The 263,061-nt window shown below is 45.8% G+C and overlaps 12 protein-coding genes and 1 pseudogene across 34 annotated transcripts; 7 read left to right on the top strand and 6 right to left on the bottom strand.

Annotated features, from left to right (window-relative positions):
• Positions 1 to 1,442: 1,442 nt before the first annotated feature.
• Positions 1,443 to 11,591, bottom strand: LOC149331471 (uncharacterized). Of its 12 annotated transcripts, XR_016285068.1 has the most exons (5): positions 7,351 to 11,548; positions 5,917 to 6,030; positions 4,423 to 5,008; positions 2,556 to 2,612; positions 1,443 to 1,817 (listed from the first exon to the last, which is right to left on the bottom strand). XR_016285068.1 is itself a non-coding variant. In XM_089556641.1 (4 exons), exons 3-4 carry the CDS (start codon positions 5,960 to 5,962, stop codon positions 4,596 to 4,598), a joined length of 459 nt encoding a protein of 152 aa, XP_089412767.1. In that variant the 5' UTR covers positions 5,963 to 6,030; positions 7,351 to 7,368; positions 11,296 to 11,539; the 3' UTR covers positions 1,443 to 4,595. The 12 variants fall into 12 exon arrangements, 8 of the variants coding, with proteins under 8 accessions (XP_089412767.1, XP_089412766.1, XP_089412763.1 ...); XR_016285065.1 differs by having other exon boundaries at positions 2,556 to 5,008; XR_016285064.1 differs by having other exon boundaries at positions 1,443 to 4,227.
• An 11,272-nt stretch (positions 11,592 to 22,863) lies between these two features.
• LOC149331470 (uncharacterized) lies at positions 22,864 to 29,953 on the bottom strand. 2 transcript variants are annotated; one of them, XM_089556645.1, is made up of 3 exons: positions 27,691 to 29,953; positions 24,111 to 26,807; positions 22,864 to 23,751 (listed from the first exon to the last, which is right to left on the bottom strand). In XM_089556645.1, exons 2-3 carry the CDS (start codon positions 24,142 to 24,144, stop codon positions 23,288 to 23,290), a joined length of 498 nt encoding a protein of 165 aa, XP_089412771.1. In that variant the 5' UTR covers positions 24,145 to 26,807; positions 27,691 to 29,953; the 3' UTR covers positions 22,864 to 23,287. The 2 variants fall into 2 exon arrangements, with proteins under 2 accessions (XP_089412771.1, XP_089412770.1); XM_089556644.1 differs by having other exon boundaries at positions 24,111 to 29,953.
• An 837-nt stretch (positions 29,954 to 30,790) lies between these two features.
• LOC149331469 (uncharacterized) lies at positions 30,791 to 35,836 on the top strand. Its single transcript, XM_089556643.1, has 3 exons — positions 30,791 to 30,833; positions 32,993 to 33,061; positions 34,904 to 35,836. The coding sequence occupies exons 2-3, from the start codon at positions 33,058 to 33,060 to the stop codon at positions 35,479 to 35,481; spliced, it is 582 nt and encodes a 193-aa protein (XP_089412769.1). The 5' UTR covers positions 30,791 to 30,833; positions 32,993 to 33,057; the 3' UTR covers positions 35,482 to 35,836.
• Positions 35,837 to 39,287: 3,451 nt separating this feature from the next.
• On the bottom strand, positions 39,288 to 42,364 carry LOC149331468 (uncharacterized; the record flags this gene model as incomplete). The annotated part of the gene is made up of 1 exon (XM_089557348.1): positions 39,288 to 42,364. A coding segment is annotated over one exon (585 nt), but the record flags the coding sequence as incomplete, so codon positions are not given.
• A 3,201-nt stretch (positions 42,365 to 45,565) lies between these two features.
• On the top strand, positions 45,566 to 102,213 carry LOC149331467 (HEAT repeat-containing protein 5B). 5 transcript variants are annotated; one of them, XM_089556620.1, is made up of 42 exons: positions 45,566 to 45,675; positions 48,035 to 48,171; positions 49,755 to 49,969; positions 53,248 to 53,356; positions 54,402 to 54,551; positions 56,584 to 56,755; positions 57,032 to 57,186; positions 58,062 to 58,308; positions 59,485 to 59,634; positions 62,470 to 62,720; positions 63,518 to 63,629; positions 64,490 to 64,642; positions 64,761 to 64,860; positions 65,264 to 65,373; positions 66,660 to 66,823; positions 69,653 to 69,685; positions 70,507 to 70,581; positions 71,940 to 72,146; positions 72,785 to 72,853; positions 73,514 to 73,635; positions 74,470 to 74,629; positions 74,936 to 75,125; positions 77,474 to 77,643; positions 79,135 to 79,276; positions 80,481 to 80,714; positions 81,903 to 82,154; positions 82,985 to 83,088; positions 84,022 to 84,099; positions 84,207 to 84,275; positions 84,651 to 84,824; positions 85,733 to 85,943; positions 86,973 to 87,257; positions 88,092 to 88,254; positions 91,254 to 91,369; positions 92,079 to 92,381; positions 93,115 to 93,366; positions 94,547 to 94,570; positions 95,766 to 95,914; positions 96,517 to 96,739; positions 98,394 to 98,539; positions 99,109 to 99,306; positions 99,915 to 102,213. In XM_089556620.1, the coding sequence occupies exons 2-41, from the start codon at positions 48,043 to 48,045 to the stop codon at positions 99,283 to 99,285; spliced, it is 6,345 nt and encodes a 2,114-aa protein (XP_089412746.1). In that variant the 5' UTR covers positions 45,566 to 45,675; positions 48,035 to 48,042; the 3' UTR covers positions 99,286 to 99,306; positions 99,915 to 102,213. The 5 variants fall into 5 exon arrangements, with proteins under 5 accessions (XP_089412746.1, XP_089412748.1, XP_089412747.1 ...); XM_089556622.1 differs by having other exon boundaries at positions 99,109 to 99,310; XM_089556621.1 differs by having other exon boundaries at positions 99,109 to 99,322.
• On the bottom strand, positions 102,024 to 105,263 carry LOC149331466 (MAP3K12-binding inhibitory protein 1-like). Of its 3 annotated transcripts, XM_089556625.1 has the most exons (9): positions 105,105 to 105,263; positions 104,884 to 105,015; positions 104,205 to 104,285; positions 104,027 to 104,135; positions 103,872 to 103,937; positions 103,312 to 103,470; positions 103,132 to 103,229; positions 102,662 to 102,721; positions 102,024 to 102,349 (listed from the first exon to the last, which is right to left on the bottom strand). In XM_089556625.1, exons 1-9 carry the CDS (start codon positions 105,195 to 105,197, stop codon positions 102,242 to 102,244), a joined length of 906 nt encoding a protein of 301 aa, XP_089412751.1. In that variant the 5' UTR covers positions 105,198 to 105,263; the 3' UTR covers positions 102,024 to 102,241. The 3 variants fall into 3 exon arrangements, with proteins under 3 accessions (XP_089412751.1, XP_089412753.1, XP_089412754.1); XM_089556627.1 differs by lacking the exon at positions 102,662 to 102,721; XM_089556628.1 differs by lacking the exon at positions 103,312 to 103,470.
• Positions 105,264 to 106,930: 1,667 nt separating this feature from the next.
• On the bottom strand, positions 106,931 to 128,012 carry LOC149331465 (2-oxoadipate dehydrogenase complex component E1). Its single transcript, XM_089556619.1, has 22 exons — positions 127,397 to 128,012; positions 125,751 to 125,865; positions 125,536 to 125,671; positions 125,342 to 125,452; positions 125,154 to 125,265; positions 124,969 to 125,066; positions 123,829 to 123,892; positions 123,692 to 123,765; positions 122,321 to 122,577; positions 121,110 to 121,185; positions 119,096 to 119,287; positions 118,596 to 118,697; positions 117,475 to 117,606; positions 117,265 to 117,385; positions 116,382 to 116,533; positions 115,549 to 115,705; positions 114,703 to 114,803; positions 114,035 to 114,136; positions 110,564 to 110,809; positions 108,428 to 108,491; positions 108,147 to 108,232; positions 106,931 to 107,404 (listed from the first exon to the last, which is right to left on the bottom strand). The coding sequence occupies exons 1-22, from the start codon at positions 127,506 to 127,508 to the stop codon at positions 107,300 to 107,302; spliced, it is 2,715 nt and encodes a 904-aa protein (XP_089412745.1). The 5' UTR covers positions 127,509 to 128,012; the 3' UTR covers positions 106,931 to 107,299.
• Positions 128,013 to 128,332: 320 nt separating this feature from the next.
• On the top strand, positions 128,333 to 174,067 carry LOC149331464 (uncharacterized). Its single transcript, XM_089556618.1, has 31 exons — positions 128,333 to 128,488; positions 132,519 to 132,607; positions 132,870 to 132,975; positions 133,507 to 133,576; positions 134,247 to 134,530; positions 135,764 to 135,930; positions 137,857 to 137,938; positions 138,820 to 138,891; positions 138,984 to 139,070; positions 142,978 to 143,124; positions 144,355 to 144,505; positions 145,070 to 145,182; positions 147,467 to 147,505; positions 148,034 to 148,174; positions 148,963 to 149,088; positions 149,744 to 149,920; positions 150,812 to 151,000; positions 151,284 to 151,393; positions 151,521 to 151,601; positions 153,473 to 153,586; positions 154,728 to 154,800; positions 155,929 to 156,069; positions 156,471 to 156,569; positions 156,721 to 156,894; positions 157,644 to 157,742; positions 158,994 to 159,194; positions 160,163 to 160,371; positions 161,926 to 161,995; positions 163,158 to 163,263; positions 164,278 to 164,441; positions 166,631 to 174,067. The coding sequence occupies exons 1-31, from the start codon at positions 128,441 to 128,443 to the stop codon at positions 167,033 to 167,035; spliced, it is 4,134 nt and encodes a 1,377-aa protein (XP_089412744.1). The 5' UTR covers positions 128,333 to 128,440; the 3' UTR covers positions 167,036 to 174,067.
• A 1,628-nt stretch (positions 174,068 to 175,695) lies between these two features.
• LOC149331463 (amino acid transporter heavy chain SLC3A1-like) lies at positions 175,696 to 202,400 on the top strand. The gene is made up of 13 exons (XM_089556617.1): positions 175,696 to 175,857; positions 176,975 to 177,188; positions 178,866 to 179,121; positions 180,687 to 180,857; positions 181,516 to 181,658; positions 185,103 to 185,225; positions 185,776 to 185,853; positions 186,994 to 187,097; positions 189,453 to 189,651; positions 191,535 to 191,666; positions 198,413 to 198,478; positions 199,599 to 199,784; positions 201,409 to 202,400. Exons 2-13 carry the CDS (start codon positions 177,003 to 177,005, stop codon positions 201,574 to 201,576), a joined length of 1,812 nt encoding a protein of 603 aa, XP_089412743.1. The 5' UTR covers positions 175,696 to 175,857; positions 176,975 to 177,002; the 3' UTR covers positions 201,577 to 202,400.
• A 2,868-nt stretch (positions 202,401 to 205,268) lies between these two features.
• Lipt1 (Lipoyltransferase 1) lies at positions 205,269 to 209,073 on the top strand. The gene is made up of 3 exons (XM_089556615.1): positions 205,269 to 205,865; positions 206,261 to 206,368; positions 207,312 to 209,073. Exons 1-3 carry the CDS (start codon positions 205,377 to 205,379, stop codon positions 207,891 to 207,893), a joined length of 1,179 nt encoding a protein of 392 aa, XP_089412741.1. The 5' UTR covers positions 205,269 to 205,376; the 3' UTR covers positions 207,894 to 209,073.
• On the bottom strand, positions 208,778 to 212,003 carry LOC149331461 (tRNA N(3)-cytidine methyltransferase METTL6). The gene has a single exon (XM_089556616.1). The coding sequence runs from the start codon at positions 211,847 to 211,849 to the stop codon at positions 210,977 to 210,979; it is 873 nt and encodes a 290-aa protein (XP_089412742.1). The 5' UTR covers positions 211,850 to 212,003; the 3' UTR covers positions 208,778 to 210,976.
• Positions 212,004 to 212,162: 159 nt separating this feature from the next.
• On the top strand, positions 212,163 to 244,125 carry LOC149331460 (dyslexia-associated protein KIAA0319-like protein). 5 transcript variants are annotated; one of them, XM_089556612.1, is made up of 22 exons: positions 212,163 to 212,281; positions 212,916 to 213,107; positions 214,536 to 214,898; positions 216,602 to 216,668; positions 216,822 to 216,903; positions 217,775 to 217,960; positions 218,389 to 218,563; positions 219,314 to 219,505; positions 220,233 to 220,325; positions 221,595 to 221,727; positions 225,225 to 225,289; positions 226,174 to 226,334; positions 227,174 to 227,433; positions 228,118 to 228,266; positions 230,826 to 230,977; positions 232,474 to 232,683; positions 234,190 to 234,284; positions 235,593 to 235,741; positions 236,395 to 236,517; positions 236,959 to 237,049; positions 238,400 to 238,494; positions 238,989 to 244,125. In XM_089556612.1, exons 2-22 carry the CDS (start codon positions 213,035 to 213,037, stop codon positions 239,141 to 239,143), a joined length of 3,069 nt encoding a protein of 1,022 aa, XP_089412738.1. In that variant the 5' UTR covers positions 212,163 to 212,281; positions 212,916 to 213,034; the 3' UTR covers positions 239,144 to 244,125. The 5 variants fall into 5 exon arrangements, with proteins under 5 accessions (XP_089412738.1, XP_089412737.1, XP_089412736.1 ...); XM_089556611.1 differs by having other exon boundaries at positions 217,760 to 217,960; positions 219,317 to 219,505; XM_089556610.1 differs by having other exon boundaries at positions 217,760 to 217,960.
• An 861-nt stretch (positions 244,126 to 244,986) lies between these two features.
• Positions 244,987 to 245,904, top strand: LOC149331459 (exostosin-1 pseudogene; annotated as a pseudogene).
• Positions 245,905 to 263,061: the final 17,157 nt, after the last annotated feature.

Here is a 263,061-nt window from a genome sequence, read left to right as displayed (position 1 = left end):
GAATAAAAAAATTTTTCCAAACTGGTAAGAGTCCATTTCCTTCTGTTCGTTATTAAAGAATGAGTGCTTAATTCTCAAAATGTGATTTGTATACATAACTATAGCTATGACCGGAGTTAGTCAAAAGTGTAATTGGGACCCCGGCACTAGGCTCCCTTCCAGTGTTCTAGCACCTCCGTGAGTGCACAAGGTGCTTGTTAAATGAGGTTCAAAAATTCTTGTTTCATGTTTCTTATAACTGCCAGTTGACGATATCGTGATTATCAACTAAATTAATGATTTTGCGAAGGCAGATACGCATGGTATCACAAAGGTGATAGTTTTGCTTTGTCACAATGTGGAGGTACGAGGTCTTGACAGAAATTGCATAAAGCATCTTGGAGGATCTGCACAATCATGGCATGCTCACAAAAGTAGATGTTTAAGCGAGTTGGTTGTTCACGTTACGGGTGGTGAGAGCGTGAACAGCACAAACATGAAAACCGGACACCGCCTTAACATGACGCACCCCTCAATAGAATCTGAAAATTTTTGCAAATTTTAGCTTCTGGATCATAATATGCACCTGATGGGGCTACACATCATATAGCAGAATGTGGCCTGCTATATAAGGCTTCAGGGTGCAAACTACCTACATAAAGCAAGAAACACTATTTGGCCAGCGCCAGTAAAGCTATGCACACAATTAAACATGAACATCACTAAATTATGCCGATCCAAAACAAGCCATATATAAGAATAGGTCAGCTATAGTTAAAAAGGTCAAGATTCGATACAATTCCAGACTATAACTACATTGGAAAAAAAGCTATTTACACTGGTTTTCACAGCTGCTTTTGCTGGTAAGTTCTATGCACAGCCTTTGTCAAAAATATACAGTCTGTAGTGTATCGTTATAAGCCATCCAGAGCAGCTTTCTGAAAACCATCTCAAGATGCAAGAATGGACATTCCTGTCCTGTTCGACCGACAATGAATGCTGGAGATGCTTAATTAGCCACACTGCACCACCTAGAAGCAAACAAACGGGCTGTATTTTTTTGGCAAAGTCTATACAGAGCGATCCAAAAGCACACAAAATAAAAACTGAATGATTCAAAAAGTTTAGACAATGGCATAATCCAGTTATTACAGAAATGCACAAAAAAATGAATTTTTTGTCAATTACAAAATTTTATTGGCCAAATACATACATCTGTCATGAACAGGTGCTGATGTAATGCCACTGCACCTACTACCACTAGTCGAAACTATTCTGGCAGTCAAATTTTTCTGCAAGTCTCTGGAAAACGCATCATAATTGCGTCTGTACTTTTATAAACATAAAATTTTATTTCTTTCTGTTACTTTTGACCACCCTGAACATGTGAAAAAAAAATGTGAATAACACAAAATCAAGGTCAAAGACGATGCACAAATGGCACAGGCAGTCACTTACTCAAAAGCACTATCTTTTTTTTATTTATTAGGATCATCCTGAAATGATCAATGTCTCTTTAGAATGGGGTTTTCTGTACACTCAGACGCAATGTTATACCAGTTGAGATCATTCATGACAGCCGTCATAATTCAAATGTCTGGCAATAAATATTACAAACTGAATTATGTACACAGAGAGCAGAGGTGTAGTTAACGATAACCATCATTCATGTTCCAGCAAATTTATTATGAGCCCCACTTTGCACACAGCATCAGATATTCAGATCACAAGATCCATTTTACAATCCATTGTGTCTGTGAAGGTCATTAGGAGTTGCTCAGCAAGATTGTTGCTCTGGCAGATTGTACTCCTTGGACTGATGCCACTTGTTCCGATGGCTGCAAATTTTTGATTAAAAGGGCTTTTGAATCAAACACATAGTTTGTGTTGCACAATAGCAAAAAGTGGAGACCAGCTACCATACGTTAGAAGCAGAAGGGTAGACGCGGTACATAGTTTCTCGGCCAGTTCTTATTCAAAAGCAGTCCTGCCTAAATAGATTTCCCTTCCGCCGCCGCGGTGGCTCAGCGGTTATGGTGCTCGGCTGCTGACCCAAAAGACGCGGGTTCGATCCCGGCCGCGGCGGCTAGAATTTCTTTGGAGGAGAAATTCTAGAGGCCCGTGTACTGTGCGATGTCAGTGCACGTTAAAGAACCCCAGGTGGTCGAAATTTCCGGAGCCCTCCACTACGGCGTCTCTCATAGCCTTAGTCGCTTTGGGACGTTAAACCCCATAAAACCAAACCAGATTTCCCTTCCTGCACAAACTGCCAGCATACCAAAGCAGCTTCATATTTTGCATGTGTAAAGATAAACAGAACACAGGAGAATTAGCACACAGGGCAAAACTTAGTTTGTGCACATGCTTGTTTTAATATGTTAAACTGGAGTTGTTATAGGCTCTTTGACTGCATATATCACAGAAAAGTACCATTATAAAGCGTTTCTTTCTTCTCATCGCTAAACTACTGAGCAAAAATTCTTTAAGCTGAAGTACACCAAGAAGCCAAAGGAGATGTCCTTTACTGTTTCACTCCACTCAAGAATTTAGCCTTCATGAGAGCTTGCAACACCAACCTTGTATGGATCGCACGATCACAGGTGGCGAAATCTTGGGTGCATCCACTCTTTTACCTAAATCATAGTAAATATTCAATTGTACAAGTAGATGGAAGCTGTCTTTCTTCAGTTACCACAAGAAAAGTCATTACCCTATGCACAGTGAAAACCTGTTTATAACTGCAAGGCATTCACACCACATCCTGCTCCACATGAACATAAGAGTACCATAATTTCATCCAAGCCAGACTGGAAAGAGACTGAAGGTAAAGTCAACAGTAGTACGCTTTACATCACATGAACAGTAACGAGATGTCATGACACCCAGAAGACAAAGCACACAATATTATGCCACTTGTGGTAGAACAATAGAAACAAAGGTGCTTGTTTCTTGCAAGGCAAGACACTGCCCTGTGGTACCGGGCATTGCAGCTATGACATTCATCAAAAGACAAGTTGCTGGAAGCAGTGATGGCAGGAAATGAACGCCACAAACAGCTAGACTGTAGCAAACATTTTGTGAACACAAATGCAGTCGAATACTCATGACCCATTGGGCACTAAACCTACTTTGGATGTCCTGCAAACATCCTGAACATCCGCAGGACGTCCAGGGGAGTTTCAATGTCCACTGGGAATAAGCGGCCGACAACATGCAAGAAGACATATATGGAAGTTTACATTACTGAATTTTACACTGTGTAAGAGCAAAAGATCCAACGAGTCATTCTGTTTGTTTTTCACAGCATCAACTGCACAAGCTGTGATGAACTAGAGAAATCTTCATCACTGGCTGCGTACTTAACAGCCTCAGTCACTATGATAATTTTTGTAATTGCAGGCAAATGTTCAGTAGAAATGTAAGAAAGGTGTTCAGGCGACACTGAAATGCATTCCAAGTTCCACAGGAAGCACACATAAATTGGCATGCTGGGATAGTAACTATTCTTATGCCTACAATATGAAACAGAGCAATCTAACTAGGTACATCATCTCAGGAAAAGAGATCAAGAACACTTAGGTCACACATTGAATCACAGAAATATGCCATTTACAGCCAAGGAGGAGACAGTGATTTGATAAAGTTATGCATTGACTGTCATGCTGTCGTTTTTATCTTTGTTTACAAATCCACAGACTATCCTTGATGCCTGCAAACAAGCACGCAAAAAAGAACCATATCATCTTGAATCAGGACTCAATTTTGTCCATTCTCTTACCTTCCAGCAACACTACTAGGGTACTAACGTTGAAAGACCATTACAGCGGAGGTGTTCCCTCTAAGTCAACGCAATAAAATGAGACAGGCCTAATGACATTAACGTGAGAGACTTTTTAATCAGTTTCAAATAGATGCGTACTCAGAATGCACCAATTCAAAGAACAGTCGGGGCCTTATTTGTTCCCCCAAAACTTTTGTTGGCAGAAAGAGCTTAATACAAGCTATACATATCGAATGTGCAATTCTTAATTCCTGTTGGTGAAAGCCTTGCTCAAATGACAAGTGATACCATTTGCACAAGCCAATACTTTGTTTTTAAGGAACAAAACAGTGCAACTACAACAAAGGACCAAGAAAAAGAGAGACACGAACACGCGCTGACTTACAACTGACTGTTTTGTTCAACTGACTAAATATTTTGTTCTTGGTCTTGCATGTGTCGGAACTTCCGAGCGCTTGTGCTTTATTCTGAAAGAAGGCATCAGTGTGTCTCAGTGCCACTGCAATATGGGGGGGGGGGGCAAAAGTGGCGCATGTATTACGCGCAGTTGTGTGGCTTGATGCCCTTGCGATGCCTTTCAGAATTTTCGCCAAGCAATTAGTGCAATGAATTGAAATGAGTTAAACTTGCATGGCTCTAGATAAAAACGGTCACTCACTCACCTGTCTCAACAGCAAGCACTGCCGAAAAGTGGAGTGCCAATGCAGTCTAACCAAGGATAAGCAGCCTCTCAACACAGAGGGAACTTGAATACTTTGTAGCAAAGGTTAGCTAGAAACTTGACCAACACACATCACAAGGTGTCATAACTTCATCAAACTTCTTCAAAGTGACTCTAGTGCAGTTCGCCGCCCTCATGGAATCGGACATGCCTTTGGAGGCCCCCAAGTCTTGCAAACTGCATGGGGCACTGCTGGCAATGGTACCGCTTCTCCGTTATGTTCAGGGTGTGGGTGCGAAGGTGCTTCACCAGAACGTCCCTTCGTGCAAAGCTACTTTCACAGTAGTGACACTGGTGTGGGCGGTTGCTGCTGTGGTTGTGACGGTGCCTCAGAAGGTTGCACTTGTGTTTGAAGCTCCTGCTACAATAGATGCACTGGTGCAGCTGACTGTCTGTGCGTTCTCCTTGGCAGTTTTCCACCTCAGTTTGATCAGCTGCCATAGTCCGTGATATGGGCCATTCTCCAGGAGACGAGCCGTGGCCAAAATCTGTGGCAACCAATCCTGTGGCAATCCGTGGCAACCAATCTGTGGCATTGTGAAAGATTTTATTTTCAGACGCTGCAGCCCTAGTCACAGCGCACTTGCTGGTGTGGCTACAAGCAAGTGAATATCTAACGCAATTTTTAACAATGGCTGCACCAGTGTGTTTAAGTTAGATTCAATAGATCCACCCCAAATGCGCTGTTTTAAGTGGGAAAGCTGGTCTTAGAAAAAAAAAATCTTTTATTAATGAAGTCGCATTTATGAAAACATCAGGGAATATGTATTTTTGTGCGCTGATTATAGATGTGTCATTTAATTTTATGTACAGCAAGCCCTTGTGCACTTATGTAATATGTTCTGTAACTTTTTGCAGCGACCTTTCACAAACCTTTGCTGCAGAGAATAGAATGCATGCCATTAGCTTCTTTTCACATCAAGCTATGCAATAAGGGTAAAATTATTAGCCTGCCTATCATAGAAGTTGATTTATAGGGTTTTGAACTTGCCATAGTACAAATGGAAAGAAAAATTTGTATACCCGTTTCTTAAGTGGTAACTTCATAATCATATAACTCAATCTGGGACAGGCAGGATGATAATTTCATCCATATTGCATAGCTTAACGTCAAGAGAAATCAGTGGCATGCAATCTAGCAAGTTTCCTGTAGTAGAATTTCTGCACAAGGGCTGGTTGTACATAAGATTAAATGACATATTTGGAATGAGCCCACAAAAATGCATGTTCCCAAAAGACTTCTTAATTTCAACTTTATTAGTGAACTTTTTTTTCTCAGTCCCCCTTCCCCCCCTTAAACAAGACTTACTTTGAAGTCTTTGTACAACTGAGGCCAACATTTCAGCTTGCAAATAACTGACAGTCCCCGATACAAATGGACAAACATCGCAACTAAAGCACATACAGCGGCTTTCACTCGTGCCTGCATATTTACCTGGGCTGTTTTCCTTGGTTTGATCAACTGTCAGACTGTGCGGCATATGGAATTTGTCAGAAGGTGAACTTTGCCCAGGAGGTGAGCCATGACCCCAAAAGGTGGCGTCTAAGCCTGCATTGGGAGAATTTCATTTTAAATCAAACACGGCATTCCTAGGTCATACGGATCACTTCGTGGTACAGCCATGAGCTAGTGGATGCAAAATGCAGTCCTGAGCAACGGTCGTGCCAACACACGTATGTGAAATTTAATACGTACACCATAAACGGAAGTATGCTTTAGATACGATTTTCTATGCTGAAGTCTGCACATAGTTGAGGCACAGAGTCACTGATCATAATGAACATAGCTACCAACCTAAAAACCTATAGCTGCTTTCACTCTAGTACTTGCACCATGATTGGCTTATTCGAGTCTACTAAGGTGATTTTTCAAGAACTAAGTGACAGAGTTATGACTTGTTACAAAGCATACTCCGAACAACTGCACCTATGTTGTCTAGAAAGCTCCCATGTTCCCTGTCCTAGATCTGCACGGGAAGAAAATCACCAGGCAATTGTCACTAGAAAAGAACTGTAGAAAGACTAAGTTCTCGCAGAAGAATCAACACCTTGAATGAGTACAAAAGGTACAGGCACACAACGCTGGCTTATTTCAGGCTTTTTTTTTCACCAATTGTCAGTTACCTAAAGGAGTATAGAGACCTAGATTAGACTGCAAGTTTTTCTCTTTGCAATGATGCAAAACGCCACGGATCACCACATGGTATTCGCCTAAGACTGCTAAATAATTTACAACTGAATTTTTCTCTCATGCTCTTTCGGTTTCAACAGCGTTATGACATCAAAGGCCAGCGTAGTTCGCATGAGGCATGAAAAACTGCAACATAATCACTGCTTTTTCATTCTTTGTCATTCCAGCTCTTAAGGGAGGCTAGCTTTAGTGTTGTAGCGAATTAAAAATGACAAAGCAGTGATTATATCCCAGTATTTTCATGCCTTGTGTGCCCTATGCTAACCGATGGTGACCTTTGAAGTCACAGCCATTGTTCACCTGATGAAACTGAAGCCAAAACAGCACGAGAGAAATTCAAATGTAAATTATATAATGGTCCTAGGCAACTGCCATGTGTTGATTGCATCATTACATGCACCATACACATAATTATGAAAAAAAACATGGAACAAAAAATCAGGTTTCTATATGCCTTTTCATATATACACTCCACAGAATCTCACACAGTAAATCGCTCATGATATCATTGAAGTATGGCAATGAATCTTGCGGATCCCACTTCGTGCACAGGCACTAGACATTCAGATCACAAAATACGCCATGCTGCAGGTAGTGAACACCAAGCCATTCAGTTTGTGATGGCTCGCAACATTTTTCTGACAGTCTTCCTCTGGGAGCATGTACACCTTGGCTTGCCATTATTGGTTCCAAAGCCTGAAAAATGAAACACAAGAGTCAATGTGAGCACAAGAAAAATCCCAATGGTGCTCATGTGCTTTGTGCATTCAGTGCTCACAATGTGGTGGCCCCTGTAGATTCTGAGGGCAAATTAGCTAAGCGCTGCAATGAAGCAAAACTACATGTTTTGCAAAAGCAGCCGAGCACCATAACCACTGAGACACCGCGGCGGCTACAACGCCATGCATGCAATCTTTCAACATGCCAGACATCGCAGCCCCAGCTCTTGACACAACAGTTAACGTCTGATTCACTTAACTTTGTGCACAAACACCAAACATTGATATCCGTCCATATTCTGCCTTCCAGCACATGAGCATCAACAACATAAAACGATGGGCGAGCATGGTTTGACATATATCAAGACGAAGCGGTGCACCAGCACAAGGATGAGAGCAGAACCAATAAGACTTCTTCTCTCATCTTTATGCCTACTTTATGTGCTGTTTCACCCTGATATATGGGCATCAAGCTCTGGGCTTGTTCTGCCAATAGTGGTTCCTTTGCCTGTGAGGTGGAACAGAGCAAATCAGCCTGAATACAGGAAGAAACTCAAGACTACAAGCAACATTGTTAATATTAATTTGTTTATCACTGCCTAAAAGGCCCTATGGTTGGTTATCACATAAGGGGCGAATTAGCACATCATCTGTTCAAATGATTGATGACCTGGAGTCTGAAAGAACAGAGAGAAGCAAAATGACTGTCATTCCTGTTCCTCATAGTCCAAACAAAAAAAAAAGGATGGCAATGCACAGGTTTCAGGAGAGGATATGTACGTGGCAAAGTCATCAAACAAATGATTGATAGAATTACTATCAATCAAAATACAAAGCATACCTATGGGCTCCGCGTGCTGCAGTTTGGCGAGCGCGAGTGGCGCCATCTGGTTAACAGCGGTGGCGAAAGGTGGACACATCTCTCTGGTTCAGTTTGCAGTGAGTAAGGTGAGCGGTAAGGTGTTTCCTCCGAAGGTGAAAACAAACTTGGCTAATTACAGGTGCTCGACCTACTGCTGTGTTTACCAATGTCACAACAGCTATAAAAACCCTGAAGTCAAGGTATTGAATATATTTTATCGCTTTCCTTGGAGATCATGTATGCTTGCTCATGCACAGAGAGTCTACTTAAAAAGAGTGCACTGTAGAACTAAATTCATTAGTGTGAACTGGGAAGGGGTTTACATTGACTGGGTTGTTTTGAACATGCCATCACTGGTAGGAGTCGGGAATTTCTTTGTCTTCATGTCTTTATGTCGAGAGATGGAATGCACTCAGTGAGTCACAGGAATGGTCTGTGGTGGAGTTTTTGGAGCTAGCATCTGAATTTCAGTCTTCGTTTGCTATGCTTATCTGTGGTTCAGCGCATCTATTTCGTTTCTATTTTTTTCGTGCATGTGTGTATGCTGTGGGTGCGACATCGTACTTCTGAGAGTGCTTATGTGTCATTTTTCACATTGTTCCACCCAAGCATTTATGTATGTATTTGTGTCATTTTATTGCCTACAGCGGTTTAAATTTTTTTTGTATTTAATTGCTGCATTCCCAAGATCTAAAATCTTTTTTCTGGATGAATAAAAAGAAAAACAGAGTGGTTCAAATTTCTTTATATCTATTTCTTGGATTTCACAACACTGCTAAACCCTTCCTGGAGCTAATCTTTTGATTTTTATGGGGTTTAACATCCCAAAGCAACCACCTGGGGTTCTTTAACGTGCACTGACATCGCACAGTATGCAGGCCTCTAGCATTTTACTTCCATTGAAATGCGACCGCCGCAATCGGAATCGGTGGTGGTGGAAACATTTATTGCCAAGCAATGCAAAGGGGGCAAACCCTGCCCCCCTCCCCTTACATGGCACGAGGCAACCCTTAGGGGGCTGCCCTTAAAGGGCTAAGGACAGCTCTTGGAGGGTTATCCGCTTCAAGGCATCGGTAATTATTTGGCACTGGTCAGCAGCAGCAGAGCTGGCCAGGAGAGTCGCCCAGTATGACTTTGCCGTGGTTGGGGATGGAGGGTGTGGGAAGGTAGGGCATGTGAGGAAGATGTGAATAAAGTCTCCCGGTTTCCCACAGAGCTTACAGGAGGAGAGGAACTGATCGGTGTAGCGGGTATGAAGGAGAACAGGGTAGGGAGCAGTACGGGTCTGGAGTCGGCACCAGTGGGAGGCCTGAGTTAGGGTTAGGGAGGGAGCCAGAAGTGCTTAAACATGCCGGGTATCTCGGTAGTGGAAGGATATCTCTGAAGGTAAGGAGATGCTCCTAGGATGGTGGAGGGGGTCCAACTCTGGCCCAGAAAGTGAGACCTCAAGAGAGGGAGTGGACCTCCTCGTTACCCTGGAGGCCTGCGTGTGCAGGGGTCCAGATAAGGGTTATGGTGCGGGTGGGGTGCCAGAAGCGTAGAAGCCGAGCCGCGGTGCGGGATATCAGGCCTTTGGCAAAATTGGATAGGGCGAATTTTGAGTCGGAGAGAATTTGGATGGCAAAAGTGGAGATGAGTGCAATGGCTGCTTCCTCTGCAATTTCTGATGAGTCTGTGGTGATGGAGCCTGGTGCAAGTAATTGGGCCTGATTGTTAGCGACGGCGAGGATCATGCGGGACCCCGACGAGTACGTTGCCACGTCAATGTAGGCTACCTCGGAACTGTCGCCGTACAGCTTGCTGCGCAGGGCTTTGGCACGGGCTGCCCTGCATTCTCCGGCGTGCAAGGGTGCATGTCCTTAGGGATGGGAAGGATGATGAGGGGGAAGTGAATCCGAGTCATTTGTGTCAGCAGCAGAGCGCCATAACCACTTAGCTACCGCGGTGACCTTTCTAGAGTTGAGTATTTATCAAAAGAAAAATACAACCAAAATAATTCATTTAATTGGTGCCTTCATGAAATATGTCAAATAAAAGTCCTCTAACTTTGGAAGGTACTCAAGAAACACATCGTCTTTTTGTATGCTAGTTGCTTCTCTGAGGGGAATAAAACAGTGTCAATCCTCGGAATGTAGAGCATTATCATCTGTGTGTTATAAGTTTGCGTTTTTCGCAATTCTAACTGACCATTCACATAGTGGGTGTGAGGTACATGGCTGATTTCATTATCTGGGTCAAAACTGTAATGGCACTTAATCTCAATAAGTTGAACGAACTGCGCTGCCCGATGTTGCAGTGCTGTCGGGACTGCAACACAATCATGGTTGCACAAAATCAACGATCAGCCCAGCCTGAAAGCAACTGAAACTAAATGCAGCAGCGGTGATGAGCGGTGGCGTCAAGGCTTTCAATGCGTTGAATAACCCGCAATGCCATCGTGGCAACGCGGTCAGCGCGCGTCTGCTGTGTGGCCTGGCTGACGCGAACGCACTGGGCTACGGCCGGTCTCGATGAGGGGGGCACGCACTTTTCCATTGAATATAGTGCCTAGAATGAGTCCTTGAGTCCTCGAGACTGGCCGTGACTGGGCGTCCAGTAACGCAGCGAGTGCCACGAGGCGGCGCTAGTGGTGTGGTCGCTGCTGGCGCCACCATACCAGCGCAAAATGAATTGTTAAGGTTGCTAGTTAAACAATCCATTTTAGTTCAATAATATTTCGGTCTTTTTTTCGAAATGAGCCAGAGCACGCAATAACATCATGCTTTTACAGGAAAAGCAAGTGGAAATGAACCCTCCTAAAGCTCACTGCAGTACACTACACGCTCGATGGCACAAAGCACCGTGCATTCTCCGCTGACTGTTCTAGCGGGCGCTACAGCAGAAATTACGCTCAGTAAGCTCATCGTGTCAGCATGCCTATCATGAGTAAACACTAATTTAACATGCATGATTGTAGCCTCACAGACTGCAGCGTTTACTTGCCCGCGGGTGTACACAAGCCGATTTGGACGGCGGGACTCGAGATTTCTGTAAACAGCTCACATGTTACGTGTCTTCAGCTTGCTGTTGTAGCCGACGTTTGCATAAACCGCAGCTATAACAACGTAAATGAGATACAACAAGTTGACTGACCGAGCGCAGCACCACCGGCACCAACCACCAAGCGCGCACAAAAGCAGAGCACGCTAGAGAACGCTACCACTGATCACTCGCTGCGAGCTGGCATGTGTCAAACCGCCCTCACTCAGACCTGCAGTAAGCGCACGTATTGCTCCAAATTCTCCAAAGCCTCGCCTTACAAGAAAAACAAAAACGCCAACCATAGGTTTGCCAGCGTGATCGTGGAGGCAGGTCCCGCAGGGCCACCGCGAGTATGAACACGCAATTCACGTAAAACAATCTACGGAGGGCGGAGCTGAAACCAGCGCGCGTAATTTGAACGGCTTATGCGACTCAGCAGCCGTTGCAGCAAGGCGGTGGAGGCGGGAGCCTTGAGTTGTCGATACTATTTAAATTTGTGTGGAAAACATTACAACGGAGCCCTCTCTACTCCGTCAATTTATAGAGTGGAGCGGTCGCCACATACCGTATGCACTTGATGAAAACAAGATGGCTAACCAGGCCACGGAGTTTCTTGTTTGATCCTTCAATAATGTGTTTCAACTTAATTCCCAAATTCGTCCTGAGCCCTTCACGACTCTTCTAGCATGAGCTCAGCCATTTCGTTCTGGTCAACTACAGTACAGGCAAAGGTTAAGCGATCGTTTATAAATCCACCTATCGGCCAATGAACTTCTGACGTGCGCGGGCCCTTTCGCTAGAGGCTGGAAGGTTTTCTAGCCTCTGTACTTTCGCTAAGCCAAAAAATGGCCTGGCAGCGTATTTCCGGTTTCAGAGCTTCGCCATCCTTACTTTATGGTTCTGCGCCGCCAGCTGCGGTGACGGCGGCAGTCGGCCGCGCATTCGCGAGCCCACCGAACTCACCTACGCGCAGCTGGTCATTATTTTGGTTTAAAAGTCTTGCCATTCCGACGCCAATGTTTTGACAACACCACTTCCTTCACGACTGTGAAAGTCTGCTGAGACGAAAACACTTTTCAGAAAAAGTGGCATGGAGTTATGAGAATGCACATTGTCATCAAGAGCATATCCGTCTTGACTAGTGCTTTGATCTGTAATCATGACCCTGTACCCAAGAAATAATCTTGTAGATAATTACTTAGGTACCTTCTGTACACAAATTCAACAAAAGTTAATTTGCTTCCGAGTTTGCACTGCAGTGCCTCCAAGTGGGCTGGGGCACCCTTTTGAAGCGAAAAGCTTCACTACGCTAGTCATCAACACCGCGCTTTGCGTGAGCCGGCGTATGTCGGAGCACGATGTGACGTCACGTACGGCGTAGGCTACTGCGCATGTGCGCCGCCGCTTCTCCTCCTCGCCATCGTTTGACCTTTCGCCGCAGCCGTGCGCAGTGCGCATTTGAAAGGAGGGGTATTAAGGCGCGCTTGCCCAAAGAACAGTCTTTATCCCCGCCCGTGTAAAGGTCTGTCAAAGGCGGAGGAGCGGCTTCTGCTCCGCCTGTATACTAATACTTTGCTGTGCCCGGCAGCTCTGAAACACTTCGACCCTTCTTTCTCGGGCAGCTGTCCGCACTGTGCGGAGAAGTCTTCGGACATCTACCACATGGTGTGGGCCTGCCCCTCCAACCCTGCTATCCCCCCTCACCCCAACCCAACCCGGGAGGACTGGGAGGCGACCCTGCTCGGCTGCTCTGACCTGCAGGCCCAACAGGCCTTGGTCGCGCGAGCCTGGGCGGCGGCCGATGCCACTGGGGTCCCGAACTAGGGACCTCCACCTAGTATTTGTAAGGGCTGGCCCCCTCTGGGTCAGCTCATGCATAACCTCCTGTATTATACCTGTACATAAATGTTTTCCACCACCACCACCCAAAGAACAGGCACACGCTGCCGCGCGCTATGCGTCATCGTTTGACGTTCACCGCAAGCGCGTGTTTATCGCGGATCACCGCAGCTTTTCGCTTCGAGATATTCAGGCTTAACCTTAGCTAAGCCCCAGCCATTTTTTTTTTCTTAATTCCTCCCGCTCCCTTCCACTCCTTGTCCCCCCCCCCCCCCCCCCCGCAAGCTCCTTGTACACAGGCAGAGATGCTATATATGTAAACATCAGAGTTTTATTTGTCTCTAGGCAAGCCAATATGATGAAAAGAATGACCCCATGGTTCTTCACTGGGTCCACAAACATTTTCACAACAAGCTAACAATTCAGACCTTACAAACTCTGTAAAAACCTCTAGACAATACAAATATCACGGTAAGCTAACAATTAAAAATTTCAAGACGGATAGCAAACTTTTCGTTCTTAAAAAATGAAAACGAACAACCAGACTTTATGCAAAATAAAATGACGAACAGGAGTCAAAGAGAAAATGTTGTAATGACAAAGTGGCAACACCTTATGGAAGGGAATAACTTCAGCTTAGAGCCTGTGATAGCTTGAAAAAAGCTGGCACATTTTAATGTGATGAAGTGCACTGCGCTTCATTTTGTACAAGGCTACCGCACATTCAAGAATGTTGATGTGTTCTCCAGTCGGAGTCTGAGGCAAAACTGTAGAGAAAGCGTACAAGCGAGGCAGACAGTCGGGATAGAGAGAGAGAGTGCAGAGTTCAGTGTCCGCGTGTAGCTTCGTACATGCATATGGTACGTGCCAGGACCGAAGAGCCGCGGAGACGCGGGGATGAGGTGTTGAGCGAAATACGATGCTCAGGCCAGACAGAAAGTACTATACGGGAAGCGGCGCTTGGAGCGGCAGTAGTGTGATACACAATTGGAGCGGCAGCACCACGATACACAACACTCCTCCCCCCTTAGACGTAGTAGTCTCGGAGGTGAGAAGGAAACTTCCTCTCTCGGGCGGAGCGTCGAGGAACGGTGCCGGTCGCCGGAGGAATTCTGTCGGAGGTATCCGCGTTCTCTGAGTTGGAGCGGCTGTGCCCGGGTTCAGGTGAGTCGGCGTCTGGCTCGGTCGAAGTGCTAGCGGGTTGTTCGTCCTGGTCTTCTGACTCTGAATGCGGCTCAGGCAGTTCGAGTTCAGGTGCACGTTGAGGAAGATCGGGTAGGTTATAGTCCCTCTTTCTAAGATGGTCGACGTGCCTACGCCAGGACGTACCGTCCAGGAGTTCGACTTCATAGGACACAGGTCCTTTGCAGGAGCGGATGATCGCGGGAAGCCACCGAGACCCATGTGGCGAAAAATTCCTGGCAAAGACTGAGTCACCAGGCTCAAACTTGCGGGTTGGTGTAGCGCGGAGCTTCCGCGACAACTGGTCGCGTCGCAAGTTGCCTTCCTGAGAATCAGGGTGCAAGTAGTCTAGGGCGGACTTTAGCTGACGTGAGAAAAGTAGCTCCGCCGGGCTTCTTCCTGTAGTCGTGCAGGGCAGCAAGTGCTGCTGGAACAGGAAACGACTGAGCTGAAGTTCGATGTCGCCCCCTTTCAGTCGTTTAAGAGCTTTCTTTGTTTCCTGAACGAAGCGTTCGGCCTGTCCGTTAGAAGACGGATGGTAGGGTGCGACTAAAGCTTGACGAACGTTGTTCCTGGCGAGGAACTGCCGGAATTCAGCTGATGCGAATGCAGAACCGTTGTCAGATACGACGACGTCGGGAAGTCCGTGTGTGGCGAACAGCCGTCTGAGTTCTCGGACAACAAGTGCAGCTGAAGTTGTCCTCACCACAACGACCTCTAGCCATTTTGAGAACGAGTCCACGACGATAAGAAATGTCTTGCCTTGGACTGGTCCAGCGAAGTCCACGTGCAGCCTAGACCACGGTCTCGTAGTCTGCTCCCAGGGATGGACTGCAGCGCGGGGTGGAGCATTCCTGGATTCTTGGCAGGTCTCACACGCACGGACGGTGTTCTCCACATCGCTGTCGAGTTTCGGCCACCAGACGTAACCTCGCGCGAGTCCCTTCATGCGAACGATTCCTGGGTGTGATGAGTGAAGTAGCTCAAGCACTTCCATGCGGAGTTGCGGTGGAATCACGACTCGGGAGCCCCACAGAATGCAATCACGATAAGCGGAGAGTTCGTCGCGGCGCACGAAGTAAGGTTGGAACTGGTCCTCTACCTTTGCTGGCCATCCGGTACGAATCCACTTGAGTACTCGCGACAACACACGGTCCTTCCTTGTCAGCTGAGAAATCTTGGATGCATCTGCAAAGGCTTCTGGGGGGTTTTCTAGCAGCAGGACATCTGTCATAACAGGACTTTCGGCATTTGTGGAGGGCAGCGGCAGGCGGCTGAGTGAATCAGCATTGCCCATTTGACGTCCTGGTCGGTAGATCAGCTCATAGTCGTACTGTGCGAGGAGTAAATTCCATCGAAGCATCCTCGGTGAAAGTACGCTAGGTATTGGACGACTGTGATGCAGCAGACCCAGCAACGGCTTGTGGTCAGTGTAGACCTTGAAGTGTCTGCCATACAGATATTGGTGGAACTTCTTGACACCGGAAACGACAGCCAGAGCTTCTCGGTCTGTCTGAGAGTAGTTCCTTTCGGTCGAGCTCAAAGTACGGGAACCGAATGCAATTGGAGATTCTTGTCCGGTAGAGTCTTCGTGACTAAGGACAAATCCTATCCCGTAGGCAGACGCGTCGCAGGCAAGCGTGAGCGGCTTGTGCACATCGTAGTGGACTAAGACATCGGATGTCTGTATAAGTTCCTTGGCGTGCTTGAAAGCGTCGGCTTCTTCTTTGTGCCATCTCCACGTCTGATCCTTTGCTAGCAGACGGTATAGAGGCTCGAGGGCGTGAGCTGCACCGTGCAAGAATCTGTTGTAGAAGTTTAGCAGTCCGAGAAAAGACTGAAGTTGCTGCTTGTTCCTTGGACTGGGAGCTTCTTTAAGGGCTTCGACCTTTTCTTCGGTCGGATGAATACCGGCAGCGTCAATGCGGTATCCAAGGAAGGTTACTTCCGGCATGCCGAAGGTGCATTTCTCTCGGCTCAGACGAATGTTGTCGTCACTTATGCGTTTCAGCACATCTCGCAGGTGTTTGCTGTGCTCGTAGGCATCTTGACCTCCCACTATAATATCGTCCAGGTACACGTGGACCCCAGGTAGTCCCGAGAGGAGCTCTTCCATGTAGCGCTGAAATATGGCTACGGCGGACGACACTCCGAACGGCAGGCGAGTAACTTTGAACAGTCCCCGGTGCGTATTGACTGTTAGCAGATCGGCTGTGTCACTGTCCACGGCAAGCTGCTGATAGGCTTGATTGAGGTCTAGTTGTGAGAATACAGTGCACCCCGCAAGGTTTGAAAAAAGAGTATCGATGGTTGGAAGAGGATATGTTTCCATCTTGATTGCTTGGTTAATGGTGCTTTTGTAATCACCACACAGCCTGATCTTGCCGTTCTTCTTAACGACGCAGACTACCGGTGTCGCCCATCTGGAGGATCGCACGGGCTGGTAGACGCCTTCCTGTACAAGAACGTCGATGGCTTCGTCTACCTTGGGCAGTAGAGCCACCGGAACTTGACGTGCTTTCCTGAAGATGGGAGCGATTTCAGCCTTGAGCTCGATACGAACGGATGGTCCCTTGCTCTTCCCTAGTCCTTCAGCGAAGACTTCTGGGTATTCAGAGACGGCGTTCAGCAAGGTTAGCGGAACTTCGATTTGAGATGCGTGGTTTATTCCGCAGAGCGATATTCCCAACGCAGAAAACCAGTCTCTCCCCAACAGGCTGGTGCCATTTCCTCGGACAACGAGAAGTTGAAGTCGAGTGCTCTTAGTTCTGTATGAGACGGCAACTTCCAATGATCCCAGAATCTCCAAGCTTTCCCTTGTATAGGAGCGCAGCTGTAGAGAGGATGGCCTTAAGTCTTGCCTTGACAGCCGAAGTTTCTCCATGGTCCTCTCGCTGATGATGGTGCAGGCGGCCCCGGAGTCAACCTCCATGGTTAGAGGCCTACTGTTTATCAGGACGTCCACGCAGACTGCCGGAGAAGTGATGGTGTTGGCACCACTCGTAGACTTGCGGTCTTGAATTTCCCGATGAAAGCTGACCGATGCCGTAGAGTTTACGTCTTGAGCTGGATCAGCTGATTGCAAAATTTGATGGTTGCGTCCACGAGAGTACTTGTTTTTGCGAGAAAACTCCTTTCGGTGTTGACCAGGCTTGGAAGTTTTTTCTTTTGCTGCTTTCTTCCTGCAGGCCTTCTCCAGGTGACCTTTGTTGCCGCAGTAGCGACAGATGGCGGAATGATAGGAGCAAGTACGAGCGTCATGCTCGCCGGTGCAACGCCAACATTGATGACTCGGAGGATGGTTGGCGGGCTTGACGTCCGGGCGCTTGGGGTTCTGTTGCAATTGATGCGTTTCTGAGGGGACCCTTGAGCGGCGAACCTCTTCTGTCTTGGCTGCTGCTTCTTCCGCAGCACGTGCCAGTAGAATGGCCTTCGACAGCTTGAGGTCCGGTTCAGCCAGGAGACGTCTTTGGATAGGCTCTTCACGCAGGCCACAGACTAGGCGGTCGCAAAGAAGTCGATCCAGCCAATCCCCGAACTCGCAGTGGCGAGCTAACAGTCGAAGAGCGGCGAGATATTCCGGCACCGATTCACCAGGTTGCTGGTCTCGCTTGTTGAAGCGGAATCGTTCCATGGTGACGGAGGGTTTCCCGATGAAGTGGGTGTCGAGCAAGGAAACGATTTCTGAGAATGGAACCTCCGAAGGTGCCTTGGGTGCGCAGAGCGAGCGCAGCAGAGTATACGCGTCGACGCCGCATACGCTGCAGAGGAAAGCCCGTTTCTTCTCATCGGACTGGATGTCGTGGGCTTGAAAGTAGAACTCGAGGCGTTCTAAGTAGACTGGCCAGGAGGAAGGCTCGGCGGGCGAGAATTCTCCGATCGTGGCCGAAGGCAGAAGCGCTGCCATGTCGACGGATGTGCAGGGCTGGAGCGGATCCAGGAGCTTTGCCTGAGGCGGTCAGTATTGACTGCAATTGCGCGCTGGGGATCACGGCGATCCCATCCTCGTCGCCAGTGATGTGTTCTCCAGTCGGAGTCTGAGGCAAAACTGTTTATTCAGAGAAAGCGTACAAGCGAGGCAGACAGTCGGGATAGAGAGAGAGAGTGCAGAGTTCAGTGTCCGCGTGTAGCTTCGTACATGCATATGGTACGTGCCAGGACCGAAGAGCCGCGGAGACGCGGGGATGAGGTGTTGAGCGAAATACGATGCTCAGGCCAGACAGAAAGTACTATACGGGAAGCGGCGCTTGGAGCGGCAGTAGTGTGATACACAATTGGAGCGGCAGCACCACGATACACAACAAATGTTTAATTCTTCACACAGAATTGATCTCCGTTAAATCATTGATCTCCGAATAAAAATTCTGTGGGTTCGAAGTCAAAAGACTGCACAAAAAGAAAACTTGAACTTATCAAATGGCCGTTCATTTGATTCTGCATAGAGACTTCAAACAAGGGACATTAGGAAAACTCTCGTAACCATTCAGACCCTTGATGGGGAACTGGACCTATAACCCTTAGTGTTGTCGTCCATCCCCTTCGGTGGGAGACAAATCTATGAGCCTGTGGCAGTTTAGAACTGTGCTTAAGGCTGTGCTCTTCCAACATTTAGGCAACTGGTTTGGTTAATGGGATTTAACGTCCCAAAGCGACTCAGGCTATGGGGAACACCATATTGTAGGGCTCCGGAAATTTCGACCACCAAGGGTTCTTTAACGTGCACTGACGTCACACTGTACACGGGCCTCTAGAATTTTACCTCCATTGAAATTCGACCACCGCGGCCGGGATCGAACCCGCATCATTGGGGTCAGAAGCCGAGTGCCATAACCACTGAGTCACCGCGGCGGCACACTTAGGCAAATGTATAGTTCTTCAGTTGATTCGTCCAAACAAAATCATTCAAAAGAAGACATACTGCCCACAGACCCCAGCACTATAAATGGCGCATTGCACAGAACCAAATACTGTGTTCATAGGTGCCGACTATGGGGCGCCTGAAAATTTTCCGGGGATCCATTTCTAGTATTAATTTAGGCTTAGGTTTGAGGCTGTATAGAAGTGAAGTTCATTCTGCCTAAAAAGCAAGATGCTAATGGAAGCTATTTTCTTCACACACGTTCACAAGAAAAATAACTTACCAACTTGAATGAGGGAGGCCAACAGTCGCCAAAACCAAGGAGCATAGGGGATGTTTTTTTGTTTTAGTTAGTGTTGCTCATCAATGGGAGCTTAATAGGGTAATATTTTAAAGATAATTGATTAGCATGCAGAAGAAAAAAAAATGATGGTTGATTTGTGTAGCTAGGCCAAATGCGAACTAGGTGCGCTAGCAGTAATAGGTTTCCCCTTCGGCTCGGGTGTTTAGATCCAGTGTTGACGGTGGCAGTTGTTCGGATAGCGATAATGGGTAGATGCCCATATATGCAGAATTGGTCATTCTCTCCATTCACAGATCCCTAAAGTCTTCGTACCACTCCTAGTGCAGTGCACCACTGCCCTTCTATCGCAGGTGCTGCCATGGGCGGGATATATACCGGGTGTTTCAGCGAACACTTTCAAAAATTTTCATAAATAGGCTTTTTGGGGCAAAAATATGGCTTTTGCGGCATAGTAATACCAGTGCTGGCGGACACCAGAAAACCAGTGAATCGTATGAAGTAGTAAGTTAGTTAACTATTTTTGATAGTTAACATTTTAACTGTTACAGTTAGGCGCCTATAGTAGGATACAACTTAAAAAAACAGCAGTTGCTAACACTGGGCCGTTGTCCGCGGCATTTTGTATTACTCCGCTGGCCAAACGGAACAGTAAACTAAATCAGCTTTTTAATGTTTGACCATATCAAGCTATCCACGTATCAAAATTCTAGAGCTTGTAATTTTTTCTGTGAGATAAGCTTTTTGTTTAGGTAACAAGAAATGTTTAAGCAGCGGACTACTTTTTCATCGTGGAGGAATTCTGTGCACGGAGGCTGAATGTAGGGGGAGCTTCACTGCAGACTTAAGTTGTATCCGACTATAGTTACAATTAAAAATTTGTAGCCGGTCGTTAGTAATAGCCATATCAATTTTTAGAATTTCGAAAACGTTTCTTGGCGTTATGGCTCGACAAAATTTGGCTTTTTCGATTAGTTACATGCACTGGAGGGGTTGCTTCGCCTGCATGCTTTTCGAAAGCGCATGTATTTTGTGCACGATGCAGCCAGATTTTGTCGACCCACAGCAGCGAGGGTAATCGCGTTTTAAAAATTCTAAAAACTGATAGGGCTATTACTAACGATCGGCTACAAATCTCTAATTGCAACTAGGTGCCTAACTCTACTAGTTAAAAAGAGAATTATTAAAACTTAGTTAACCAGCTTACTACTTAACACGATTCACCGGTTTTCTGGTGTCCGCCAACACTCGTATTATTATGCTGCAAAAGCCATATTTTTACCCCAAATGCCTATTTATAAAAATTTTTGAAAGTGTTCGCTGAAACACCCGGTATATATACCCAGCAGTCTGCTCACCGTGTCAGGCGGCAACTCATTTAATCAAGAAAAGCTGCTCGAGAAGGCCAACCTGTGTCGCAGCCCAACTCAAGCAAACCTAATCCCAGAAAAAAAAGCCCAGAAATTATATATATATATATATAGACATGCAAGTACGCACCTGGGCAGGTGAGCAGCCTGCCGCAAAACCGGCCTCGGACAGACAAACAATGGCTAAATGTGGGGAATGGCCATTATAATAAGTGCTAACGCACTAAAACAACCACATGCCACCGATGGGATCCAAACCCACTACCTCCGAATTTCATGCCCGGTGCTCTACCAACTGAGCCATGGCAACGGCTGTCCAATTTTCTGCTTTCAAACATCCTCCTATGCTCCTTGGTTTCGGTGACTGTTGGCTTCCGTCATGTATATGCCACGAGCCCCTCTTTCCCCTTTCCTTGTCTGCTCACGGCTTGAAGTTAGCTCAAAGATGATCCTACCATAGGGGGCTGCAATAAACGCATGACTAGTACATACACAAGAGCTTTCACGTTTCGAAAGAAACAGGTAAGAAAAGCCAAAGGCAAAAATAACACTCTCATCTCCCTCAGGCACTATGTGTACATGCGCGTCCAAAATATTATGGAGCATGCTTCTACGTTTGAAATTTTCTTACATTACGTACAGATATGCCGGTTTACTGAGCTCATACGCGAGAGCACCAGCTGCAGTGGCATGTGCTATTGTGCTATTTTATGTATTAAGGACTCCCTAATTTGCGCTAGATAAGGGATAAATAAAGTTTGATCGCAAAGCGTGCTCCGTAATATTATGGCCAGTACTGTGCATTCATACACACATTTTAAATGCTGTAAAATCCCCATATAGAAGATGCAATCCACACAAATGTGTGCATTATAATAAAGGTCAAATGTAAAAAAATCGCCTACCAAACCATTTAAATCCACAGATAAGATTAATTAATGGAAATATTTTTGAATGGACACATCCACATTTCATGGTATGGTACAGCTCTGGTAGTTACTGTGCATTTTTTTTTTGTTTTTCAAGGATGAGTGTTTAAAGCTTAGAATGTGATTCGTATACATACCCAGTTATGACCACAATTAGTTGGGTGTTCATGTTACGGGTGCTCACAGTGCAAAAAGGATAGTACGAACATGAAAAGTGGCCACCGCCCTTAACATGACACACCCCTCAATAAAATCTGAAAATTGTTGCGTTTTCTGCCCGTTGGATCATAATGTGCACCTGATGGGGATACCCTTCATATAGCAGATGTGGCCTGTTAAATAATGCCTCAGGGTGCAAACTACATACACAAAGCAAGAAGCAGTGCCAGTATAGATATATGCATACAATTAAACACAAACATTGCTAAATTATGCCAACCAAAAACAAGCAATATACAAGATTAGGTCGGCTATAGTTGAGAAGGTTAAAATAAATTCCAGAATAAAACTACATAAGAAAAAAGCCACTTATGCTGGTTTTCACACCTGCTTTTGCTGATAAGTTCCATGCACAGCCTTTGTCGAAAATATATAGCCTGTAGTGTATCGTTATAAGCCACCCAGAGCAGCTTTCTGAAAACCACCTTTTACAGACAATGAACTTCAACCCATTCAACCCTCTCTCTCATCCCTCCTACACTGTTAACGTGCGGCGGCGTATCCCACTGGCGTATCCCACTGCCCTGGCTTCTCCACCGGGCGTTCCGAGGTCCAACCCTACTGTCTGAATCACCGCTCCCTTCTAGGAACTGAATCTGATGTCCAAATGGTGTTTGCAAGATATGGCTTCCTTAGTGGCCTGATGAGACCAATGTGAAGTGATTGACTAGTGCGAAAACTGCAGACTCTGTCTACTCGTCGTTACCCCTACCATAAGCACGCAGCTTCCTTACTTAATAAAGAACTTTCAACTCAACTCTCCTTGATTTCCCCGACGCCTTCATCAGCGGATCTAACAGACGCCAGGCAAGCTGCAGCAAAGCTGCTAAGGAATGAATTTGCTTGTATCGTAGTTATCACTTCAACAAACATCTCGATATTGGCCAACGATCCTCAGAAATGATACATTTCTATTATTCATCTATCCCAGAGCTCGTCATGAACGTAAACAAACAATACTAGCAAAATCGGGTTCGTGTACGGTGAACGTTTCAGTTCAGCGGTTGATCTCACGAAGACCCGGTCACCGATGGTCAGCAGCAGGTGGTCAGCAGCGAAGACATCTGGTCTTTGGTCGTGATGGTGTAGTCGTCGGCCTTGTGTGAAAGCTTCGTCTGCCACAGACAAGGCCTGCTAACTGGTCGGCCAGCCATCGGTGTCGTCGTCAGGTCTGTATCGTGTCGGGCTAGCAACTTGACTAGCACACATCATAAGGCACCACCACTTCATAAAACTGTGGCTTTCCGAGAGTACTTTCTCACTTCATGGAGTTTACACTATTCTTCTCTGCAAGCACCTTTGGGCAGAAGTGACACTAGTGCAGTCTTCCGACCATGTGGGATCGGACATGCCTTAGAAGGCTTCCATATCCTGAAAATTGCATGGGGCACAGCTGGCAATGGTACGGCTTCTGCGCCATGTGGGTACGGAGGTGAGTCAACAGGTTGGCCCTTTGTGAAAACGTGCTACCACAGTAGTCGCAACGGTGTGGACGGTCGCCCGTGTGGGTGCGCAGGTGATTCACCAGAACGTCCCTTCGTGCAAAGCTACTTTCACAGTAGTAACAATGGTGTGGCCGATTGTTGCTGTGGTTGTGAAGGTGCCTCACCAGGTTACACTTATGTTTGAAGCCCCTGCTGCAATGGGTGCACTGGTGCAGCTGACTGCCTGTGCGTTCTCCTTGGCAGTTTTCCATCTCAGTTTGATCAGCTGCCACAGTCCATGATGTACGGCATTCGCCAGGAGACGAGCCGTGGCCGAAATCTGTGGCAACCAATCCTGCATTGTGAAAGATTTCATTTTCAGACACAGAACCCCTAGCCTCAGCTTACTTGGTGGTATGGCCACAAGCAAGTGAATACCCAACGCAATCTTGAACAACGGTCATACCAGTACGTGCACGTCAGATTCAATAAATCCACCACAAACACACTTCTTTAAACAAGATTTGTTTCAAGTCTTTACATAGTTGAGGCCAACATTTCAGCTTGCAAATGACTGACAGTCAACGGCAGAAATGGACAAACATTACAACTAAAGACGCAGGAATTTCGAATGACTGGTACATTCCATTCATTTCCTAAGGCCGTCCGAAGCAGTCAGTATACAGCAGCTTTCACTCATGCCTGCATGTTTACCTGGGCTGTTTTCCTTGGTTTGATCAAATGTCATACTGTGCGGCGTATGGAATTTGTCAGGAGGTGAACTTTGTCCAGGAGGTGAGCTATGACCCCAGAGTGCGGCATCTAAGCCTGCAATAGGAGAATTTCATTTCCAATCAAACACAGCATTCCTACATCAAACGGATCACTTCGTGGTACAGCCATGAGCTAGTGGATGCAAAATGCAGTCCTGAGCAATGGTTGTGCCAACACACGTATGTGAAATTTAATAGGTACACCTTAAACAGAAGTATGTTTTAGATATGATTTTCTATTTCGAAGTCTGTGCACAGATGAGGAAAACGGAGCCACTGGTCAAAATGAACACAGCTACCAAACTAAAAACCTACAGCTGCCTTCACTCTAGTACTTGCACCGTGATTGCACAAAGGGGTTACCCAAGTCTACTAAGGTGATTTTTCAAGAACTGAGTGGCATAGTTATGATTTGTGATATAGCACACTCCAAACAACTGCTCCTTTTTGTCTTGAAAGCCCCTATGTTCACTATTCTCTGCACAGGAAGAAAACCGCCACAAAATCTAACTGCAGAAGAACTGAGGATTGGGTGAGTTGGTGGTGATCTAAACTGGAAAATAACTGCAGAAAAACTAAGTTCCTATACTCCATTTCATACTTAGCTGGCAACACTGCCAAAGCTAGCGTGCCTGTTCACATAGGCTAAGTCCGTGCCCAAAAAAGTAATTCCTAAGTGTACATAAACATATTTCATTGTGACTGGATGGGCAGGTGGGCTGCCTGCCTCAAAGCAGGCTTCTGACATGTACAGGGTCAATAACACTTAGAGGAAACACGGCTCTATGCGGCCACGTGCCTGCGGAGTGCCTCTAACCCGTTCATGAATCAATGCTAAGTGGCAAACAAGAAGAGGGACCTCGATGTGGTTCTTAGTGCCATCTGCCCCTGTGCACGGGTTTGCCACCGGCTTGGTCGCAATAGTGCTCCGCGTGTGCACAGCCACGCGGAGCCGTGTTCCCTCTAAGTGTGACTGACCCTGTACGTATGCCCAAAATCTGAAAATGCGCCTAGTGGTGTTACTCCACTAAAAAACAAAAGCTCTCGTTAAGTTCGCGAACCGTACCATAAGACTTATTTTCTGAAAGAATATGCAATAAAATGCACATTAACTAGAAGGATAGGACAACAGTAGCTATAAGAGACACAAGAAAAAATTCATTCCTGAATATGACAACACTGGAGTTGCTACTGTTACTGATCTTTCAAACCTACAATCACCATGAACTTCCATGTGATGGTAAGAAAGCAACAAATAAAAAGCAAGAAAAATCGATAAAAGAATGGGTCAAAGCAATTCAGATTACAAAGCAGCAGAACCACAATGGCTGAGTAAGGCACAGCACTTGTGAAAATATGAGCCACTGCAGAAGAGTCAAGACCATGGATGTTGCATGAAAGGCACAGGCACACGACAGCTTATTTCCGACTTTTTTTTTTTTTCCATCAATGGTCAGTTACTTAAAGGAGTTCAGAGACCTAGGTTTTGCTGCATCATGAAAAACTGCTATATATAATTACTGCTTTTTCATTCATTGCCATTCCAGCTCTTAAAGCAAGCTAGCCTTAGTGTTGTAGTGAATTAAAATGACAAAGCAGTGATTATATCACAGTTTTTTCAAGCCCTGCGTGACCTATACTGATCGATGTTGACCTTTGACATCACAGCCATTGTTTACCTGAGCAAACTAAAAGTCAAACAACACGACAGCAATTCAAATATAAATTTTATAGCGGTCGTAGGTAACTACAATGTGGTGATTGCATTATTATGCATCGTACACATCACTATAAAGAAGAAAAACACAGAACCAAAAATTAAGTTTCTATACTCCTTTGAGCTCACTGTTTCCTACACACTCCACACAATGTCGCACATTAAATCTCTCGTGATATCATCGAAGTCTAGCAATGAATCTTGCGGATCCCATTTCGTGCACAGGCACTAGACATTCAGATCACAAAATACGCCATGCTTCAGGTAGTGAACACCAAGCCATTCAGTTGGTGAGGGCTTGCAGCATTTTTCTGACAGTCTTCCTCTGGAAGCATGTACACATTGGCTTGACATTACTGGTTTCAAAGCCTGCAAAATGAAACACAGGAACCAACGTGAGTACAAGAAAAACACCAAAGGTGCTCATGTGTTTTGTGCATTGAACGATCATAATGTGGTGGCCCCCAATAGATTCTGAGGGCAAATTAGCTAAGCACAATGAAGCAAAACAACACGTTTGGCAAACATTTTAAACCATGCCATTAGTTTCATTGACTGTTTGTTGCAATAAAATTTTTATTATATGCTGCTCTGTTCTTGTTGTAAGCATCTGTAAGCAATCCGTTGAGCCGATACTAATTATTTTTCCGTACATTAACTTAATTTCTTTATTTACTACTTTTTATGCAATGCTGCCAGCTTTGGAAAAGGCTGTAAGTAGGCGTTGGTCATACATAGTCACTATGTACAATAAAAAAACCATTGCAACAGGCAACATTGTTTCACATGTAAAAGAAAAGACTGAACATTACTTGAGAAAAAAAGGGCAAACAAACAATGCATGCATTACTGTTGCTCAAAATACTCCAGCATATTCCAATGAAATGCAAGCATCATAAAGACACAACATCATCTTCACATCTGAAAATAAAAAAAGAATGGCAATGCTTGGACATAGAAAAACCCAACTTTAAAAGTCAAGTACACACTAGACACTTTCAGTTTCAGAAACTGTCAGGTTTCCAAGGCTGATGCTGCTTAGAAGATGGCAATGCTTCTTAATCCAAAGCATGTCGTCTATATGCAACCTCCAACACCTGGGCAGCATTGTAATTGTTCCATTGTGCACCTAAAAACTGTTGTCATCAACCACTTGGGTCACAATAAACAAGAGGAGACATTTTGAACACAATTCGAGGCCTGTGTTTTGCTGATAGCATTTTTTGCCTAGCTGCTGTCGATGCAGGGCAACTAGCCGAAGCACGTGATGAGTGGCTTCAACATAGAGCGAAAGCTCACATGTATAAGTGCAGGCAGGTGGCGAAAGCATTACAGGTCTGCAAAAAATGCTTGCTTCTCTTGCTGGGCTGTGTGTTACAGCCTCTTCTGTTGTCAGCGAAATGAGAACAACGGAAAATACACAGCCACAAGCAGCATTGCTCATATTTATTAATGCGTATTTATTAACAAAAAAGAATATTTATTAACACTGGAGGAACGAGGGATTACGGTGTTGAGTTTTATGGCACATAAGCAACTAACGCTATCATGAGCGAGGGGTGGATTACTTAGAAATAGTTTTTTCAAGAGGTGATTTGAATTTCTACAGGTGTCAGTTACGGGGGTCATTGCGCGAAGCCGAGAGGCAGGCTTACTTCCGTACCAGTCACACACTAGCAATACAAGTTCGCAGCACAAGTCCCTAACCGTGAAGTGGCAGTTATGGCAAATATGACTCAGCACATTTGAAAGGCGTTCATTAATCTAATGCAAGGAAACATGCACTCAGCAGAAGAATGTTCACTTGATGGACGGAAGGTTTCCATGTTGTCGGTGGGTCTGCAACCGGTGGTTGGTGGTCCCAAGCAGGGGTTCTCCATGTTGAATGGAAGAACACCCATGGTAGGAGGATAGAGGGTGTCTGTCCTCTCGTGCAATTGCCCTATTTATCCCCTAAGAAATGGATTTGTCGATGTCTGCATTTTACTTCTGTTAGGTCGCCGTCAACTCAAGGCACAGTGGGCCCCCTTCCCGTTGAATGAATTACCAACGGGCCTCCGCAACGTCACGACATAGACCACAAATGGGACCAGAAGCGGCAGATCCCTTCCCCGCTCTCGAGTGGCTGGCTGCCGCTGGCTGGCTGACTGACTGAAAAACATTTATTGGAAATCCCAAAAAGCATTCATGGGAGAGCAGGGTTAGGTCATTAGTCCAGGACTCCACTGTCACTTGCAGCTTTCTTAACCGCTTCGATCAGCTTAAGCTGTTCATTTAGGTCAGAACTGCCTAGCAGGGCCTCCCGCTGCTCTCGAGAGGTGCGTACATGTTTTCTTAGACCTGGCTTACCCTCATACTACCACGTAATTTGGTCTAGCGAGGGTCAAGTCGTCACACCAGGGACAATCCTCGTTATACCTAGTCGGATACATGCAGTTATATAAGAGCAGGTTTGGATAAACGCCCATTTGGTTTTTTCGCCACTCCTGGGACTGCTTTTTGTTTAGGTCTCTGAATGAATTACTGTGTGGAGGAGAATAACAGCACCTAAGGGTACGATAACGTTCCAGGCGATCAGCGAAGCATGTCACTCCCAGTGTTGAGGGTAGCATAGGTGTCGCACGGTTAGCGCAAGCTCGAGCTAGCCTATTTGCTCCCTCGCTTTCTGGGTTATCTTTCATGCCCTGGCATCCAGTAAATATATACCGGTGTAGAATTTGGATTTGCTACTTTCGTCAGAATTCTGAGGGCGTTCAATATCAATCCTCTCATTCATGTTGCCGCTGCAGGCTTCCTCCGAGTCCGTAACAATTAACAGGCTTTTATTGGTCTTCCAGCTGTGTACGGTCGCTGGAGCCATTGCAGCTGACTCAGCTGCTGAAGTTTTTTTCTGAGGCGATGGAGGCACCTACTAGCTGACGCTGTAAGTGGTCCACCACCACTACTGCTGACCCCTTCCTGTGATATGGGGACGAGTCAGTGTACAGTCATTTCTGTCTCTCTTCATTCGAGCAAAGCATCTAGCTCTGTCTTTTCTGCATCTCGTTCGGGATGGAATTTCTTGGGCAAGGGGTTGACATGGATCGTCATGCGCATTGTACATGGGATGCTGCCCTTGGACCATATATCGTCAAGGTCATCTGGCATGCCAAATCTATACAAGACCTGCCTGCCCGTGGTGCTTGTTTTGAGTCTTGTGTTCTGCGCACACACGAGGGTTTCCCTATATTCGGAATAGGTATTATGTACCCCTGCCTTTAGTAGTTTCACCGTGGATGTGTAGTTGGGCAGTCCTAGCGGTACTTTTAACGATTTCCGTATGAGTGAGTTCACACAGTTGACCTCCACTTTTCTTAGCTCGTGGTAGGTGAGTTTGTAGGTAACTCTTTATATGCTGAGAGAGACAAGAACCGTTTAAGCAGCGGACTACTTTTTCGTCGTGGAGGAATTCTGTGCGCTGAGGCTGAATGTGGGCGGAACTCTATAATGCGCAAGTGTTGTGGGAGCAGAAAATGAGACTAGGTATTACGCTACGATCTGTTAGATCATTGCCTCCTCTAGAAATGGTTAGATTTACAAGGTCCCAGTTATGTGTCAGCTTACAACTTCAACACCAGTGTGGTGGAAATAAAAATATCGAATGTTACTGCGTGGTTCTGAACTGCTTCTCAAATTGCGCACTCAGATGGCGGAGTCATAAAATGCACTCCCTAAATTGCATAAACCCTAACTGTCCTTGCCTTGCAATTATATTCTCAAACGTTTCCACCGACTATTTATTCCAGGAAGCACGGACGAGTGGAAAACGTACTGACAGCAGAACGCAGGGCACACAAAATGCGCACAAGGACGCAGGCACAGTTGACGTGCGCCGTGCTGTCTGCAGTCATATCTGTATAGTGAGCACACAATAGTTTCCCTGTACAAAACTGCGCCTCAGATACACGAAAACTAAAACGAATGTGTCAAATATGAGGTTACAAAAGTGTGAACTTCCCTTAAAAGTTTCCAACTCGAAGTAGTTCGCCATCGTTGATGCACATATCGATGCAGTTTGGATCAAATCAGCGCTCGCAGAGAGATAGTGCAAATTATTTAGTACGATTCAGAGATGGTGTAAATTACAATGCAGCAACGTTTTAGCCGCACATAAGCTAAATCGCATGTTCAAGCTGTAGGCTTCACTCAAAAACCGCGGAAACGAAACTGCTTGCCGAAAGAGATTTGGTTTCGTTACGGCACCCGACTGTGAGGCGCGCTACTTTTGATTTGCTTCCGGAGACCGCCAGAATATTACTGCAGTAAAGGGAATCAGTCTCAAGCAGTCACATATTGGAAGCGAGCGTGCTGTCAGCCGGGTGGCTGTTCTATGCAATTTTGAAACAAAGCCCACTTTTCCAATATAGCAGCTGAAATGGATTTTATTACGAAGTAATTTGTAGTTTAACAAAAAAAAAAAAAACTCTCTAATAGAGCTTGTCCCCAGCCATAACTACACCGCCGGATATTCGAAACAACGACAGTTTCAGTATGCTATGAATTTTTTTTTTTTTTGCGTAAACTTGATGGAGCATAAGAACACCTTGAGCACAATAAACTGTACCAAGGCGAATTTAGTCGTGGTGTTTATCAACCCAACTTTACTGTAAGGCGCAATTTGAGGTGTTAAGGTAGTTAACGGTCGCTGTTATAAAAAAGCTGAACTGTAGCGTAGCCTCCACTAAAATAGAAAGGCTGCGTTGCAGCGCGCAGCGTGGAAGCAGACGACACCCGTACGCCGCTGGCAGCGCCGCCTCGGCAGACAAGGGGTGGTGGCGCGTGACGTAGAGTCACGTGGGTGCAGCGATTCCGCCTTCCCTTCTTCCTCGCGCCGTTACCCCGTTACCCATGGAGAAAGGGGATGCCGTTACCTTGTAAACACCGCAGACCGCTGCACACTTGACAACTGTACGAGCGCGTCAGCAACTGCTGTTTTGAACCTATAAACTTGTTCCGTCGTGCACACGATGACAGACGTTGCATGCTGTGTCAACGATACCTAAAGAGCGGATTCCGATTAGGCGAACGCGTCCTGAGTTTGCTGTGCACTGGTAATCGTTAGTGCGACTGAATGCTGGGTCAATTGTGCATTGTGCAAGTGTTCTTCCATGTTCCTGTGTATAAGTTTACGTAGATCAGTACTGTATTGTTTTGTTCATAATGTTTGACATACTATCATGGAGTAAATAGTGGCTGTGATGCACTCCGTGCCTGAGTGTTTTGTCTTGTTGGGATCGTTGCTGTTTGCATTTTCATAAATAATTCTGGTTGACGTGCCCTTGATCAAATTCTTTTCTCATCAAGCTGCCCTGTTTCTTTTTCTTTTTTCTAATCTTACTTATGCTCTGAACTCTCATGGAGACGTGGATTTTGGCGTATTTAATCAGTCTGGTTGGTGCTGGGGCCCAGATTTGTAAAGGTATAATAATTTTATTTAGAAAATTATTTGTGGGAGGCCCAGGCATACATGGGCTGCCCGTGCCATGAAGATTTTCTGACAGTGACCTGGGGCCCGGGATGTATACAGGGTGATGGAATATTGGATATGCGGAGCAAGAGGGAGAATGATCTATGATGGCCATTGTTCAGCCTTCACAATATCTGGGACATCAGATGCATGAGGGGGTGAAGGACCTGGTAATGGTTGCAGGCAAACATTGCCACAGAGAGACGGCATGGAGAGAGCCAGCAGGACTCGTGATGTACAGGGGCCGGCTGAAGTAAATGGAAAGCGGCACTGTCGAAAAAATTCATTTTCTTTGAATCCACAAAGAAAGGGTCGATATTTATTGGTGCACTGTGTATTTCAGAGAATCACAATTAGCCCACAAATATCTATTGAGGGATTCGTGAAATGGGGGCAATGATATATTGCCTTCCATTTACTTTTGACAACACCTGTGCAGTGCGTGCCTGTACATTGCCAATCTGACGGTTGGGTTGTGGGCGGTCAATCAGCATTCGCTGACCTGGTGCGGTCAGGCGGTAAAAAAAGACTCAATGTGGCCCCCTTGCATGGGCGTCCGGAAGGGGGGGCAAGGGGGGGCGGTTGCCCCCCCTTGGAATTACGGATATTATTTATGCCCTACTAGAAAACAACTACAAACCTACCGCCTCCCCCATCCCCAGACATCGGGTGCACCCCCCTGGAAAAAGTTCTGCGGACGCCCTTGCCCCCTTGTACATAGAGACGAGAAGGCCTGCGAGGGGAAATGTCGGAGATAATCCAACATTAAACTTTTAATTTTGTTTAGACGGGACCTTCAATTGGAAGAATGCAATGTGAAAGCTGATTGTTTGCTTAATCCCAATACGAGCCTGATGCGATAAGCCTCTTCTGGCTCTTTTCCAACACACTTCCATTGTGAATTTATTATGGTCATGTTTATTAGCAGTGACCGAAGTTTAAATACGTTCCAGTAACAAAGCAAACAGTTTGCATATACTGTATGCTCTGCGTTTGGGAGTGACAAATTAGACCTTTTTCTTTTTTGTATGTGTTAGTTTGTATGTGATAAGAGTGTGGAGTTTGTCCTTGTGTGCATGTGGGTGTAGTTATGAAGAAAGTATTTTTTTTTTTTCAGTCCCTGGAAGCTTGTCTGCACTGGTCAAGCATCTGAATTCTTTTAGCAAGCACGAGAATGAGCCACTTTTCTCCTTTTTTTTTTAGCTGCCAAATCCATCGGATCTATCTGAATTGCTGGGAAAACGCCAGATTTAGTTTCTCCTTTCTTGCATTACTATTCCAGCTGAGAGTGGTAGTCTGGACTAGTTAGTTAATTTGCAGGTATCGAAAGAACAGCACAATTGCCATGGACGAAAGAACGGAAAACACGAGTTCCCTAGGGCAGTAGTTTGCGCTCGTTTTGTCCATTCCTTCATCCATGTCTGTTGCGCTGCGCTTTATTGTTGTTTCTTGTTTCCATTCAGCTGTTGCACCGAACAACTTCACTCTATCACATTGCGATCAGTGCACAGCAAAAGTGAAAAAAAGAATGCATGAGAAGGGATGAAGGAAATTCAGGTCAGAGATGATGCAATCCCTTTTTTCATTTGTTATTTTTCAGGTTGGAAACTGTCATCTCACACTTTGGTTGACTGTGCCTCCATTGCTCCAGTCTGCAGATTAGTCATGGGCAAGTCATCCTTACCATCTTCTTGAAAATTGTCTGAGCATTTTCAGTCATGTGCACTGCTATTTCACGTACTGCTCCAACAAAACTGTGCCTGCTTGGCTTCCCAATGCCTTCGTAAAAGGGGGGTAGGGGGATTCTGCCTCACGCCATTGCTGGGGACATGTGGATGAATGAAGTTCAGAAAAAGTGCACAGCTGTTGTCCCAATCACACACCCAGCCTCTCCACAGCCTTTGCACTGTACTACATGCCCTGTAGTTCTCTATCTACTACCCCGTGCATGTTCACTAACTCCTCCCATGGTCTGCATTCTCCACAGACACTCGTCATATGTCTTCTATATATTTCTGGCAATGCATAAATCGGAACTGGTGCTGTGTGTCCCATTCGTGCCATGTCGCCAGTTTTGTAAGACTGGCTGGAGTCAGCTGTTGACATTTCCTTGTGCACATCTTTGATGGCTGCATGGATAGCAACGATGGCGTATGGAGTGCTCCATAGGTCAGCTGGCTCATCCACCACCTCTCTCACTACCCTTCTTCATTCTGAACTGTACGAATCTCTTCCATTACACTACATACATAAAGGATTAAGCAATTCAGTTGGAGAGCACTGTCATTTCCATACACAAAACAGTACTGTTTTCTTGTTGGTCACATTGGGAAGATTCTTAGTCGCTAGTCCTGGCTTTCTAAAGAGAGGTTCAGTAGTGTTGACTGTGATTGTTGCGGTTGCCGTGGCCTCAGTCATTGTTACTTGCATTTTTTTTTACTGCTTGATACCCCTCTGCACTTGAACACATAAGACGTTCTTCAGACTACTCTCCAGTCATTGTCCCTTTCTAGTCTGTGCAGTCTCAATTCTCAAGAAGGGTCTGCGTGGGCTTGTCTTTTGTCTGTTTCTCTGTAATGTCCAAGGAGTTTGCTATGTCCATGTATGCTGTCTGCCTTTCCGTTACCTCTTTCTTTAGTGCACCTAGCGACCTTTGCTCCTGCCTGATTTTTTCTCCAGTGCTTCTATTTTAGCTGCACCTGCTGGATCAATCCATTCTTCCTTCTGTTGCTTTTCCAGCCCATGTTCCCCTCATATGAGAGCAATGCTGGTATCACTGCCAGTGTTGCGCATTCCTTCATACCCTCTTTATGATTACATCAACTATTCCCAGCACCTGCAGCAAAAAGAATATGTACTACTAGTGAGGCTCTCTTGACACAAAACTTAATATGGATTTTTTGTTTGTTTATTAGGCAGTGTGTTTTCATGTAACATCCTGGAATATTGCTTAGATATAACAGATGCCTTTGGAACGCATGGGAGTCTTTGAAACCTTTTAAGCTTGTCGCACCTGTAAAATGTTTTGTTTATTTTTGTTTCTTTGTCTGTCTATCTATATTTATCTATTTATTTATTCAGATACTACAGTACCATTACGGGTGTCATTACTTGAGGGAAGAGAAAAAGAAAGCATTAGAGCAGAGATGAGATCTGGTGTTTTTCTTTGTTTTTGATTGCTACCTGAAATTCAGATGTTGACAAAACGAAGATATGATGCACGCACTAGGTTGCATGCACTTTTTATCAATGTTATGATGATAAGCTGTTTGTGGCTTGCTATGACTGCCACCTGTATGCCTACTTTAATGCAAAGCTTTAATCTGAGGCCAAGTGGTTTTGAACGTTGGCTTATTTGGCTCCATTCATGCTTGTAAAGACAATGGCTAAGCAAGAGCTGCTTCACCATTCATTAGCTGTTCGTTTGATGTGATGCAGCTCTCGTGTATGTATTATTTTTAGAAAACATGCATAGAGAGCAATTTTTAATATGCTTTCTTGCACTGTGCAGGATCGGACACCACTCGTAGCAGCCATGACTCATCGCCTTGCCAGGAACCGCAAGCAAGAGGGCTGCAGTTTGTGTGTTCCGAGTGCAGCTACGACACAGATAATCGCACCGAAATCATGCGTCACCTTTGCATCCACACCGGAGAGAAGCCCTATGTGTGCAAGCAGTGTGGCAAGGGGTTCTCATGGAAGGGCAACTTGTCTGCCCACCGCCGCGTCCACACTGGCAAAAAGCCATACTGCTGCAGTCACTGCCACAAGTGTTTCTCAACGAGCGATGGCCTGAATAACCATATCCGCACACACACAGGCGAGAAGCCCTACCAGTGCATTCATTGCTCCCAGAACTTTTCACAGAGGGGCCATCTGACAGACCACCTCCGAACTCACACAGGGGAGAAGCCATACCAGTGCATTCATTGTGGCAAGAACTTTGTAACCAGTGGCACCTGGAGACGGCATCTTCACAGCCACACAGGGGAGAAGCCACACAAGTGCCAACTGTGCCCCATGGTCTTCTCAGCCAAGTCGAGCTTACATAGACATGTGAAAAACCACAAGCGTGCAAAATCACTATAGTGCCACTTTGGCTTTGGGGCATTGCGTGCAACCAGCGGTTAGAATTCTGCCTAAGGGCACATACTGTTCTCTGAAGCTTGTAGCTTGTTCTGCCAGCATTCAGTAAAGCACCTGCAGGCAGCCGCTTCATTGCACAGATCTGCGAGTTTGCTGCACTGTTTTATAGTGAAAACTCTGTTACTCTCATATGACCTTGAAGCCTGACCAAGGTCAAACCAAGTACACACCCCCAAGTCTAACAATGTATGACTATGTGTCTTGCCATGCATAGCCAAGATATGCCTGTATGGTATGCTCATAACTAATGACCAGCAACCATCTGAGCAACGACCAGTGGTCACTTTACCTTTGTCCTTTACCTTGACCTTCAGAGCTGAGATTCACATTGTCTTATGTGACGTCATGCAATGACATAGCATTGACGTCAAACCGTTCTTCGCTATAAATACTGCCGGCTTTGCTTTCACTCGTCTACTAGGTTCAACCGGGTTGAATCTTAGCCAATTTTTTTGTTTGTTCTTTGGTTCCATTTTTAAGAGGGTTTCAGGGCGAGGGGGGGGGGGGGAGGGAGGGGGAGGAGGAGAGAAGCATTTTTTTAAGGTCTAAATTTTAGTTATGTGTCTTGTGGGGCCATTTGCCACTGAAGGGAAATGACATCTGATGAAATTTTATGGTGAAAATTTTTTAAATTTCTTCAAAGTTACTGATACTAATGTTGTCAGCGGCTGTTCCTTCATATTTGATTCCTTTAGTGTTTTGTTCTGAGACTCAGTACAATGCAAAACCTTTACACAGCCAGTTGCATGTCTTCTTTTAATCAAGGAGCGGTGCCAATATGTCATCCAACGAGTGAACAAAGACTGGTGAACTTTTTGGGGCACGAGGGCATCTTTGGCAAAAGATGTTCTTGTCTACTCAAGGTGGGGTCAAGCACCCATTTCCCAAGAATTTCACCCTAAAGAACCTGAGCACGAAACCAGGAGAAAGCTTGTACCCATTGTATCATCAGCGGACTTGGTGGCACTGTGGATTGAACCCCGCATCTCCCACACGTGAGGCAGGTGCTAAAACCACTAGTCCGCCGCTGCGGTCAGACCAGAAACTGCACTAGGAGCAGCACCGTAAGGATGACATGTTCAGTGCACTGTCCTAATTTGTATAGTTTTCTCACTTACCATACGATTCCCATCGCCTCTCACAAACTAGCACACACGCACATAAAAAAATTTAGGGGCGATCAACTGCATTGACAAAGAGGAAATGTGATGCCATTTTTCTTTCACTCACCAATCTATTGTAAATTTTGATTCTATTGTTCATCAATTTCTATTCATAATCTCTTCTTTCAGTCATATTTATTGAGTCATCCTTAGTCATTTTAATTTTTGCTGAGTCATTCTTAGCTTGTCCGCACCCCTACAAGTGGGGAGAGGAATTCCAGCTGTGGATGGTCAAGAGAGAAAAATCTCTCTCATTGTCTAATAACTTCTTTTATTAGACTCCTTGTCTGATATTAGTAATATTATTATTTATTAGACTCCTTGTGTGATAAATTTTGATGCTTGTATTAGGTTGTCTTGTGCATTTTATGAAAGGACTCATCATTTTGAGTCTACTTCATTAACGCAAGTAATATTTTTGACATTGCTGGGCATCATGCCAAGCATCACCCCTGTCCAGAAGTTTCAATTTTCTGTTTTCGCTGTTTTACAATGGTTTCATTTGCTATTTTGAAAAATCGTGTTGCGGCAGAGTGTAGGGGCTGTTAAGAAACGTGATGTGACTATCGACTAAAGATCTTAAAAACACCTTCGGAGTTTACCTACAGTGTGGTCCGAAGTAAAATATCATTTTCTTTATGGGTATCTGTGCATAAAACTAGTACTATTTTGCGAAACTTTTCTGGAGGCAAACATAGCTATAAGCATTAGCATAATATAAAATGTGGGTAAAAGCCCTGATTTTTTCTTTCAGCCAGCAGTTGCCAACTGGTTGTATGTGTGATTGAAAAAGTCATCGTAAAGCACTGGTTTCCCAGTTCAGTAGAACCATGTGCTACTTAATTTAGATTTCAAAAGACTAAAAAAGAAAACGTCCAAATTATCCTAAAGTAAAATTATCGAATAGCCAATTAAAACTGCTGAAAATTGTGTTGCATCGGAGTAAATTTAATTAGTACAAGGCAGCAGTCGTATGCTTTCGAGTGAGTACTGTACAGCTGGAACGAATCCGTCTTTTTCACACGGCCACCCTGCGCATCCGCACCTCTCCTCCTCCTGCTCCACTGGCTGAAAACAAACCGCCATCTCCTGCTGTGCATGCACAGTTCAGGTTAGTGACAGGCGCATGCAACAGATGGGAGCAGCTGTCAAACACACACCTGCCACTTCGCAAGCGCAAGAAAAAAACTAAAAGTTGGCGCTTTGTAGAACAGAATTGCGCCTGTCTCTTACACATGCGTTTGCTCCCAATCAATGGCTGAATTTTCACCACTCCCTAGAGGGCGCCACATCTGGCGGATTCTTGCACACTGTCGGGAGTGTCGAAGCAGGTAAACTGCCGCCTTTTCCTGGTGCGATCCTACATGGTAGCGCTCTAGTATCTCACAGGTTGTGGCGTATATGTGAAGAAGCTTCACTGCACAAGTAGTGAACAGGATCAAGATCAAGGTGCGCGCAATTTCGGCGCACAGGAAGAACCACTCAGCCCTCAGAGGGGTTGAGCCCTCAGGGGGGCTGAGTGGGTGGGGGCCGGAGGATGATGATGAATCAACATTTATTGGGCCCGAAATAAATTGGTGGTGTACGCAGGCACCAGACGGGGTGGTTCCCTAGTTACGGGACCCATATGTTCCCAGCAGCTCCTCGCCTCTGTCCGTCAGTGCAGGCTGAATCGGTAGGGCGGGGCTGGATAACAAGATCTCCCAGAGCTCGAAGGGTTGGAGATTGCGGGTATTGGCGGGAAGGGGAGGAGGGGGGGTCTTGAGTAGGAGCGCTGACATTTCAGTGTGCAAACAGTGATGAGAGGAGACGGAAAGGCGCGAAGATGCGGAAATTCAAATTTTGACTACAGATAACTCAGCTTCCACAAAAAAAAATTTTAGAGATATTTGTGAAGCGGCATCTTTCCTAGGCATATCTCAACTTTATTGAGAACCCCTTTCAGAGCCCCTTTAAGTGTGTGTTGTTTGATAAGTTTAATTTCCCGAATAAGCAACACATGTACTATCAAGAGATACCATAGTGGAGATTGCTGGACTAATGTTCTTTAACGTGCGCCGAAATACTGCACAGGGCCTAACGCAGCGATAGCATTAGACGTGGATGTTCGGCGAAGTTGTCACTGTTTAGGGTTGGTCAAGCGGTTTGTGACGGTGCCCAAACTAATGTGCAGGTCCTAAATCATGGACAAGTAATGTGTGATGAAAGGCGAGCAGTCAGAATATGTGAAACTGTTTTATTAGTATATGTCATAATGCATACAAGGACATATCTGCCAGCACTGCAAAACCGCAGATGAAAAAGTGTGGCTTATTAAGCATTGCTGAATTTGATTCTGATGCACCAGAATTTTCTGAAAGCCCGAATGTTCATGTTTAACACGCTGCAATACTACAAGCAATGATCAAATGTAGCAATCTTAATTGCATGCTTGCAATGTGCACAGCCATTGTACAAAGCGGTAAACAAATGCATTAGTGGACAGCTAAGCTTCAGCAATAAGAATATACACTTCAGGTACCACGAAAATGATAAAAACAAAAACCTAGATTCATAAAAACTAGCTTAAGTGTAAAAATGGGCCAGTTGAACAACAGCATATTTGAAAAATAAAAGTTACAGCTGCTAATCAAAAGGGTATGACGACCTGTGCCAGCTGATTTGCAAAGTGACTAGAGCAATGATGACAGCACACATGACAGTATGGCAACTGGTGTTTATATGTTATAAGAAGGTTGCAATGAGTGGTTTCTGGTGAGAGAAATGTGCCGGCACGGACTTAAGGGTCTTGTCCCGCCGTCCGTACGTGGGCAGCATCCTGAGAGTATTCATCTTCTGTTTGACCCGCTGCATGTTTGTGGCTCCAGCCTCCCATATAAGTGCAGTGTCCCAAGAGCGATGCTCAGCCTCGCCTGCATCCATGGACCTCCCGCTATGTAACTGACATCCCAATGGGCACCAAAACTCCATGGGACTTCCTGGGGACATTTGGGACGTCCTGAGGATGTCCAGTGAAGTTTCAGTGCCCATTGGGATGCACATAGTCACAGTAGTAAGTGGTTGTGTGAAGGAAATAAAAATGCACAGGCTTATCGACGACACCAATCTGGACCCCTGTCACTGCTGCATGTAGATAGAAGAGGGTGAGTAGACAGAAGTGAAAGAACAGACATGTTTCAGCCACCGCGTGAGCCAAAGTGACGATCACGGCAAACAATATTTTCCAAAGGAAAATGGAAAGAACAGACACACGTCGCAGCCACCGTGTGAGATGACGACGATGCCGCAGGAGTTGACTGATGTGCCACGTCACCGCTGGCAGTTTTATTACTGCAGTCGTCACAATGACACAGGTATGCGTGCGCACAGTTACTAATACTCACATGCTGCGTAACCAAATCATGACACCATGGTAGGTGAGCGAAAGCCACTCCTCAGGAACATTTGTATGCTTCTTCTAGTGACTATGTCCTAAGACAGCCAGCGCTGCAGTATCAATAAGAGAACACAATCGATAACCACAGCTCCACTTTACATTCATATTTTGCTACGATAACAAAAAAAGGAGAGCTACAGTTATCTTAATATGTGAATCCATACTCGCCTTGACGACAATTCAAAGAACAGTGAGGCTTCCAGTTTTCTGGAGAAAAGCTCTGAGTTTGTATTAGTAATAACGCGAAATGTGTACAACAGCTTTGATGTTTAAACCTTTTTTTCAATTCAGAAACGCATCCCAGATGTCTTATCTTCAAGGAAGCCATTCAACAAAAGTGAAATATCAATGCTCGCATATACCACGGCTCTAACTTTCACACGTGCACATAGATGTGAGTGGCCTTATCACGCTGGTGCTTCTTGTTGAAGAATACTAAAGGTAGAGGAGGGCACATTCCTGAAAAGAGTTTCATGCCACAGAACTACAGAAAGCAAAACATACACGTTCATTCCTTACTCTTTGTAAAAAAAGCCTCTCAACATTGGAGCAACGTGGAAAGTGCGACGGAGGTAATAGATCAAACGTGTGCCATGACTACAACTTCCAGTTTTGCATATGCATATACAGAGGTGTCACCAGGGGGTTGCAGCGCTGACAGGGGTGCAAGTGCAGTGTGGGGAAGAAGGGGTGTTGAGAGGACCACAGTATCGGGACAGACGAGGCAGTGTGCGTGTGGGGAAGGTGAGATGTGCCGAGCCATTGCACTGGGTACTGCTGATTCTAGTAGCTTATCAGCTTATCGGTCAGTGTATACGCATGTATGTGAATGAGCAGAAGAGGCACGAAAGAGCATACTCTTAAAGATGGCCTCAGTGGCAAAATACCCACAGCCATAAGAAAAATTGGAGGGGACACTTAAGCGCCACTTTAAGATTATGATGCAACAGCGTAATGGGTTAATTGCCATACATGCAGAATTAGTGATTACTTTACATTCACAGATCCCTAGCGGCCCTCATACCACTCCTGGCGCAGTGGTGCAGCGGTGGGTTAAGCGATGCGCCACTGCCCTGCAATGGCAGGTGCTTCCTGCGGTAGACCTTGTGCAGCACAGGTTGCTCTTCTCGAGCGATCAATCATTAATTTCACTACTACGTGCCACGGAGGGCAGTTTGCTCACTACTCGGTGACCAGGTTGTGATGACACCTCAAGGTCATGTGACCTAGGTGGCTCACCTGCTTCCTGGGTTGTTCTCTGGGCATCACCTGCCAGAGTCGTGCTTGTGATTTTTCGCTCATAACACCGACACCGGATTGTCTGGACAACAGGGCCTGCGTTAATATATGGCTCCGAGAGTAGCATAAAGAATAGACATGTTCATTGCACTGTGTCTGAAAATATTTCCCAGCTCAACTGGTTTATGGAACAATTTCCAGTTGGTTCCAGTTGGAACCAAGTGGAACCCAGTTGGTTCCAACTGGAACCAACTGGAAATTGTTCCATAAACCATTTGGGCTGGGAAAGATTTTCGCCAGGGAACAAGCTAGCCAATGTGTGGCCAAATACAAATTTAGCTACTAGCACAGTGCTGCTGGTAATGCTTGCCAGTGCTGAATGTCGGCAGGGAGTGGCAAAGCCTCAAAAAGTTACAATTTCCATTTCATGCATCTGCTTTTCATGGCATTCCAAGCGGCACTTCTCGTGAAACCCTGCCTGGCAGTAGCGACAGTGATACGGTTTTTCACCCCTGTGGGCTTGAACATGCCTGACGAGGTGGTGGTTTTGAGCAAAGGCCATGGGGCACAGCTGGCACTGGTAAGGCCTCTCGCCCGTGTGGGTTTGGATGTGTTTATCCAGGATTTCCCTTCGTGCAAAGCTGCTGTCACAGTAGTTGCATTGGTACGGCCGATCACCAGTGTGGGTGAGAACGTGCCTCACAAGGTGGCTCCTTCGCATAAATCTGCTGCTGCAGTAGTCACAACAGTGTGGACGTTCGCCAGTGTGGGTGCTAAAGTGCCTCAGCAGACTGCTCCTCTGTGTGAAGTCCTTGTTGCACAGGGAACACTGGTGCCTGCCTGTATGCTCGTCCTGGTGATATCTCGCATTTGCTTGATTTGTTGTCTCACAGTCGGGTGTGGGCCTCCAGACAGCAGGCACACTTTGTCCAAGAGGTGCGCCGTCGCTGCGATATGTGATGATCGAGTCTGCGACATGAAAACAGTTTCAGTCAACCAGTGCCCCACGAACCCACAATCTACTCCTTGGTGTACTATGGTCATGAGCTAAACAATGCTGAAGGCAATCTCAAATAACAGTCATGTGAAACTCTGTGATTACCAAGACAAATAGGTGAATATTGTAATTCTGCTTAGGCAAAGGGCGGTTCATGAGAAGCAGTGGCAGGAAGTAGCGGCCTGCGTTAAACTGTCCTGAGCAGCGCTCCTCATCTCTACAAAAGCCCCCCACCCCCCCCTTAATAAACATGAACATCGACCCTTCATGCGAAACAGCAATGAACCAGATTACATGGTACTATACATTCTGAAATGCCATTAACTGTACACAATTATACCATAAGCCAAAGTCAACAGCAGGAAAATTATTTGTTACGTCATTTCCAAACAGCTGACTACACTGTGAGAAAAACTTTTGCTACTGTTTTGCTACATTCACCAGATCTTCATGTACATGTAAATAAAAAGTAAAAAATCAACAAAATAACAAGCTACGTGCATTTATTTACAAGGTGGCAGAACCATAATGAACAAGCAAGGCCAAGTGATTGAGGAAAGTTGAAGCTCAACAGCAGAAGCATGAACACTAAGGACTGCACAAACGGCACGCGCATTCCACGGCTACTCATTTTGCACCACTTTCATTTTTTACCACGGCGTCTCCTAAATAATGACAAAGTTTCTTTGCCATGCTCATTTTTGTATACATGTCAATATCACCATCATTCACATATGAGTGATCTGGCTGTGAGCTTGGCACAGTAAGAGGGGGACTGATATAGCCCCATTTTTGCGAAAACACCAAAAATTTAGATTGCTGGATCCATACGTTATGTTCCAGGTTACGAATATAGATTATAAATAGATCACTTAAAGACTTGAGTCATTTAAAGGCATAGGGAGAGGTCATTTAAAGGCTTCTTCATTTGGCAGCTTGGAACCCATGGCTTGACAATTCTTGTAACAATTCCTGCAAAATAAGCAGGACAAAGCAGCATTAGTACGAAGAAAACCCTAATGCCATAAGTAGTGGAGCTCATGTACCGAGTATTTAACTTAATAACACTACACCGTATCAACTTTGAGGGTAGAGTAGTTAACATGTAATTAAAGGGGTCATTAAGAACTTTTGCTAGGACAATAAAAATGACATTAAAATGTAGAAATGCATTTGGTAGCAGTAGGAATTGTTGCTTTGTACAAAAACCCACTGGTACAATCGAATTACTGCTTGTTCTTGTGACTTTTCAGCAAAGAGATTTGGTTTGAGCTGGATATTTGATAGAAGTAGAGACCACAAGACAGATTTTGGAAAGTGTGTGTGCAGCATGCTTGATCAGGCAATATTTTCTTCAAAAGCAGACCTCTCCATGTATATTCTCTTTTCTGTTTAAAGTGTAAGCATATCCAGATAACCTCCATCTCACATATGAATTAATTATGAACCAAATTGAATAGCATCAGGCACCGGAACAAAGTTTAAACGTATTAATATTGGTCTGCAGGGGTTTAATGTCCTGAAGCGATAAGGGATGCAGTAGGGAGAGCTCTGGATTAATTTCGTTTTTGTATTTCGCCTCCATCGAAATGCAGCCACTGTGGCTGGGATTCGAACTCGTGACCTTAGGATCAACATCTGGATGTCAAAGCCACTGAGCCAATGCGGAGGCTGTTTAAACACGTATGCATGCATGGATTTTAGCATGCACAAATAGTTGAGGGTGGTAACACGCAACATAAATACCCTTAGAGTGCAAGATTGGATTGTTGCCACCATAGCTCAGCTGGTAGAGTACCACAAGTGATATACAGAGGTCGTGGGCTCGGATACCACTGGCAGCATGTGGTTGCTTTGATATATTTTATTAACAAACGTTCAGCCATAAAGAGATTACTGTTAATCAACACGACAAATTAAAAAAAAATTCCTCCACGCTTTCCATGGTTTTGATAACTGTTGCAATCTTGCAAGTTTCATTTTTAGATAATGCTTGCTTTCCATTAACATCTGCGAGCAATAAAGTGCTCAGAAAGTCAGAACACAATTCCCACAGTTTTCCGCATCCACAGAGAATTGTACACTGACCGATGTATGCACCCCTATGAAAGAGCTCCCATTCCTAAGCCTGCCTCTGTTTCACAGTCACGGCATATTCTTGGGCACATCCACTCCCTGGACCACACGGCGCTAACAGTTCAGGGTCACATGAACGATATTCTCTTTTTGCAGCAAGTGAAACGCTGGCATTTTTTTACTCTGACATTTGACGGTCACACCACTAAATTGGAGAGAGAGAGTCCCCAAGTAGCTATCACTCTAAAGCGCAGTCAAAGCTTGCAAATAACTGTTCAACGCTTGTAGCAGATCCTGCTACACATGAACACACAAGCTGACAAGACTCCTTATTAAACAGACAAATACAGTGAATGAAGAGTTGCTTTCACACGTGTTGGAGCAAGCAGACATTATGGATACTAAAAAAAAAAAAGAAAGCGTAAAGTCGGGCCACAACAGGTAGGTCAAAACAAATTACAAGTTCAATCACATAAAGCTCCACCGGGCAAGCACCCACACTTGAGCACCAGTAATCTTGTGATGCACACAAGTTAAGTCTAATGTTTGAAACGAATGATAATTATGACAAAGCTGCGACTTCACTGAATGAATTAACTCTTCTCACACTTTTGAAACAGTCCCAGTATCATACTTTCCCCTGTACAGAAACGCAACAGGCACAACGCGAAACCATGCGTCAAACAGTCCAGCGAAACTTCCCCCTCGCCCCCTTTTATGTCCATCGCTGCGCCTGTAGCGCCTGTAGGGGTCCGGCGTCACTTAAACAAAAAAGTGAATAGTAAACTTTTTCCATTCTTCGTGGGCACCAGTGGGGACAGCGCTTGAAAACGGTCGCGGCACAGCTCGTAACGCACAAACATGACACAAAACATCCACCTTGCATCCACACCAATGCCGACACGGCCACTCCACTGTGGTTCGTCTACGCTCAAATTTTCCGCCATTATAACAATTTAAGGTTTCCGCCTTGCATGTTAAATATAGCAATGTGTAAAATGTTTAAGCATCAATTTTAAAGTTAAATAATGTATAACTAAAGTTGTGCAAGTTAATAGACTTGATATATTTTAACAAAACACTAGCGCCAATAATGAAGCTCTGAAGTTTTGCAGTGCAGGATGCCGTGCACCGTCCTAAACAAAAATGGGCATCTTTAGTTGCTAGCTTGCGACGTCTCATTGGATTTATTACTGGAACTTTAATTTTACTGCTACGCTTAAAAGGTATGTCTTATTAAATCTTACAAGTATCCCGTGATCTGTAAATTGCTTTATGTGCTTAGAAAGACACTAGGGCTTTTAATGGGTCTGGACAGAACTCGCAGTCGTTGACAGCTAGTTCCACATCACAGATGATAGTCGTCTGCTGAATGTGGCATTTTAATAGTCTAACGAGTGTTTAAAACGATCAGCTGACTTGAATTAACTGGAACTCTGCTGCCGTCGTTAGACTGGCTGCTTTGTGTTTGTGCGGATTTTCTTTCGTAGTCCGCTGTTTTGTGGAATTCCTTAGAAAAGAAAGAAAATGGTTGCAAGCGTGAGAGGATGAGATCCCCCACCTGGGATGCGAAGACGCCCACTGAATTCCAGGGCGGGTGTGGAGAAGGCGTCATTTGTACCGCGAAGTAGAGTGCGCTTAACGCCGTAGTCGTAATAAAGCGCAACAATTTAAGTTGACTAGTATCAGTACCGCAAACGGTTTAGGTTGCACGCCATTTCGTTAACCGGCCTAACCATGGACGAACGACATATTTGCCTGATTCTGCTGTACGATCGGCTGCTGTCGAAAGTGAAGGCAATGCTCAACTGAATATTATGCATCTGGTACTGGTGATCAGGGTTTCGGCTTCTGAACTACTCTCCGATTTGATCCCGGCTCCATGGTGAGTATGTCCGCACGAGTTATAAAAACGCGCCTGACAGCTGGTTCAATGGAAAAGCGAGAAAGGAAATGTGCACGGTACATACATTGGAACTGTTTAAAAGACGGTCGTTGAAAATCACTTCCCGGGGAGCTCTCGTGTTTTGCTTCAGCGTTTTATCAGCCTCCTTTCGTGGAAGCTATAGGAGGGTTTCTTTTTTTATGATTTGCCCGACGGGCGCTGGTCGGTATGCATTTCTCGAGCTAGTGAGTTTATTTTCTTGTCGGCGGCGTTGTTTTGATATTTTTGGACTACTTGGGGATCGTGATGTTTCGTTTTGTCCCTATTTTTTCAATTTGTTCCTCCTTTTTCCGTCGGACTCGACGACTTAATGTTTCCTGAGATGGTCTATTTTGTTATGGTTCCCGTTTGTCTTACCAAACGTCGCGTGATATGCTTGAAGATGTTTATTTTTTTTTTCATGAAAGAAACCACAAAGATGTCAGCAGCACCTTTGAGAACTGGTTACCTGATTATTCGTCTTCTCACTGGTGTCAGGAAGATTGAGCATCCAGTTCATATGCGTGTGATAACATTTTCGCATTACGTGCGAAGTCATATAAGCCGCCGCGGTGGCTCAGTGGCTATGGTGCTCGGCTGCTGACCCAAAGGACGCGGGTTCGATCCCGGCCGCGGCGGCTGGAATTTCTTTGGAGGAGAAATTCTAGAGGCCCGTGTACTGTGCGATGTCAGTGCACGTTAAAGAACCCCAGGTGGTCGAAATTTCTGGAGCCCTCCACCACGGCGTCTCTCATGGCCTTAGTCGCTTTGGGACGTTAAACCCCATAAACCATAAACCAAACCAAGTCATATAACAAGTATGGCTTGCTTTGGACCTTAACATGGTGGAACCCTTGATCAGTCATTGATTGGCTTCATTTACTCATCGGCAGCCCTTTTTCGCTGTCATTCTTACCACCATGATGTACGTGGTGATGGACTTGATGCACCCCTATTCCACTCTATCCTCAGGATGCTTTGCAGCAGTGTCTATTCAACAAACTCACAACTGTGTGTATTATGGTATGCCTCTTATTTATGCTTGGACAAGCCAAAAAAGTAAACCCAACTAAAGATTCCAGGAGAACAAGATGTGCAACTAGGCATCTTCGAACTGATATGGCTGCCGATGCATGTGCAATCCTGGTTATTGCCGTTTAAAAAAATCAATCAGCTCTTGCGATGTATTGATATTGATATATGATAATGATATACGGAATCTGCAGTGGTAACCGTAAGCCTTTAATTAATTATTGGATTAGAATAATTTAATAAATTAAAACAATTTAGTGTACATTAAATGGTCACTACCTGCCAAATGTCGCAGGTGGCAAAGCAGAGAGAAGAAAATTCCCCATCAAATTTTGGTTGGTAGGAGGGTGAGGTAAAGTGCTAGAAGGAAGCAAAACGAGGGGGTGGGCACAGTGGGATTAACCTAAGTGGCTTAACCAGAGCTGTAATAGATTTCGCTGATTAATTTGCTAAGCTGATAAGCTTATCTGTGCAAATCGTTTTGGTCAGAGATTGGGCGGGGGCAGGTAGCATTTTATTTTTACATTGCGTTTCTCGAGCTTCCTTAAAAAAATGTGCTTTTCCATGCTGCTGTTTTATCTATTTTTTTTTTTGCTTGTGACAACTTCTGTCATCATTCTTCTTCGCAGAGCTCAAGATGATGGAACTGTCACATAGCCTCACCCTCAACGAAGAGGTCCTGGCACAACTCCCCGAGGTCAAGCGGCCAGTGTTCGTCTTCGAGTGGCTGCGCTTTCTGGACAAAGTCCTTGTGGCTGCACAAAAGGTGTGCATTGGAGCTCCCTGCCTGCTTGTGTCAAACATGAAAAAATCTTCTAATGCAGAGTCATTTTAAGTGTCTAGACAGACGGAGTCACTATGTTGGAGTGATTTGAACTCACTTCAGCGTACTTTTTTTTTACCACTGTGTTTCAAGCTCGTTATGTTAGAGGTGGTGTGGAGTGCCATGAGTTTGTGTTGTTTCATATTCTGTATTTAGCTTTTCTTTTAATCGTTGTTGTGCGATAAATTACTTTTGTGGAACTTAGGTTACCTTAATATCTGCACGTGATATTTGAGATCAAAGAAAAAAATCAAAGGAAACTTTGATCTCAACGCAGTTTAATTTTTAAAACATTCTGTGGTGACAGTACCTGCGTTTTATTCGTTTTTCTTTCCTAGCTTACGCGAGGTTTGCTTTCGGTGGAAGTAGCCCAATTTGTGATTGAGAAGTAGTAGTCCATTCGTTTAGGGTAACTTCAATTTTTCTTCTGCGTTCCTTTAACACAAACTGAGAACACGTTGCTGCACATTTTGTTCTGTGGAGTTTTGTGGTCGTGTGACTTGCCATTCTTTTGACATACTAATTACTCAGTACCATCTACCCTCAGCAGTGGCTCAGCGGCTTTAGTATTTGTCTGCTGAGCACATGGTCAAGGATGGATGGATGATAATGGCTTTACCCTTTGTACTGGGCGGTAGCTTTCGCCACCTAGCCTATACTTCCCCCATTGTTAATTTATTTTTCTTTTCCCTTTCCTTCCCTTTCGCTCTTACAATGTCTAGTCTGGCTATCCTTTTCCCCTCCAAATTCACCCCTCCCTTGATTTCCGCCACCAATCCTCCAACCTCCCCTTCGTCAGTGTCACGCTTTTCCCATCCACTCGCCCGTCCTCCCCAGTAAATCCCAGTGCTATCTCTATGGCCGTTGCTGCCCCCTCTGGGAGGGCTGGGCGGAGTTCTGCGCACCTCAGAACCAAGTGTTCTATGGTCTCTGTTTCCGTTTTACAAGCAGAGCACAAAATATCCACTTCTTCAAATTTGGACCTATACGTTTTTGTTCTCTGAGTCCCTGTCCTAGCCTCAAAAAGCAGTGAACTGCCCCGCGAATTATCGAATAATTGCTATTTTTTGATGTCCTATTTTCGTGTCCTATATATGCCTAGCGCCAATTTTTCCTGCATTATTTCTTTCCACATCTTTCTTTCCGTCTCCTTTACCTCCACTTTCAAGTTAATATTTTGTTAGGAATAAATTCCTGGCCATGGTGGCCAGATTTGGATGGAGGTTAAATGTGAAAAAAAAAAAACCGCCCATTTGACGCTAAAGAACCCCAGGTGGTGATACCTAATCTGGAGCCCTATACTATGGCGTCCCTTGTAGGTCATTTGCAGCTTCAGGATGTGAAACCTCACACGCCTGCTCATTACCATCTATCTAGACATGGCCGTATGGGTGCAAACGAAACCCATACAGCTTTCACAGAATCTTCGCCTTCAGTCCTGTAAACGCATCCTGTGAATACTGCACCTCATAAATACCCGTAACACATTCGAATGACATTTGCTCACATTCCTTTTGGGGGGCCAGTCGGACATCAAGCAGTGCCAGAAGCAGCTGGTGGATCAGCTGGTGCGACAGATGCGCGAGGGCTCACCAGGGCCCCCGACACGCCGCATGCTGGGACGGTGCCTGGCCACCCTGTTCAGCGTCGGGGACACCTTCCTGCTGTTTGACGCTGTCAACCAGTGCAATGACATCCTGCGCAATCGGGACGATTCGCCTAGCTACCTGCCCGCTCGGCTGTGAGTGCTCATTTCTGGCTCTCATTTTTCCCAAACTCTGCCCAGTGCCTTGGAGCTGAATTTGCCTGGCCCCGCGATTAGATGGATCCAGCCAAACCCATCGAAAGTGCGCCCTGTTTGTGAGCCATGATACCTGTAGTTCTCATCGGCTCACCAATATCATTTTAGTCTTGGGGCAACATTGAGGCCGCCGCGGTGGCTTAGTGGTTATGGTGCTCGGCTGGTGACCTGAAAGACGTGGGTTCGATCCCGGCCGCGGCGGTTGAATTTCTTTGGAGGAGAAATTCTAGAGGCCCGTGTGCTGTACGATGTCAGTGCACGTTAAAGAACCCCAGGTGGTCGAAATTTCCGGAGCCCTCCACTACGGTGTCCCTCATAGCCTTAGTCGCTTTGGGACGTTAAACCCCATAAACCAAACCAAACCAGCAACATTGAGATACTATGTAGATACTTAGTCTAGACAGGCTGTGGTTTATAGCTGTGGGTTTCGCCTAATGGTGTTTGGCCAGGCCTGTTTTGTTTGGAAAGTTTCAAGAATGTTATGTGTGGAATAAATTGTGTTAATTTTAAATTTTTTCCAAGGGTGACACAAGAGGGCAAGCCCTCGCACACAGTTTTTGTTGTTGAAATCTAATATTTTTTCAAGGGGGACTTCATAATTGCAAATTTGCAAATGCAGGGCAATGGCAGTTGACACAAAACTCCTCCCTAGTGTGACACAGTAGTTGTGTCAGGTGCTTCTTCCATTTTGACAGCCAGAAGTGAAATGGAAATGGTTATCAGCTTTGCTGGTTGCTCTGTGTCGTTAGCAGACAGAACATCACGTCACACTGGAAAGAGTTGCTCTCCAATCACCACCGCCTTGCATGTGCAGTTATGTGGATCGAGCTGAAAATTTGGACGCAAATAGCTCAGAACACAAGCGTGCTAGGAAAGGTCTACGAAATTAATCGTACACCCTGCACCCGCCAGGCACCGCCACCGTCGAGACTGCGTTCAGCTCCCCCGTGCGGCCAGTTTCTCGTCCCTGTCAGGAAGGCTCACCCCGCCACTTCGAAGGGATGGCGTCTGCTAGCGGCTGCCGCTGTTTGTCGAGGCGGGATTTCGACCTATTCATTCATGAGGCTGCAAAACTCTTTCGAGGAGTGAACGTCAGGAAAGGAACAAAGCTTTTTGAAGCAGGCCATGTACACAATGCGAAAGAGGCGGTGTCGTGCGACGGAGCGAAGTAGCAGCCCGGTGCATTGCGCAGACAAGCATCACTGCGCCACCGAAAACGATCAAATTAACGCTAAGAAATATTTCTATCTAATGCCTTTCAGCGCTGCACTCTCACTCATTTTTTTTTATGTAGCTATCTTCCAGTAGACAGCTTGTAGCCGCGAGCTGCAGTTGCAAGGCAGGCAAATGTAAACACGCTGCTGCCGTTACCGTGTTTTTGGAGCGGTGTGAAACGCTCTCCAAAACGAGCCACCCGCAAGCCTAGGGTGTTCCTGCCTTTAGAAAGGCTTACCCTGAACTTTCAAAGACGGCCAGGCGGTATAACATTGAAGGTAATTAGAAAACTCCAGTTTCTGAGCGAACGGCGAAAACTTGACTTCATAACATTCTCGTTTGCCGCACCTTCGGTGTTCGATGTGGAATACCCTGTTAAAACTACGCCTTGAAATGATGTGCCCATTGCGTAATCTGCTACTCATATTTTCTCTTTTTTCGGCAACTGCCAGGCCATTATCGCTACAACACGTGCGTCAGTATTTTGGTGATATGAGATGTCCAATGAATGAGCTTTTGCAAGCAGAAGAGAATGCAAGCTGCGGCGAAGCGCCTGTGCGTACTGAAACTCCTGCCAAAAACATAAAACTTCTTGACCGGGATTCTGGAAAAAAAGGAGTATCCCGGCTATTTCATGCAGGATTCTTGCAGAAAGCTTGTGCTCAAAAAGTGGAATTTCATTGCAAGGTTTGTTTAATTTCTACGCATTTAGTACAAGTGCCCTGACTCTTCGACATTAGGATGTATGATTATTGTACTTAATTATCACCCGGTCGTTCAGACGTGGAGGCAAAGATTTATCAGGAGCGTGTTGCCGTTGCCCCTGAAAATTTGCCTTTACTGTCAATAAAGACGCTGGACGTCAAGGCGCAGTGGAAGCGAGCAAGGATTCTGCACATAGCTGGAACTAAGGTAAACGATTATTTGCAGCGCAAAATTTGGGCTCCTTCCTAAGGTGTGACTACGGGCGAGTTTCGGCGTGGCTTTTTAAGCCCACATATCGTTGACAGCCAAGTCAATGACCGGAAAACGTGGGTGCAAGAAGAGGGAAGGGTTCCCAGAGAGCCATTGGCATTCCTCCGAGTCTGCTGAATTTGCCATGAGTCAAAAACCTGTCTAGGAGGTAATGCATGAGTCAAGTAAGCGTCTTCCGCACGGGTTTGACCATTGTTTGGCCAGAAACCGCGCGCGCGTGTTGCCCGTCGCGAAGGGTGGGCCGTCTCCCAATGTCACGTTGTAAATCCATAAAACCTTGTATGAGGCGAATTTATATATGTATTATTGCATCCTACAACACAGCAATGTGTCCTGCTGTTGTCATGTGCCATTTTGTGCTTGGGGAGGAGGCGCACAACTGCTTCGCGACAGCGCGCGGAACACAGCGGGAGCTGTCAGACTGTCCCCGCCTTCCTGACAGGCGGCGCGCGCGTCGTGCTGGAGTTAGATGCGCAGGGTGCCTATAGGAATACGACTGCTTCTTAGTTTCCAAAATAAACTTTCTTGCTTGCTGTAGCGAAAAAAGGTCATTGATTGATTTTAGTTAATTAGGCATCTCACGATGACAATTATCTCACTTTGTGTCCCCCTGGCCATATAACTTATGTGCAGTGGTGAATTTCGTGCATCTTTCAGCACCTAATTTTTTAGAAATCTGTAAACCTTAATTTTGATCGTCTTGTATATAGGTGCAATACATGCAGTGCCATTTGTAGCCAGCCAGAAGTGATTCACCAGCTAGTATTTCAGTGGCTTTTCTTTTTCACCCTTTGATTTATACTTGCTGCATTGAACTGATGGTGCTTGGTGGGGAAGTGCATGAGAGCTGCAAAAGATGATATGCTCGGGGAAAACCAGCCTTTGTCAGAGCTGCTTTACTTGTATAAACACGCCTTTTTGGACGTGCTTATAGAGCTGGTGGGGACTCGCTGTACTCTGTGGATTCTCTCCGAACTCACAAGCTCGGCTTGCTATAATACTGATCATCATCTCTTCTCTCTATTCAGGGCAGCCATCACAAGTACCGGTGCTATGTATGAAAAATTGGGCCGCATGATGGGTCGCAGCTACGAGGACACGGTCCACATCCTCCTCAAGTCACTGAGGAATGCTGAGGTAAGTTGGCACACACATATATATATATATATATATATATATATATATATATATACCGTATTTTCCGGTGTATAAGACGCGGCTTTTTTTTCGAAAATCTTGCTGGTGCGTCCTATACAAGGGTGCGTCCTATATGCGAATTTTTCATCTTTTTTTTGCGAGTTCATCGCTTACTCCGGTTCATGGTCAAGCTTTCTTCACCTAAAAAATATCACTACCAATAACGCGGTTGTAACACGGTTAATACTTCAATACCGGGACCGCCGTGCGCGACATTCTAGGTGATTTTTATCATGAAACGGCGGGGATGACGACTTCCGGGATCACAAACGCGCAGCTGTTTCGGAGGCCCCAAGCAAAACTAATGAGAAGCGCCAAAAGATGGTGACAATCGCGCTTCTCGCCATTGTCAAGACAAGCCGGCGTTCTTTTTTAGTCACCCTTTGCAACTTTTCTTGCTCCGTGTACGTAGTGCATGTTTCTGCCGAGTTGCTTCCAGAAATGGGTGAACCTTTTGATAGCGCATCTGAAGATGAAGGCTTCGAAGGTTTCAAGTAGAAATAAAATGTTGTTATGGACATATGGGGAGCTGTATCGTTTTTTCTTTCTTTTTTGCTAAAACGTGGACGGGTATGGCGTGAGTGTTGCCTTTTTCGATCACTCAGCGTTGCTTAAGAATTGCTCACAGGTACGGTGCATTTCGCGATAGTCGCGCAAGCGTGTTTAATTAAGCCTCACTGGCCTAACTGGTAAACTGGGGTGCGTCTTATACACGGGTGCGTCTTATATACGAACTTTTTCAGTGACAGCTTGCATATATGGCAGGTGCGTCTTATACAAGGGTGCGTCTTATACACCGGAAAATACGGTATATTAATTTGTTAACCAGTCCCCATGGTTTTAGAAGGATGCTGGTGTTCGAATACTATCAGTGGTCCTCTCGCTAGGTTTGAATAATTGTGCCATGTTAAGCTACATGTAAAAGAAAAATAACTCGAAAGGCTGGCTGCTTAGCAGTGCATGCCAAATGCCTTTCGTAATGCAGTCGCAGTCCCGGTGTGAGACCATGTCCACCATGGAAAAGGTGGTGGCCGGAATGGGGGCAGCAGCTAGCCCCGTTCACAAGGACATCTTCAAGGCGGTGCGCCACTGTATGACGGACCGGGTGCTGGCCGTGCGATGCGCTGCTGCCAAGGTACGAGGCCCTCAGCGCTGCTTTCCATATGCCTGCATCTCTCTGCTGTGACCATTTTTCTGCATTACTTCGTGTCTTTACTTCTAATGCTTCAATGCATTCTGCAACGACACAAGTCACCAGTGCTCAAAATAAAGCTCTGTTCTTCTGCCCTCCTTTTTTTTTTTCACTAGGGGGGTGTGATTATTCGGAATTTCAAATATGAATCGTGTATATTTGATATCCTCTTCATATCCATATTCGACTAATCTGTAATCGAAAATTTCCGAATGTTCGCCAGTGATTGTATACAGCGCCGACTTTCATATTCATAAATTCTACCATAGCAGGACCATAATATCTAGTCAAATTATTTGAAAGTTGAATTTTAAGTGCCAGGAAGACAGCATATAGGCGACCTCTTCGCTTTCTTCTCCGTCATTTATTGTGTGGACCAGTCACATTCAGACGCTGCTAGTCTTGGCCTCATGTGAAATTCCGCAAATGGTCTTTCCCACATATGACACTTCATAAGAACAAAATGGCTGACCACCTGGTTCGAACAGTCACAATGAAAAAGCGACTGTTTCTTCTCTGATCCTTCCGTCATGTTTTATATACTTAATACCCTCATCCATGTCATTCGTCCTGTTGCCTTCACAATATTCCTGGAGTGAGCTCCGCCATCTCGTTTTGGTCAGCTATGATATGATGTGGGAAAGCTCACTTGCAAAATTTTGCAGGTTCCCGCAGGAACAACATTCAGCAAAGCGGAAAGTTGGGCAAGTTGGATAAAGTTCATGATGTAAAAAATAGCGCACAGGGAACACAAGGGAACACAACACAGCCCCCGTTCTGCCAAGGCCCTTCATAATTTTGCTTCGGGACACTCAAAAATCGTGAAGAATGGTATCGCGACGTCCTGCATTAAGGCAGCCATCACCAAATCGTGCATTCACTCCTTCCAAAAGAGCGTCGCTGCACAGGGGAACAGGCTCAAGGAATCAGGGTATCCCATGCATGTCATCTCGATGACATGCGGCAAACTAGTGCGTTGGATTAAAAGGGCACATAAATCCCAAGACGTTGGAAGGGAGCGGCATAAAGTCGGCGTGGTGCCCTACGGGCATAGAATGGCACATGGGTTAAAGAAGGTAGGGAGCCACTACGGCGTCCAGGTGGTTTTTTCCGGGCCAAGCAAGCTGAGCAGTTTATGCTCTCAGATACGGAACAGGCAGGAAGGTGTTGGATATAAGCGAAAAAAGCGCGGATGCACCGTTAGGCACCGCGCCCCGTTTGTTCCCTGCAGCTTGGGTGTAGTGTACAAACTACCGTTGTCCTGCGGAGCTGTCTATGTAGGACAAACGGGGCGATGCCTCAACGTTAGGCTTGGTGAACATCGTAACTCCCTAAAAGATCATTATGGCAATCTTCCTGAGCATTGCCGGGAATGTAGCGAAAAAGAAGAGCAGAAGGGGAAAATTTGCAAACCGATTTTTTCTAGTACCGTCATACTTTTCAGACATCGAGATCAGCGTGTACGCGAGATAATGGAGGCATACCATATTAGGAAATGTCGGAATCTGTATATCAGTGAGCCCTCTGTTAACTTGGCAGACTGTGAAATCGATTTTTTAGCCTCAGTGTTGCATTGAATTCCTTTTTTGATAACGGTTTTTTAACTGATCTTCCACAGCGATGAGTGGCGCCTGATGCTTCAATTTCAATTTTTTTTTTTTTCCCCCTCTGACTTGGTCTTTCGAGGAGGGACTGTTTGTGGTTGTTTTTGTTTTATGTTTTTAAAGTGACTACCTTATATTGCGCGCGTCAGCAATAAACCTCAATAGCGCTTATCTGCGTCGTTTACTTTCCGTCCCTTGTATTCCCTGTGCGCTATTTTTTACATCATCCTGCAGGAACGAGTTGAGGTGTCACTGCAGGGCAAGCGATAGTTTAAAAATCCCGCCTCTTGCATGGTGCATAGTAACCCGCGCACCTCTCAGGTGCGCATAACGACAGGTGTCCTGATTCTTGAAAAACAACGAAACTGCAGTGCCTACTGGAGATGGTGTGGCATGCCCCCTTCCTGTACACGAGTGACCTGGAGACGGTGGCCTCCATCTGTTTCCGGGCCTTCGAAGGCTCCAACTACGAGGTTCGCTGCACTGTGGCCCGGCTCCTGGGGACCGTGGTGGCCATCACCCAGCAGGCTTCACAGGCGCAGGGTGGGTTGAGGCAATCGTTATAGCTCTCTGAAGCACTGTTGGTCTCAATAGCAGTACCACTTCATCAGACCATTGTATTCGAGGGCCCTTGTGACATGGGCAGTTTCCACAGATCCGGAATTTTAAGCACGAAGCATTTACAAGGCCAACCTTAGTGTTTTCCTGATGTTTGACAGAATGCGATGTTATGTGAAAACTGGCTCAATATTGTGGATTGCCCATTGTAGCACTGGGAACATTGATTCCATTTCTGCTTGTGGGGGAAATGTTTTCCAGTGGGCAAGAACAGACTGGCCAGCCTGGATGAAGTGTTGGGCCTGCTCGCTTCCGGTTTTCTCCGTGGGGGCATCGGTTTCCTCAAGGGCAGTGCCGGGGAGATGATAAAGGGTGGCTCATCCGTCAGCCGTGAGATACGAGTCGGCGTCACTCACGTGAGTGCTTCGTATCCTGCTGGTTTTTCATTTATTTTTGCACCTTGTTTTATTTTTTCATTCGTAGTGGTGCAGGGGGGAGCATGCCTACTTCTCGCTTCCTTATGCATTCCTAGGGTATACCCCATTTTGCCTCTAAGTTCCCCCACAAACAGAGGATTACTGCCATTCTCAAGCAGTACAGGGGAAAGAAAGCTGACGGGGTGTTCACGTAATGTGACACATGAGTTTCAGCATCAGCTGTTAAGTAGGTCCTACTGTGCAAGGGGTTTAACAGATCTTGTAACAGTTGGCCACAGCTGGCACACAACGAGGTTAATTAATTGGGGTCATATGGGAGAGGTCTTTATTCTGCAGTGGACATAGTTGGGCTGTTAACGCCAGTGCTGCTAATGATTATACAGTCCTAGAATGGCCTTCAGCGTTTGTGATGAAATTGGACTTTTTGTTCATATTACACTTTGCTCATTTTGACTGCAGTATTCTTGTAGTAGTAGTAGTAGTAGTAGTAGTAGTAGTAGTAGTAGTAGTAGTAGTAGTAGTAGTACATGCATCCTGACTGAGATGAGATGGAGCAAGTGTAATGCCCTGTGTCTTCTGTAAGGTCAAATGTTTAGGGGAATCCCCCAGGGTGGAGTAGAATTGTAAGGGAGTAAATAGGGGTGAATGGAGTAAAGGGGAGTCAAGGAGTAAATAGAGAGGAAATGGTGAGTCAAGGAGTAAATAGGGAGTGGAGGGGGAGTCGAGGAGTAAATAGGGAGTCAGGGTGTAAACTGGGAGTAAATGGTGAGTCAATGAATAAATAGGGAGTAAATAGAGACTATAGGGAGTAATATGCCTCTTCTGTTTCTGCTCTCTGCCTCTGCCCGTTCCAGGCGTACGTGGTGCTGTTCCAGCGGCTGGGTGGCCTCTGGCTGGAGCGCCACCTCCCGGCAGTGCTGAGCCACTTGCTGGAGCTGGTGGGCCACCCGCGGGCCGTCCAGACCCACGTGGACGCCGTGTACAGCCGCAAGTGTGTCTCCTTTGCCCTGCGCTCGGTGCTGGGGCACATGCTGGGGGACCGGGCCCAGGCAGCCGCCTGCAAGGACCTCGTCCAGCTCATCGTCAAGCACCTCAACTCAGGTGAGGTGGACTAAGAAGGGCAGTGGGGAGAGTACTCGGCATGAAGCATTTTAAGGGAACACTGGGGACAGATTCAAGTTACTTCTATAGATAGATTAGCGATTCTAATGATAGAGAGATCACTCGCACCAAAAGCATAGCTTTTATAGGCTGGAAAAGACGACAAAACTAAATGTAGGTGTCACCACTGTACCAGCTGTTCTCGCTTGCAAGTGAATTGTGCTGACGTTGAAGCAGTTTTTTGCATACAGATCCCTGAGGCGAGGCTGTGTCGTCATTCACTTCCAAATGGTCGTCACTGAGTCCTTTGCGGTCTTGGCATCTAGATTTCAATTCAGATGATGTGCAGCTAATGTTAAATTTCTAAATCCAATTTTCTGAGCAATCAATGTGTCTTTTGCTGCGGAACAAACAACATCAGCAAAGCCAGAGAGAGCCACGGATTTTTACCCGGAATGAAAACCGGATGGAGTTCTTGTCTATGTCTCTTTAAATATGAAGTAAGAAAGACAGGAGTGCAAGTTGTACTGCACTCTTCAGTGTCTGAGTCAGGCCGAGCACCCATTATGTTTGCAGCATTTCACCCACACTTTGCTGCTCCTGTCTACCAGCACAGACAAGTGGTGCCATCTATCAATGTTCTTGCCAGCTTACTGGGTAAAGGTCCAAATGTTTGGAGGAATCCCCCCAAAGTGGAGTATAGTTGCAATAAGGGAGTCATTGCTCCCTTATTTATTACTCCCTTAAATAAAGGAGTAATAAGGGAGTAGCTGTATGGCTGCACTCTAGTGCATGCTGCTGAGTATTTACTCCCTTTTCACTTACTGGGTGAAGTGAAATGTCAGTGCACTGGCATTTGTAGCATGAATTGAAGCAGACATTGCATGGATATGACAATTCGGATACGGTAATGAAACACATATCATTCCAAGCAGCTGCCACACGGAGCACTGCGCAGTGTTGCCATCCGTGTGTGTGTGGGAAGCTGCCGTTCAGCAATGAACACAGTGAACCATTTTTCAGCCAAATTCGGCGTTCCTCTTTATGTTGCTCCATATTCTTGAATATGAAATTGTATGAAATCGCTATGCAATTTTTTCCTTCTGCTGACTGGTAGTTGTCCTGTTTAGATGCAGCTGTGAAATGTTTGGTGCACCTTTCCTGCTGCACTTTTAGATGCTGTGCTGGACAGCAACAGCAGCAAGGATGGTCAGCAGGAGGTGGCGCTGAGCCAGCACATTCTCGTCTGCGCCCTGCAAGAACTCGGCTGCCTCATTGAGACCCTGGGCACCACCGCCGTGTCAACGCTCTCAGACTCTTCCATAGGTAGGCTGGGCGTTCGTTGCGTGCAGTGTCTCGTTGCTTACGTTAGCCCTTCCCGAGATAACTCCCGAGATAACTCGGGCTACCACATATGCACACCCCCTGCCTCTCCCGAGTTAACTCGTTTTGGCTTTTTAACTCACCCCCTGCCGCTCCCGATGATACTCGTGTAAAAAAAAACTATGCAAACATGTGGCGCCATCTATGGAGAGACTCCGTAAATTCATAATCTTGTAGGAAAAATTTTAATCAACAGATGGCGCGCATGTTGCCACATCCGAGTCACTTCGTTCTGGTCTGCGCACCTGAGCCATGAGGCTATGTGCCACACTCGTCCGCGCTTTGACGCACGAAGAAATTCAAAACTGCTTGTGAATTCGGAGTCCAATGATAATGTGAACGAGGAAGGAGCCCGCCTAAGTGCCTTGTCGAGTGATGACAGCAATGAAGTCCCCCTGCCACCGAAAAATCCGCGTAAGAAGAGGAAATCCGACAGGCCAGATTGGTGCTGGAAGATTTCATTCATTACAACTAATATCTATAAGATTATCCTGAATAAACATGTCTACATGTCCTGCAGAGCATTTTATTGCATTACTAGCAAAAAATTTCCAGGAAACTAACGTGCAAAAAAAACCCGGCAGGGTGTGTGCAGATGTGAGAAAAAAACCTGGCAGCGAAAGGGTTAATATGCTAATATGAAGTCACTGTCTACGGCTCTGTCATCTGAATGTATGCTAGGCGTATTGTTCAGCACTGGCCGCATTTGTTTTTCCAGTCCCGGACTACTTGCTGGCAGGTCTCGGCTTCCGCTCGGACAGGAAAAGCGTCATGGTCACATGACCTACTTGCCATAGGCTGCTTTCGAACACGGCGCCAGAGCCGGGCTCCCCCTCGGTTACCGTACAAGGACGCTGTCATCTGCTAGCGGACGATGCAAGCCACGGCCACTACGACGCCGAAGCAACGCCGAAGCAACGCCGTGCGCTCGATCATGATACTGAGTCGATTTAAAGACTGTACTGTCAGCTTAGCGTAGGTGCATTACAGAACTCAGCTTCGGAGGTATGCTCGCCGCTACTGCTTGCGGCGAAGTTCGCACAAAGTAGCCCAACTCGTTGCGGAAAGGCGGATAGACGAAACCCTCCGCAAAAATGTTGACAACAAGCTCTATAGCTGCTCCAGTATACGAGTGGTTCACCTGCGATGCTTTCAGGTAAGCGTACAGACAGCATGTGGCAAAACAAGCGAACAAGAACCTCTTGACGACACGAGCAAACAATACGCGCTCGCAGCTCCGAACGCGCGTCCGTGTGCGGTGGATTTCAAGAAAATAAACGAAGATGCAAGAACAAAAAGTCTTGCGATGGCTCAGAGAGGAGCTACGGAGCTCATGTGAAGGTTTAATGCATGATATCGACCTCCAGGAACACGAAAAGCACTCAAAATGCACAATGAGTCTAACTTAATATGGCTGCCAGCGCGGCGCGCAGCTATCGTCTGCTGCCTTCTCAGCAGCCCCAAGCAGCCCGCGGACTGCCATAGGCTAAAAACGAACGCGTTGCTATGGCGATGCAAGCAGGTGGGCGGAGCTTTCGGGCTGCCCGAGAAAAACAAATACCGGACTCGAGTCCGCAAGTAGTCCCGGACAGTCCGGGACTGAAAAACAAATGCGCCCACTGGTGACTTATTAATGGCTTAATTTTTAATTTTTGCCCCGCCCCGCCCCTCCCCCGCCCCCCCCTCCAAAAAAAAAGGAACTGTGGCTCTGAGGAAAAATGGTGAATTGAGCTAGTGTGTCTACATCTGCCTTGAAAGTGCTAATGGAATGCACCACTGGGACAGTGCAGAAATAAAGGCGTAGTTATCAATCTAACTATTGTGAAAACTTGTGCTTTGCTGGTTCCATGCACACAATGTTTTATTTGTGGAAATTAAAAAAACAAAAACGAGTGAAGAGTTCTTGTATGAACTGTTGTCAGTGTATTTCACGTCAGTCACTATCAACTAATTGAGGCTTGCTAGTATATGCTTGATTTCCCCTTTTTTGCGCATCTCTCTCTCTCTTGCCATTTTAGAATTGCTTCTGATTTAGAGCTTCTCAAAAGGCTCATTAGTGTGATTTTCCACGAAATAAGGAAACAGAAAAGAAGCAAAAAAAAAATACTGTGGCACTCACTTCTCATCTCTATCATCCTTTTTTTTTGTTTTGTTTTTTTCATGGGGCATTTATTCTTTTGTGGTTGTGAAATCAGTACAACTTGTGGACAAATTGTTTGGGAGTGTTGGGGTTTGTTTTGGTGCAGTTTCCAATTGTGTCACTTATGTCTTTGGCACCATGTATCATTTTTACGCTTACAGAATGAGGGCTCATTTGCATTTGCTGACTTATTATTAGCAGTTTTTGATCTGTCAACAGAAGTTGAACAGTGGAGCATGAAATTTAAGCATGAAATATCGCTAAGAATGGTTTCTTAATCACACAAGTTCTCTACATCGTGTTGTGATAATGTGCATAAACCTTTTTTTTTTGTTACGTTTGCATTATTTTTGTAATGCATCAACACCTTGTTAAATTTGTAGCCCCATATCTCCCATAATCGTCTAAACAATATCTCATCTTTTTTTGGGCAGGAGGAATGAGTATGGTTCCTCTTGGAAGTTGGAAGAACTTTTAATTCATACATAAGTCTTGAGCTATACAAATGATGTCGCTTGATTAAGGCTGCAAGCTATCCAGGCTGTCTTCCCAGGTTCTCTTAAATATTCTAGAGGATTGGCACATTCTCAAGGTGGCTCTGTCGACATTGGTACCTACTTAGCTGTCTCTCTTTCCAGGGTTGGTGGAAACGGTGGTCTCCGTTCTGGTCCACACCAGCCCGGCGGCTCGACTGGCGGCAGCGTGGTGCCTCCGCTGCATAGCCACGGCCGTGCCTGCGCAGCTGACGCCGCTGCTCGACCGCTGCCTCGATCAGCTGGAGTCCCTGAAATCCTCGCCGGATGCCATCGCTGGCTACTCGGCCGCACTTGCCGCCCTTTTGGGAGCTGCACGCCACACACCACTGGGACTGCCCCACAACAAAGGAAAGGTTGGTCTCTTCCTCAGTGTGCTTACATTCTTGAAAAGGAAATTTGTCTTCCACTGAACTGTAGCCAGTTGGCTGCCAGGGAAGCCAGCTCAGTTCCTCAAAAGGAAACTCTCTCATACAGCAGAGGTTTATCCCAGTCATATGCGGGATCATCATCAGATTTGAAAGTGCCTCGTGACTGCTCCTCTTCTTCTTCTGTAATTATTCTATTTAGGAAATCGAATACTACTAAGGTAAATGAAGAAGCACACCTCTCAATTTTTCTATAATTCTTACCATTAGCAAGTTAACTAGTATTATGTATCATTGGCTCATAAAGTTCTGTTCAAAACTCCTTTGCACGGTTCATAAACAAACGCTCACGCAGCCAAAACAGCTGTTCATGCCTGAATGAGTCATACTCTTTTGGTGGCATATGGCTTCAATAGCAGCAGACAACTGCTCGCACTTTAGGCTGCATCTGCGATAACCCTCTGTTGATCGCGAAAGTTAGGCACTCAGAGCACAAGCACACCTGTTTAAAAGTCATTCAGCTCTGCCTTGGATAAAAATATGCTGGCTCACTAACTGCAGATTAATTTTCTTATGGATACCATCCAGTTAGAAGTGCGGCTGTATGAAACTCTTTCAAGAATCTTCAGAATGGTCTTCACACTGACTGTGTTGCCCACTTTCAGTCAGCGGCCCTGTGGGAGTGTAGCAGATTCTTTTACTTTTTTAAAAATCTTGTACCACTACTGTCTTGCTAAGCTTCCTCGCATTGGCAGTGGTTAGTGAGTGCTGGGCGTACCTTTCAGATGATCTTCAACTTGGCTGAAGACCTGCTGCGAAGTGCTTCGCAGAACAGTCGGCTATCTCTCCAACGAACGCAGGCCGGTTGGCTGATGATGGGAGCTGTCATGACATTGGGTAAACAGGCTCTTCTTCCTTCCTGGCTCATCATGCTTGCTTCTGCCATTAGACAAGCATCTTCTTTTTGGAATACTTTTATTTAATAGTGCATGACAGCTGGGCCCTCCAGTGAGGTGTTGTCCTTTGGATTTGCCTAGCGTGGTCCTGTTTGCCTGGTAAAGATATGGCTGGACTGCAGAGTGTGTTGACGTCGCTTACGGGCACAGTCTCCAGATTACATTAAAGAATGCCTCTTGTGCCTTTGCAAGCTATCCCTGAAGAGGCATGGCATAGTCTAATGTATCAATAGTTCACCCAACAATAATTTTTTAACATTTGTGTACTAAAACAGATAACTGCTCTTGTCCAAGCATTCTTTGTATGGCCATTCAGCACATAATTGATTGATTGTTATTTGTATGCAGTGGAATCGCACTAATTCAAACTTCCAGTTTATTCGAACTTATGCTTTGACACTGTCAGCATCCAAAGCATTAAGAGTCCATTGCTAAGAGTTCATTTATTATTAAGGGTCCTTTGTACTAACAGTTGTGTGAGAGAATACAGTCATTTGAGAGTACAGCGTTAATATTGCATAGTATAGAGGAGTGTACATAATACGTTTAGCTCGAAATATTTGTCTTGTGGTTTGTCGGGTCTCCTTTCCTTCACATTGGCTTTGTAGGATGCTTAATCTAACTACAAAGTCAAAGTATCAAATATAGTCGGTGGATGAACTGCAGTGACTTGTTTATGTATATGCTTGAAACTGAACACGAATGCAGTTGTTGGAAGCAACAGCAGCGGAATCCCCACCTGAAATGCCAACCTAGAATTCGACATTCGATGAGCGGTCTGTCTCCCTTCCCCTTGTCTAGGTCCACCAGTGGTGCGCAGTCTGCTGCCACGGATGCTACTGCTGTGGAAGAACTGTTTCCCACGTTCCACTAAGGAGCTGGAGTCGGAGAAAGTGCGCGGGGATGCGTTCACGTGGCAGGTGACTCTGGAAGGGCGATCGGGTGCTCTAAGTGGTGAGTACAAGTCAACTTCTCTCGCTTTATAAACGCACTGCTTTCTTGCTGTCTTGATTTCATACCAAGTAAATGGCCTGCCTGTTTTCCTTTTAATCCCCCCCCTCTTTCTCAACAGCCATGGCGAGCTTCCTGAAACACTGCAAAGAACTGGCATCTGACGATATTGTCAGGAGAATACTGTCTCCAGTGGAGTCAGCACTGCTCATGTTGTCTGGGTAAGCCATGTATAGTGGTCCGCATTCTTTGCTTCGTAAATCATTGCATCTTTACATGTTGTGCAGTTACTGTAACGTTTTTTCTACCTTTACTGATCAGAAAGAAGCATGTTCGTCCTGCACGACTTTTTTTTTTTTTTTTCTGCGAAGGAGTGGTATGACCTCAGAGCTGCAGGTCTGTAGCTGCAGTGGGCCTACTGTTCTACTACAGCTACAGATCCTAGTTTTATCTGCACTTTGTGTGTTGAAGGGTTGTATGTGTATTAGCCTAAGGCGTAAGTGTCTTTGCACCAGCAAATCAATTGCTGCTTGCGAAGCGATGAAAAGAAATCTATAACGCCTGTGGCTGTGGCAGGTTCAGTGTATGACCTTTGGCTGGCTTGTTCTTTCGTTTTTCATGCAGTATCGGCCCCACCATTAAGTCGTATGGCCAGCACCTGAAGGCCAGCGCTGCCATGGTGCGACTGCGCCTCTACGAAACCATGTCCCTGCTGCCAGCACAGTCATATGAAAGTAGGCCTCTTTTAACCTTTAAGCGCTCATACTTGCGGCCATGACTCTGTCCGTCCGGCTGTTACATCTGAAGTGAAAGTCGTAATTAGTCATTACTAGTCTCAAGTCATGACTAACCAGTCATGACTTGTTAGTCATTATTAGTTAGTTATTAACCAGTCATGACTAGTTAGTCATTAATTGTTAGTTATGACTAGTTAGTCATTAACCAGTCATGTCTGGTTAGTCATGACTTGTTAGTCATTAATCAGCCACAAGTCATGACTAACTAGTCATTAACCAGTCATGACTAGTTAGTCTTGGGTAATGACTAATTAGTCATCACTAGCCGATCCAAGTCGCCCCATAGCCGGCTCATGTGTGCCTACGGTCATGCAGCCAAGGTTGCATGGAAAGGGTTTCGCCTTGCGCACTTTAGATCGTCAAAGTGCCCCCTGAATTTTTTTTTCCTTTTCTGGTACCACTTCAGGGAAGCATTGGTGTTATCTATACAGCTATATATGTTTTTTGTTTTTCAAGAGTTGGCGCGATGCCTAGCTCGCGCAGTTTTTGTCTTCTTTGTTTGCTGCCATTGTGCTATTTGCTAAAGTGTGTCAGTTGTCAAACAATTGTAACAGGAGTGTTATGTCATGAACGATTGTTAACTATCCACAGGGGAACGCTGAATGTACTTTGTGGTGGTCGTACTGTTCGTGGTCCCACTGTTCTTTCTTTGCCATTTATGGGCCTCACCGAGGCGAAACAGTCATTGTTATTTCATGCCTGCAAGCAGCTCTCAAAATATTTGTTCTGCATGCAAAAGATTTTACGAGTGCTAGTTCTTCCCTAAAACATAGCCCTGTTTTGACAGCCCTTCTAAAGCTTTACTGGCTACCATTGATGGTTTGGAAAGAGAAGGGCTGACATTGCATGTCTCAAGTATTGAATTCACTAAACTACGGCGCTTCTAAATTGACATTGCCGATCATCTATGGGAATTATTAACTTCAGAGGAAGCTTTGCTTTACGTTGATCTAATTCTTTTAAGTGCTTGGGGAAACATACAGGTGCTCAGCTATCCATTGGATAAAGTTTTTTGCGTTTCAAAGAACATAAGCATTGCAAGGAGGTGGAAGCAAAGTTCTTACTTCTACCTAGAATCTGTATTGCTGAAAATTGCTACAAGACTCTGAGAGTGTCATTTCTTTTAAACAGAGTGCAGCAGCACGTGTTTTAGTTTTGCCTGTGTGCCATAGGAAGGGGCGCTTGTGAGTGATCGTGCTTGCGCTCCGCTCGTGCCCTTGCAGGCAGCTACAACAACCTCCTGCGGCTGTTGGTTGCCGAATTCACGCTGACAGAGAACCAGGCCAACACGACCACTTCGCTGCTGCGCAGCCTCTGCCACTCGGATGACAGCGTCATCCTGGGCTCCTGGCTACAGGAGACTGACCACAAGGCCATCGAGGACCAGGTGGGTCACAGTGTCAAGAGGGGGGGGGGGGGGGGGGGGGCAGTGGAGCTTGTTAAGGGGGGACACTGGTCTTGAAAAGAAAATTTTATTAATTTAGTCATAGTTATGAAATTTTCAGGGCACATACCAAGGAATGCAATAAGGGTAAAATTATCATCCTGGCTCTCATAGAACTTGAGTTATCGGGTACTGAAGCTGCCACTTCAGAAATAGGAATACACACTTTCCTTCTCATTTCTGAAGCGACAACTTCAAAACTCTATAACTTAAGTTCTATGATAGGCAGGAAGACAATTTTACCCTTATTGTATTCCTTGGTGTCAAGAGAACCCAATGGCACACATTTCAGCGAGTTTCCCGCAGCAAATTTTCTTCAAAACTCCCCGCAAAATACATGCATAAAAATTGCATAAGTGCTCAAGGAATTGTTTTACATGAAATTAAATGACATATTTAGAATCAGCACACAAAAATACATATTCCCTGAAGATTTCGTAACTGTGACTTCATTAATAAAAATTTTTTTTTCAAGACCAGTGTCCCCCCTTAATCGTGCTGGCTCTTCAGTTGAACTCGTTAGTCAACTGTAGCCTCCGTTCCCTTGCTTCGAAGGCGGGCAAGATGCATGGCAGCAATCTGTTCATTTTGACTTTGTGCTTGTTTCCTTTTTCATTGTGAGACAGTCTTTGTCGTTCTCTTCGTACTGCGAAAAGGAGCGGTGCAACTAGCTTTTCTATTAAGGTTACCAGAGCTAATAACTAGTGTGAAGTAGTTGAGCATATGAGAAGTAGCACTCTCTGCGAATTAATGTTTAGAGCCAGAATTCTGGGAGAGAAGGAAAGTGAGCTAAAAACGTCGCTTCTGTGAAACTTTCAGAATGTTTACACTGCAACATCACCCACGACACCCGTAAGTAAACGAACTGTCGATAAAATGGAGAAATGTCACTGCCGTCTTGACTTGCAGCTCAAGAATGTGAATGAGTGCAACTGTTTCTCGATTTGCTTTTTTCATTTTTCAAGCTTTTATTACTACTATCCCGTTGGCACATGATGCTATGCAAACATTGATTTGGTTGTTTGTTTAGTCTGTTGAGATTGCTGATTTTGTTTTATTTATTGCTGAAGGTATTTATCCTCTGGACAAGCACCTCTGTGTTAACCCTTTGAGGGTCGAATTATTTTGAAGAAAACTTTCCCAGGTGGTCAAATTACTTTATTGCGGATCTTAATCTACAAAATGTATATAATCGAGAATAAATAGTAAAAAAAAATTAGGAACAGTACTTTGGTGACAGCATCACTCACAAATGGAAAATGTTCAATAGAATAGAGTAGCAACGGTGATAAGCAAGCTAAGAGCAGCACAAATAAAGATAGAAATCAACTTTCGCCGCCTCTGCAAAACAGTGCCCACAAAGAGAAAACACGTTTCGCGCGACTCCGTTGCGATCCCGCGGCAGAATCGAAACCGCGTAGGTGCATTGCCACAGAGGGCGAGAATACCTCGCGAGCAACGGTGATAAGCAAGCTAAGAGCAGCACCAATAAAGATAGAAATCAACTTCGGCAGCCCCTGCAAGATAGTGCTGACAAAAAGAAAACTCAAATTTCGCGCGACTCCGTTGCGATCATGCGGCGAAACCAAAACTACAAAAGGGGTGTTGCCGCAGTCTGTGCCGCCGCGCTAAAGCTAGACATAAGTTCTGCTTATCTCCGTAAGAAGGCAGCACAAAATTCAAACACTTCTTGTAAGTCATAAGAGGTGGCAGCACCCCCCAGTGAGCACGCATTGCTCTTTTGGCGCAAAATTTAAAACGGAAGATCGAAACCGTACCCGTACGGCAAAGACCTTGCGGGACAGAAAACCGCCGCCGTACATATACGGCAAAAACCTTCAAAGGGTTAAGTACATTAACTGTTGCGCTCCCTTTGATCTGTAACCTGCCAGCAGATGTCAGAGCATTCCTTAGGTTAGATGACGATGATGCCAGGTGTCACCGCACTTCTGAGTGTTTTGGCAAGGGCTTTGCTATTTGCACTTCACCCAGTGCACACTGCTAATTTTTTTTCACTGTTGTGCCCCTAGTGTTGCCTGCAGTCTCACAAAAGCAGAGCCACAGCTGTGTATTGAGGCATGCTTCTGTGAACTGCTCAGTTAGTTTGCCAGGTAAACGTGAACACCTGCAAAGGTGAAGAGGGTGACTCTTCGATGAAACAACTGTAAAGCCCTATCCCCGTCAGTTGAAGCTGATCAGTGCGGCCGTCCAACCTAGGAATGTATGCAGTCGAACATGCGTTCATGTGCTGTATGCCATACTTACATACTTGAATGTGATGCAAGTTTTCTTTTATTGATAATCAAAGTTAAAAGTCACCCCTTGCATGGTAATGGAACTAATATTATTGGATAATTGAATAATTATGTCCTCTTCTGCGTGAGCTAAAGCCACCCTCACGTTATATTCATGGTCACGCTAGCTGTTAGTTAGTGGTAGTGTAACTAAGTATGGTAGTATACTGTCGAGGACAAAGGCAGTGCATCATGTAAGCTTCGACTAAACTGTGTCACAGTGTCATGTTTTTGCTGTTTTTAATAAGCAAGATCGTAACGGATCAAAACAAAGGAACTCTCCTGCCTACAGATGGAAAGCGGTCAGATGGAAAGATGGTCACGGCAGTACATTAGGTACTGCCGTGACGTGGTGGGACAATGCGATTTAGTCAGATCTTGTTAGATGCACACCACTTTTGCTTCCGCCAGTGCATGACTCGCGAGTGAAGCTAGTTTACTAGAGAAGAAGTTGACGGATTGAACAAACTCTGTGTAGATGGAACCCCACAGGAAGTCGGACAAGTCCTTTGTGAGTACCGGCTGACGCTCACCCAAAGTGCGCCCTCCTTGCTAGCTTGCTGTCCGGACCGCTGGGACCGGCATGTGTCATCCCCGCATATGCGCGCACAAGCCGCGCGGATGCTGTGTTGCACGTGCCACGCATGCGGAGCAGTAACCTTGCGCATAACACTGCCAACCTTGCGTAGAAGAGCTGCCTTTGGTAGCAGTAGTGAATGGTGGACTCTCCTCAGTAACCGGAACAAAGGCCTTGGTTGTTTTTCATGGCCCAGTGCTGTGATGTGCTTCGATTTTTAACGCTGCTTCCAGTTTTCTTTTTTTTTTTAAATGTATTGTGCATCCCAAAAACTTGAGCTTGGAAACTGAATGCATTTTGTTGTCCTGTCTTCGTTGTCAGTGGTGTGCTGATTAGTTACTTTTGTTTTTTCTCTCTGCATTCCCTTTGCAGAATGGAGTGTTATGACGTACATGAATGTGTAATGTATGTATGTCATTGCTGCTTATGAGTACGAAGTACATGAATGTGTGATGTGTGTGTACGTCATTGTTGCTTATGTGTTTGCTGCGTAACCAGTTTCTTTATCTGATATTTGTATCCCTTTTATAATAATTTCACTTTCTTTTCTCATGTGATATTATAAAACTTGTCCATACCATTTAGTTATTTTGGTTCTAATTAGTTTGTGCAAGTTCTCGTTTTCATGTGTATGTGAATGACTTCGTCAACGGGCATTGAGTGCTGTTATGCAGAGCGGGAGAGTATGCGCTAGTAACTCTTGTTGCCAGACTTTTTTTTTTCCCGCCTCACATCCTTCTCTGTTTTACTTGCAGTTGCAGCCAAATAGTGCTTCAGGATCAGGGGCTTTGGAGCATGACACCACTGCACTGTATAGGTCGCTTAACAAGGTACTCTCTTTCACCGCTGTATGTGTTACAACTAGTTTGCACAAGGTGAGCTTAAATGAGCACAAAGGGGGGCATTACGTCTCAACCACAAGGGTGTGGTTGAAATTGTCTTGGGATCAGCTTTTATGAGTTGTAGATATTGTTGAAATTGTTTTGTGATTAGTTGTAGACACTCTAGAAGGCAGTCAGCTAACCTTATCTGCCAATTAAGCCTTTGGGGCTGGAATTCGTCTGTTCAGAATTCAAAGAATGATTTACCTAATTGTAGAATAGACGTACATTTGTTGGAGAAAAATAAAAAACTGCGAGCTTGAGTCTTACTTGATTGGCTGCCTGCAGTGGCTTGTGTTAGCATGGTTCTAAATATTTAAGACCCGACTGCACTTATGAAATAATTTTTTACTGGGTCATTTTGTCACCATTGTGGTTATAAAAACGCAATACCCTCTCTTGAACTGTAATAAGTTATATATATAGCAGACCCTTGATTTCATGTGCCTAATCGCAAATGTTTGCCTGGTTTCTAGTTGTGAAAGCTGATTCTGAATTTGTTGCACAGCTGTTTTATATCGCAGCTTGCTCCGAAATTGAAAAATTGATTCGGGCTTGTTGGGCAATCGTAGCAGAGAGAGAAAGCAGTCCTGTTGGAGATTCTATGCTTGTCCTCAATTGTTAGTGCTGCCTTGCTTCATTTCCCTTAAATGTTCACGCATCATATTGCGAAAATGGTAAAAACGCTGTGAAAAAATTGGGATCTGATCGTGAGTCAGAAAAAGGAAATAGTGGCAGCTAGTCACATCAGGTTTGACTCATTGGTGGTGGTAAAAAATGTCTACAGCTACTGCTGCCGTAGGTCAGACAAGGCATGCAAGAGATGCACTGTCTGCTGGCTTGTATAGTCGGGGACAAAAGTCTCCGGACCACGTGTTCCTCAAACGAAGCTTATAACTCTACTATCAGACGGCGGCTGGCGACCGCACTTGTGGAGATGAAAGAACAAAAATTTAACTTTTACCTCCACAAGTGTGGTCTCCAGCCGCCCACTAACAGCAGAGCTATCGGCTTTGTAAGAGGAACACGTGGTCCGGAGACATTTGTCCCTGACTGTCTTCAGAAGAGCTGGTTCAGTAACTTTGTGCATAGTCGCAGACCTCGGTCACTGCTCATCTTGCCTACGGCCCAGGTGGTGCTTGTGTGCCTGTCAGTAACCTATTGGTAATTCTATTAATCAATCGGTTAATTGATTGCCTTGTAAATAAGCTGATTTGTGGACTGATAATTCAGTGGATATGTCTACCAATTAGAGTGCATCAGTCATTCAGTCAATCGACCAATCGACCGATCACCCATGCACCCAGGGTGATGCTCTTCCGGGCCCACTTCCTCTGGGCGTGGCGGTGATCGACATGTCAGTGGTCCTCTATGGGCTGGTGTTCCCCCACGTGGCCTTCAAGCACCGGCTGCAGATGCTGGACCACTTCTCCGAGTGCGTGCGCCACTCCAAGGCCACCCGCCAGGAGGCCGTCCAGATCAACATCTTCACCGCGCTGCTCAGCGCCCTCAAGGCAGGTGGTGGTTGGCCACACCACTTTGTGGGTTCTTCTTTTTTTAAAGAGAAAGCCTTGCTGGCCTAGCGGTGGCGATTTTGCTGTGTCTACATAAATGACCTTGAACAGGAGGTGCGGAGCTGCGTAAGCAACCACGTGACGTGCTATGTGACACTGTATAGGCTGCTGCCCACTGCCTATTTAGCGTCTCGCTATGGACGTAGCAGATCAGCCAGATCAGACATCCTCGATAGTGGTTACTCGCAGACACGCTCTTTGTAAGCCAGTTTTTTGTGCTGTGAGTACTGGAGTTGGGCCGCTTCACCTATCAAGCATCAGCATTGATTTGTGCTGTTGCCTTATGGTTTTAAAAAGCCATCACTTCACTAGGTTTGCAGCAGAATCGAGATGGAGCATTCCCCCATACCACTTCGTATCTTAGAGTTAACAGGGCTGGTGCAGGCCACCAATTCTAATTATGCAGTAAAATTTACACTAGAAAATACTGGACTGCAGAAATCCTTAGAATTATCCGGGGTTTTGAATTAACTGACTCTTGCTCATTTGATGACTGCATGACACCTACAGACTGTTTAGCGACCCTGGTTGGTGAAAGAGTGCAAAATAACGGGGTCTTCCTCGGGATCTTTGTGCAGGCATTGGCTGAAGCAAAGACTTCGCTTGGCGGGGAAGATGTTCGCAAGGCGGCAGTTGGACTCATCCACGTAAGCTGAAATGGAATGATGGTTCATCCACTCTACCTACTTGTTCCACAGTCATCATCACGGTTGCCATCAACATTATCTCTTCTTCATCATCGTCAGCCCAGCCACAGCTTGTGCAGGACACAGGCCTTATCGACTAATCTAATCACCATACAAACTTCCTAATCTTATCTAATCTTATCTTTCCCAAATGAGCCATCTGTTATGTTCCCTTTGCATACCTGCCCTCCCTGCCCATGCCAAATTCTTCTTTTTGGTTTCAACTAGCATATCATTAACTCACATTTGTTCCCCATCCCACTCTGCTGTCTTCAGTTCTGTCAATGTCACACCCATCATTTTCCTTTCTTTAGGTTGCTCTGTTGTTAAATAATGTTAGGTAACAATATTTGTTGTACCTTTTTGGATTGAATCAGGGGCAGTACATGAAGAGCTTGGAGCATGAGATGAAGAAAATATTAAATGTTCACCTGCGCCATTCATATGCATTAAACGGGCAAGTCAGCATAAAAATTAAACAAAAACGCACAAAATATAGTGGAAAAACAAGAGAGATATGGAAACATGGGAAAGATTAGCATGTAAAATTGACGTTGACCAGTCATCTCTTCAGCGGAGTGCATCTATCAATCAAACTTATGTCTTATATCCTTGTTGCAGGGAGCCCTCAGCCACCCGAATCCAATCCTGCGGTGCGCAGCTGGAGAGGCCCTGGGCCGCATGGCACAGGTTGTCGGCGATGGCCGCTTTGTGGCCGAAATGGCACAGGACAGCTTTGACAGGTTGGTGCACAAAGGAACGAACCATTGCACAACAGCTTCCGCCATTCTGCCTGTGTTCACTTTGGTCGTTTATATGAAAAACCAGCAAAAATGGTGATAGTAGAACAAATTTAGACAATATGGTACTGGACTTGCAACTTAATTAAAAAAAATACCTGCTGGAAGCTCACAGCACATGCGCCAGAACTGTGCTACTGTTCACCAGCTGAGTGGAGTACAGTTATAGAGCACAGCTCTAAGATGCCAGTTCCTGGGCTGAGCAGCTTGCCTTGCAGTCAGTGTAACCGAGTGAATAGAACAGCGGAGGATGAAAGACAGCGACCCCGCCGTGGTGGCTCAGTGGTTACGGCGCTTGGCTGCTGACCCGAAAGACGCGGGTTCGATCCCGGCTGCGGCGGCCGAATTTCGATGAAGACGAAATCCTAGAGGCCCGTGTGCTGTGCCATGTCAGTGCACGTTAAAGAACCCCAGGTGGTCGAAATTTCCGGAGCCCTTCACTGCGGCGTCCCTCATAGCCTGAGTTCTTCGGGACGTTAAACCCCAATAAACCAATAATCCAAACCGAAAGACAGCGATAGTGAAGAGAGCGTGAGGAGAGAAGGGGAGGAGGCAGATACAGCAGTAGCAGCATGAAGTATGACCGGTCTCGAGGCGAGCGCAAGCGCGTGCTCTGCTTGAAGCCATTAGTAAGGTATGCGTTGCTCACTAGTGATGGTGCATTACTGAGAAGCATAATCTAAGCGTTGGTTAATTTTTCGGAGCTACTATGTTGATTTTATGTGGGTTGCAGTCTGCTGCAGAGAAGACAAAAAGTTGGTGCCTGTGTTGTTGCAGGCTCAAGACTGCCCGAGACGCAGTGTCTCGCACGGGCCACTCCCTTGCCCTGGGATGCTTGCACCGCTATGTGGGCGGCATGGGTTCTGGCCAGCATCTCAACACGAGTGTCAGCATCCTGCTTGCCCTGGCACAGGACATGAATGCCCCCGTGGTCCAGGTATGGCTTCGCGTGCTGTTCTGGTCCTCTTCTGTGTTGTGTTGTCATCTTATTATGGCTTTGATAATGTTGCAGTATAAGTGTACCATGGTAAAGATCACTTTTATCACAGTCTTTCTGAGTGCGATGTGATGTCGACTCACGTTAAAGAACCCTAGGTGGTCTAAATTAATTCAGAGCCTACCACTATGGCATTTCTCACAGCCCATGTGTCGCTTCAGGACATTAAACCCAGCATACCACTGCCATCACCTACTGATCTCAGTAAAATGTGCTCTGCTGAGGTGTTTGTGCGTGTGCGTGCAGGTGTGGGCTTTGCATGCCCTGGGCCTCATTGCCGACTCTGGCGGGCCCATGTTTCGAAGCTATGTGGAGCCCACCCTTTCGCTGGCGCTCAAGCTGCTGCTCAGCATGCCGCCCACCCACGTTGACGTGCACCAGTGCATCGGCAAGTGCCTGTCGGCCGTCATCACGACCATTGGACCCGAGCTGCAGGGTATGTTTGCTGTGACAACCACGTGTGTCACATCTTGGTGCTAAGCCCTGTTTTAGCTTAATGCAGTTTAGCCACAGAAGTCCATTGGGTTGCTTCCTGTGCTGACTTGTTGCTTTCTCAGTGCTGACTTGGTCACACCTCTTCTTTTCTTTTCTTTAAGTTGCTTTTTTTATTTAAGTGGAATAATCCTTGCTTTCCCATCAGCAGTGAATCATTGATGCATCATACTGTTCACTGGTTCAACGTAGGAATTGAATGTGATCATATGAAGAGATTTCTGCTGGTGGCTTTTTTGTTTTTTAATGCATTAGAACCCCCATTAGTGGAAAAAATGTCCGGCATGTGAAGCCTGGGGGGAGAGGTGCTAAATTGGAGAGAAGTGAAGGGAAGGAGGGAGGGAGTGGGAAAGGGGAAGTTGAGAGAGGGTGAGTCTGCGCGAGGCAACGGGTGGCAAGGAGGAAGCCGTGGTTGCCAGGCAGAGCCGAGGGAGTGAGGCGAAGCACACTGTGATTGCTTGATAGCATTGAGTGGGATTGAATTGAGGAGGCACTGTGTGTCACATGGTGGTTGATGTACTGGATCACGCCACCCGCTACCGTCAGGTGGGAACACAGATTCTAACACATTCTCTGCCACATGAATTGCATTGATCATCTGTGACATTTGATGTGTCAGCATTAGAATGCTCATTATCGCAAAACTGTCCGGCATTGGGGTGTGAAACCTCGGTAGAGAGGAGGACAAATGGTGAAAGGGAAATCCCCTCTCCACTTTGAGGGGAGAGTGAGGGAGAGGGAAAGCAGGAGATGGAGATAGGGTGGGCGGCGATGGGTGGAACATGGGATCCCCTATTAGGGTAAAGGGTGGAGAGAGTGGAGAGGGAATACGGAGTAGGGAGTATCACATGGTGATTGATGGTTTGTACTGTGCCACTTGCTCTGCTCGCACGGTCTGAACACATCAGTGGCAGCAGCTGCTCTGTTCAGAAGGAACACTGCTGGTAGCGCTTACTTTGCCGCATGAATTGCATTGATCGTCTGAGAATTTTTTATTCCTTTACCCACATCTCCTAGCTGAAACATTTATCATGCGGGCCTTGCAGCTGCCTATGATAATGACCATTGCAGAGAAGCGTCAGCTTATATCAGTATTGTGGGCACAATTGTGGGCACAAGAATGGTGTTCATTATACATCTCATAAAGCATAGAAATTCATTTACTGTTGATCAAAAAACTGATGGCATACATAATAAGAGGAGCTCAATTTATGCCTGCTGTGCAAATTTCAGCCCCGTGATTTAATTTTAAAAAAAAGTTTGCTCGAGAAGTGACTCCCCTTTTTTGACCTTGACGTTATATACTAATTAGTCACACTTTGATTTGATGACTGTAACTGATTGCACATTTTTTTTTAGAGCATTGTGACCACTTGCGTGTGTCACTCAACATTTAGCGAGAGAAATAAGAAAGGAAAGAATAAGAATCATCCACAACAATAAGTTGTGGATGATTCTGCATTCAAATAACTTTTCACTTTCCTAAAGGTGCACTGGAGAGGATTCTGAACATGTCTTTTTGCCACGGGAACTCGATCCACACATTCCTAGCATTCTTAGAAACAGTGACTTATTGCCCTGTGTGGCCAATTTCCCCAATTAAAACGAATTAACGTCCGGCTCCCGCCTTTTTTTTTTTAATTCTGCCTCGTACGGTGGGCGGAGTCGACCAACGCGTGGAGCGCCTTTCACCCAGTCCCGTGAGGCTTTGCTTTCGCTTTATTTTGTTTTTTAGGTTTCCATGAATAAATAGTTTCATTTGCAGCTAATATAGCCGCAAAATAAGCCCGAAGAAATAAAAATACGCGCGGACTATTTGCTACTACGGACTACTACGTATTACTCCGCCGATGGCAGAGCGGCAAGCCGCCACGGGACTGGGTGAAAGGCGCTCCACGCGTTGGTCGACTCCGCCCACCGTACGAGGCAGAATTAAAAAAAAAAAAGGCGGGAGCCGGACGTTAATTCGATTTAATTGGGGAAATCGGCCACACAGGGCAGTAAATCGCAGTTTCTAAGAAAGCTCGGAACGTGTAGATCGAGTTCCCGCGGCAAAAAGACAAGTTCAGATTCCTCTTCAGTGCACCTTTAATGCAGAGGCATGCTTGATAAATGCCATGCTCGTTGCAGTGCCATGTCAGGAACATTTTGGGGCTAGCTGAATAGAGGCCCAGCTCGGCAGTCGTGATTGGGAGCGTTAGTTTGAAATTGTGGAATTGTGGCGCATTTTTTTTTTGGGGGGCGGAAGCTGAACATGCACTGAGCTCCTCGTTGTATGTGTACCCTGTGCAGGCAACACCAACTCCATCAGCACGGCCCGGTCATCGCTGCTGGTCGCCTGCAGCATCATGCAGGACCACGGGGATGCCTTGGTGCAGACCGAGGCCATTTCCTGCCTGCAGCAGCTACACATGTTTGCACCACGCCACGTCAACCTGTCATCCCTCGTTCCCGTTCTCTGCGTGAGTGCGCGTGCTGCGTGACGGCCAGTATTTTGCACTAAGCTGCTTATTGCCGTGAATCTTTGTGGTGATTGTTTTTTTCATTCTTCAAAGCTGTCGGCACGCCACTTTATCTCTCTTTTTGTGATGCAAGACGCGCCCAGATTTATCTTGAAAGATCACATCGGCCGCCGCGGTGGCTCAGTGGTTATGGTGCTCGGCTGCTGACCCAAAGGATGCGGGTTTGATCCCGGTCGCGGCGGCTGGAATTTCTTTGGAGTAGAAATTCTAGAGGCCCGTGTACTGTGCGATGTCAGTGCACGTTAAAGAACCCCAGCTGGTCGAAATTTCCGGAGCCCTCCACTACGGCGTCTCTCATAGCCTTAGTCGCTTTGGGACGTTAAACCCCATAAACCATAAACCGAAAGATCACATCGAGGCGGAGCCGATTGTACTTTGTTCCGGAATGTTCTATTAACTTTCCACGCTTTATCTTGAAAGTTCGCTTTCAGATTTAAAGAGTAGTGGACATTTGGTTCGACGACTGCCAAGCAGGATTGCTACTACGCTGCTGCTGACTCATTCAGTTCTTTGCGGGCGCAAGTCAGCCCAAGTAGAGAGTTTTGTTTAGAAGCCATTTTTGCTGTCTTCCTGCTCTCCGGACTGCAGTCACCGCTACGTGACATTATTGTGATTCCCAGAGAAGGCAGACGCAGCAGTGGGTGGCAGAAAGTCTGGTAGGCGGATGAGATTAGGAAGTTTGCGGGGATAAGAAATGGGCACAGCTGGCACAATACTGGGTTGATTGAAGGGTATGTTGCTGTGGGCATAATTAGGGGGGTGACAATGACCTGTTGTGATGGTTCAGTATATGTGGCACTACACTGCCTTTCCTGAGTTCATCGGTTTAATTCCTGGCTGTCAGAGCGCTGTTTCTGTGGAGAAAAAAAATGACGCCGTGCCTGTGTACTGAGATATTGATGCATTATGAATAAACAAACTACCATGTGGTTGAACTTGAAACTACCTCCTTCCACTATTGCATGCCTGATAGCCCGCCCAGAAGTATATTAATTTAGATTACATCCATATTGGTGTTTGTTTATCGTAAACACTTTGATTCTGCCTAAGAGACAGTAGAGCAGTGACTTCAGAGCAATGCTGAAACTCCGCACAGTTTTCACTTCCTAAAGTAAACAACTAGCACACCCTTTTCTGGCTTTTCTCGTAGCCACATATTGTACACATTTTTTTTTTTAGTTCAGAGTGTGCGCATTCAGCGTGGGACTTCTGTGTGCCAATCTGGTATTCTTGGAAATAAGTGGCTGCAAGTTTCACAGTTCACTGTTATTTTGCTCTAATGTTCTGCTAGGTTAACATGGCAAGCATTACCATTTATGCCGAATATGAGGGCTTTCTCTCAGAAGCGAAGAGAAATTAAGGGTGGTTCTGTCAGTTAAGTCGTTAAGCCCCCACTGGGGTGCTAAAGTGTGCTTCCCTGCGTGCCCACAGAGTGCCCTCAACTGTCCTCACCTGCTCCTGAGACGGGCAGCCGTGGCCTGTCTGAGGCAGCTGTCCCAGAGGGAGGCTCGAGAAGTCTGCGAGCATGCCAGCTCTTGGGCCAAGGAAAATGCTGCCCTCAACTCGGGCGTTGGTAAGCATTGGAGTTTCATCAGCTGCAGGAGGTTGAGGTCACTGTTTTTGTGTTCACATAACTGTGATACACTCTGTCTGTGGCTTTTATTAGGCATCCCTGTTTGCCTTGCTGAAAGCTGGTGCAACCAGAGGAACAGCAGACCTTCATTTATTTAAGAGAAAATTGTTACTCGATTACTGTCAGAGTGTCTGTGCTACGTTACTGCGCTGAACTTCAGCAACAGAGACGAATACAGCAAACACTTCGAATTCAGATTTCGTGGTTCTGGAATAAATGTCTGAACAAACTGAGTGTGGAATTATTGGGGGGAATGATAAAAAGGTAACGAAATATCCCGTACCAACATGCTACGATTTCTTGAAAATAATGCGTAATCGTTGATTATTTCCTGCCTGTGATTTGCGTAGCAGTAACTTGTGTTCTGCAGTTCTGTGAAATGGTGCAGCGTGTGCGCACTGTTAGTTCCACAAAAGAATATTTCCTTTCGTACAGTCGGGGCACCAATTGCCTCCCTCATTCACCACATACACGCACACCCCAATAAGAAAAAAAAAACAGCACGCTCTGCATGCGGGCACATGACGTAGTGTAATAGGATTAAAGTCTGTGCGATAATACACAGGAGACTGGCATCACGGTCCACAACGTGCATGCAACGAAAAAGTCGGGCGTAGCACAAAACTAAAATGCATCTCGTTCTACTTTCTTGACTGATGGTTGTAGCAAGCAGTGTGGAGTTTTTGAATTTTGGTTGGATACCAGTGCAACTGCTGCCTGGCCTCTGATTGTCTCACTGATGATGATCATCAGAACTGTATCTCCGGCACCTCCTGCATGTGCCAGCTCCGACGCCTGTTCGAATTAACTAATTAAGGGTCCTCCAAATTAATGCGAATTTCGTGCCATAGAAGACGGAGTGTTTGAATTGGCCAGTTTTCTGAAGCAACCAGGGTCAAATTATGAGTTTGCATTGCTTGCAAATTATGAGGTTTTACTGTACGTGTGATAGTATGAGGTTTTACTGTACGTGTTATAGTCACTGTCGATGCATTAAGTTGTTTGGCCTGAGAACATGTTGTACCTTGGCCACAGATTATCCCAGAGCATGATCAGAGAAGTCTCGGCACTTGTTGAAGTTGCCATCGTTCACACTTTCTGTGCAAGGAGAATGATGCGCACTGTGCTGGTCATGTGCTCGCAGGCAAAGGGGGCTCCAACCAGCAGAAGCAGCAGCAGCAGCGCTGGGCCAGCGAAGGGGCGCCCCTGCCCTGGGAGGTGGGGCTGCCGGGTGTGCTGTTTGCACTGCTCGACCGGGAGACGGATCCGCGACTGGTGTCCCACCTGCACGACTCCCTGACCAGCATGCTGCAGGCCATGCTGGACGACAGCCTTGGGCAGTGGCTGGGCCTCTGCAAGGACGTCCTGACGGCCGCAGGTCGGTGGCCTCTGTGCCCTCCCTCCTGTTCTCGAGTGTCCTGTGCAGTCATCTGCAGTCGTCAGTCACTCGATTAGGAACACCTTGGAATCAGTCGTCAATCTGTCAGCCAGTCCATCAATCTGTAATAGCGTATCTTTCGTTTGCTTTGCTCCACTTTAGAATTAGTTGGTCAGTCTTTACAGTTAGCCAGTTAGTTGCTTTATGGTACTCCAAGATCAGCCAGGCAGTATCTCACTTACAATCAGTCAACAGTCATGCAGTGGCTGATCAGGACCTATCATTAACTGCTCACTGACAGTGAGCCATTTCATCAGTTGATAGTATTTGGAATTGGTCGAAAGGTTGGTCACGCACAACCGAGGAACTGTTTGGATGTGCATTGAAATAAAAGCAGTCGGTCACTCAGTCGCAGTTCAGTCACTCAGTTTATCTGTGGTGTTTTGGAATCGAGCGTTTGGGCAGTTAGAGCGAATAAACTGATCACTTGATGATGCTTCAGTATTAGCTGGTTTGTTGGTTGCATTAAATAAGTCGGACAGCAGTACTAGCAGAACGCTACTTAAATAACGAGAAGGGGTTCTCTGAGACTATTGCTCGAAAGATGGCACCCCTTTCAGTTTTCGTTTATCTTCTCATCTGTTTTTCATCCTCCCAGGCACAAGACCTCACTTACTACTTTATCCGCAGCTGTGACAATATTTGCACTGTACAAGTTTGTTTGCGCCTCAGCCATGTCATCCTGTTTTGTGCCATTCCTTTGTGTTTATTTTGTACGGTGCAAGTGTAATTACAAAGGCACTAACTAGCCCAAATATTATCTGTTGTCACCTGGAACCATATGCATTGACTAGGGAATTCTGCTGAGCTCAAGCTGTACTGTACCGTTTTGATGGGTCTTAACATAAAATCGAGGAAACTGTAAACGTGGCCAGTTAGTATTGATTTGTAATGAAGTACGCAAATTGCCAAATTTTATTTGTGCCTGCACATGCATGTGTGCAAACCCCGCTCTGCCTCGCCCTATCACAAATGTATAAAAAGCAGGCTTGTATAAAATATGCGGGCTTTATCCTGGGTGTTTTCACCCATGAATCAGCCTTTGTCGTCATGCATTCGTGCCGAGGGCAGCAAAAGCCCTGTCCTGAAAGGAGCTCAGATTCTGTGTGTTCAAAAACGTTGCTGCAGACACGTTGGCGTCTACCGTGGCTGCCGCACCTGAAAGGGAAGGAGATGCTGACAACGCGGATGAGTTCGATGATGATGAAGAGGCCATCAAGGCCGGAGAGGAGCCCATCTCACATCCAGCGGTGGGACCGCGGTGGCCCACCAAGGTCTTTGCGGCCGAGTCCCTGCACAAGATCATCACGCTCTGCGAGGGCCATAAGGCCCACTTTGATCTCACTCTGGCACGGGAAGAGCGCTCACTCAATCCAAAACGTGAGGCTCTTCTTTTGCATTTGCTGTCTAGAGTGTCCCCTTATGTAATGCCATGTAAAGTCACTGCACTGTATTTATATCTGTAGTGGTGCAAAATCTTGCATGAGAAAAGTTTCATTCCATTTTGGCGGTGGTCTGCTTGCAGTCGTGACGATGATTATGATGGTAATTTTATTTTATTAGCATCTTGGCCATAGAGCTTCATGGCTAATGTGTTTTCAGCATACACAAGGTGGGGCCAAAGACCCATACAAAGCAGATGCTCAGACCAGTTAGCTACGACTACAGTGGTCTGCCCGGAAAGAGAAAGAACCAGATAGTAGTTAGTGATAGTTGAAATCTCTTAAATGGAGCCTTAATCACTCCCTTAAACCCAAGGAAATAGTCTGGAACCAGCGAGGACTAAACCTAAGAATGAACCCCAGAAAGTATTATATTGAGTGCACCGATTACCATTAGTGATGTCACTGCGGCCTCTTTGTCTCTCCTGTTGTCCATTGGAGCTGTGTACTTCACAGCTTAGCCACGTCAGTGTATAGCATGTCTTTGTTCTGCCATTTGGTACTTTTGTTCAGGCTGGCCTCTTTCTGCAGAATGGTGTAGTTTGGAGGGTTTGCACATTTCTATTTGACTCAAAAAGCCTTGCGCCAGTACCACGTTGCCTTGTTAGTGTCTCATTTATGTAACCCTTCTCATTAAAATGGAATCTGCACTTTCTATGCATGTTGCACTGTGTTTGATGCATTTGTGCTTAGCTTGTGTGTTCTGCTTGCTAGTCTGTAGTGCAGCAATTAAGAGCAGGTCTTGTCATACCCCTGGTCTGCCTGCAGAGGACTTCCTGGTGCTGCATCTCTCTGACTTGGTCCGCATGGCATTCATGGCAGCCACTTCAGACAGTGATCCCCTGCGCTTGGAAGGGTTGAAAACATTGCAGGTGGGTGCATATATGTGCCAGTTGTGTTAGCTTGTTTAGAACCCCAGCATTGAGGCCAGAGAATAGGGGATATTAAAAATTCTGCAAATGCGCTTTCCCGCATAACAATGTCGCCCAAGACAAGATGGCTGACCCTGCATTTGCAGCTGAAACAAAGCAAGGACGACTAGTTTTTTGTTTGATTCTTCCCAGATACGTTTCTTACATTCTGTCCATACCCTTAACGCCTGTCCTGTAGCACACGCAGTTTACTTATTGTATGAGAAGGCGGCCATCTTGTCTTTGGCAACATAGTTATGTGGGAAAACGCACTTGAGGAATTTCGAACATCCCCTATTTTATAAAACTGATTTCTCGAAAACGTTGTTCTGGGGATCCTGTGCTTCTTCATGTTTCCCATTTTGAAGATCAAAGTTTCCTAAAATTACTGCGAGTTTACTTCTTGTTAGATGTCATGCAGAAGCAGTGCTTAGGCAAATTTTGAATTAAGTTCAGCCTTTTGGAAAATTAGTGTAAGCATTGTCTCTGCCTTCAGAGCATGTGAAACTTTCGTTTTTGTTCTGGGGTGTAAATAAATCTGTGACGTGTTTTATTTTAAGAGAAGATTTTTTTAGTTTATATCTGGGTGGTTATTTTCAACATTTCTGTTCTGTATTAACAAGTAGAAGCTCAGTAGATAATCAAGAGGGCCAAGATACTTTAGATCCACTTTTTGTGTTCATTGGTAACATTCATTCGTGCAGCTAGTCATGAGCAGTACCTAATGGGAGCTTGCATTTCATTGGCTTTCAAGGTAGCTTAAAAGGGCAGAGCCCAATAACTTTGTGCACTCCCCAATAACTTTGTGCACTCCCCAATAACTTTGTGCACTCCCCATTAACTAGAAGCGTAAATAAGGCACCTGGTATAAACTTGTTTTTGTTGTTTTGAAAGCTCATCATCGACAAGTTCTCCCAAGTACCTGAGCCAGAGTTCCCCGGTCACGTCATTCTGGAGCAGTACCAGGCACAGGTGAGCTGCTCACGCTTAACTGATTAGATTAGGACACTGTGCATAGCATTACTCCTTTTGTGTTGCCCAATGATGGCTTAGTTCACTCATTTCCTTTTCTTTGAAAGGTTGGAGCAGCGCTGCGGCCGGCTTTCTCACCTGAAACACCGTCGCACGTCACAGCCATGGCCTGTCAGGTAAGTTGAAAGATTGTGATGTGATATGGATATGTGGCCACTTATGGGACATGCATTCTGCATGATCAGTAATTCGTGTTTAAACATGAAGGTACCATTTGTCCTCCTGTGTGCCTCCCAACCTTCTCAAATACCCACCCCCGCACAAATCCCTCACCAAAGCAGAGCAGGTTGCCTGGGGCACATTCCCGAATCCTTATATCTACTCCCTGATGTATCCCACGGACTACAGTTCCCACTGCACTCTCTGCAATCATTCTAAAGCAAACCTCAACCAATAGTAAAAATTGGTTGAGAGTCCTTCATCATGATGCATCTAATAAGCACAAGTGCGGCTTTTTCGTGCCAAAATATTTTTTCTTCTCTCATGTGCAGGTCTGCAGTGCATGGATTGGCAGTGGTGTGGCTCGTGACCTGAATGACCTGCGGCGCGTCCACCAGCTGCTGGTATCTTCGTTGACCAAGTTGCAGAAGGGGGCCAACTCGCTGCTCTACAATGAGAGTGCTTCAACCCTCGAGAAACTGGCCATTCTCAAGGCATGGGCGGAGGTGAGAAGAGTCAGGGGACAGAGTTTCAACTTCACAAGACACTTTTGCAGAAAAATGAGGTGTGAGGTGTGCCGTTTTCTAGTTGCTACCGCAGATGGCGCTGTGATCTCGGAGTGGTAGCAGACCCCGCGAAATCTCGAAACGTGATGAGTAGTTGCTGCCACAGATGGTGCTGTGATCTCAGCGTGGTAGCAGACCCCACGAAATCTCGAAACGTCATGAGTAAGAGCTAACGCTCTTAAAAAGGGGAGACCTTGATTCAAAAACAAAGGAGAATACTAAGGACTCAGCAGTACAGCCTTCATCAGAAATACACAGCCTGCCGAGTTTGCTTCTGGGCATTTCAGTGTAGTTCATTTGGCATTGCCCACATTCCAAATCTCTTGACTGTGAGAGGGACTGTAGTCCTCACTGCTCCGGAGCTTAGAACTTCCATGGTTCCAGCACGTACCCCACTGCTAAACTTCGATGCAAATCCCTTGGACTGTACATTTTTGATGAAGGCTGTACATTTTACTGGGTTTGCTGGTTCATAATTAGAGGCCGGATTTTTAGGCACTAAAAAGCACGTTTTAGGCGCCATAAATAAACGGCTAAAATTCCATTTTAGGCACCCAACGGAGAAAAATAGGCACTATAAACTTTATCAAAAGTGCACACAGTTCCGAACTTCAGCGCGCAATATCTGCCGTAAAATAAAATAAAAACACAGCAAGAATGATTTGGGACCTTAAGCAAGGTGCGAACATTAGAGGCCGTTTTTTTTTTTAAGGCTGTCACGCAACTCTTATTTTGTGTGACAGTATCTCTTATTTTGTATGTTTTTGTTTTTGCTTTGGCTGCCATTGCCAAATGACACCACTGTCAGTGAGCTGACTCAAAATGTGGACTTGGTGACCTTGTGACAGGTGTACATAGTGGCCATGGAGAAAGAGCACGAAAGGTTGCCACCCAAGCGAGCCAGCGGGGACACGAGTGACCTGGAAGAGTCCGATGCCAACGAAGACGACGTGGGTGGCAGGGAGTCGCTGCTGAAGCTGGTCGCTCCTGAGCTTCTCTGCCTGAGCCGCTACTGGCTGGCTGCTCTCAAGGACCACGCCTTGCTGTCATTGCCCGCAGGTAAGCCTTGATCATTAACATAAGCCAAATGTATCAGCCAGATCTGTGTTTTAAGAGCAATTGTTTAAAAGCTCAATGTTGCAATGCAGCAGTACAGTGCAAGGATGAACTACCGAAATTAACCTAGGCAGTCGTTGATTGATTGCCTCTTTATGTATACCTATAAGACTGGTGTGATTCTTAGGTGCACACAGCCGCGTGGTGTATCCTTTGTCTCCAGAATATTCATACCCCAGCTATGCTGCTGCCATCAGTCACTTCCCATTGTGCTAAAGGGGTTAAGTACTACTGTCATACCCTCTATGTGCTGTCTTTTCCTTTATGTAATTTGGTTGTAGTGGTAGGTTCTAGGGATGCAAAGATGTGGCCGTATGTTTGATGGGACGCCTTCTCGTATGATCCTTCCTTGCTGTCATCACATAATTTGCATTTCCTTTATCATTATAATCTGCGGGTTCTCAGTCCATTTAATCTTCAGGAACACCAATGGCTTTGAAAAGGTGCCGAGACATCTTGCAAGTCTTGAAATCTGTCCCTTCTCGCCCAACATGCAAGAAAGAGTAGGCACACCGCAGAAGTGCCCCAGTTTAAGCTAATTGTAACTGACTCTGGAGTCAGTCAGCTCTCATGTGCCATTACAAATTCATCATTACTTGAGCCCAGCTGTAAGAGTGCAGGCGGCCCTGACGAGTTCTGAAGAATCTCAGAAGATCTTGGTGTTAGTGAATTGTAATATTGTTTGAGCAGGTCAGCTATTAGTCGCTAGAATGTTTCGTTTGAGATGCGCAGTATATTTCGTGGGAGAAAAAAAGAAATTCTGGGATCTCGTTATGATAGAGAGAGTAATCGCCGCAAGCACACAATTGGATAAGAACAGTGGATACTGATTGATACTGCTACTTCTAGCTATTTCATGGTTAGTTCTAATGTGTGGCTGTGGGGTGGACCGGATTTTTTCGTGGCACTCTTCTCTCTTTCTCTGGCATTTACTCTGGCATTAAGAGAAACCTCTTTTTCAACCCTTCACAGAGTTTTCGAGCCAGCTGCCTCATGACGGTGGTGCCTTCTACACGTCTGACACGGTGGAGTCGGCGAGGCCGCATTACCAGGACGCATGGCCACCCATTCTGCATGCTGCCTCGCTGTGGCTGACACAGGGCGGTGGCTTTGAAGGGGGCCTGCACCAGGAGGCCCCACCAGATGGCCTCGGCACCGGGGGACTGCGTGGAGGGGCCTCGTTTCTGCACCTGTCTCGCAGCTCCCAGCCACAGAAACCCGAGGAGATCAACCGCGACTGGTTCTACTTGCTCTTTGGTGAGCAGGGCTTTATGCTCGGGATTGCTACTGGAGGTACACAGAGTACGAGGGTTGTTCGATAAGTACAGTAAAAATACAAGAGATGGCGCCACAATTCAGTTTTTTTCCGGGTGGCGCTTAGAGTGGCCTTTCACGTGACGTCAGAACTCGTTTCTGACGGCATCGACTGTTAGTAAGCTTCTGACAGCTGTTTGCTCTGTGGCGATTCTTGCTCAGTGGGAAAAAATTTTCGTCAGAGTAAGAGGTAAGCAACATTTGTAAATGCCTCTGGACATTATTTTTTTCTGAGAGGGTCAAAAAAAAAAAAAAAATGAGAACATCGCTAGACAATTTGTGTGGAGGTGAAAGGGGACTACATTGAAAAGTAGAGCATCATTTCCCCGAACTTAAGGTGTCTTTAGTTCTTTTTCACCGTACTTATTGAACGACACTTGTAATTGGTACCCATGGTGGCTGAATTTCAGTGGAGGTGAAACACAAAAATGCCTGTATGCTGTTTGATGTCAGTGCACTTGAAAGAGCCCCAGATGACCAGAATCTTTTGGTGTCAAATCCCACATGCTTTGCCTTAGGTTCATTGGTGAGACCTTGAACCACTTTGAACAGCGGAGGCAAAGCATCTGTCTGGGTGTCTGAAAGCCCACTTGTAGATATAGCGTATGAATATATATTAGTCACAAGCTAAGCATTCACATTCATTTGCATGCCTGCAACATGATTAGCCAGTTAAGGAAAATAATTGCAATTAATGTGCTTACTAGGTAAATCAATTGACTGCCCAGCACTAGCATTGATGACTTTGGGCGGCCTGTCCCCCGCTTTCTCTCCCAGGCATCTGCATGGAAGCCCTGTGCGGACAGCGGGTGTCTGAGACGCCCGAGTGTGTGCCCGTGTGCCTCCAAGCTCTGCACCAACTGCTCAGCCACCCGCTGCCGAGCGAGATCCTGGGGAAGGACCTGCAGCTGACCGTGGAGCTTTGCCACGTCCTCCACAGGTACAGCCGCATTTCAGTTCGTTCGTTTTGTTCATTCTCATTCACGACTCATTGATATTACTGACTGCTAATAGCTGAGTGCCTTTAGCACAGTACCCTGCAAAAGAAATGTTGACAGTGAGTACCGAGCATGGAAGAGTGTATCAACAGAACACATGGAATGCAAATACAGGCACGACAGCATCATAGACTGCTAACATGATGCTCATCATCATTATCAGCCTGACTACACCCGCTGCAGGGCAAAGGCCTCTCCCATGTCTCTCCAATTAACCCTGTCCTCTGCCAGCTGCAGCCACTGTATTCCAGCAAACTTCTTGATCTCACTCGCCCACCTAACTTTCTGCTGCCCTCTGTTACGCTTTCCTTCTCTTGGAATCCACTCCGTTACCCTTAACTCTTTCGCTACCGCAGAAAAATGGACGGTTTGGAGTGTACGGAAAGAAAAATTTTTTTCACAAGAACTAATACACCCAGCACATATTGCAATGCATGAAATTGTAGCTTATTAGTTACACTTCTGAATGAAACAAACAGAAGAGTTGTGTGTGCGAAAGTAAATGAACATTTATTTGTGAAATTTGCTAAAAACACAAAAAAAGTATATAGCAAAAACAAAAATTACCGGCTGCTCTAAGCCAGAACTTGATTACAGGAAAACTGGAATATACACACTGTTGCACATGTTTATAGCTGTCAGTATTCACAGTTTCAGCTATGAGAAAAATTTAGTGCACTTTCCATGGCCTGTCAAGTCAGGGGTCATGACTGTGGTGCCACTGTGAAGAGGAATCAGGGGTGAAGATGTGATGCAGAGGTAGAGTGACAAGTGCTTCACATAAGGTTTTATCTTTGTTCCTCCCTTGTTCTCTGATAGCCGAGCTTGCAGTTTCTTCTTTTTTTAATTTTTTTCGATTGGTGTTGAATGGATTCTATGGGAGGATTGGGGGCGTGAACTTCATTTCCCTCATCATACCCGAAGATTTCTTGAATGAGCTGCTCCCTGCAAGCCAGCTGATAAAATTTGGCATTTTAGGCAAGCTCTAAAACATCAGAATCAATGAAATAAGTTTTAGCGATGTGGTTCGAAAGCCAGGACACTTTCCAAGTTTTGCCAATAGATGCTGCCGTCACTGAATCATCCAGGTCCGTTACGTGCAAAAAAACGAACAAAAAAAGCGAAAAACCAATTTTGAGAAATGATTTTTGATGGCAGAGGGCCAGAATAGATTATTCTGGTATTTCAGTAGAAATAAAGTCTCGGCAGGTCAACAATTCCAATGTATATGATGATTCCAATGAACATCAGCATCTCCAACAGATTCACGTCTTCCCATGAGCCGTCATGCCGAACTTGCTGAAAATCTTCATCCATGCATACTTATTAGTGTTTCTGCACACGGTCTTCATCATTTCCGCCGTGAAGAGCATCAAAAAAAAGTCGAGAAGTCGAGCTAATCTCCGAGCGCCGCTCCGCAGCGATGTGCCGATATGGACACCTAGCTGTCGTCTTGGTTGAAAAACGCGACGCGACCTTGAGCATTTGGCAAACTGCCTTCGCCATATGTTGTCAAGACCCTGAAGCACAAAAATAAACCACTCTCATCAATTACAAACCGTATCAACCGCAGAAAACCCACAGCGAACGAAAACAGAACTTACATGCAAGTACGCGCTGACGTTCCAGGCTCCCGAGGCGAAGTCTCGCTGTCGAAACCGAAATCCAACGCTTGTACATTGTTGCCCGACTAATAACCGCTGCTTTCGTCGCAAAAAACGAAACCGAAACCGGCCGACGTACTCGGTGTCAGCTTTCGTTTTCGAGGAGCGCACGGCGACGCGGACGCCATTTTCTCCGGCTGACGCCGCTGCGGCCGTTCAAAGTTTTATTTTTCACGGCGCCCCCTCATCTCAAAACACTGAAACCAAGGCTGCAATCGAAAGAGCAGTTGTTGAGCTCGCTAGCTAGATGGCGGAGCGCATACACGACTCTCCAAAATGAGCTTTTTTGTGCGGGCGATTTGAATCGATCATATGCGATCGATGGCCTATGGCGCGGTAGCGAAAGAGTTAAGGACCAGCGGTTATCTTGCCTTCGCATTACATGATGCTGCTCGACTATAACTTTGAAATGGCAGTTCGCTTTGGAAGGGTGTATTGCCTTATTTAACTACACCTCCAACACTTGTTTGTTGGAGGCGTAGAACCTGCCGATGACAAGGTGAAAGTGTCCACTTTTTATTCTTAATTAGTTCAACTTTTGTGTCATGCTACTTGTAAAGTTGTAGCAGTGTATATTTTTGTGCTGTGTTATTCTGCTGTTCCTGTCTGTCTGCTCTTTTGATTCTTCCTGCCAAGTGCAAGTTTAGTTATCATGAAATGGGACATTTAGACAATGTTGTTGGATCCTGGAAAAAATCACTCTAAGATCGGTCTAGTTGGTGGTCCGTTTGTGAATTTTAGTGCAGAACTGTACATAGTACGGAAGGAACACAAGCACTCGCCTCCTGCGTTCCCTCCACCTTACGTGCAGGTCTGCCCTGTAAGCAACAGCTACACCCAGTAGATGCTAATTGAATAAATGAGTAATAACTTGCATTACAGTCTTTTTGATCAAGCATCTCTTTTGATGTCTGTATTTCCTGCTAGGCTTTATCAGTGACTACAATTGCCTCACATCTCTGGGCAGTCACCCTTATATTCCATTCAGTATTTGCCTCCAAAGTTACACACGGGTGGTTTGTGGGCATGCAAGGAATGGGATTCATTCTAAAATTTGTTCTGCGAGCATTCAAAATTCTGTTCTAGGCACAGTCTACTTCTTTATTTTTAAGTAGCATTTATACAAACTCAGAATGCCAGTTCTGTAGTTGCTTGTCCTTGTTCGTGAGCATAGTGGACCTACAGAGAGGCCTCTCTATCTTTTAGGCAAGCAACTTGTGTAGAGCTCGATGGTGTGGTGCTCGCCAATGTGTTCTGCTCCCTTGTTGGCGATGCAGGATGCTCTTGGCAAGGGACAGCACCCAGTGCCAGCTGATGGTCATGAAGATCGCCAAGCTTGTCGTGACCGCTTGGCAGGAGTCGTACGATGCTGAGAGGAAGCAGAAGCTCAGAGGTGAGCATGGGGGCTGTGGCTGTGGAGCTGAGCTGAATAATTTTTATACAGCATACATTTGTATACACTCGTATGCAAAAGAAAAGCTTAAAAAAAAAAAACAATCGGGTACTGAATATATTGTTTCCAAAGATTCGAAGAATGACAGAGAGGACAAGAGCATGGACAAATGAGATTAGCATCTTTCAAAACAGCGGTACGACACAATGGTGGGATGAGTATTATTATGTTTTTGTGCATTAGTTTTTGCAAGCATAAATGAAATCATTAATCATCATCAGCATCGTCATCAGCCTGACTATGCTCACTGCAAGACGAATGCCTCTCCCATATCTCTAACCCTATCCTTTGCCAGCTACGGCCACCGTATCCCCGCAAACTTCTTAATCTCACTCGCCCACGTAACTTTCTGCTGCCCCCTGCTATGCTTGCCTTCTGTTGGAATCCAATCCATTACCCTTAAGGAATTCTTATGTTTATTTTTTAACACAGCTGAAAGCCATAATTATGTCTTGTACAGCTTAGTCTACAGCATTATGCTATGCATTATTGAAATTCACTCTAGCATCTTTGTGAGAATTGTTTTGTATTTCTGGATTTCGTAAATAAATGGGATCTGTGGAACACATCTGACAGCTGTGTGGTCGACAGCTTATTATGTACAACATAAAGCCAAGAAGACAGGTGCGTGATGTGTGGACATTTGCAGAGGTGGCCCCCGCCAATCAGGAGCCCCGTGGCTTGGCCGAGACGGTGCTGGCCACCGTGGGCGAAGGTGGTGAGAGCGGAGAGCTGCCGGCTGGACAGTCGGTGGTGCAGGCTCTGCTCGAGGTGTGCCTGTGCCTGCTGGTTCGTCAGCTGCCGCAGCTGAGCCCACAGCTTTCCTCCGCGTTGCACGGGGTCAGGCACAGGGCACAGCAGGGGTCTCGGGCACTCGACCCCGACTCCGGCCAGCTCATAGCCGCAGCGCTGGGAGTGATCGCCGATCTGCCACAGCTCTGCTCTCCGGCTGGTGAGATGCGTTTGCCTTTCCATGCATGCATAATGCGTGGGAGATCATTTTGATTCCGTTTAATAGATGCTTTTCTTGCTATTTATGTCTTGCTCTGTGTGTGTCTTTAACTTGTAGGTGCAGGTTGGCTTCATAAGTTTCTTCTCTGTGTAATGAAGCAGTAGCAAGCTGGCATGACATTGTTGCATAACAAATACTGAAGTTGAGTTGTAGCAACTAACTGAGAACCTTACGGAAAGTCAAACACTTGCCAGCACCGGTTCAAGGAGAGAACACGAAACATTATTGTCGCTGCCAACCAGTTGTTTTTCTTTGCTTATTCACTTTGGCTGTTCATCATATCTTAACTCATGCAGCCATTTTCTAATGTGGCTTTCAGATTGTTTGGTCGATCCTCACTGTGCTTTATTTTATCACTGCAGCAGTGGCCTAGTGGGTTGAGCATCTACCTCATATACAGGATGTGCAGGGTTTAATGCCCAGAGCTTCCATGCGCCCACCGATTTTGCAGCAGGTAGAAGCCTTCATCTGGTCTGGTGCTCAGTTTCTCAAGGGTGAAGTTCTTGGAAAAATTGGTCTCTGACCCTTCCTTGTGCGGAACAAAACACGATAGCCGTGGCACTCTTCAACCAAGTTGCCCGTGCACCATTATAATCAAACTGTCACTCTTATCCCCCTCATCACAGTTACTTGTATAAGAGTTCCTGAGCTGTGGTTCTGTGGTGGCATGCAGGCTGCCTGATGGTGGTGCCCACCATCCTGTTCCTGCTGACGAGTGTGCTCAAGGAGGTGGCCGTGCAGCCCTCTCAGCCGGCTGGTGGTGGTGGCAGCAGCCTGGTGGTCACCATGGCACCGGTGAATGCTGCCCTGCAGGCGCTCAAGGCGCTGGCCCTGCTGCCCCTGCACCAGAACACCGAGCACAGCAAGCAGTGGGTGGCCCTGCTGCGCAGCACCCTCTCACGGCTCATCGACTTCACCAAGACCAGTGAGCCACTTTGCTTCCCGCTAAGAATCACTGCACACGTAACTGCAGTGGACACATCTCATCAGTGGTGAAGCACCAAAGGTGCCAAGGTCTTAGTTCATGCATGGAAGTATCATACGGCACCAGCTTCTCTGCAGAAGCCTTGCAATGCAATGTCATCATATCATCATCATCAGCCTGACTACTCCCACTGCAGGGCAAAGGCCTCTCCCATGTCTCTCCAATTAACCCTGTCCTTCGCCAGCTGTGGCCACCGTGCATCCCCGCAAACTTCTTTAATCTCATCCGCTCACCTAACTCTATGCTGCCACCTGCCACGCTTGCCTTCTCATGGAATCCACTCCGTTACCCTTAAGGACCAGCGGTTATCTTGCCTTCGCATTACATGCCCTGTCCAAGCCCATTTCTTCCTCTTGATTTCGACTAGGATGTCATTAACATGCGTTTGTTCCCTCACCCACTCCGCCCTCTTCCGATCTCAATATTACACCTATCATTTTTCTTTCCATGGCTCGCTGCGTTGTTCTTAACTTAAGCTGAACCCTCTTTGTTAGCCTCCACGTTTCTTCCTCATAGGTGAGTACCGGTAAGATACAGCTCTTGTGTACTTTTCTCTTTGAGGGATATTGGTAAACTGCCATTCATGATCTGAGAATGCAATATAGGCTTATAATTTCCATGGTCTGCAGCCACTGCAAGACACAAGTTCACATTATGGTTCATTCCATGTGTGTTAGTGCAGTCTAATAGTTGAGTCAAGGATAAACAAAACGCAGTTCTGCGATCAAAGTGTGCAAACTCGCTGTGAAGAATGAATATGGAGGGCTTTTTGTCATACCGTGGCTGATGCTCAAACATTCGCATTACACACTCCTAACCGTCCTGTGATTTTTTTTCTTTTTCCAGGCTGAAAGCCTTGAATCTATGCGAACTGCTTGGAGTTTAACTATGCTTAGACTCTGAACGTTTATCTTCTTTCTTATTAACATTGTGAAAAAAAAACGCATGGCTGCTTAGAAATGCATAAATGAGGAAAGGTCAGCATGGTTTTTCTAGTGTCTTCTATAGCAAATTTCGTTTCAAAATATGAAAAGTGTTGTGTTCCGTCAGCCTGCCTCTTGTGTGAACATGAAATACATATTTCTCACATGCTTCTCTGTTTCACGCATGCTCTCTTAAGGGATTGAGCTCAGGCTCAAAATGGGTAAGCATAATTTCTTTACACCGCTGGCATATGTACTACTGAATGAAAATACCCCTTCTTTGGAATATTTATTTTTTTGAGCCGAAGGTTGGAGTCCTGATATCGGGTTGTGGAGTTGATTAAAAGGGCCAGCCACCAGAAGCTTGTCAGGATTGTTGTTTGCAGAAAACACTGAATCCTAGTTACAACATTGTCTCGTGGATGCTGCATCTATCTGTGAGCTCGGCCTGTGCAAACTGCTTTTCCTTTTCTCGGCGTGGTGTTGAAAACATTTGGACAAAAATACCGTATTTACCCGAATGTAACGCGACCCCAATTGTAACGCGAGGGTCGACTTTGCGAGGGCGAAACCGGGGAAAAAAAAGAACACGATTGTAACGCGAGAGTCGACTTTGCGAATGCGCAAGATCAAAAAACGCGAAAACACGAATTTAACACGAGGAACCGAAATTATAGAACACCAATGTAACGCAGGAAACTATAGGAAAAGTCGAGAGGTCACGTGGTACTATCACGTGGCCCAAACGGACCACTACGTCACCGGCGATGTTTTGAAGCCAGTCGTAAAAAGTAAAAATGCACTAAAAAGGAGAAAGTCGGTCCTCCCGTGACCACGCCACATGATAGCGCATAGAGCTTGATAGCGTGCGGGAGAGGAACTGACTGGGAGAGCGAAAAAACGGGAGAGGAATCGGCTTCGCGAGCCACAGCCGGTCTCGCTCCCCCTAGAGACCGGCCGTGCACGTGCGCTTGGCTTGTGAAGGCTGGCCGCTTGGCGTCGCGCTGCCTCATTTTTTTCCTCCATGTTTCAAGGTGACTCGTTGCTGGCGCGCTCTCGTTGGTGTCGTCTGCTCTGCCTTTTTCGCGTTTGCACCACATTCACGACTCGTCCTGGCGTGGTTCGCGTATTGGTTGACCGCTGAATTTGGAGCGCGCGACTTTGAAGGAGCAGGTCAATCGACGCGCACGTAAATGCGGCACATTAAGCGAGCCTAATAATGAGTGTTTGGTGCCTTTCTTAACATTTTTATACCTAGTATTCGAATGTAACGCGGGGGGTGACTTTTCATGTCTGTTTATGGTAAAAAAACTTGCGTTACATTCGGGTAAATACGGTAACCTCTGCAGTGTTCATCTGTGCGGTGTGTGACACATAGTCATCATGCTGTGACATGTACATAAATGTTGCTTGCAGGTGAGGAAACTGGCAAACTGGATGACATCTCCATGCTGCTGGCCATCGCCATGTTTGTGCTGAATGCTCCCAAGGAAGTTGTCCAGGTGGCCAACCTCCAGTATCCATGCATCAACCTCTTCAAGCACGGACTGCTCAAGGAGGACATGGTAGTTTTCTTTGCCACATTACGTTGCTGTTGTAGAAGAGAACTAGTTGCACTGTGTGAGATACTAAACTTGTGGTGATTTAGATCTCTGCATAAAGAAGGCAAAAATAACAATAGTATTACAGAGCGGTACACAGATACTATGGTTATAGGTGCATGCCTCATCAGCTGTGTTGGACTGCACTAAATAAACCATACAAGGCTATTATCTCAACAGGTGAGCCGTTCCTCCAAGATAGTGCATCAACAAATTTAGAATTCATCTGAAATCAATGCAACAAGTTTGGCACGTGTGGTGATCAGAGCAGGTCTCGGAGACCAATGGGAGAACGATGTGCACGTGCAAAGAGCAAGAGAGCGTCTTAAAACATTCATCAGTTTGTACATTGTGTGTACAAACTGTGTGTACAAACATTGTGTGTACAAACCACTTACACAAATTGTGTGTAATGTGTGACCACTTAGAAATCACGTTTAGATCACGTTGAGAGCAGGGAAGGAGGCCACGTGCCTGGTGTTCTCTTTTAGCCATTACATTTTTACATATTTCACCTCTTACATGCTTGCCGTGGGTTACACACTATGTTTTGCTGTCCTCCCCAGGTCCAGTTGTGGTGTGTGCAGACCCTGAGGTCCATCTTTCAGCACCAGGATCGATCTGTTTCGACGCCCTACATCCACAGCTTGGGACCCAGGGTGGTGGAGACACTCCTCCGCTCTGCGGATGACCTCGGCACGACCACGGGCAACGACGTGCGCCTCAACGTGGCACTGGAGTGTCTTCAGACTCTGGAGACGCTCTTGGCGGCTGCACCAGCTGATGGAAGTGAGGACCATTGTTTTGTTTTAGTCGGCAGTAAAGAGAAGGAAAGAAATGCAAGTTTGGGTGTGTGTGGGATGGGTTTCGGTTTTGCATTTTTTTTTTACTTTTTGCTAACAGAAACATTGCTGAGCTGTGTTGAAGCTCTTGATGATCTAGAGGCTTTAAGGAGTATAGACACCTAACTTTTGCGTGCATGTCTTCTTCGTTGTAATGATGCGCAAGATATTACCATACATGGACCACCATGTGGCATTTTGCTCAATTTATAATCAAATTTCTTCTCTCATCTGTTTCAGTTTCAGCAGCCAAGCAATGGCCAAGATAGCAAACATCCATATAGGTCACGTGAAGCATGAGAAAACTGTGATACAATTGCTGCTTCGTCACTTTAATTCACTACAACTCCAAAGTCAGCCTGCCTCAAGAGCCGGAACACAAGTGAAGAAGCAGCGATTACATTGCAGTTTTTCTCGTGCTTCTTGTGACGTATACAGACCTGTGCCGTCATAGCCATTGCTCGGCTGCTGAAACTGAAAGAGGTGAGAGAAGAAATACAGTTATAAAATGTAGTGGTCACAGACGAATACCACTTGGTGATTCATGTATATTAGTGTACGACGGATGATTACAAAGAAAAAAAGACATGCAACCAAAATTTGTGGTCTCTGCGCCTTTAAAGGGACACTGAAAGCAAATTAGATTGCAGTTTTCATGAGCTAGAAAATGTAAAAAAATAAAACACAAGTATCGCCACCATCAGCTGTTTTCGCTAGTGAGTTATGCATCAAGGCGGCTTTTGAGCTCAAATCCCTGAGCCTATGTTACACTGCTGTTCAGTTCAGAGCACTGATAACAGTGTCATTTCCGTTCTTGATGTAACAAGTTTGAGTGTAGTAATTTGAATGTAGTTTGAATGTAGGAGAATCAAACAAGGTGGGCAACCTAGGTCACGTGACCTTGTGGGGTCATCACAACCTGCCCAGCGGATTGCGAGAAGACTGACCACACTGGCAGGCGGCAGTTAAATTAATGGTTTGTCGCTAGAGGTTGCTCGGGAAGCGCAACAATTGGGTCACACAAATCTGACCAGTGGCAACACCTGCCATCCCAGGGCAGGGGTGCATCCCTTAACCGCTGCACCATTGCACAAGGATTGGTATGAGGACTCCCAGGGACACATGAATATAAAGTTGAGAGTGACCAATTTCGCATATATGGACATTAACTCACTAACGCTATTGCTTCATACCCGTTAGGGGGAGCTTAAGTGTCTCCTCCATTTTTTTTTTTTTGCCAAGTAATTGTCTCACATCTTGTGGAGACCCAACCACATCAGGGAAGGGAGGAAGGTGGGAGAAGAGTTCTTTCACTCCCGTCTTTCTTCCTTCCCTTACAGCTAGTGCCCACCCAGATGTGAGATTAATTACTGTGCCATTTCCTTTCCTCGAAAACATTTCCTAGCTGTATGCATGTATTCTAGACAGAAAAGGCTGCAGTAGGGCGTTTCTGTGCTGGGTTTAGGGGGATTTTTTTTGCTGAAGGTACTGTGGGAAAAGGATGTAGTAGCCAGTACATGAGAGAAGGTCACCCAAGATTAGGAAACTACCCTGGCTTTGCAGAAAATGTCATTATGGTGGCCTCTTTTGCTCTGTGGCAGAGGCCCACATGATGCTGCTGTACGTGCCCGTGCTGGTGAACCTGCTGCTGGATCCCACCACCCACCAGGCGGCCTCGACTGCCAGGAGAAAGCTGCACCAGGCAGCTCTGGGGCGGCTCACCCGAGTGGGACCTCAGTACCCACAGGTATTCTACACTGCCATGTTTCTCACACATGGTACTAGTCTGCATGCAGCTTACCAGTCTGTCTTGTGTTGTAGCCACCTGTCATCTGACACTTTACGTTTACGAGGTCGTGCAGCAAATTAGTATGTATGCTTAATTTTGTGGGCAACTGAAAACAGTGGTGCAGTGCTTGGCTCTTGAAAAGCTAATTGTTTGTTTTATGGGGCTCAACATCCCAGAGTAACTCAGGCTTACGAGGGATGCCGTAGTGGAGGGCTCCGGATAGTTTCGACTACCTGGGGCTCTTTAACGTGCAATGACATCGCACAGCACACGGGCCTCTAGCATTTTGCTCCCATCAGAATTTTCGCGCTGTAGCCGGGATCGAACCCGCATCACTCGGGTCAGCAGTCAAGCACACTAACCACTGAGCCACCGTAGCATTAAAAAGCTAATAGTATATATCGCTAGCTGCATCCTGCTTAATTGCACTAGTGGTGGGTGTTGCCTGCAGGTTCCAGCAGATATATATACGTAGCATGATGGTTGAAGTGGCTTGTGCGGTGGGAAAACTCAACTGTTCCTTGCAGGAGTTCCGAGCAGTCATCGGGCGGTTGCCTCAGCTGAAGTCCAAGATTGAAAATGCTGTGCGGACGGGCAGTCGAGGCCCAGAAGGTGAACGGCCAGAGACCCCCAAGACAATCTCAACCAACCAGACCGCTCCTAGCATCAAGCTGAAGACGGACTTCAGCAACTTCACTGGCTGAGGCACATCAGCATCCAGCATTGTAGGTGTGCTAGCAGGTCAGCTGGATAAATATAGGATAGGGTTTGCATGTGGCATATGCAAAGCGGAATGGAAAACGTAGTTTTACGCTGGTACCCGTATGGTTTATAGTTTTGGGACTAGTGTGGGGCACGTCGCCTGTTGTGCCCCTAGTGGTCGCACTGCGAAGCACTGCAGGGAGAGGACTAGGAGACAGGAAGTACGCCTCGACAGAGCACCTAGGAGAAATGATCGCAGCACCCCTAGCGGACGCTTCGCGAACCACTTAGTAAATAGAGATGGAGGGGGCTTCACTCAACTTCTCACAGCGCTTTGTGCGATCAAGCTCAAGCATGCAGTTTGCATGTGGCGCGACATATACTATGCAGTTTGTTTCTCCGTAACTTTCGCTTCCTTATGATGTAAAGCGCGCCCGGCACGAGTACTCGGTGTTTTGAGACTATATGGTGCATTTACCGGCCACAGCATTGTGGTGAGGCTTTCAAAGAAATTCCCGCAGCTATCACTGTAGAGTGAACTGCTTATCGTGAAGGGTGTGTTCGCAATATTTTTTGAACTGATTTCCATCCAAGACAGCCCAAGTGCTTTAGCCAAGGCATTATTTTTCAGGTGCTGCAGTCTCTTGCTGCAGGCGGAGGATAACCATCTCGTGCTACGAGCGAGACGGCAGTGCCAACACTCAAGAGCCATTTCTTTTCATGGCTAGCCTCGCACGGCAGTGGCGCTGCGGGCGACATCTCCGCTGGTGCCCAAGCAAGACTTGCAAGAGCACATTATTGTAACGTCCGAGTGAAAAACGCGTCTAGTTTTTGCAAGGCGACCACAAATGTCTGGTTCATTTTCTTGCATATATCCTTCACTGTCGTTATTTACCTAGAACAATGGCTATACATGTTGTCTGCTGGTCAGACACATTTTGTGAAATTTCTACACTTTTGTGAAGAAATTTTTCTAATCCTCCTCTTGAGCCTTTTTATTGTCCAATTTTCAAGTTTTAAAGGGGTGAAAATGTTTTTTTCTTCAGCACTGCCTCCTTCCCTTGTATATGTGATGTGTGTACGATATGTTACAACTCGTTACCACTACGATAATTGATTTCACATAGCAATTGCATGATGCAGCTTAGTTGCAAGTAGGACTTAGGTAGGTACTTACTGTGGACATTCACTTCTAAATGGCATATCCTAAACTTCTTCCAATTTACCTGAACCCTAGATAGTGTTCTCAACCTTTAAAGGGGCTCCGAAACACCTTTTATCAAAGTCACAAAGTCCGTCAAGTGTAAAGGAGTGTCTGTTGTGAAATCGCTTAGTGCACGATTTTTTTTTTCAATGGCATTACCAAAGGTAGTAAATTGCGTGCAGCCCCTCTGATGCCTTTCCCCATCCCGTCGTCGCTCCTGTTGTACTGAAAGCTCTGCCAATGCTGCAGAATGCTTGCGCTACTACTGTGGGCAAGCCAATTGTTGCCACTTTGACATCCCACCATGTTCGCTTGACCAGCTTTCTCTGCTCCAGTCAACGCCTGTCATTTGTGACATGGAGGGGATTTCGTTCTGTCGTGGCATGACAGAGGTATGAACGGGGCAGGAATTTAAAATGATTGCGGAAGATGGAAAATGAATTTCAGAGCGAGAATTTGAAGGGAATTTGAGGAAAAATCGGAGTTGATCTAAGTTGACATATTACGCCGTCACAATTGCAAAAAGGCTGCTTTCACTGATAACTAAGCCCACAAATTATAACAAGATAAAATACAGGTGTTGCAAACAACGGCTTTTACAAGTACAATGCGGTGATGTCATATAGGACTCTTTACTGACACAGCAGAAAAGCAATTACAGTAGAGCCTCAGTGATACGAATTCGCTTGCGAATTCGATGCTTGAACACCGAGCACTGCATACTGCCGATGTGGCTGTTGTATGCTATGCACCACGAGCAGTGAGCTTCTGCACGCGGCCATAAATAACTCCCGACAGCCGAAAACAGTTGTGCGTGAATGCATTTCCGATGGGTCTGCATACAGATTTTGTTCGTTCTGGATGATACATTTTTTTTTAGATACTCCGCGAGATTCGTATCAAGATTCTCATCATCATCAGCCTGACTACGCTCACTGTAGGGCAAAGGCTTCTCCCATGCCTCTGCAATTAACCCTGTCCTTTGCCAGCTGCAGCCACCGTATCCCCGCAAACTTCTTAATCTCATCCGCCCGCCTAACTTTCTACCGCCCCTTGCTACGCCTGCCTTCTCTAGATTCTGCTATGCCCGAACACTAAAGAAACCTTTGCATTGCTGCTGCTAGTGCACTTTTGTTGCACAAGAAAGACAACACCACCACACTTGTCACCGAAGTTACAAAAGAAAGTTCAGTAGTGAAAGCAACTTTTAAAAAATGTCTCAAAAGGCATGCTATTAGATTTTACTCGCACCACAACTCCATCTAACTGTTCCAACCAATTGTATGGGCTGTCATTCTGAAGGGAACAGCAATGTAGCACCTGTGCCACAGAATCTCTATGAATAGGAATTTTACTTGTGAAATCAGCACGTGGTGGCAACACCTGTATTTCGTTCTTGGTCCTTTTTGTTTATGAAAGCTATTTTCGGTTAGAGTGGTCTCTAGTGCTCCTATCGATACAGGCCAACTTCTCTATGTCCCATTAAAAAGTGTTTGGGGGCCCCTTTGATTATCAAAAGAATGCAAGCTGCAAGTGTTGGCAGACAAGAGGTATCTTTATTGCCGTGAAAGTGTTGTCTGGATTTATTGCTGCATATGCGTAGGCTGTTACGTAGAAGCACCTGGTGCTCGCAAAGTGACATAGCGCATCTCTGTTACTGCTGTGGGTAACTGTTACAAAAGGTGTGTAGAAAACAATAAATAGTGTGTCACGAAGCTGTACAAAATGGGTTGTCCTGTCCTTGATGCGTCGCATCAGAGTGCCATGGATGAAGTGGAGGGCTCCGATGCGGCTTCCGCTTTCTCCCTCAGACGACTCTGCAGCAGGCTGATCCTGTTCTCAATCTGGGACATGCTCCAGTCCTATCCCCAACAAAGAACAACAGACTTTGAAATTGTTTTCCAACTGCCATAGAGTAATTGAGGTACTAATCACAAACTGACAGCGGACAAGTTTTAGTGCGCACAATACTCTCAATAAGCAAGGTAAGGAAGCACATGCCGGTTATTGCATGAGAAAACTTCAGAATGAATGTTGCTGAACCCAATGGGCACTGAAACTCTCTTGGATGTCCCATGGACGTCGTAAACGTTCACATGACGTCCAAGGGAGTTTCAATGCTAGGGAAGTTATCTGCGCTAAATAGGTTATGCATTCCTGGCATGTGGACTTACATCGTATTGCTTTGCAGCATCTGCAGACGGACTATCTTGTGGAGCAGATGCTGAATGAGCCTGAAATCAATTATGAAGGCAGCACAATGGAATAAGAGGAAAGTGCAGAGAAGATTACGACAAATATGCCAAATAGAGCTGCTCTCAAGCAGGGTCATCCCTTTGATCTATTGCATTCCCACAAATAAAGGTCCTTTAGTATATTAGTACTTTGCTTGTGTTGCTTTTCAAAGGTTTTCAGACAATCTGGGCCAACACCCACTAGCTTAGCTTGCCAAGTTCTTGAATATCCAAGCATCTCATCGTTATTAGCCGCAACTAGTATCCAACTTCAATGAATAAGAACCAGCAAGAATAAAAACGATTCTAAATCTCATCGACAAATTTACTCCATGCCTTACAAGGCAACCAACAATAAAACTCTTCAGAATTTACTCGCAAATAAAGGAAGTTGCAAATGCAGGGCTTACACTGGTACTGAAATAGTCGGGTGATATGCCTTCGAGGTACAAGATTCGGTCTTCAAGCTGCTTGATCCGAGTATAGACGTCATGGGGCACAGCACATCCTGCCAGAAGGAAAGAAATAATAAATATAACAACGTCTTTACGGGAGACATAATCGTTACCCAACGTAATTTGAATGTGTACCAGATTTCAGCTTTAAGTGTGACTCCATGTTGCGCAGCCTCTCTTCGATCCCTTCTGGCAAGCTAGCCGACGACTCCTGCTTAACAGGGCCCTGCAGGTGACTGCTTGTTGGCCTCATAAGCTTTGTCATTGGCCCCCATTGGTTCACAACCCTAGAAACTTGGATAGCAAGTAGAAATGACTATTACTGCCAGTCAGCAGAGCTACACTACATTTTCACTGAAAGCGTACAGCAGCACTGCCAACAAATCAGGAGAGCTAGCATATTCATGCGCCTTTTTCTGTGCCTAACAAATCTGCCTCAATAAATCAGAAGCAAACATGCATGCTGCAAAGCATTCAGAGACATACTAAAGCACTGCATTGAATTGAAACTTGAGTGCTGAGTTGCTGTGCTACTGAACACTCGTGTTGCAAGCCAGCATTTGAGTTGCAAGAGATACGCACTGCATTCCAGTCCATACACAACTAGTTGCAATCTCAAACTGCTTAGCTCATTTCGCAATGTCATGCGGCTTCAGTTGAAAATCACATTCTCAAGCTTAAGAAAAGAATCCAACCTTTGACATGGCTGTTTCCTCCCGACCTTGGTACAAAGACGGCATCAACTCGCGCACAACTTTGTTCTGGAAAGTGAAGAGCACTGTGCGTCAAAAACAGTGTTACACTCTGTAACTGAAGCCTTGACCCTTTGAACAATGGCACTCCACTGCACCTGCATCTTCGTCAATCTCGCTTCCCTTCGAGCAGCAGAACTCCTGAATGTTCCACTCGTCAACTTCCTTTCGCTTTCTGGTCATGAACGCTTCGATCCTGTCGTTGATCTGAGCAAACAGAATTCAGGCACGCGTCACTACACTCTATGCTGTATCTGCTCAACTTTCGCCACTTACCACTTTCCGGTCAACCCGAATCTGAACAATTTTTGGGTCAATTTTAGGGGTGACCTGTTCAGCGCGTGATGGAAGTGTTTCCTGAAAGGGAGAAAGATGGTTTGGTTTTATGGGGTTTAACGTCCCAAAGCGACTCAGGCTATGAGAGACGCCGTAGTGAAGGGCTCCGGAAATTTCGACCACCTGAGTTCATTAACGCGCACTGACATCGCACAGTACACGGGCCTCTAGAATTTCGCCTTCATAGAAACTCAACCGCCGCGGCCGGGATCGAACCCGCGCCTTTCGGGTCAGCAGCCGAGCGCCGTAACCACCGCGGCGGGCGTAGGCCAATAATTACATGTCTAGGTAACTACAACAAAGATCTGTATTCATATAAAGAAAAAATGTTTGTTAGACGATATCACAGCGTTACGAGGCTCTTGAGATACCACCGACTTAACGCCACGGAACGCAAAATGCAGGTCACGGTCGCGCTCAAGGAGTGTCTCTCTCTCTCGAAAAAAAAAAAAAAAGCTAACATGTTTTACGCCCTATTCGTGATTGCTATTCGGCGACCTGACGGTTCACCAACAGTAAATGCCAGCTAGCGTCGTCGGCGGCGCTGGTTTCATCTCAGTTTAGCTTGTGTTTCGTTGTTATGAAAGTCGACAAGAATCGACGAGCGCCTACTACAAACCTTGTAGTCCTGAAGATGGCGAATGAGCTCCTCGACTGCTGAGACCACGGAGGTAGTGCATTCCACTGATGGTTCCGCGTAAGATGCGTCGTACTCGAAGCGAAATGACTGCAAAACTCCAGCTTCCCGAAGCTAGAAGTAGACGATAAACACATCGCTACACCGCATTTTTGTTACACCAGTGAAACTATCACATAAAACAGTGAGAGCTTAACACTTACAGATGAAAGTACTTTCGAGCACTGTTTCAGGCAGGCTTCCATCATGACCCACTCGTTACGACAGCTCGCACAGCGCCCAGAATCGCGCAGCATCAAACACCACAAATTTCACGTGCGCAGGTGCGCAGCTTGTAAACATTTTCATTGAATTTGGATTGGATCGACCGGGACTGGCGTTTGTTGGCTGTTGTTTTCTTTTCGGGCTCTGTCAGCTCTGTAAATGACAAGAGTAGAAAAATTATAAAGACTGCAATATTTTTCAGAAATACTTGCTAAATTTTAATTATTTAATTTTAATTATTTGCCTATTTTAGGCATTTTAAGAACAAAATTTTATCTCCAGTAGCATACGCAATAGCGGCCGTAAATGAACTGACCTTTTTCGCAACTCATGGAGTAGCCGCGAAGTTTTGATTTTTCATACAGATACAACTTGAATGACCGCCACTTAACAGCCTTCAGTAAGCGTTTTGTGAGGCGGTGAACTGGTAAAACTAAAAAGCAACTGTGAATTAACAGCCAGTGCTCAGCATCCAAGGCAACATTTCACACAGACATGCAAGCATGCGTAAGCCCTCCTGAATTTTGCCTGCCAGCCATACAGCGGTTTTTAGGAACCTAATGAAGTGGACGCGCTTCCAACGGTGCTGCGTAAAACTGCTCATCTTGTGCACGGTTTGACGATGAAAGCGACATACATGGTAGGCTACCTCTGATCCAGATTCGCATCCGACTGTCGACCTCACGACAACGTATGCCGGAACGTGAGTTCATGAACGTCTCCAGTCTTCTTAACAGCCAGAATTGGCCATTTCATCAATGACTCACGCACAATGGATTAGACTTCCGCTGAGGCGCTTGAGCGGAGTATGCTTTTCTTATGTTACAGAAAATGCCATGTTCTTCCCAGTGGGCACTGAAACTCCCTCGGACGTCCTGCAGACGTCCTGAACGTCCGAAGTACGTCCATGGGAGTTTTAATGCCCGTTGGGAATTCACAGTACGGTGCTCGCCCTGTATCCGTCTTTATGGTTGGAACAGCTCCGTCTTATGGAAATGGAAATAACACCGTCTTTATGGACATGTTGTTATTTCACTTCTCATCTGAGTCACCCGACCTGCACCATCGGACTTTGCCTACTCGTTTTCAAAACACGTGGCGGCTCATCTTCGCAAAAACGCCAACTGCAGACCACACAGCCACGCCTTTGTTGTCCTCTGTTGAAGTGGCACATATCCACAGTGAGGGATTGGCCAAGGTGCCTTGCACATACAAACAGGTGCACCCCCTTTTCTTGGCCTCCACTTTCTCGACCCCTATCCCCCTCTTCCCTACCAATAGAGGCGCTGCGGACCAGCTGGCGTTAGAGTTCCTGTATATGCTACCAAAGGTAGCATACCTTTGGTAGCATATACAGGAACTCTAGCTGGCGTGGGTGTTATGCTTCCCCTCTGAAGCCTTATATCTCTATAGTTAAAACATCTATTCATTCATACAAGTAGCGTGTTAGCAAAGGAGAACGTTCCAATTAAAAAAAATAAGAGGAAAGAATGCTCCAGCGTGCATGTTAGCCACAATATTTTGCAGCCTGGGTGCGAAAACTGGGATTGAAGGTGGCCACTAAATGCAGGCTGACATTATGTTCAAATGCGCCAGCCAAAAGCGAGGCCATTTATGAAATTCTTTTCCTTCCACTTTTTGCAACCATCCAGCCATGTGGGTATACCCTAGCGAGAGATGTCTCTAAATGATTGTGGACTCTCAAGCAGAGGCTCATACCGAGACACTTGAATCTTTACCTCAATAAAAATGCACAAAAGCTAGGCCATTTTGATTTGCTCTTTATTCAAGGTAACGCGTGGACTTCATGTCACACATGATCCACCCATCCAGCTGTCACACGATAAAACAGTACGCCATAAAATCAATGCCACATTTCAAACTGAACAGATGAATTAACAAAGCTTTGTATTGACTCAGTGATGATTCATATGTCTTGAGTCTTCCCTTTCAGTGAACAGCGGAGGAATGCTTGCACATCACATAAGGTTGAAGCACTATGGCAACAAATAAATGGTCTTCAGGCACTTGGTGTCCAAAATGTCAGTAAAAATGTAAAACCATGGCACATATATTGACTTTGCATGTGCTGCAGTGCCACACGATATGAGCACAGTGCTAGGCTTCAACTGCATCAGCTGGCGAATGCTTTCTGCAAGATTTCTTGGCACTCTCTTTGGTGAACTTGTCCCACTCCAACTGCAGGCACACCGAGGTTCGAGCGTCCAGCATACTTAATCTGGGGGGGGGGGAATGGAAAACACCATTGAAATCGGCCACACGCACTGCCCAGAATGAAGGCGACATAAGTGCAATCTCAAGACAGGTAGGCAGCACCAGATTAGAGGCCAGCCGCCTACAGGCACGAAGAATCTACATGCTGTAAATGCTTGCTGTATGTCTTTATTATGCAATAAAACTTAAAGCAGGCCTTATAGTAACTGAAAGTTCAATTAGGGCAATGAAAAAGGTTGGTGAGAGACCATTTCCAATAAAAAATTTAGAACTCTTCAAGTTTTGTGTACCAGTCATAAGTGCTGTAGTCAGATACAACTTAAGAATGCAGCGGCTTTTTCCCATCAAAGCCCTTCCAGCCAATGGCGTTGGATGATTTTCATGACCCTTGCTAGTAGTGTGACAAACAGGGAGTGGTAGATGCAAGGGGATAATCCCTTCCCTCTATGATCGAGATAGACCCCTCTCTCTCCATTGTGGTGCCACTCCCCGAATTCTCATGCTAGGAGGGTCATAAGAACTGCTTGACGCCACTGGCTGGAAAGGGGGTCCTTTGCCGGGGAAAAGCCGCTGCGTTCTTGAGTTGTACCCCACTATAGCATCGTAGAGAAGCCGAGAACAATAACTGTTCTTGTAGTGCTTACAAAACCTGAATGGGTCTCAAGCTTCCTCCTAATGTACGTCAATTGCACCCCATTTTCGAGACTTGATTTTGCGCAACTTTATCGCAAACTTTTCGTTCTTACCCGTCTTCCCAAGAGGTTTTCGAAGCGTGGCTGCACAAAAAACCATGGTCCCATGTTCCTGTGCTCTTCCTGGCACCAGATGAACTCTGCGCAAGATACGAAACAAAAGAAAGAAAAGGGCTAATTATATACACTGGTTTGCTTATTATAATTTGGAAATAACTGCATGCATACAACCTCAGACCCTCAAGAAAGACTGCTCTTAGCGCTGTGCTATAACTAGGCATGTGGCACGGCCAGCCAGCGCTGCGAACAGTCTGACAAGGAATGTGCGTACATACCTTTCGCCTGAGTGTACTTGGAAAGTTCATCTGCAAGTTCTTTGGCTGGGAATGGGCACAGGGCCTGAAATGCAAGTTTAAAAGGAATTGTAAATTGTGGTGTTTTTTAATAACCATTTGTAGGACGACACTGGGACTCGCGTTGTCCCGCTTGCTTAAAGTGCCAACAAACAACGGTGTATTTGCGTGCCATCCTTTTGCATTATGAATACTACTGAACAATCAAACAAGCTATTCAGCACGTTATTTTCTTCCGCTGATAGGTCTCCTTGGTATTCTGTGTGTTTTTATAAGCGCAGGTCGTTTAACGGGGCCCATATTGCCGGGAAAAATAAAATTTAGAAAATTGTTCAGCATTTGAACGTTTTCCATCAGTCAACTGCCTCATAATACTTTTTAAAGTAATTTTCAATTATATTGCAAGTTTTCTTACATTTCGATAAGGCTGAGGTATGGGTAACGTAACACATTTGAGGCCTTTTTTACGAAGTCATTGGTACAAATGTGCACCCCCTTTCTTCTACAGAACTAGGCATTGAAATGACTTGAAACTGGTGATTCATTTTCTAGAGCCATTCTGAGTGCAATTTCACCATTTGTACGCATGCGATACACATACAGCTTGAGTCTTATAAAAAGTTAACATGTGCTGACATCGCACAGCACACGGGCATGTTTTGCGTTCCGTCTTCATAGAAATGCAGTTGCCATGGTGGGGACTGAACTTGGAAAATTATTGTTCAAGAAGCTGAAACAACAAAAAGTTGCCTTTCTGTGTTCTATATGCCATTCCATGCACATTCCAAGTTCAGATATAGATGGGGTAAATTGAGAGAAACGCAAAGGGAGAACCAAAACAAACAAATGAGAATTTTCATCTATAATATCATTTGTCGCTAAGGCTTCCTTGATATAACAATTCTCTCTGGCATACAAACTGCATGCTAGGTAAAGGAAAGAAGCAAAAAAAAGAAACTGAGACAGCATTTGACATAACAGTCCAAACTTTTCCTTTTCATTCTACAGTCAAGCCCACTTATAACGAGCCTGTCACACAGATTCCATTCGTTGCATCCGAAGTTTGTAGTAAGTGGGACTTACCCTACTACAGCCAAAAAAATACAGTCAGATAAAAGTGGTGTTTACACTTTGAAAAGCTGTGCACATCTGTTCCTTCAAAGCAGACCTTATTAAGCCGCTTTCTAAGCTCTCCAGCGCAGTCACGTTCTCCTGGCCGAGACCCATGCTGCAGCTGTTATAAGTGGGCTTGAATGTACATACAGCATGTATACTTAATGGAGAAAAGTTATGTGAAGACACCTTCTGCCAAGAAAAAAAGAGATAAGACTTAGCTTTAATTCATGCCAAGTTCTATTTTTTTATTCGTGTACATCCTGATCCTGGTAGAACCTAAAATTTTTGCAAGAGCAACTGCATCAATTAGTCTATCCTCACGCCCTTTCCTCCCTCTTCCGATGACCACTGCAGAGCAAGGGCCTCTCCCATATGCCTTCAGTTAACCCTGTCCTATGCACTCACCCAATCCTCGCAATCTTCCTCATCTCATCCACTCACCTATTCTCTACCATCGCTACTATGTTTTCTTTTTCTTTTGCAGCCCACTTTGCTATCCTAGTGAACCAGTGGTTTTCTGTTCTCTGTATTACCTGTCCTGCATCTCAATTTCACCTTCTTGATTTTAGCTATGATAGCATCAACTCCTTTTTGCTGCCTAAACCACTCTTCCCGCTTCCTGCCTGTTAACGTTGCTGCCTTCATTCTGATAGCCTGATGTGCTGCCATGCAGTTCAATTTCAAGCCAGTCATATATCCTAGTCAAAATCAAGAGGAAGAAATGGGCTTGGGCGGGGCATGTAATGTGAAGCAGGATAACCGCTGGTCCTTAAGGGTAACGGAGTGGATTCCAAGAGAAGGCAAGCGTAGCAGGGGGCAGCAGAAAGTCAGGTGGGTGGATGAGGTTAGCAAGTTTTCAGGGATACAGTGGCCACAATTGGAAAAGGACAGGGTTAATTGGAGACACATGGAGAAAGCCTTTGCCCTGCAGTGGACGTAGTCAGGCTGGTGATGATGATGACACATCCTGTTCAGCAGAGCAGGCAGCCACTGTTCCCTCACCTCCAGTCGGACAATGGCCGTGTCCTTGTCCCTGCCCAGTTCGGCCCTGTGCTTGGCCAGTGCGTAGTAGTGCTTGCCACTGCACAGCAGCACCCTGGAGGCACCCAGTCGGGGCTCTGGGTCCGAGAGGACGGGCTGGAAGGTCTTCCCCGGTGCCATGTCCTCCAGCGAGGAGGTGGCCTCCGGGTGGCGAAGCAGGATCTTCGGGGATGCCACCACCAGGGGCTTGCGGAAGTTCCGCACCATCTGCACAGCGTGCCAGCCAGTGCTCATTACCTAGACGTTGGCCACCCTTGTTCTATACTTGTGCACAAACTGCTTTGACGTCACAGAAAATGGCCATGATACAAAATCTTCGAAGCTCAGCGGATTATCACTATGATTTGCCTACAAAAAGACACAAGGCAAGGTAACAGTCTCAAACACTTCAGAAGCAATCAGGTAGCACATCTTCGGGAATGAAGTAATGGATGCACTTGACTGCTTGCTCAAACTAATAGAAAATGACTTTCTGATTCAGGTTACTATGACAAGAATGATTACAACAGCTACAAATGTTTACAAAACATTAATATTAAAAAAACAAAATGCAATCTGAAGTAAATTCATGTTTAAATTTGGAATGCTATCAGTAAAAAAATCACCAACACAAAATCGTCTAATCTACTCAGTCACACCTAGAAAGTGTGTACACGTTTTCTGTCTCTGTCCGTGTTTTTTTCGCGTAGTATAATCATGAACGACAAGCACCAACTAGCCTGCCAGAAAACCCTTCTAGAAAAGAGAAAGATGAGAGAAACAAAAAAGTAAACCAAGCCACAAAGCAGCAAACACTCATGATATAGTGTGCTTTGTGTTTTTTGAGCGCCGGCCTCTGTCTCTCTGCTGGAATTCACCATGGCTCTATCCTCCCACTTTTTTTTTCCTGATTTAAGAACAAAAAACGGCTTGCTACTTGGGTGTCAACACCCCAACGAAGATACATCTGCTACAAAAAACACAACTGCTATCTTCACTACTTGCTGTGGGGCTTACAAAGGTTTGTGTGTCGCTCTCTCACTGTAGAAGCTGTAAATTTGTTATGAGGCAGAATTCCAATAATGGTAATGGTAATACAAGCAAGTTTATATGCCAGCATACATCAGTAGTCTGAACCATTTAAGCTTCATCAGCACCACTGTTGCCAATGCTATTAACCTGTGAAGCTGCACCCATTTTTTTAATTGTTACTGTTGCTAATACTAAATTTGAGAATTTGTATGACATGAAAGTGTTTTGTGACCTTGTTACAGCAACAATATATAATAGGTGAGTATAATTACTCATTAGCATCCACCCAAGCGCAGCCAAATGGCTGTGCAATGGAAAGCAATACAGCTTTCATGGGAACTTTGCAGTTGAAAAAAAATTCGTCCCAGTCTGGAAATCAAACCAATCAAACCGTCGGATCACCACCTGTCCACGGCAGTCCACCAACTAAGCTAACCAGGACAACTAGCAGATTGTAAGGTGAAACCGAACTGACTAACAACCCAAAGTGGCAATGGCGTTAGCCCCATGTTTAGATATCTAGCAAGAATATATATAGTATGTGGAGGAGTGCTGATGCAGGTGATCAAGAGTGTGGGGATGCACTCGCCTCCCTGTGGTTCGCTTTCCCGCGATGCACCCCAACTGTGGTTAGCTCCCACGCGACGCACTGTTCTCAGTTGGGTTACTTTAACTAACAGGGGAGGGCGCTCGCGTCGCAGCGACACCAGCGCCATGGATGGCGTTTTGCTGCGCGCGCACGGCGGATAGCCGGTTCTCTTCTCCCTGAGACCGGGAAAGCAAGCGGACGTTTCGCTCGCGGCTTCGCTCTTCGTCGATGGGCACCTCTTGGTCGGAACTTGCTCCCGCCAAGCCCGTTCCGTCCGGCCGCGGAGTTTTCCCTCTGCCCTACCGTGGGCGAACATTCGCTCGTAACCGTGCTGGTGAGTCGGACATCCTCGATTCCTCAGTGTATTTTGTTGCTAGCTGGCGTTATTGTTGTTATAGCAATAAATGCCTTGTTTGTGTCACCCAGTGTGTCGTTCCTTTGTTCCCGCAGAGCAAGGCCCGCTGTGGTCGGCGAGCGCAAGGGAGTGACACTCTCATAGAGCCAATGGGGACGTTTTTTTTAGAAGGCGACGGTGGCGGCACCTGGGAGAGGCGGTAAACGCATCAAAAATCCAATATGGCGGCGAGCGTTTAGGCGGCTGGTTGTGGCCGGTTGCTCGCGCTACAGTGCACTGTACTCGCGCGTTGCTAGTGCTGGCGGCCGCTAGCTCGATCCAAGCTTTGTAAATACTGGTGATTAACTGATCCCGCGCTGCATTCACACTTGATTTCCTAAGTACTTACGGAATCTGCTCACTCGCTTTTGTATTTCGATGTGTCTGTTGATGTAGCATGGTGCATGGTGGCGAGCGGCGCGACTGCTTAGCAGCTGCGCTCGCTCGAGAACGAAAAACGTAAATGGTTTTGTACAAAGAACAATTTATTAAAAGAACATCAGCAGTGACAATCGATGTTCAAAAAGTGATTTTAGGCATCAGTGACATTACAGTATCAGTAACAGGCATCCTAAAAATCAAAATAAAAAAACGCCATTATGTAAACCTAGAAGACATGAGCGCACAGAGAATGTATAGGGGATAAAAAAAGGTATCGAGGTAGGTACAGTATACATAATAAAATGCTACATGACTGAATATAAGTCTGTACGCGACTTTGTAAGAGATTTAGGTAAATAGCAGGGAAGTAAAACATCTGACATGTATTGAAACGCATCAGTCTGTGGCTATATGAATAAACACACGCAGAGAAAGGCAGCGAAAATTTTCAACCTTTGACTCGTGTAGAAGAAATCACAGTGCGTTGGGCTAGGGACAACATAATATGCTGCAGTGCTAGTTTTTAGTATAAAGACACCAAGAAAAGCTCACTGTGTGACTCGACATGACGCTAATGACGCTGCTGCAGTGCTAATGTCGCTGACGTCGAGGTTTTCGCTTGCGCGGCTGACCGGGCGTCGTCTGCTTGTCGTCTGCTGCCGCGTTACCCCCGTCGTCATCTTCGCAACTAATTTCTTTGATATCTTATTTTTAATACCTATGGCTGGTTATAATTTAGTTCATAAGCATGTTTTTATTATTGATAGTGGTCGAAAAATTTCACCTTTATTAGGCTTAACTGCAGCCGCGTTTACCGCCGATACCAGGATCGCTGCAATCGTTTCGACCGTGGCGCCACCCTCGGCGCGGACGCGCAACTTCCAACATGCCACAGCCCTGGCAAGCGCTCCATAGCGCTCGCGACCACGGGGTGGGGTCCGCACGGCTTTGAACTGTGTCAGCCGCGGTTAAACGGGGAGAACGGATTTATCTCCCCCTATTAAAACCCCACAAGAGACAGCCGGACACTACTCATTCCGCCTGGTCAGACTCTTACCTGTCTCCTCAGAAGGTGGAAATACTGGGCCGGGGTTGTCGGGTTCACAAAGCCAAAATTTATATCATCTCCATCCACAGCATCTTCCTTGCTGTCAGTCATCTGAAAACGTGCACAAGCTCAAGTCATTTTGCATAGCAGGTACAAAAACAACCACATGTCACAGGAAAAAATACGTTTAAAAACAGTAAGGAGTTACCACGGCATGTGTGTTTGAAGATTTTTTAGGCTTAATTTTACGTTTTCAAGCACACTTACACTGTACAGATGTTCCAGATGTCTTTTTATCACATTTTTAACAGATAAAGTATATGACTCAGGCGACTGGTGCTACTGCAACTTAATGCTGTACACTTCATAGGAAAGCCTAAGAACACTGATCAATATTGTTAACAATTTTTTTTTGCACCAATCATTGAAATTGTGTGACCTCTTTGCCACTGTTCCAGGTTCTTAAATCACTGACATCGATGTTGCGAATGTTAAGTCCTTGTGAATCAAAGCTACTGAGAAAAAAAAAAGAAGGTTTGAACATATGAGTTAACAGCAACATATTTATACGACTTTGCTATCGGGCTAGTTCAAACTTCCCAAAGAATACGGTTGTGACAGATGACCTGCGAATCATGCTACTAATTTCTACTCCATAACAATATAATGTGTTATACCTGTAAAAATCTCTCAATGCGGCATGACGAGTGCTCGGGACCCGCTCCATCAAAGCCATGCGGCAGCAAAACAACCATCCCACTTTGTAGGAACCATTTGGCTGAAAGCACAAGACAGCATTAGAGTGGCTTCTCTTGCGTTCACTCCCACACATGCAAAACACAAGGCAAATATATTTTGTGACGCAAGCAGTGTCAAAAAAAGAAATTTGACAAACCAAGGAGGAGCGCAAATTGTATGGTTCCAAACTAGAGAGAGGGTATTTCTTTTGTCCACAGTAAGCACATGCTGAAACGGTGAAGACGGCTTCTTTGGCATGCTTCACTTTACTTACGAATGAGCACAGCACACCCATCACACTTCTCATCACCTTCCTTTCTGTCGCCTACGTTTCGATTCCAACTGTCATTACAGGTGCCCTTTAGTATGATTTAAGAAGGAAATTTTTAGGAGCGTTAGCTCTTATTCATCATGTTTCCAGATTTCGTGGGGTCTGCTACCACCCTGAGATCACAGCGCCATCTGTGGCAGCAACTACTCATCACGTTTCCAGATTTCGTGGGGTCTGCTACCACCCTGAGATCACAGCGCCATCTGTGGTAGCAACTATAAAACAGCACATCTTGCACTGCGACTTGTAGTGCCATCTACAACAGCATTGTAGAAACAACCAGCTGCCTCATGCCAATGATGACGTCACGGCCTAACGCTCGTTACTTCAACGTCTTCCAGACGGTGGCGGCCTTTTTTCAAGTAAATTTGAAGCGCGTGCAAAATTAACTGAACAGGATGACAAAGAAGCAAAAACCTAGCTCTTTCGCACATCAGCACAAAATGGAACTGACCTTCACCGGATGTCACAAAGGTGTCAATGACGACCTGCGCACTGTTGTGGAAGTCTCCGAACTGGGCCTCCCATATCACAAGGGTCCTTGGTGTCTCCAGGCTAAAGCCATACTCAAACGAAAGCACTGCTTCTTCTGAGAGAGGGCTGTTCACAACCTGGAGGTAGGGGCATAAGTAATTACTTGGGGCATTCTACAATCGCACTGCAAATGCGACAATACCCTAATATATAAAAGTAATTACTGAAAACAATTTCTGTATGTATTGTGTAAATAGTAGAAATGCAGTTGCTTTAATTAATTTAGAGAATTTTTAAAACTTGCAGTTCAAAGGGGCACTGACAACAACTTCATCCAATTAGTGTTAGTAAAAATATTTGTAAGAATTTATTCTCTTCGGCTCTTTGTGGCCGTGATGATGTTTGTTTGGCAGGAGAAGAAATTTTTTGCTGAGAAAATGGGGTTTAAAAAATAGCACATTTTCTTCTCGTCACTTGGTTCACACGTGTAACAACAATAATAAAAAATGCCACGTGATCACCATTTGAAGTGAATGGCAACGCGATCCAGCCTCAGAGATCAGAAAGAAAAAAACTGCCTTGAGGTCACCAGAGTCTGTTTGTAAAAACAGGTGATGAAGGCAATCCCTGCGTTTCATTTTTCGTCGTTTATACAACTTATAAAAGCTACATTTTCAGTGAAAAGTAGCCTATTTGTTGTAGGAGCACAGTAATGTATTCAGGTCAACATCATTTTTCTCCCCAGTGTCCGTTTGAAATGCCATAAACAGACACGGCAGGAATGGCTAACGAAGCACTGGAACCAATGCGCACCTCATAGTGGCCCTGGGGTCCACGTTCAGGTGGAAGGTTCAGATTGTTGAGTGGAATGAGGCGCTGCTCGTTTGTGCGGTCGACGAGAATGGCGTGCCTCTGGCTGAATGTGCCACGGCCGACATCTTGCCCACAGATGCGAACATTGAACCCTGACGGTTGAAAAGACAGAGTGGGCCATGGTTTCAGTTATGCTCAAATGCAATCAAACTATTTCCATTTGAGCAATACAAGCTGCTTGAAAAAAAAAAAAAAAAAACTCGGTACACTGCTGTTAAACAGGTTCCAAGAGAATTAATCTACAGTATAGAATTGAACAAAAAGCAGAGTGAACATCGTCGGGCAATATTATACTACACAGCAAATTAAACTGAAATGCCCGCCTAGGTGTTGGCATACAAATCCTAAACATTTAGTATAAGTTAGCGAAAGACGGGGGTTAATTGAAAGGAACCGGGATGAAGGGAGCAGAGGTGAAAGCAATCCGCGGTTAGCCAAGTCGAGCACAGACATCCACGGTGATCACACTGCTGCTGAAGCACATGTTCCACTTCGTCTTTGACACAAATGTGTGTCTTCTTCTTTTACAATCTACCCTGGATGATTACCACTCTGTTGCCACTCAGACACACTATCTAGTAACTACAGTGTGCGGCTGTAAAAACTGCCAAAGTAGCACAAACTACAGCCCACATGCAAGTATGTTCTGTGCTACGTTTAACCAATACCTATCTCACTGCAGAGTCTCACAAGTTACCTATGAGAAAGTCATCAGAGCTTATCCAGCTGTTGCTTTCTAACCATCAACAGGGCAAGCATATGAGTAGTGTGCTATGGCACAATAAAAAAAAAAAAAAACATTTGCAAGCATCAGGAAACTCACCTTGATACAGCAAGGAACCCAGGGCAAGTGCTTCTGCAGTGGCCCACTCGAGGCTTTTGCCCTCTTCAATCTTGCGAAGCCGTTCATTGATGAGAACTTTGACCAGATGTGGATGAACAGTCTGCACAAATAAAGATCAAAATGCTTCTCAGAACTGGAAGCTACAGACTGGGGTCGCAAGTGGGGACTGGTTGTTGTGTGGGAACTTACTGCCTCACGAGGAACCTGCACCGACCTTGCACCCACGTACTTGAGCACATCAGGATCCACGCCCGTGTCCCAGTATGTGACTGCTGAGGGGGCCTGGGTCATGCCACTCCACCGGCCTTGGAACCTGGGAAACTGTGCAGAACAGATGTGGCTCTAGAGGCTGGGCGGCTGCATACGGTTATGAAAACTTCAAAGATGCAACAACTTGCAACGCCAACATTGATGAGACTGAGAGAATGAATCTGATTATCAGAGAGGTCAGATGAAAGAAAAACAAGATTATGGTTCAATTCCTGGACACCTTTAATATTTAATGCATTTTTTAGCAGCTAAAGACAGTAATACACTAGTAAAAATACCTCAAAGAAAAAAATCATTATGGCACAGTTTCCAACCTGTTGGGCACTGAACCTTCAGTGGATGTTTTGCAGACATCCTGAACATCCGCAGGACATGCATGGGAGTTGCAATGCCCACTGGGAATCTTTCTAGTGACTGAATTGAGAAGGGGGGGGGGGGGTTAATGCCAGTATATTTGAGGTGTTTCATAGCCTGAAGACAATGTCACAATATATGCAGTGCTTCTTGTGTACCATTTGCATCAACAGTTTTCACCATACAACTGGATCTGACAAATGACAAGAGCAAAATTTAAAATACGCAAGATCAAAATTAAATGGCAAGGCACCATTCCATTACAACGTCAAACACTGCTTGGCGCCAAGAACATGGGAATGTGTATGCTAGAATAAGTTGCCTCCAGTAATTATTAATTAAAAATTATCTCTCCTGCCATTAAGTATAAGCTCTGCAGACCTCATGGTGACTTTACCTTATACTGTAGCCACCTTACCATACAGCATTGAAAAAAACTGTTCAAGGTATGTGCCGCATGGAAACAATACTATGAGAATGAGATTTATTTGATGTCTATGACTGATGTGAGGGAAACCACTGCTAAGCTTGCAGCCCGATGTTGCATCTGACTGTGTCCTGAAGTTAAGCCCCTCTTAGTATCTGCATTTCACAAACAATAATGGACAGAACTAAAATCATGTATGATTTTTTTGTTAACTATTCAAAAAAGCGAATCGGTTTATGCAATAAATCCAGCCGCCTACCGTAGGAGTGTAGTTTTCAATCATCTTGAAATGTTCACCCAAAAATGCCATGTGGTCGGCCACAATTTTCTGTCTCTCGGAGGCATCGAGGCTTCCCTCATCCTGTGCAGAAAAAAAGACAAAGATATTAAAAATAATGATTTGCACACAACCTCAAAAATTCCACACAAGTTGCTGGTTATTTGTGACAAGTGAAAACACTTGCTGCACAAAATTGCAATGTTGCCCCAAGCTTAGCAAGGTGGCTGTTCTTCTTGTATTTATATGTGCCTGTACCTTCACTGTGGCAAACTACCTCTGGAAATACTTCACCTTATCGTGTAAAGAGGAAGAATACTTGGCAATTAACAATGCACTCCCTGAGAAGTAACAATGCACCCCCGAGTAAAAAGCTGCTCCATATCACGATGTCCAGACACCAGTAACAAGAAACAGTGCAGTATGACCGCACTGTAACTTTGGTTCTGGGACTACAACAATATAAGTGCGGCACTTCTTACCTGCAGCTGCTTTGCATAGTCATTGGGCACGCTGTCTCTTGCATGAATCGCATCGTACATGAGTGGGTTGGTGAACGTGGGGTCATCCATCTCGTTGTGTCCCCAACGGCGGAAGCACAGCATATCCAGGAGAATATCGTCGTTGAACTTCTCTCTGTATTCCATGGCCAACTGTGTCGCTAAAGCCACAGCCTGCAATTTGACAACTGTGTTATTGCATTTTTCACATGCAACAGTTAACAGATTTTAAACACACTTAGCTATGAAGCTGTGAAGATAAAGTAAATCCCGTTAACAGGAGCATAAATCCTCTGGTGTGCATCCTCTCACATCCCATAGGAAAATACATCGCATAGGCGGCTGAGGTCTAGTAAGAATGAAACCCCTCTCTCCTTAAATATGCTTGACCTTACATAAATAAATGAAAACCAGTACGTAACTTGAATACATAACTGCGATTACTGCACACTGTCATGGTGCACATCATGGTAATATACAGTAAAATACTCTTGACAGTAATTTAATACTCTAGGAACCATTCCAAATTGTGGCATTTCTTAAATACTTATGAGCTTCTGGACAGCAGCTAGTGCTCACTTCTCAAATTACTCACGGAATTAGCTAGATTTTCAGCCAGTGTAGTGTTGCAAATAATTATGTAATGCAGGTAACTATGCAATGCAGTGCAATACTTCAGCTAAGTGCCATATGACTACATTTAGAGGTTCAATATGTCCCTTTGGGGAAAAGGGCGAAATGCACAAGCACTGGGAATCGGGCCCTAGGCCATAACAGCCTACACTTGAATATGAGTGGTCTCAAAGCAGGGAAGAGCAAAAAAAGAGAGGCAGGAATCACAGAAGGAAAGACTTGGACACAAGGTGATGCATTTTCTTTCTTTGGCTTGAAATCTGACAGCAATGGTTGCAATGCTATCTTCATGCATTTGCAATATCTACATACTGCCGCGAATGTTTGTAGTGTTTGTTTGTTCATTCTTCAAAGCTGCCGGCACACCGTTTTAACGCTTTGTTTGTGATGCAAGACGCGCCTAGATTTATCTCTATTGATCGTATCCAGGCGGAGCAGATTCTACGTTGTTCCACACTGTTCTAGTAACTTTCCAAGCTTTATCTCGAAAGTTCGCTATCAGCTTTAAAAAGAGCATGGCCAAGAGCGACCGGCATTCTGTTCGACGACCACCGAGCACACTTATTGAATACGCCGCCACCGAGTGATTCAGTTCTTTGTGGGCGCAGGTCAGCCCAAATAAAGAGTTTTGTTTGGAAGCCATTCTTGCTGTTTTCCTGTTCGCCGACTGCAGTCACCACTATGTGACAATACTATTAAACTAAACTGATTAAATTCAAGAAAGTAAATTCTTTCCACAATTATGTATCAATGGCTTAGTTTTCACCTCATCTCATTGGTTCCAAAAAAAAAGGTATTTCAGAGCCCACTTCCCACCCATGCAGCAAAACTACTGCCTATGCCACAGTCTGCAGTGCCCAGTGCCTGCGCATCAATGCCTAGACGTTTTAGTCAAAAACATAGATTTATTCATCTTCTTTCCTTATATTTCAAAAGAAAAAAGTAGAATGCAAAAGAGCACAAGAGTGAAAACCAATGTGGATGTCAAGAAAAGAAAGCTACAGCTGCTGTTTCCAGGCAGGAAAATAGCTACAGACGGATACAAGTCAAGAATGAAGCAGCAGATGCCCCTCAAAGGAAGCCCTCCAGACAATTGTGAACGATTTTCATGAGGTCGTGGTTAATCCAATTGAGCCGTTGTTAATCCCCTTTCATCCACCACCCCCTGCGATGTCATGCTGGCAGGTCCAAGGGGATTAACCGTGACGTCAAGAGAATTGTCGTCGTGATTGGCTGGAGGGTTTCATTTGAGGGCTATTTGCTACTTTGTTCTTCCATTGTATCCCACTATAGCCTTTTTTCATACCACTACCCCAACCTTGGATAAAAAATTTCCTTTCTGAATAACAAAGGTTATCCATACCTCGGGATCATCTCCATTCACGTGTATCACTGGAGCATCAATCATCTTCATAATATCACTGACATAAGCTGATGACCTGTTTAAAAAAAAAAAAAAGAACAGGAGAAAATGTTGTTTATGGCCTGCATTCAAGCCTATCAGATAGCTTATGCTTCATTCACGACACTGCTTTCAAAGACAATAAGCTTTTTCTCTACAGCACGTTGCAGGTATGTTATGTAAGCTACTTGCAGTAATGAAACAAGTAAAATAATACTGCATTCAAGTCAAACATACTAGATTTGGTAGAAGACTACTGCACAATGCAAGCTCCAGCTCAGTGTGTTAGCTCCCAAGAACTGAAGCCAATGCTACATAGCATTCGGAATGTTTGGTGCTCAAAACACGGTCCCAGTTGTTCGCAGCATTGACCATATTTCTTAGTTATGAGCTTAGCTGACACTTGTTTCTGCTGTCAAATGCCATCATGTGTACTGTTCCCAGATTTTCCCAGTGAACCTTGGATCAAGAGCATGACTAAGCACAATGAAAATTCTTATATGACCAAATTACCGCAACACCGGCCTAAAATTCACTCATGAATGCAAAAAACCAGCACAAATTTATTTGTACTAACTAATGTAGCTGCAAGGAAAGCCACAAAAGCTTTTTTGACAAGCTCTCCTGACACTGTAAAAGTTATACGCAGAGAAAAAAATTTAGAGGCAATCAATTGTATTGATGCAAAGGAATGCAATAGCATTTCTCATCCACTAGCCAATCTATCCCAATTCTGGTTCTATTCCAATTCTGATTCCATTGTCCTGCGCCCGGAATAAAAAGCTTGTCAAGTTGGAAGCTGTTCATGGTGTTTTGTGGGCGCAAACTTAACAAAGACGAAGAAAGAATACACAGGACACGTGCCTTGCTGTGTATCTTTTCTTCATCTCCGTTAAGTTTTCGCCCACAAAACATCACGTCTTTCACTCGCCAATCTATTCCAATTCTGATTCTATTTCACGCCCATTCTTATTCCATTTCTAATCATAATCGCTTTTTTCTTCTTTTGTGCTGAGTCATTCTTAGCCTAGCCTCTCCTTCCTCTCTCCTACAAGTGGAGAGGTGGTTTTCCCTCTCTCCACCTGTGTCATACAGAGGTGGCGTCATACAGGTTCATATACTACACAGGTTTTTTAATGGCAATGACTTTTGCATGATGCAGAGTTCATCACCTGCCGTAATTTGATGGTGTGGTGAATCCAATCTGGTTGTTGACCACCAAGTGAAGAGAGCCGCCCACGGTGAATTCTGGCAGTCTCGACATGGCAACAGTCTCCATGATAACACCCTGGGCTGCGAACGATGCGTCGCCATGGATCTGGACGGGCAGCACTGGATATCTGCCACCCCACGAATGCTGGGCATACTTCACCGGGTCCAAACTCTGCAGTCGTGCCCGCGCTTTTCCCACTGCCACGGGACTAACACCCTGGTTCAGAAGAGGGAGAAATGCGGACATCAAGGTTTGCATGTAGAGTGTGTAGTTAGCTGCAGTACAATTTACATTTGAGTGTAACATGTATTTAAGGAGAATGCAAGTCTTACAACCATTTTTTTTATTTCTAGCACAGTCGTCATCATAATGGTAAATGTAAAGCGTGACAAACACAGGCACACAAGAAAGACGACGGACAAGCACTTCCATCGCCTTTCTTACGTACCTGTGTTTACCGCACATTACACTTACCATGGATTACCAACTAGCCCGCACTCACAACACAATGATCATAATTACCACAAAAGTTGCTTTTTTTTATGTTGAGCCCAAATATGCAATTAAAATTTAAATATCTCAACTGGATTATGAGTTATAAGGAGTTTTGTGGTTTTAAGAGCAGATGACCACCTCTTTTCAAAAGAAGAGAGGGAATAGAAAGCCTTGGTTATTGGTGTCTTTTTCATAGCTGGTAGTATTCATCACATTGGAATTTCAACCAATGAATTTGGAAGGCAAAGCGACAGATGAAATGGATTAACTGAACTGTTGCAGCACTGTGTTTTTGTGCAGCTTTTGAGACTGCAGGCAAAATGGTGCAACTTTGAAGTGGAACAACACGGTCCAGTGGACTCTTGTTAATGCAAACTCACTCAATTCGAACTACTGGCTTATTCAAATTGGCGCCTAGATCCAATCAACACAAAGTGCATTAAAAAACACTCACCTTTATTCAAACTCCACAAGATTATTAATAATGATTAATTATACAGAGTAGACTCTTACTTCTTCACAAAAGTGTGAATGCATGCGTTTGCTGTAAGATGCCATGGCAGCTACTGATGCTTATGCAACAAAAGTAATAGCAAAAGAGCCTGTATTTTAATTTGCTTGCAGTGCTCAAGAGAGGAAGTGTCACAGATTACTGTTCTGCAGTGCATTACGGCCCATTTTCAGAAAGATCTTGCAAAAGCATAACTTCATCAGATATGTAACAAGCAAGGCATGAGTTTGCAAAGCCAATCACAGCATTTTATAAAAATCTTGATAAGAGTGTTTTGCAGCTCATGAAACCTAAGCTGGGATACCCGTGTGGAGTCCTCATTACCTCTAAATGGGATGGATTAGGCAGCAGAGATGCGTGCAAGGGGCCAGGGTAGCCTTGCAGGTCCACCGATGTGTCTGGAAAGAATGTAACAGGATGCTGCAGCTGACGGGCATTGGCACCTCAACTGAATCGCTTACTCAGGTGGGAGAGGACATCTCCGCTGCCCTTTGTGCCTGGGGGAACCTCAGGCATGCCTTTCATCTGGAAGAGAGTACGACACACATGCAAAGGAACACACTAAGTCGCTTTTGCTTCCTTTTGCCACAATCGCTGAACAGAGCAACCCTTAGCACTGAAGTTATGAAAATGAAAAGTAGACATGAAATGGCACTGTTGTGTTAAGAGAGATCATGAAATGTGCAAAAGCTTCAATCAAAAGCCATTCCGCATCTGGAACAATAATCCACAAGCTTTTTATTTCCAGAAAGCATTAGGAACTCAAAAAAAAAAAAAAGTTCCCCTGTCTGTTTTTTTTCTGCTTTGATTTGTTTTTAGTACAGCCCATAGTTGGTTTCCACCACATCCTTTACTGTAACGGTAACTTGCAACAAAGAAACTGTGCTGGCTTCAGTGAAAATTGAGTGTGAGGTGTTTAGTATAAGGTTGCATTAGTGAAGCCCAGCAATTACACAATCACCTGACTCTGAGCTAAAACTTGGCCTTCTCCTTCTGAGAATACACAAGGCCGTCGTCATAGTTTCAATCAATAAAGGAGGATTAGAAATACAAGAGAACGGAACCAGTTCCAGAATTGTTATAATATCTCGCCCAGGTTGTCAGATTATATAATTTGGCTGCACCATGGTTTCTCATTTACAGGCATAAGCAATACAAAAGAGAACATTTTGTTTGCCCGCAAGAGCCCAGAGACAAGAGTGTGTGTGTGTGCCTTCCTCAGGTCATATATCTTTGCTTTCGCTGGTTTATTGCCAGAACAAGAGCCAAATTTACTTCTATTTTCGCGGAACACTTGAAAATGCATTAAAGGATTACATAGTCAGAGAAAAACCACTCAGGAAAGAGCAAAAACTATGCTTTTAACTCATACTCAGTGCATAACTGTACACTGCATTAGAATAAAGTGAGTGTTGTTTTTTGTTTTCATAATACTTTGGCCTGTCCTTGACCTTGAGTTGAGACCTGTCTTTTCTCTCATGCTATAAATCAACACTTCGTCAGTGGTTTCAGTTACCCTAGAGACATGTATGTTTCTTGTCCACTGCTACTCATTGAAGGCACTGAATAGTGACCTCAAAAAGTGCTAAATAACTGCGCACCTTCTGAAACACTTGCACTGGTGGGAAGTCCAGGAGCCCAGTGAGCAGATTAAGTCGTCCTCTGTGAGGCATGCCCACAACGATGTCCGTTACCCCAGCTGCAAAAAGCAGGAAGCTCGTAATGTCAAACATGCTCCCTAGCGACTTCTCAAATTAATGAAGTGAAAGTAAATATCAGGACTCACTTTTAGGTGCTTGGCAGAAGAGTTCATAAAAGAAGGTCATCATGCTCTCAGCACCTTCTCCACCATACCGTTTCACTGTTGAAAACTTTGCAGCCAGGAAGTTGTCAAACACCTGAAATCATGGGACAGTATCACAATGAATATGCATAAATACAATGGAGCTGTAAAAAAAAAAGATAGCATGGTACCTGTGACTTCAACAAGATCTCCGCCATCTTTTTGCGCCTTTCAACAGGTGGTCTTCCTTGGCTAATGAGACTCTCATAGCGATCTGCAAACCACGTCCTTTTCTCCTCATCCTGTACAAGAGCCAGATGATCAGATGATCAGCACAAGACATACTGTATTCACCCTATATTGCAAGCTACAATTCCTTAAGTACCATGTGCATAAACTCCACTCCAAGGGGCCCGCAGTAGGCGGCTCTCAGGTGTTCCACAATACTTTCCACATTTTGTCCAGAGACAATTTCGGTTGGAGTGAGATTGTATGTCTGCAGCTCGAGGTCTTTGACATACCTGGGAGATGACAGATACGCACAGAAAAGTGTAAGTTGACACAGGTACTCAACGTGCTGACAAATTGAGGTGCTCTTACTGTGTTGAAGGGGTTGTGGTAATGGGATTGATCTTTGCAGTCTTGTGTCCGCATCTTCGGTACGCAGTGACGAGCTCACTGAGTCTTCGGTCATCCCTGGCAGCTGTGTCTATGACTGGTGAACAAAATGATGTGTGTATTGCGACTAAGCTTATACAAGAGGGCATCTACCACAGCAGTGTAACGGGTGAATATATATCAGTTATGTTACAAAAATGAGACAACATTAGCAATTAGTAACCAAAAAAATATATGCACAGTTTTGTCTTTTCAAATACGGCATACAAATACACCACTACACAAACTACAAGATCGACACTGTACGTAGTAAACAGTACTAAATTTTTCAGTAACATCTCCCATTTCTCTGTGTGCACTGAACCTCCATACTTGTTTAATTTTTTTCCACAACTGATATTGACAAGCCTTCAGCCATTAGATAAGAGAAATAATTCTTTTATCCACATCTGCCACAAAATAATGGCAGTTTTTCTCAGTTGAATCCTTTAGAAATATATGAAAAATAGTGCAAAGAACGGAGTTTCCAGAAAACCGTATATGGCTCTCCAGCAGTAAATGGTGGACCGGTACACTGTAAAAAATCTGGACAGACTGACAGCCAGAAATATAGCCTCGTGTGCATGATGAAATGTGCATGAAGAAAGACTAGCTTTTTTGGCTTCAACTATAGTTCTCACCAAATATCTTAATGTTGCTTTTGCATTAAAATCCATGCACGCATTTTCAATGTGCTCATTTCACATTAAACTTTTTGTGCAAGCATTAATGGGCCTCTCGCTGGTAGCAATATTTACTAAAATCAACTTTCATCAGCAATTACGAGTTCAAAAAGGAGACCTGGCATATACTACTGGCACACACAGTGCCACACTTTTTCTTTCATAGTCGTTAAAGTGGGATCAACTGCTGTAGTATACATTCAGGGCAGTACTCGGATAGTACACGAGGAAAGAGATATTTTGTAGCAATGTATAAATATATCTCTTCGTGAGCTTGCAGATGCACATCACTTAAAATTTGGGTAAAAGATTGTACGCTGATATTGGAGCACCGGCTTGCATGACAAAGTGTACATGCTGTACACTATTTTGAGAATAAAATTTGTCAGTGGTTATAGTTCAGCATCCTTGTGTATGTGAAACAAAGTTTGGACACTACTTTTAACATATATATGCGAGCAAAATGCTGGTAATTCTAAAAGCACATACATTGATGATACAAAAAATCTTAGTACAGCATTTACACCACTAAATTCAACGGGAAACAGTTCCGAGAGCAGGAGGAAAAAAATCGCGCCAACCGGCTTCCATTTTTCTGCACGCGTACAAGCGTTAGATTGCAGGCTGAAACCATCTGAAATGATCATCATCATCTATTCGCGCACGTTTAAACGACAGACGCATGGATTGGTCCGCAATGCGATCCACGCTTAATATGCAGTTGTATTTCCGAAGCAGCAGCCATGTCGGTAGGAAAAAGGCGCGCTGCTAGTCCGTAAGGTCGCGTAAGGTGAGCCGCTAAACTGGCGCGGTCGTGACTACGACACCTGTTGCAGGTGTAGCAAGCATGGCGCAAGTTTGATCATAAAGCGCAGATAAAGCTACTTCCCAGCTGCCTCTACGTACGATCTTTGGAGAAGCCTCCCGAACTGTACGTGTAGTTCATTCGCTGCAACCTGGAGACGTGCCATCGCAGAAGTCGTCTGCTCGCCACGTCCAGGCGCGCGAATCGGTTCATGGTGATGATGTCCGGTCAGCTTAGTCGCTCATTCCGACGCTTCAGCAGGCTGGACTCCTGGCGCGGCGCGTCAACGACCTTTTTTGCGGCCGTGGAGGCCCGTTCCCGTCGAAGTCGCTCGCCGCAGTAGTACAGCGGTCGCCGCAGCCGCCGCAACACGAGAGTCGTCTTTCCCCCTCGCACACGCACTAACGGGTGCGTCCTTGGGGAGCGCGCAACCAGTGCGGAGAAGAGCGGCGGCTTTCGCTTTTTTGTCCGATTGTGACGAACCCCCTGACGCCTTATCAGAGCGGTTATCTTTATTTGCATTGCGGCTTTTGAAACCTCGGCTCTTGAGAAGGCACAATGAGACCCATTGTCTGGAGCAACGTCTGGCGCGCAGACAGCCGCCCCTGCAAGCATATCGAGCGGACTTATACCTGGCAAACGTGTTCACGATTCCCCAGTCTTTCGATACTCCTCCTCACCTGCAAAGAGAATTAGCTGTGCGTAAGTTCTGAGAGCAACTTGCATCAAATGTGGACCAACGCAAACGGTTTCTGAGATTCGCACTCAGGATCTCATTTACAGATTTAAAATATATATATATATCAGTTCGCTGTTACATTCTTCGTTGCCCTTTAGTAAAACACGGTAGCAATAACGGTACAAAACATGGTACAAAACAAAGTAATACGAGCAGCGACGCCGCAGCGGCACGAAGCATACTGCCGTACTGCCTAACGGCAGCCGCTCACTCATATGGCTCACTATGGTACCCTCCTCTCCCAAAACTATACCGAAACGTCTGTGGACGCCGCTCACTGGCGCTAGTTGTCGGTCCCCTCAGCCAACATGGACGATGGCAGTGCGGTTTCAGCGAAAAGGGATGAAATTGGCGTTCGCCTGCCGTCGATTTGAGCTTGAAAGGTGAAAAATACCGCAAGTTCAGCATGGCTAATGGCGAAGAAGGCTTCCTCCAGTCCCCTCTAGCTGCGTGGGTGAGTGATCTAGTTTCGCGTGGTGCCTTCTCACGATCGGCTCTTCGGGCTCGGGGGTTTGCGAAAAGAAAGTACAAAAAAAGATCGCGTGCGATCGAAATCAACCTCTTACGGATTCCCGAGACTGGTTTTTAATTTCTTCTTTGGTGATTCAACTTTGTTCACATTGGTGGTTGTGATCGGCAGCTAGGTCAAGTTGTTTCAGTCGCAGTGGGCTGTCAAGTTTAGCGTCAGGTGCAGTGAGGTTTGTTTATGTTGTTGCTCCCGTAATATTTTACTTGTTAACAAAGCGTGCGAGTTGAGCGAAGTAACCAAGTGAAACAAGCATAGTGCCTACTCGTCCACGATCGATCCTGGCTACTCTGTCCTATTTCTGATCGATATAGTTACAAACGAGCTCCTAGAAGGGCTCGACGTGGATCGTCAATTAAGACAATGGCTCCTTTCAGGTGCTATTTTCGTTTTCTATTTTATTCCTCTTTGGAGACTTCTTTGTCCCAGAGGAGCCAGTCGCGTTGCAGATCACTGTCCCAGAGGTTAAACTTGGGTCTTCCGTGAACAATAAATACTTTCCAGTTGTTTACACTCTACCGTGCTCATTTTATGATCCTCACTCCTTCTGTGTCGACGACTTTATCTGCGCGATCTGTTTCGCCTGTGGCTTTCGCATGCAGTGTTTTGAACATTTTATTTTTATTTATTTTTCTCTTTCTCAATACCGGAAGTTTAGTTTTCACGGTCATACAATGTTAAACAAAGTGATGACGAGAGCGTCGTTATGCAGATGCATTTTCTCAGGTATTGTCTACGCACTCGTAGAAACGGCGCTCGCCTGTAGCACAGTTGCTTTGCCTACATTGGTTCCACCGATAAGGTTAAATATTCAGTCTTCCGAGTCGTCGGGCCTTGACCGAAGGCTTCACGGTTCTCCGCTTAAAAAGCTGTAGCGCGAGAAAGCTTTTGCTCACTCGCCCGTGTAAGCAAGCCGCGACGACACGTCCCCTCCCCGTCGTGGGGGCTGGGCGGATTACATCTCTGGCGGAGTCGCTTTGAAGCCAGCGCAGCTTTCGCGCGGTGACCGTCACGACTGCTGGATGTTGTCCTGGCTGTGGTCTCTTTTGTTCGCTGCCTCTTTGCACCGGTTAAATAAAAACACGGCGAATCATGGTGGGCTATTAATCGTGTGAGAAAGTTCAGTTAGCGACCTAAAAGCAATCCGCTAACGCAGAACCGAAAGCAGTTCGGACAACTGCTCGGAGAGCACATTTTGAAAGCTGCAGAGTTCTCTAATAGACTGACTAGTTTTGTTGCAGATGTTGGTGATAGTGAAAAGCCCATCTCTGTGAATACAAATGAAGACCTGAGCAAACTTTTTCAACAAACTTTTCTAGCTCTGATTAAAGTGAAGACATGACTGTTTGTTACCGAGAAGACCATGGTGCGCAGTTTTTCAAATGATACCAGCTGGGTGGGGCTTGCCAGCTGTTGAATAGAATGCTCGAAAATGCAGTTCAGAGACATTTTCTTGGTTTCACATGGACGTATTGCATAAAAAATTTTGTTATCATGGACTGTTCATCTTGTGCACATTGGTTGATGCAATTCTGAAAATTCCTTACTAACAAACATTCCTTTTAGCATGTGTAGTTGCCACACTGTGTGAGGAGAGAGTTGGGAGTATTAGAGCTCGTTGATGTTACTGATAATGCAAAGGTGTTTTTCTGTGACCTGACTACTTTCTTTCATACAACTAGGTCCGAGTTCTCTTTTAACTGCAAGTAAGAATTTAAATAAACTAGCCTGCAATCCTATACCAGAAGCATAACCTGGTGTGAGGAGGTGTTATAGTGATATCAACAAACATGCCTAGCATCAACCTCCTTTCATTGCAACCTAAAATGAAAATTGATTGTTGCTCTGTACGTATAACTTGGCATTATTTTGTACTTTCAGTTATTTAACAGTGCTAATAAGGGATTAATTGCTCATTATTGTCCACCCAAGCACTGCGATATGGCTGCAATTTTTCTTTAACTATAAAGTTTCTGTGAAAGCTGTATAGCTTTCCTTTGTAGCCATATGGCTACACTTGAAGTGATGTTGATGGGTAATTACTCCCTTGTTCCAAATCTAGTCTATCTCGGGGGTTTCCCCTAAAACATTAGACTAACACCGTGTAAAAATGCTTACACGCCCTTACCCTACTGCTGAGAGATATTGTTATGTATGCTTCTGTGTAGTCACTTTACTTTGCATGTCTTGTTTGCGTGTGTTTGTTTTCCTCTTTGAACGGGGGTCATTAGTTAGATACTTAATGACAACGCTCCAAGTGGCATTTTAGAAGTGATACTAGGGCTCTTATCATACCTCCCTGACTCATCAGACTTACAAAAACCTGTTTGACTGCCATCCCTAATTTGCCATTCTTTGTAACATATTGCAGATTAAACACATATGAGGCAACTTCTACACGTTGAAAGAAAGGACGCGCTTTTTTGGGGGGGCTCGTGGGATTTGTAGAAGCCATGTTGCCATATTCTGTCAGCCTTAGTCACTTAATCGTTTGTCACCTTGTGCTTGCCAATATTGTATGATGCATTAATAACCTTTAGGTTAGTATTAATGAAAATGTTTGACTGGCTGCATTTGAACTAGTCTTTACACTATTTCCAATCGGAACATTTTCATTCAAAGTGGCTTACAGCTAAGGTGGGCTCTCTCAGAGTATCGCAGTCACAATATCAACTGCACTATCTTTATTTCAAACAACATACAGACATAAATGTTTAAGGTGAAGAGAGAAATAGTTCCCATTTGCAAGAACCATTTTTAAGGCCAATGCATCCCATTGCATGCAACATTTTCTGCGTAATATCCTTGTGTAGCCAGTTACCTGTTGTCATCATGTAGGGTCTAATGCTATTTAAGCAGTACTTTCACTTTGTCTTGTATACACACAGGATACTTACTTTTCTAGCTCTCTTGTAGTGCCAAAATTTTTGTAGGATCTGTGTTAATGCCACAAATTAAATGAACATTGCTTTGTTCACAAGTGTTATTAGGAACAATCAACGACACGTCACACCTGATTTAACCTGCGAAATTATCTTAGAAAATCTAGAACTTATTTACGCTTTTGTGAACTGAAGTAAAAATAGTAAACTTAAAAGAAAGGGTTCCATTTGAGCTGATGTCAGGAATGTCCAAGCAGGAGCTCAGATGTTCTAGTCTGCTCCCAGCAGAACTGGTTCCATCTGGGAGCATTGAATCTGACACCACGTGGTCCTAGCTGGAACCATAGGCTGGTGGAGACTTGTGACTGTTTCGAGACTAGTAGAAACACAGGCACTTCTATTTGATCCCATCTAGCTTCAGCTGGAACCACACAAAGAGTGGTCCCAAGGTATACGTACAAAGCAACAATCAGTTTGCATTGTAGGTCGCAAAGAAAGGAGGTTGACATTACACAAGTTCGTGCAACAGGATCTTACCTGGCTTCACTTGAAATTGCACTATGTCTTTCGCTGCATAGAAATGCATAGTGGGCAGCTGACTTCCATCTGGTCCCAGCTGCAGCCATTTACCATCTGTATTATTGCCAGTCTGAAATGAAATCTTGCTTCTAGGCAACTGGGACCAGCTGATTGACAGCAGCCTTTGTAACTGTGGCCAAGTCCTGTTCAGTTAACACTTGACTGGGACTAATCAGCTTCCAGCTAGCCCTAGATGACTTCACTTGATACCAGCTGGATCAATTTTAATGAGTGCTGATGTAGAAGTCCTTTTGCCACAGTTGCGCTTGAAGCTTTGGTTTGACCTCGATATCCAGAAGCACTCACACTTTCTCCTGAACAACTTTTGTGAAGCATTCGTGCTGTAAAAATGGTCTTGACAACCATTTGAGTGCGTTCACCACAAGCGGTGCAAAGAACTCTGCTCAAGAATTGGAGCACTGGGTCGTATCTGCAGTAGAAGGTAGTGTAACGTCCTGAGGCCTACAGTCTGAAGTACTTTTCCCTTCTTGATGCAGGTCAGAACATTCTATGACGACGATGGAAAGCCACTGGATTTTAAGCAGCTCTGCGATGGGGTCTTTCTGCATACCGTCTGGCTGCAGATGTAAGTGGCTTATTGAAGGAGCTGCTCTCTGGTTGTTTTCTGTTGCCTTTAACGGTGAAGCACTACGGCAAAGTTGGGATATGCTCAGATCTTTGTTATTTGAAGCTTGTGTGCAATACTGTCAAAAATATTTATATTTATAGGAATTTATATTGGAATATATATTGGAATATATTTATAGGAATGTAGGAATTTATAGAAATATTTATAGGAATATTTATAATATTTATTTTTCTTTCTTTTTTTACCTGCTATGCTGCAGTGACGCCCACCCCATGTACTCCGGGGTAATAAGCCCAGCTACCGACATGACTGCCCGATTGAAGAATCTCAACATGCTGCTGCACAACATCAAAGTGTTCTACGAGGTGAGAATTTGCACCATGTGAAAGACACTGAGTAGGAATCAGTAGTATTGTATGAAAGCCTCATAGTGATGTGTAGGCTAGTCGAAGTGTTTGCCGATTACTGTGAGCAGTATTGCCGTGTAATTTTTAAAATTAAGTTCAGCAGGCTAATGGAAGTGCCTGATTACTTCTTACTTTGCCCAGTATTAGAATGCAGTGTTCTGAAAGAAGGTTAAGCAAGCCCGTTAAGGCGCCTGATTGCCCTTTGCTGTTGCGTATATTTAACTAATATCATGAAATAGTCATTATTTGTAAATGAGGTAAAAAGTTGATTAAATTGCTTGATTGTACTTCACTGTGGTCAGCGTAATCAGTATGAAACTGTCACTGTTTGGAAAAAAAGGTAAATGAGCTCAATGTTGTAGTGTTGGAGTAAGGCACTAATAGATCAGCTTTGATACTCAGGCAATGGCTTTATTCAACTGTGTCTTGGATGTTTATTTAAATGAAGCTTTTGCAATGTGTGCATTGGGGTCTTGTTCATCGGTGCAGGAGGTTCTGGAACAAGTACTAGTTATGCACCTGCCTAATGTGGTCAGCATCGCCAAAGGAACTTTTGATGGTAAGTGACTGTTAGTACCAAATATCTCACCCTGAATATGAATAAATTTTGTGCTCTACCAGACAAAATTTGAATAGTAGTCTGAAAGGCAAATTGTTAGATATTATGTACTGTAAATTTGCATTTGAATTACGTGTTGGAATTGTCACTGAGAAATCTTGTAGTACCGGAGACTTTATGACTGGCTTGACTTCATTTGCGTTTTCAGTTGTCTTAGTAAAACCAAATTCAGAAAGAACCATAAGTCTGTTCAAATTATGCAGCGTTCAAATTAAAGGAAACCTTTTAATGAACTTGATGTTGACAGGGCTGAGGCGTCAGTTCAAATATGCCTGATGTTCGAATTAAGCAAGGTCGAATTATCAAGAGACGACTGTATATTCCTTTCGTATGTGAGATGCGCATTATGCACTCTTGCTTAAGGAGTTGGTTTTGAGGAACGTGGTTAATGACGATAAATTTTTCCTAGCTTGTCCTAAATCATGCATTTATGGACAGAAAAGGAAGAGCTGAAGTGCAAGGTGCAATGAAGTAACATTAAGATATGATGATTACGTATAACCAATGACCATATCTTTCCATTTATTGTGTTCCTAAATGTTTTTTACATCTACTCTCATGCTATCGCTGGCATTGAGGTGAGCTGTTGATTTTTTGTTTTCCTTTGCAGAGAGCAGTGAGCAGGAGCTGAGTCGCCTGCTCCTGTTGATGCTGGGCTGTGCCGTCCAGTGTGGCCGCAAAGGGCGCTTCATCGAAGCCATCCGAAGGCTGGATCTGGCCACCCAGGCCGCTCTGGCCGAAGCCATAGCCTCCATCACGGACAACCCGGACTCGGTCTGGACGCGGGACTGGGGCCGCCTGGAAACCCTGCCCGAGTCCGACCGGCCGCGCATGTACGCCACTCTAGTCCGCCACGTGGCCACTCTCGCACGGCAGCGAGACAGCGCGGCTCAGGTGTGTGTACTTTGTGTGCTGGGCGGCAGTCTTAGTGTGGATGTACAGAACACAGAAAAACAAAAGCAGGACAGTAATATAACACGTTGTGAGCACTTTGTTCAAGTTTTAGGAATGCTTAAATCTAGCACACAGCAGAGTGCGTTCTGACTCTTTGACTTAGATTGACTGCACAGTATTCGCATTTTGTTGCATATTGATCGTGTTAGCTCTGCCCTTATCTTGGCATTGACCATTGCTAATACTGTGTTTAATAAGATAAACAAATGCAGGCTCTTGGTGCATGTTGATCTTCTGCAGATATCGCGGTTTCTGTTTGGAAGCTGGTTTGTATTTGAAGCAAAGGAGACTTTTTCATTAGACTGAGTATCAGGCCTCCAGGTTGGTTGTACAGGCCAGAAGCAATTTTTAATTTGACTGCAAAGATTTGAGAAAGCTGCACAACTTCTTTTTGTTAATGCGAAAGCATTACTAGGCTATGTCGGCGGCTTTCTGTCATCAAAACCATGTTCGCAGCGATTGTGAAAAACTATAAAGAGGTACCATCTCAAAAGTGGTTATAATCGAAGGAGGATGATGTGAGAATGCGGCGCAAAAATTTTTCTGCCGATCCGATCATTAGTTAATTAATTAGAACCAAAAAACTGACCAAAAGTGGGCTTAGTCAGGCCGAGAGTGGCGCGAAATTTGAATCGCCGGAAGTGCGGTACCACGTGATGTACCACGTGATTGACCCACGTGACCGGGAAGGTGGGTGGAGCCAATGCGCAGCGCAAAATTTGAATGAAGCGGGATGGAATTGGATGAATTGCACAGATTGCCTCAGTCAGATGATTACACTATCAATGAGAGATTGGATCAATAGGCGATCGATAAGTGACTGATGAGTGACCGATAACGATAAGTGATTGATAAGTGATAATAAGTAACTGATAAGTGATCGATGAGTAACTGATAAGTGATTGATAAGCAACTGATACATGGTCGATACGTGAGAGGAGACGAGTGCCGAGGAGGCGTCAATGCTTTCGCATTACTCCAATGCGGTTTCTTCAGTGCTCTCTAACGTTTTTCAAAAGGCTGGATCATAGGGGAGGCTAGTTTTCTTCTCTGCCTACAATATGAGGCTTGCATCTGCCTGGTAATTTCTTACTGATTACTTCATCAGGAGAATTGACATGATGGTCATTGAGCCTGATGACATCACATTGATCCGAGACATTGATGTTCCAGCGTCTTGTGAACCTGACGCTGGAACAGGAGTCCAGTGGCACTCTGGATGCCTCCGGGGAGCAGCTGTGGGGCGGTGGCGATGCCGCTTCGTCCCAAGTGGCTGACTCTAGGCTAGGTGTGGAACTGGCTGACGCAAAGGCAAAGCTTCGCCGCTGCCAGCAGGAACTGTGAGTGCGGCTTCCATTTCATGGCTGGCTTCGCTTTGTGTACAGAGTCAACCATACTTGTCTAGAGTGGTGGAAAGGTGCCGTTCAGGGGGAATGAAGAGAAATTATGAAGCAGGTATTGACTTTCGTTGATAATGCTTGCGCTGGAGAGCAGCTGAACAGAGACGTGAACGCACAGGCACCAGTGCCCTACCGCTAGCAAAGCAGCTGCGAAAAGATTTCAGTTCATTCGCTCCGCAGCACACCGTCCGAGCACTCTAGACAAGTGTGATCTACTTTGTACTCTGTTTTGACACACCGCAGTGGCTTAACGGCCGTGGCATTTGGCTGCTGAGCACACGATGTTATGGGGTCGAATCTTTGCTACAGCGGCTGCCTTGTTGGACGTGAACTAAACTAATGCCCATTTGCTATTTGATATCAATAGTATGTACTGAAGAACCCCAGATGGGCGAACTGAATTTACACAGTGTGGTAGAACGTGCAGTGGCCAGTGTGAATAAAAAGTGTGCCTGCCTTTTTTATCCAAGGGTACTAAGCTTGTAACTTTTAAAGAAGCTACCTTTGCATCAGTTAAATGCCGTTTACAGTTGCTTGCTCTGATTATAGGCTTTAACGGGTTTAATGATACATGAATCAAGTCGAAAGTGCTGGATTTCACTAAAGAAGTTTATAGTTCAGTGAAGTCAAGGCGTACGACTACATTTTGCTGGACACCTTCAGGTGTTTTGGCAAGCTTCATAGTTCCGACTGCACTGCATAGAACTGGCGAGACAGAGTACAGTCACTTTGCATTTTTGTTTGAGCCATGCACTGATGAACTGATTACAGTGAAGGTTCTTTTTTCATTGAAAAAACTGTGAGGCACACCTTTACTGGTTTGCGATGACTCGATAGGGGAGGGCTCTGAATGGGTGAGAACTGCTAGCTTCATAATTTGAAGTGAGCAAGAGCTGAAAAACCAGCAGTGAAGCATTTGTGGAGGAGCTGATGCGGAAAATGCCTGCTTGTAATGTATTGGGTATCTTGCTTGCAGCAGTGGTTTTTGGGCCATGAGCAACCTTGCAGGGCAACGGCCTGAAACTGTCCAAAGTATAACCTGACTGTATAAAGGTTTGTGCTAAAAGCAAAATTGTGGGGGCTGCCTGTGGCATCAGTGAGGTTGTCTGTTTTGTGTTGTTTTGATGCTTCACATGCTTTGAGTTGTGTTCTTGAAGCAGCAGTGTATTAAAACTTTCGATATGTCTCTCTTGTACTCGTCTTTGGTTTGACCTCTCTTGTAATCTTTTGTACTTGTCTTTGAATGTACTGTTATTTCCAAAGTGCAGAGCTATATTTTCCCTGTTAGTAGCAGCTGACCATCCAAGTCGGCCCATCTGCTCCAAGAAGGCTATCGTCGGCTATCATTTCCTGTCAGTTTTGTCAAAAAAGGCCGCCACCGTCTGAAAGACGTTGAAGTAACGAGCGTTAGCTGAAACTATGTCAACATTTCGTCCCCTGACGTCATACTCACATAGTTGCGCCTCTATCCACCATATTGGACTGTGACGTCATCATTAGCACGTGGCAGGTGGTTGTTTCTACAGTGCTATTGTAGATGGCGCTGTGAACTCAGGGTGGTAGCAGACCCCAAGAAATCTCCGAACATGATGAGTAAGAGCTAACGCCCTTAAGAAAAAGCTGTGTAATACCTGCAACATGACAGCAGCATCATTTTCTTACTTATCAAAGCTCTGTCACTAGTTAGCGTGGCATAGATGTCATTCTGGGAAAATTATTATCTGTCACCATAGTTTGACTTCATTTTGGTGTCCATGTTCCTTCAGAGCACAGTGCCACCCATTGTTTTCATTGCTTTTGTGCGCACTTAATTGGCAGTTTCTGTTTTGTAAACTTTTTTGTGTCATGATGTTGTTTGCGTTGCAGAGAGGAGAAGCTTGAAGTGCTGTCCGAACAAAAAGAGGAGCTTGGTCAGTTGAAGGAGGCCATTGGCCGTCTACGACAGGAGGTAGGGCCCATTTGTCTTAAAATTTACTGTTACTGGATTGGTTGAGGCACTTCTTTTAACCCTGCCTTGCCATCTTACGAACAACTTCTTGCCAATACTTTTATGTGGAACCTTGAATGAGTAATGAATAAACTTTATTCAGTGAAGTAGTCAGTAGCAGAGAATCCACTGTGGTTCTCTAGTTCAGGGCCTCATATGTGGTGGCCTTCCATTGTCGCATAGATTCAGAATAAAATTTTGAACTGTATTTTAGTGCGTTGTCTCCCAGTTGCTTGAAAGACCACACAGAGTTGTAGATGCAAAGGGAGCTTTGTCTGGGACCATATCTATATCAACAGTGAATGGCTGGGTGTCTAGTTCTTCATGACCAGATACAAAAGCAAATGCATGTGCCTGTTTTCCCTTCTGTGATAGCCATGTCCCATGTTCCATGTTCCTTTAGCCCCAGTGCTAAGCATCCTTCTCTTATAGATGCGCAATGTCTGTTAGTTACTTCACACCAAGGCAGACGCACACAAAAATAAATTTTCATAGTATGAACGCTCTTTTGCATGTCACCATTGGTCAGGTGACCGGAGGATCCTTGGCTAGTCTATTCTTCTCTGGAAAGATGCCGCCACTTCATAGTGAAGTAAAGAGGGCATCACTTAACACATGCAAGGTTATGCACACTCAACTAGTTATCGGAGAATTTTCTCCAAGCTTGCCGTACTTTTGATGGCCTGTGTGGGCGATTTTTCGTTCGCACTGCACCGGCTTCTTAAATGGGCTCTGATTTTCGTGGCAGTAGTGTAAGCCAAGCACTGAAGGCAGAATCATTTTTTTTTTTCTTGTGCTTGGAAGTTGCCATCACTAATGGCTTGCTTTTTTTCTTGTTTTAGAACCTAGAGCTTGTGCAAGACGCGAGAACAGCCAAAGCATATAGAGATGAAATTGACATCCTCAAGGAAAAGGTCAGTGTTCTATTTAATAGCTTTTATTCGGAACATGTTTGTGGAGAAAAAAAAGAAACAGAGCTGTGAGACAAAGCTTGCGTTCTGTGCAGGTGTTGAAGCTGGACAGACTGGAGACTGAGATACAGAGGTACAAAGACAAGATGAGCGAGCTCGACTTCTTTCGCAGCAGGGTGGAGGTGAGCATTGTTGAAAGGCATTCTTTGTTTTATGGAGCTTCACCATCACTCTTAGTGGGACTGGTGACTCCTTTTTGTGCATGTCACTAGTATGTAAACTGATGATTTTGTCTTAGTACTGATGGCTGAGGCCTCTAGTTTCTTACAATACCACGCAAAAATCGCTGGTTTTAGCATTTTTCATGGAATTGTGTGTGTGCAAACACATGTTTTTATGGTACAGTCGATTCGAAATATATCAAACGCGAAGGAGATCGTGAAATAGTTCGATATAGTATCAGTAATTCGATATGTGAGGCACGGCAATGCATAAGCGAAAGCCTGCTTTAAGGGAGACACGGGTCTTGAACTGGTGACAAAATGTGAAAATTTCAATTTTTCAAAAGTGGCATTTCGGGTTCAGTATACAGTCGATCCCGGATATATCGAACTCGAAGGGGATCGCGAAAAAGTTCGATATATCAATAATTCGAAATATAAAATATGCCTATTAGACGCTTATTTTAAAATTGCGCAAATCTCGGACAGTTTCCTGGGATCGTAGCAAGTGGGAACTTACCGATTTTCCTCTCCTAAAGTCCACAAAAACGAAAGCACAACTCCACGACCAGCGCGCTTTATTGTATCCAAATGAGAAAGTCCAGTTCCTTCCATTGCACCACAACAACGACGAATTACGCTGAATGCGGATGCAAGATCAGCCGCAGTGCAGGGCGGCTGGGCCTCTTCGCCACAATCTTCGTCACTGCTCGGGTCCGCTTCCTCGGTATCGATGATGTCAGCCACGATGTCAGCATCAGCAAGATCCGCAACGGCTTGCACGTCGTCGTCAACACTGACAAAATCTTGTGCTGTTACGCCGTCTGGGACGGCACCTGCAAACGCCGACAGCTCACGAAATTCGCTATCCAGGCATCCAGCGCCGTCGTCTTCTGTGTCTAGACATCTGTCGTCTGAATCCACCACAAACCCGGCTTTGCGAAAGCAGTTAACAATCGTGTTCTGCGTCACGTCATTCCAAGCGCCAGCCAGCATCTGTATGGCTCCTAGGAGGTCCAACTTGAGTTCTATATTCAACCGAAGGTTGATTATGAGCCTTCGCACCAGTCGCCGTCTGTACCCAACCTTAAATGCCTTCACTATGCCCTGATCGAGAGGTTGAAGTTTCGCAGTTGTATTTGGCGGCAGAAATTTGATGGTGATCTGCTTCAACTGGCAGACGACATGATGGGCAGAGCAGTTGTCAAGAAGAAGACAAACCTTGCGGCCCGACTTCTGCAGCTCGAAATCCCACGTTTGAAGCCACTCGGTGAAAAGATCGCGTGTCATCCAAGCCTTCTTATTAAATGCGTACCGAACCGGGAGGCCTTTCGTGTTTTTAAAACAGCGTGGTGACCTACTTTTGCCGATAACCAGTGGCCGCAGTTTGCATGACCCATCCATATTTGCTGCGAGCAAAATCGACACGCGCACTTTGCTGTTCTTCCCTCCATGGCATGCGCTGCCCTTCAGGTGGAGAGTCTTATTTGGCAGCATTTGCCAAAACAATGCTGTCTCATCTGCGTTGAATATTTGCGACGGCGAAAAGCTCTCGCAAATCTCTGGCCACTCTTCGGACAGCCACTTCTCCGTGACAATGCTGCTGGTCGCCTCGCTTTCACCCGAGAGTGTCTTTCCGACGATGCTGTAGCTATTCTTAAAACGCTGCTGCCAACCAGTGCCACCAGTGAAGCTCTCTTCTCCGAGGGCTACAGCGAACCATTTCGCTTTTTCCATGAGCATCGGGCCGTCGACAGGGATGTTTCTGGCACGTATCTCTAAGAACCAGGCGTACAAAGCTTTCTCGACCTTGTCGTAGGTCGGAGCACGCATACGACACGCTCCAGGACGACTGGATTGTGCTGCCTTCAACTTCACGTCGGCTTTGTTCTTCAGGATTGTACTGAGCGTGTTGCGAGGAATTCCGAACGCATCGGCGACCAACGACTTTTTCTCGCCGTCCTCCACCCGTCGAATGATATCCGTCTTTGTTGCCAAGTCCAAATTCTTGCGTTTTTTCGCGTTCATGGCTCCCGAACACGAACCAAAGCGAAAAGAAAACGCACGGCACCGCACAAGTCACAAGCGAACTCACACTGGCCTCGCGAACAAAGGGAAAAGAACGACGACCGCACAGCAATGAGAACCACACCAGTCACGTGCGAACCTACACCGACAGCAGTAACAGCCAAAATGGCTTAAACGTTGGCGCGGGTTAGCTCACATCGCTTGCTAGCTTCGGCGACGCCAGCGGAGTCAGCCAACCAGCATGCAGAAATTAGGCGTCTGCGGGCCTGCGGCCAGCACGGTTTCCCTCTTCCCAGCTCCTCAACATGGCCCTCTGGCCATTCCCATTTCCTTTCACACCCCCCACAAAGTTCCCATCACGTGACTCAGAGCGCAGCTGTCCAAGGCCAGCGCCGCGTGAACTGTTATTAGGAGAAGCCCATTTGCAGGAGCGTGCGCTAGTGGAAAAGCCCACTTCCAGGGTGGCGCTTACTGGAAGAAGCGCACTTGCGGGGGTGCGGCATAGCACGGAGCTCGATATATCAAATATAGGGTGCACGGGAGTTCGATAAACGTAAACAAATTTGCTATACTTTTGCATGAGATTCCCAAGGGGTTTCTACATCTGTTCGATATAGGCAATAATTCGATATAACCGGGTTCTATATATCCGGGATCGACTGTACTCTAAATTTCCTACCTTCAAAGTTTCAGGGTCTAATTCCACCTCTAAATACTAAAAAATTAATATATGTGACACCTCCAAATTGCCGGAATGGTGATTCTATAGCAGAATGTCGCAGAAATCCCCTAACTGTGTCCCCGATGACCACCATTTTGGTCTTGTTCTAAATCTGACACTCTTCCCAACATTCTGGTATTGCTCACTACTGTGAGGTCCTCTTGGAACGTTTGCATTTCACCATTTTCTGATTCCTCTACAAGAACCTCTTAATTCTCTTAATTTGTGGTGTGTGCTTTTCAAACACAGTTTTTTTAACTTCATGTTTTTTGCCAACATGACTAGTCGTATAGAATTTTTCGTTATGTTTTTTTAATGGTGCAATTTCAATTAATCTTATACCATTGAATCCAGAAAGGACTGAGCTATGAAGCTATGCTATCTTTTATAGCCCAGTCGGAGTGTCGAATTTTGTGAACAGTAATGTCACCCAGTTATGTTCCATAACCGTGGTGCTTCGACATAATTCGACATTTTAAATTGACGATGGTCCTCAATGAGAATATAAATAGCATGCCTCTGCATAGTAGGTCTTTGGCTACAGCCTCATTTTAGTCGGAACCAAAAAATATTGAAGAAAAGTGTTTTAAGAACCCGTAAGAAATTACATCATAATATAGGAACAAATTGAGATATGCTGAAACTAATTATATTTTTAAAAACAAGAGGAAATACATGTACACATATAATTTCATTATGATATCTCTAATAATCAAAACCTCTTTAAGACCAGCATCTCCCCTTCTATTGCCAATGAAAGTTGAGCACAGTGAAATTAATGTACTGTGAAGATTTTTAAAATGAAATGAACATCTCTGGAGCCTCCACTGGAGGGACCACGCCCTGGGCATGGTCAGTGGAGCAGTTATCAAAGTGACATTCATGTAGTTTTGTCATAGCTAGCATTGCTCTGCAACCTGATGGAACGGAGAGTTGAGCTAGTTGGTACATGTTCCTTGGAAAAAAACAGCGCTAAGACGAAGGACAACGAAAAAGAGTACAACAGGACCGGCGCTGTTGTACTCTTTTCGTTGTCCTTCGTCTTAGCGCTGTTTTTTCCAAGAAACCTGATGGAAGTTGGCCGAAATCTGAGATGGGAGTGATTGGGGTGTCTTCCAGGAACTGCGAGAGGACAAGCGCATCCTGGGTGAGACCAAGGCCATGCTGGAGGAGCAACTGGAAGGCAGCCGACGCCGTGTGGAGCACGCGGTCCAGCTGGAAGCTCAGCTGCTCAAGACCCGGGCCCTGCTCAGTGAATGCACCCTGGTACGGGGTTCCTTGTCTCCAAATTACTTTTGTTGTTTCCTTAGTGTATGTAGTCATTTACGGTGACCTGTGCGCATTCACGAGCTTGCTATATATTGTTTGAAGGTGTAGCATTGAGGAGGTGCATGAATATTGAAAATTTTCTTGTCAAGTATGATTTTGCATGAATAACTAACTGGCTTGTACTATCAAACTGGCTACTAAATGTTTGCTTTTTCTTGGAATTGGAGATATAATAGTGCTGAAGGGAGGACGTAAATGAAATACGTTTAATACTCTTTGTGGGAGTCAAAAATGCAAGTGGGGAACAACTACGATTTTCTTTCCACTTTGCTGCCGCCACATCAGTTGCCATACTAGCCTGGAGTCAGTTTCACCCACTCCTGTAATGATTTTTGTTATAATCGTGCGCAAATTTCTACTTGCTCGACGTTCAACAGCCATGGTATCTGGTACTTGTACTCTGCAGCTGGCTGAATGCCATTTCGATGCCTATTGCTGTCTGCAAGTTGGCCTTGCTCAATTGGCTTACTGTGTTCAGTGATCGCCGGGGTGTGTACGTTGCATTGGATATGCTAAATTTAGTTGCATTCAGGAGCTGTTTGAGTGAGTTTACTGAGTGATGGGTGCAGGCCTCCGCAATGCAGCAACAGACAGCACTTTCTCAACGAGGTGTTCGTGTACCAGTGCTAGAAACAACGGACACAGGAACACATAAAACAGCAAATGGAAGTGCTGGCTGAACACCATTATGATGGACCTATTGGTTGCACATCTTTCTCTGTATAGCACATACAAAAACAGCTGAAGCTAGAACACAATGGGCACCAAACTGTGGCATCTGTGGTGTTTTTCCTTTTGTGTGCTCTTGTGTCGACTTGCCAGCAATTGTAATGTCATCATTGAGTTAATGTCCACCGTTATTTCATGCCTGTTGATAGAGTGATAAGTGATGAGCTAGCACACCTACTTTGGAGACATCGAAGATGCCAGCCAGTTGTGTTGGATGTTCCATCCCCTGTACTGGTAGCTAAAATGTCATCTTGCAATGCAAGCGGCTACCATCCTTGCTGTCCCCTACTGGCCAGACTGGATTCCATCACGGCATCAACTTCGTTAGCTCACCTGCTGTTGCTGCGGCGGTGTGGTGTTGTGCATGCTTCTGTCGTCATTTTGGATGTGGTGGGTTCCTTAGTGGGTTGCGTGACCTGTGGGTGGATGTCGTCGCAGGAGCGCGACCTGGACCGGAGCCAGGTGCAGAAGCTGCTGGAGCAGAACGCACAGCTGCGCCTCGACCACCAGGCGGCCCTGGACGAGAACGTGCAGCTGCAGGGGGAGCTGCAGAGGCTGCGCTCGTCCTCCACGCAGGCTTCTTCCCCACGTGAGTGGCGGCACCGTGGTTGCTCGCTTTTCATTTGCAGAGTGAAAGAGGTTAGTTGCAGCACCAGTCAGTTCAAGACTTGAGAGCTGCTGGTAAACAACCTTAGGCAGGATAACACTGGTAACGGAACTCGCATACGGTTGACACAAACCAGCAATGAAAAACATTCAAGAAAGAATAAACATAAGTTCTTCTCCATTCGAATGCCTTCCCATCTAGCTCACATCCAGGTGCTGTTCAAGACGCCTCTCTTTTCTGATACTATTCAAGTACGAACTACATTGAAGCAGGGCTATCATTCACATTCACATGTGTGTTGAGAGCTGCTTCAGTGCTAGTGAGGGTAATGACTGCAAGAAGAAAAAGAAAAGGAAGACGTAAAAAATGTTTTATCTTTGACATCAGATTTATTGATTATTGAGTGTTGTGCTGCACCCTGCCTACAGATGAAGACTCGAATCTACAGAAGATACTTATTATGCGGCAGAACGCTGATAAAACAAAGAATCCGGAACTCGGAAAGAGAGAGGGAGAGAAAGAGGGACCGTCTTCAATTCTGTGCAGGCACAGAGAACAGCCTGCTGGAGCAGCTGAACACGGACGCCGAGACCAGGGCGCTGCACTTTGAGCTGGAAAACAGGCGACTGCAGGTCCTCCTGGACGAGATGAAGGCGCAGGTCTGCCTTTGCTCCATTTTTATGAATTAGTTGGATAAGCAAGAAATGTTCAGAAGGGTATATGCTTGGGCTTGTTGGTTCATAACTGAAAGGTGAAAAACATAGCGCAAAGAGACGAGGACACAGAAAGACGGACAACACACGGCGCTAACTTCCAACAATGGTTTATTTCAGAAAGAAAGGTGGTTTTATAACGACATCATGACCAACACGCCATCAAACCATGTGCTAGCAAAGCGTATCAGCCAGATATGCGAGCTCTTTCACCATCAATGATACAGAGGGGGTACTAACACAATCATCTTTCAAAAGTGATATCCATTCCGCTTCTATGATTTCTCGTGTCAACCGGTTATTGTGCACTTTTAAAACCATGCATTGTTCAAGAAGCGGTATGCCGTGACACGACCGGCAGTGGGCTGACAACCCTTTTCCACGCATATCATCTACGTCACGCCCATGCTCTCGAAGCCTATCATTCAGGCATCTGCCGGTTTGCCCTACATACTGCTTGCCACAGGAAAGAGGAATTTGATAAATGACATTTTCAATACAATTGACAAACTTTTTCCTATGTTTTTTCGTACAACCAACACCCTTTTTAGATTTTTTGAAATGTTTCGTACACAGATGACTTAACTTCTTAGGCGCCGAAAAAACCACTCTGACTCCCGAACGTTGCGCTATTTTTTTGAGATTATGAGAAAACTTATGAAAATAAGGAACGACGGCAACTTTTTCTTTCTTGCTCATGGCTTCCTGGTTATCCTGGCCTTTTTTATTGCAGACTTTCTTCAAAACACCTTCTGCCACAGACACTAGGACATGGGAAGGGTATCCAGCATTCTCAAGCCTTTTACATTGCTGAGAAAAACTTTCATGCATGAGGTGCGGGCAAGACTTCTTCAAACAATTAAAAAATGAAAGGCTAGCAATAGATCTTTTGCTGGATGTGCTGGATGTTCAAACCTCGTGGCGAAAAACCATTGTTACCTTTTCATTCAGCCCATTCTAAGCTCGTAAAAAGATCTATTGCTAGCCTTTCATTTTTTAATTGTTTGAAGAAGTCTTGCCCGCACCTCATGCATGAAAGTTTTTCTCAGCAATGTAAAAGGCTTGAGAATGCTGGATACCCTTCCCATGTCCTAGTGTCTGTGGCAGAAGGTGTTTTGAAGAAAGTCTGCAATAAAAAAGGCCAGGATAACCAGGAAGCCATGAGCAAGAAAGAAAAAGTTGCCGTCGTTCCTTATTTTCATAAGTTTTCTCATAATCTCAAAAAAATAGCGCAACGTTCGGGAGCCAGAGTGGTTTTTTCGGCGCCTAAGAAGTTAAGTCATCTGTGTACGAAACATTTCAAAAAATCTAAAAAGGGTGTTGGTTGTACGAAAAAACATAGGAAAAAGTTTGTCAATTGTATTGAAAATGTCATTTATCAAATTCCTCTTTCCTGTGGCAAGCAGTATGTAGGGCAAACCGGCAGATGCCTGAATGATAGGCTTCGAGAGCATGGGCGTGACGTAGATGATATGCGTGGAAAAGGGTTGTCAGCCCACTGCCGGTCGTGTCACTGCATACCGCTTCTTGAACAATGCATGGTTTTAAAAGTGCACAATAACCGGTTGACACGAGAAATCATAGAAGCGGAATGGATATCACTTTTGAAAGATGATTGTGTTAGTACCCCCTCTGTATCATTGATGGCGAAAGAGCTCGCATATCTGGCTGATACGCTTTGCTAGCACATGGTTTGACGGCGTGTTGGTCATGATGTCGTTATAAAACCACCTTTCTTTCTGAAATAAACCATTGTTGGAAGTTAGCGCCGTGTGTTGTCCGTCTTTCTGTGTCCTCGTCTCTTTGCGGTACGTTTTTCACCTTTCAGTTAAGAAATGTTCGTTTAATAAACTTCAAGTCAATAATGGATAGGCTGCTGCCTGTTTGCTTGATGCCACCGATTCATTTAGTTCAATCTTGTCTTGAAAGCAAAGGGGCATCTCCTGTAATATTTATATCCTTGAACTCAGTTTTCTGGCTGTGAGCAGCCCTTCTTGGTAGTAGGGGGTAATGGTGGATGCTTCCACTGTAAGTAATGGATTTTTTTTACATGCTGACTCTCGTTTTTTTATTTTTTATTTCATATCTGAGGTTTCTTGATGCACATTGAAGTCTTTGTATCCAGTTGTTTTTGCTTTTGTGGTTTTGCACAAATTCTATGCGCAAAAGCACACTGCACTTTTTATAATTTTTGAATTTTCACTTGTTCTCTCTCGGGTATTCATACTAGGTGGAGGAGAGCCCAACAAAGGATGAACTTCGGGCACAGGTGAGCATACCTACAGCCATAGTTACTGTGACAAGTTGGCTGTAACAAAAATAAATGGAATTAAACCACTAACCACTATTAAGTGACTCCGTAACTACTATACAGTCTTTGTTAGCACTTGCATTCAGGAAGTTATGAGTGATTTTTTATGCTTTTGGAGCAAGCCAGCTGACTGTTATTAGTTTCTGATTTTGTTTGATTGGTGATTAGTTTGGCCTTCATAGGTATCAATGAAAGCACCTTTGATAGACTGCCCTGTCAGCAGTGGCCACTGGCCACTCGCATCACTTGACTTGTTGTTGTTTACTTCTGTTATGGTTTAAGGTTAGGATGCTTGCATCTAGTTGTCTTTCTGTCTCCAAGTATCTTTTTGGAGAGAGAGAAAAAACTTCACTGACACGAAATGTCGAAACTTGACCCTAGCCTACTGCTTTGCAATAGGGAAAAGTGGGATGCAAGGTAGGGTTTCAGTTGGTAATATGAATTGAGCATGGCATGCTTATGCTGTGCAATGCCATTCTTCTTCAGTATGCAATAGCCAATGAGCGACTTGAGCAACTTGAACAAGAAAGGACGACACAGGAACAGCAGCGGGAAGGTGACCTTCGTCGAATAGCAGGCCTGGAATCGGAGAAAGTGGAATTGCAACGTCAGCTTGAGATCAGGAAGGTGATCTTTCTTTATGCAATTTGGACAAGTCCTCTTGATGCTGTGCTCAGTATCATGCTTTCAGATATTGCAAGTAAACTTGTGCATTTAATACTCCTCCAGCGAGATTTATAAATCAGTCCGTGGAAGAACATATTAAAGTTGATTCTCATTGAGTAGTTCTTGCCATTCACCTATGCATAAATCTGTGTGTCTGGAGTCTGTGAGCATTGCAAGTGCGGGAAGCATCACTTTGTGCACGTATTGCCACTCATCTGAATCAGGGACCTTCATCTCACTGCAGATAGCCAGGAGAAGTTGTATGCTGGAAAAGACTGTTTTAAACTTGCTGCAGCACTTGCTGAAGTCTGGCTTCCTCGTTTCTTTTAGTAAAAAAAAAAAAAATTATTTCAATATCTATTGTGCTGTGAAAGTGTTGTGAAAGTGAATTTAAAAGCACTGTTGAAGCGTTCGGCTTCATTTGGACTTGGCCGATACGAAAGCATTAGGGCACTGTGACTCTGTAATGGTCACATATCTTGCTATGCCATATTGTTGCAAGTAAGTATTAGACTGCGCACAGAAACTGTCAAATAGAGTGATCAACGGAATGCACGGGGCAGATAACCGGGGGTCCATCGAAACAACAGAGTGGGCTTTAGGAGAAGGGAGAGGTTGTCGAGGGTCGTAGAAAACTGTTTGGCATCTGCTGGTGCGGTGTGAGTCAGAGGAGAGGTACCAGCAAAACGTACTGAGAGAGGCTTCTGTCATCCTGTGGCGGATTTAACTCTGCTGGTGATCTCTTTCAGAGCGAGTGTGCGAAAATGGAGGAAATAGAGAAGGCTGCTGCAGCATCGAACTTGGAAGCGCAACGTCTTCAGAAGGCTCTTGATGCGTCACAGACAAGGCTGTCCACATGTAGGACAGAACTCCAGGTGAGGTGGTGGAGACAGCCTCGCAGGGTGGCAGCCTCTGCAATGTTTGCGTGACAGGCATACACTACACTGAATGCTGCATCGAAGACACCAGAGCTCATGTTTGTAAGTTATGTGTCACAAACTGCACCCAGCTTTGAGTACCAGCTTGAGCATCTTGGGGAAAAGATCGCAGCTGTGCGGGAAGTAGGTCAATAGAAATGTGTGCAAGGATAGAAATTGTGAATAACTACAAAACAGATAGCATGCTGTTGGCATACATCCTTTTTTGACTTGCTAGAGCTGCAGGGAAGGGTTCTGCCAACATAAATTTCGAGTCAGCTTCCTTTTGGCTGTCGAGAGCTGTAAGTTGGGGTAGTTGACTAGCATGTAGCAGTATGTGCTATATGCTTATTGTAAAGTTGGTTCAAATATTACCACGTGCTGTTACTGTATACTAAGGAGTGAAAACTGTTTGTTGCATTCACATGCAGTTGGGATTTGTATAGTATTACATTCTTTGCAGCGTCATTGCTGGGGTCCGAATACAATAGTTTACGTACCGACAAGTAGTTTACCTACTTGCAAAGCATGGAATGGGAACAAACTCGCTAGTTGTGGTGCAGCTTAAAATGCATGCAGTTTCTGCATTGCCAACTGCCTTGTGGTGCTGCAGGCTGCGGAGGCAGAGAACGCAAAGCTTCAGTCAACGTTGGAGTCGCTCAAGAGCCAGCTCCAGCGGATGCACAGCATCGAGTTGGAAGGTGCAGACATGGAAACGTGGCTGCACCGGGTTGAGCAAGAGCGGCGGTCGCTGGAGCGTGAAGCAAGTCGGCTTCGGTCATCACTCCAGGTGTGTAGGCATTAGAGGGCAGAAGAACTTGTTTTGCACGACTGGATGCTGTTGCCTCCAAATTTTTGCACATTTTGTAAAGGTGTCTTTTTTTTCTATTGCCTTTTGTGAAAGAAAAAGAGTAGAAGACCAATGAAACAGTGGTTATTGGCTTATACAACTCACTTGGATGAAGCTGAAGGCTAAACAATAGACCTCTCCCTGATGTAAACAGTGTGTCGTCAAAAAGGTATGACCTGATGAGCAAAATCGTCGACTTTCGGTTCTGAACTGGTTTTTCTGCTGTTGCGTGGGCTGCCGTGGTGGCTCAGTGGTTATGGTGCTCGGCTGCTGACCCGAAAGACTGGAGTTCGATCCCGGATATTTATTGCAAGAGACATCGGGGCTAGTTGGTACGATGACGTAATGAATAAACAGCGCTAAAGATGAGTACGAAGAGCAAGCAGGACAAGCGCTGCTCTTCGTCCTCGTCTTTAGCGCTGTTTGTTCATTATGATATTTATTTCTGCTTTCACTTCAGCCCTCATTGCTTTTAGTCACTTCTTCGCTGTCTGTGTAGCACATTGCCTTCCCTGCCGCCATCGTGGCAGTGAGACTTCATAGATACTGTAGAATTTTTGCACTAGAACAGCTGTAAAGGTATCCAGTATTGCGAAGATAAATGGTAGCTAGAGAAAACACGCCATAAGCACAGTGGAGTCTGTGATGCCGTCAGCCTGTGAAAAAAAGGCTGAAGTGCCACGTTGTGATGGCAGTGGTGCTTTGGCTGTCAACGCTGTTTTAGTTTGCCCCTGATTGTGGAGTTCCAATGCCCAGCTTCTGTGATTTGTTCTTGTTTTTTTGTAACGTGGATAAATAACGATGTGCTCCCGAACTTTGTTCTCTGTTCAGGCCAAGGACGAGTCGTTGGACGAGCTGTCCTCACGTGTGTCCACCCTGGAGCGCGAGAACGAGCAGCTGCGCCGGGAAGCTCAGAAGGCAGCGGCCGCAGCTGTGCACGCGCGAGACCTGGAACAGCGCTGCCAGGAGTTGTCACAGAAGGCCTCGTTGGAAACACAGGCACTCAGCGATCTACGACAGGTACCTTGTAGAGACTATTGGCTAACCGATGCGAATGAAGAGATGAAAAGGGGCTGGATAGTAGTTCATGTTGACAATAAACATGCTGCTTTTCATAGTTGATAGGTTATTAATGCACAAGGTACATTATACATCTGCTCTTTCACTTTTCCTTGTTAGCATGTTTTACTTCAGTATTTTGGGTGGAGAGGGAAGGGCTGACAGCTTGTGGTTTCTCACTTAGCCTCTGAGTCTATGAGAAGTCTCATTCTTTCATCTCGTTCACATTGACATTGCTTTGCAGGAGCTGGTAGAGGAAAAATTGCGCAATGAGCAGCTGACCAGTGAGCTGGAACGCATTGCTACAAGCTTGGAGCTGACGACAAGCCTGTGGAAGACGCAAAGGGAGAACAGGTGGGCCTGCACAAGAAGTGTGACTCTTTCTGTCTCATAAATTATCTGCTTTACTAGGCTGCTTGCTTGATGCATTACTGACACTGAATTTTTGGAGAACTTGCATTTTTTTTTTTTTTGTGCTCAGTCGGGAGACACAGGAGTCGCCGAGGGAGACGACCTTTGCACCTCTTTTCTGCCTGGAGAAGACCAAAGCAGTGTTGGAAGAGTAAGTGCCCTTTATCATCCTGAATGTCGTCACACGATCATAGGGTTCTGTTTTGGCTAGGGGTGCAGATAAAAGTATGCCGAATGTCGTGTGGTCTAGTATTTCATTTGTTAATGCTGTGCAACTTCAAAGCCCTTTTAATGTTTCCAGTGGTGCTCCAGCTGCTCCATTTGCTCCATTTTGATACATTTACATTTTGCTGCACCAGTCTGCTCCAAAAGTGACAAATCGATCAATATTGCTCCTTAGCTGCTCCAAAAAGAAGATACGGTCGCGGGAAAGCAACTATATTGAGCCATTCAGGATTTCGGTTGACAACCTACTAAAATGTTTTCGCAGTTGCCAACCTAGGGCGTTGGTGGGCTGCCTTGTGGTAAAATTTAGCAGCCAGTTTTTATGGAGGAAGGAAAGAACTCGGGAGAGGCTGTTACTTCACATTTTTTGAAGCCGGCTCCTGTAGGGAAAGAAACTGAGCAGGGAGCGTCCAGTGAAGCCTAGTCATAAAGACCATCGCCGCCCCCATTGAAGCGCGTGATTTCAGACCTTCATGTAGTAAAGGTGTTGCGGGAGTTTACCTTGATGTAACGAACTGGCTACGCCCTCTCTCTGTTAGTGCTGAGCCACTCAAAATTTGTTAGAACCACGCGAAAGTTCCGTGACGATAAAGCACGAACTGACATGAGAGGAACGCCGATCGCATCGAGCCGCTGCAGTTGGCGCAACGCGCCGTGCTCCAGCGCCGTTGGCGCATCTCTGGCTCTTTCTCTTTAGGAACGTCATACCACGTGGCGTTACAACTGTTCATGCTCAAAAGCAGCGAAAAATGATAGGGCATAGCAAAAAAGAAAAGACACGAGCAGTGCGCGGCCATCACTGCTGCGTGGTTGTAAAGAAAAATGTAAAGAAAAATCTCAGACTTTTTAAAAATTTCGTTATGGCCACGTTTAACTGTAGAGCCAACATGAAAAAAGAATGATTCTAGTAAACGTGTTCTCTGGACTTTTAGTCAAGCACACTTGGTTGAACTAGCGTGCAAGGCAGTGTGAGCATTAATAAAATATTTTCTCTGTTTTTGTGATTGTTTTTTTTCTAGCTACGCATGGCTGAACCTTATCTCGTTAGGAACAAACTCTTTGTGACTCCTTTATTCCGTTCATGCTGTTCCCATGTTGCTCCAGGGTTATCGTTCTGATACAAATGTGCTCCAGAATGGATATTTTTCTGCTCCAAAAATTGCTCCAGAACTTGAAATGGCTGGACCACCACTGTGTTTCATTCTAATGAGTTATGCATATGATAAAAACTATAGAAAAAAAAACTTTCTGATGGTTAGCCCACCTGTGAAAAGTGTTTGTGGTCTTCTACAGTAGACAGCGAGGGCACAAGTGCTAGTTTACAGTGCTGCTTACCCAGGGTGTCACGGTTCCTGAAAAAGATTTGTCATGCCATTTTTAAGACGTTTTGCTTGCCCCCTTCTTCCTAATCATTACACTTGTTGAGTAGACATTGGTGCTGAAATAAATTTCGCTTTTGGTGCTTATAGTGCACATAATGCTGAAGAGCGTTTAAGCTGGGATTCCTTTTAGTAGAAGGGGCAGTTTCTGGAGGTGAGCTTTTAAAGCAGCATAGTAAACCTTAAGTCACAGTGTCTGCTTGAAACTGCAGTGAAGTCATGTTGATATGAAGTTAGTTTGCTCCCATCAGCATCAAGTTGGCCAAAGAGGCCCAGCTTAATTTCAACTGTGCATAATTCAAACACATTTTTGGTCTTCTTTGAGTTCAAATTATTGAATGTCAGCTTTACAGTATTTTTGTTTGTTCCTCACTGTTTCTAAAACAAAATTTAAAAAACTTTTTTTTTTTGTTCCCAGGGTTGAGAACCTGTCCAGCGTGAGTGCGGAAGACAAGCGGTCGAAAGCTGACCGAGAAGCCCTCCTACCCAAGAGCACTGAGCTGATTGAGTGTGTCCCTGAATTATCCAACAGGTATGCACCACAGTGTGTTCCTTAGTGCCATGAGCTTTCTGGTGGTTGAAGTTTCTTCGTGAATGCGTTTTGTTTGAGATTAAAAGGATCGTGTTCAAATATGAAAGGAAAGGAATTTGCTTTGTCAAGCTCAGTGTCACCATAGCCTGTGGAAATAGGGATAAGTTCATTATGTCTTTCTTTACTGCAGCTATAGGGACACTGAAGACACACTGAAGTTGGTCTGCATTGATAGACTACCGTGTTTTAAAGACAAATACAGCATTGTCTCTGAAAACACGGCTTTTATTAGGTAGAAAGGGTAAAAAAACTTGGGGAGCCTTCTTGACCGCATTCTTAAAGAAGAAAATGCCATAGCAACTGGAAGTTGGCCTACCCCCAAAAATTTCAAAGGACCCCCAATTTCTAAAAGTAGGCCCACCCCAGAAAAATTCTGGGGGCACTTCGACGATCTAAAGTGCACAAGGTGAAAGCCTTTTCATGCAACTTTGGCTGCTACTGTGACTTGGATTGGCTAGTCATGACTAATTAGTGATTGCTTATGACTAACTAGTCATGATTGGTTAATGACTTATTAGTTGATGACTAACTAATCATGATTGTTTAATGACTAACTAGTTATTACTAACCAGTCATGGGTAGTCATGAAAAATCAGTTATGACTGGTTAATGACTAGTTAGTCATGACTTGTGACTAGTAATGACTAGCTACGACTTTCACTTCAGATGTAACAGACGGACGGACAGAGTCATGGCCGCGAGTATGAGCGCTTAAAGGCTTTTGCCTTAAAATAGATTAAGGTGGATTGGTGGGTATCATCAGCTGGTGGATTAAGGTGGAAGAGTGTGTCGGGTTAATTTAAACCTATAAAGGGGATCATTGGGAGGTACTCAAACATTCCAGTCCTCAGATTTTCAAATTTGGCAGTGCCGATGACAGCACGAACCTCTCGACCAATCAGGGAATTTCATTGCAGAGGAACTGAAAATTTTTTGGGACGACTACAATCTAAATGTTATCGCATCAAAAATTAAATAATACAGGTGTTGCTGCCACTGGTCGTTTTTGCTGGCGTACTGCAGTGTGTCAAGATATCATACGCGTAAGGTGGAGCTCAACTGTGCCCTCCAATTTTTGCAGCATGGACAGAGACAAGCTTATCTCGATGAAAGTCGTGGAGCTTAAGGAGAGCATTCTGGCCCTCGAAAAAAAGGTGAGTACGCACAGAAACCCTCTTCTTTTACTTGAAACTTCTTTCATGCCACAAAGCTTGCTGCATACTGTTGTTGTGCCACTTGGGTCAAGAAGGAGCTGTTTGTTGGGGCTTCCATTTCAAGCTACTGTAGAACCGAAAGGACAATTGCAAACCGGGTGATGCTTCCTGTACCATTCCAGGCAGCACTAGGCTTATATTTATCTTATATTTGCCATCTGGGGAGAAATGATTTTATTTGAGGAGAAATGATTGCTTGTCGAGTAGTTTCCACATGTGAATAGGTGGCTGCTCATTGTGCTGTCCCATCATTGGCCTTGCCATGGGCTGCCCATGTGTGGTGTTTTCCAAGTGACATATCGCTTCCAATGGGGCAAAGCTCCGAGCGTTGACCACCACCATCAGCAGCAATGCGGAAGTTTTGCAGCAGCGGGAAGGCACATTGTGAACTGTCACCCTTCGCATATTCAGAGACATAGACGGTGCAGTTAAGACTTCTCCAGCATGATCGAATAGTGGCGTATTGTTGCCTCTGTCAGTGGCAGAACATCATCCAATATTGGCAATGCCTATGAGAGAGCTGAAGACAGTCAAATGCCAATGCCCTATCATTAAAAAACCTATGTATATGCGAGACATGCTTTGCCTGTTTGCCCAAATACGGGGCCTCACAGAGCAGCTGAGGACCCAATTTAAGTGCCTTTGAGTCTGCACTAGTAACTATGAGGTTGCCTCGGCCACAGACACAAATATGGTTTCTGTGGTATTACACGTATGGTATTCCTTTTTTAGGCCAGCGAATATATTTAAGCTGTTTTGGTTAGAGCAAACTGCCGCTTTACACATAGTTTTTCCACGGTCCCACGAGTTATGCCTTAACGAGGCTTCACTGTAATGCTAACCAGTTTAAGTTGCACCCAAGGCATGCACATTAAAAAGCCTTGATCCAAGAGGAGGCTGTGATACAACACTGTAACTAATGTTTGGCCATGTGATGCGGAATAGCTGGTATCAGTACTGCCACTGAAAGTAGTTGCACCTCAGGATTGCAGCTTCAGTGGTCTTTCGTTTGATTTCTCAAAACTGTGCCCCGTGGTGTGGCTGTTGACCCTTCTTCTCCCCACCCAGAATGGCTGCCTGGAGGAGGAAGCGTGGCGCCTGCGAAGCCAGCTGCAGGCACTGCAGGAGCACACGGCCTCCCTGCAGGGCAGGGCAACCAGCGGGGAACAGCGCCACCTGGGACTGCAGGCACAGCATGCCCAGCTTCAGGTGGGTGTGCGTGTGCACGCATGTGTACTTAGTATGTGTGTGCACACATGCAGGCGATTCAGTGAGGCCAGGGGTTCTCAAACTGAGTTCCCCCTGAGCACCTGAATCCATTTGGGCTCAGTGCACAAACACACATTCAAATATTGTTTTTTTTTTTTCATGTTTAACAGCTAGGTTTATCATCATCATCGTCGTCATCATCATCGTCATCATCCATGTTCTGCAGTGCTGTAGTGTGTTTCATGCATTTCACAAATATTGTATGTTTTTGTCGTCGATATACCCAATTAGGAGCTGGGCAGTGCCATGCTTTATATTATGCAGCAAGTAAATCTAATAGAGCAGGGGTGTGTAAAAGCAGCATGAAGAAATTGAGGAGAGACTGCACCCTGATTGCGCAGGTGGAAGCTGCTTACCTGGGGTCACAACACACTGCCCTGCAGCAGAAAGTCACAGAGCTCCAGGAACAGCTGCTGAAGGCAGAAACCCAGCGAGATCAGGTATGGCTTCCTGATGCAGTCATTGCCTCCTCTTCATTTCCTCTCTTCATCTTTTGTGTGTGTTGTACTTATGCTGACGTTAAATTGTTTTCACCCTCCTGTGAGGATAACTGGCTCAGATGTAAAGGCATGGTTAACCTTTTCCCCGCAGCTCTCTGTAGAGAAGGCGGAACTGGCCCAGAGCCGGGAGGCCCTCGTGCGGGACCACCAGGTGCTGGAGAAACTGCACGAGCAGCTGTCGGCCGACTACCAGGCCCTGGCGTCAAATCTCAGCTGCGTCAAGGCCTCGTGCAAGCTGCTCAAGCAGGAGAACGCCAGCCTCAAGGTGGGTGGGCGCGATGCAGATCGACTGATTGTACGAGTTGAATGGCATGCTTCTGCCTTTCCATCCTGCCCATCCTTCCCCACGTAGGCCTGCGCATAGTGCCCTCCTGTGTCTGTTCTCATAACTACAAGGTACACTAGCAAGCACTCATCCATGCCACTATCTGCAATTAGGTCTCCTGTAGCCAATGCCTTCACCAACACACTCTCCTAACACGGCAAAAGAAGAAGTTTGCTCTTGCATCAATTCTGTTGGGTTCTCAACCTGTCTGCCACCGTGCAGAATGACTGCAAAGGATTCTTAGATGGCTAAGGTATCAAGAATAATCGTGAAGGATACTAGGTACCTCCAGCGTGAAACCTCAAAGTTCCAGCCACATCATGGACAGCTCTGAAGGCATGCCAAGCTCTGTTCTGCTTCCTTAGGGCATCATGCTTGCACGATAGGTTACGAATTTACCACACATGCATCCTCAGTTGGCATCCTTCTTCCCTAGTTCATCCTCTTCTCCCCTTTTATGGGTAGCCAATCAGAATCCTCTCCTGGTTAACCTCCTTCCTCTCCTTCTCCTCTCTGTTTCTCTCTCCTAAGCAGCACTTCATGCTTTGTTTCTGTTGTCAGCAGAAGGTGCACTATAACAATCATGCTAGCAATTTTTTGCAGCGGGGGTAAAACAGCAGTGGGTTGCGGTGATGACGTAGTCTGGAAGTTTCTCGGGCTTCAACCGTGCGTTCTCGCTTGTCTTCCAGGAGCAACTCGAGGACGCGGCCCTTTCGGGTGAAGTGCTCCGACTAGCCCAAGATGAACCGTTGGCAAGGAATCTGCGCTCTGAAAATGCCAAGCTGAAGGTGGGTGTGCCGTGCATGGTACACTGCGCAGCATTGAGGCAGGTCATATTGAGATGTTTCACCTTGATCATGATAGCACCCTCTGCTGCTTTTTCTCAGACCGTCGCAATAACCACTGAATCAGGTAGTAGGCATGACAGCGTGAAAAACTTTGAAATCACTGTGGCGGCCCGCATTGGAGCAATGCGAAAGCAAAACATCCACGTACTGTATCGACGCCTGAAGCTGTTCTGATGTCCATGTACTATGTAACTGAGTAATGCTTGTTGGGGGGGCTAGTTGGTGCATGGTTCCAGAAAAAGGTTGTAGCGCCGAAACAGACAACACACAGAAAGCTAGACATGCCCGTCTAGCTTTCTTTTCTGGAACAACCCTTTTCTGGAACCTTGTACTACTATATCAGTGTCCTTGGCTATTTTGACATCTAAGTGTATTTTTTCGCGTCTTTTTTGCATTTAATTAATTGACTAATTGCACCTCATCAGCCAAATTTTTCCCACGGCAACATTTTATCACACACTGTCTATCACAATCACTCTTCCGCACATTTATCTTCAGAGAACGACGTAACCTTGCGGACAAAATTGCGGACACTTTTTGCTGACGTGATGGTGGCATATAATGCTCTCGCATTAATAAATGGATGACAGCTGTTCTTGTCAGGTGTGCTGCTGTAAGTCTGAATCCTCCTAATTTTGCTGGCGAAAGTTCGCCTTATGAGTAGTCTATTTATTTTACGAAGAAAGATATTGGAATAACAACCCTCTGCCGTTTTTTTTTTATTGAAACAAAAAGGGAAGAACATGGCGCATATGTCCCTCTTGCTGCATTGCTTATGTCTTTTTCTTTGCTTGCTTTAATTCTTTGTTTCCCAGCAGAAAATTTCATGTTGCACAAGATGTACTGTCTGTTTGCTTTGGTGACACCTCCCACAGTTCTACATTGTTGATTTTGATCCATGTGGCACTGTGCTAGTTGGTTAATGGGTGAACTAAAATTTGTTAGCGTCAATTGAACTTTGTTGGTTAATACTGCTTGAAGTGCAGTGTATGTACCGTTGCTACAGGAGCATTTGGAGAAGTCATACAGCCATCTTTCTTTGAGCACAATGTTGCATTCATACAAGTGCTCTTACATGCATTAGATAATAAGTGCACAGTTACGCTAATGTGTCTTGCACAGTTGCGCTGATGTGACTGTAATAAAAGCTTGAAATGCCCTTTGGCCCTCTCTCTCTTTGTGAACGTTCAGGAGGAGCTGAGCGCTGCGCGTCAGGCTGAGGAGAAACTGCGCACCGAGTTGGAGGCCGTGAAGAGCCAGCACCGAGCCCTGAAGGAGTCGCACAGCAACCTGCGCTTGGACCACGGCCGTCTGCGCGGAGACCTTGAGGAGAGCCGCAGTGACCTTGTTGCGGCACGGTTGGACCTTTCAAGGCTGGTGGCCAGCTATGAGGCAAGTGAAGACGCCATAAGAGCAGTGTGAACTTGCTGGCATGGGTTGTTTTTTTTTTGTAGCCTTGAAGCGTCATCACCATCAGCATTAGCAGCAGTAGTGACTTCTATTGCAGGTTAAAAACCTCTTCTAGTGGTTTCTTACGCTACTTACACACACCGCAGGCAGTCCACACCAGTGAATCTCTGAATTTCAGTGCTCTACCCAATCTATCCTTGGCTCTGTTTCCATTCCTCTGACATCAATTCTTTCATCTTATTCGGCCACTGCTTATCTGTTTTGCGTATTCATGCACCTGATAAAAAAAGAGCATTGTGCCGAGGGCGCAGAAAATTCATAACACTAGAAATGGTGAAGTCAGTAGCTGTACAAAATTGTCATTTTTTAATCGTCAGTACAACAGATTTGCTGCGCTACACTGCCAATTAAATGAATGTGTGGTTTTGGCGAGTTATGAAATGATGGGCTTCAGTATGAAAGCCCAGACTGCAACTCCACAAAAGCGGGTAAATTCAGGGGTAATTTAAACAAGAATTCCTTACACAGCCTTGGTACATTTAAGGTGCAAGGGTTTATTTAAAGCACAAAATGTTATTTAGATGGGCATCTGCAAAGTGCATTGCTGGACGTGGTTTGCAGGGTGCATTGTGCAAAGTTTCGAACTGTCTAAAGACCTGGATGTCAGGAGAGATGGATTGCCTGTTTTGCTGTGATTGTTACTGTGTCTTATGCGGGTACAAGTTGGTCAGGGCTCATTAAATATAGTCAGGTCATTTGAGTGCTTACCCGGTTTCATTCGGATCTCTGTCTGTGCCCTTTTTGCTGATGCACACTGCTGGTTGTAGTTGCCCAATTTACAGCATAACGTGCACCCTGCCATATACTAACTGATGATGCAGGAAGTTTACGACCTTAATGAAGTACGAGGAACTAATCAGGTGAGCTTTGTTTGACTGTTCGTTTTGCAGGTGCTTGCGCAGGCCCAAGGAGAGCTGCAGGACGAGAGGCGGAGACTGCTGTCTGGAATTTCCTCGCTGTTGAGCCGCTGCCGAAGTGTCCTTCCCGAATCGTCGCTGCCGGGTGGCGTGCAGGAGGACAGGGTCCTGCTGCGGGAACTCGAGGCACTCAGGGACGACCTGGAGGGCCGCCTGCGAGACTATGCACGCAAGCTGGACGGGTGAGTATATTACATGTCCCTTCTCTCGATAGCACATGCACTCTGAGCCCGGATTGTCGACGGCATCGTTCGCCATGCTGGGTGTGTGCTTTTATGTGAAGCATATTACTCGCACAACCGAGCTCTTCCTTGCTGCGCCGCGCACGGCCGCGTAGCTACCACTTGACCTTCATCGGCGCACCACGTGATATGACGTCACAAGAGCTGTGAAAGCTGGGGCCTCGTGCGCTCGCTCGCGGACGCGCAGCCTCCGCCGGCGGCCTAACTCCCGCTCCTACCGCTAGGAGATACTGACGTCACCCTAAAGGCGACGCACTCGTTGAGTCAGTTGAGCAGCGAGATGTCGGCCAGGGAGAGGGCGGCTCGCCAGACCGCAAAACTATGCTTCGCATCCTAGGCTTAACCATAAGCTAAGCCAGGCCATTTTTTAGTTTTCCTTGTTTATCCACACCATCAATGTAGACACTGCGAGAGAAGCTGGGATAGTCAACTATAGCGTTGGAAGCAAACGCTAATAAAAATTAACATTTAAGCGCGAAAACGGAACAATGAATTGCCTGTCGTTTATTTGGATGCAAAGGCTACAGCTCTGTGCGCACTTATGTTGCACTCAGTCGCTCAGAAATGTCAATATTGCATTCAGCGTTAATGCTGTGAAATCCTCATCATAAATCTTGATGGCTAAGTCAGCTATAAGTTTATTGGAATTATCTATTATATCAGCAAAGGAGGCCTGTGAACACTATTGCTTTTAATGTAATAGTTTAGTGGCTTGGCCCATGACTGTAAACTCTCCACTCTAATATGTGTGTACTCACTGACATCTGAGCTGCATGGGCTCTCCATCCTCTAAAGAATGAATGCGAACCTGTTGACTTTCATTGCCTGATTCACTTCAGCAGTCCTGCCATATCACATAGATTTGATGCTGACTTCGTTGAAGTGCCAACTTGAAAATATATGGGCTTTGAATTTCAGTTGCTCTCACATGTTACTGTATTTTGTACGAATGTTTAAATATATTCGAAATTTCAAATACGAATACATAGGATATGTTCATTATTCAGTTCATATTCGATTCGGGAAATGGATATTAAAAAATTTTCAAATAATCGGCAGTGATCAAATACCAGCAACTTTCACAATTTTGGCCACAGGAAAAACCACGATACCCGGGTCTCCTCTCCAATTTTTTCTCCACCATTTATCACATGAACCAGACACAGTCCGCAGCTTATGTCATAAGGCAGTGCTGAGCTTGGACCTCAGGCAAAGTTCTGCTAGTGGGCTTTTCCACATGCCGCACTTGATGGAAACGAGTTGGTCAACCACCCGCTTCGAGCAATCTCAGTGCAGCGGCACGTGTTATTGTGTTTGGTCCATCCACAATGTGCTTCATACTTAACGCCCGCACCCATGGCGCTTGTCCTGTTGCCTTCACAACTCTTCCAACGAGAACTCCGCCATCTTGCATGCTGTGACCTGTTTTACATGAGCTGGCCAAGCCTAGGTGCTTACGACACATCATATTTCCTTTTTTCTTTTCTTTTTCAGGAACTTATCTCTGTCAAAGGAGTCCTTGTCAAAGTCAAGGTCCAGCTACCTAAGCTGTAATGTGTCTCAGGTGAGTGCAACAGTTTCTTCTTTTTTTTTTCTGCACAGAAAATCACTGTTTGATGTCTTGGACATGTTTGTTGTACTTTCACTGTTGTCGTTGTCTGCAGGGCATGTTTTAGTCATCAATTAGGTTGCAATTAACCAATTTTTAGTTAAGAACACTTAATTAAAATTGGTTGGAAACTTATTTGGCATCATACTGCAGTCTCGGGAAAAGACCGACCATTTGAATAGTTCTCCTTCTGCTGTACATGTGTTATAAGAGTTTGGTTGTTCTTTTTCAGCTATGTTGGCATGCCTTTTAATGCAAGGAAGTACTATTGAATTCGGGTTATGCCAAATGTCACACCATAGTTCAATCATGTGCTGTGCAATGCTTCATTTATAGTTAGTGTGTAACGTGCAGGCTATTCATCTGCCATATATGTCTGTTTCCTTCAGTGAAGAAGTTATCTATGTGCATGAAATATGCAGCTGTTGCTCTGTCCAGCTTGGAAATCTAGTGTATATATTTTTTTTTACTCTTCATTGCTGTTGATGTTGTAGTGTGCCCCTCATTATGATATCTGCGTGTTGACGAAATGTAAACAGCTCCTACTTTCTTTATGGCCAGCTTCCAATTTATCTGAACAAGTGGCAAAGCTACCACAAGCACACAGTTAGCCAGGTTATACTGTATATCACTGTGTAAACTCTGTGCTGACACCTTAAAAAGGCACTGGGGACAAATCTTAGTTGGCCCCGTATCTACAGGTTACCTTGTCACTTTCTCTGTAAATGTAGCTTTTGCTAGCTAGAAAAGGTCGAGAAATGAAATTCAGGTGCTACTATCACCAGCCATTTTCATTGGCATACTGCAGTGCATCAAGGCAGTTTTGGCGCAGATCTCTGAGGCTAGTCTGCGCTGCCATTCACTTCCAAACGGTTATCGTGGAGTCCTTTTCGGTCTTGACATCATGAGTTTAATCGAATGGCGGGTAGATATTTTTGATCCTAGTTTTTCAGCTCTTAATGCGTCTTTTGCTGCCGGACAAGCGACATGGCCAGAAAGAGCCGTAGAATTGATTTTTACTAAAAACAGAAATTGGATTGAGTTGTCATTAACGTCCCTTTAAGGTTCCTGCTTGAAAATGTACAACTGGGTGTGTGGTTCTTGATGCGATGCACAGATGAATGATGTCCTTGGGATGCCCCTCGGCTCCATTGGCAATGGACTGTGCTCTCAGGGTCGTTTCCAGTCCGACTATGGCGAACTAAATGGCCGAAATCCCTGGGGTAAGGTTTTTTTTTTTTATGTGGTGCAGAGATTGATGCATTTGAATGTTTGCCATTGTGCTTTAGTTCGTTTAGGGGCCAATACAGACAACATGAAGAGAGGTTAAAAAGGAAGGAAGAAAGGAGCATGTTCTTTTCATGTGTTAGCACTGCTCAGTGAAAAAAATGCACGACACATTCATTCATCATTGGTGTGACTTTTTCACATTGCTGAAGCATGTAGGAAGGATTGCAGGCTACCCACCTTGTTTAAGGTTGAGCATTTTTATTGCGCAAAAATTAATGAATAAATCACCCGTGTTCATGTCACCATTGTGTAGCATCATTCGCTTCAAAAGAAGTTTGCTGTATCACAGCACATCCGGTGATTTTGTGGTAGTCAATGGCGCCAACCAATCACAGAGAGATGAAGTGAACATGCTGAACGCTGCCCCTAAAGATCAGATGTGCGTTTTTTTAAACAAGGTTAAAAAAAAAGTAAATTCTCAACAAGAAAACTTGGGGATGGGTTCATATTGCAAGTGGGTTCATTACGTGAGTAAACGCAGTATTCGTAGAAGGGTCAGGGTTCGGGCTAGTGGGTAGTCAACATGAGGATCCGTAGCACACACAATTCAAGGGACACAACACGCTTGTGTTGTGTCCCTTGAATTGTGTGCGCTATGGATCCTCATACAGTATTACACTCGTGCCACTTTTGAGTAGAGCAGCTACTTTTGTAGCTGGTACTAGAGAGGTTAAATCTTCCAGAGAAACGCTTTGGATGTTAATCAGGCACTTATCACTAGTAGGCAGCTATGTGCATTTGAGTTTTTAGAGGACTACGTGACTGATTTCTCCTGGACAGAGTTAGTGGGAACTGATTATAATTGCACTATGTCGATGTAATGGCTATGTGAATTCGCCCTGCTTATTGAGACCTGCCCCTGCTAATTGTTTTGCCTAGAACAAGTTGCAGTACAGTTTGTGCTGTACCCCATGCTGTGCTGTGATGCAAAACTGCTCTGTCAACAGGGAGCACGCAAGACGACCAGATCCCTGTGCGGGATGTGGGGCCCCTGTCGCAGTCGGCCCATTGCCACGGCTCCTCACCTGAAAGCAGCCTCGCCCACTTCCCAAACTCCTGTGCACTCCAGGAGACTCCCCCGAAATGTTCAACACCTTTGAGCACACCAAAGGTGAGATTGCAGTTGCGGTCCCTCGCTCTTGTTTTCCGAGCTGCCAAGCATGGCTCTGAATGTTTTGTTCGTTTGCCAGACATCTGTAAAACGGAAGCTGTAAAAAAAATTGCGTTTGTATCATATTAGTCCTGGTTAGTTGTTAACCAGTACATACAGTCAAACCCGAATATAACGAACTCAGATAGAGCGAATTATTCCTTATAACGAACACTCGAAGTTGTGATATCGTTATCCATATGAAATGTATTTTTTATAACGAATTACACATTGGATACAGCGAACTCTCAGCGCGCGCGATCGCTCACCAAACGCCCGACAAAGCGCCTTTGTGCCCGCATCCAGTATCTCTAGGGAGCCATTTCCGGGCCGCAATCGGTGCCGCGATCGCCGCTATCGCGACGCCCCGCTGCCTGCCCCCGCGCCGCGCTTTCGTGAAATGCAGGGCAATCGGCAAGGAGGCTCTTTCTGCAGTAGCTTAGAGCTCCCTCCACTGCGCATGCGCGGCCCCGCGACGCTTTCCCGCGTCTTCTCAGCTTTCTTTGCTCGCGTTTGCAAGTCGTGCTGCTCGCTTCCGGACGTCCCTACTTTGCTGCCGACACATTCCGCCGCTACATCCTGCAGGATGACGACGAAGCAGCGGCGTGCCGTGCCGCTTTCCTACAAACTTAAGATGATTAAAGGCTGACGTTGCCGCGCACTTCAAGATTCCGAGGAGCACGTTAAGCACCATCTTGAAAAACAAGTCGGCCATCAGAGGAAATGCGCAGGAGCACCCAAACGCTGACGGCTGTCGTCTTCGCAAGCCGGCTTACGAACTCGTGTATAACGAATTTGGTACTGAGGTTTGTTAAAGGTTCGTTAAAAGCGGGTTCGGTTATAACGAAATACTTCATATAACGAACTATTCGCGTTGAATCATGCTATTCGTTATAAACGGGTTTGACTGTAATCAGTCTTTTATCAGTGATGGACGTGACCTTTGCAGAGCTTGAGTGCTACAGCTATCTATTTACTTCCTTGGGAGCAGAGAGATGATTTCGCAAAGCAGCTGCTCAACATGCAGTTCATTATGTTTGAAAGGAAGAGCATATCAATGGCCGTCTTCCTGAATACTAGTGTTGTCTGCACCCATTTTATTTTAGCCGCCACGGTGGCTCAGTGGCTATGGTGCTCGGCTGCTGTCCCAGAAGACGCGGGTTCGATCCCGGCCGCGGCGGCTGGAATTTCTTTGGAGGAGAAATTCTAGAGGCCCGTGTACTGTGCGATGTCAGTGCACGTTAAAGAACCCCAGGTGGTCGAAATTTCCGGAGTCCTTCACTACGGCGTCTCTCATAGCCTCAGTCGCTTTGGGACGTTAAACCCCATAAACCATAAACCAACCATTTTATTTTACTGTTGTTGAAAAGCACGAAGATAATGCAGAGCTTGGTCAGAGTTGGCGGTGGCAAAAGTGTACGCATATTGTCAAGAGCCTCCATTTAGGCAGCCACTACAGATGGGGTAGTGGCTTCCAAGTAAGCTCTTGCATCAGCACCTGCCACAGAACTTTACTGAACACCATGGCTTTCATAGAGGAAGCTCATGTCACAAAATTAAAGAAGTGGTAAGGTTTTAACGTAGTTAAACTGATCATATGTTTAGCCTGGTTGGCTCATGGTTTTGCTTTGCTGGGCGATCGGCACGTTTGGTGACGATATTAGACTGAGGTTAAGCTCTGATCGAGGTTAAGCTGGCCTGATCTGTTTGCACCGCTGATGGAAGTTGAATGAAGACGACAATGTGCGGTGCACAGCACGAGAATGTGTTGCAGTTCAACACGAGGCGTGATCAGCTGCGGCGATAGCATAGTGCTTTCGTGCAGTGGTCAGCGAAGCTGATCTGTTCACACTTCCATAGTTTCGAAACCCAGTCGCGGCAATATTTAGTTCATTTCTGCATGGGCTGTTGCTGTGCTAGGTGTGGCCAAGGTCACCCTCAAGGTCACCCCCCCATTGGCTACAGCTTGCGCGATGCTCCTCTGAACTAACCTGAGCTCACCTGTGTTTCTCAGAGTCTTCACACAAGATTCTTGGTTGAAACCGTGTTAAATAGTGTTTTTGCATTGAAAGAAACAGCATTCGGTGTACAGTTGATGATGAAGTGAATAGCACCGACAGCGTTTCTCACAAGCTCTACCTCCGTTGCAGCAACAACAAGCCAGTCCACTGCCAGTGCCAGTCTCCCCACACGTTACTGTAGAGAACCACACCACGGTGAACCTGGTGACGCATGTCAATGCCTCGGAGCCAGCCGCCACTTCCCCAGCCACCCCAGTGCAGCCGCCACACGCCACTGCGTCCACGTCGCACGGCTTCTCACGGACACCCGCCCTGCGGCACTCCATGTACTCGCGGCTGCGAGCGGGGGGCGTACACAACTCGCCCGGTCTGCGGGCCCCGCTCAGGCTGTGCACATCGCAGGAGAAGTTGCTGCTCGATGACCCCACAGACCTGGACGCCTCGCAGAGCACGACAACCACCGACCACGGCAGTCAGCCGGGTAGCCGGGAGAAAAGGGCCAATGCTGTGTGGTACGAATACGGCTGTGTCTGAGCTGTGACCGAGTGCTATGCCTGTGGCTCTGCTATGCCGCTTGTACCCGTGCTGCGAGATCATTGAAGCCGGTGGTCTGATTGGGGCGTGCTTAGCACTTGCCACCCAGTCGATTGCACAATTTCTCGCTATTTTTACCAGTGACATCCATTTGTGTCGGCACTAAGCGTGCGTAATTTAAAAAGAATCTCAAACGCTACATCTGCTTGTGTTCAGTGTATAGAGTAAGAATATGCTGGAGCCGAAATTACTCATTAGTAAACGCACAAGGAGGATGCAAAGGGGAGGGATACAATAACATCGGTGACTAGAAGACACCTTTAAAGACATGCGCTAGGGGCCCCCTGGTGGTACTGAACACAAGCTCTTGGCACTGCATTGTGGGAAACGTGAGAGTGTGTTCCAATTTTCCGATCGCCTGATGCTACCAGCATGCAGCCACCTTAAAACATCTATGACATCATTGTTTCACACTAGAAAGTGCATTTCCGGTCCTCTAGGTTCTGTTCCATGGCTCAGTGCTTCTGATTTTTGTCCGGTGGTTAATGAAATGTGAGCCAGTGTGTTAAGTCCTAGCCTCCTATATACACTTCCCATGCCCTTCGAGATTTATCCGGTGACATCATCGAATCTGATCTCCTTATTTTACTTGCCTTTTGCCTGTGTTGCCGTCATAGGTGCTTTGAGCCCATCTCATGAGTGCAGGTGCTGTGCGACAACTTGCAGAAAGGGGATAACTTAGTACTGCGCATCTTTGAGTGGACCACAACACATACAAGTGTGTTCGCCTTTCTGAAATGGGCACAAAACTCCTTTGTTGCACGTGTGCTGTTGTAAGCTTTATGAAAGGGAACATAACAGGAATGTGCCTGCTGCAAATGCACAGTGACAATGGCTTATTGCTGAGTCTAAGGATGTGTGGGTTTGATCCCAACCATGACAGCTGTGCTTCGCTGGAGGTAGAATGCCGAGATTACTTTGGCCGCCTCCCTGGGATGGCCACACTTATTGAGGAGATCTTGACTATGATGTGTGTCGCAGCCGAAAATATTGCTTTGGTACATCCGTTAAAATCCGTCAGTCGATCAAATGCAAAAATGGGCTGCCCTGTTGCAGCACGCGAGAACAAAGGGAGACATGTTATTTCTTCTCCTGGCTGAATCCCCTCCAAGCTTGCACCTTTGGATCACCGTGTTCTCCGGTACCTCCAAGAACAGAATACGGAAGGAGTAGCTAGGGGAAACAATCAGATGTGCATGCTGAGTGCGTGGGCCATGAATACCGCAAGCTGATACAGAACCCGGTGCTTTTGTGTACTTGCTATGTGGTATGCTGTGTCTCAAAGACTTTAGCATTCGTGGCCTAATCACACAGCAATGCATTCAATCCGTTTTCTTCTACTCCTTTTTCTTTGAGGTAGAAGGGAGTAAGGTAGCTGTATACTGAGAAGGTAGCAACATTTCCCCTTCTTTGTCAGTTTCGCAGTGTCATCCTTGAACCTGTTTTATCGTTATTGCTTGGGCGCTCCCCCAAGAAGGGCCAAAATTTAGTGGATGCAGTGAATGCGAGCAGTTACCGCAGTTTTGTGCCTTGATTGTATTCAGTTCGTGATGTAGAGCTTTATTTCTCTCCTTGGGTAATCACTTATTCATACAATCACTAGTGTAATTGGCTGCACCACGGCCATTCCTTGCATATGCACTGAGGTTTTGAGCCTTTTCCGAACCAAAAAAGAAACCACCACTACCCATTTGATGCTTCACATGGGTAGTCTTGAGTCGATCACAAATGCGGAAGAGAAAAAATAGCGATTAAGTGTATAAGCAAGTAGGATGGCAGCAATCCGAGAGAATGGCACTACCTTGTCAGCATAGGGGGACCTTGGGTGGGATGATGCTGCCACTGCTACCAGGCAGCAAGCACAACAGCTAGATACAACTGGCTTTCCTTGTATGCAGTGCCGAGAGGCAGGCACTGGAAGTATATAGAAGGCTATGATAAAATCTAGGAAGTAGGGAAGAGCTACTCGGTGGACCCCTGCAGCCAAATAGACGACATTGCCATGTGTGTGCAAACACAAGCCTACCCAGTTAGCCAGCTTGTTAATGCAGTTGCTGTGAATTTGTTGAGAATGCGGGATTAAGCTTTAATGTTCAGACAACTTTTTTAGCTCTTACCTCAGATCCGCTTTTTTTTTTTGTCATTTTTTTAATAATACAACTATGAAGGCTCTATGTAAAGGGACACTTGCTGAGAACAACTCTCCATGCAATTATTGCTCTGAGTAGGAATTGGTTCTCTGGCTCTTTCTCGGTATTTCGACGTGTCCAGCTGCAAAATACGCATTTACCGGCTAGGTGACTGGATTTAACTATCTTCCCACCATTTGGTGCAAACTGTTGTGACATCCTTACCGAAAAGGACGGGTTATCGTCGGTTAGGAACTGAATGGCGGTGTAACGTAGCATCTGGGATCCGAACCCAAAAATTGGTGTCAGCGCACGTTACTTTCAAAATCGTCTGGTGATGGCAGCACCTTTATTCTGTTATCTGTCTTTTCTAAGAAAGTGTATAAATGCTCCATTTCCGGTGGGAGTGGTCTCTTTGCGATTACAACCCGGTACACTGTCAGTATTGGCCACTTTCTATTTGAAATCACTGTCCCTTTAAGTACCAGTGTGAATATGCACTCTGTGTTAAATGGCATGCAATTTAAACTCAGCAAGATAGTATGCTGAATACTTCTTAAAATTTGACACCTGGTATTCACATGATATCACTGTTGGTTGTCTTTACCAGGTCTCAGAACTTTACTTTTTAACTTGAATGTGACGAAGCTTGCAAAGGCGGATCTGGTCAGTAATATGGGAAACCACTGTCTGATCAATTGCTCTTTTATTTTGAGTCTAAATAGTTTCGTTGTTACAAATGTCTTTATACGCAAGTGTCTTAACAGCAATGTCATTGGAGCTTCTTGGGCAAGGGCGGACGTTACTTTGAAAGGTCTTGTATGGGAGTATGTATATGTACATTGCTAGTGAATGTAGCCTGAATGGCACGGTGTTCAGGTTTGTCCTGTCCAAATTCGAAATCTGCCGGACAGTGCTTCTTTAAGCACACCTGTTAAGCATTTTTATTTTCTTCACTCTGTATGTTGGCAAAGTTCTGTTGAAATTGCATTGAAAAAACAGTGTTACTTGTATACTTTCCAACTGAGATTGTTTTTAACTGATATATTCACTGCAGAGAAAAAAAAAATTTAAACTCTGCAACCTGGAACAAAGACAAGGCCCAACTATAATGGTATGCTTAATTTTCCAGGAAAATTTTTTGTCGTGTGTACGTTTTCTAGTACGGCATTCAAAGCAGTTGGGTCGTGTCACTGATTATTTCGTTTTGTTAGCATTGCTGACAGATGGTGACCTGTGCTCATTGTAGTGATTGAGCGAATGGTTGTGCTTTGTGGCTTGCTTGTGTGGGCAGCTTCTGAAGTTTAGACTGTTCATTCATGCTATGCAGCTTTTCTCTGTTTCTCAAGCATTACCGAGTGGCAGTAAGAAACTAAATGTATTGCCTTAGCATTTGCTTTCAAAGCATAGTGTTTTGTGCCACAATCTTAAATGACAAGGATGTTGCTACCAGTCAAGTACCACAAGGAGCTTCACCAAAAGTTATTTTTATCTGCCGTGAAAAAATGCTGTTTAGTGGAAATATTTTTCTTCCTATTTTTCACATTCAGCAGGAAGCCGTGAACTATCCCGCACAATATTAAAACTCTGGCATGCAATCTAAGTGATCAAAAATGTTTGTTGCTCAGTTTTAAGGTTGCTTATTCAGAGACATTTGTCATAGGCACATGCCCCGAATCCATAGAATTCATGTTGATCTGTGGCCTGTATTCATGGGAACTGTGGAATACTATTCTGAATTTAAAATGCCTTTGCATTTCTACATATGGGCCCAGAGACAAAAGGATGAAGAGTAGCAGTTCAGAGTTTTGTAAAAGATGTTCTAGGCTGAGCCTAGTATCTGAAGCACTGAGAGGCATGTGGTCTTGCAACTCTTAAATGAGTGTAAAAAAGTGCCTGAAGGCACTAAGGATTGCAATAGCATTAGAACAACGCCTGGCAGCTAGCAATATTCCTGTGAAGGGGTCACAGTCTATTTATTTTTTGGGGAGCTATGTCTACCACGTTCCTATGCCATTCGATGCGTCATTTATGTGTATGCTCCGATGTTCGTGTGTTTTCTTAGTTCTCACTTTAGCACGGTTTACTTGTTTGCAAACATATATTCGTTAATGTATAAAAGTGTTCTCTTTGGGCCGTAGGCAACCAGATATCACTGGGACTACATTTCAACACTTTGATTTCTGTATTGTTGCCAAAACTCGATCAAAATCACCTGTTTTGTGTTATACATTGAAACATGTAGCACCTCAAGGCAGAAGTGAGGTTGTTCAAATGTGGGTGCTTAGTTTTAAGGCCATGAACGAATTACAGAACGATCAAATCATAAACCTGTCACAAACACATCCATTAGCCCCGCTTCTATTGGTTGACTTGTCCGCAAGTCCGTGCTACCAATAGGAACGGAGCTTTGCGACCATTTTGGGATTGTTTTGAGATTGCGATTGTTCCATAATTCGGCCCCAGGTCAGTACTACATATTATATGAGATTTTTCTGTGAAGTCGTGTGTGCTGATTCTTCACTTTGTAAACAAGGAGCATGGTACAGTCAGCACTGACCTGGCCAGAGTTAAGGTCAGCCTTTGGAAGTGCTTGAACAAGCTTTCAAGGAACTTCAGAACTGCAATGTTCCTAGTTGCCAGCCTTTGGTCATTCAGATGGAGGTCATAGAGGTCATAGACTCCTTTGCAATGAAATGAACATTTTAGAATCCTTGTGGCAAACATGGCAATCAAACAGGTTGCTGAAAAAGAGCATCGATGCATATCATGGCAAAATCCTTTTTATTTGCACCTTTACTTATTTGTTTGTTCATACCCATTCTTTTTAGCTAATGTTACTTATTTATTTTGTCGCACATGCTCATTTCACTTGACCATTTTACACTTTACATGTCAAGGCAAAGAATAGGAAAATGTGTTCATGTATGCATTACGTTCAATTCACCCTGTGGCTTAGAATGGATGTTGTCACCTTACTGGTTGCCACAACGAAAATTTTTTGATGCTGAGGAGCACAATTCATTGAACAATGAAACGGTGATTTTTTTAACTTATGTGTATGTTTTTTTCTTCTTTGTTTTATGTGAAGCTTACATGGAAAACATCACCTACCTAATCACTTTTCTGGTGGCTGATATTCGCAGCTTGTTGAACATGCTTTCCATGCTCGTTACATGGGAACAAAGAGCATTTGTGCAAATGCTATGCCCAATGTAAGCCGCACAATATGTATTCTTGTCTCTGATGAAGAGTTGTTTAGTTTCTGAGTGACGTTCAGAATGCTACAATGTGGAATTCCTGATCACCTGGCTCTTAGACCAGGATTTGTCTCTGATACAAATTATTTTAATTCAAACCAGTTTTAATTGTAAGCACAAAATATTGTGTCGAGACTAGCCTTGGTGTGATATTTTTTGTTTTTGCAGCTATTTTGTATTATACCTGAGAAGTTGGACGAAGCAGATTGTCGACTATGGCTTCCTTTGACCATGTTACCAGTTTGGAGTTGTTGCTATGTGGTTCAGAGATTTTAAGAACCCGATTATGGCAGGTGTTGTGTGTTTAGTGTTAGACTTTATCTACAGCTAGGAGATGCTGAGAACTTGGTGAGTCAGGTTTGAACGTAGTAGTGTGTGCACGCTGCGGGTTGGTCACTGCTTCATGAACAAAGGCCTGCACTGCATTTATCAAAAACTGCCCACAGCTTCCTCCAGGTTGTGCCTGTTGTACGTGTAGTCTGAGAGAGTAAGTGTTCCAGTCAGCCTTTATCAGCTTGCAGAGGATGTGTCTAGAACAGGCGTAATTTATTATAGGTAACGCACAGCGCTGTGTACTTAAGTGCTTGCCTGCTCAAGTCCATTTCTTAGCTGTGTGTGGAGCTTGAACTTTGAGATGTTTGTGCTGTTTGGTCTGCACATGCTCATATCTTGTGAATCTGCTATGCAATCTTTTCTTTTTTTTTGGCAGTGTTTTCTTCTCTCAATTGGCGGTTGGCTCATGGGGCACGTACGTTTGCAATGAAAATGTTTGAGGTTCTGTTCGGTGTTGCCGACAGCACTATGCTTTCTTTCTCATCTGACTTGGTTTCACAGGGTAACCATGTGGACATATGCTGTCATGCTTCTCGTGGTGTTGCGGATGCGGTGCTTTTGAGAGCATCGCTTCCTGATGGTCTGCCCTCCCTTTCTTTACAATGCCTCAAGAGATAGTGTATCACTGCCATAGGTTGTGCATTCTGAGCAAGACAGGATTCGTCTGAGTTCACTAGATGCAAGTGTGACATTGATGAGTGGGATTTTTTTTTTCTCACAGCTTGGAAGTGCTGTTCTCACTGGGGTGCCTCAGTTCTTATTCTTTGCTGTGATGCTGGCTATAGCCTTGTGTTTAATATAAATATTGCAGTGGATAGATTCACAGCTATCGATTGAGTTGTGCGCTTGTGTTGACCCATCGGGCTGACCTTGTCTGTTAAGCTCTTCTTTGTGATGCAGATTATCATGTGTGCGCACAAATGTTTCATTCTAAAGGCTGCAGGCTGCTTCAGCTTTTGACCAAACCACGTTATTTATGACAGCTTTGCATTTTACATTTGTTCCCTGCATTTATTTTAGATTTTATATGTAAATAGGTGTACAGTTCATTCTCGTTTGTTTCGTTGCTTGACATGTTTTCCGCTTTTTTAGCCCGTGTGTGATTCAGTTGTTGTGCTCAGTACTGCTTCAGAGAAAGTACTTCATTGCCTTGTAGGTGTTGCCTGAAAGTTTTTTTAATGTATTTTCGTGCTTTGGGTCTTCTGAGAAGGTAGAACAGCAAATAAAAGTCTTCTGTGGTCTGAACATTATATTCCCACGTATAATTTCATGGCAAGTTTGCCCAGATAAATGCACACTCAAATTGCTAGTTTTCTGCAGGACAGATGATGGTGCAGTAACACAAACATATGGGCTATAGTTGGATACGACTCAAGTACGAAGCGGCTTTTCCCCATCACAGGGGATCCTATTCCAGTCAATGGCATCAGCCGACTCTCATGAACCTGCTAGCGAGACAATGCAAGAAGGTGACAATGGAGGGGGGAGACTATCCGCGACCATGGAGGAAAGGGACTATCCCCTTTAATCTGCCATTCCGTGCATTGGTATGCACTGGCAGGCTTATGAGAATCGGCCGACGCCATTGGCTGGAAAGGGGTCCTCTGACGTGGAAAAGCGGCTTTGTTCTTGAGTTGCATCTATAATTAGGCAGCTCATATCAGTGATCGTAGGAGTACATTGGTTGTGTGCAGTTGCAGAGGTATGTAGCGCAGACAGAAAAGTTGAGCTGTTTAAGTTTCTCTGAACTCGGCTGAAACAAGATGATAAGTAGAGTCAGTGTTTCCTCTCATAGGCTACTGAAACCACTCTCACAAAGCAATTACATATGAGCAACTTGAGCAAAATTGGCAACATTGCAAGTTTTACCGTGGCAGAGCAAGCATGTACAGCTGTGGACATAAGTATATGGAGCACACTTTTCCGTTCTAATTTCAATCAGGCCTTTCGTATCGAACACGAGGAAACATTATTTGCCTACCAGCCTGCACACACCACAGCTCTTAGTTTCAGTTAGGCAATGCGTGAAAAATGTTGGAAGATAGTAGTACGCATTGTTAACTGTTGTCCATCCACCTACCATTTGTGTTGGGATTTGCATTTTGTAATGGTAAAGTGATATCAACTTTCTTTGATTAACGCAAGTCCTAGTAGTGCTGAATGTGTTTGCTAATTAATGCGTGAAATGCCAGGAAACTGGAAGGTTGTATTTTAAGGACACGGATGATGGGCCACGCACCATGAACCAGAACTGGCGCATTTCCTCACTAGAATGCGTTAACGCTTATGGCCTGTTTCTGGGCATATATATGGCGTTCTTTTAGAAACCGCACGCGCATTATCTCAGTAAACGAGAGCGAAGTGCTCTCAAAGGATAAGCGCACAGAGGTCATTTCCCTCTTATTCCCTAGTTTTGAGGAATGCTGCGGTGCGTGGGCGAGAGAAGACGCCTCGGCAGCTCGGTAAGGTTATAGAAATTTTACTGCTATATCACAGCGAACGTAGTGTTTCAGACACGGCCGGCTGTAGTTTCGAAAGTTTAAGGCGGTGCGGTAGCTACAGAACCAGCTACAATTAACGCAGTAGCAGCAATAGTCTTCGCTGCAACGTGAATCCCTAGGGAACTTCAGTACCTAGGCGTTGCCGATTGACGCCTCGGCAGCTCGGGAAGGTTACAGAAATTTTACCGCTATATCACAGCAAACGTAGTGTGTCAGACACGGCCGGCTGTACTTTCGAAAATCAGAGGCGGTCCGGTAGCTACAGTACAAGCTACAGTTAACGCAGTAGCAGTAGTAGTCTTCGCTGCAACGTGAACCCCTAGGGAACTTCAGTACCTAGGCGTTGCCGATTGCGTCAGGCGCCGTCGCGTGTGCACTCGGCACTCCGTCTCGCCGTTACATCCGTCCGGACTCCGTAGTGAGGTGTAGGTTGTCTCGCTATCCGGCCGTAGACTTCGGACCGGACCGGTTTATCAGGGCGGCCACCGATTCAACCGAGGACACAAAGCAAGATCGCATTCCAAGCTTCGCCCGAGTTGGTGAGTGCGCTAAATCAGAGCGGTACACGGGAGCTTAGATGTGGTTAGTTCCGTACTACTACTACTTACTTATCGCAAACGTGGGCTCGTGTGTGCCAGCTGCTAGGACTCGTGTCCGAACATCGGAACCTACTGCGCGTTTCAGATTCTGATCGAGTGCTAGCCGAGAGCGTCTACTTCGTTAATCACAGCGTTCCTGGGTTTACAGTTTAGGAACAATTTATTCACTCGAAGGTGAGCGCCGGCAAGATCGATCCGCGCTCAATAGTGTGGCAAATTATCAACCCGATCGAGCATGGTCAATACAGCGATCAGCAGATTTAGAGTTCAAATCCAAAGGAATAAGGTGTGCTTAATGGATTCTTTTCGTATATCAGCAGTCCTTCTTGTCATTACTGTGGCGTACTCGAAGGTCTACGTCGCATGGTCTCTAGTTGAGGTGTCTCGTGACCCCGTTATTCCGCAACATACTTTTTTCGTTTTATTCTGTTCACGCTGCCTTTGAAGGCCCCTAGACTGGAATTGTGAAACAGGAAACGGCAGCTGTGTGTAGTACCTTTACACTGAGCCACAGCGGGGAGCCTTCCGTGCTTGAAACCGGAGAGCTGGGCTGTAACTTCATCCAAGGTCTTTTTTTTTTCTATTTTACTTTGCTGCGTTACTCGGCTTCCAGAGTGAAAAGCTCTCGTCGAGGGTACCACTGAAGCGTAGAGTAGGCAAAAGTAAGGAGGAATATGCTGCTTGCACTTTAAATAGCATAGTTTATGAAACTCAGTTGAACTAAATGGCAAGAAATCTACAAACACTATACAGTTTAAAGTGATTTGTGAAGTCTGAATTTTTCGAAAGGATGAGAAATAACAGGGGTGTGGAGCATATGCTCCATACGTTAAAGCCAAAACCAAGACATATGTTTGACCTGAATAGTGCTTTAACAATGCTGTGGAAATAATGGTCTGAATATTAGCTGTTAATGAATGACCTTATAAGTTCAAGGTCAATTTCGTTATTTGCAGCAATTATTTTGCGATCAATACAGGTTGAATAGGACAAAAAGTGTGCCCTGTTCTTGTCTCTTAAGTTGCACTTTTCTTTTTTTTTCACCACCTTTATTCAGTTAAGCACTAAACAGTTAGCCAGCCGCCATGGAGACTGCTGAAAACGAGAACTACAAGCCGCCCCATGTCAACGAGGATAACCTCGAGAGAGAGGAAGCAGTCACCGACAAGCTCGTGGCATCAGGTGACGGCACCAAGATCACCTTCACCAACAGCAAGGCTGATGGGAAGGACCGTAACGGCGATGCCAAGATTGAAATTCAAGGTGTTGAGGTATGGATAGGCAGCCTCCCGTTTGCCTTTTCAGTGACATCCTGCTTGTCTTGCTTGGCGTGTGTAACTCTTTTGTGTTCTGTGTCAGCCTGTAGATTACAAAATGACAGGAGCTCACTTTGCTAGAGCTGATTTGTGTGCATGTAATAGAAAAACTTAGTGTACAGTTACTACTCTACTGTGATGAGCAGTTGCATGTGGTGCATTCTAAATTAAAATGCTGTGAATTTTTTTCTGTTCCGAGCCCTTTTGAGTGCAGAGCCAAGCATAGGATGACAAAGATGTCGGTGTGGTAAAAAGTTCAAGTTCTTAGTTGCACTTTTGTTTTAAATTACAGCTCCTTTAATTGGCAAACAGTGAAGTTACTGTAGGTAGAACACATGCACATCACTGTTTATATTGTCTCATGAACATCCTTGCCTCCTTGCAGGGGGATGTGAAGTGTGGAGAGGAGTTTGAGCTCATCTCAATGGTGCTATCGTGGTACTTCATAGTTGACCATAGGAGTTAATCTAGCACAGTTTTTCTCTATAGCAAAATGTTTGCACCAGCAAAAAGTGTACTAAATTAATGACTCGCTGCTCCCACAAGCGTTGAACTCTTTTTTTACTTTTTAAAACAGTGCGAGAATGCTCTCTATGAGTTTGTTTTACAGTAATAGCAGCAATTACAGTACCGGTTAGAAAAGCGTGCCTTTGAAAGGTTGATGTTGCTAGATCAGTACGTGGCAAATTTAGTCTCTATATGAAAGTCTCTCTATATATAGTCTCTATATGACATTGCCTTGCTAAGCCACTCAGGACAAGAACTGCAAAGCATGATCAATCAGTTAGACAGGCAGAGCAGAACGGTGGGGCTAAGAATTAACATGCAGAAAACCAAAGTAATGTTCAACAGCCTAGCAAGGGAACAGCAGTTCGCCATTGGTAGCGAGGTGCTGGAAGTAGTAAGAGAATATGTCTACTTAGGGCAGGTAGTGACCGCAGATCCGGATCATGAGAGGGAAATAACTAGAAGAATAAGAATGGGGTGGAGCGCATATGGCAGGTTCTCTCAGATCATAAATGGTAGCTTACCAATATCCCTGAAGAGAAAAGCATACAACAGCTGTATCCTACCGGTACTCACCTATGGGGCAGAAACGTGGAGGCTAACAAAGAGGGTTCAGCTTAAGTTAAGAACAATGCAGCGAGCTATGGAAAGGAAAATGATAGGTGTAACGTTAAGAGATCGAAAGCGGGCGGAGTGGGTGAGGGAACAAACGCGGGTTAACGACATCTTAGTTGAAATCAAGAGGAAGAAATGGGCTTGGGCAGGGCATGTAATGCGAAGGCAAGATAACCGCTGGTCCTTAAGGGTAACGGAGTGGATTCCAAGAGAAAGCAAACGTAGCAGGGGACGGCAGAAAGTTAGGTGGGCGGATGAGATTAAGAAGTTTGCGGGGATACAGTGGCGGCAACTGACAAAGGACAGGGTTAATTGGAGAGACATGGGAGAGGCCTTTGCCCTGCAGTGGGTGTAGTCAGGCTGATGATGGTGATGAAAGGTTGGCTACCTGGGGGCATTAGCGCGATGGTTGTCACCGAAGTTAGCAATAATGCGAGGAGGGCGTGTCTTAAGACTGCTCTCACTTTAGAGTCTGTGCATTAACTCCGTGCTTGCCGTGCCCTCGTGCAGAGTCAGTTTGTGGGCCTGAGCAAGGAGGAGCTGATGAGGTACGCCAACGACCCCTTCTGGGTGCGACTGCGCATGGCCCTCTTTGTGTTCTTCTGGATCCTCTGGGTGGCCATGCTGGTCGGTGCCGTCGCCATCATTGTGCTGACGCCACGGTGCGCTCCGCCACCACAGCTGGCGTGGTGGCAGAGCTCGCCTGTCTACAATGTGGAGGTGGCCTCCTACACTGACGGCAGCGATGGCACCAGCCGTCTCGCGGGTGAGTGGCCCCACGTTGCGGCCCGAGCTGTTCTTCGAATGGTCATGAAGATAATTTCACGGACAGCTTCACAGAAAACCACTGAGAGAGGGCTGCGCGCCGTCTTTCATAGTTTATTACCGTTTTGTTGATGTGCAGACAGAGTGGAATAAGAATGCTTAAATTCACTCTTGTGTCCTCTCGGAGGGTCATGAAAAGATGATGAATGCATGATAGTTTGCTGCCAGTCTACCGTGGTCACAGTACCTTTGGTAACCATGGTTTGGCTGTCCTCTGTAGAAATATTTTTACAGTGTTTGCATATATGATTGCCACAAGATCTTAGGAATGCATATATAGAAAACCTTTGGTAACCATGGTTTGGCTGCCCTCTGTAGAAATATTTTTACAGTGTTTGCTTATATGATTGCCACAAGATCTTAGGAATGCATATATAAAAGTCTATTAATGTGAAGTTTGCAATAATGAGACAGTTTTGTCAAACGAAGACTGCAGGACAAGTCTATGTTCCATAATCATTCTAATTATTGAATTATTGAACCTCGTTATAATAAAATTGAAGGGGCCCAGCAATTGCTTTGTTATAGCCGCAGCTTCGTTATAGCCCATGTTGGCCAAGCTTCCAAGGGGAATCGTCATTCCTTCTTTATATCCAATATTTCGTTATAACGAGGTTTGACTGTATTATCTTATTTCAGTTTGCATGAAACGGTGACTTTGTTGGGAGAAGCTTGTTTTGCTGCTGAGACTAGGCGTATCTCTCTCTCTACACTCCTTCCTGGCAGTGAAAAGAAACTGCACTGCAGCCACTTCTCTAACTAACGTAGCTTGAGGTGGCTTTAAGGGGGGACCCTGGTCTTGAAAAGACAATTTTATTAATCTAGATATAGTAATGAAATTTTCAGGCCACATGTATTTTTGTGTGCTGATTTTAGATATGTCATTTAATTTCGTGTAAAACAATTCCTTGAGCACTTATGCACTCTTTATGCAAGTATTTTGCGGAGAGTTGTGAAGAAAATTTGCTGCAGGAAACTCGCTGAAATGTATGCCATTGGGTTCTCTCAACACCAAGGAATACAATAAGGGTAAAATTATCATCCTGGCTATCATAGAACTTGAGTAATAGGGTACTGAAGCTGCCACTTCACACACAGGATTACACATTTTCCTTCTCATTTCTGAAGCAACAACTTCAAAACTCTATAACTTAAGTTCTATGATAGGCAGGAAGACAACTTCACCCTTATTGTATTCCTTGGTGTCAAGAGAACCCAATGGCATACATTTTAGCGAGTTTCCCGCAGCAAATTTTCTTCAAAACTCTCTGCAAAATACTAGCATAAAGAGTGCATATGTGCTCAAGGAATTGTTTTACATGAAATTAAATGACATATTTAGAATCAGCACACAAAAATACATATTCCCTGATGATTTCGTAACGGTGACTTCATTAATAAAAATTTTTTTTTCAAGACCAGTGTCCCCCCTTAAGGTCTGTTCCATCAAGATTCAGCTCTTGCCAGAGTGGCACTGTAGTGACATGGTCCTTTGCTATCCTGCAGGCCTGTTGTCCAAGCTGGACTACATCAAGGATCTTGGGATGCGTACTCTGCAGTTGAGGAGCATCTTTCCTTCCACTGCCAGTGGTGGCGTAAAGGACTACATGACCGTTGATCCAGCCCTGGGCTCAATGAACGATGTGGAAGCTCTCCTCAATGCCACCAAGGAACTGGGTGTGTATGGCAGCCTCTGGTAACATGCATTTTTGCATTTAGTTGCTAAAGCTTTTGGGCTTGAAGGTATGGGCTATGTCTATTCATTGCTTTTTGGCTCGTGTTCCTAGACCTTTGGGATTCTGTGAAAACAGTTGGGGTATTTGCAAGCCTCTTGTTCCTTGTGAAACGCTGGGCTATGTATTTCTGGTTTCTGGGCTGGATGCTGGGACTTGGATGGAACCATGTGCGATTGTTTCAAGTTCAGCACTTTAAGTCATGCCTGTTTGAGGACTTACTTCAGTATTGACGCCTCACAAGTTGACTTTTGTAACGGTGCCAGTAACAGTGCTTAGATGAACTGATGCAAAGAACTGGTGTATTATTGCGTGGAATCTTCATTTGCACGTACAGTAGCTGACTAATTTTTCACTCCAATAACTTGGACTTGCGCGATATTTCGGACTCCGCTGAGGAAATGTCATACATCTCGTAATAGCGTGTACATATCCACGACTGATATTTCCGACTTCTTGGAGTCCAAAAGTTCGATTTTTTTACTTTTTAATTTTAATAGTCATGCACAGCATCTAACCTGATGCTTATTTTATCATAATTTGTTGATGAGCATTACGGTCAGCAGTTAGGTGCTTTTGTGACCTCTCGTTTTTCTCCGCAGACCTTCATGTGGTCCTGGAAATCAACCCTGCCTTCACCAGCCAGGAGCACGAGTGGTTTTTGAACAGCAAGGAAGGCAAGGAAGGCTTCCAGGACCTCTTCGTGTGGGAAGGAGACCAGGAGGGCTCAGCTCCGGAAGGAGTGGTGAGTTGTGTGACCACGTCTTAGGTATTTTACCCTTTGAACTTATGCCTACACATTGTTGGAGAGGTAAGCGGTTGAAACGGTCGTGAAAGTGATACAAAAAAATCTTAACTTACGTGTTGACAATGAACCAGTTACATGTAGGAGCCAGTCAGCTCTGGCCTGAACATTTCTACATCTCATGCCCCCCCCCCCTCCTTTTTTAGAGCGCAGCTCTTTGGCGCCCGTTCCTGGGTTTCGCGTCGGCGTCGGCCTCGTAACCAGCTCCGCCCCCAATGTCACGCTTTTCAATTGGTCGAAATGCTCGTGACGTCACAGTGCGCGAATTTCAAATGGGGCCAATTGTACTTTGGCTAGTAACCATGCAACCAATCAAAGGGATCGTATAGTGATGCTGCAACTAAGTTGGACTGAGTTTAGTTAATTGCTTAATTAATGAATTAGCCTAATTAATATAGAGGAGAATGAAGAGGTCAGAAGAAAAGAAAAGAAAGACGCGCGCCGCAGCGACAACAGCGTCCGCGGAAGGAGACGCTGCTGAAAAAAACAGATAAGTACGAAGCCGCGTTCCCTCCACCACCACGCACTTCCCCACTCAGTAAGACGTTGCTCGTTTCATATACGTTGTGTCGAACATCCTAGACAGTTCCAACAATTGACAGGTTAATGACAGAACACGATGGATAGAAATACAATAATATAAATATGAAATAGCCTAATTAACCTTTCTAGTTAGACCGCATAAATCAATAAAACCGAGAACGAAATTGGTCGAGTTGGGGAATCGAACCAGGGTCTCCGGAGTGCGATACGAGCACGCTAGCCACTCCGTAATGCCAGCTGAATGGTTTGGAATGAACAAAGGCCGTCTTCGTTCACTCCCATCTTCCCCCTTTCCCTTACGGCGAGGTGCAGGTGTCCACCCAGATATGCGAGAGAGATACATTTCCTTTCCTCAAAAAATAAATTTACCGTCCAGCAAGGCGTACAGCCGAATTGGCGATGGCGTTCTGTGGACTCCCTGGCAGCGTTGCAAGACGCTGTCGCGTTCCACTCTTACAGGCGAAGCTTAACATGTTAACCACACATCAGTAACACACGCAGACAGCCAATGGACGCGTCATTCGCTGGCAGCACTTGATTCATCATTCACAACCACATTCTTAACGTACGCTCCCTTGCCGCACATGCCAAGGACGTACACCACGATCACATTCTGCGCCATTCCTCTGTGCTTTGCTTTGCTGAAACCTGGATGGATCCCGAAGAGCCTCTCGAAATCATAGATTTCCTATACTGCTGTGGTGCTCGCAGAGACCACAACAGAGCGGCGGGAGTCGCTATCTACTTGCGCACAGGTCTCTCTGCAATACCAGTCGAAATGTTTGGCACGTCACATGAAGTTGGCGAACTGTGCGCCGCAAAGTTGCCCAACGGCTTGCTGGTAGTAGCTGCCTACTTCGCCCCTACCGCACTCACGAAAGACGTCGTGCACTTCCTGCAACTCGCATTAACCGTCCATCGATCCACACCGATGTTAGTAGTGGGGGACTTTAATGTTGACATAAAGACAAGCAGCAATTTCCTAACACTTATGCGGGAGAACATCCCGTTCCTCTCGCTCGTAACGCGTCCCACGGCTGTGACAACCTCGCGAGGCACTTGTATAGATCTCGTCTTTGAGAATCAAGCATTGGTGTACCAAGTCGAACATATATCAGTCTATTTCTCCGACCACAAAGCTTCCTTCATGACTGTCAACAACTGTTAGTGGAATCTTTGTTAAAGGAATACGTGTGAAAAAAAAAAAAAAAAATTCTATCGAAAAGGTGAAACAGCTTATTTGCTGCGCTCAAATTTCGCATTAGGAAGTAACGTAATCGTCGGTAATTTTTTTTTTTCATTTTGTTGGATTCTGGTCTCACTTCACGCAGATCCTGTGATGTACTCTCAATATGTTACAGTTATTATGCACCATTTGGGTACACCTGAAGTAAGTGGTAGTCATCTGTGAAACTATAACCTACATCGTCTGGTGAATGTGGATAGGGTTTTGAGTTTGGCTGGTTTGGTTTTAAAGCTTCATGTGAATGGCTATATTTATGATCTGGGCTGTTTGACGCATTGTGTAGAGTCATGTCAAAGCTAGAATGCCTATTCCACGTGTTTATCCATGCCCTTAATATTAGTTTTTTGTGTGTTCACCCAAAACATGAAGAAATCTGAGCAAGCAACAGTTAAGCACGACAAAATCTTATTTATTAGGAGCATCTCCTTATTCCCGGTCAAATATGCCTTCACTGTCATGCTGATATTTCTGTGTTACTGCATACATTATTCACTACAGTAAAAGCTTGTCAATTCATACTTCAAGGGACCAGAAAAAATGTTCGAAATGTTCGAATTGTTCGAAATTTCAAATTCTCGGGTGACACCAAAAAGAGTGACAAGAACCGCTTGCTTCATGATAAATTTATGTGGTCAAAGACTGGGCAATGTAGCCAGTGATGATTATTCTTCGCATTTCCATCAATGGTTTTTGTTTTTGTTGTGTCTTTTACTATTTCTGTCCCATGTCTTTGCCTTGCGCTGCATATTCACTATGCAGGATCAGCTAGCCCATCAACTCGCTCTTGTAAACTTGTGTGGATTGTTGCACACCAGGTGTACTGTGGAGATTTTGAGCTGGATTTTTAATACCTGAGCTAGGTTAAATTAGTAGTGATTAGCTGCATATTTCTCACAACAAATATGCATGAGGAATATTAAAAATATCAAGATTTCTTGGAAAAAAATAACAGTGTTGTTGAGTATAATGGGTTTAATAAATGCATGATAGATATGCAGTCAAACCTTATTATAGCAAACAGTTAAAAAATTGTAAAATAGTTTGATGTAGCCGAAATTCGTAATATAAAATTCAGTCAGAAACGCCGGCAAGAGCAAAGCAATTTGCTTCATTGAAGGGATGGCAACACCGGCGATCCTTACTAGAGAACCAGGGGGACCTTTTCCAACGGTTTAGCGCTGTTTCGGAGGTGCTCGCAGTGATTATATGGCTGCAAAAAACCAAGTGATAGTTAGCTTGCCTTTTAGGGGGATAGTCAATTTCTCTCCGTTTTCGACCGCAGAAAGGCAGCAATTATGCTTTGCTACTGCTTCAGTTATTTTGCTATGCAACCTAGATTTCTCGGCGCATTAAAACCTGGGATGTTACCTTTTATCTTGTGCCAGTTTTTTAGTAGAATGTGTAGTGGAAAATACTTAGTTTGGAAACTTTCCTTTGGCTTTGGAGAGCAGGCCCAGCCTGGTCTAAATTTTGCCCCTGATGTAACAGAGTCATGACTGCTTGGAGAGCTTTTGTCGGTTTTGTTGTCCAGGCAGCTTCGGCAGGCATTGAGGGAGCCGTTATGCTAATGGGCTTTGCAAATTCATGCCACGCAGATGTCGACCGGCGATTCAGCATGGACCTTTGATCCCACGCGGCGCCTGCACTTCCTGCATCAGTCAGAATTGGACGTGGCCGATGTCAACTGGAAAAGTCCCCAGGCTCTGGAGCAGTTCACCGTAAGTGTGGCAGCAGGAGTGGCCATGTTAGCTATAGTTGCTGTTTGGCTAAGCTGTGCTTGACTCCATTAATTAAAATCTAACGAAATAATTAGGAGTGACCAATCTGGCTTGGTATAGCACCCCTCACCCCGTCCACTGCTGACGTCAGTGAGTGGTGTACTAAGCAGTTGCCAAAGGCAGGCCACCAAAAGTTGCCCATACCAGCTTATTCCATTCAATATTCCTTGTATGTGTCTAGTAACTCAATACAGGAACTTTAACCTTTACTCGCATTGCAGAAATGTTTGTGGGACGATTTTTTTGTTCTCTTCATTGTGCAGTCAAAAATGGGCTCTCTGTGCTTCGTTTGTAGACACAGCTTTTGTCGTTGTTTTTGTTTTTGCGGTTGCAACTTGACCTTGCCAGTGCGGTCCAATTTATATAAATTATTCTTGGCACTGTGCCTAGTGGCAACGGGCTGTGGTTAAATTAGCTTTATTTAAATAGTTTGACGTGCATAGAAGCATTATGTGCATAACTCTGTGTTTTTTGTGTTTTGTCCTGCCAGGCCGTGCTGCGTTTCTGGCTTGAGCGAGGTATCAGCGGTTTCGTCATTACCAACACTTACCTGGACCACACCCCGATGGTAAGTTGTGCACCGTGTCGTTTCTCGTGTGCAGATGTAGGTACTGCCTTAACTGAAACTGTTCTAAAACTTATTTCTCCCTTTATTCAATTATTTATTAGATGATCGAATGAGCAAATTCAGTCCTAAGGCAGTTGTCACATTGTTTGGGGATGCAGAAAACGCTGAACATTTCTGAGACTAGCAAGTTTAGCGCCACTTTGGAAGGGAGTGTTGCTTGGAGTTGGAGCATCATTGACAAGCTGTTGTTCAACACCGAGCAATGCTCGCTGCTCCATGCATTTTCCACCTAGTATGATCTCCAAACTCTCATTTCATTCAGTTCGTTGCTTTGTTTGTACTGGACTCGAAATTTCCTTTTCAATGTTGTGAGCTATTTCTCTCTTGTTTTAGTGAACCTCCCCTTATTTTCCCATTGTAGTGTTATGGAAATGTATGTGCGCCCACCATCACAAGTTTATAGAGCGTGAATGTGGTGTAGAAATATATTTTTCTTTGCATTCATGGTGCATTGCTCATGATTTAATGGTGCACGGAGCAATTTCCAAGTTCAAAATTAAGCTGCATACATTCCAGGCTGTGTGTCGTGATAGCAATGAAAGTTAATTTTTTTCACGAATATCGCATTCCTTAACGCTTTGACTGGAGATGTACCCCTCGTTTTAGAGTGCTGCAGGCACTCAATTTTTCATTCTTGCGTCGGGGCGTGCTCAAACTTTCTACGGGCATTACAGGCATGTGTTGGTTCTCCGTTACGAGATCTTCATTGTTGTGGTGGCATTTTACTTGTTGCTTATTTAAATCCTGTCAGCTGATTGTGCTTTCACTTCAGTACACGTGTATACATCGCTCTTTAAAGGCGACGAACCAGATTTTCTCGGACTTTTGAGAAAGCTTTGTTACACTCTGTCTGGTTTCGGGCAATGGTGTAGTGGTATTGGATTTGGTTTTAAAATTTTGCTATGAAGTACGCCTGTTGTAATAATCGCTAGGCTCCGTTTCGAGGCCTTCTGATTAACCTTTGTTAATTACACGTTTTTTATTGCTGAAGCATTTCTGGGCGCAAGGATATTCTGGTGGAAATCGTGGGGGAAAGAGGTGGAAGGAAATGGATCAACTGTGCTTGTCTTTGTTTTTTAGATTGCAAAGTCTACATTGGCCACTGAAGAGGCTGTGCTTTCCGTGCTGAAAGACTGGCGTCAGGTTCTTGGGAACTACTCCAGCACCCATGAGACTACACACAGGTGAGAAATCTGCTGGCTCTTTTTCTGGGTTTGACTTCAGTCACACGCAGTTTTGCCACCTATTTTTTTGGCTACCGGGACGAATGCTTGAGTTGCTCTCTCCGCTGTTGACCTTACTTTCATTCAAGAGCACATGTTTGCCCAAATAAAGAGAGGGAGAGAGAGAAAGGAATTTTAATGAGGAAAGGTGGAGAGGTCGGCCACATAAAGAGTTTGTGTCTATTGCTAGTATGTGAGTACTGCATAAAATACGGGTGTGGAGAGACGCCACTTTTCACCCTATTGCAACAGTGGTGGCGATAGCTGTGTTTGGTTACTGCATTTGTGCAGCTGTCTCTCATTCTGCAAGCCTCCTTGAAATAAAAAGGCAGTCCATTGCTGTGTAATGATGAGTTTCTTAACTGTTTTTTTTTTTTTTTTCGGTCTTCCTAATGCCTGTGACATGTTTCCCTGGCTGCTACTGTATACTCAACAGGTTGGACCCAGAAATTTCCTTGGTTTCAGCGTGGTGGCAAGAATTTGGGCTGAGGACAGTGGAGCAAGGGGTCGAAAGGAACGTGAAAGGCATGGCGTAGAAAGACAGGGAAAGGGAAACGGATTAGGGAGTGAATGCAAGTTGATGATAGATCTGGCTGAGTGAAGAGAAGGAAGTGGACTTGGGCAAAACATGGAAGGAGTTGGAACAGATTACCAATGGCCGGTTAGTGCGGCATAGTGCATACCCGTACGAAAAAGAATCCAGTGCGTTGGCTCAGTTATCTTAGCGTTCGGCTGCTGATAACAAGGTCGTGGGTTTGACCTCGGCAGCTGTATTACGATGGAGGTGAAATTGAAAAATGCAAGTGTGCTATGTGATGTCGGTGTATGTTAAAGGTGCACTGAAGAGGAATCTGAACTTGTCTTTTCGTCGCGGCAACTCGATCTACACGTTCCGAGCTTTCTTAGAAACCGCGATTTAGTGCCCTGTGTGGTCGATTTTCCTAATTAAATCGAATTAACATCCGGCTCCCACCTTTTTTTTTTAATTCTGCCTCATATGATGGGCGGAGTCGACCAACGCGTGGAGTGCCTTTCACCCAGTCCCGTGGCGGCTTGCCGCTCTGCCATCGGCGGAGTAATACGTAGTAGTCCGTAGTAGGAAATAGTCCGCGCCGATTTTTATTTCTGTGGGCTTATTTTGCGGCTGTATTATCTGCGAATGAAACTATTTATTCATGGAAACCTAAAAAAGAAAATAAAGCGAAAGCAAAGCCTCCACGGAGCTGGCTGAAAGGCACTTCACGCGTTGGTCGACTCCGCCCACCGTACGAGGCAGAATTAAAAAAAATTAAGGCGGGAGCCGGACGTTAATTCGATTTAATTAGGGAAATCGGCCACACAGGGCAATAAGTCGCAGTTTCTAAGAATGCTAGGAACGTGTAGATCGAGTTCCCGCGGCAAAAAGACAAGTTCAGAATCCTCTTCATGGCACCTTCAAGCAACCCTAGGTGGTCCAGATTAATTCGGAGCCCGCCACTACAGCAGCCCTCGCAGCTCATGTATCGATTTGGGGTGGTAAACCCCAAATTTTACCATGCAAAAAGAAACAGTGGGAGATGATGCCAGGAAATCTGGAGAGTTTAAGAAATCTGAAGGCAAGAATGGTTGGAGGTCGCTGGAAGGGGCATTTGTCCTGCAGTCCATCTAATGATGATTAAAATGTTCCACTTCACTGATCACATTGCAACAGGTTTTTTTTTTATTTCCAGTGTCGGCTGTTGTAAGCAGATCCGCCCGAGGTCTTGTGGTTGTAGTCCGCATTATGAAATCATCACATGGCATGGTCACATGACATAATGACATGAGTCACATAATCTGTGTAAATGGGTCATGTAATGCATTGGTCACATTCGTGGATCATAAATAAACGAGTAATTATTTGTTAGCATCCACTCAAGCACAGCCATACAGCACAGCTTCCACAGAAACTTCATAGTTGAAGAAACATTTTGTCCTGGTCTAGGAATCAAACGCTGGGCCATCACCTGTGCGGGGCGGTGACTCTTCCAACTAAGCTAACCAGGTTGGCTAGCTGATGGTAGAGCAAGGCCAAATTGATCAACAACACGAAGGGGGAACAGTGTTTTGGGGAAACCTGTGAGGTGGCGTAGATTATTGCTCATTAGCATCAGTCAACCAACCTTTCAGCTTTCTATTCGCTCTTTCTTTTTTCCCTATCAGGGGCAAACTGTTCAGTTTTTTCAGACAGGAATTTTCTATCGCCCCTTCCTTCCTTTGTTGTTTTTTTTCTGTGACATTTTTGATCTGTGCTGTTTGTTGCTTGTGGAAAAATTCGGTTCTTCCTGCGGTGCCCAGGGCACTGGGAATCCAGGTTGAGAAGAGGACGCCGTCTGAGGCCTCCCCACTCTATGGCACGACTGAGGAGCCCGCAGCGGATCTGGTGCTGAGCAAGCCGTTTGAGCTCCAGCCCGAGCAGTCCAATGCCACAAGCCTCCGCGTGTTTGTGCAGGGAACCCTGGACGCAACTCCAGAGGGAATGTGGCCGTCATTTGTGGTGAGATTTTTGGTTGCAAATTGCAAGCGTGCCAAACCATAAAGGCATCCATTTGGAAGCACTTGCTTTTAACGTGGCACTAGAAATGTATACGCGGCAGTGGGAAGTTGCATCTTGCTTTACTTTTTAAGAACCAATGTGGCAGTTGAAATCAGTTGAAATATTGTGGTTGTTTTTGCTTGAAGTTTCGTGAAATTTTATGCGTACAGGTCATAAATTGTGCTGGTTTCAATTAAGGTATGGCATGTCCATAGTGTCATTCCTTTTTTAATTAACTTAGCAGAAATTTTGATGTAATTTTATACTATTACAGTCACTGACCGATTTTTCGGACTCGGCGGGACCCGAAAAATGGTCCGAATAATCGAACAGTCCGAAAAATCCGTAAACTTAAAAAAAATAAACTTTTCTGCGAAAAACCGGCTTTCAAAATCGCGAAAATCGCCGCTCCCCATGTTCCGCCTGCAAGTGATAATACAGTAAACTCTCAGTTGTACGAACGCCGGTTTATTGAATATTTCAGAATAACGAACTTTTTAAAAATCCCCGGCAGTTTTCTTATAGATTCTATGCACAAATGTTTCACTTAAACGAATTTCGGAATAGTGAATATTTCAGTTTAACGAACTCGCTCAGAGGACCCAGGCTTATTTTTCCGATCAGTTCAACGAAGTTTTGAGCCCTACACTGCAGGCGCAACCGATGCCCGCCCTCATCGAACCGCCGCTTCTGCGGCAGTGTAACGTCGCTCATGCTACAGCACCCATGGGGCAAAGCGGCGGTGCGGAAGAAAAACGGCAGGGAGGCATGGCCTCCGAGATCAATAGTGAAACGTGCAAGTGATCTCAGAGGCCATGAACAAAATAACATCGCTGGCGTTTACAGCGCCGCCGGAGCAACGCGGCAATGTGTCACCACAAACCACGTGGTGTGCCTGTTCTTTTCCGATCGGCTAGTCGTGAACGTCGCTTTTTTCTTTCCGGTCTCGTCGCTTCCGCGTGTCCACACAAACGACCCACGTGGTGTGTGTTTTTCATCGGCTCCATTCAGCCTAAACATTGACTCTTTCGACAGTTTTGTTACTTCCTGTGCTTTAAATGTACAAGTGCAGAAGAAAATTACTGAATTTTTTAAGTGAGAAAGGCAGCGTTTTAACTGCTACGCACCTTGTATAAGGTGATATGTATAAATTTCACACTTTTGACACTATGGATGCCATGTCTTATGCTCCTTGAATTGAACTTCAAACTTTTGACTCTGTATGCCATGTCTTATGTTAGTCGAGTGAATATTCAGTTTAGTGAACTTTCAGTTAAGTGAACTATTTCCTTCGGTCCCTTGAAGTTCACTCAAGTGAGAGTTCACTGTATTAGCAATAATATTAGTCCGAAAATTCTAACGTTTAGACTCTGCAAAGTCCGAAATATCGGTCGTGAAAATGTACCCGTCCCTATGAGGTGCGCGACGGTTCCTCAGCGAAGTCCGAAATATTGCACTAGTCTGAGTTATTGGAGTTCGAAATATCAGTCGGCTACTGTATATTTGTAGAGGACTCATCTATGCTGTAAAGCTGCCATTTCTGTTCCCAAGCTCAAACTGCAGCGGTACCAACATCAGGACCGTGTGTACTGGCAGAAAAGTGGTTAAAAGTCTAACAAGACGTCTAGAACAGCACTGATTAATGCACTAACAGTACGCTTTACCTGTACCGAGGTTGTCAGCAGTTGCAATGCTTAGTTGTGTTAAGTTAGACTACACAGTGTCATAGTACTGCTGTCTCCAGCATGGAGTTATTCATTTCTAGCTGTGCATAGGCAGTTGTTGTTGTCGCATGGTTGTGCCTTCACCAAAAACTCTTTCCCGTGGCGTTGTCACGCGTGCAGTTGGGCAGTGCTCTCTATTCTCCCCTGGTGACTCGTGCCGACGTGCTCCTGGATGGCTTGAACATGGTGGCCGCCCTGGCTCAGGGGACCCCCATCTTCTACTATGGGGACGAGCTCGGAGCCATGTGCGAAGTGAGTAATACGTCGGTACCTCGTGTGGCCACTGTACGAAATGTGACACGTGAACAGCGCACATTGAACTTGCCAGAAAGAGTGGGCCAACACCAAACCTGCTCAGCATAGAGAGTACGGCCTATATCTGGGGGTTGAAGATGTGCACAGTGGAAAGGGCATATCCAGCTCTGCAAGGGCAGCTGCAGCTTTGACTCTTGTGAGAGATACAAAGAATATACTTCTTTGAGGCCATTTTGCCTTTAGATGCGAAGCACTGAAACTGGTTGTGTTGCATGCTTGTTGCATCATTGAGTTTTCTAGAATGTTCAAAGCATTTTTTTTTTTTTTGTTATTATCCTTGTACATTTTCTATGTGCTGTAATTGTATTAAGCTGGGCGTAAAGTACACAGAGTCTGGAGGTGTGTGTTTACATTGGTATGGTTTATCTGTATCTTACCGGTACTTACCCATGGGGCTGAGACGTGGAGGCTAACAAAGAGGGTTCAGCTTAAGGGGGGACAAGTCTTAAAACTAACTTTTTTATTTATGGCTAGAATCTCATGAAATTTTGCGCACAGATGTGTTTTTCTCTTCTGATTCCAATTATATAATCATAATTGAGCTGGTGGTCTTAAATCTTACAAAGTCTAGAGTGTAATTAGATAATTTCTTACACAGCTTTAATGAACTTTCTTATTTCAATTTGTTGCTTTCAGTTACATGAATTGATAGCGAGAGAGTTCCCATACCCGGTGACATTCTTCGTTTTTCTCTAAAGGCATGTCATCCTGATATACTATGTTGAGAGTAAAAGGTCGCAGTACAGTCGACTCCCGTTAATACGAAGTTCACGGGGACCGCAAAAAACTTCGAATTAAACGAACTTCCAATTAAGCACAAAACACAAAAAACAGCACTTTATTATAGTCGCCGACTGATTTTTCGGACTCCAAAAATTCGGACATGCTCGATTATTCAGACTGCTTCGTGGCACCGCCACTCTCCCCATAGACCGTAATGTATAACAACTGCCGAAAGTTCGGACATCTTGCAGCCTCTCGTTTGATTTTTCGGACACTCCTTGAGCCAACTCGACCGGCAGCACTTGCCGCACCGACGCTCACCGACGCGCGGTTCACTTCGCTCAACGCCATTTTTGTTTTGAACTGAGCCTCCTTGCTGCCCCGCGAGGTGGCGCTACTGCAAATTCCCGCTCATCATCATCGTTTCCGCGTGGTTCGGTAGCGCGCCGCATGGTGGCGCGCCCCACCAGTTCCGGCCGCAGCTTAGTAAGCCATCTCAAGGCAATCCAGGAGCCGCTTTGTTTGTTTATCCGGCAGCAAGCCCGCGAGAGTGCCGTGGTAGCACGACGCAGCGCTGGAGATGCGATATTAGCCTAGGGCGGCTTACAGCCGGCGTTTTGTCATCGAAAGGGGTCTGTTGAACCCCGAGTAGCAGTATCAAGATGTTTCGTTGAAGCGCGCGTGAGCATTGACTTATGCAACACCAGGCCGGCGGCAGCAAGCCCGCGAGAGCGCCGTGGTAGCACGCAGCGGTGCAGATGCGATGAGGCCCGACGGCTCTCGAAACGATGTGGGGGAGGAGGCAAGTAGAGGAGGTGGTGAAAGAAGGAACGGAGAAGAGGAGGAGGAGAGGCGGCGTTGGGCGAGGAGACATGCAACGCCAGCCCGGGATCAGCCAGTGCATGTAAGCTCGTTAATTCGACCCCCGTTAATTCGGAAAATCGGATAATTCGACGCGCGCGCGAGGTCCCTACAATTATACATAGGAGTCTATGGGGCGAAACTCTCGTTAATTCGAACAAATTTTGCCGTGCGTCGGTTAATTCGACTTCACTCCGCAGCCCGCCAAGCCGGTTTGCCGAGAGCAAAAAGAAAAAATCACTGCCATGAGCGGCGCTACTGTACGGCTGATAGGCCATCCGTATGGTCATATTATCATCCATCCATCCGAGGAAGCGAGTTAGCGGCGGCCGAAGCGGCTGGCGTCTTTTTTTTTTTGTGCTTTGTTGTGTCGCAGCAGCCGCTACGATCGCGGTTATTTACGGCGCCTTTTTTGGTAAATGCGCGCTTTGTCAGCGTGTTTACTGCGCTGCTTGTTGTTGCTGTTTTGTTGCGACTGAGAGAAGGGTGAAAGGAAATTGCAAGGGATTGCCTACTGGCTCAGCCGAGCCACCACCGCTGCCATGTGCAGATAGAGGAGAGTTAAAAGATCAGAGGAAAGATAAAGAGAAAAGATAAGACGCGCGTCCCAGCAACAACGCCGTCCCCGCGGCGGCTGGCTGAAAAAACAGATAAGCGGGGAGCCGCGCTCTCTTCACCTCCTCCCCACCTCCTCCCCGCGCTGCTTTCGGGTGGATAGCGCGCAGGGCCTGCGCGCCTCGCCTTTGTGTCCTGTCAGCTGACCGAGGATGAAATAATTAAAGTGACAGGCGCTGACAACGACGACGATTTACGATTGTGAGCAGTTGTCCCAAATGCCGAAGTGCACGGTGAAAGAAGCCGCAGAAGCCTTGTCCGTGCGGGAGGACTTCTGTGAACAAATCCCTGACGGCGCGTGTGCCGCGGAGCACCTGGCAGCTGTTAGAGCTATCGTAGTCGCTCAAATTCGCTCGAAAAAGCAGACGGTGATTACAGATTTCCTTGCAAAATAAAGGTATACGTCCTGTTGCGGCAAACATTGTTTTTTGTTGTTCATTCGATAATTCGACAATTTTTCGCGGTCCCGTCAGCGTCGAATTAACGAGTTTTTACTGTAAATAAACGATTTCTTTCTCTTTTTTTTCTGAATTTGTTTATTCGGACATTTCCGCGGTCCCCGTGAGGTCCGAATAAACAGTCGGCGACTGTAGCGAAATCGAGTATTTTCTCTAAGAAAAATAGTCTGTCATCTTCCTCTGTTTCTTCTTGGAGAATCGCGCTGCTGAAAGCAAGTTCTGCAGGCTGTAGATGTGGCGGAACGCTTCTTCCGCGTTGTCTTCAGCGGCAAAGAAGCGCTCCACGAGAGCAAGGCCCGCAGCTGCATCGGCAGCCTTAGGTTGCGGCTCGTCTTCAACGTCATCGTCGCTTTCCTGGGTCGCTTCCTGGGGTCGAATCATCTCCACAATTTCTTTATCCGTCAGTGCACCGCACGTTTCGACCGCCTTGTCTACGGCGATGTACTCTTCAAAATTGACGTCCCCTAGAGCATCACCAAAATCAGTGCCGTCAAGCTCGCTTGTTAACACCTCCTCGGATGAAATTGCTGAGACATCCTCCGAAGACGCTGCCACAAAACCGCAAGCCCTGAAGCAATTTGCGATAGTTTCTTGCTTCACATTATCCCATGCTCGCGCTAACATGTGGATGGCACTGAGCAGGCTCACCTCGTATTTTTTGGCGGTGTCCATGCACAAAATCATGCGCTCGACGAGGTGGCGCCTGTACAGGACCTTAACATTTTTTATGATGCCTTGGTCCATTGGCTGCAATACAGATGTGGTGTTTGCAGGCAAAAATGCGAGGCGTATTGCACTCAAGGCTGGCACATCCACGTGAGCACTGCAGTGATCCACGAGGAGCAACACCTTGCGGTTCGAAGTAGCAAACTTACGGTCCAATTTGGTGATCCAGCTCTTGAAAATTTCGGCCGTCATCCACGCTTTCTTGTTCGACTCGTAATCCACAGGTAGAGTCTTTATGCCTTTAAAACATCTCGGCTTGGCGGCTTTTCCGATCACAAGTAAGCGACACCGTTCCGTGCCAGTCATATTAGCCGCGATCAGCACCGACACCCTTTCCTTGCTTCGTTTGCCCCCAGCACAGTCGTCGTCCTTGAATGTCAGGGTCTTCTCTGGTAGGAGCCGATAGAACAGTGCAGTCTCATCTGCATTAAAGATGTCTTCTGGCTTGTACTCGCCGAGATATTCACGCAGCTTTTCGTCCTTCCACGTGGCGCATGTTTCCTGGTTAACGGACGCTTTTTCACCGCACACGCTCTTAAAAACGAGATCATGACGATGTTTGAAGCGCGTCAGCCATCCATCTGACGAAACGAAGTCGTCGATCCCCAACATTGTTGCAAGCGTTCGGGCTTTCGTCGCAACGATGTCTCCGCTGAGAGGAAGTTTGTTGTTCCGGGCCTCCCGAATCCAAACCAGCAGAGCCTTCTCCAACTCTGGGTAAGCGCCGGTGCGCATTCGCTTTCGAGAAGTGTTGAATTTCTCGTTCTCAAATGCGTCCATTATTGTGCGCTTATTCTTGATGAAGTTGGAGAGCGTGTTCGGCTTGATTCCGAACTTCCGCGCGATGTCTTGTTTGGCGGCACCTCCCTTCTCGACTTCCTTCAAAATCTCGACTTTCGTTGCCAGGTCGAGCGTGCGATAAGATCCGCGGTTTGCCATGGCTATCAACGATGCGACTACGTGTACGGTCAATTCCGAAGCGTAGGAGCACCAGTGGAACAACCTAGCCGACGAGCAACCCGCACACTAGTGATGGGTCGCTCAGGAGCGAGCCGGATCTTTTGAGCGGCTCTTTTTTGGAGAGCGAGTGAGCGGCGGTTCTTTTGGAGAACCGGTTCTCTCTCGTTCAGTGAGCCGTGCTGACCGTGCCTAACCGTTCCGTCAGAGCCGGGTCTGCTCCAGGGTGCGATTTGCGCGCCATAGAAATCAACTGCATTCCCTTCCTTCGCAACCAACCCCTCGCCTTCAGTTGTTTCCGCGTGTGCACTGCCGCTGGCACCCGCGTTTTTAAGGCGAAAACCTCTTTTGGCTACGGCTCACTGAACGAGAGAGAGCCGGCTCTCCAGAAGAACCGCCGCTCACTAACTGAACCACGTACGGCGCCACGGCTCACTCGTTCTCTAAAAAGAGCGGTTCAAAAGACAGCCGAAGGTGAGGGGTTGGATGCCACCCTTGCCAGGAAGGGCAGGAGAGCAGTTGCCTTCTCGCACCATGGCGCGGAATCGCAAATAGTGTACAAAGCTCTCCCCTGCCGTTAAATATTAACGACTCTATGCCCCTGTCCTTTCTTGCTGTCGCTCCCCTCTCCTCTCCTTTTCTCTTCCATTTCCGCCGGCTCCAGCTCGGGTGCTTAAGATAGCAATTGCCGCGGCCGGCAACTCTTTTTTGCTTCACTTTTTTATTTTTTAAAATAAACCACTACCACCTGAAGACCCGGCTCCCGGCACGGCTCAGTGTGAACGAGAGAGAGAGCCGGATTCCTCTCCCCAAAAGAAGCACGGCTCACTCAAAACATCCGGCTCACTGTTGCAGATTTAAGTGAGCCGGTGAGCCGCTCAAATGAGCCGGCTCACTTCAGTGAGCGGAGCCGTTTTGCCCATCTCTACCGCACACGCAAATAAAGCGCTCGGCCAACAAACGCCTCGACATACGCTGTGCACGCTGCAAGCCTAATCTCGCATTATCTCGCCACTGCCAGTATTCAGCGCTGCATGCGCCTATGACACCCGCGTGGCCTCCGCGATCGGCTCCGGCGGGAGGCGGAGCCGATCGCCGAGGCCACGGCAGCCGTAGCTATGGATAATCGCACCGCTCCAAGAAGGGCGGCGCTGCGGACGGCTACGATGGCGATGACACCAACGCGGAGCACGGAGCTGTTGTAGCACTTGAAAAATTGCACACTCTACCAAAGAATGACGGTCACCTCGAGGATCCCGGCTGAAAATTAACTTCCAATTAAACAATATTACTGGATGAGGACTTCAAATTATCGAGCGATTTCTTCCATAGGGTTACATGCAAAACTGACGGGACCAGCTCTTCACTTCTAATTAACCGAAAATTCCAATTAAGCGGCTTCGAATTATCGGGAGTCGACTGTATTTGACACTGCAGATCGTTAAGCTAATTGTAAATTGCTATTTATACATGGCCTAAACACAAAAAAGTAAGAATGTCATTGGCTATGAGAATTCGCTAGCTATCAATTCATCTAATTAAAAGCAATAAAATGCAATGAGAAAGTTCATTAAATCTACTTAAGAAATTACCTAATTACACTCTAAAATTTAAGATAACTTTTGATCCAGGAATACCAGCTTAATTTTGACTACATTTCTGGAATCGGGAGAAAAACACATCTGTGTGCAAAATTTCATGATATTCTAGCCATAAATAAAAAGGTCAATTTTAAGACCCTCGTCTCCCCCTTAAGTTAAGGACAACGCAGCGAGCTATGGAAAGAAAAATGGTAGGTGTAACGTTAAGTGATCGGAAGCAGGCGGAGTGGGTGAGGAAACAAAGGCGGGTTAATGACATCCTAGTTGAAATCAAGAGGAAGAAATGGGCTTGGGCAGGGCATGTGATGCGAAGGCAAGATAACCACTGGTCCTTAAGGGTAACAGAGTGGATTCCAAGAGAAGGCAAGCGTAGCAGGGGGCGGCAGAAAGTTAGGGGGGGGCGGATGAGATTAAGAAATCTGGGGGGTATGGTGGCCGCAACTGACGAAGGACAGGGTTAATTGGAGACACACGGGAGAGGCCTTTGCCCTGCAGTGGGTGTAGTCAGGCTGATGATGATGATGGCGACATTTTGTGCCCCCCCCCCCCCCCCCCCCCCCCCCCCCCCAAAAAAAAAAAAACAGTGTCATCGAGGCTGCGTATTCGGCACTTTATGCCGTTTAGCTGTGGTAGAGTGCACCTTGAGCAAGTGACACTCCTCGTAAGTGCACTTCATTTTGCACGCCTGACATGGGTGCTGCCTTCACCTGTTTCTGATGATATCTTCTTGTCTCATCCACAGGAGAAGCCCTGCAAAATGCCATGGAATGAAGGGGCCCCTGGAACCAGTCCAGGTGTCACTGTCGAGGTAGGTCTTTCTAACTGCCAATATCTTGCCGCCAGCAAAATGAAGGTGGGCTTGCACTAAAACTTTGTTTGTGCTGTTTTCCTAAGGCTCAAGCTTAAGAGCTGTGGCGAGGCTTTTTTTTTTTTTTTGATGCATTGGAGCCCTGCTGTATAAACTTCCATATACATAGTAAAAATTTTACATGGGTATGGTAAAGTTGAATTGTAGTCCCATTGCGCCTGCAGTCCCGTTTTTTTTTTCTTTATATGGGGGGGGGGGGGGGGGGGGGCTGCAAATTCTGAAATTTTAGAATACAAATATGAAGAAAAAATTTATTTGAATATCAGTTCAGTATGAAAAAAAAAATTAAGAAAAAAGAAATGGGCAAAAGTTGTTGGCCTCGTTTTTCAAAATAGTGTGTTCTCTCCACAGCTGAAATAAAACGAAACTAAACTGACTAAGCACTACACCAGCATAACGGTTTGCAGCCTGTAATGTTGCCATGCTAAATGAGTAACAAAATGATGTTCATGAATTGGCACATGACTGTCAGCTAAAGATAACATGGTGGGCAGTAAAATTTGGGTAATTCAGACTTTAAGGGACTGGAAGAAATGCCCCAATTATCCAAAGGTCGAGTTATAAAATGCGTTCTGTGAGATATTAGGAAATTTTCAAACATTCGGAAATTCTGGATTATCAATTTCTAAAATCGAATGAAGGCTTTATAACAAACATAATTGATGCATATGTGAAATTTCGAATACTCGCACACCCCATGTTATAAGCAGATCTGTGCCTTACAACTTTTTTTTTTTTTTTTGAGCACAAAATGGAAGGGATCAGCTTTTGCTTGAAAATGACAGAACTTAATTTGATACAGTGTTGAGAGATCAAGGAAACATTTTGTTTGATTCCGCTAGTTGGGTACAGTTGAATTCTCCATCTTATGAAGCTTGTCAATGTTGAGAATTAAGATTAGTAGCTTTGTTTTTTGTTTGTTTGTTTTTCTTTCAAGAATGAAAGCCAAATTATGATTGAAATTGGATTAATTTCTCGATCTTGAGCCCCGTGGATACTTTCAGGAGAACCGGAAGTCGTTTGTTAGATTGCGAGTTACCTGTCTCACTGTTTCTTACAGGCGCAGACGGGCAACAGCTCACATTTGGAAGTCGTGCGCCACTCAGCTGCGCTGAGAGACAAGCTGGCCGTTCGACTGGGCAGCACCGTCACGTCTGTGCTGAGTAACAGCACCGTGTTTGTCATGCTGCGAGTGCGAAAAGGTACCCCAGGCTACATGGCTGTGGTCAACGGGGATGGACAGCAGGTACGACACCCACCTCCTCTCCCTCATCACCTGTGCACATTTGAATGACCTTGGTTTTGGGGTGGAAAGGAGAATGACAAGGATGGTGTTAAGAGAGAGAGAGGAAGCGAGCAGAGTGGGTGAGAGAGTTACTGCTATTTAAAGATGTCCTCACCGAAATCAAGAGGAGGAAATGGACAGATTCTGTCCATGCCCACTTCAGCTAACGGAAGATAACTGTTGGTCTCTCAGGGTTAGTAGAGAAGGTAAGCGTACCTGCAGGAACCAGGACAGGAATGATTGGGAATCAGTGAGAGAGGATTTGATGGTGCAACTGAAGTAACTGCATTGATAATGACCACAGGTATAGGGGAGACTAAGTGTACTGGATTTATGGTGTCGTGTGACTAAGTATACTTGCTAGTCATCACTCTGAGCTACAGGAAGTTGCACTGCAGAGCATGGATGAAACTGAGGCCAAAAAATTGCTTTTTCACGCATTTTAATGAAACAGTTGGTTCTGTCCAGTCTGTGGATCTTTTTATGCTAGGTCGCAGTGCCATGTGGTATTTTGTTGAGCACGTACACATTTCAAAGTTGCCCATTCCATGCTCTTCAGTTGAAGTGATTTATGTAGGAAACCCTGGATTTGTTATGTCACAAATCGACCGCCCTCTAAAGCTTGCGTTGTACTTGCTGAACGAAAAAAACGTGAAGCTTTACTTTTGGTCACATCAGATATGTCATGAATGGGTTCATTGCTTACAGACCCCGGTTAGCCATGGGGTTTTGCTTGTACTCTTTCTGACGTCATTTGTGAGTCATACGGGTCACTGCCTTCAAGCGTGAATGTGTCTTGTGCATATGCACGAATGCCAGAGGCTATAACAGCAGGGACAGACTAAGTGGGATAATGAAGCAGGCAACAAACTCAAATTAGTGAAACCCGTCCCAGGAGTATGGAAATCGGGCGCACGCCAAGAAAATTTCATGGAAGTGATCATATGCCATCTTTGCATTGGACACACACACCCAGCACAGAGCATTATTTTCACAAAACAAGAGAAACCTGCACACGAGCTGTGCAGAGAAGTGGCAGCTGTAAACTACATTTTATTGTCATGTGCAAAACTTGAAAAGAAACAAAAAATACAAGAAAAAAAAACGTCCCACAGTTTTGTGACAATTAAATCTCTTTCCAGCCTAACTTGCACCTAGAAGAAATGCACTTGTTGACTCTTCCTTTGTTTTTAAATTCTTAAAGCGAACCTTTTTAACGAGTACTATAAACTTTCCAAGAAAACAAAGAAATTATTTCTTTACTACAAAATCTCACATGTTTTAACCTTCTCTTTGGTGCATGGTAGCCTTCATTGCACTATAAAACCCATCTCAACAATAACAAGTGATTCCTCTTTCGGATTCCTGTTTCTCTTGCCCTTTTAAAGTCGTCTTCACATCTGATTATTTGCCTTTATTTTGTTAGCCAACTTACTGCAACTAGAAAAGGAAACTCGAGAAATATAATGTGGTAGTCAACTGCAATTTTTCTAACATCCTCCAGTGTTTCCTTTTCTCTAGAACCGCCTGTGCTACATGATACCGGTGACAATGCTTCATATGTGCTGTTCCTCCTCCTCTGTAGGTGACTGTGAACCTTGCTGAAGCCAGCAGTCATGTGCCAGAGTCCGGGCACGTAGAGGTGAAGAGTATCCACTCCACCAAAGTGGTGCAGTCCAAGGTTAAGCTTGGCGAGCTCGCTTTGGATCCACACGAAGCTGTCATTCTCCAATTCGTACCCATATTTGAGTGAAACTCGTGGGCTGTATACCTCCAAGCCGCCTAATCAACACTTAATGTATCATCATAAGGAAATTAGCAAATGCAGCCAGTTTGCACTCGCAAGCCTGTAATGGTTGGGTGGTGTTATTATCACGGTCCTTCGTTCTCACAGAACAAAACTGCATGCTTCTTTTTTTTTCCTTCTTTTATTTGCAGTGATACCAGGCTTTTCCATATATGGTCCAGAATCCTTAAGGGTGTTTGTGAAAACTATACTGAAGGATAAAGGATGAGTTGTTTAAGGTACTTTATTTATGCTGAGAAAGTCGTCAAAAGGCAAGGGAAATAAGACTGTCTTTGCACATAATGTTTTCAGCATTTGCCAAGAATTTTTTTCAGACCATGTCAGACCATGAGCTTTTATAAGCCATTATAAAAATGTACCTTATTTCGGAGAAGACTTCCAGTACTGCAGATTTTGTAAGCATTTTTCTTGTTGCAGTGTTTAAAGGCATTTTTTGGACCTTCACTTTCAGTTGATAATGTTGAAAGTCATGGAATATTCAGAAAGCACTGCTACCTGATTGAAGAATGTGTTGAGTTTGCCTGAAAATGAAGGACCTTGGTGGTTATACAAGGAACTGAATTACCCGGTGTAAACACGGTGTCAATGTCATTGTTGCTGTGCTGTGCTGTGACAAAAACTAATTTTACAGCGCAATTGGTTTGTTGCCTCATTTCTGTTTTACCACAACAGTTACAGTTCATTTGCGACTTGCAAACAGTGCTCCCGGTGTGTAAGGCTTTACAAGTTGTCAACTTTGAGAACAAGAATAAAACTGATTTGCAGCATTACCTGGCATGTCCTACTCATTCCGCTATGCTAACTTTACAATGCTGAGATCTCAAACAGTGAGTAATTTGTGCCTCTTAAGTTAAGATTGTCGTTTTAGCCCAGTGTGAACAAACTACAGCAACAGTTGTGCTGCATCCTGGTGCTCATCTGGGCAACTGTTCAGTTGCTACTGCTCTGTTGCTATGCCAGGTGGCACCACTGGTGCTCCACAGTACAGGAAGGCTAGAGGAATCAAGGGAGTTGGTCAGGGATAGTGGAAAATAACGGCTTTGGAAGAGGAATGTACTTTTCCTGGTCATCATCTGCGACGTTTCTCACTGAGCTTCACAGAACACACAACATTTATAATGGGGCTGCTGGCCTGCTGAGTGAATTTAAATAATACATTTGTGCAGTATATTTGAAAGGCAGTAACACTTATTCACTCTGCTCTTTATAATTCGAACCCAAAGGAGACTGAAAATTAGTTCCAAAAAAAGGGAGCCTTTTTATTGCACTTGACATGCTAATACACGAGTAAGCCCGCAGTTTTTAATCAAGCGAGTTTAAATTAATGATGGACCTCTAGCTTGTCATCACTAAAGGAACCATGTGTACATTTTGAAGAGGATTACTTTGAAAATAAAGGCAAGTATACCCTTGGTTCGCTCATACTTGTTGAATAGTTGTTGGCTGAACACTAATGAAGTTTTCATATTGCTTTTGCGCTCATGTGAAAGGCTTTGCCTGCTATTTTAACAAATATATATCCGATTCCCACCGTACTGACTGGAATGGCCTTCCCCATAATAATGCTGCCATAACATGTTCATCATCATTTTCAAGCACTGATGATTCCTGCATTTTGTAAACCCCACCCCTTATGTGCAATGTGAAGTACACCATGTGCAATTAATGGATACCAGGGCCTGCCTTATCCCTGATACACCACATGGTATGAATTTAATTGTGAATTGTAGGGATTAACAGCCTAAAGCGACACATAGGCCATGAGGAACGCCGCAGTGAAGCTTTAACGTATACTGTGTGATAGAAAAGTGTCAAAGCTGCTGGAATTCAAGCAGTCGTGTAACCTCAGTGTCTATCAATAAAAAACTTGGGCTATCCTCGGTAGACCGTCGGAATGCATTATCAGCCACACATTCGTTACATCCGACATGAATTATAGATTGTCCGAGGTCCGTACACAGAAGTTTGTTATATCCGAGGTAGCAAACAAGGGTTCATTATAAGTTCATTCGTTATCCGCACGTACCATGGCGCAGGTGGCCCGCCTGCCAGTGGCTACTTAAAAATGGCGCTCACCATTTCCGCTTTCACAGGCCTTTCTGCCGTTCTCATGCTAACGCAATAATAACCACACGTTGTTTGCACGGTGCCAGAAGAGCGATGTCGCGAGATGAAGAAAAGTGTAGGAGAATACGAGCAGAGCAAGAAGAAATCGCCAAAAAAGAAACCGGAAACGCGAGAAACGTTAAGTAGGCCAGTGCGGATTTCGAAACCATATGCGGACGGTCAAATGCTTACGAGAAACCCTCAAGGTTTCCTTTGTAGCCATATGGCTGCGCTTGGGTAGATGCGAATGAGTAAATTACTCCCTTATTATATGGCGAACGGCGGTCTGAAGGCTCCGAAACCCTTGTCGAGACTAGGGTGCCTCATGCAGCGCGCCGTCGCGGCGCTGGCATCGAGGCAACGTGCCTGCCACAGTACTGCAGTTTTTATTCACGCAGCGTCGTCTTTGCCACATTGCGCGGTAGCGCCAGTATTTCTCGCAATATTTGCGCTTAAACGAGAATTTTAATGCTAGCTGGTTTTACGTATGTCTCTGGAGCTCATTATAAATATTAAATGGCTTTGCGGTGCGGCCCGGTAGGTCATTCGGCTCGACTGTCGTTAACAGTGAGAATCCTGTTATTACGCGATAGCGGCCGAAAAGCCGTCGGCGTAGTAGTAGTAGTCCGCACCGCGTGTCGAAAATAATCGGGAGCTGCGCAAAAAAGCCGGCGACCTGTAATCGGGGGTGGTGGTGAAAATATTTTAATGAAATTGTTTAGGAGGTTGTAGCGGCGGGTAGAGCTCTCAGTCCGGAACCCCACTGGCGTAGGCTGCTGTCCGCGCTCTTTTGATGAGCTCTTTTTGACTCGTTTCGTTCAAGCTGGTCAGAGATGCCTCCCACCCCTCCCGCGTTGGCTGGGTATTGACAGTGACCGCCTGATTTCGTTGGCAGGACCATACCATATGGTACAGGTCCGCCTTCTCCCCGTAGAATTTGCAGTGTGAGTTAAATGACTCGGGGTCTATTGCGTGTAGTCTTCGTGGGTTGTTACAGGTGTTAGTGTAGCTTATTACGGAGGTGTAGTTCCTCCCCTTTGTCCAGTGACCTGACGGGATAATCTTAAGTGCTGAAGTATGTCGTTATAAGTTGGTAGTGGGGTAGGAGGTTCCACGGCATCCGCAATGGGTGCCCGGGGGAGAAATGCTCGGGCTGAGGCATGTGCTCTCATTCACATGCTGCATAAAAAAAAAAAAAAAACGTATCATGCGGGTTCGGGTGTTTACCAAGAAAAGTGAGGCGGTCACTGCGTCATTTCCTTTTCTCAAAAAAGCAATTTTCGATTTGTCCAACGGGCAAGGCGTCTCGCCGAACGGGTGATGGCGTTCCGTGGACTCCCTGGCAGCGCTGCAACGCTGTCGCCTTCCACTCTTATAGGCGAAGCTTAGGCGTCCTCCAAATTTCTAGAGTTGCTCAGTAGTAGCACATATTTTTTTTCCTTAGCGCCTGTAATTGGAGCGCAGTACGGCAGTTTTATGACATATGGGCAATATGAGCAGTAGGTTTGGATACGACACAAGATTTGGTTTTGGTTTCATTTGGCTGATGATGATAATAAACAAGATGGCAGCGTCCATGGAAAAGAGCACGCTTGTTATCACCGAGTTTCGTTCATTCGATCGGAGTCAGCTCTGCAAAGATGAGATCCCCAGCCTCGGTACTTCGCATCCTCAAACGCTCGTCAACGTCGCTCGCCACCAAGTTACCGCCGTTTCTCAACGACGAGAAGCGCGCCAAGGCTATCGTGTCCACGTCCCGGTGCATCTATCGCAATCTCGCGCTCGAACAGTGGCTTTACGAAAACGCTACGTTCTCGCCCGGTTCACCCGGTGTTCTGCTCATGTGGTGGAACGGACCGGCGGTGGTGATCGGTCGTCATCAGAACCCGTGGGTGGAATGCAGTTTAAACGCGGTCGCCAAGCTCGGTGTCACCTTGGCGAGGCGGAACAGTGGCGGTGGTACAGTGTACCACGATACCGGTAACCTCAACTGCTGCTTCATGGGCCACAAGCGCGATTACAATCGTAAAGCGAACCTGCAGTTCATCGCCGACACGCTGAATGCATCCTGGGGTGTGCGCTGTACCATTACGGACAGAGATGACGTGATCGTGCAAGACGCTTTTAAGGTGACCAATTCGTCGATAGTGGCTCGATCGAGCACCGTGTGGTCTCGACTTCAATCTAATCAGTGCCAGTGAGCGTTGCAGCTCCAAAGGAAACTTCACTAAATAGGCAGTGCCCCTACATAGTCAGTGAAGTGTGCAACAGTTCACCAGTGTCGTTGCTCTGAGCTTCTGAGTTGGTCTAAACAAAATGCTGTGCCAACGAGCGGGACACGCCTGGATACTCGATGCATATCTCTTGTCTTTTTTTCTTGCAAACAGAGGCCCAAAACTTTATATATATATATATATATATATATATATATATATATATATATATATATATATATATATATATATATATATATATATATATATATATATATATATAAAAACTAAGATCTCGCCTTCTTTTTCAGATATCTGGAACAGCTGCCAAGATAGGCCACCAAAAGGCCTACCACCACTGTACACTACTTGTTGACGTGAACACTTCTATTTTGCATCAAGTTCTTGGAGGACGTTGTGTAAGCGCATTGCACTGCATTGATCTACCAATCATTCAGGTCTACACAAAACATTCATAATTGACTTTTTTTTTTTTTTTCATTTTAGTTCCAGCCAATATGTTAGCTTCCTTGCATTTTGTCATCATTGCACTGCTTGTTCGCTGTGGTTTGGGCGCTGAATAACGGTTTCCAACATTTTTTAGGAGGGTGTAGCCGTAGGCCAGTTGGTAATACATTAAAACTACATTTTTGAGTAACAGCATGGCTTTTATAGACAGATCGCATGTGTAATCCTGCAACCAGTCGCAAGATAAGAGTGATGAAATGATACCAAATACAAGTTTTATGGCTTAAAAAAAAAGGCAACCTGCATGTGGAAGTGATGAATAAATAAACCCAGAATAAACGACACTTTTTGCCCATGGAAGAGATGTAGAGGGAACTGCAACTTATAAGGATGGTAACAAATGGTGAGCTAACATATTTGGCTGCAAACGTAAGCTGTTATTTTTTTCTTTCTATGATTTCAATGCGGCTGAACTTTGGGTAACAGCCCAGAACTTTGCAAACAGTGAACTGGCAGATTTGCCTCCCCAGCCTTATCGAAGGAATGCGTGTGCTCTCGTAAACGATCATTTAAGAACCTGCTGGTTTGTCCAATATAAAAACGGCCGCAACTGAGGGGGATCTTATAGATGACACTTGTTGCGCATGGAACACTCGTTTTTTTCCAAGTGCTTCTTGCCGTAAAATAACGCCCAATTCAGTCATAGCCCCAATATTACTTGGAACTTAATTCCTGCCAAAGTGAAGGTGTCATTGCAGAGAATATTACATTATAATTTGCTAACAAATTCTTAGATGTGTTCATTCACTTTTATGCTTAGACCATTGTACACAGTTACTTTGCATGTTAGAAAAAGTGGCATATCTTCCGCTTTATTATTTCTTCACTTTACAGAGCAACATTGAGAGCAAGGCTACTAGTAGTGTGCGGGCATCCGTCAAGAACCTCAAAAAGCTCTGCCCTCGTCTGACTCTTGAGACCCTATCAGCATCACTTGCTGCAAGTTTCACCGGCAAGCACCAGAAAGATACAAGAGACGCAATAAGCGACGACTGCATCCACCTGGTTGATCCATTGGAAGACCATTTCCCGGGAATCAATGCTATGTGCGAGAAGCTGCAGAGCTGGAACTGGATATTTGGAAGCACACCGCGGTTTACAATTAGAGGCAGTTTTCCGACTTCCGCGCTCCAGACTGGTGTACTCGACCTTGGGGATGCCTTGGGACGCAATGAGGTGCTGAAAGTAGAGCTCACATGTTACCATGGCCAAATAGTGGACATACGTCTAGCACCCGGTGTGCATAGCCACCGGCTGTTGCAGGCTGTCACGGATGGAATTTGTGGTGTACGATTTGTGCATAGTGACATTGCAGAAGCTTTTAGGAAAATGAAGGACAGCGATCCCGAGAACAGCGCTTTCCTAGAATATTTAAGCAGGTGTTTCATTACTTTAGTTGGGAATGCACAAATGTGATTATTGCTGTACTTATTAGCCCCCTTTTATAGCAGTCAGTCATAGTCTTCTGTGATCAACATGCTGCTCAGGAAAATGTTTTTTTTAATGCGAAGGCATTACTGGTCCCATTACGAAAAAAGCCGTGGCATGGTATAGAAAATCACAGCAATGACAAGAAAAACAGGGTTACATCATCAATCGGCTGTATGATGCACACAGCTAGCTGAGTACTGCCACTTCAGATAATCCTATACATGTCGTTCATCTGTGTATACATACTGACCACATACATTCGTACCAAAGTTCTGATTGGTTTACGGGGTTTAACGTCCCAAAGCGACTCAGGCTATGAGAGACAGCGTAGTGGAGGGCTCCGGAAATTTCGACCACCTGGGGTTCTTTAACGTGCACTGGCATCGCATAGTACACGGGCCTATAGAATTTCTCCTCCAAAGAAATTCAACCGCCGCGGCCGGGATCGAACCCACGTCTTTCGGGTCAGCAGCCGAGCACCATAACCACTGCGCCACCGCGGCGGCGTACCGAAGTTCTGCGCAACAATTTGTTGTACAGCGTTCCAGGCGGTGTTATACGATTTCCCATTGCATATAGCTTACACGTGCTAGTCAAGTTAGAGGCTAGCTTGCAACAGGGATTTGAACCGATGAAATGTGCAACTTCAATTGTATGCCTTCCCAGACTTTAATATCAAAACTGTGATGCAAGCGTTCGCCGTGCAGCGTTCTGGGTGGTGTCGTAGATGCGTGTATGCGTGGGCATCCCAAACAACCAAACGTCTACGTCTTGCGTCCACGACATGCAACTTGGCCAGCCCCATCGCCATGCAGTAAGAGGGTTCAAACACTTACAGTTTGGTGCCCAACCAATACACAAACACATAAGCTCGCAGAAAAGATCTTTAATTTATGTACAAACATTATGTGTAAACAATGCACCATGGAACAGTAATGCTTTCGCATTCCCACATGTAAGCAGTCTTAAGTACCTGTGCGAAATTTTTAACAACTCCTGTCACATTTAGCAAGTGTTTACGTTTACATTAGTCCTGTAGAATTTCAACTGTCCATAGGTGGCATGAGATGGTGCTTGTTACTTAACATGTTTTGTTTATTGTTATAACTTTTGTTAACGCTGTGTACGGAAGAACAACAGCAAATGCATTCTTTCTCTCTCCTCAGTAGGGAGCATTTTCTCTCTTTCCCACTACCCTTTCTACGGCTGCCACCCTCACCCACCCAAGAGGGTAGTCAGCTTCAAACCATGCTTAAGTGGAAACAGTTCCTTTTGTGTCCACAAGTTATTTATTATTAAATAGAAAGAAAAAAAAAATCCAGGACTTCTCAATGTCTTGTGGTCCCAGGATGTGACAGCAACTGCTGTTCTATACTCCTCCTGTTTCAAACACGTAGAGTCTTTGCCAAAAGTCACCAGGCTACACAGTTTTTTCTCATTCATTTAGTGGACCATTTACACCACCCCTCAAGTCAATCTTTGTAAGGCAAGGTGAGCCCTTGTCCTCATCTTTGAAGACCTTTTAATCTCCAGAGAAGCCGCAAGGGCCTCACAATACGAGTGAGAAGCCAGCCATGCAGCCTGGTTAATTTTTGCAAAGGCAGCACGCTACTAGCACCACCAGCACAACCTAGGCATCGACCAGGCCTTGTAAATGTGTAGGACTCGCATCTACCTTAACTGACTGCATGTTGAGTTATGCAACGTAACCAAATAAAGTTCCTTTACATACTGAGGATGCAACACCCTTCTTTGTTAGTGGAGTTGTCCATAGGCCTACCAGGATCACACTGACAATAGATGGCATGGCACTTGACACTGATGCCTCTTATCAAAAGAAAGCCTCCAATGCAGCTGTTGCTATGAGCAGTTCACCACACCCTAGCTCTTGTTTCTTCTTGAAGATGACAAGCCGATAAGATCAGAAGCAGAGCTTGGTTAAATTAGAAAATAGCAAAGCCATCAACGGCACTTTTCAGGACAACGAATGTTGACAGTATTGCGGCTAGCAAATTGAAATAACACTCGCAGTGCAACAAAATATAAATTGTGACTTACAGTAGTCTTTTTTAGAATTATGTATAACTGCTAAACAAAAAAAAGAAAAAGAAGCCCTTAGTGGTGTTGCCATGAGCAAGTGGTCCAGTCATGACTTGTGCACTGTGATGTGTTGGATTCAACAGACAAAATGCAAGTTGCTTAGACAAACACAAAAAACATGAAGTTGAATCGGTGCAGAAATTCATTCCCACTGTTGCTCTCGGAAGCCTCTATCGAGGCAGTTTTTTTTTGCAGGCTCAGATTTATGGGCATTTCTTGAAAAAGGGTAACTGAGAGGGGAACAATGGTGGTATTTTTTATAAGGCATATTTCTTGAGCTTTCATCATTAAAATAACTAAGGCGAATTCGGTTTTTCCATATATATTTTCCACTTTGAGACGTGGGCATTCCCCTGCCCCCTTTATCTGCAGCTACTCCTACATTTCATTCTTTCAAGCTGGATAACCTATCCTTTTACCTATGGGGTCATATATGCAGTGTACGCATTTAGAGGCATGCGGTCTTTATTGCTGTCCAGGTGAGCTCTGCAGAGTGGACAAAAATGTTGCTGTGAGGTATACAGATGCAAAAGTGTGTGAAAATCTGGCATGCAAGTCCTCTAGTGCATTTCTGCATTCAAAAAGACTTTTCTGTGCAGGGCACATAACTGCCTACAGTACAACTCTTCAATGAACTGAACAAACGAAATGGTTTGGTTTGTTTTGGTTCATGGGGTTTAACGTCCCAAAGCGACTCAGGCTATGGGAGACGCCGTAGAGAAGAGCTCCGGAAATTTCGACCATCTGGGGTTCTTTAACGTGCACTGACATCGCATAGTGCACGGACCTCTAGAATTTCGCCTCCATCGAATTCGACCGCCGCGGCCGGGATCGAACCAGCGTCTTTCGGGTCAGCAATGCTCAGGAGTTGCGTTTGAAACTTGATTTCACACTCTAGGCACTTCATCTGAAAACATTCAACAATAAATGTTAACATCTCCAAAAGCTCCATAAAGGCCGAACATGCTTCAGTTGTCCGCTGTAGGTTCCTTTGGAACGTCTTGTGGTTTCCTGAACTTTCCCTGCACAAATATCCGAGGCACACAAATGCCTTCTTTCTTGTTTACTGTCTGGCGGCACACATATTCGTTGCTCACCACTTCATAACCGGCGTCTGTGAACAATTTTTCCAGAACTTGCTCCGAGAAGTAGAAGGCCCTCGTGCCGTCTTGGCGCACGTAGAAATTCGCGCTTATCTTGTGGCCAGGCGCGAACCTTAGCATTGCTTGGTCGAACAGCCCGTAATCCCTAAAGAGTACAAGGCCCCCGGGTTTTAGCGCTTCATAGACGTTCCTTAACGCCTGGACCATCTTGTCGGGGTGGACGGCGGACAGGACGAATATCATGGTGACGATATCGACACCTTCACGGGGCACTTTGTCGACGATACGGTCCTTGGTGAGGTCGCACTGGAAAGCTGTAATGACGCGCTCGTCGTAGAGCGGATGCGTCGTCACGAACTGGATGGCGCGCGGCGAAAAATCGCACGCGTATATGTAGTAATTGGTCTTCTCTTCTATCAGCGGGAAGACGAAATTGCCGACGCCGCAGCCGACCTCTAGCAGAACGGGCGTGGCGTCGTCATTATTACCCCCACTCGATGCTTCTGCACCACCGCTGGCGAGCTCCTCGAACTCGCGCTTAGTCCAGTGCCTGTCTTTGAAGAAGCGGGTTTCGTTCCTCTTGTAGAAAAGATCCCAGTTCTTCTGAGCTTCGGCTTCAAGCTTCAAGCGCTTGAACTCGGAGAGCAGTGCTGTGTCCTTTGCCAGTTTGGCAGCTTCCTCTTCGGTGAGTATTCGCGCATAGTGGCCTTTCAACTCTGAGCTTGAGATTTCATCCATGTTGACCGCCAGAAGAATTCTCTAGGATTTTAATAAAACGACGAGAAATATCGCCGTAACTTCAGCAGAACTCAACCGAGGCATTCACGATCGCCAGCTCCCGCATGATAACCTGGGCGCAGCCATTTTTGTTATCGATGTTGATGGAATGAAATGAAAAAAAATTAGTTGTATTTAAATTGAATTCGCAGTGTTTCTTGATTGCCTTGTTGAATAGCTGATATAATAATAACTCACAAAATTATATGTGCTTTTATAGCGCAAGAGCCTGTTTTTTAGCTGGCGATTGCTGCACATAATCCAGAATTGTAGTCATTAGAGAAAGCTGGCCGGACAGCCGCTCTTCAGCTGCTGCGCTTTCTGTCATTCCGCTGCTTTGCGGCGAAACATCGAGGCAACTTTGCATATCATCAGCTGCTGACACCGTAACGAGTGAGTTAACGCAGTAGCGTGTCTGTGCGAAACTGGCCATGTCACAAATGCGCTCGAAATAGCGTAATCTTGCTCACTACGTTCACTGATCGCTTCAGTCTCGGTTTGTCGAGTTGTTTGCGCTTGTTGACTGACACTTTATCGCGACCGACTGAGCGCTGTCTCTCCACCGCATCTTTTCCTTGCGGCTGCTCCTTAACGTACCGGGGAAAGTTCGAGTGGCGCGCATGCAAAAAAAGGAACAACGAGTTGTTTATTTTTTCGTGTTTTGGTCCGCGCATTACTGCAAAGTGTCGTTCGCCGTGTAGAAAATACTGTTCCGGTTTTGGTGGAGTCGTTCGCGTCCTTGGTACACTTTTATGCGTGCACTCATTTCCATATGGAGTGAGTTCTTAATTCTTTTGCCATCTGTGCGCCTCTAGAATTTTCCGAATCATCCAAAGTGTGCACTTGTATGCTGTGCAGCGTAAAGGCGACGTAAACAATCTTTTTTTTTTTTAGTTCTCTGTGTGATACAGCTATGAGATTTCTTGCCACAGTTGAAGTGCTCAGTTTGGGCAGGTTGCTCGTGCGCATATTTTGAATAACATTTTTTTTTTTAAACTTCAGTCTGCGTTTCTTCCTTGTTTTTCAGGGCCTTTGAGTGAAGGAAAAAACAAATTGCGAAAACGGAGTGGAAATCACTCGATGAGAAGTTCGCGCTCACGCTACTCGCATGTCGATGTGAGAACTTGCTAAGAAGAAATCGGCAACATGAAGTGTCGAAATCGACTTCTACTGCTCGCCTGGTTTTCGTCACTGCTTGTTGTCAGCCTTACTTTGGATAGTAAGTCTGTCATTGAGTCATCGATCATTGTGGTGCTTCAAAAATTGTGTATGACTAAGCATCAGTTCGCTTGAGATATGTAATAACTTCACAGCGGCTATTGGCCAGAAAGTAAAGAAAAATAGCTGACAGCATGGCATTGTATGACCTTGCTTTAACAAATGTATAAAATAATGTGGAATTGTGGCTGTAACGTCTACAAGCACATGCAAAGCACGTGCAAGGCTCTTTGCGTTCAAGATGTTGCTTCCAAGAGCAAAAAAAAAAAAAGTGCAGTTAACCGGAACAAAAAATTGCATTGTAGGAGTGAAAACTTGGCAGGCTCATCTGAAAAAAAAAAAAAAAACAGCTTTGTCTTTTTTTTTTTTTTTGGCAAACAGTTGTAGCTTGAATGGTACTGAGCCGTTCATTTCACACAGCATGTGTGAGTCATATGCTTGTGGCACGCTGCCAGTAGGATGCTTCCAGTATTTGTATTTTTAGGAGCACTTATTTTACTGTTAGTGTGCACACTGTGGAAGTTGAAAAGACTGCCTGTCTTGCCTGCTGTGAGGTGCTAGCTCTACTGCCGTATGAATAGGGTCGGCCTATTCATATGGCTTTTGGAAAGAATTCCTGGTAGCACAGTGTTATTTGCCTTCTTGACACCTTTTTCGTAACATTGGTTATTGCTGACTGTGGCATGCACTTAACGGTGCCGTGAAAGGCACCGTTAAGTGGTTTTTCTGAGCCGTATTAAAACATCCACCGATTGCTTGCCTTCATCACTGATTTTTGAAGCTCTTGCTTATTGTTAGATCACCGTTACCTGAACCAATTTAATCCTGTTAGTTGTGCTTTAAAAGCTAGATGGTCATCTGAATATTTTACTTCTCTTTTTCTCGTTGTTTTCAAAAAGTTTCGCAGTAAGTATTTATATCTGTTAACCCATTTTTATTGCATAAAATGATTCTGCCTCTTCGACCATGTTTATTAGAATTAAAACAGTGTACAATTCAAGCTGTAGCTGTGACATAACTCAAAAAGACAAGGACAGTGAGGCAAAGTACAGCATACTTGTAACCTAAACGACAAGTAGTGTCTTGCCCTACATCGTTAGGATATACTGCATAGAACATGAATAGAGGATAGTAAGCCCTGGGTACGTAGCAAAGGAACGTGGAGGACATGTCACATATTGTAAAGGTCATTCTCAGAGCCGAGAAACATGTTAAGATGTGTTTATTATAGTCTGTGTTGATCAGAAAGACTTTGTAGACTTCTAAATTTATGCTTGTTTACTATGGCTATTGCTTTGCTATGGGCCCAATACTCCCTTCCCCTGCGCTTTTAGCACTTGGTCTGGAAGTGTAGTTTCTTTTCATTCAGGCCAGTGACTGCACTCTTGATTTGTTCCCTGGTGACAAAACTCCTCCACCTCACCCAAAGGCGATCTCGAGGGTGAAGATGTTGCTGCTGAGGAAGAGGAAGATGATGAGGATGAATTTGGTGGTGCCGATGCGGGTGGCGGCGGCTTCTGTCCCGACTCGCTCTTTCCAAAGCTCACTCTGCTCCGGCACGTGACCCCGCGAGGCAATGCCAGCGCGGGCCGGTTCACCAAGGTGGCGCGTGCCTCGAGTCTGCTGGACTGTACCAAGGCGTGCTGTGAGCAGGGAGCCTTGTGCAACCTCGTGTTCCTCCACGGTAGCTCGTGCTTTCTTGTGCGGTGCCGTTCGGCAGCCCTGTGCCAACCGCAGCATCGGCCGGGTGCCAAGTTTGACTCTAGCTTTATGGTGATAGTGAGGCCTCCACGTAAGTCGCAGTGGCAGTGTCGACTACAGTGCTTTTAAAAAGTTCTCAAGCACTATGCATATCACCGGAGTAGTTGTCAAGCTCTGCAGTGTTGATCCTCTTGTGCTCATCATACTCTACTGTAGACACTGATAAAGATGATTCTTCTCGCTGTCAAAAGCATGAGGACCACTAGTAATGCAAAGGGCTGTCCCAAGCATTCAAGTGTGCTGTGTCGTTAGGCAGTCCTCCTTACTCTAAAGCATCTAGAGTGCTAGCAATGAGAAAGACCGTTTAAAGTGCCTGGGGTTGTGAGCATCTAGACAGCTCGTTTTTTGCTGTCTAAAACATCTAGAGCACCAGCCTTGTAGAGTTCTGTTTAAACCATCTTGAGTGCTGAACCCCGAGACAACCTTTTCCTCTTTCTACAGCAGCTAATTACCGAGAGTGGAAAGGCTTGTTTAATACACTTGGAATGCTGAGCCTTTAGACAGTGTTTGTCTGCATCCTCTAATGTGAAGAGCATCAAGATTGCAACACGTACCCCACTACATGGCTTGACGACTGCTGCAGTAGCCTGTGGCGTGGGTTGGGATCTTCTGAAAGGCACTGTAATTGACTCACTGGTTTTCTGGTTTGGAACATTGTTTGACTTGGTTTCATTAGCCCGCTTCCTTTTTTTGGAATTCTGCCGTTTCCTTCGTTGGCTTTATTTGTTTGGTTTGGTTTTTGAGTTTCCCATTCCACCAGCTGCTGGCACAGTGTGTGTGGATCACAACGTTGCTTATTTTTGTTGCACGCATATCCAGTTTATCCCCTTTTCTTTAGTTCATTTTCTGGTCGAATTTTCTTTGTGGTTTGACTCTCCATGCATGCATTCACAGATGGTCTCCTCATTTCCTATTTGCAGTTTTATTCAGTGCGTTCCTTGTACTGCTGCACAGTTATTTTGGTTCATTATCATTTGCTTCTCCCGTAGTGAAGTGCGGGAATTCACAGCCATAGTTTTCAGTATTGGTCCTCTTGAAGTTTTGATTGTGTTTTCATTTCTCGGTGTACTTTTGCTGTTTTTATTCTTGCTGTGTCCTGTTTCATGATTTGCTTTTAGAAGAAGTGGGTAGCTTTCACTTTCATGGCAGTCTTGCTCAGAAGTCCTTTCACGTTGTTGCTTGGCTTTTTGGTTTTTGGTTTGGTTTTACTCTCGTTTTTGCATTTTATTATTGCAGAGTAGCAACTTCGTAGCTAAAGCAAAGGATGGGCTATACTACTTTCAATTAGTTTTATTTTTCTAGCTTGTTTGTTTTTCAATTCACAATCACCATAGCTGTAGCTGTTCTGTCTAAAAAGCAGGTGGTGTTACCAAATTTTAAAGGTCCGCATGATTTATTATTTGTATTTTTGTCATCATAACTTTGCTGCATTAATATTTTTTGTCATTAGCTCACTGTGTTGTGACAGGTATGGCAGTTTGTCATGATTAGTTTGCTATGAAACTTTAAGTTGCTGATTTAAATGAAGCCTGTGATGTTGCGCTTATATACTTTGGCTGCACTTTTCTTTTTGTTTGATTTTGTTGCGTTTGTTGTCTTGTTATCCCCATTAAGGATGCATCTATAGCATGCGTGCACTCGCATCGCTTGTCTGTTTGTGCTGTATTTGTGGATGGCTTTCTGTCATTGTTGATGTGCTGATCCTCATGCTGTTTTCCGGCCTTTCTTCTTCAGAGAAAGGCTCAACAGGTCCTTCGCAAGAATGGTTCAGTCATTCGACATCGAACTCCAATGAAGACTTGTAAGCCGCTTCCATGCACATTCTTGCAGTATCTTTTTTTTTTTTTTCACGCTGGAATATGCATTTTGAACTCAATGACAAATGACAGAAGTTTATGAAAATAATTTAGCGCAGCTCCTGAACTAAGTTTCATTTTTTTTTTGGTGCACTCAGGCTATCAAGATCGACTGTTTGGAAAGATGGCAAAGGCAGCGGAGACTCTTCGGAAGGAGTGACAAACAGTTCCAATGTTTCGGTAAGGGGACCTGTGTATCTCTTTTTTTTTGCATTCCTCACTGCCATCAATCTCATGTAGATGTGAAGGTTATTCGCCAGCTTGGGTGTCTTGCTGAATGCATTTTCCAGTGACTGATTCCACTGGTTGTTTCTTGGCAACATTTTTGTTCACTGTCAAATTCGTGCTTACAAGATCACATGCTTTGCTGGTGACCGAGAGGCAAGCTGTTTCAAATCCACCAGCAGAACATGTGGTCTTGCACTCAGTCAATAAAACAAATGCACATTTTTCGCTTGCAGAAAAAAAAAAAAGTTGCTCGGAACTAGCGAGTGCAATTACCCACGAGTGATGGCTCTATGTGCAAGCTGTAATGTCAAAATGGTCTCCTGATACTTGTGCTGTTTAGCATGGAGAGGCTTCTGTAAGTGCTGAAGCGTGAGAGAAGCCTGAAAAGTGGCAAGTAGGAAATTTGCCTCTTCCAGGAGCCAAAACAACAAACATGGCAATGTAGTTAACAAGAAGGACAAGTTGAGGTGGTAGAAGAGTTCTTAATTGAAATGTACACTAGTGAAGGCCATGTAGAAAGCTGCATGTAAAGATATAAACACACAAGACGCAGAAATTATGCTTGTAACTAAAGAGGAAGCCAAGAAAGCCTTACAAACAATGCAGAAGGGAAAGCGAGTGGAGAAGATTGAGTAACTGCACACTTGCGGACGATGGTGGAGATATTGTGCTAAGAAAGCGTTTATCTCTGTATACGCAATACTTGTTATGTCCATGGTACCATAGCCACCTGGTGCCTTGGGCTATTTAACCCGGGACTGGTTAACCTGCCCTTGTGGCGCACCCTTCCATTCACGCCAACCTGAAGGTGTCTGCCAATCAGGTGGTGGTGGGTGACTCTGGCCGCACATGCGTCTACGGGATACTGCAGCAGTGTCTCAAGAACGAAGAGTGCGTCATAACTGGCCAGCGGCGGCGCACTGGCACGTGCCGCTGCCGGCAGGGCTTCACCAGGGACCCCGCGTCGGATTCCTGTGTGGGCACGCACAACAGCTCTGTCAGTGACCAGGTGTGTGGATGAGAAAAGCGTGCTTGTAGGGCAGGCGCTCTTCCACAGTTCATTGTACGAGAGGCCCGCTGCTAGGCCTAACAGAAGGGCATCTTTACATGTCCCGTGCTTTATGTGCTGCTGAATGAGATGCACGCATTTCCCCAGAAGGCATATTAACAGGCAGTAGTTCGCTCAGCAACTGCTGGCAAGATGGAGATAGTCATGCGCTGCCGTGCATTTCATCCTCATCAGAAGGTGCCACTCGCATCACTGTTGAGTGGAATTAGCGTCGTGATGTTTTCCCCTGGCCCAGAAGTTTCTTGTGCAGCTGGTCGTCGGTAGCCTTTTTATTTTAATGGCTCGTGCATGGCTTTTTACGTGTTGCAGCTAATGCTATAACGGCGTTGCTGCAGCTAGTATTTCTACATCATAATTATCTCATGCAGGCTGTTCCCACCACGTCCCCGCTGTCGTCATCCTCCACGAAAGCAGCGGCAGCTGTCTTGCCAACGACAACGACACCGTACCCTCTCATTGTGTCAGCCGGAGAGAATAAGGAGCTCCACCTTCCTGAAAACGAAGTGGTCCTCTCTGCCTATGCCCTGAAGGCAGGTGGAGATGGTGAGTTTTTTTTAGACTTTGCTCATGCATTGCTTTTCAGATTTTTCAGCGGGAGGTTTGTAAGGGATGCATTCTGGGCAAATAATGTTGGTGTGGTATGTTGTGACTAGAAACTCGTGCAACCATGCACTGGCCAATGTGAAGGTGATCTACGTCATAGGGTGTCATGTGGATTGGGGATGAGTGCGCCAGCTGTGGTCGTGAATCGGGCTAAAGTCTCTAGTTGCACTGGGGATTTCTGGGAGATATTTTGGGAGTTTCATGCAGCCGTGAAATCTGTGCTGTTTATGCCAGAGAGAGATTCCTGCACATCTGTTTCTTTAAAAGAAAAAAAAACGACCTCATATTTGCCTATCAAAATCCTGGAATTTTGGTGCTTTTTGTACACATTTGAGTTTGCATTGTTTTCGTTGTTGTGATTATTTGTTCAGTTTTTTGTAAAATTGATCTTTGGGCTATGAAACTTATTATGTGTCATCACGAACATGTTGGGTACTTTTTGTTTTTAGATGTTTTCCATAGTCATGGCTGTGCCTCTGACTTTCATTTTGGTGCATGAAGACCGTAGCACAAAACGGTGTAGATGGAAGAAGCTCTTCATTGTTATATTTCTAGATAGGGGCGGCCTCTGTGAGCAGAGATATAGATTGGTTAAGTGCTTTTCACTGTGATGACCGCGCAATGGTACTGTGTGTTGTGGGAAAAAGACAGCAAGCTGGCCATTCTGACCGGTCTGCTTCCTTTCATCAGCAGGGAATCAGTTCCGGTACCAGTGGACGCTCGTGTCACACCCTGATGGCGAGGAGACCGGTGTCATGCAGGACCAGAACACCCAGGCATTGAAGCTGTCGCACCTCAGAGAAGGACTGTACACATTTCGTGTGGCCGTAACAGGGAACAACTCGTACGGCGAAGCCACAACCAACGTCACTGTTCTGCCTCGTGAGTAATGGAGTGCATTTTTGTCTCTGAACCAAATGCGTTCTCCAGTAAGTGAAACTGGTAATGCGACTTTTCGTTGCCATGATGCCAAGCACGACGTCAGGAAGAAGCATTTCTATGTGTTACTCAAAAGCACAGTAGACTCCTATTAGGACAAATTGTGTTGAGCTGAATACTTGACTAAGCTGTACAGTTTTGGAACTTTCATCTTTTTCTCATTGATGTGATGCAAAACAACCTAGCTGGCTCATACCACTTGACTTGTTCTCATCACTTAATGCAAGTTATCGCTGTGATTTACAGACTGAAACTGTAAAGCAAGAGGTGGCTGGCTGGATTGTGCCATCATGTTGCAGTGCATGAGGATGGATATTGCATCAGAGCTAACGGTGGTAAAGAAAAAAAAAAGATTTCAGAAATAGCTGAACTGCTTTATGTGGGTGAACTTCTTTCCAGCCTGAATATACACAGCTAATATGTATGTATAATGTGTGATGCCCCTGGATGGCCAGTATATAGCATCCTAAGTTGGTCCTTGGTAAGGTAATTTTGTGTTTTTGACCCCTTTCTGATAATCAGCTGGCTAGGTGATGATCTAAAATTTTATTTTACATGCTGCGCTTGGCTTGAAAGGAGATTTCATTTTAGTGTTTCAGTTTTAGTCGAGCAGAATTTCTGCAAGGATTGTGATGGCGGCCGGTTGCTGTTGTGTGATTTCTCTGTGCAGCCAAGCGAATCAACAAGCCTCCTGTGGCCGTCATACAGCCGGACAATGTCACTGTCAAACTTCCGAGCAAGGACACTGTCCTGGATGGCTCGTGTGAGTGTCCATGTCTCATTTAGGGGTTTTGTGTGACGAAAAATGTTGATGTCAGCAGTACAGGCTAGTTAACTTTGGCCTGTGAAGTTTTGAAGAGATCTATAAAGTATCAATGGTGTTGAATTATCAAAAATAAAAATGATGATGTTAATTTGAGTCACTTCAGCACTTCTTTATTTTGCCAAAATAAATTTACACAAAATTTGGCAACCGTGAGAGTTTTCCTAATTTGCAATAGATGTGAAGTAGCATGCTTCTGATAGTGGTGGTCTTGAAGATGCCCTTTAAGATAATAGTCAGGACTGTAAGGAAAAAAAGAAACGTTCTTGCTTGTGGCTTTTTTTTTCCTTCGCAGCTGGTTCTCTTGGGCTGCATTTCTTACTCAGATGCCTTGGTGATTTGTGCAATGTTTTACAGCAATGTGTGTATTTGCGGCTTACGTTCTGGAGTGAGTGGGGCAAAAAGAAATGGTCTAGAGGTGAATTAAAAAAAAAAAAAGGGGGAATAGAAACATGCAACACGTTACTCTTGTGCAGCAATTGAATATAGTATCGATGCTTCCTCTGCTATTCCATGTTAGTTGGCACTGATTTGGCGCTAGACAGATTACACTAGCTTGCACTCGTCTTCCTCTGATGAGCATTTGCTGCCATTGGCAAACACACGCTTACCACGACTGTGTAACCTGTCCACATCATTTGAATTTCCAAATTAGATTATCCAGTTCATGAGCTTTGAACTATAGTGGATTACCCCTATTAAGCATCAGATTGCAGTGAAAATAAATGAGGCGAAGTCTTTATTGACAGTATCGTCTCACTTAATTCTCAGCTCTGAGCCATAAATAGGAAATCTGGTATCATTGATCATGCCAGCTGTGAAATGGAAAGAAGCACTTAGCTAGTTGCTTCATAAGCAACTTTTATCATATTTGTACTTTTTTGATTTACTAATATGCAACCTTTTGATCTTTCATTTGAAGTCTTTCAGCCTCTGATTCTACTGGCAAAGAGAATTTTAATTTTTTCGCTTTGTGAATTACGATGCTTTTCTTTTTGCAATTGCCAGCATATCAGTTCGAAATGTCTTTCTTGTTCACTTACAAGGTTGCAGCTCTTTGACTTCCTCAGTTTACAATCTGTGGCATCATTGTGCTAAAGCAATACTTATCTTGTTTTTGGGCCTCGTGGCTCTCTGTGTAGGTATTTTGTTAGACGTGTCTGGCTCAGGTGCTTTGCTTCAGTGACGTGGGTGTTTTCTCTTGTGCAGTCAGCACAGATGATGACAAGATAGTGCAGTACCACTGGGAGCCCATCACCATACCCATCGGCTACAGCCCCAAACTGAATGACACACCAACTGTCCAGCTCAAGGACCTCATTCCTGGCTTTTACCAGTTCATGTATGTGCTCATTTTTCTCTCTCCAAAGAACAGAGGGATTATCAGAGAGCTGTGGAAGTGGCTGTTGTTTGTCTTGTTCAGGAAAAGCAGCTGTGATAGCTTACTTAATAAATGATGCCTGTGAATAAGGTTTGGTTTGGTTTATGGGGTTTAACGTCCCAAAGCGACTCAGGCTATGAGAGACGCCGTAGTGGAGGGCTCCGGGAATTTCGACCACCTGGGGTTCTTTAACGTGCACTGACATCGCACAGTACACGGGCCTCTCGAATTTCTCCTCCAAAGAAATTCTAGCTGCCGCGGCCGGGATCAAACATCCGGAAAAAAGATATATGCGTAACAGAAAAAGGAGGGTGGTCTTTCTCATTTCTCATTAACCCCAAAAAGGAGTTATAAACAAAAGGAAAATGTGACCAAGTGACGGCCTTAATATTGGTTTTCGTCCATGAAATCACATTTCTCCTTGCAAGGCTTTTAGTGTGTCAAGCTAGTAAGGCTTGGTATCAGAATGGTAAAACGGTACCCAGTCGCCACATGAAAGCTGTGATTGTTGCCTTAATGTCTTGGTTTTATATTCTTACTAGTGTAGTTTTACTAGAGTCTGTCCTTGCTGTAATGTTTTACATTAGCAATGCAGTTGTTCTCTTGCTAATATAGTGGTGTACTGGAAGCTCTGCATAAAGACTGTGGGGTTAAAAAAGGGGGAGATATACACGTTCTCCCCGTTTAAGCACGGCTGACACAGTTCAAAGCCGCGCGGACCCCACCCCGTGGTCGCGTACGCTACTGAGCGCACGCCGACCACGGCGGGCCGTGCTCTGCGGGAACAAAGGAACGACACACTGGCTGACACAAACAAGGCATTTATTGCTGTAGCAACAATAACGCCAGCTAGCAACAAAATACACTGAGGAATCTAGGATGTCCGACTCACCAGCACGGCTACGAGCGAACGTCCGCCCACGGTAGGGCAAAGGGATAAACTCCGAGGCCCGACGGAACGAGCTGAGGGGAAGAAGTTTCCACACGAGGACGCCCGCGGCCAAGAGCGGAGCTTTGCGCGTGAACGTCCAACACGCTTCCCGATGCGGAGCAGAAGCGAGCCAGCTATCCCCCGCGCGCGCGCAGCAAAACGCCATCCGTGGCGCTGGTGTCGCTACGACGCGAGCGCCCTCCCCTGTTAGTTAAAGTAACCAAAACAGAAGAGCGCGTTTCGGAGGAGCTAACAACAGTGGGGTGTGCAATGCGGGAAAGCGAACGCAGGGGACGAAGGCGTCCCCACATCCCCCCAACCTTAAATAGACCCACGCGCCTGCAAGTTACATGCTATGGAGGAGTCTCCTGGTCTTCATGCACTTGAGGCAGGTCGTGCAGCGGAGGTCACGCCGACAGAGTGCACGCAGTCTTCCGCGGTATTCCGAAGGCGGCGTGAAGGTCTCCGCTGGGACGACTCGCATGGCCCGCGTACTAAGTGCCCGCAGGCCCGCGAAGAGGAGGGCCGGTTGACCACCGCAGGCCAAGATTCCGCAGTAGTCGCCAGGGCAACAGCAGCCAGAGGTGGCTGCTGTCTGGTCTCGCCACAGCTGCCCCGGATGGATGCGGCGAACAGGATACAGGCCGCTCCGTCGCAGCAGGCGGCAGCGAGACGATGTGCACAGGACAGCAAGCCGCAGTGGCTCCGCTGGATCTGAAAGATTGCCAAAACACACTCCGCATGCCTTTAACGTAGGTCACGGGAGGGGAAACGGCGTACACAAAGGCCTGGTGGCTCAATGCTCAACTCGCTAGCAAAACGTGTCGGGCGGCTGTGCAACGCAAAGTTCGAGTGAACAAAGCCCTTTCTTGAGTTGAACGAGAATGCTCGGTTCATGCGAGGTTAAAAAAAACAGGCGGCCAGCAAAGTGCACCCCCTCTCAACACCACGGTCCGGTGGTCGTGTCACTTTTGACATGGCGCAGGCAGCTATGAATAGCCTTAGGCCTCACTACCATAGTGGCGGTCGATGACCCCCAACAAAAGAAAGACCCGAAACGGGTTTCGTGCGCGCAGCCGCGAGGAGACATCAGCGTTGTGGGGTGGTCCTCCCCGCTCACTGCACGAAGCAGCTGCTGAGTGATCGGCGCCCACCGTATCGGACGGTGTCGGAACGCCCGGTGCCGAGCTGCAATACCAGCGAGCTCGTAACGGCACCCGTGGCCCCAGGCCACCCGGCTCCCAGAGTCGAAAAAGAGACAGCGAGAAAATATATACAGAAAACTCGGACCACCCACGCGGCTTCCGTACTCACTCGCTTCGGGCTCGGCAACTCCGCGGGCGCTAGGCCTCGTGCTCCCTCGATGCAGACCAAGTGGTTCTTGAAGCAACTCCAGGAAGAAAAACTTGACAAAAAAAACATGATGAGCATGTCGAAAAGTTCAAACATGCTGCAGCGCAATACACCTCGCACTCAAGAAAGCATGCCGCAGGTCCTAGCGATCAAAATTCACACTAGGCCTACCACTTGTCAAGTCCGGACAAAGAGCGTTCCTCGAACCGAACTGACAGTCGTCCAATGTTCTAAGAGCAGGCCCCACGTTGGGCTGCCAGATGTGGGGTTAAAAAAGGGGGAGATATACACGTTCTCCCCGTTTAAGCACGGCTGACACAGTTCAAAGCCGCGCGGACCCCACCCCGTGGTCGCGTACGCTACTGAGCGCACGCCGACCACGGCGGGCCGTGCTCTGCGGGAACAAAGGAACGACACACTGGCTGACACAAACAAGGCATTTATTGCTATAGCAACAATAACGCCAGCTAGCAACAAAATACACTGAGGAATCTAGGATGTCCGACTCACCAGCACGGCTATGAGCGAACGTCCGCCCACGGTAGGGCAAAGGGATAAACTCCGAGGCCCGACGGAACGAGCTGAGGGGAAGAAGTTTCCACACGAGGACGCCCGCGGCCAAGAGCGGAGCTTTGCGCGTGAACGTCCAACACGCTTCCCGATGCGGAGCAGAAGCGAGCCAGCTATCCCCCGCGCGCGCGCAGCAAAACGCCATCCGTGGCGCTGGTGTCGCTACGACGCGAGCGCCCTCCCCTGTTAGTTAAAGTAACCAAAACAGAAGAGCGCGTTTCGGAGGAGCTAACAACAGTGGGGTGTGCAATGCGGGAAAGCGAACGCAGGGGACGAAGGCGTCCCCACAAGACATACTTAATTTCATGCGCACTGGGTCTTAAATGCAGTTCTTACCACTTAATATGTTACCTATGTGTGTTTTTCTTTGCAAAAAACTGCAGGAAAGTGCAATTCTTATGTCTGTTTGTCTGTAGCCCCCATTTGCTGTTTGGTTTTACCCATGCACTGCAGTTTTTCTGTTTCCTGCCTGTACAAATTTGTGCTGGTTATTTATGTTTTGTGGTGCTGTGAAAGAATGTACGACAGCTAAAACATGCTTTGCTTTTGAAGCAAAGGTTGAGCTACATAATCCTTCTTTTTCCCTTCCCCCCTTCATTGACAGGTTGAAGGTGACCGATTCTGATGGAGTCACAAACTCTACCAGTGCTAACGTGACTGTGCTGAAAGGTATGCCAGTATAACTCACAGAGGCATAAGGAGGTGTGCTGCTTGTGTCTGTGCTCGTCTTTTTGCATGTTGAGTTTGGTCACTGCACCTTGGTTGAGGTGTAGTCGTGTTGTGACGACATTGTAGGCAATGGGGGTTTATCAAATACATATGTGCGAGTCTTGACGATTTAGTTGCTTCAGCTTTGACCTGTACTCATCCAGAGATAAACTGAAACTGATATTCACTCTTTCGCCTTCCATTAATCATGCTTGAAACCTTGAAAGCTAGTAGTACGCCCTACAATTTACATGTGCTTTGCATTTCTTTAACCTTTGACCTTTCCGTTCTGAGTGGTATACTGGTGGTATAAAGGAGTTTACTCACTGTAACTTGTATGCCCTCTTTGTATACACACTGTAACTTTTAACAAAAGATAAAACCAGATTGATTTTGTTGGCACCAAGTGTCACTCTCAGTGGCCTTGCTTTAACTGGACTAATCTGAATCATAATATAATGAAACTGAGTCGTACATATTTGATTTCATTCTTCTCAAAAAGGCATCTTTATCTTTTAATCACAACTGTGGGTCTTTTCTGCACCTACCAGGACTGTACTGAGTGCATTGTAGTCTAGCTGTTTTACTTTTTAGCATTTTATTCCTTTCTTTTTTTTTGTATTTCGCATGGTCTTTACTTGTCGAGGCTTTTATTTTTCTCCACCCGAGTTTTGTTTTATGTAAATCATCCCCTTTTAGTATTGTTCTGACTTTTACTATTTTTATTCTTATATTTTCGTGTCATTTGATTCACTGTGTAATTTTGGTGTAAAATTGCTCCTGCTTGTTGTTCTCTTTTCTGCGCTGTTCCTGTGCAAGGTGTGACGAAAGAAACTTGATTGCAGAAATGGACTACCCACCAACGGCAAATGCTGGACCACAGTCTGTTGTGTACATGCCCAACAACGAGGTGACCCTGAATGGGAACCTGAGCACTGATGACAAGGGGATCAAGAGCTGGGAGTGGACAAAGAGTCCCGACACAGACAAGCACGTCGACATGGAGGTGTGCTTTTGACTCAGCCAATTCGTTTGAGTGCCTCTAGTTCTCGCAGCATGCAGCTTTTGTTGTGGATAATCTCTGGCTCATGTTTTCTGCAGAATGGGGTTTTATGTTCGGTTTCACAAAAATGTCAGGTCAGACTCCTCATAGGGCACCACTGTAAAGCGCAGCAGCAGCAGCAAAGCATGGAATAAATTCCGACCCGAACAGTATGTTGGAGAGGCCTGTTGGTAAAACCTTTCACGAAGACTGTTGGTAAGGCCCGTTGGTAAGGCCCGTTGGTAAGGCCCGTTGGTAAGGCCCGTTGGTAAGGCCCGTTGGTAAGGCCCGTTGGTAAGGCCTGTTGGTAAGGCCTGTTGGTAAGGCCTGTTGGAAAAGCCTGTTGGAAAAGCCTGTTGGAAAAGCCTGTTGGAAAAGCCTGTTGGTAAGGTCTTTTGGTAAGGTCTGTAGGCAAGGTCTGTTGGCAAGGTTTGTCGGCAAGGTCTGTTGGCAAGGTTTGTCGGCAAGGTTTGTCGGCAAGGTTTGTCGGCAAGGCCTATGTATAAGGGGCGTGAACTGCTTTAGCAGCTTTTATTTTCTGACTCCCTCAATGATCTATCCTCTCAGTACTTTCAGCAAGTTTGAATTTGATAGTTCACTATGTGAAAATGAAATGTTCTGACATTTATGTAGTTGCTTAACGAGGTGTATTGTGAGTGTCAGAACAAGTAAAGATGCATCATAAGTTCTTCTTGCACTGTTCAAGTCTCATTAGCCACATCTGGGACCTTTTGCCGTTGCACCATGGCTTGTTGTGGTACTGTTCATGCGTCCTGTGCTATCGTCCCGTGTCTGGTGTGCAGGGAACCACCAGCCCGTACCTGCACCTGTCCAACATGGAGGTCGGCGTGTACAGGTTTCTCCTGAAGGTGACCGACACAGCCGACCAGACTGCAACGGCTGAGGTTCATGTCTTTGTGAAGCCAGCCTCCAACCAGGCTCCTACGGCTGACGCTGGGAAGGACATACGTGTCTCGCTGCCCATCGACAAGCCACTCGTGCTGGACGGAAGCCACAGCTCCGACGACGTGGGAATCACTCTGTGGCATTGGAGCCAGATTCAGTGAGCCTGCTCTATTTGAAACTCTTGGGCTGCCTACTTCAACCTGCACTTGGCAAATTCATGTCGTGTTGCATTTACGAAAGTTATCTGCACAGAGTGAAAAATAATAAGCACAGTGCTAGCACAAACATCAGCTGTGCTTTGTGAGATCACCTTTGTGAGATCACCTTTGTGAGATCACCTTTGTGAGATCACCTTTGTGAGATCACCTTCGTGAGATCACCTTTGTGAGATCAGATTAGGAGTGGCCAGTCTGGCCAAAAGCTAATATGTAGGTGAACATGGCAATGAAAAGCGGATTGTGTGAAATTTTTTATGTGTGAGCCGTGCTTTGTGTTGCTGTTACAAACTTTACAAAGTTTGTTTCTTGAATGTGTCATGAAAGACAAATTTCCATTGCACTGCCTTTGTGGAAGACAGATTTTCAGCTTTTAAGTTGTTTGGGACAAAGAAAAGCTGTACAGTAAAAGTTTTGTCAGTGCTGGTGCATTTTTTCTCAGCTACATTTCTGTACCTTAATGCTTAATACCTAGCTGGTGTACACCTTGCCCCGTGATCGTATGTGTAGTTAGCCTGACACAAGCCCTAATTAAGGCTGAAATTAGGATATAGCAGAGTTTATTGTGATCTGTTAAGTTTGTATCTTCTCCTGACTTATGTTTTCAACTGCGCTACAATGTTCAGAGGTCCCAAGCCAAGCCAGATCGAAGAGCCCAACAGTGCGACAACAAAGGTGTCCAACCTTGTTCCGGGCGAGTACGTCTTCAAGTTGGATGTCCTGGATGCCAACAATCTGACCAGCTCGGACAATGTCTCCATCATCGTCACTCAGAGTGAGTTAATTTCTACCCCTTTGTCCTCCTCGGTGGTTGACAAAGAGGACTGCGATGATTGTTTGCAGTGAAATGTGGGTCCAACACCTTCTTTGCATTGAACAGAGATGAGAGAACCATAAAATTTACTGTTTACATGTCAGCTAGTACTTACGAGCCTGTACTATGGGTTGAACATCTTTTGTCTAGAATCTATGCCCTTCAATTCTTCCACTGGTGACTGATATATCATGACACGAAATTTAATCTATTACCATATAAACGCGTGTAAGGGCCGCACTTTTTTTTTCAGATCCGAGGGCCGATTTTCGGGGTGCGGCCCATACACGCGACTTGCGAAAAAAAAATTTTTTTCAAGTAAAAACACACCAATCAGGAAATGAACGGCATTTATTCTGCGTCCAATCGTCACTCGCCGAGTATTTCGACTCTGAGCTGGTGCTGTGCTCTGGTGCAGGCTCATCCCAAAAGAATCCGCGCAGCGCGTCCGCTGTCAACGCGTAGTTGTGGTTTCGCACTTCCATCACATAAGAGAGCAGCTCTTCTTCCATTTCAGGAAACTCTCACGGCTTGCCTCGGAAATCGGGCTTTTTGCTGCTTGTGTTTCTCAATGCATCCTTCTGGTTGCACCATCATCGGACGCACTCCTCGGTCGCGTTCAATTTCCTGCCCGCCGCACGCTTGCGTGTTCGAGAGCTAACTCCCAGCCGTATAGCTATTAAGGCGCTTGCCCATCGTGCTAAAACTGCATAGCTCGGCGGCAGCACGCAGAAGCTACAACCACCATAACTACGGCGGGCACGCTAACACGCCACAAAAACAACAAAAGGCTGGAGCTGGTGATGCTGATGTCGATGTGGATAATGGGAGGCCACGGCGGAGAAAAAAAGTTTATGATGATGATGACCGCAGCCTTGAGCGCTATCCATGGACGGCACTTGGAAGCTCCTGTGCGCATGCGTGGCCTCCGCGATCAAGTGCTCCGCACTTTTGCTCGCAGCCGGAGCTGATCGCGGAGGCCACGGCGTGTGCATTTAGAAGGCTATTCCCACCTGGGTCGTGCTAAGTTCGGGTGCGGCCCTTACATGGATTTATTTTTTTTTAAATATTTCCTTGGGGAAAACGGGGTGCGGCCCATACACGGGTGCGGCCCATACACAGGTGCGGCCCATACACGGGTGCGGCTCATACACGGGTGCGGCCCTTACAGGCATTTATACGGTATGTGTAGCAGAAACTTTCGCATAGGACTTTTGCAATTCTTTCTTTATCCTGCAGTCTGATACAGCATCATAACCAACATTTAATGTTTGTTTAAGGGGGGACACTGGTCTTTGAGACCGAAAAATGACCAAAAAATCGATTTTCAAAAAATCACATTTGTGGAATGTACGGTTACTATTTTCCAACTGTATCAATTTCTTCCTTCAAGAAATGAACATTTTGACCATAATATTAAATTCAGATCATCATGTGGGCTGAATTTATGCAGGAGCAGACAGTTTAATGGCATGAAAATTTTGGACATCCAGCTGTCTTAGTATGTCGATATCTCAACATCTAGGACAGCTAGAGATGTTGTATTATTTGCTAAGGGAAGCTGAAGGCACAGTGTGTGCAATAATCAAAGCAGATTTGTTCAATCGCACTTCAAAAATTTATAATTTCGCAAAGTTTATCGATGCATTGAATTCACACCTTGAACATTGATATTCCAAGTGCTGTAAAATTACTACTGAGGGTAAAACGGAAAAACTGCTTTGATTATTGCACTCTTTGCTCACCATACTACGCAGCCATGGATTAAAAATGATTTTTTATTGAGCAGTTTTTTCTGCACCGAGGTACTAATGAATGACTAATTAAAATTAACTATCTTGGGAACCGACTAATTTGTGAGAACGGTAATTTCATTGTTGAAATCAGTATAAAAAACTGAGCAAGGTGGTAGAGTTTCATTATTGTTGGACTAAAAATAAGGAAAATATGTCTAAGACCAGTGTCCCCCCTTAACTGTGTTTTGAAGAGGCTCTGCTTGTTGTTCAGAGGTTGAACCCAAAGCCCCTAAAAGCCTTGAGTTGCATGTCTACGAAGCAAACCAAGTGACTAGCAGAGGATACATAATATTAGCGACTAAAAATACCTGTCACTGTGTTTTCATCATCATCATCATGCCTTACACGCCCAACTGCAGGGCAGAGGCCTCTCCCATGTCTCTCCAGTTAACCCTGTCCTTTGCCAGTTGCGGCCACTGTATCCCCACAAACTTCTTAATCTCATCCGCCCGCCTAACTTTCTGCCGCCTCCTGCTACGCTTGCCTTAATTTAATTAAGGAATTAATTTGACCAAAGTCAAATTAACGAAACTCATCTTTGCAGTTATTTCTGGCACTGCTTATTTAGTCCTCACTGCCGCTTCAAAAAATCACCATTTGTTCACTCTGATTCTCCCTTTGTTCCTCCATTGCTGTTCCTTTCTCACAGCATAGCACTGATTTGACCACTGCTTGGCCTCTATGCTGGTGCTGCGTATGATAAGTGATAATGCGGACTTTGCAGACAAGAATGCACCACCCAAGGCTGACGCAGGGGGTGACCGGACAGTCTTCCTGCCTGTGGATGTTGTCTCTCTCAATGGCTCACGGTCCACCGACGATGTGGAAATCACTTCGTGGCGTTGGACACGGGACCCTTCATCACTGGCAGCAGGGGTGAGACCTCGGGCCGCAGGGCCATGTGCTTTCATTTTGAACAAGGTCTTTCATTTGGCCGATTATTGTAAGCTTTAGTTTCTTGCTGAAAGTGAGCCCTGTTTAGTTCATTTGTGATGTAACTTGAAGAATAATTAAACTTATTTGTCTCCTGGCATTGTCATCTTAGAAGAGAACAGCAGCTGAGATTCTTAAGGACATTAGAAAGTGCACCGAATATTAAAACTGGGTGACATTTGTAGTTATCCACTGTAAAACTACCAGGATCGAAAATATGAGCACACTTGAGCCTCTTAAAATGCAATTTTTATTTTGACGGTACTTTTGGAAACATTGAGAAATGTGGCGAGAACTAGTACCGCTACCGTATGTTAATTGTGAGGGGAATTTCGAGCAGAATAAATTGTTTGAAGCTACTGAGCATGTGAGCCACCAAATTTGTACCAAGGGGATTTATCAAAGTTTATGCATCACTGGATTACATGCTCTGTTCATGTGTGCATGTTTGACTTAGTGCCTTCACTTGGCCCGGTGTTGAGTGAGCTTGTGCTTGCTTGTATTACTAGTTACTCGAGCAGAACTTGGATCTATGTAAGCTGAGCAGTTTGTTCTAAGCACTGAGGTTTTTTTAGCTGTAATGGTATCATCGCGTTTTACCTTGGAGAGAAAAGATAGCTGTGGTAAAGGAAACAAGGTGTTTATGTGTGGTTGCTAATCTACTTTGTTTAATCATGGGGGAGAATTTATTGTTAGAGATCCACTTTGTTGTAAATTGCGTTAGCATTCTGGCAAAACTGAGCACAGCAGCCACCACCCAGCAGGGAATGATGCTTGCTGTGAATATTAAAAATGTAATTATCTTGGGCACATGTAAAGCTTTTAATTAAATTGGTAATTTGATTTTATTTATCAAAAAAAAAAAATCTCCCATTGGTCTGTTTCTCACCTGTCAAGCTTGTGTAATTACATCACACAGAAAAATTCAGAAGGCAGTCTTTACGATTCGCTCTTAAAGCCCTTCTTAAATCTGTCACACTCAAATACTTTTAGTTGTTTTCATGCCCATGTGTGCTGGTTGACACTGTGAAGGCTGCATTGTATGTTCGTGCGTATGAACACTGACTAAAATTGAAGGAAGGGCAGGTGTCGTCAAAGTTCAAGAACTTATAAACTGCACATGATGCTTAGAGACTGTGGATTCGGTTCCAACTTGTGATGCAGCACGTTTTGTTCTGCTTGCTCTCACCTATCCTAACAAGAGCAGCCACAACAAATTTTTTTCCTGCAGTTGAAGGTTTGTAGTTGTCTGGTACTGTTGTTAGTCTCAGTAACTATCACCTCTCCTGGTTTATGTACTGAATAAGCCCCTTGCTTCCACTGTGCTTCAGAATCCATCCTGGGATGCTTTGCCCCCTTTTCATGTACACTACTGGCGTTTTACACCTGAGCCCTGTGAGAAGTGTATGCGCACTCCTTTGCCTGTCTCCTCCCTGCAGCGCATCCTGGAGAACTCGAGCTTCTCGCCCGTCCTGCGGCTGTCGGAGCTCATCCCCGGCCGGTACATGTTCACGCTGACAGTGTCGGACGCCCAGGGGGCCACGGGCCAGGACCTGGCGTCGCTCATCGTCAAGCCCACGCCCAGCCTGGCCCAGCAGGTGGAGCTGCTGCTGGATGTGGACATCGAGACCTTCACCCAGGAGCAGCTGGTCAGGGCCGCCATACTTTGCCGTTTCTCTCATTGTTTTTGTCTTCTGCCTGCTGTGAAAATATGAAGCAGTATAGAGGTGATCAGTTTATGTCTGACTAGCCGAGTTGAAAGGGCTGCATCACAGCTTTCCTTCTTCTAGATTCTCTGGCTAGACGCGCCGGCTCAGTGGTTATATATGGTGTCGCTGCTGACCTGAAAGGCGCAAGTTCTATCCCGGTTGTGGCAGTCGCATTTTGATGGAGCCGATATGCGAGAGACCCGTGTGCTGTGCGATGTCAGTGCACGTTAAGGAACCCCAGGTGGTCGAAATTATTCGCAGCCTTCCACTACGGCATTCTTGGTAGCCTAAGTTGCGTTGGGGTGTTAAACGCCATAAAGCCATAAGAACAACTTTTCTTCTTTATTTCATTTTTTTAAAAAGGTTTAAGAAAAGAATCTACTCATTGCAGCTCACTCTTTTGTTCTTCCATTTTTTCTTGTTGTTTTTATGGGAAAGCAAACCAGTGTCATCAAAATTGGGTCTTATTGTCCCTGCTTGATCAGCTTATTACCGTCACCTTTTGGTCACCCGGAAATTAGCTTGTTTGAAGCATGCTGAGCCAACTAGCTTAAATCTCCACCCTTGGCTGGCTTTTGTGCTCTACTTTCCCACCACCTAACGTCCAGTATACAGTGATGGTAAAGCTCCGTTTCTTCTGTTTCAACCTTGGAGCATCAATGTTGTGCTAGCAGGGATTTTTTTTGTTGTTGTTGCTTGCATCCAATGATGTGACTTTCACATATTCCTTATATGCATATGCAAACAATTTCTGGTTCTTGCATAATGTGGATAATATGTGCTTTAGACTTTGCATCTCATTGCAGTACTGTACAAGTTTAAGCCACTTCCCATGAGCAGTAATGCTGTCACAATGTTACTGAAGCTGTTCTGGGTAATAAGGTCACAAAATAGAAATTGACGGATGGTGTGCTGTGTTACCTGATATATAATTTTTATCAGCACATCAGACACTTTGTCACAGTGATAAACCTGGCTGACACAAAATGATGGCTCCATGTGTGTTTTCCCCAAATTTAACTGTGTACTATATAAATTTCTGATTATGGCATTGTAGTTGGTCACAGACAGAGTGTTAATCTCGCGAAGTATTTCTGTGTGAAAATGCTCTGCTGAAAAACTGGCAATGATTGGATTCCAGTCATTGCCAGAAGGCTCCTGTTGGTTTCAGCTGCTTCAGACAGGAAGTTTGACTGTTCATTTGACTGTTCGGTCAGACTACTTGTTGGTCATGAAAGGCCTCGTCAAAGCAGCGAAGTCACTAGGACAATACGAACTCGCAGGTATGAGCAATGTCTGTTGCTGGTAGCTTTCCTCAAGGCAGCTCAAACACACATTTCTCACACTTGAAGACTGCCACATTACATGATCACTGCGCTGATTTATGCATTTTAGCTGGTGCTAGTGTTTCATGTTCCATATTGTTTAATCTTTCGAATTTTGCAGGACACAGTGCTGAAGCAGCTTGAGTTGCTGTTGCACGATGGCGAGACACTGAGAGTGCACCTTGTGGACCTGGGCTACCAGCAGGATTCCCGGAGGTATGTACTTAATCTTGGTGATTTCTCATAGTAAAAGCTTGTTAATTTATGCCCGTTAATTCGGAAATCCAAATTATAATTGCTGGTTCAATCTCGGCTAATGCCCATTTAGGTCTACGACGTCGGACGCTCACTAATTCGGACTCTATGCGTCTCGCAACGCTTATTTCGAATGGACTCCAGAAGGGAAGCCATGTCTAGGCATGACCGGTGTGGCAAGAGATCATTAAAATAGTCCTTCTCAAAAACCTGAGTTCCATGCTGCAGTCACTCGCGCACCTCTGACGTATAGTATGCGACGACAGGCCTGACGATGAACGAATTGCCCGGTCCTCGAGAACAGTCAACCGCTTAGTTTCGGTTTTGCTTTTCTGTGCATCATGCTAGCCTGCAGGCATCTCTACCAGCCAGCATCAGCCAACCAGCCTAACCTAGCTGAGCACCATTTCGAAAGCCAATTGACATGTTGCTGGCCCCCTCCCCCTTTCTTTTTTTTCTCTTGCTACTTTGGCACCATCGGAATGCCGCTTCGGTTTTTCATCTTGTGCCCTTTGCTACTTAGTCTCTGGCCTAGTCTCTTACCTAGTCTGTGGCTTAGTCTCTTTCCTGCCTGTGCTGTTTCTCACTTGCTGTAGTGTACTTGACGGTGCATGCATGGCTGCTTCAGGGACACTCAGGTTCAGAAGTCTACTCAACCTAGGAGCCATGAAAAAGAAAAACAAAAGCAGTAATATCTTGTTGGCCTTGCCATGCAGACTGGACCATTCACTTCCAAGCTTTGATGAAACTTGGGACTTTCGTTGGCTCCGTGTTCAACGTGCCTTTGCAGTTAACTGTATTCTTCGAGACTAGGTCTTCCAAGTGCAGTGTCTGCCCCGCACACATCAATATTGTTTTCTATTCTGTACCGCGTCTGTTATCAGACAGCATCAGTTGCACCCACGTGAAACGAAGTGTGCATATCACCAATGTTACTTGAGCTTAAGCTCTTGTCTCGTGCACCAAGCAGGTAATGCGCCACATGTGCTTGTTGTGGTTGACACCGATGCAACGGGACGGGGCACCTAGTGCCATGTGCCTTCGTCATGTGCGGATGTTGACGGCAGTTAGTACCTGTGCAGTTAGCTGTGAAAGGTTACTGTAAAACGTTGGAAAATGGCCCCACCTTTGTAGTTGTTTCTGTGCCTTGTTTAGCAGTGTTCAACTTTGCAGCGTGATTGCTGTGTGAAGTTGCCATTTGTGGATCAGCCTAGCTTTTGTGGCCGCACCTGTAACTGTCTCCTTACTGTGCCTCGCCGACTGCTGCAGGGTGCGAATCACCTTTGTGGCGGAAAAGGAAAATGCCAAGGGCTCCTGGGTGCTGTGTCGAGGTCCCCTCATGGTTGCCCGACTGAAACAGAGGCTGCGGACTCACAGTGCTCTGCTCGACTGGGACGTGATGTCTGTGGACACTGTTGGTGAGTGCAGAAGGTCATTGTTTAGTTTTTCAAGTGCATATCGGTAGTCTTAGGTAATGCAGCTGTCGACAGACCTGCAATTCGGGAGCTGGAAGACGGAAACTACTACTGCTGGTGCTGACTGTGCTGGACAGAGGAATTTTCAGAAAAATTGCTTCTTCCTTTGTTTTCGCTTCCCCTTTTTTTCTTTTTTGAATTTGAGGCTAGTAATTGATTTTGGTTTTTGATGAGATTCGCAGAAAGTAGTGCGTTATATCGTTCTTGCTTTAAAAAAAAATTGGAATAACTAAAGTTCTAGTGTATAAATGTTGTGCAGCAGGGTGTCTTTCTTACTTGAGAGATGGCCATGTATGCCACCGTGCCTTGGGCCTCTGACAGAACAGCTGGCAAAGACTTCTGTTTCCTTTTCGACTTGCAACAATGTAATGTTTCTGTGCACTGCCTGCGTATGCACAGACCTACTCTGAAAGTGAAAAGTTTTGAAATACTTACTGGGCAGTAAGGGCTACTACTCGACAGGGAACTTTATCACTGAGAGATTGTAGAAGAAAGATTTATTTTTAACCCCTGCAACACAAAGTATTCATGTTCCACCGATTTGCGGTATTGGCACGTGCTTTTGCTCATTCCCTTCCTCCCTTGCCATTGCGCAGTGTGTCAAAACGAGTGCTCTGGGCACGGAACATGTGATGTATACAGCAAGCGCTGCGTCTGCGAAGCTTTCTGGATGGAGGACTTTGTTCGAGCCAGCCTGGGGGATCGAGAGAGCAACTGTGGTCAGTGGCACGTTATTTTTTCCTTTCTTTTTTCTCTTTATTGCTCTTTTCTGTATTTCTTTTTCTTGTAATGAACTTCAACTGCAAGGAATTTGCATTGTCTTAACTCTGCCTCAAATGCTCGCGATTTCTTTGCTACTACTGAACCAAAATTCTGACGGCATGCTCTGCAGCTAGCTTTACATTCAGACAGCTGGCCATCGAGAATCATCACTTTGAGTCAAGCTTTAGTGCTGCCCTTTGAAACTGCTGTTGAATCTTGCTAGAGCTGAAACGTGGCTCTACAAGGTCCTTGGGGTTTGCGGGCTTGTACGTAAAATGGGGTACTTCCTGAAACTGAAAAACTGAAAGAGAGTGCCTAGTGGATGAAACTGCTCTCCAAACTTCTCCCGAGGCAACCAGTGGTGGTAATGTAGCTGTTGACTGGCTCCCCCCTTGCAGACTGGAGTGTCCTGTATGTGATCATCATCTCTTTCCTGCTGCTGAGTGTGCTCTCCACATCCCTGTGGGGCCTGGCCTGCTTCTGCTCCAGGTGAGCGAGCTCAGTTTGGGACTGCAGTGAGGTTGTTTGTTGGTACAGGCATCTTGCACCTCGAAGAGCTTCCACAAACAGTGCAGCAGTGTCGGTGCAAGCATGCAGTCATGCCTTTTGACAATGTGGCGGTGTTCTGATGTTCAGTCATTGTAGAAGAATTTCAAGCAGCTTTGAGACCCGGCCCCGCTTTGTCTGATGGCAGTCATTAAATCGCTGCCGCCAGCCACTGCTTGCATGAAAGTCATTGTGGCCGAAGACGCAAGCGAGACTTCTCGCCTTCATTTAAAGGACGGCACCAAGCACAGGCAGGTCACACGCTATAATGTCCTTGAACTGTGCAAACAAGACATCTTCAACATCCTGGTGGTGACAAAGCCTTACACTCTTCCTGTCATTCTTCATGGCGCCTGCAGAGTGAACGTTTGCAATCTTCTGCCTTGTGCTCAAGATGGTTGATAGAGTGCTGGGCGCAACACCAAAGTCCGTGGCAATGTCTTTTCCTTGCGCCTGCTGTCAACTGCCCTGAGTATCTTTATCTTCGTTTTAAGTGAAACTGCTTCACGTTCCACAGCGGCGGCGACAGAATGGTCTGCAGAGATAGCGTGCGAGGTTCGGAAATTGTGGTGGCAGGGGGGTGGCAGGGGTGGCAGGGGTGCGCGGGCGGTGGTTCAATCACGTGCCGGTCACATGCTAGGCAGCCATTGATGCTAGATTCATTCGCTCTCCCTAGATGGCGTGGCGTGCGGAAGCGTGGGTGATTCGAACACATTTTAGGTGTGGGCGATTCTAAAGGATCAACATTTAGAAATTTTTTTTTACTTGTTTGAGCATTTTGAGCCATGTCAATACAAAAACTGCTTTGGTATAACCGATACAGTGTCAAAGTTTGAATTTTTCATTTCGTTATACAGACAGAACTCCCATGAAAGTAAAGCATGACCAACCAAACTTTTCTTTTACTTCCTTGTATCCGATAATTCGCTGTATCTGTGTTCGTTATAATGAGGTTTGACTGTGAGATTCGGAAATACTACAAAACTGTACTGTCGGGGACAGATGAAACCCAAATGATACAATTCAGACACGAACAGCAGAATGCAGAAATTTTAGTCTGGAGAGATTAGAAATGTCTTTGGTTGGCTACCTCTTCAAAAGTGGGATGGCCGCTTTTCAAATTTAATTGTGAAGGCCTTTGTATTTCTTCACCTTCAGTTCCTATTCCTGCGTTTTTGCATTTGCATTTCAATGTCCTCTTCCCAATGGTACATTCCTGGACACGTCACTGGTCAGTACTGTGTTAAGGAGTGTGTACTATAATGCTTGATCTGGGGTTGTGCTCCTTCACAGGATGCACTTCCGGCGACCAAGAATCAAGAGGAATTACACGCTGCTCAAGGACTCTCGCGACATCGAAAAAGACAGCCTCGACCTCATACCTAAAGGTATGTCAAAGCCCCACCTAGAGGAAGAGTACATGGTTGATCTTCGTAACCCATTAGCAAGAATTAGTGCACAACAAGCATTGTTATTTTGGTGACCCATTTACTGCTGGTGACCATTACTTCAGTGCTAATGTACTTCCAAGTCGCATACAGTTGGCATCAGGATTGAGGCAGCTTGCAAATTGTCATGTTTATGAACTACACATGATTTTAATGTGCACTAAGCTGATTGAAATTTGAAAGTTTGATTGAAAGTTGAAAGTTTGTTCTTTCTTGGTATTCGCTGTATCAGTATGTTGCTCTAAGGGTCCACTTTCTTGGATGTAACTTTTTCCCAAGGCTTTTCCTTTTTGTTCCTAAATATTTTTAATAAGGGAGTAAATACTCATTGACATCAATGAGTAATTAGTCCCTTATTACAAATCTACTCCACCTTGAGGGATTCCCCTGAACATTTGACCAAATATTTTTTGTGCTGCTTTGTAACGTTGCAGGAAAGACGCTGACAACCAGTCTGATGGCTTCAGACTCGGATTCAGACACTCTTTTCGAGACGCGCCCCCGTCCGTCGGTCGCAGTCAAGCCACTGACCGGAAACCATCGCACGGGGATGTCCAACGGGGGTCTGAAGAACAGAGTGCACACCTGAGGGCGATCAACGCTGCCAGGCAAAGGTGTCTCCCGGTCGGACGTCTCCGAGGAGAAGTTGACGCAGTCCTTCCAGCTCACTCCAGCCAAGGCTTACGCTCGTGTGGCAGAGATGATTGCCCAGGAGCAGGTTGTGCTGTTTTGAAAGCCTTTAGTGAAAGGTTTCAGGCCTTGATCCACAACACTGGCGATAGAAATTGGTGCAGACCCACAGGTATTCGTTTATTTGCAACCACTTGTTCATTTTCACGGCACTGCACTTGACAACCCGCACGTTACCGTTAGAAGCCCACTATGCTTTGGCTCTGCAGTCTGCATAAACGAACATAATTTAGAGTTGCATACATTCGCCACTGTGTCTCAAACTCAAAAAGTTGTAGGCGAGTGTGTGCATAATGTTTGTGTGTGCAAGAATTCGGCATTAGCAGAATTCTTATTAGTCACCCTAGTTTTGTCGCATTACACCAAGTGTTTTCCTGTATCCTATAGTACAAGCAAGTAGTGTGGTGGCTGTGGGTTACTAATGAAGCGTGTGACTTATTTAAGTGAGCTTTGCCGTGGCGTTCACCACATACATCTGCAGTGCAGAAGCATGCCTTCATTTATCTTGGTGTGTATTTTTGTTTTTCATTGCTGTAGGAAAAAGCACAGACACCATTAAGGCCTTATTTTTATGCTTTATTTATAGTTCTAAGTAGCTGGCATATGTGTGGGTTTTAATTATTAGCAGTACAACAGGTTATGTTGCTGGGAGCAAGGAAAAAAAAAATGTTCATGGCCTTTTCTGGGAAGCAGTTTCAGCTGCATGCGAGTTCAATGGGGCACGAGTTGTGCTTCGTCATATTCATGTAACCATGAGACAGAACTGCAAAGACGTTTCCACTGCCTATTGTGACATAATGACTTTACTACACCAAACGTTAGTTGTGGTATGTGTTGTGTACTCACAGGAAAATAAGAAGAAAAGAAAGTTACATTGGGAGGTTGGTGGCTGCAGCAAAGTTAGAGCGATGTTAATATTTCCAGCATGGTTGGCATCACATCAGGCTTGCCACATGCTGCAAGCCGTTAGTGTGGTCTCGGGATGTAGTGAAAGGTAGGATCATGCCGCACGTGAGGAATGTTCAACAGAAGCTAGTCCAATTTATGTCCAGCAGTGAGTTAAGGGAAGCCTGTTTGCCACTGCAGACTTGTGTGATAAGACTAACACCTCATGCCAGGTTCGTTATTCCTAAATGTAGAATGTTGTCACTAGTGTGTAGCCCCCTGTCTCTCTTGGGCAGGTATCATTTGTGGAACACCCGCTTTAGGTTGTAATGCTTCTGTTGATTTCTTTTTTTTTTTTCTTCCCTCTTAGCTGCAAACCGAGACTGCGCAAGGCTAGGTGTGGTTACCAATTAATTACTCTTTGCATTTTGCTGATAGCAGCAAAAACGTAATGGCCCATGCCATATTCTGTACACTTTTGAACGTTTAGCATTTTCATTGAGTGCACTACCTCAGTTGCTTGCGTCCATCATGGTGTTTCTTTTGATGTAACTTTCTGAACTTTGGTTGTGACAGATGGATCACAAGTTAATGCATTATATGGATTGAGTGCACAGCAGTCACTGAGGAAATCGTCGTGGTACTAATGACAGGAGTTACCATTGTCTAACTGTTGCAACCACGCCGAGTGTTTTCTTTTGGAAGTTGTGTGTTGTTTACCTAGTTGTGGACCTAGTACAGCAGAATGTGCTTCTTGTTATTCCTTTTCAATGTAGCGTTGTGATGGTACGCAATTCCCACATCGATGTAAGCATTACTGAGTGGACACCTGCCTGTATGTGTTGCAGATAGTTGATTTAACGAACAAGTTTCTTTCTTTTTACTAGGCCTCGTGGGCATTTTTTAGTTATATGTTAGAGTAGTGTCTTTGAGCTAGTTATTTTCGTGTCCCAATTTTGCCTATGTGCTGTAGACTTTTGTTTGAAAACGTAATCGCCATCAAGGGATGGCTTAGCATGTTCAGTTCTCGCGAGGGTAGTCACGACTGAAAATGTGTGGTGCTGAGTGATGAAAGTACTTTTTCTTTCTTTTGTACCGATCTTTAAAGAATTCTTGTCGGGAATGTGCCTTTACAAGGCAGTCTTTGAGTCTGAAGCGTATTGTTGTGCCCCTCAATTTGTATAGAACAGAAACTTATAATTTCTGTAGTTCAGGGGAAAGCTGAGAAATTGCACCCATGCATCCATTTTCTGTTTTCTTATGCAGCTGTTCTTAGTCCTGACAGATGGTTCTAGCGCCATCTTGTGATGCCTCTGTACGATACTGGAATGCAAGTGCTAGATTGGTAGCCCTGGTGTGTACATTATTTCTATGATGTTTTTCTATGTGCCCGCAGAAGTGGCCAGTTAAATGAACTTCAGGAAACTGTGTTCTGTCTTTCGGATGCGATCACAGCCCTGCAAGTGCAACAAATGCATTCCAACTAAAATTAATTTTGCAGTCTGCATCGCAGCTACAAGATTGACAAAAATGAGAGGCATGCATTCGCTTGGCTTATACGCATATAGGCTCTATTTACTCAAATATAGGTTGACCATGACAGTAGGTCTGCTCCTTAATTAGAAGCCTCACGAGGGTAAAGAAAACTCATGTACGCCGCCGCCTCTTTTTTTTTTAGTGCAGACTAAAATTTGAAGACAACGAAACTTTTATTTTGATCTGCGTGCAGTTGGGACTTGATTTTAAGGGTGCAGACATAGCCTTAACGCAACAGCTAATCATTGTACCTGTCATACACATCTTTGTGCACCTAAATGATGTCATTCAGCGGAAAGCACATTATTCAACTTGCAAATTATTCTGTTGCTGCCTTTTGCACTAGTGGAATATAATTCACGTTTGTATTGCCTCCAGTCTTCACCAAAATAAAGTGTTGGGGAGATGAAGACACTGGTTGCAGTTTAACAGTTACTGGTGCAACAGCTTAGGATGCTGATGAGAGCTGGTTCGCTATAATGTACTTAGACACATTTATTGGCATACCGTTCTTGTCCACAGTCAAAGGTTCACCGCCCTGCCCCCAGTTGTCTACCTGTTTGGTACATTCTAAATGTACCCAATAGGGTACATTTAAATCTACCTATCTACCTATATTTGGGTATATTACCTACCTATTGGGTGCACTACAGCTGAGAAACTTCAAAGGCCCCAAGTTAGTCTCTTGTGCATACCTTTTGTTGCTGCATGGTTGTTAAATGCAACGTTATCTAAAAACTTACTGTGCAGTCAGGGAGTTTTGTTCAGCATTTTTTTCAATAAGCCAAAAGCGAAGGAGTCGTGCATCCCAACATGCAATCTTTGTAATCATCCTGCTTTAGGAAAGAGCCCTTAAGACTATTTTACAACAACTTTGTGATCGCCAGGTTTTTTGCTGTTGTACAGAATTCAATACTACTACTGTTCCCAGACCAATTTATTTAAAATATAGTTTTGCACGAAATTCCACCGCAATGTATGCTGTATAATTGACTGCTTTCTGAAAGTTTTTGTGTGAACTTATTTGTAAAGCTGCTGTCACAACATTGTCACAATTATTCTTGATGCTTTACAAAGGCTTTCATTGATTAACGGTGCTCTTTAAGCCCTTGGAACTGCTTTCATTTCTTTCTTATTCTTCATTTTGCTGCCATCCAGTCATTGCATTTGTGGTCCTGATAATGGTGCTTTTCACTATCATTAACATCAGCTCTTGGTCTTTGTCCAGTATTGCCTTACTGACTTTAACGACATAGCCAGCGTAAAGAAGATTTTAGGTTTAGAACTTGCAGTCTGGTCACAAAATGTCTAGATTGTGCCATTGCTGTTTTTGGCATGGCGTTTTACTCGTATGTGGATCCACTAAGTGGTACTCTGTTACTCTGCCTTTGCTTGCTTTTTTTTTAACCAAAACTCACAAGCTTCTGGTTCATTGTGATGGTTGGAAGCATTTAAAGAACAAAAGAAAAGAAGCAGCAACAGAAGGCTGTTAACAGCCTTGCAAACGCTAATGATGCTTATAATGTTTTTCGCTGTTCAGAACACATGAATAACACTGTTTGGTCATTTATGGACACTTGCCATCCGTGTACGAGACTTTTTCAAAAAAAAAAAAATTAGCTACAGCATGAGATGGTAATGGTCAAGCTGTGTTTTTCGCTTGCTTGGGCTTTTAGAACAAAAGAAATATTTGTGCCGTTAGAACATTGTTTTGTGCTCAACCTTTTGTGGCATGCATTTGGGCTGCCTGCTTTTTCCTGTTTTTGCATCATCCTTTTACTTTCATGCTTGTGTTGGTTTTCTAACTGCTAACCGATCAGCTGTGAATCAAACATTTTAGCTGCCTAACTGTGCTGTCTTTTGACGCTGATTCTAGACCGTTGGTGTGCTCACAAGGCAACTGTTATCCTAACTGTTCTTTTGTAAGCTTTGTTCTGTTAAGCTTAGCTGCAATGTCAGTTTGTGTCATGATTGCCACTCTTTTTTGTGAATATTTTGTAGTTGGTTATATTTCACATATCTGAATGTGCAGTGAGTCTGTGTCCATTGCAAATTATTCCAGCAAACCTTGCGGAACAAAGTAAATCCTGTTCATAGAGATTTGTGCAAAGCTTTGGAACTCAACTGCTGAGATGTTCATAAGTGGTGCTCTTGATAATAATTGTGACCACGTGTGTAATGTGCAAGATGTGGCTGGTTTTTAGTGTAGTTGGAATTTTGCAAGTGTTTGCTCTAGTTCATGTTAAAAAGACACTTGTTGCAGCCATTCCAATGAATAATTTTTTTTTGTTTCCTGTGTGTGCCATATAGGTGTGTTTGCACATTTGCTACGAGGTGTACATTATGTGTTTCTTCGATGAGCTGTGTGTGTGCATGCATTAAGAATGTGCATGTGGAAAACTCTAGTCGTAGGGCTTTTGTACTGGGGGGAAAAATGAGAATAAACGGATTGTGTCATGAGACCGTGTGTGCTTCATGGACTCGCGCACCGAGCGGCTGCTGTCACCGCAAGACGAGAAGGCGGTGTAGCTGCAGCCTCGGCGGCGCTCGTAGGCGACGTCGCGCGTCGTCTAGACTGAAACCGATCTACCGCCGCTTGGCACAAAGAGCGGAAACGCGCGCTCTCCCTTTCCATCTCTGTCAGCGAAGACAAAAGAACACGAGTCAAGCACCTCAGGTAACGCGGACAGTGTAGTGGTTACAGGAAAGATGATGAAAGAAGATAAGCTATAAGCCTTGGCCCTGGCTTCTTCAAGGACGAAAAATGAGGTCATCTGTCAAGTTTTGCAGCGGTTTTGCAGGCCGCGCAGGTCGCGGCTTATTAGCGAAAAGTGTGCCTGCTACCTCGACAAACACAATAACCTTTGCGTTCGTATACTACGTCTACTCCTCGCTGACTCACATTTGGGGTCTTTAATTGCTGTTGTGACGTGACCCGAACATTACGTCTCAGAACGTGAAGATTGCGGCGTTTATTCCCGTCAGGCCGCGGCTTGAATAAAAAAGAAACCCTTCGAGGCGCGCGCGGGGCCCGATGGTGGCGCCCCTAGCGGCGAACGCGGGCTGAGGCAAAAAGCGCCCTCCTCCGCGCCGGCGTTGTCGTCTGCGCGCGCCAGCCGCCGCTCGCTGCTCGACTCGAAAAGGAGGAGCAGCAGCGTCGCCAAGATGGCTGCGACGTCGTCGCGGACGGCGTCAGTCGCTCAGACTCCGAGGCCGTGTCGGCCGCCACTGACAACTGGGATGCCGTGAGCCGGGGCGCCTGCGGTGAGGGGTGCCGCACTCGCGATCCGGGTGAGGCGGGGGCCCCGGTGTTCGCCCCTGATGCAAGCCAAAAAGCGCTACCTGCTCCTTTTACTGGCTACTTGCGTTTCGGCCCTGCTGGTCCTGTGCTACAGACACGCCGTGCTCAGCGCCCATGGACGACGCCAGGGGTACGCGAGCGGCTCCCTGCGACCGTACGCGGACAGCGGCGATGCCGAAGACCTGTCCGTGTCCCGGCGGCGCCAGCGCGAAGCACTCCGCAGCGGCGGCTCGTCGGACGGTGCCGCCACGGCGCCGCCGGACGCTCGGCGCTGCCGCATGCACTCTTGTTTCGACTTTGCGAGGTGTCGCGGTCGTGACTTCAAGGTGTACGTCTATCCGTCTGAGTCGGACGCTCCGCCCGCGTCGGCGGTCTACCAGCGGATCCTGAGGGTGATCCGCCAGTCTAGTTACGCGACTACGGACGCATCAGAGGCGTGTGTGTTTGTGCCGGCCGTGGATACGCTGGACCGGGACCCGCTCAGCCCCGACTACGCGCGGGCGGCCCGTCTGACCGACTCTCCGCTGTGGAATGGCGGGCAGAACCACCTCATCTTCAACCTCTTCTCGGGCACCTGGCCCGACTACAGCGAGGAGCTGGGGCTCGACATCGGGATGGCGATGCTGGCCAAAAGCAGCATCCCGGAGTCGTCCTTTCGGCCGGGCTTCGACATCGCGCTGCCGCTGTTTCCTCGGTCGCACCCCGAGCGCGGCGGCAAGCCGGCCATTCAGGGTGCGGGCCCCGTCGACAAGGGCTACCTGCTCGTGTTCAAAGGCAAGCGCTACGTCTACGGCATCGGTTCGGACACGCGCAATGCCCTGCACCACCTGAACAACGGCAAGGACGTGCTCCTGCTGACCACCTGCCGACACGGGAAGCAGTGGATGGAGAGGCGTGACGAGCGCTGCGAGGCAGACAACCGCCTCTACGACAGGTGAGAGACCTCTTCTCGCGCCTCCCGGCGTCAAAAAGCTCGCGCACCACACCATGTTTGTGACCGCCGTGTGTCGGGGACTGCGCGAAAGTGAAATTTGTACCGCGCCGCAAAACACGCAGGGAGAAGGAAGGGTGACACATTTTGGCGACTGTGTTTTTGGCGAGATGCGAAAGCAGCTTTGTAGAACGACAAATCGTCGCTGGGTTGTGCCACTAAGCACAAGAAACGGTCTCTCGCGTGAGACAGTGGGAGCTGTTTACATAGATCTCTACTTTATCACTCGAGTAGTCTGGAGAGTATTCAGGTTGCGTGGCTCTCTAGTTGTGCTCACGAACGGAGGGAGTCTGATAGTCATTAAAAGTGATCACCAAGAAGTCTATCCGGGATGCGTCAGTAGACTGGCAAAGCGCGGCGCCGTTGGGAGTAGTAGTCACAACTTCAAGCATGGTTGACAATTTCGGTGGGACACTACGATTTGAATTCAAGACGAAGGAATTCAAGTTTTGTTGTTGCGTGCTCTCTTGACCCATATACTTTTGATGCCGAGTGCACACTCGGATGGACTCGTTCCAATGGAACACGCCCACGCTATACACACTGACTGACGACAGAAACTTTTTTTTTCTTTTAAAGAATATGCTGGTGATTTCGGTCCAACGCTACATATTTGCATGCTGCTGTACAGCGCATTCATATAAAAACTATACCCAGGGGCATATTTAAAGAAGAGGGGGTTATCGAGAAACTTTATCAGAAAGTCGCTCTAAACACCGTATTTTTTTCTTCTACGAAAACGGTCTAAGAAACATACGCCTCCTCGTAACCGGCCCGTTCGGGAGTGACCCATAAAAACGCTTCTGTCCATAACCGGCGGCTTCAGGGAGGCCGAAAAGAAAAAAAAAAGCAAGAAAGCTGCATCCTTCGGGCAGCGCGAGAACCCGGTTTTCGCCAGTCTCAGCTAACCCGTTATTTCAGCGCTGCTAGAGAGAGGCGGTCGCGCACAATCGGATCGTTTCGTTGTCCCGCCGCTTCGGTCGCTCACGTAGTGTGTGAGCGTGCTCGTTAGGCTTAACTTAATTAGTATTCAGGCGCTGCCTACAGCGTAGATAACAAACTTGAGAAAGTCCGCAGACCATTACGCACGCAAATGAAAACCACCTACTGCGTCGTGCTGGCCACTTCTCTTCAGAAACGACAATAACAAAAAAAAAAAAGGATGTGCTGCGCACTCGAGAGTTCTCTCTCGCCTGTCCACGTGGCCTAGCGTTCACTTTAAGCGTGCTCGCCATTGTACCAAGTACATCTGGCTGCATCTAGCAGCAGAGTGGAAGCTACGAGCCCGAGGTGATGGCTTCTCGAGGCGTGTTCTGTTGCCTCGGGAGGGCAGACAGCGTACTCACGGAGTGGTGGTCGTGCATAGTGTTCTGCTGCTAAGTACGAAGTAGCGAGTTCGAATCCCTACCGCAGCGGCCGCATTTCGGTGGGGGCGAAATGCCAGACTCCGCTCGTGTACTGTGCGATGCCAGTGCACGTTTAAGATCCCCTGGTGGTCGAAGTTATTGCAGTCTCTAGTAGAAATTATTCTAGAGCACTGCACTACCGAATGCTAACTAAGCCAGTGCTAAACACCTACAAAAAATTCGCTGTGGCTTAGCTTGGTTAAGCCCGGTAATTGCGAAGGCAATATCCGTACCTACGCCATGGTACAGCTGGTAATGTAGCTTGTGGTGGTGCTTGTGGTTAGACTTGTGGTGATGCATCGGTTATACAATCCAAACCAATCCAATTCAATCGACTCCAATCCAATCTAATCCAGTCCAATCCAATCTAATGTAATCCAATCTAATCAAATCTAATGCAATCAACGTCAAATGAAGGTCAATGGTGGTCACCGCCGCGGCACGATGGTGGTCACCGGCCGCGGCACGGCAAAGGCGTGAAAGTGCAAGTAGTATTGCTTTCGCAATAAAAAAAAAAAAACGTATGGGAGCGCACCACACAGTATCTGCCTTACATATCTCGGTGGACACCTGAACCGCGCTACAAGGGAGGGGATAAAGGAGGGATTGAGAGAACAAATGAAGGAAGAGATGCCGTAGTGGAGGGCTCCGGAATAATTTTAAAGAACCCCAGGCGGTCGAAATTATACAGGAGACCTCCACCACCGCACCTCTTTCTTCTTTCATTCCCTCCTTTATCCCCTCCCCTACAGCGCGGTTCAGGTGTCCACCGAGATATGTGAGACATATACTGCCATTTCCTTTCCCTAAAACCAATTTTACACCACACGTCTAAGAATGTGGGGCGCAGCCGAATATGAGGGGGAAATGGCGACAGAAATCGTGTAGATAACGAGCTGAACATCAAGTGCCAAAAACTCGAGCGGAATAGGAGGAGGAGATCGCAGCAGCTGTAGCCATCGGGGCAAACAGTACCGACCAGAACCGTATGATCATTACAGATTCACAATCGTCATTTAGGAATTACAGGAAAGGAATAATGTCAAGTATAGCGCTGAATATACCGCGGAAAGGAACGCACAAGATGACAGAAACTGTTATCTGGGATGCCGTGAAACCTCCTACCCCACTACTAACTTACAATGACATACTTCAGCAAACAAGGGAAGGGAATGAGGGGCTCGTTATAAATATGAAAGAAGCCAACAGCCACAGAAACCAAGAAATCCCCTGTGCCCCTTGGTTTCTGTGGCTGTTGGCTTCTTTCACAATGACATACTTCAGCACTTAAGATTATCCCGTCGGGTCTACCCTCCGCCGGCTAAGACACTAGATAAAGGGGAGGAACAACACCCCCGAAAGCTACAGACCAACACTTACAACAACCCACGAAGACTGCATGCCATAGACCCGAAGTCATTTGACTCACACTGCAAATTCTGCGGAGAGAAGGTGGACCTGTACCATATGGGCCTGCCAACGAAATCAGGCGTTCGCTGTCAATAAGCAGCCAACGCAAGAGGGGTGGGAGGCAGCTCTGACCAGCTCGGACGAAAAGAGTCAAAAGCAACTCATCGAAAGAGCCCGGACAGCAAGCCTACGCCAGTGGAGTTCCGGACAGAGCTCCAACCGCCGCTGCAACCTCCTACTATTTCATTAAAATATTTTCACCACCACCCCTGGAGACGAGACCCTCCGAGGCAACAATGGCGCACACTCCGTCGTCTGAGGATTGACAGGGCGGGCACTACGAGAGGGGCTCTCAAATGAAAGCCAGGGGATGATCACATAACATGATATATTACAGTATTATAAATTAAAGAGGATGAAATACCCACAACCGGATAAGTCCTTGACGAAAACAGAAACCACCGTCAGACGCTCGCAGACTAACACACACGCTCACCTTAGTTTAATGCACAAGATACGTCCAAAGCAAATCGCATGCCCATTCTGCGCAGAACACCCAAGCTTATATCGCAATCGCCGCTGTGGCTCAGTGGTTACGGCGCTCGACTACTGAGCCGGAGTACCCAGGTTCGAACCCGACCGCGGCGGCCGCGCTTCGATGGAGGCGAAACGCAAAAGGCGCCCGTGTGCTGTGCGATGTCAGTGCACGCTAAAGATCCCCAGGTGGTCGAAATTATTCCGGAGCCCTCCACTACGGCACCTCTTTCTTCCTTTCTTTTCTCGCTCCCTCCCTCCTTTATTCTTTCCCTTACGGTGCGGTTCAGGTGTCCACCGAGAAGCGAGACAGTGACTGCGCCATTTCCGTTTCTTAAGATTGTTATGGTTTATGGTTAATGGGGTTTAACGTCCCAAAGCTACTCAGGCTACGAGAGACGCCGTAGTGAAGGGCCCCGGAAATTTCGACCACCCATCGCACGTTTTACTAAGACTTGAAAATTGTGTTTCATTTAAGACTTTACATACTTTTTAAAACTAGGCTTTTTGAATTAGAAGAGCGCTTTTTTTTTCGGCATAGCATTGTCAGCGCTCGGTGTAGTACATCGGAATACAGCTAAGATGTGCTATAGCTAGCAGGCAGGTTAACTAATATGGAATAATTAACTTTTAAACTATTAATGTTAGTCTCTTTAGTTATCTACAGGCGAGTAGCCCACTGTATGTAATATCCATATGTTTTTAGAATTTCTAGAACGCTCTTAACCTCGGCGCTGTTACCCAACAAATTTGGTCTATTTCGTCGAGTTACGTGCACTGGAGAGGTTGCTTTGCCTGCAAGCTTCTCGAAAGCGCGCGTATTTTGGCGCGGCGTAGCTCAAAATTTTTTGAGCCACAGCGCTAGGGAACCGCGTTTTCGGAATTCTAAAAAACTGATACGGATATTACTTACGGTAGGCCATAGACCTCTCAGTAATTGAGAAACTTAACAGTAATAGTTAAAAAGTTAACTATTCAATAGTAGCTAACCAGCCTGCTAGCTAGCACGCCTTAGCTGCACTCTGATGTATACCTACTACACCGTTGACAATGCTGTGGCTAAAAAAGCGCTCGTCTAACTCTGAAAGCCTGTTAACGAATACTTTTTTTCGTGTCGCGGTGTAGTTTACACACCTGGAGGGGGAATAGAACTTCCCTCCTTTTTGGGGTACTCAGGTGCTGCCATCTATCGACAGAAAAAGTTCAAATCTGAGTTGCCTTGTAGCTGGTGAGCCCTCTTAAGTGGAACACCCTGTATGTCCTCTGCAGGAACTTCAGATGGCGTATGCGACCCCACTAGTTACATCTGCTGCTCGCTTTCGCGAAGAAAGTAAAAAAAAAAAAGAGAAACCAAACCCCCGAGATGCCGGGGATGATGCGAAGCGCGCCGGATGGGCGTTGATGCTGCTCCAGGCGTGCATGCCGGTCCGATGGGACACGTGCGTCGCTGGCAGCGGCAGCCGCATGTGCATGCCACATGCTTCTCCGTCGTTTATCGCCCCCCGAAAGTGTCGTCATCGTCGGTGAACGTCCACCAAGCAGCGCGGTCCCCCGTTTCGCCCAGCCTTCGTGGGCGCGGCGGCCTTCTCCGTCGCGTCAGTCAGCCACCCGCGTTCTCGAGTCGGCGGCATCCTTGCTCCGCTCTTCACACCGCCTGTTTTATCGTTCCTTGCTTGGCGCGTGCGCTATAGGAGGCTCTGGGTGACCGATAAAACGGCGTAAACGGTCTCGCCAGCTTCTTTCTGTCGAGTCCCGTGCTGGACGGAGCCGTGCGAGCGTCTCAGGGACAGCGGAGCTAGCGATGGGGAGGACGAGGAGGCTGGAGGGGGGGAGGGGGGGGGGGGATTCTGAGGGCACTTCAGACTGCTTACGTGCTGTGAAGGCAAGAGCTTTAGTGTGTCATCGAGACCGTTGCACTCCGGTTGCGCGCTGAGGAATGGAACGAAGACGCTCCTCCGAACGCCGATTCCACTAACGCTGATTCCACGAAAGGTCCGAGTGAATCACTCAGACACTCGGTTCGAATACCTATCGCGGGCTAGCCTCCAACCTGACTAAGAGACGTATGCTGCAGTCGGGAAAACTTTAGAAATGTCTTGCACCAGCTACAATCAACTTTGTGAAGCACAATCCCAATGGGCACTGAACGTCCCTTGGACGTCTTGAAGACATCCTGAATGTCCCCAAGACGTCCAGGGGAGATTCAATGCCCATTGGGATGTGAACGGAAGAACTTAATTTTATTCCCCTATTTGCAAGCCACACTAAGATAAATGCAGCCTTGTTATGAGTGTGCAGATTACGGTACATTATAATATGAATCGCGGGTTCGATCCCGGCCGCGGCGGCTGAATTTCGATGTCGGCGAAATTCTAGAGGCCCGTGTACTGTACGATGTCAGTGCGCGTTAAAGAACCCCAGGGGATCGAAATTTCCGGAGCCCTTCACGACGGCGTCCCTCATAGCCTGAGCCGCTTTGGGACGTTAAACCCTACTAAACCAAACCTCATAAACAGCTTTACCGCTAAGCTCCTTCGGCTTGCACCGCTGGAGCTGCGCACTGTGCCACAATATGGCGCACGTATGCATCCCGCATATAACATCGAGAGGAGGAAGGCAAGAGGGGAAGCCCTGCAGAAGAAATGGGACAAGCAGACTAACACCCTTTACGTGGACGCAGCAGGACCACAGAATGGAGTCATGACTATTGTAGTCTCAACGCCTTCAGGGTCGATGGTGAACTGCGCCTCGGTGAAAACATCTAACCCCACTCACGCAGAGGAGGCAGCTATTGCATTAGCTGTAGCATATAACCCCAACGCCGTTGTGCTCACTGATTCCCAGAACGCCTGTCGCAACTACAATTCCGGATTAATTCATAAGTCAGGGTTGTCATTGCTGACTAAGCATCCACCCAACCAAGCCTCAATCATCTGGTTTCCCGGTCACCTGGAACTACCAGGAGGAAACGAAGCCGCTCACAGGCATGCCCGAGCTCTTCTATACCGGGCGTCTCCCCCTGATGACCATGAAGGGTGCCGTGACCTGATAGGTTTAGCAGTGTATACTGACAATCTCGCGCCGTACAGAACAGCCAGAAAGGAGTACCCAACACCACACAAATCCCTCAATAAGTTAGAAGAGAACACCCTTAGGAGACTACAAACCAACACATACCCAACACCAGCTAAATTACACCTGTGGTACCCTACACTATACTCTCCGCAGTGCCCACACTGTGGAGAGGTAGCTAACCTCTACCATATGGTGTGGGCATGCCAATTTAATCCCTTACTTGACCCCATTCCCAACCCCTCGGAGGAGCAGTGGGAGGCTATTCTGCTCAGCGATGATCCTGACCGTCAGCACTGGCTGGTGGGGAGGGCCACCGCAGCAGCAGCAGCCAGTGGACTACCGGACTAGGCGGCCCACCCACATGTTCTGAAAATACTGAATAAATAAAGATGTTTTCAATCAATCAATCAATCACGTCAGGGTAGAGCCAGTCCCTCAATACTCTGGTACAGCCTCGATGAAAACCCTTCGGGCCATACGGTTTTCTTTTTACTCATAGTAAACCGTATATAGGAGAGAACCAAATGTCACTCACTGCCGTTGACAAGGATCCTGCGTCTTCACCATCGAGGAAGGGTCATAAGTGTTCCACTATGCGGCGCAAAAACAGTACGCGGCCTCAAGACTTTTAACGACGAAGGCCGTACATTCGGGCGTCTAAGCGACGGCGAAATCGAAAAATTGGTCCACGTGCCGTTAGACGGTGTTGGTAGAACGAAATTACGACCGCGAAGCGACGGTTGGGAAATCGTGCGGAACTATCCACGTGGCGTTGCTTAACGTAGTTTAGCGGCGTAAAATCGCAAGAATCATTGTAGTAGATATATCAGTGTGACACTGCAAAGCGAAGGGTGGCACAATCGATTAAACTTATCCACATGGCAATGTTTGGCGCAATTTGCGGCGTCAAATCTCTCGAGTCGCGTGTCTCCGTGGCCCCCAAAACGAGTGATGCAGCTTTTCGATAAAACCGTGCACGTGGCTTTGATTGTCACGGTTTGCGATGTGCAGTCACAGGAATCACCTATCACTCGATAGTAGGGTACAACTTAAAAAAAAAATCAGCAGTAGCAAACACTGGGCCACGGTCCGCGGCGTATTATATTACTCCGCTGGCCAATCACAATAGTGAATGAAATCAACTTTGTAATGTTTGACTAGATTAAACAAACCAGATATCAAAGTTCTAGACCTTACAATTTATTTTCCTGCGATTAGCTTCTTGTTTAAGTGACTAGACAAGTTTTAACAACGGACTACTATTTTGTCGCGGAGAAATTTTGTGCGGCGGTCCCGAATTTGGGCGGAGCTTCACAGCAGACCAGTTGTATCCGACTCTTAACACGAATACGCCTATATGGGAGTAAGAAAGGGAGTAAGCGGTCCTCTAGCGCGCACCCTTTTAGTTTTGTGGTTTATGGAGGTTTAACGTCCCAAAGCGACTAAGGCTGCGAGGGACGCCGTAGTGAAGTGCTCCGGAAATTTCGACCACCTGGGGTTTTTTAACGTGCACTGACGTCGCACAGTACACGGGCCTCTAGGACTTCACCTTCATCGAAATTCTACCGCCGCGGCCGGTATCGAACCCGCGTCTTTAGGTTCAGCTATATGAAGGAGAGTGCGCTAGAAGACATCTTACTCCCGTTTTTACTCCTTTCCGTTCGGAGTGTATACACGTCACGGTGGCCGCAGAGCAAATGATGTGGAACTCAGGTGAATCCGTCCACGTGTCGTTATTCGGCGAAATTTGCGACACGGAATCTCGGAAACCGCGTAGTAAGTGTGTGCATCGCTGTGACCGCGAAGCGCAGAAAGGAAAATTCGCCGAAGCCATTCACGAAGCGTTGTTCAGCGCCTGTATAGTTCAGCATGAATGAAACTACGAGTGGGACGGTGAACTGATAAGGACGACCGACTGTGTTGCGAAGTTATTGGCTCGCAGCTGTGCGCTTCACATGTCTGGCTTCGCACCGGATGTAGTTTCCATTCTTCATTTTTTGGCGTTCTGCTGGTCTATACGGGCAGAAAGTAATTGCGTACACGTCTGCAGTCCTCTCCGCTCGCTGTCAAGCGGTCACACTGTTTGTCGCTTTTTTTTTTTTTTTTTTTTTGTGGCGACCACGCTGTTTTGGACGTTCTCGTTGGCAGGATGCGAAACAGGTGCGAGACGCGATCTGGGCACGTATTTTTAGGCCTGTGTGATCGTGCCACGTTGCGGTGGTGAATGAAACGTCGGCAAAAAGCGTCTGCGGATAGCGGATTTTAGGGTGTATAATGCAGGCACGTATCCAAGAAGGGGACAAGGAATCATGCTCAGCCCCAACTCCCTGATGCAGTTATCTACACTGAGCCCCTTCCGAAAAAGCTATATACAGGGTGTTTCACCTTAGACTTCACACACTTTTAAAAAATAGGCTGAGTTGGAAGAGCGTTTCTTTGGGCATAGCACTGTTAGCGGTGTAGTACATCAGAATGCCGCTAAATCATGCTAGCTAGCAGGCTGGTTAGCTAGTATTGAATAGTTAACTTTTTAACTATAACTGTTAGGCTCCTCACTTACTGAGAGGCGTATAGCCCCTGTATGTAATATGTTTCTAGAATTTCGAAAATGCGGTTACCTTCAGCGCGGTGGCTCAAAAAATTCTGAGCTACATCGCGCCAAAATACATGCGCTTTCGAGAAGCTTGCAGGCAAAGCAACCTCTCCAGTGCACGTAACTCGTCGAAATAGCCAAAATTTGTTGCGCCACAGCGCTCAGGAGAACCGCGTTTTAGAAATTGTAAAAACTGATATGGATATTAATTATGGTGAACTACACACCTCTCAATAATTAATGAGCCAAACAGTGATAGTTAAAAAGTTAACCGGGCTTTCTTGTCTAGTTGTGGCGATGTGTACGTTTTCAGGCTGGGAACGCGAGGCAAGATGACTGCCGTCAGAAATGCAAGATTGGCAAGGAGAGAAAGTTTATTGATAAAGTAATGAGAGAGAAAAATGAACTTTATTTAAATCAAATTGGATTTAAATACACTAAAGGTTAACTGTACACCGAACCGTACATTTCACCGTTCCGGACCTTACCGTGAGTGTCTAGAGCGCTAGGGTGACACCTGAATATCGTTCAGAAATTATGGGAAGGGAGATAAGGACAGGGAAGGAAAGAGAAAGCTATAGGCCAACACCCGTCACGCGCTGCCGCGAATGTCGTGAATATGGTGTTGATTGGCTATTTCTCCCGCTTACCGCGAAGGAAGAGATTGGCCGCCTCAGGAGCAGCGCCCAGCCAATCACAATCCAAGCTTGGGGCCTGACGGACAGCTTTTGATCGGACCCGTGTGGCCGCGAGTCCTACTCTGTATGCGTGACGTTTTTAGCTGGTTCAACGCAGATGAGATTATGTTGGTTGATTAGAAGGTAATTGGAACGTGTGAGTTAATCAAGTCACAAATTTACCCGAACCAGGTATTCGTCTGGCCAGACCTGCACATCTTATGTGATTTTGTTGATGCCCCGTTACGGGATGCCGCACCTCAGGAGAAGGGCCGGGCAAAGGACTGCGCTGTGGTAACGGCTTCACCGCACGGTTTTTGCAAAGGCACGCATTTGCACCGAGTTGCCGTTGGCACGACGAACGGTCGCGCGCAAAAAGGGAACGCGCTTGGACGAAGTTTCTTCCTATCTCGCCGTTACCCGTTGCCTATACGGTTTGCATATCTTGACTCGTTATCGGTGCCGACGACGTCCCAGACGGTAGATCGCAGTACTGTCGCAGTCATTGACCGCGTACGCTGCACGCGCGTGTTCGCGACCTCCGATAGAACTCGAGAAAGGGACCGAAAATCTGTTCACATTATGCGGAGTTCGAATGAACAGGATCCTTTTCAATGCACTTGGTTCGGACGCGACGAAAGCGTCAGTTCGAATAAACCGCGGCAGTTCGAATTAAGCGAGTTCCAATAAATGAGAGCCCTACTAAACGAAGCATTTGCTCGGTATTCCTGGGCTGAAGTGTCGGAGCTAAAATCTTTATTTTTTTTTGTACTGTTCTGCCATTGCCCGCAGCGTCGTATTTTGAAGTATAAACGCCTTGTAGCGGTAATTTTGTGTGAATTTTAAAGAAATACTGTGCATTCAGCATAAGCCAGAGGTGCATCTATGCGAAGGGCAAGAAATAATATAGAGCAAGCTATTAGAAACTTAGAGAGGGGGAGAGAACTTTTATTTTTCAGCTCATGTCCGAGCCTTTACTTAGTTGCCCTTTTGATGGGCGCCATGTTGCGGATGAGGCTAAGTGGGACCACGTGTCCGTTGGATCTCACCTGGATGTCCCTTGGATGTGGGCGACGAGAATCACGCGGCTAGAGGACGGGCTACAGAGAGGTTGACGGCGCGCTCCATCGGGCCCACGTGAGATGGTATAGGAGAGAAAGCTATTCGCAGGGCTCAGTAAAAGTGACATTGAGAGAAGCGCCCCTGTGACGTTTATTTGATGTTGCTCCCGCTACCTATTTTGTCGCTGTCCAGGGATATACAATGCTCTCATTTTTCCTTTTCGTTTCCCCTCGTTCTGTGTGCCCCAAGACCGCGAAGTGCATTTCTTTTTACAGTGCGCATTCTATTCGGAACGGCGAGGCTCAGATATTCCGCCCCTTTGAAATGAACCGGTTGTGCGTGTTTCTAATTTTACTGCAACTTCCTGCAGATTCCACCGCCAGTGCGGTCTTGAAGCGCGGCCGATACACGCTCAAGAAAAAAAAAAAAAATGAAGGGCAACTCAAAGGGTGCGCTGTTGTGGCGTCGATTCAGTTCGTATTTTTTTCTGGACGTAGTTTACCCCTTACAAAAGAACAAAAAAATGTGACGAACTCAGCGCACAGAGGTGGCGTCATTTTGCAAGATACCGTCTAAACACTAATACGCCTATATGGGAGTAAAATGAGAGTAAGCCGTCCTTTACCACAGTGCCTTTTTTACTCCCTTGTTAGTCCTTTTCGTTTAGAGTATACCTGCCGTGCCATATGTTCGTTCCTCCCGAAGGTAATCGTTATATTCAGTGCAGTTAACCATTGTACTTTTGCTGTACGTGCGCCCTCTATTCTCGCGAGGACAGTAGAGTGGAATGTCCCCCCCCCCCCCCCCCCCCCCGCTCTTTTTTTTTTTTCGACGCTGACATAATCACCGTCACCAGCCCAACTGTGTCGACAGCAGGACAAAGGCCTCTCTGGTATCCCTCCAGTTAACCCTGTCCTATGACACCTGCGACCACCTTATCTCCACAAACTTCCCAATATCATCCGCCCCTTACTGTGCTTGCCCTTTTTGAATACACTCCGTTTACCCTAAGCGACCATCAGTTATCTCGCATTCGCATTACGTGCCCATGTCCAACGAGGCACTGACACTCTAATGGATACAAACCTTGCGCGGCAGGTATAATTGCGTTCCGATCTGGAGACCGGTAGGAAGGGACGGTGCCACAACCGGAAGCAACGTGCCAACCACGGGACAGCCACCGCCATCCATTGGCGCCGTCGGTGGATGGCCGTTCGGGGATCCAAACGCCACCACGCTTGTGACCACCGGAGCTACTACCTCCCTGCGCGCATTTCCCCAGTGGCGCGTCGTTGGTTGCTTCCTGTATAGTACTTTCGTCTTTTCCATCTCTAATCTTTGTTCCCGTCCACCATAACGAGCATCGTCGGGGACACGCCACAGTGAGCGATGCTCCCCCCTCCCCCCATCTCCACTCACTTTTGTGTGGATCGTCGTCCACACCGTGGTTCGTTCGGATACGTGTCCGCAGCAGCTGCCGTGGCCGAAGGTGCACGCCATCGAGCGGCCTCGCCGGTCGCCCCCCTGTCACGTGTGTCGGCGCGTGTACGACGTGCTTCGTTCGGGCTACCGGTTCCCGTCGTCGCGGCGGTTGCGGGACACACGCCGGTCGCGTTGTGGTCGACGACTTTGAGGGAAAGAAAGGAGGAAGAAAAAAAGAAATGAGGCTGCGCGCATCGCCATTTGCTCGTTGCTCCTGTTTTTGGCGCCGTGCCTCTCGTTCGCTTACTCGCCTGTGGCCCATCTGGCGATCGGCCTGAACTCGGCGTTTGGCGCGCGTTTCCACGGAGACGACCGCCGGGGCATGGGGGTGGAAGGGCGGAGGGGGGGGGGGGGGTCGTGTTGTGTTTCTGTTGGATCCTGTTGAGATTCCTATTGCAGTTCCTGTTGTGGTTCCTGTTGAGGGTTCCTGTTGAGGGTTCCTGTTGAGGGTTCCTGTTGAGGGTTTCTGTTGGAGGTTTCTGTTGGAGGTTCCTGTTGGAGGTTTCTGTTGGAGGTTTCTGTTGGAGGTTCCTGCTGGAGGTTTCTGTTGGAGGTTCCTGCTGGAGGTTCCTGTTGTGGGTTCTGGGTTGCTGTTCGGGTTTCTGTGGCGGTTCTGCAGCAGCAGGTGCCGTTGAACGTGCTGTATCGTTTTTTACTGAACTCGTTTTAAGCGAAGAAAGACGGTCTAACTGTCTGCACTCATGGGCGAGGACAGTCATTTTTATTTGCCTTTTCCCAACTCTATAGTATCCGTCCCCAAAGAGCGAGTGAGAGAGTAAACTTAAGTGAAAATAATTTAAGGGCCACGGGAAAAGCGTGCCTTGCATCCGTGAGAAGCAGCTGGTTATATGGTCTACAAGCGCTTACCACCGTGCCACCGCGCGTTCCCTTTCAGGGGTGAGGAGGTTGGGTTCGAGAATCGGGTGGTGGCGAGTCGGGAATGCGTGCGAGACGCCCCACGTCGTTGTTGGTGCATCCCATCCGCGCTCCCGTCCGCCCGCTGGAGAAGGCTTCTTTCTGCGCTCGGCTTTGCCGTTAGCCTCGCTTCCCGGGTTCTCTGGGGTACCCGCGGCATACGCGGGATTCCTGCATTCGCCGGTCATAAAACGCGCGTGCTCTAGCTCGGTGAACACTTCCCGCGTCTAGGTCACTTTAAGAAATAACGCACCACAGAATACGCGCTTTGAATACTCTAAGGAAAGTAAAATGTCCACCGAGTGCTTCGAAGCAGTTTTAGTAGTGATAGGAGTAGTATACGTGGTTCTTGTGAATCATACTAAAAGGTGCAATAACTGAGCAATCGTAGAGAGAGGGAAGTAAATTTTGAAGATGGTAGCGGCCTCGAACCTCCCGGGAGTTGTTTCGTGATCCGCTGATCCGGCGGCACGTTGCATGAGCGTATATTAGACCGAATGACTTCGAATGTTGTGTACGCTTTATATGCGCGGGTAAAAAATTACTCGGCTGGCACGTGCAGCTCTTTGAATGTCGCAAACGCCGGCTCGCCCGTCAAAGTTAGCCTGAGCGAAACCTCGGTTCGAGCCTTCCTTGAGCCCCCTGAATACGTTTTCACAGAGCTCCACACTCTAAACACGAACACACCTATATGGGAGTAAAAAAGGGAGTAAGATGCTTTCTGGAGCGCTCCCTCTTATAAGAGGGAGTCTGTAAGAGGATAGCTTACTAGTTTCTTGCTCGTTTCTGTTCAGTGTGTGTACGGGCCGTTTCTTTAACCAATTGGAGAGAAGCTTCTTAGAAAGCCAGTCAGTTATCTTTAATTAATATTCAGAATTGGGCTAACCAGTGTACTGCGGAGCCCACTAGGTTGTTTGCCCACGAGCACAGCGCTGTACCGCTTGCTTCTTTCTATAGTCACAGCACGTACACACAAAACGGACCGGTAGCAGAAAGGAGACGAGCATCCCGTCGGTTCCGCATGTTCCCGCGCGCCTTGGCTTTTCCGTCTTTGGGGCGTCTGGTTATCGTCGCGCGGTGCGCTGCCGAACTGTCATTGTACGCGCAGTCCCAGACGCGCGGAAGCGTCCTTGCGTCGGTTCCGCGTAGATAAAGAACGCGACCTTCCAGAGACTTAGCTTCTGGCAATCGTCTGAACCGTAGCTCTAAACCTAACTGTACTACAGTGTTTCAACGAAACCCACACGAACAGCGCCGGCGCGATAGGGATGCAAGGTCAGCCTCGGCGAAGAAATGAAACGAAACCGAGTTGGCGGCTCAAAACAGCCCGCCAGGCTCCAGATAAACGGAGGAGGACGTCTCCAACCTTCGCCGAGTCCTGTCTTTTCTCGAGGACGTCCTCAGCCGGGAAGCTGACGGCGGTGACAGGCGTGGGGAAATGTGTGGGCGTTAGGTGTACCACGATGCTTCCAGCTTCCGCTGCGTCCACACCACGATGGTGTGGCGGACACCTGGCAGTTTGGCGGACGTTAGGCGGACGTTCGGCAATGCTGGTTGCCTCGAGTTCGCCCTCGCGCTTGCTGGTTCGTCTTAGTTCTCGGTTCACGGACTTGCGATAAAATAGGGAAGTTGTTCACGCGATGGGTCTGTTAGTCTCGTGAAGGTCAAGCTGTTTCGTATTTTTCCTATTTGCAGTTTAATGCTAGATTCACTGAAAGCGAGCTTCTCTCTGTTATTTTTTATCACGCGTAGAGGTTTTTGTTTATTTATATACGTTGATTTATTCGTTTAGATTGAGGTGTACTGATCTCGCAGGGGAAATGATCGCGGTGCGCAAACTCTCCAAAACTACAACGTTTTGGCGGGCTATAGTTGGTTACGAAGCATCAGGAAGTTAACATCGCAATCCGAGACACGCGCGCAGAGGAAGAGAATGAGGACGAACGATAGTCAGCGTTGCTGCGTGCGTGTCTCGTATTGCGCTGTTAACTTCACGGTGTTCCAAAACGAACGTCAGTCGGAGTATGCTACGCGTTTCCATTCATTTAAATGGAGCTTAGTGACAGGGAACTGCACGCGGGCTATGAAGGATAACGTAGTGGATGAGGGTTTCTGGACTCGTTTCCACCGCAGCTGGCGTTCTTTAACGTACGCACCGACGTCGCACAGCGCGCGAGTGCCTCTTTTAATCGTTCTTTGCCTGAATCGGCACGCGTCCGCTTCTTTGCCTCAACCGATGCTGCAACCGGTCACTGCGACCTCTATTTATATTATCCGCGACGTAGCGACACCGCCCCGTCCCCGGGGCAGGATAAATAAAGAAATGGAAGACAGATTAATGGGGCGCGAGGAGGATTCCCCTCCTCCTCCTCGGCCGTTTCGCGACGACTCCTTTATGTGTGTGTGTCCGGAGGAAGCTGCGGATGTCCCCTCTTCTCGGCGACGACGCTTCGGACTCGGTGGCCTGCCCGGAGGCCCGTCCGTGACCGTGCCACCGACGCGCGGCGAAGAAAGAGAGAGAGGGAAGAGACGGCTGCCGTATTCTTTTTCTCCCCCAGACCATGACCGTGGCTGCGTACGGAAGATGCTAATAGACACTTTTAGTTGGCCGTACGTAACGGGCTTACGTACGCAACGCTCACTACGTTGCGTACGGTACGAATGGCGCGTCCATCACACTTTTAGTTAGCCGTACGTTAGCGTTCTTCCAAGTGGACGTACCAAGCGCATCCTAAAATTCTCCGCTGTGCTTCTCCGCGCCATCTGGCGCAAGAAATAAGAACTGATGCTTGAAAAGTTCTTGACATCAGCCAAGCCAAGCCTCTCGCCAATCCTCCTCCAGCTGTTCTCGCTGTTTTGTTTGCTTTAGGTTGTGATTCTCGTGTGTTGCGCGACTACCACAGCAGCTATCGAAATGCCGAGAAGCATTTAATTACTGGTAACGAAGCTGGCTGCATCGCGAGTCTTTTTTTTTTGTTCCAAGAAAAACTATGCAAGCAGAAGAAAATGAAATAATTGACTAAAAGCCAGAGAAGTGCTCCGCCAGGTGTCGTTGCTACGAGGTAAACAAACACGGTTAGGCCTACAGCTTGAAAATCGCCAAATTATTTGAAAAACAGGGGCTAGTTATCGCTTATACTTCTGCGTGTGGGCGAGAGTGTGCAAAATAAAAGCGAACCGCTACCATTTGAGCGAGCTATCCCGCCGGAGAATGCAGCGGTTACATGCATATATTTCGAAGCGGGCGAGCTGGGCGCCGCCATCTTGTCAACGCAACCCGTAACGTGCCCGTAGCGTACGCACGCAACGACACGATGCGTGCGTACGTACGCAAGCGGCCCAGCGGTACGGAACGTTCTGCGCATGCGCACTCGCGACCCGCAACGTTCCTGCGTGCGTAACGCCGTTCCGTACGGCCAACTAAAAGTGTCTAATCTCCATCCAGTTTGCGAGGCGAGGACGGCAACTGTTTATTGTTGCCCGCTCTCTGCCTGCCTTCATCTCTTTCTTTGCTTACTTTTTGTTAGTACTCCTTTTTTGTATATTAGGCGACAAGCCCTCCCTTCCCGCTCTGGCGTGCGTCGGCGACGGTGTATATGTAGTGCGACTTCCTGTATGTACCGAGCAGTGTATATACGCAATCCCCGGAGCGTCCGTCGCGGTTGTGTTCGTCCCCCCCCCCCCCTCCCCCCTCTTCCCCTGTCTAGCTCTCTCTCTCTCTCTGTATGCTTTGCGTATTGCACAGATGACGCGGTCTGTGCGTTGGCTGCAGTGTGTGACGCACGGGTTGTCGCGAGACGCGCAGTCCGGAAGCCCGAGGATGTGTGGTTATAGCTCGCGCGTGGTGCCAGCGAGTTCATGCTCGCGACGTCGCGTGCGCAGTGCACAGCCAGTCTCACGCGCTACGCGAATCGGGAGTGTTTATTTCCGCAATAGTAGCTAGTAGCTGG

The sequence above is a fragment of the Amblyomma mixtum genome, chromosome 8, assembly GCF_055824585.1.
Source record: "Amblyomma mixtum isolate Tamu chromosome 8, ASM5582458v1, whole genome shotgun sequence".
Taxonomy (NCBI): Eukaryota; Metazoa; Arthropoda; class Arachnida; order Ixodida; family Ixodidae; genus Amblyomma; species Amblyomma mixtum.
This window is presented reverse-complemented; position numbering and strand designations above follow the sequence as displayed.

Coding starts and splice junctions, on each gene's coding strand:
- LOC149331471 (XM_089556634.1), bottom strand. CDS start 7,426: ATGAGCACCATTGGGATTTTTCTTGTGCTCACATTGACTCTTGTGTTT. Junction 6,031..7,350: donor AGGCTTTGGAACCAATAATG/GCAAGCCAAGGT, acceptor CTCCCAATGCAG/GCTTAGACGCCACCTTTTGG. Junction 5,009..5,916: donor AACCAAGGAAAACAGCCCAG/GTAAATATGCAG, acceptor ACAATGCCACAG/ATTGGTTGCCACGGATTGCC.
- LOC149331470 (XM_089556644.1), bottom strand. CDS start 24,144: ATGACATTTGATCAAACCAAGGAAAACAGCCCAG. Junction 23,752..24,110: donor AACCAAGGAAAACAGCCCAG/GTAAACATGCAG, acceptor TTCACAATGCAG/GATTGGTTGCCACAGATTTC.
- LOC149331467 (XM_089556620.1), top strand. CDS start 48,043: ATGATGGAACTGTCACATAGCCTCACCCTCAACGAAGAGGTCCTGGCA. Junction 62,721..63,517: donor TGCCCCACAACAAAGGAAAG/GTTGGTCTCTTC, acceptor CGTACCTTTCAG/ATGATCTTCAACTTGGCTGA. Junction 77,644..79,134: donor CCCTCGTTCCCGTTCTCTGC/GTGAGTGCGCGT, acceptor GCGTGCCCACAG/AGTGCCCTCAACTGTCCTCA.
- LOC149331466 (XM_089556625.1), bottom strand. CDS start 105,197: ATGCTGCGCGATTCTGGGCGCTGTGCGAGCTGTCGTAACGAGTGGGTC. Junction 104,286..104,883: donor GCCATCTTCAGGACTACAAG/GTTTGTAGTAGG, acceptor TCTCCCTTTCAG/GAAACACTTCCATCACGCGC. Junction 102,722..103,131: donor CCGACTATTTCAGTACCAGT/GTAAGCCCTGCA, acceptor AATTGATTTCAG/GCTCATTCAGCATCTGCTCC.
- LOC149331465 (XM_089556619.1), bottom strand. CDS start 127,508: ATGAACCGATTCGCGCGCCTGGACGTGGCGAGCAGACGACTTCTGCGA. Junction 125,866..127,396: donor GGGAGGCTTCTCCAAAGATC/GTACGTAGAGGC, acceptor TTTGTTCACCAG/TCATAGACACAGCTGCCAGG. Junction 119,288..121,109: donor TGAATGGAGATGATCCCGAG/GTATGGATAACC, acceptor GTCAAATTGCAG/GCTGTGGCTTTAGCGACACA.
- LOC149331464 (XM_089556618.1), top strand. CDS start 128,441: ATGGCTAATGGCGAAGAAGGCTTCCTCCAGTCCCCTCTAGCTGCGTGG. Junction 135,931..137,856: donor CGCCGCTGCCAGCAGGAACT/GTGAGTGCGGCT, acceptor TTTGCGTTGCAG/AGAGGAGAAGCTTGAAGTGC. Junction 156,895..157,643: donor AGGAGAACGCCAGCCTCAAG/GTGGGTGGGCGC, acceptor CTTGTCTTCCAG/GAGCAACTCGAGGACGCGGC.
- LOC149331463 (XM_089556617.1), top strand. CDS start 177,003: ATGGAGACTGCTGAAAACGAGAACTACAAGCCGCCCCATGTCAACGAG. Junction 179,122..180,686: donor TGGCACCAGCCGTCTCGCGG/GTGAGTGGCCCC, acceptor GCTATCCTGCAG/GCCTGTTGTCCAAGCTGGAC. Junction 187,098..189,452: donor ACCCATGAGACTACACACAG/GTGAGAAATCTG, acceptor TGCGGTGCCCAG/GGCACTGGGAATCCAGGTTG.
- Lipt1 (XM_089556615.1), top strand. CDS start 205,377: ATGAGATCCCCAGCCTCGGTACTTCGCATCCTCAAACGCTCGTCAACG. Junction 205,866..206,260: donor TCGTGCAAGACGCTTTTAAG/GTGACCAATTCG, acceptor CTTCTTTTTCAG/ATATCTGGAACAGCTGCCAA. Junction 206,369..207,311: donor AAGTTCTTGGAGGACGTTGT/GTAAGCGCATTG, acceptor TTCACTTTACAG/AGCAACATTGAGAGCAAGGC.
- LOC149331461 (XM_089556616.1), bottom strand. CDS start 211,849: ATGGATGAAATCTCAAGCTCAGAGTTGAAAGGCCACTATGCGCGAATA.
- LOC149331460 (XM_089556610.1), top strand. CDS start 213,035: ATGAAGTGTCGAAATCGACTTCTACTGCTCGCCTGGTTTTCGTCACTG. Junction 232,684..234,189: donor CCTTCACCCAGGAGCAGCTG/GTCAGGGCCGCC, acceptor CGAATTTTGCAG/GACACAGTGCTGAAGCAGCT. Junction 236,518..236,958: donor GGATCGAGAGAGCAACTGTG/GTCAGTGGCACG, acceptor CCCCCCTTGCAG/ACTGGAGTGTCCTGTATGTG.